This window comes from Pagrus pagrus (genome assembly GCF_965226575.1).
Source record: "Pagrus pagrus genome assembly, chromosome: 2".
NCBI lineage: Eukaryota > Metazoa > Chordata > Actinopteri > Spariformes > Sparidae > Pagrus > Pagrus pagrus.
In genome coordinates this window covers 19,294,777-19,533,850 of record NC_140186.1, presented here as the reverse complement: position 1 = coordinate 19,533,850, position 239,074 = coordinate 19,294,777, and the positions used below count along the sequence as shown (strand labels likewise).

Sequence of the window (239,074 nt, the reverse complement as noted above, 5' to 3'; positions counted from 1 at the left end):
AATGACGCTTTGACGTGTCCTGTCCCAACAGACAGAATGATGAGTAGACGATGAGCAACAGGTGTTTCTATTTAGCGACAAATGAATCCATGACTACCGTGCAAATCACTGGCAGGTGTGAATTGTTCGACAGGCGCCAAACAGGTCGTTTCCACGTTGAACCACTAGATGGCCTCGCTGCCCCTCATTCGGAGTCCTCACACGTCCCTGTCATGGTAAATGGATGAGACCGTGCCAAGATTGATGGGTCATAAATAGGCGTTTGAAGAAGCCCGAGACATTTATGCGCTCATATATTGATTGGTTTGGGAAGTCGGGCCAGTGGAGTGCTCAATTCTGAGTTTGGCGTGGATCAAAGCGTGGGATTCGTAGGGTGGCAGTGTGTGTGCGTGTGTGTGTGTGTGTGTGTGTGTGTCCGTCAATGTGCGTCCCATCATCCCTCCACAGGATCATTACATCCTGCAGAGTTTGACATCTGTTGTAAATAAAGCTAGAAAGCTGGCATGAGGCCTGAGTGCTCGGAGCAATGTTAGCAGATCCTGCATCTCAAACATGTTGTGCACAACCTGTGTTCTTATGTGAGAATCAATCAATCAATCAATCAATCAATCAATCAATCAATCAAGCTTTATTTGTACAGGGCCAATTCAAGACCTGGCCTTTACAGTCAGCGGCTCCAGGCTGTTGGACCCTCTGCCTGCAGGTCACATCATTAGCCTCTTTTGAAAACCTTCTTTTAAAGGCAATTATGAATTCTTAAATTAGTTTTTGTGTTTTATCATTTTGCTCGTACTCAACTTTATTTAATCCCTGGATGTTTTGTAATAATCTTGTTGTGTTTTTAGCTTCTTTTTAAACAGTTGCTTTAACTGTTTTTTTTAATTTTCCGTTCTGTGAAGCACTTTGTAACCTTGTTTGGAAAAGTGCTATGTAAATAAAGCTTATTAATATTGCTATTATTATAAGCGATGTTTTTATAATAAAAAAAAGTGTCAGTTTTGCCTATTGTATACTGATGGTCTGCAGTTATTGAAGTTGATGAATACCTGATCTCTGAGTCAGGGTCAAAAAACACAGTCAGTGGTCAAGATCAGGGTTAGGGCAAGGTCGGGGTTAGGGTTAGGGTGTTAGGCACCTAGTGTTAGGGTCAGGGGTTAGGGTAAGGCTCCAGGAAATGAATGCAAGTATATGTTAATTCCCCTGAAGTGACATAAGTAAGATTGTATGCGTTGTTTGTGTGTGAGGAAGTGTTTAACCACGACATTTTGAATTCATGGTTAAAGACAGACTTTTAAACGTTCAGTTTGTTTTTTCCCATCAAAATTCCATCGCATGTTTATCGTCTTCATGCATTTATTCTGTCAGGCCTTAGCAATCTTTGCTCATATTCAAAGCCACTTATTATCCGGCAGTGTTAGTTTTCCTTCACACGTCAACTGAGTCTGCAAATTGAAAACACTGAGTTGTGAAGGATGCTCTTACATCTGCAGCCTTTGTTTTCCTCTAACAATTAGTTACCAAAGGGAAGAAAGTGTGTCACTCACACTTTCAGACTGCATGTTTATCAACCAGAGCCCAGAATAACCACGTACTTGTTATCAGTGCTAAAACCCATTTCACACATGACTGTGCCGAATAGGATGACCTGGCATTTTATTTATTCTCCCATTCCTTCTGCCACATTTGCATAGCCTGATGAGGCTGTGGCATTCTGGTGGCCCGAACTGGAGTGAAATATTAATCGCTTCACTTAAAAGTGCCTTTTTAGTTCTTTCATCTGCTTTCTTGTTCCCTCTTCTTCCACATGGAGCCTACTTTGCATCAACTTTATGAATTTTCGCTGTTGTCAATATGTTTAATTCATTTTTGGTTTTCCTTCACTTAATGTGATAGAGGCTGCATTTCACTCTTTCTTTTCTAGGTTTCCACATGATTGCAGTAAAATGAGCAGTGTGTATCGACATCTGGTCAGGAAGTCTCAGCCGTTCTTAATTCTGTATATAAATGCCCCATCCCCATTAAATGTATGTCTAGCCTCATCAGTGTAAATCATTAAATGTCCTCCCCCAGGTTTCTAAACATCTACATCCTTGACTGATTCCTTTAACATCTTTTTCACAAAAATGTAAATACATACTGTTGGACTTCTACCCAATCCTCCAAGAGTTTTCAAAATACATTTGGTTCAAAACTTTTTCATGCTCTCAATCTTTTTTTTTCTGGGGATTTATCTTCTATCCTTTTGGAGCTGGTTTTAGTTCAACATCGCCCCACTACAGATTTGTGAGAGCCTTTCCATTACCCGTCAGCCACACATCTATAATGAACCATAGATCTTATCATGTCCTGCTGTCTTCACACTGTCCTCTCAGGCCCTCCGGTCTGACTTTTTCAAACTATTTCACACAAATAATAGCATTCTTGCCCATAGATGTGACCATCTCATCTTGTCCCCTCTCGATATTCTCTCACCGAACAACACTCGCAAAAACAGAAAGTGTTTTGACTCCACCGAGAGAAATAATAAAGATATAATAGCACCATTTAGGTCACTAAACCACCTGAACAATTGCTTTCAAGATTTTCTCCAAGATACATTAAATAGAATATCCCTGCTCTGTTTCCCAATGGCCTTATTATCAGCAAAGAGGAGAGCTAAGCCTCTTGTTACAATAACTGAAATTGTCTGTACGAGTTTCCTCCGGCCCTGACAAAACTTTGATACTTCTAACTTTTAATCTTCTCTAGCATCGATAGAAATCTGTATCACTAGAAATTGAATCTTTGCAGATAAACATTTGTTTTTTTTTAATCTAGCATTTGAGTTTTGTTTGACTTCTTCATTGGCAACAGACTAAGGAATAATGACACAAAGAGTGTCCAGCATGTGTCCAAATGAGGAATTAATTGTGATAAAGTAATGTCACAGACCATACTCGCACTGAAAATCACGCTCAAGGTGAGAAGCTCAAATGCTGTCATCAAGTATAATGTCATAGTGATGTGTTACAGGTTGTATAAACAAATCTGACAAAATGTTGTAATTTCACCGCTTTCCCATACATCAGCAACTGAAAAGACAATTGCAAGTTTGATTGCTGATATTTAGGAATAAATATCCATCTTACCACTGTGTTGGTTGTTAACATCATCTGCCGCCTCACAGTATCTAATGAGTTATCAAATATGTTGTATTTCCTTGTTACATACTAGTATGTCCCTTTGCATTTTCATTGTCTTTTCTTTGGAGTCATCCAGTAGAAATTAGCAGCACAAAGGAAACAAAGATTTTCTTACTAATCTGTATCTTTCTATTCAGCAAATGCATCCGAGATAAGTCAAAGCATTGAGTGGTGTGGAATGAATTCACAAAAAAAGAAGAAAAATAATTCTCTCTTACACCAATGGCATTAGTAAAATACAAATCCCAGGTCTGTAACAATTTGTCAGATGTAATGTAGGTGCTAACTACAAGCAAAACTCATTACATCATGACAATGTGTTGAAAACTTGTATGTTGAAGTAAACATGTATGTAACGCGCCGATCCTACCCTCTCACTGAAGTTACATAGTGCAGAAACAAGTGATAGAGACAGAGACACCATTCACACTATTACAAGACACTGTTCTATCATAATGGTTTTGAAGCTGATATTTTAAGGTAAACAGTTGTATAATGTTGCTTTAAGTAGCTTCTCTGTGCTCTAGGTTTTTGAGCTATCAGCCACCATGAACCACCGGTGTCATGGAGGTGAATGATTCTGTTTGTGCTGCTCAGAGAGCAGGAAAAAGACTCCATAAAAACTCAGTAGCAATGTACCATTCCAAAATAAAATCTTTCCACTTATATAAATGATGTGTGGAACACACTGTTAGCAGTTTTCAGTTTAGAACGATTCATTCAGAAGAAAATAGTTGTTAACACTGGCTGCAGGCGTGTCATTAGGGCATCAGGCTCTTCAAAGCCCACCTGTTGAGAAATGCTGGTCACGTCCCACTGGGAAAACACCCAGGGGCAGAGTGAAAACACACTGGTGGGATGATGTTGTGCTTTTTTTTTCCTTTGAGTATGGACTACTTTGCTCTGCCTGTGTGTTTTTGCATGGACTCACCATTATGAAGGCAGTTTTGTCAATTTTGACCAGCTGCAACAGTGTCGGCTGGATATGTTTTTCGTTTTTGAGTCTGTGTATGTGTGCATCATAATGGCAAAATGCATTTGCATGCGACACCTTTTGTATCAGGAATACACACAGAAGTGATTCTGAGTATTTTGCCGGTCTGTTTATACGTCTGTCTGTCTGTCTGTCTGTGGACAGATTTTTGGCAGCATGATAGCGTTACATCCCCTGCAAATACAGCCACAAAAAATGAAAGGTGTATTGTTGAGATTAAAATGAAGGCTGAATTAGAAAATGGGCATGGTATGAGCAAGAGGGCCAGAATTTGGGAGGTGGGTCCCCCTTTATGGCCCTGGCCCAAGTTCATTTCTACTTGTGGATCACTGTAACACACATCCAATCCAACACCATTCATGTCCGCTCTCTGTGGCTTCACAACCGTGCAAGATCCAGTGAGGAAACTTTATAGGTGTGTAGTTGAGATCAAAATAAAGGCAGAGTTCAAATATGTGAATATGTTGACAAGTGTGGCAGGTGGAGCGATCCTGTGTCAAAATGATCTCTAGTTACTTTAATTTCCACTTTTTGTAAATAAGTAGTTTGCCAATAATCAGCCCATCCCATTATTCCATGGACTACTGTGATGATCTACCTGTAGTCTTCTATACAAAAGGGCTATAATTAAAGGAACTGGTTAACTAACTGATGTTAGTAGAATGACCCCTGCAGCTCTACATCTCACAGCTCACCGTGGCTGCTCTTTTGTGTTCCTCTGCTCTTATCTGCTGTCAAAAATGCCTGGAAATGATCAATGATGATGTTTGTTTGATTGTTTTCTAGATGGCTTCATGAACAATCAAGGTTAGTGCTTACCTCTGTGACAAATACATTGCTTTTCCTTTGACTGCTTTACACTGAAAGCCATTTGGAAAGCCAATGGAAGGAAATGCTGGGTTGCATTAGCAGTATGTGATTAAAAACTTTTTCTAGTAACTTAATGTTTTTCTGTCACTGGTATATTCTGTCTTCCTGTAACGAGTGTCAGTGTAACAATGAGGTTGTCTATGCTAAAAAATACCTTTCGATTTGGTGTTAAAAGTCCAGTGTGTAGGATTTATTGGCATCCAGTGGTGGACTCAGGAGGTTTGAGGGGCAGGGGCGAAAAATAATAAAATAAAAAGTGTACCAGCTGTATATGGTGGTGCACGAACATGCAGGAAGGGCACCGGAACGGGGCACTTTAACCTGTCTTATCTACCATATGGGGCATCCAAGATGGCGTGTTTTTTTTTCACATGGGGCACCCCCATAATCCTACACACTGGACCTGTAAGTGTTATCACATTGTCACCCTCTGCAGTGATGAGAAGATAGCAGCTAAAATTGCACAGTTGCTAGTAAATGTTGGATAAGCACTAGAAGCAATGGCAATAGAAAAGGCATAGTCCAGACCTGATTGGTCTGTGATAACTCTGTTTGACCATGAAGGTAGATGATGACATGCTGTTGTCACGTGATATGGACAGTACAGTATACATGTACAGTATGGATGGATGGAGATGGGAAATATCTCAAGGTGGAAGACTTGCAAGCAGACAACTCAGTGCCATGAGCCGGGGATACAGACTACATTGACATTATAATGCTATATCAGCTGAGGGCTTAATTATCTTTGAATGATTGGCATCTGTGCTTATTTGGTATTCAGACAAATGAGAGAGAGGGAGCGAGAGAAAGAAAGAGAGAGATATTCCTATTCATATGTAAATACTTGTGCTAATATGTCCTCCTGGTTCTACCCACCTGTGGTGAAATTACTATGCATGCTTTTCAGAGACATCATCTAATTAATTTGTAAGTCTGCAAACAACAGAAGTTAGGAAACGTACCCCACTGTTTTCAAAACATTGCCTCTACCTGGCCTGTTTCTACAGCCATCATCTTTGAGGAGCACACAGTGGAGGAAAAAAAGGCCTGACACCACTCTGAGAGTCTTCAGTGCCATCACTGATCCCTGAGCTGGGATCTAGTGGGAGCCACGTGAAAACCTGCCATTCCTTCAAATAAGCAATTACAAAAATGTCCAAGCAAGTGAAGTAGCCCTTGCAGCTGTTCTGATTAAAGTGGATAAATCAGATTAACAATGTCAGCTGTTGTAATTAGTGCAGCTGAGCTGCAGTTGGATGCTAGTGTTAACAAAGAGCTATGCAATGGAGGAAGTGTGTGTTTTTAAGTGCTCCTTCAATTAAAAGGTTTTTTTTGGAAACATCTCTTTATTGCCTTTTTCCATTGTAATGCATTTAGCAGCCCACCGAGTCTTGATATGAAATCTTCTTTCATTGCTTGAATAGCAATCAGGCACCTGTCTGCTCAGCACAGCACCATAACCTGAAGTCCTCAATAATACTAATTAACAGTTTTACCTCTCGTCTTGTGTACTGCTATTGCCTGTAACTTTTAGATTTAAATCAATTGCTCTTGTATATTTTCAATTTTATTCTTATTTAGTCCTTGTGGTGCTGTAACATCTGAATTTCCCCTCTGGGCAATCAACAAGGGATTATCTTATTTTATTTTTATCTTGTAAAGTCGTTATGGCTTATTTGCAAGCAAACCATTTCGGTCTGCACATAGAGAAACTGGAGTCAACCGGGGGTGGAAACTTTGGCCGCCTGACAAATGTGCAATGAGCTCCAAGCCCCCTAGATGTTCATTCTTCTTCACAAATCAATGATTTGCTTTGTCATGTTGCGCTGAACGGGTGTCACACAGTTTTTATTTGTGGCTCTATAAGCGCAGTGCAACAGCCAGACATATGTTCTCACAGTAAAACTTAAAAAATGGATGGAAATTGATTGAACACTGTTTAAATTTAACTGTTTTATGTTACAGTTAGAAGTCTGTGATAAACCTAGATGTGTTTTATGCCGACAGACTGTCATAATTGGTTGGCAAAAGTACCCCTAGTGGGAAATCACTGCCTTAGACAGTATATAAGATTCATACATGTATACATGTGGAAATAAATGGTTCCAGTCTATGTTTCTTATTGAATAGGAACTTATACTTGTCCTATATTTGGACAAGGATATGAGAGACAAGAACCTGCAAACATTATTGGTTAAGATGCCCTTTTGCTGGTTTCGCTGGTTTGCTGGTTCCCACTGAGTCAGTGACTCAGAAGTCAGAAGAACAACAAACAAGGCTCAAGGCTTAAGTATGGTTGATGTGCTCAAAGGTCAGTCAGGTCAGAGAGAATATTCACTGTTATGCAGTTATCGTCAGTGGACTGTAGTTTTTATACAGACAAAACTTTATAATGTAGGAGACACTCGTTACTGCAAACAGTGCAGAATTGGTCCCAGATGCAAAGAAGCAGATCGGTGATATCGATTGCTTCTTTCTCAGGACTGTATTGTCTCTTTCCATTTTGCTTTAGCTTTATGAAAACTACTTTGTTTGAGAGAATGCTTAGACATTTACTGTACCTCTCTTTGTTTTGATTGTTTTTGGTCTTAAATAGCACTGATGTAATACTTCAAAATAAGATTATAGGTCATAAAAAAAGAGAATGGTGACCGCATCCTTATTTTATCCTACATCTTCTTCCACATTAATGATTTCTGCAAAGCAGCTCCTTACAATAACAGTTATATCACTCATAATTTCACATTAAGAGACACTGCTGAGCTACTATCAGGGCCTTCTGTACAAGGCTGTCAAAACTCACACACGTCACATAGCGTCTGTCCCCTCTTATGCCATTGGCTAATTAATGAGAGCGCGCTCTGTAATTGGTCGAAGCAAGCGCCAATCACATGCTTCCCTTCCTCCACCTGTCACATTTACATCCAATGCTGTGTTGTCTGGTCGCGGCAGCATGTTCACTACAGTATCCGCCCCCCAAATGTGTGGGGGGCGGATACTGTGAGAAAGTACTGAAAGTAGCTTTTTGTCGTTTTTTATTTATTTGACATTTTTCATGAAGTTTTCCGTCGGCAGCAGCTCAGTGCGGGAGACCAAACGTGTATTATACCGGTCTTGTTTGTACAAGAATAAGTGGTCCTCAACATTTTGGTTTATCTGACAGGTATTAGCATTTTTTTTCTTAATGGAGGCTGTAGCCACTGTCGACTTTAATGCCACAGCAGACGATGAACTGAGTTTCAAATGCGGGTCAATATTAAAGGTGAGTCATTTATAATCTATTCTGTAACCATGCCATATGAATTGTTTTTATTGTGTGTTTTTGCTTGTTTTACTTTGCTTAAACTTGTTGTGGTGGGATACGTTTTCTATTTGAGTATGAATGTGGCAGTTACTGCCACTCTTACTAGCACTGGATGTATGTTGTTATACAAGATGTAGCTCCTGTAGATACAGTAAGCTTAGCTGATTCATTTGCTACAAGTGAACAGTGTCATATGTAATCAGGCCTAACCTGCAAGTCCATTTATTTTTTTATTTTTTTATTTTTTTTAACAATTTTATTGAACAATTTCAGTGTACAAAAATACAAGGTATACAATAACACACAGCACATAGGTGACAAACACTAAATAAAACAAAAGGAGTACAAAAATATATATATATATATATATAGATATATATATATATATAGATATAGATATATAAAATAATAATAATAAATAAATACATAAAATAAAAAAGAATAATACATAAATAATAATTAAATAAATAAATAATTAAATTAATAAATTATAAATAAATAGTTCAAGCAGGGGTTTCAGGAAAAAACTTTTCATAATGACTCAGTAAGGTATTCCTTTTTTTGTTATTTAACAAAATCAGGGATTTGAGCAAAGAGCTCAGTTCCAGGAGAAAAGGAGCAAATTTAGGTAACGATTTTGCAAACTTTTGTTTGTGAATGAAAAATTTTGCATATAGAATGACAAAGTTCATCAAGTGTTCAAGAGCACCTGCAAGTCCATTTAAACTTCTGTCTAAACTCTGTGATGATGCAGAGCTATCACTTTTTGTCTGCAGGACTTTTTTGTTAGAAAGTTTCCTGCTCATCCCGCTTTAATTGTATGAGTAAAATACCAGGTTCTAGGTATGTGATTTTAAATAACCACCAGTTAGAGTTTGTGTTGTGAGGGTGATGGATCTGGCCTATAAGTTGCAATAAGGCTGTGGCCTGTGCCTGCTATGCCACCATTAAAGCTTTTTGAAGCATCAGACATTTAATTACATTTAAAGTTGTCAGACACTTTCCACTTTGGGGCTACTACCATAATTGTGACACTTAAGGGGGAGGAGAGATTCAACAGAAACAAGAACACCTCACGGAAAAGAAAGATTTGAAAGGTAGAAATTTCAGTGCAACTATAGCAATCAGTCAGTCGTTCGGTAGTCTTTTTTTTTTTTTGCTCGTTGCCGATATTTTAACCCACAAAGCAACGTTACAGGACTAGTAGAAATATGGGATTGGAGCTTCCAAACATCAGACATAAATGTCCAATGACTTGGAATAGACTTGGGCAGATTTTTGTGAAGAAAAAGATTTTATTTGGGACATCTTGCATGGGCATCCCTGGGCTAATGAGTCAAAATTCTTATGTTATACGAACAATTCGTCATTCATTGTCTAGATCAGGTTACTCTGTGATATGCAGGAGATAATGGAGCAAAATGTTTCTCATGTGTAGAGAAAAATGGTCTGTTGATAAATGGTATAAACCAAAAATCTGTACTTTTGCCTCATAAAGAAGAGCAACAGTGTATAACCTTATGTGCAGACATATGTTCAGGCACATTTCCATTAGCCCTAGAGAGTGGCAGGTTTAATGCCACGATGGACAAGGACAGACTGTGTTTGTTTTTTTGGGAGAGCAAGGCCAGACTGAAAATGAGGTTCAGTTTTTGTATGGCTGTGTTTTTCTCAGGAACGTTCCTCAAATGTCCTCCCTTCAATGCTGGATAATTATGAAAGACCTGAGTTGTGCTTCAGGTCTTTTGTTACAGATTTTGTTTGCTTCAGGGAGAAGGCAGAATATGTTGTCCAAGACTGAGCTGCAAATAATCTGAGATTTTGTTACAGCTGCTAATTTACTTTGCTGACTTGTAAAGACATGAGGTTTTGGCGCTTTATATCCATAAATCAATTTAAATTTAGTACATTTAATGAGATGAACTCAACAAAAGTATAATCTGTTACATTCATTCTGTGTTGGAGTTGATGTTATGGATCAAATCACCATATGTCGCTTCTTGTAAGATACTTGTAAGATTTTATTTATCTATTTATTTAGGTTTGAGAATTTAAGACCATGCTCTCCTTGATAACACCCACACAGCTGTGGTAGGTAGTGAGATCTAATTGTGTTGGAAAAAATCAAGCTTAAATTCTTGCAAGGAAAAAAAGCTCATTGGCTGAGGGAGGGATAAGGACAACTGTAGGAAGTAAGACAAATTGCTTACAGAAGTTTATTTTAATCTGTGCAGGTGCTACTTGAAGAGTTCTTACAGTCATTCGGGTCATGAAAGGGTTCTGAAATTGATCTGAAGTTGTTGATTGAAAAGTGTCTCCATCATCTTTATTTCTGCAAAGGTGTAAAAACACTCCATGAAACTCTTTCTTACAAACACTTTGTTGTTATCTTTCCCTGACATCAGAAGCTTTCGTATTCTCACCAGCAGATATTCTTATTACACGAGAGGAGTGTGTTGCACTCCGTCATGTTCTGGCCTTTCTTTGAGGGGTGCGGCTGAGCTTTCTGTATAGTTTCAGAGGGATGTTATTCTTGTGTTTCTTTATTGTCCCTTGATCGTGATCAATGCTTGTGTGATCGAGCCAGAGACACAAAGAGGAAATTCAGACCTGGTGAGAAAATACATGCATAAAGTGGGTTGCAGGCTACACAGCTACACTTTCAACCACTCTGCTCCTTCTTCACCACAGGTGAGAGCGAAAAAAGGTGAGAAAGGCAAGGGCATTCAAGTGCCAGTTCTTTTCACTTTGAAAGTTCAGCTCTTGAAAGTTCAGTGACTTTCCACTCGATGGCTTGCTAATGCACAAGTTGATCAGTTAATGTCAAAGCAGGTCAGTCGCTCTCTCCTTATATGATATTTTCATTCCTACGCCCTTGTTCATTAGCAGCCAGAACACACACTTCACTTTCACTTTCGTCTTTCTGTTGGAAGCTTGTTGTCAGATTTGTATTTGTCGTGTGTTTTGGTAAAGTTGACAGGAGAACTGTCTACACGCCTGGATAAAGGGACGAATCATCAAAGAGAGAGTGTGTGAAGTGCGAAGTGTTTTCAACTTTAGGTTAGGATTGTTGGTTGTCATGTGACAATGTTTTGTAAGATTGCATGTAAGTGCTATACACTGTAAATGTGTGCCATATTTGCATGTTAAATACATGTCAAGTTATGATTTGAGGGATCTCTGGAGGAACATTCAAAATTGCCGACCATTTGTGGTGAATCACGAGCCTGTAACACAGATTGCAAAGTACTCCGGAAGATATATCGTTTTCTGAAGAGCTGCAGGCTCTATCTCTTCACTAGCTGGATTTATAGCTAGGAGAGCATTTATTTGTTTGACAATGTGGAAACAGATGGGGTTTTTGTCATATCAAATACCTATTCTTACACATTGGGAACACTCAAACTTGGGGCAAGGACAGAGTTTCCGCTCTGTTCACTCACTTGTGGCTGCCCTCCATTTCTGTAATCTCAGTGCTGCAGACCTCTGTGCATGATATTGCATGTCTAGAGAAATAACAGCCTTTGTGGTTGGCCCCAACAGTTTTTAATGACCAAGGTTAATGTGAAGAGGCAGAGCTGGAAGTAGATTTTTGTTTTTATAGTCTAGCGAAAAGTTAGTGTGACTAGTGTCAGTGTTTGACTTTGACATCAAAGTCCAGATGTCATGCCTCATCTTACACCAAACAGTTGATCTTGGTTTTCCTTAATTAAATGCCCTGAAAACATTTTTTTTTCTCTAACTCAGCTTCTTATTATCTGTGATTGTGTCCCACATTACAAAACATTACTGTCTACAATCACTTTAGAGTTTGTTCGCTTGTGTTGCCATCACTGTCGTTCAAATCTGATCAAACCACACCAACACACTGTTAAAGCTGAGTAAACTCATAACTGTTTTTCAAAAGAGGCAGTTTTTATCAGCCCTAGCAGCTGTACATTTGAAGTTTGGTCTGTCATTTTGAAACATTATTTGAAACACCTGTCTTGTCATTTAAGCATTACGATGTCTTGTTATAACTACTTGTTGTGGTGTCTTGGTAGGTGGGATATGTAGACAATTGGGGCACTTTCTGTTTAGATGTTCGTTACGTAGAACTAGATTTTTATCATAACTTTAATATTACATTCATATTGATAAAGCACTCTGAAGGAGAATGAATCCTAATATTGAAGACATCTTATCACTTCTTATGAGCAAAAATTCATTTTTATCAACTGGAGTAAGTAAAACCAAAGTGCGTGGCTTTGTTTTGGTTTTTGTGCAAAACAAAACATTACATTCTGAGTAAACTGCAAAATGACAACATGTATTTAATAAATCTGAGGCTGTTTTTCTGTCAGATGGACAAAGAGGAGGCAGAATCAAAGTGATCACAGCATGCCCGCTGGCTCAAAGTTGTCTTTTTTTGTGCTGAAAACTGAGGACACAGAACATTGGACTCAGATAAAAACCCAGTACAGCCAGGATTTTTCTGACTCATGCTTTGAAGTAGACGTGGGTTGAAACATTTTGCAGGTCAACTTCTGAAACTACTAAGTGATTTGACCCAATCAACTGACTGGACCTGTTTGAAGTACACCAACCTGTTTGTCAAACCAAACCAGTGATCGACCAAAGTTTAACAAACTGGCAAAACACTGTCATTTTGTTTGTTCCACCATGTAAGTATTAAGTTTACCAACAAAAACACTTCTTTTCATCAGGAGCTCTGCTTAGAAAAAAGACTAATCAGCCTGTCACATGAGGAAATGCTCCAGTGTTATAGAAACAGTGTTTTGGGTTGAAAGGTAACTGGAACCATATTCTCCTGTCACTTCCCTTACTGTTGCTCTCTGTATTTAAGATAATTATTCTTTCAATTTCAATAACACTTGTTTTCTCCCACTGTCCTAACAAACAAACAAAGCCTTGAATGAGAGGCCCCCCGAGAGGGGGGAGAAGCTGTGGGAGAGACGGAAGGAGGGGGGAGACAGCAGGTTGCCTTTACACTTTAATAGAGTGCTCTACCATCAAATATGAAATTACAGGCCTTGTCTCACCGAAGCGAGCAGTCAGCAGCGGCTGTATTCAGTTCTGTGGATCCATAAATGGTTTTCAGTGTGAAGGATAGGTCTGCTCTGTGTTAAATCTAGTCCGCTAAGAAGTTATGTTTTCACTCATTTCCATGTGTTTCTTTTGCTTGTTGGTTGGTTTGTCAGCAGTATGACACAAAACTACAGATCTCCATGAAACTTGGATAGAGGATGTGTCTCGGCCAAGAATAGACCCCATTAACTTTTGGTGCGGATCCAGGAATTTGTTTCTCACTTTCTTTAGCAATGTGAGACAGAATGATTTGACATTTGTGTTAATTGCTCAGGGGATAACGGGTGGATCTTGATGGAAAAAGCTCAAGCATAAATAGGTGGCTGGTATGTATGAGTGAGAACAAAAGGGAACTGCTGGGCCTCGGCAGATGTATATGCTATACTGAGTGCCACTCTAGTTTCCTCTGTTCTGGTATAATCATTTTGAGTAGACACAATCGGTTGTGAAGGCACCGCTGAGCGGGGTGAGTGTCTAATTTGTGAGTTGAGGAAATCAGAGAAGGGCATTGTTATTGATGCATACGCACACAGACTGACTATTTAAGTTGCACTTCAACTACTTTTTATCCTCCCAGCTTGATTGCTGAGAAATAACTTAACAGGATAGCACAAAATGATATTCAGTGGTTCAGTTTTTCAACATGATTTTCAAAGGCAACACCCCATATTTTTGTTATTTTATTTTTATATATAAAACATTGTTTTGTTTTATTATACTACTTTGTTAGAGTACGCTTATTTTGTTGACAAAGTTCATGGTCTTATATTACTAAATCAAAAGGGGCTGGACTACTGTAACTCGATATCAAACGTATCAGCAACTGAATATTTGCACCTGAGCAGGTGTGGCGACACCAACAGATAACAGATAGTGTTAGGCGAGTAGTGCAAACAAAACAATCTGCCCTTTTTGCTGCAGACTAACCTTAGATAAGATGCTCTGCACTGCTTTAAAGATAATGAGCATGGATAGTTTCAATTCAGACATCATCCAGACAGCCATACAGAGAGCTCTTTAAATCTGCAGGACACAAATGAAGAACACTTAATGAACTCTTGATGAACACTTAATGCACTCCCTTTGTGTGCTTGGCAATTACATTCCTTCTCTTCTGATACTGACTCTGATACCAAAAGATACCAAAACTCAGGGCTAATGCTGATACCAAGTAACAGTCCAAACTCAGTTTTTCCTTCTACATCGTAAATGTTCTTTTCTAGATGTTTCATACAGTTGCGTTGTTAACATCTTATTAACAGGAACATTATCTAACATAGATTGATAATCGTAATACTTTGAGTAGTGAGTTCATTATCCTCTCTTAGTGTGATTTGGCCAGTCGGGCACAATTAACACAAGGTTGAGATCATATTAGTGTTTCTCCTTCAAAACTCAAACACAAACCATGATGCAACCTGAAATCATGAATAACAACATCCAGTCCAATGCAAAATTAGTCTTGAATTTGACCAAATAATTAGTAATGAATACATTTAAAACCAAAACCTTAGAGAGATCCTACTGTGGTTATGAAGTCGCCAGACCCTCACGTTTAACTGTTAAACCGTTTTAACATCAGGAATTAGCACGTATATTAATTTTTTTGTGGTGTATCATATTTGAGGTCATGAATGCGCAGTAGAACGCAGCATGGAGGACAGAGACAATTTAACGATGGTTGCCTCTTTCAAACTCAGTGCCGACCGACTGAACTATATTTGAGCGGTGCATACATAGAGTGGAGGCAGCTGGAAAACTATTATTGCACCAGATGTTATCCTCAATGCGTGGCATATCATTGCACTGGAAAGGTGGCAACAATGTGTCATGTTTCCATCAGTAGAAACCTGTGACTACTGCGGAGTCATTTGACCTGTACCGTTTTCCACCTGAAGAAAAAAGCAGAATTTTTCTTTCCATGTGAAAAGGATGTTATAGTTAAACTGGATAATATGGTGCAAAGTGAGGCACACGGCACAAAGGGGCTGAGGGACAGGGATGTGGTCCTCGGCTGCTGGACCCTCTGTTCCAGTCGTTCAACAATCACCTGTCTCATCAAGAACTCTGTTTGACTGCATATGAGAAAATACAATGATATTTAACTTAGGGGGAAGAGGAGTGCTACAGCATGTCTGTGTGTGTAGGGATGTGCTGATCAGGTAGGACGGGTCATGAAATATTCAGATCAATATCGGTTGGGATGCATGTTAATGATATTATCTGCACAGTTGCACACAAGGAACAGCGGCTGACTCGCCGTCAAGATCGGTTAGTGTTTCATGTTAGTTAATGTTCTGAATATAATTAACAGGATGACATCATTTGTCTGATATATAATTATATATGTGTTATAATGTGACAACACTATGGTAAAGGTTTGGGCAGGTTGAATAATAATATAATGTTTTTACCAGGAGCAGCTGCACAACATATTAATATATTTATATATATTCATTATTTGCCTCACCTATTTTAAAATTGCTTTTCCTAAGCCATGGATTTCAGAAACAAGAACTGAGTCATTTTTAATGAGCACTCATTCCAAGCGGAGCCCTGAACTGACATAGTGTGCTAATGAGCTGCAGCCAAACTGCTGTGTCTTTTACTTACTGTGGACTTACAATGTTCAGGGAATACAGTGTGTGACCGTGAACCAAACCACCAACATTACCAACCAAATTGTAAGAAAACAGTAGGGAAGATGCCACCTTGCTGTATCCCACTACTGACTGAAAGGGCAATTAATTTAATTTTTCCAGACCTGGAGACCAACGATGCTAAACACTGTCCAGAATAAAACAACTTCAATCAACTTCAAACTTCAATTTATGTCTCAGTAATTGATGTCTACAATCCCGTCCTTAACCTTTTCTATATTCAGTAGTTTTAAGCCACGCTATAGGGTTTTAGAAAATCCCATTCTGTGTTCCTGTCCCTGGGCCTCATTCACCAATATCTTCTTAAGAATCTTCTTAGATTCTTTCTTAAGTTGTTCTTAAGAGGTTCCTTAAGAAAACCCTACGTCAGATTCATCAACGCGTTCGTAAGCCTCAGAATTGTTCGCAGCCGCGCAACCGCCCATTAGTGCCCATAAAAGAAACTGCAGGGCCGTGTAGACACTGATGCCGTAGTACAGAGCAAACAGCAACAAAATGCCAAAGGCAAAAAATAAATCAGTTGGAGCGCAGCAGGTGAAGTTTTTTTTTTGTTTGTTTTTTTAAAGTGAATTAGACTGTTAGACTGACATTGTAATATTAATGCAATTTTCTTCACAAGCAGGCAATTAATTGCGCTTGAACATGAACAGTGCGCCTGCAGTCTGGTCCCATCATTGCGTCAGGACGCACATCCTCACGGTGTTGTGGCTGAGGGGGAAGTGGCACACCACGCTTCATAGCGATGTTGTGCAGAACACAGCAGGCCATGATTATCCTACAGACCTGTAATGGTGAGGGAGAGTCATAAGTTAAGATGCAAGGTGTTTGAATAAACGTGACCTTAGTCTAAGCAGATTTTATAATAAAATAAAATATAACATTTTATAATAAAAAGACACTTTTATGGGAAATTATAATTATATTATAAAAGATACGTACCAATGAGCCATGCATCACCAGCTGCTCCTCGTTCAAGGTGTGTTCCCACGGAGCTGTTTTGGAAAATATAGGAGTCGTGCTCCTCCTGGGAACCGGGAGACCACGATCAGTAGGTGGTTATTTGAGTCGCAGATAAGTTGTACTGTACGTTTATCGAGTGGTTACTAATTGATGGCATGGTTTCCAATTTACTTGATTAATGTTAAATCATTGACACATTTAATTTATTTTCAAATTTAATATTCTCTGTAAATTACCAAAAATATGAAATGAATAAATAAATAAATATGACAGAATTATCACTGTAATATTGTATTTTATTGAACTGCACAAGAGAAGAAAACACAACCATGCCAACATGTCGGCACTGAAATGTGCGTAAGAGTACTCCTGAGTGTTCGTAGGATTTGTTCTTACCTAAGAATAAATCCTGGATAAGAAAAAAATCATGAATGCCACAATCTTCGTAAAATCTTCGTAAGTGGGACTTAAGAACAAATTTGTTCGTAAGAACGGTTCATGAATGAAGCCCCCTGTTCTCAATCCTCACCACTCCCCTCATCTTCCCTCCCTCCTTGTTCAGGTGAAAGAGAGACTAAGGTGGGGGAGTGCATGAATAATTATGTGTGACCTACATTTAGGGTGGAACGTCTTTTTGTCTACTCCATTAGGACCCCCTGACAGGCATTGTGTTTTATACATATAAAGAAAGCAATACAAACGGTGTTGGTACAGTAACTTAAGTTATCTGGTATGCCGCATTTTTTACCAATTATGGATACGGTAGCATTATAGCTCACTCTGTGGCATCGGACTACAACTGTGGACATGAGAAAACCTCCATTCTTAGACCAGTCATCCATTTTCTGATGCCTATCCGGGGCAGGGTTGCGGTGGCAGCAGGCTGAGCAAGTTCGTCTGGACATCCCTCTCTCCAGCAACATCTTCTAGTTCCTCCTGTTGTTATCCTGAGGGTTTACAAGGAGGCCCCCAGGAGGCATCTTGCTCCAACCTCCTCAACCGGTTTCTCTTGACGCGAGGAACAGCAGCTCAGCTCGGGGTCTTTGGGGCAGAAACTCACATTCTTGTACTGAAAACGCGTCTTTATGTTAGACGGACTTACTTCTCCCTGCTTAAAACAACTTTGTGTAGTGATTGCCGTATCATTATAGTCTTTAGCAAAATATTGCAGTATTATTTTAACATTCTCAATACCCAATGCTTCATCCAGAATCTTTTCTCATTTCTTCTCCAGCAGAAATGTTATCAAAAGATCATGCGCGCACATAAACACAGATAAACTCATAGCGATCTCTGAGCCATGGAGTCCCAAAGCCCTGCAGCATGAAGTCATATCCAGCTCAACCACTGTGGCTCAGTGGTGTCAGTCAGGTTTTCATAAAAAACCTTCCAGCTTGATCAGACTTTTTGTGGGGTGTCATCTCTTCAAAGACCACATTCAGCTCATTAGAGCTTCCACATGAGAAACTGACTGAGTGAGTCAGCATTTCTGGCAAGCCATAAGTGTGTGTGTGTGTGTGTGTGTGTGTGTGTGTGTGTGTGTGTGTGTGTGTGTAAATTGGTTGTTATTGTATGTATTATGAGAAGTTGGAGAAATGCACACAGTGCAGAATTAATTTATCCACATCATTACAGTTGCCAAGGGATATGACCCAGTTTGCGATATTTATTAATCATTTCTTGGAGCCAGTCTTTGGAAACAAGGGCTTCATTCTTGCAGCTTAAGTGTCATAAATATTTTTCAGTCTGTGAGTAGTTGGATGGCAATCATTTTTCAGAAATCGTCAGACCCTGGTATTCACATGCTGTAAAGACAGACGGAAGCAGAGGTGAGCCGCAACAAACACACTAATGCAGCAGCTGATGTCTCAAGAAACAGATGAGCTTATTAAAAATAGCAGGCACATATCACACTCACGTAAACACACACCTGCTACTCACTGAGGCAATAGTAGATAAAGACTATAAATTCAAGGCAGTAATTACCACACAGGAAGCAACAATTACTATAATTTAGAGAGTTGTATAGAGAGGCAAATGCAACACCTTTCAACTTTTACTTTATGATTTCACTCTTCCTACTCACATGAATCAACATATTCTTTCTATAGTTCTACATTCTTCCATGTCAGAGCATCTTTTTTTAAAAATATTTGCCGTGTGCACAAATTGGGGCAGACGTATGCAGATGTTTTATTCACAGGAAGGGAGATACCATAAGCTTGGTACAAGCCTTGGTACGAGTAAATACGTGGGCAAGTTAACATGTGATTAGGAAAAAGAATTGGGGGGATTTGTGTTACAGTATTGTTGTTGAGTAGACAAATACGTAATCCTTATTAACACTCACCTGAAATAGCACTCTTTCTTCCTTAATGATGTGTGTACAGTAATCTTCTTTGCCTGGACAGTTACAGTTGTATTTAGTTCAATTTGTTTTCCTCCTTTCCATTGTAGAACAAAATGTTTGTTTACTCAACCGCACGCAGGCTACAGCCAGGCTTCTTCAGTGTTTCCAGTTGTCAATACAGCTTGTGGGCCTTATTTATGTGGTTGTGTTTTGGGCGTAACTTAAATTAAATCAATCCGAGTGTCACCCATTCCCTTTAAGGGCCCGGTGCACCAGAACCTGCTGCATTGCCATTAAACAGTTACACTTGTCTTTGCTGAGGGACAGTAATGTGATCCTTAGCTGCCATTACCTGCAGCGATCCTGAAGCAGCAGGAACTATGAGTGCGTTTCTCCATTAATTGCGCATGAGGAGCAGCAGATAAACTTACGTGATTATTTAAAACTCCTGACTCGCCGACAGGATCGGTTAGTATTTCATGTTAATTAATGTTCTGCGTTCTTCTACACATCGAAAGGTTTGGCATGAAGCTGCCGTCCTCCTTATACTGTAGATCCTGAAGTTCCCTGTTCCCTCTGGAGAGTTTTCTCTGTCCTGTCAAGTTTATAACTACAGCTTCTAGTTTTGCTGTTTAGATGTGCCACAATATTTGCTACAGTGACATTGGTGCATTCATGGAAATGTATAACATGACTGAAAGAGGGTTATGAAAGACAATGTGTCATTGATTTTAGACCAGCTTGTTGTTGGTCTATGGCGCAGTCTGTTTCTGCCGCCTCAAGATAGCAGTTCACCATCACCTCATTTTAAGACCAGCATGCACAGGGGCGCACAGGTGGCACACGAATGGCATACACAAGTACATTTGCTGTTTACACAACGTGGGCACTGGGCGTGAAAGTGACAACTGCATCCGTCTGAAACTAGCAAAGACTGTGTGCCGCTTTGGGCCAGGAGACAGAGCCTTATATGTCTTGCAGGAGGATGTGCACTTTGTTTGTGTTTGTTTTGCTTCCAGTAAAAACCATTAAGTCAGATAAAGAAAGTGGATATTGCAAATTGCCTATAAAAATCATACATAATGCCTCACATCTTTGCTACTGTTGGATTGTCATGCAGTGAGACCTGTGGGCGTTGATATTAATAGATTTGCAACACAGCTGGAAGCACACCACTCATCCTGTGTAAGAGACTCCCTACCAAGTTTAAACGACTCATTTGGATCAGCGTTTAGAAAATTTGCATTGACATACAACATTGACTGATTTAATTTATGCAAATATGGCTTCTCTAATACATATTCTGCCATTTCTTCCTTATATTTTGTAGAAGGCATTTTGTACTAGTAACCATCCAGTCCTGAATACGTCTTTTAACTCCTTTAGCTCCAAAATATTAGGTTCTATTTACAGTATGTGATATTTCTCGGTGGACCTTAAAGCAATGAGGCTCTGCCTACATTTCTTAATTGATTTGAAGCATGAAAACATCCCTTTCCTTCCCAAGCTTAATAGAAAATCTTCTATGAGTTGGTTTGAGGGTGATTATAGTTGCACTGTCACTCAGATAAACACTTTTCTGGATGGGAGTTGGAGATGAAGCCGTTCAGGTTGTCTGACTTTCTGATGGCTACTTTCTGAGCCCAGACTCACTTTGCTTTCATGTCTGAAAGACACACTCACTTGAAAAACAACTCAGTCCCAGCAATGATTTAAAGTCCAGCAGGGGACCCTGAGTGAAATAACTGTCTATGGATTGTCAGAATAAAAGTTCCTTTTTGACCAGGCTGTCTGTTTTTCAATGTCTCTGCAATTGTATAGCTGAATGACAGCTTCATATGTGGAGGAAACTAAACCAGCTATAAGCGCTGGCATCTTTCAGTGTATTTATCTGCTTTTCTTTCAATTCTGCAGATTTTGAGTGAAAATCCTGACAAGAACTGGTTCAAAGCAGAGCAGAACGGGAGAGAAGGCATGATTCCCAAGAACTATGTCCGAGTTAAACCACGAGGGTAAGTCATGATTCAAGGTGATAATTAACATTCACAATAGTGTTGCATCTTCTGACCATTGTTTTCATTATTGATTCTTTTTCTGATTGATTTGTCTATGGACGACTTTTTTGGCATTGTAAATACATTTTGGCATTGAAAACAACACTTGAGCTGAAAAGGGAAATATTGGCATTGAAAAGCTGTACCTAAGACATAAATCTTTAATGTGCAGCCCAAAAGTTAATTGTGTTTTTGTAAAATTAGCTAGTATTAAAATACAATGTCCATGTTCTGGGGCCTCATTTATAAAGCTCTGTGGAAAAACCACACAAAATGTTTGTGTATGTACAGATGAGGAGATGTACATACGTTCTGATTTGTAAAACTTGGAGTACGCCTGCCAGTGCAGAATTTCCTTTCCTTCCTTTCCTTATAAATCTCAAATAAACTTAGAAATGTGGGCACAGGGGATCAGCCCCTTATCCTGCCCTCTCCACACCCAGCTTCAACCATAGATGGTCAATGCATAGTGCCTTATGAATGGTCATGCATGGCCACCACTGAGAGGACGACGAGGAAAACCAATGTTTCTGGCACAGAAAACAAGGTGTTTGTGGACGAGGTGGAGATTATAAAGTCCTCTCACAGTGTGAGCACAGTTAAAGTCTGTGCATCTATCATGCAGCGTTACGCATGACTGGCACCGCAGTTTATATATTTTTACTAGCGATCAGACTGACCACTGTGCTTTCAGTCAGGCTGTGCACAGTGTGCAACTGACAGCACAGAGTGACTGAACTCATACTTGGTGATATACAGTATTCATTTTTTTAAGGTTATCTGATGTAATCTTGGATTTCTGCAAAGGGTAATTGCAGTGATAATTTCAATTTCAACAGTTAGTTACCAATCAGTCCAGCCCTCACTACTGCACTCCGGTGGTGGGAAATGTGATGGTGAGACCAGATCATTTGAGTTGGCCTTTATCTTTTACAACTGAAATGTGTTATAATTACCATTTGATATTAAGTGAAATCAAGTGTGAGATGCATCATTTTGTGTAGAATAATCCTCTTGCCTCCAGAATGTAAGTACGCATGGGTCATAAATCCCTATTTGTGCTAAAAAGTGGCGTACACATATTAATGGCCTTTTTGTGGGTATGCAAGCTTTATAAATGAGGCCCCAGATATGAAGAAAAACGTCACTCGGTGTGGCTCATTTCCTTTTTACACTTTTCATCAGGCTTCGGCTGCACAGACTATACTTGTTAGTAGGATCTCTTCATTGTTGGTTCTGGTCTTTTAAAGGTGTTTGTTACCAGCAAGAAAAATATCACCAGACTTGTCTTTTGAGACAGTAATCCGATTAATCCAGAGAGCATGCATGCAGGACTGAACCAAGAAATGGAAAATTTAATTTGTGTTTTATTATTGAAGGCTAATTAGACCCTTTTTGGAGTTTTCATAATACTTTTTGACTCATGCATATCCTGGACTATCACAAAGCACAGCCTTCTTGTATAAGACACAAGAATATTGAATGATTGCATGGCAAAAAGGAGAGGTATGAGTTACTCCAGACAAAACCCTTAAATTGAGAGGAAGCGGCTTAATTTAAGGTTGTTGTATTTAAAATCTGTATTATAGCAGTTTACATAAACATTGTCAATGTCTTAAATTAATCAAGTTAGATTGATGCAGACACACAGGCTCCCCAATCCAGAGTCAGGTTTCGTCTCAAACACACTGGCAGCATAGGGCAGGGATTAAAATGTTTCTTGGTCATTTCAGATGAGTAAAAAGTTGTGGAATTTGACAAATAATTCAACTTTTACACCATTCAATGATTCAAACACATCTTAACAAAATATTTACTCAAGTGCGAGGAGGAGAGTGCAGGAGTCCTATCCTTGACTGACCTGAAATTTCTTCACCGTGGCACCGCAGTACACTACAGCAGTTGAATATAAAGTCTCACCCATATTGATTTTTCTTTGACTCAAAGTGCCTGTTTTCATGGTGAGAATGTGACAATGCTTGTTGACATCAAATCAAAACAAACCACCCACCTTAGATACACTAAATTATGGTTACCAGGCACTCCGACTGGGTGTCCCAGTCCTGCAACACACGAAAATATCATATACAATATATATTCAACATTCACTACCAGGTTGTCCCGGTTTTCACTATACAATTCAAATAATCATTATTATATTTAACTTGTTTTTATAAACAATGCACCATGCATCTGAATTCAACACTAATTTATCTGTATGTGTGTCAGTCAATAAATGTATCATAGGCAAGTGTCATAGGCTAAGCCTTATCTATCACGCCATATATAGTCGGTCTTTTCTACAGAGTTCTGGGAGGCTTATTCAGACAGAACATGAAAAAAGGCACTGCTGCGCTCCGAAATCTATTCTTGCCTGCGCTGAACACCACGGTGAGCACAGTGCAAACCGCATTCTGTCTAAAAGGCCCTTACTCCTTTCTTCATGAGCCCGGCAACATGGTGTGCATGGTGACAAAAGGTGCGCTCGGTAGGTGTGCTTAGCCTTATCCTTATAATAGGATTTAACACAGCTGATTGGCCAGTGGTGTGAAGTTGTGTAACAACGGGAAAGTCTCTACTTTGTTAGTGCAGGAGTAGCATTGTCTCCTGCACTAACACAAAGCATTGTCAGTAGCATTTGTGTTCCCTTTATCTCAGAGCACCCAGGTACACAGGGTTGCTAGCATGGCTATAGACTCTTGTCTAGTCTTGTTGAAGCTACAGACACTGCTGATGACTGACCCACATCTGTCATCTTCAACTTTATTCAGCTCTAGGATGGTGAAGGTGCTGACAATTGTCAAGCGATATTCACTCAGCTGTCTCCCATCAGGATGTCTGTCTTTAATGTGGCACTAGATATTCCCCACACTGCCTCTGTTCATCCTTGACAGAAAACCTCTCACACTCATCAGTTTCTTGGAAATGTGGCAATAAGGCCACAAAGCTCATGGCGGGCCATGGAGCGAGGCAATTATGATAAAACCTTGATTCCATAAGTGTCATGATATTTTAAACATGACACTTATGTTGCCATCAGAGGCCCATGCTGGCAAAACTGCTGGCAATCATGGACAATGTCTCTCAGCCCCTCCACAAAACTCTGGACAAGCTTAAGAGCAGCTTCAGCAACAGATTCATTCAACCCCGCTGCCTAAAGCAACGGCACAGGAAATCATTCCTACTGGTGCCATCAGACTTTATAACGCACACTCCAAAACACACAAATAATGCAATTTAAATTATTATTACTGTAAATACTGCACCTTATCCTGTCGCACCTTATGTTCCTCTTTTTTGTAATAGCTGCTTTAGCATTTTATTATACATATTATTTTACTGTTTTTTATATTGTATATGGTATTTTATTGTCTATTATCTATCTATCTATCTATCTATCTATCTATCTATCTATCTAGTTTTACTGTACTAGCTATTTTAAAATCTTAATTACTCTGCTGTTCTCCTGTGCTTTTGAGAGGCTGGTTTCTCTACTGCAGTACTATTTCCATGGTTGCATTCAGGGCAACTTCAAAGTATGTGTATTTCTGGTATATTCAATTTCTATTTGATCTCTTTCAAATTAATTTTATTAGTTTTATCTGATTTTTACAGTGGCATTTTATCTTAATTGTTTAGTTTTTATTGCTTGAGGGTCTAAGGACAGAGGATGTCGTTCACTGTTTGGATTGTAAAGCCCACTGAGGCATGTGATTGTGAATTTGGGCTATATAAATAAAACCAATTTGATTTGATTGCTTATGGTTTTGAATGTCATTCCTCTTGGTCAATGCAAAGCAGTTTGAATTTCCTCTTCAGATGTTTTGGAGGACATATTCTGGACAGGCTGGCAGTCTGTTGCAAGGACAACACACGTACCGCATGCTGTATCTCAATTCAGGGGCTGCTCACTTCAAAGTCCACATTTCAAGGCTACCTTTGATATTAAGGTCGAGGAAAATTCAGTCTTTCCATCCCCAGATTTGGTGGACACAGTCAGAGCCCACCAGTGATGTTTGTAAGAATTTTTGAAGCAATTTCTAGTTTGGATGCAGTCCTTACCTCCATCATATTGAGACCAGTGAAATCCCCTCAGCTCGCCAGAAACAGCGTACATAGCCCAAGCAATAGAGACAAAAGTGAGAAACTCACCACTCAGACAACCCTGCTTCCCAAAAAGTCGTGACGCTGTAACTAAAAAATATAAAACATACTTAAACAGAAGGTGAGAATGTGCTTATTCCTTTTGACATACTCAATTAAAAACGGTCAAACGAGTTGGGACAGGGGCAACAAAAGACTGGGACGGATGTGGAATGCTCCAAAAACACCTGTTTGGAACATTCCACAGGTAAACAGGCTCAGTGGTAACAGGTGACAGTATCATTATTGAGCACGACAGGCTCAAGTTGTTCACAAGCCAGAATGGGGCGAGGTTCACCACATTGTGAAACATATGATCGTATAAAGGATTTTACCATGAAAGGCTCTTACACAGCATCCCAACTTTTTGGGAATCAGGGCTGTAGTGTATATGAGTGTTGTTCCATGAGAGTTCACATTAAACCATTAACTTACATTAAAATGTCTTACTCACATGTGTCAGGATGTCATAGCACTTAACTACCACTTTGTCAGCTACCTGAGGGCAACTTCCGGTTACATTTGGACATTTTTTAGTTGAAGCTATTACTTTTTTGGGGCAATTTACATGTATTTAACACTGTGTTATTGTCCATATGTGAGCGGATTCTAAGGTGACATGTAAAATTAGACCTTCCCCATCTCTCTTGGTTGCCTATTCAAACCAGTCAGGTCCAAGGAATTTGATTTTGAAGGTCTTGAGTGCCTCGTCTCAGTGCCTCGGAGCAACAGTGGTTAACATTAGTTTAGAAATGGAGTCCACCAACATAAACTAACGACCTGCTTCCAGCACAACACAGAAGCTCCACAGCGCCACTTTAATGAGTTTACAAGGACTGTTTAAACGCATCTTTGTGCTGATCTCTAGAGAATCACATTAAAGCAGGAGCAGCAAGTTCAGCCTGACCTGGTTCTCCGTTAAAACATCTTCGCAATCTGTCTTTTAAAGAATTCAGCCCCTAAATTGGAATGCAGCCACAGAACAACAACACGCAGCTCCAGTCACTGTTGCCAAGTACACGTAGCTACAGGAAGGCCAACATCAATAAATAAGAAGTGCAAGAAATACAGAAAACAGGAAATTGACAGATAATGATGTGTTTGTTTGTTTTTTCAAGACAATCCTCTCTTACTTTCCTCAGAGTTAAGGTGTTAAGAGCTGTAAATGTAAAGGCTCAGCCTAACCTGGCCCAAAACCTTACATTCCACCAGAATTGTATTAAATCCTCTTGAGTCATTTATAAGATATTCTGCTGACAGACAGACAGTCTGCATCGTGAACACAACTTTTGGGAATAACACACCTCACCTTGCTTTTCTGAGCATCCTTTGCCACAGAACCACCACCTTATTTATTATTTTTGTAATTTATTATTAATCATCTCAACTAAATTTAATGAGCTCTATTGTTTTCCTGTGTTATAATTATAAACTGGTCTTGTGCTTTCATGAATAATCTCCTGTCACCTTTAATCTGCAGTGTTATGAAAGGATAGCTTTGCAAGATACTAATTGAAGTTGAACTACAGCAAAGGTACCCTAGAGAAAACTAGTTTGTTTAAGCTCTTTAGAGCAAGTTATTTAACTTCAAACAAACAGTGTACGTGTGATACAAAATTATTACAAAATATAATATAATAAAGTCACCTTCCAACAAGTAATGCTATTCAATTGAGTTTATTGCAGAAAAGTGCCCACTTCTCCACAGGTCATACATAAGCAAAAAAGATAATAAAAAAGAAAACAAAGCAAAACACAATGTCCACTATTCATGAGAAGTGCAAGGAATTTGAGCTTTGGCCTTGTTTATTATTTCAATCTGTCTGATGCCTCTGCCTTCCAGAAATTAGAAGTCAGCCAGGTGACTTCTAAGATAGCATACAGCAACTTCTTTGAACAAATGTTAATAAGTAACTAAAATCAATACTCATAAATAACTGACATCCAATATATTCCAGTACCGAATGCATTACCTGGACATGACTTCACAGGGATCAGGATGAAAGAAAAGGGGGCTGGGGCTGGTCAAACTGGTTCAGTTACACTTTTGAAGCAATGGGAAACTCTGCTATTATGTTATGTTATGCTGCTATATGCTGCCCCCTATATTTTTTGGAGCTAGCTTTGATTCTGGCCATGTTTTATGAATTACACCTTTTAACTGCTTGAATCACTATGAAAATATGAATGTAGTTGAACTACCAAAAAGCAACTGCAAATCTAGTTAAACTACCAGTTTAATTGCATATAGTTCACTCCCCAAAGCCAGTGGTCAGAGTGTTTGGACATAAGGACTGAATTTATTTTCATGCTAACACAAACAACATCATCATGTCCTTGTGAAAGTCAAGATATTCTGTTACTTCTGCAGTTTGTTGATGGTTGACTTTTGTGTTTATGATCCTGTCCAGGTGTAATTTTTTGTTGTGCTGCTGACTTTTACAGGTGGTTTCACGGGAAAATGCGTCGAGTCCAAGCTGAAGAATTTCTGAGCAAACAGAAAGACGGAGCTTTCATCATCCGAGACAGCGAGAGCACTCTGGGGGATTTCAACCTCTCTGTCAAGTAGGTTGTCATTTCAATTGCCTCAAGTGCCTTTTCTGTTAGCTGTAGTACAGTCTTTGCTGCAAAAAAAAAAAAACATAGTTACAAAAACACAATGAGGAAAATGAAGAATACACTTGCAGCTTATCTTCAAAATGCACACCATTACAAAATAATATCGGAGCCACAGAGTGGAAAGAGAGAGAACGCTGTCCTTATGTGTGTGAGGCTCTGAACTCAGGCTTTGAGAGACAGATAGACATCTTTCATAGCAGTGGTTAATCTGTGTTGGTCCTGCAGCTTTGGTTCTGTCCTGCAGAAAAACGAAGACATGGAGCATCTCTGTCTCTGCAATATAAATAGGACTGTCCCACTTTAAACCTGCAATAGTTTTTTGTTTTACTGTATCATTATGACTTACGTGTTAAATGCACAGTGTAATGGCTTTTGTATCATGACAACATCTGCGTTTTGATTGGTTCCCATCGCTTTCACTAATTTGTCCGCCACTGGGCTTGAAATTTCCCAGGAAAATTAAGACTGACTTGCGATCCAGTCAGGCTGGCACCATTTCTTTGGGGGAATGACATACAGCAAATCTCCATTATGAATAAACTCATGTGTTGTTGGTAATTGCTGATCCGAGGAAAATGAAAACAGGTGCTGTTTGCGACAACGGTGCCAAAAATACTTCCACTTGGAAACGCAAGGGTTGGAAGTTGTCAGTTTCCACTTAAACTAAGCCATCTGGTCAGCATGCTACTGCTTAATCACTCAATCATATTTTAGTTAAAAGATCTGTGGAGTGTGAGTTCATATGCAAGTGTGTGTGGGGGTTCATAGACCAATCAAGGAGCCCTGCCTCACTGCCCACTCCTAATAGAAATGTTAGATCTAGTTAGTAGACACTTTACTTGTTTCCCTATTTGTCAACAAACCTAGTCTAGTTTTACAACCATGTCTGGACCGTGTCAGGTGTGATTTTTCATTCCCATGCAACAGAAACCCTTAATTTTTATCTATGCAGCTGGCAGCTCAGCCATGTCTCACGGGCATTAGCACAACCTTACCTGAAGTGTTTACCTAAGCTTCAAGTTTATTTTTTTGACATTACACTTGGAAATAGAGTTTGATTTCCAATAGGCACTGAATAAATATATTTATCTACATCTTGCAACCCAGGCGGAGCAGAGTGTGCTGCTGTTTGTGATCTCTGCCAAGGCCCAACAGTCCCCTTTAATTCAATCAAGCCTAATGCGATATCAAATGAAACATATTTAAATCAGCTAGATCTGGATTTTTTGATCCGCATCAAATTGTACTCACTCACCGAAATACAGCTCATCAAGATCCTCACATTATTCCTTGAGACATTAACGAAAAATCTGGAAAAATGTCCTATCTCGCAATGTTAAAGAATGTGAGGAAAAATTCCTGGATCATTCCTTTAACCAGATTCACACTAAAAGACAATGAAGTGTTTGATAAGAAGCTGCGTAGTTTACAACCCAACCCTACCCTTCCTGGCCTGGCTGTTATTCACCAGGTGAAATTTAGCTCACAGAGCCTAAATGTGTGGAAGGGACGTTAATGCAAGGAAGGTTTTATTACCAATGCAGAGGTAATACACTGAGACTAAGACACAGATAAAAACACAGATTCAGTAAGGATAAGATCACCCTCTGACCACATATTTCTATCTCCTGCACAGACTGTCATCCATAGACAGAGTGCTGTTATCGCTGCCTTGTCACTCAACTGCCTTGTTCAAGGTGACTTCTTCGGGGAAACAATTTTACTGTCCGTCAACTGTCAGTCTGACAGCTTGATCATTGATCTTTAAAAGTTTGGTCAGAGCAAGCTGTCACTTTCTGCTGGGTGTGTGCGATGACAGAATGTGAAAAGTGTATTTTGTTTGATCCCGGACCTCAGATTCTCACTGTCACCAGTGTTGTAACACGATGAAAAACACACGCACAACTGCCAGGACTTCATTCTCACCTTCTCTTTAAAGTAAAGGTTAAATAAAGGTTTGTAATATTAAAATCTTTAAGTGACACAACACTATTTTATGTTGAAAGTAATAACAAGAACCTTCTTCATCACACTTTTGGTTATACAAAATGGGTCAGTTGAAGGATATTGTAGTTGATAAGTAATAGTGGTGAAAAATGTCTGTGGCTCCTGATTTAGCACTCATTTTCCCGCTTGCGTGATGATTGTATTGCAATGGTTCAAACTTAACTTTGTTTTCCTGCTTCGAATCATGTGACACACCCAAAAGGTTCATTTTAAAAATCACACTTCAGTAAAATCTGATGTGATTCTTTGAATTTTTTCAGGAAAGATTTTATCCTTATGTTACTAAAGTTGCCCTTTGGAGCTTTCCTTGTTTACTTACTATCTTATTCTGTTTTTACCAACAACAACAATTTTTCAAATGTCATTGCTCTCTCTCATTTTCATCCTCGCCAGGTACGACAATGAAGTTCAGCACTTTAAGGTCTTGCGCGACGGAGCAGGAAAGTATTTCCTCTGGGTGGTAAAGTTCAACTCATTAAACCAACTGGTGGATTATCATCGCAGCTCCTCAGTATCTCGCAGCCAGACAATCTATCTCCGCGACATGGAGGAGATGCAGCAGGTCAGACATGACAAATGCACACAAATACAGGGCGCAAAATGCACACTCATGAGCCTGCACACACAAAGAGGACAGAGGCTGAAACCGAAAGACAGTAAGGCAAGGCAAGGCAAGTTTATTTGTATAGCACAATTCAGACACAAGGCAACTCAAAGTGCTTTACAGGCGCATAAAAATTACATTAAAAGCATTTTAAAACAGGTTAAGAAATAGGAAAGTAGGCTACAATGGAATTAAAACATTAGAAACATTTAAAGGAGCAAAAAGCGAAATCATTTCACCGCTAGGTTTGCTGTTGAGCACTGCCTGTAGACCAAAACAAAGTGTGCCATTAGATTTGCATTGCATTGCACCGGGAGCTAATGCTAACGTTCCTACTCTTCTCCGTGAGTGAGACCGATGTTTCAGCCTGGTGTGACAGCCCGTGAGCCCCCCAGGTTTTCCGCCAGGCTAAATTTTACAATGCTAATTGAAATGTTAGCTGCCTGTCGGGCTACTCACCAAACACAACCGTAACGCCTGACCCATTGCTGAGGACTGAGCTGGTAACAACTCCAGCTCCGGACATTAACCCATGCTACATACTCGTGCAATATAGCGGCAAGTGTGTAAAGTTACTGTAACACAGACAATAAAACAGACATTTGACTTTATGGTGTTACTTGCCTGTCAAGAAGAAGAAGAGCCAGCTCCGAGTCCGACTGTTGCCCCTTTAGCTCTCGTAGCTCCCTCCACCTCGGAAACGCCAGGCCAATGTTAATTCTGGTTTTATCCCTTTCTTTATCGGACAATTTCTTTGCCAATGACCTTTTTTTTTTTTTAGTCTGCTCCTGCTCGTCTTCATTGGAAGGTTTTGTTCCGCTGCCTGCCATTGCAGTTCGAAAATGCTGCCGCTGTCACTACTCACTGGCTGTCGCGTTTTACAGGGAGGGAGGAGGCGGAGTTTCACATGAACGCACATGAACGCACATGAACGCGCGGCCGGACCGGCTTGTAAACATGACGCTGGAGATCAACACAGAGAGCGGGTGTGTGACGTCATCCTATACTCCAGATGAAATTACACCTCTCGTTCTCCATGTATCGATTTTTTAATTCCTTCAGTCTTAAATAATGCATTTCCGCTTATTGCTCCTTTAAAAATACATTAAAACAAAACATTAAAACAAGTTAAGAAATAGGAAAGTAGGCTAAAATAACCTACGCTAGATTAGAGACAAGAAAGGAAATTAAAGTCACAGTGCAGTTCAAAGCCTTAAAATTGCTTCAGTGAAAGGCAGTGGCAAACAGAAAGGTCTTCAGCCTCGATTTAAAAGAGGTGAGAGTCGGAGCAGACCTGCAGTTTTCTGGGAGTTTGTTCCAGATGTGTGGCGCATAATAACTGAACGCTGCTTCTCCATGTCTAGTTTTGACTCTAGGGACTGAAAGCAGACCTGACAAAGCAGACAGAAAATAACACATGCACACAGTTGTCAAATTCTTTCCACTCTTCAACGCTGCGCTGGAACTTTTGATCATATTAGAAGATGTTCATCAGCAGATGGAGTTTTCCAAGTTGTCATGGAAATGTAGATCTTCAAATTTTCATTTGTAGGAGATAGAGATAACTTTGTAACTCCATCTGCTGAGGAAGACTGGGAGAAACAATGGAAACAGCAGCGTAGAGCAGCGAGAGATGCGGTTGTTTTGTCAGGCTTAAAGATAAACTTTTAATTTCATACAGTTTTCTAGGGTTATACAGAATGTATTAAATTTTTTTGCTACATTCAAAGCTTCTATGCATATGCATTGCTTCGCCTCTGTTCTGACTTATCTTCAAGCTTTCCACTAGTCCCAACTTTTAAGAATTACATTGTAATATTCATACTGACAAGAAATTATACTGCCTCTTTGTGACTTTAAAAAATCATGGATATTCAATTTGAACTATGTGATTTCAGTCGCCAGACGCCCCCTAATATTACTGTGTATCTTCTTTCAAAAGCAGAAAATGCAAGTCAAGGCGCTGTTTGACTTTGAGGCTAAGGAGAACGGTGAGCTGAGTTTCAAGCGTGGAGACATCATTCAGGTCCTGGATAAAATTGATGCCAACTGGTGGACAGGGATGTGCAACGGGCACACCGGCATCTTCCCCCAGAATTATGTGACACCGGTCAACGATGAAAAGTAACCGGACCTGATGAAGTGAAAAGCAAAGGAAGGATGTCTTGAATGACAGAGTTGTGCTACACCAACGCAGAGCAAGCAGAGTACAGGAGAGCACAGCAGGCTATTATTACTCAAGTCTGCACGATCGAACGTGAAGTAAATAGGGTTAGGTGAGGGTCTTTTGTGTGGATGAATCATACTACTGATTGAATTTGGTGGCAGTCAATAATTGTATTGAAAAACCTTCCACTGAACACATCTGCCAAAAACAGATAATGACAAGATGTCAGTTGAGGAGACCAATAAGTAATGTGTTTACATGAACCCTGCTTTGGGATGCTGGATAAGTGTTTTTGTATTGTTACTATCTAATGTACTGCATCGGTCTTAGCAATGGGTTTTTTTAAACTACATTTCTATATTCATATTTTCAATGATAACTACTTTGTTTTTCATATTTTCAAACAAATTAAATGTCAAATAATATCATTTGACAAGCACAACATTTGTATTGTCAAAATCAGCTGATGTACCATTTGTACTGGGTGCATTTGCTCCTCCATGTTTACGTCTCATCTCATTATTGCCTCAGAGAACAAACTTGTTTAAAGGGCAAACCAGTGCCCTTGAATTTTGAGTTCATGAATGCTTCTTGAGATATGAAATGCTGCAATATTCAAGGAGAATTAGACTGGATTTAATTAAAAACTAATCATGGATTTTTCTCACTGAAGTCGGGACCTTTTAATTATGTCTTATATGCAGAAAGCACTCACCTAAAAATGTTCTTTTTGTGTGTGTATGTGTGTGTAGATGATGATTCACTGATGAAGAAACACACAGAAATACTTGAGAAATACGTGAATGCGAATTAAAAACATTTTGTGTGAGTGTGTGCATTGTGGGATGTAATCAAATGGGCTTTTTTTCAATACACATTTTTCAAATTCAGAAAGTGAGGTAAATAATAAATAATTTTATCGTCCCACTTAAAGCAACATTATGTAACTTTTTAACCTTAAAATAACAGCTTAAAAATCATTTTGATGGTACAGTGTCTTGTAATAGGATGAATGGCGTCTGTCACAGCTATCACCTGTTTCTGCACTATGTAACTTCAGTGAGAGGGTAGGATCACAGCGTTAGCAAATTATGAGAAGGAAAAAAAATCTTTTGTCGTGCGATTAATGCACACACATGGATGAAACCTCCAGTCAGTCTTCTGCACAGATATCTTTAATTATTTCACAGCAGTGCACAACTTAATATGTAATTGGTTGGTGGTGTTATGGGATCACATATTGGATGACGTAGAGCTGGTATGGATGTGTATGGATTGTAAAATGAAATGTGTGTGATGTGGTTAAAAGTAGAAACAGTAAAACGTCTTCGAGAGGTCTGTGGCTTTGTGATTTATTTGCAAAAAAACCCCTGAACATCTGGATCTTTCACTGGTGGACTGGGGGGATGTTCCCATGTTCAAAAAATGCAACAAAAGTGTCCTCTTGGATGCTCCAATGCTAGAGAAAACATGATAAAGTGCCCAGGTTGCACTTCCAGTGTATAAAATGCGGTGAAGAAGAGTGAGAAAACGCATCTGCGATTGTGTTCCCTGTCTCAGCTACCAGACTTGAATTGAATAAACTCCATTAAAGTGTCTTCACCACACACGCCATGCACATCAAAAGATAGAGTGCTGAGGACCACTGTGAAAAGAAACACACGAACACACACTCCAAATGGTGAAGATGACCAGGCATAATAAATACAGACTGCAGATCCTTTTTGAGCAGTTAGTGCCACCACATGGCCACACAGGAAGAAGAGCTGTGAGATGCAGATTAAATGAGTCATCATCAATTAGGTTAATTGTAATAAAGTGGTGGTCCGCCAAGTCAGACTAGTTACTCTAACTACACTTCACGTGATAGAGCCTCAAGGGGATAGCACAAAGATTCAATAAAGCTTCCACTTTAAAGAAGAACAAGTGAAATCACAACTGAACAGAAACTGAATATGTGTTGATCCTTGACGTGTCCTTGATGTGTTGACGCTTTTTCTCAGCAGCAGTACTAGAAGTTTCATCAGGGGTAATATCAGTAGGTCAGATCGCTGACTGAGATGCTGACTCAGCCTTGAGCACATCAGCTCCCCCAGGAAGGAAGCCTCGCAGCAGAGGCCCACAACCTCATCTAACCACTGAGGCCAAGCACTGGGAGAGTCCTTGAGCGTTTATCCTTGGGTCATTTAGTTCATCGTTCACAGAGACAGTAAACAACTAAAACTATTTTGAGGTACTTGTAGTTAACTCAAGTGTTTCTTATTTGCTGCTACTTTATAGTGGCACTCCATAACATTTTGAGGCAAATGTTGTACTTTTTACTGCACTAAATATATTTGATAACTTCAGTTACTAGTTATTTGCAGACTGCATGCTGCATCAGAGCCAAAGTAGTGGATTTTGAAAGAACTGATTCTGATAATCAGAAAAATGCCGAATGTCAGATCCAACAATTGACCAGGCTGATACTCGGTCAACCCAGAGCATACAGAATAAACATAGGCCTACATATATATATGCATGCTTACATTTAACATCAGATACTTAAAGACTTTTACTCAAGTACTATTTGCAGGAGTGACTTTCACATTCACTAAGATAATATACTTACTTTTGGGTGCTTTTTACAACACTGGCAACAGACCCACAGTGAATCCTAGATGCCTCACCAGACCACCTATGCATACCAACTACAAGGACAAAACTGTTCGGGTATGCTTGAGACAAACTACTGTTGCGTGTGCATGGCTGTTTCTTGCTATATTCAGACAATGTGGCGGCAAAGGGCCCCCGAAGCCACCAGGGGGCCCCCATGCTGAAATAAAATTGACAGATGTGATAGGCACTGGTGAAATTAATAAAACAAAATTCATTTGAGTGAATGATTTACACACTATGTTCCATGCAACACCATTGCCTTTCTGCCCAAAATTCTTAATTAATCCTACATTAAAGTTTACTAATTTCATTATTTTTTATTGGAAACAACAATAATGACAGTCAAAGTGATCATCTTGATGGGATCACCGACTCGCTAGGTGAAATCACCAGCCGACGCTGTCGTGGTTGGTAAACATTCAGTCTTACATTAGAAATGAGTTTTATATATGTATGAGCAATACTGAGTAAGGCTGTGAGAGTCCGAGATGAGCCAAAGGGACCAGATACTTGAGCGTGAGCTGGGTGCACACAGGCACATCAGGGGGTTGTCAGGATCTGACAAAGATCTCCAACAGTGATCCATTTTAGAGAAAGAGAGAGAAAAAACAGTGGCTGCATTTCAAATTTCTGCATCTAAAAACTTGTTGAGTGTATCGCAGTTGAATGGATATCCACAACCACGTCCCTACAGAGAACAAATCAATGAACCATTGTGGTGCCTCATTGTGTAGGCTTATCTACAAAAAAAGCCGAAAACCATTATTTTAATTATTGATTACTTTTCCATCTTGCATTTTTTACCAGAGGCTCAACATTATTGAAAGTTTGGAGTTGGGCTGAGCTCACCGTATCTCTCTGACGTTGTAGAGCAGGGATCTCAAACTGTGTGCCGATGGGGGGTTCAGGTTTCTGCTGTAACTGTGCTGAAATTTGCTGAAATAGAAACGCACTAAGGAAAAAGTGCTCTTTAGAGTCAAATGGTTGAAGGCACAACACAATCTCACTGCGAAGAACCCTTTGGAGCCAGTGTTCATACCTGCAGTAATACAAAATTACAAGAAGACACAGGTGACACACAGTTTCAACTCAAAGGCATTCATGGAGTGACAGAAGCAGCTCCGTGTGAACAAGGACAAACAGAGAGGTTGAAAGAGAGGTTCAGATCCTTCATACTTTCTCACCTCAGTTCATCTGGCTAGTGGCTGCACAAAGTGGGTGTGATTGTCAGTTTTGGAAAGTTACAAAAACTGTTTGACAAAGCTCCTAATTCCCCCTCATTAGACGCACAATCTGGCAATCAGACAAGCACATCTTGTTAGCAAACATAATCCCACTGTGGTGTTTGAGATTACACCACCATGTGCTGTCTCCTCACTGTCACAGAAAGCATCTACCAAAACAAGAATAGTTATCTTATGCTTCTCACCAAAGAGCTAGATTGTATCCATGTGAAATAAAGGGTAAAATGTGGGAACTCTCCACACACCAGCCTAAATGCTGACCGTTTCACTGTGGTTTCAAGAGGTTGAAGTAGATGAAGTCTGGAAACTCTGAATTACTCTGAATCACCTCGAGAGGTGACCCCATCCTCTCCAAAGATTCCCTTTAAAGGCCAAGCAGACAGGTGCTGGCCGGAGCAGTTTAAGAATGCACCTCTGTGCTTCAGGAGCTGTCAGAGTTGGCCTTGTAATAGCTGTGTTAGTGTTGAAATCATGATGTGCTCATGCTCTTTGGAGCTTTCTGCTGACCCTGATATCCCCATGCTCAGAATGCGGAGGAGAGCAGAGTCATGTTAGTGGGCAATACCAAACAAACGTAAAGAGAGTGGATGGACAGAGATGCTGCTCTGCTAAAATATGAGAGACAGTAGGGGATTCTGCAGCTGACATGTAGCGTGTAGTAGAAACAGCATGTGGCAGATGAGTGTGTGAAGAGAGGTACAGCTTCAAATGGACTCAGTGGGGACAAATGCGATCATACGCAGACTGCTCTGCACCGGGACAAAGCTGATGATGACGTCTGGAAGTACTGGCGTTAATCCAAACACCTCCACATCTTGTTGTTCTCGCCCCCTTACAGAGAGTCCTGGTGGACGCATTAGAGCAGGCTTCGGCAGAAAGACATCTGTGAAGAAGCGGAAGCATCATCTGTAAGACAAGTAGCTGGCTGAGGCGCAAGGACTGTAGAAAGCCAGTAGCATTACAATACATGTCATACTAAACTGCAACGTCAAGATTCCTGCTGTTTCTCTGCAGTCACACCTGCGAGCTCAGAGGGGAGCAGACTAAACTGAGACAGATAGCGTCTGGTTTCACTGGCAAGGCCAAGCTCATCTGACTCCTGGGAAGAGGGAACACGCTTTTAGCTGCCTCTGGGATGAATTGGTGCAGCGTCAGGAAACAAGGCTTGACAAAAACATGTCATCACAAGTAGCAGGAGACCAGCTCAGTTATTGTCTAAATGATGTTCAGTGTTTATTCATTGCAGCTGGTGGGTGTCTTCACACAATGTTGTTTTAGGGGAGAACGGGGTAAGATGAGCCACTCTTTACACCTGATTATTTTACTGCAAAATAAAAGTGCTTTTGTTTTAAATAATAGTTACTATATATACTTCTGGTGGTTGTGTTTTCATGGACATTATTTCGAAGACATCTATGACTGTGTTGCAGAGATTTCTACTGATGTTACCGTGCTAACCAGCTAGTCCTGGGCCTGATACCCTCCAGACCTCCTGTGATAGCGATGTAAAAACCAAGACTCCCCCAGTGGTCCAACTAGCTGCACGGCTAACTGAGCGGACAAGTTAGCAGCAGTTAGCAGTTACCTTGGTGATCTGCTGCCCCTTTCTGTTGGAGTATGAATTCAACAGGTGGCCACCTCTTACATATAGCACCTTTAAATAAAAGTTACTATCTGAAAAAAGTCTTACATGTCACATGTGTCTAGATAGAGTACAGTAAAGATTAACATTTAAACATTTTATGTATGCATCCCTCCTGCCCCCTTAGGATCGCACCGAAAAGCCTGTGTATCTTTGGTCACATACACTATACGCTGCCTTGATTGACCTTTTTATTGTTTAAATTATATTCTGAAGAAAATAAAATACAAACCTACAGGTTTTTAGCTTTGGAAATCAAGCAAAACATAAGAGTGAATTGATGCAGCAGCAGCAGAGGTAGGGATCTCCATCATGCTTGATTTTGTGTGTGGGACACCAAAATATTGGGGGGGGAACATGTAACAAAACAGCAATCCCCAACAAGGAAATGTGACATTAGCATAAAAAGGTATAGCATTGTTCATATCTTCACATCTCAACAGTGGAGAAGCTGAAGTTCAGGGAAGACGTCAGTGGGTCACGAACAACCGCTCAGCAACTCCCATCTGTCCGACAGCACGTGAAGGCAGCAGCAGTCACGCGTTGTTTGCCTCACAGAGCGCAAACATGGCGGATGATGGAGAGTCGCTGGAGTCCTGGCTCAGTAAGTTCACCCTAAAAGTCTTCGTTCACGTCGTTTATTCATATCAGAGGTGTGCACGTGTGTGCTGCATGATTGCAGGTGTCAGACACGTTATTTGGACTCTCGTGACATGGCTGCATCTGAAAAGTATCGTGCTATTTCGTCTGTGTTGTCAGAAAGTGGCTAACACAGACAGCTGCTGTCGCTAGCCAAAAGCAGCTCTCATGTTTGGTTCAGTCGTGTCCTGGGTTCATCATCGACATGTGTAAATGCTTACCAAACATGTCAGTACTCTATTCTACCGGTGACCCACTGTAATGTTTTGCATTTGCTCCCTGTGGTTAAAGACATTCCTAAACACCTCCAGGCGTTAACTTAATCCAAGTTCAAACAGGTCTTTCAGCAGCAAAAACAAACTGTGTCCTGTCTGGGAGCTTTTAAAGAGAGAGGTCATCACGTAAGATGAAAAGAAACCGCCTGATAGAAACTGTCTGTAGTAAGCTGGGCTCAGAGGGGATAGAGTCTGATACTCGAGGGTTGACTTAAATCGTGTCCAAGTGCATGTATAACAAATGTCCAGCCTTCATTAGCTTTCCAGGGACAGGATAGCCTATTTTTTTTTTACGTGTATCTTTTGGCAAGATTTCTTTCTCTTTTTCAGACAAAGCCACTAATCCCTCCAACAGGCAGGAAGACTGGGAATATATAATGGGCTTCTGTGACCAGGTCAATAAGGAGCTAGAGGGGTATGGTGGTCACATTGTTTCAATCTCACCCATAACGTTGAATCACATGCGTCTAATATAATATGTGTCCTCATTGTGGTAAACACACAGAGCTTATTATAAAGCCTGTTGTAACCAGTGGTGGAAGAAGTACTCAGATGTTTTACATAAGTAAAAGTAGCAGTAACTCACTGCAAAAATGTTTTTAATGTTTATTAAAAGTAAAACACTCATGAAGCAGCAAGATGACCTCTCAGTGTCAGTGTGACATATTGGATCATTGTTACAGATGCATGACTTTGTTATGTTATGTTATAGTAAAGCAGGGCATACTTCTCCCTCTTTTTCTTGGAATGCTGCTCTTGCGGGCTGCCCTCTCCATCATAAATTAATCTCTTTAGCTTATATGCTAGTGTACAGTCCAGTACATCAAGAAGAACTTAAAAATGCCTTCCCAACCAGCTGAAAAATACTCCCAAAAGAAAGCAACAACATCATTTTCATTTAATTTCTATATGTTTTGCTGGTAAAAGATCACTCTTCAAAGTGACTAGAAACTAGGCATGGGACGATATGAGACTTTTAGGCCACGATTATCCTGGCTAAAGTAATTGCGATTCACAATGTTATTCTGATAATCATTACGATACACTTAAAACTCTTAAAATGGTTACCTTACATTTACCTTACATCTTACAGATAGGACACACACCTTTTGTTAGTGACCATCCTCTTAGTGAAAAATTTAAATGAGGTAATTCCAGTATAATATATCAAACAGTCCCCCTGCATTAATAAAGGATAAATAAATGATGGGCATCTCCCTGTCATGTTGTAGGAATTCAAAATGAATCATGAAATCAAAGGATGGAACGTTATCAAGCTTTCTCAAGTCACTGTAATGAGGAAATTCACGATTATCCCGATAATGGAAGTGGAGTGTTTATATCTCAATTCTTGATTAGGCATGTGACGATATGAACATTTAATGTCCCAATTACCAAGTTCAACATAATTGAAATTCACAATATTATCCCATCATCAAAATATTCTTAAAACTTTAAAATAAAAACTGAAATTTGAGTAAATGTACATACGTTCCACCACTGATTATAACCCAGACTCTGGATTGCTTTTGTTTGTTAGTTTGTACTGGATTGTTTCTTTCTGTCATATTTTTCAGCCCACAAATATCCGTTAGATTGCTGGCGCACAAGATTCAGTCCCCTCAGGAGTGGGAGGCAATACAAGCTTTAACGGTCTGTTGTGTAATCTTTTCAATTTCGTTTTTTGACATCCTTCAGCATAAGTGGTACAATTAGAAGAGATTTATCTTGGCTTGTTTTCATATTTGCAGGTTCTTGAGGCTTGTATGAAGAACTGTGGGCGAAGGTTTCACAACGAAGTTGGAAAATTTAGGTTTTTAAATGAATTAATTAAGGTAGTTTCACCCAAAGTAAGTACCATAAAACTTTAAACCCCCAATAATGACACTATGCTTACTTGAATTGATATGTGTTGTTATATTAAGCTGTGCATCTGTTGTCTTTTAGTATCTGGGAGACAAAGTGTCGGAGAGAGTCAAAGCAAAAGTAATCGAAATGCTGTTCAGTTGGACTGTGTCTCTACCAGACGAAGCAAAGATCTGTGAAGCGTATCAGATGCTGAAGTCCCAGGGTGAGACACCAACCACTGAAGACCGTTATAATATGCTTATAAGATAAATAAGTCACTTAAACAATATGAATGCATAATGATAACTTCAAAAATATTCAGTCATTACTGTGTTTTGCCTTGGACTCCTTTTAAAGTGATTTTATCAACTTGAAGGCTGTAAGCTTGTCTGTTCCAGACTAGAATAGCTGTCTGTTGTCATTTTTATTTAGGTATTGTCTTAGTTGACCCAGAAGTCCCTCTTGATGCCACATTAATACCATCACCATCTCCACGACCAAAGAATCCTGTGTTTGATGACGAGCAGAAGAGCAAGGTGAGAACAATTATTTTGGGATGTTGTTTGTGTGAACACTGCACATAACTCTTTCTCTTGTTTTATCTCTGTTACAGATTTCCAATTAATTGTTTCAGTGGCACGGCATAGATTGTAATCATCATTTAAGATAGCACATTTGTTGTACCCTACCTTGTAGTACAAACTATGTGTGTTCAGTACAATATGTATGTGAGTTTCAGTGCAGGGGCCATTTATTACTTCTGTACTCAAAATATCCGAATGCCTGTGTATTTAACCGACGAACTCAGACCCTCCGACTGTTAAAGGAATCGTTTGACATTTTTGGAACCAGCCTGATTCACTTTCTTGCTAAAAGCTGGTTTAGAAAATAGATACCACTCTCATATCTGTCCATTAAACATGAAGCTACAGGCAGGAGATGGCCAGAGTGGCTCCACGATGTCATGGGCTCCGGCCAAGAAATCATTCGGCACATAAATCCCCTTAAAACAACAACTATGTTGTTTTTACTTCAGTTTTTGGAGGGATCAAGCAAAACCAGATATAACATGGTAATTAATAAGCTTTAGAGTTGCTAGTCGGTGGCTTTTATTTTTGGACAGAGCTAGACTAGCTGTTGCTCCCTGTTTCCAGTCTTTATGCTAAGCTTAGCTAACCATCAGTTAGCTCGAATTTTGCATTTAACAGAAAGATTTCTGAGTGGTATAAATGCTTTCTTCTCACATTTGGTAGGAAAACAAGAAAGTGTATTTCCAAAAATGTTGAACTGTTCCTTTACTTTTTCTATATAGATGCAGCCCACTTTTTATTAGAAATGAAATCCTTAAAACAGTCTGTCTGTCATATCCATATACTTTCATGTTTCTGTCATTCTTGAGAGTGACTTTTGACTGGAGTATTTTCTCGGTACATGAGAGGTTTTAAAGGATCAAAAGAGGAAGCAGATACTTCTCTCTCTCTCTCTCTCTCTCTCTTTCTTCCCCTCCTCTGCTCTTGCATCAGTGACTAAAAGCATTGCATCGTTGCATCCAACAGAATGCCACGCTCCAGTACCTTACTGACAACAGCGCACCAAAACAAGTCATGACTGCATGTTTACTTTGTGTTGATCTATGGAGGAAGTTTGTTTTTCCAGGGTCTGGGAGCTGGCATGGCTTTGCTGCCTGTGTCTTGGCAGTCTGTGGGAAATGAGATCGAGTGTTTACTCACTGATGGTTCTCACATCTCTCCCCAGCGATTAGCTGAGCTGCTGAAGAGCAAAAAGCCTGAAGATCTGCAAGAGGCCAATCGACTGATCAAGAACATGGTCAAGGAGGTGTGAATCAAATGCTTTCATCTCAAATCAAATCAAATCAATTGAATTTATATAGCCCAAAATCACAATCACATTGCCTCAGTGGGCTTTACAATCTGTACAGTGAACGACATCCTCTGTCCTTAGACCCTCGATTCAAGTGAGGAAAAACTTGCCATATTGAGAAAAAAAAACTTAACGGGGGGTTAAGAAAAGATGGAAAAAACCTCAGGAAGATCCCTCTCCCAGGACAGACAGACATGCAATAGATGTCGCATGTACAGAGCAGAACAACAAAATCACAGTTTACAAATTGCATCGACAGAATATCTGATACAAATTATATAATATATATGTCATGTCAAAGCTTATGTTTATACTTTCTTTTGTTTTTCAGGACGAGGTACGAACACAGAAGGTGACAAAGCAGAAAAGCACCCTGGAGGCAGTCAACAACAGCGTCAAACTCCTTAATGAGATGCTCGCTCACTTCAGCCCTGAAGACTCTACAGACGGAGACAAGGAGCTCATTAAGGTTCGTTCTCCATCAGATGAGGCTCAGGTGACCTTTTGAAACAACTTTACATATTTCTTTGGCATTTATTGACCTTTCTGGAAACACAGTTACAGTAGTGCACACCTAGCCTATATGGTCCCAGATCATTGGGAAGTAATTTGATACTGTTGGATTTCACCTTGTGGGAAGATATAAAAACACCCTCACTCTGAGACAAACCAGTCCTTCATTAGGTTACAAGTGTTTTGCAAGTATGTTTTAGAAGAACTTTATCTGATTTCCTAATCAAGTAAAGAATTGCACTCTGAGCAGCACAAAGTACATTTTTAAAACATGAAGGCAAGGACTCTCTGATGTGAAGTTATGAATATTCAGTGTGTTTTTTAAATTTTTTAAATTCTTTTTCCAGGAGCTGTATGGTGATTGTGACAAGCTCAGGCAAACGGTGTTTCAGCTTGCCACTGAGACCGAGGATAATGACAGCAGCTTGGGTAAGAAATCTTGGAATTTGGCCCTATTGATGCTGATGACTCACTCCCACTGTCCTCATTTTAATATGAAATGGATTAGTCATGATTTAGGGATGTCATGTGCATACTTAAGGCCAACATCCTGTCAGACCAGAGTACTCACTAACACACAGTTCCTAAATTCAGCAAACACTGTGGGGAAAAATGTGGCTTTTGGTTGTTGTTGTTGTCTGAAAGATTTTATAGATCTCTCGAGTGTAACCTTTTTAAAATGCTCCTATCAGGAGACATCCTGCAGGCCAGTGATGACCTCTCCCATGTCATAAATTCTTATAAGAAGATTGTGGAAGGACAGACCATCAATGGGGAGACTGAAGAAGCACAACAAACACAATCATCAGTCAGACAAGGTACATCTAACGGATCTGAGCAGAGAACCGTCTGTCATCATTATGTGTTTACAGAACGCTATTAACTATGCTGTTTGCAGTTTCAGAAATATTTTCAATAACAGCTTCCATTTTCTGTGCATCACAGCACATTAATATACAATGGGCACCCATATAAATGTGATAAAAGCTAATAGGCGAAGAGACTTTGCATTGACCATGTTTGGAAATATAATGCAATGTGCAAAGACACATCAGCCTTAAGTTACATGTAATGTACATGTCCAGTGAATATACAGGATTTGGAAGTCATTCTTCTGACTTTGGTGTGTTCATCGGCGTCATGTTGGCATGTGGGAGCAACATGGACACCAAAAAGAAGTTGTTACGCATTTTATCGCTCAGCGTTTAAAGTGCTCGTTGACAGCTGTTTCTAGTATTTGAGTGAAAAGGAAGAGCAAAGGAATTGATACAATAAATTACTTAGGTAAAAGTTTCAAGCCATCAACTCAGTGTTTACTTTTGTCTGGCGTGTTTCAGCATCATATGATGGCAACTTGGGAACCAACATTTTCTCAGATGTTCAGAGTTGTTGTTCCGACTTGATGGGGCATTCACATGAATGTCCCAGTCAGAAAAACATTTTTACCAATAATTGGTAGCACATGAAGCCGTGCATCCGTCATCAGTAGGAACAGAAACTAGTGTGTGATGCGAGGACACTGAAAAGATGTTTTTTCAGACTAGCCAGCAAGCTTTATGTGAAAGGACGAACATGTTTTTGCTGTATTTTTTAGATAATGACCTAAAGGTTATTTTTAATCCTCATGTTTTGGATTTGACACGTACATGCACAGTAGTTTCTTTGACCTACTTCGCACTGCACATTTGCATGTGATTCAACTCATTTATTAACTCATTCAGCCGGCTGCAACCCAAATCTAGACCACATGTTGAAATCAAGTCCATCCATGTAGGTGCTCTTGAGACTTAACAACATGACTGAAAGCCAACAGTTTATGTGCAAAGTGTGTCAAGATTGTTGTTATGCCACAGATAATGAAGGAAGGAACGATAAAATAATACTTGTTGTTGTCATGTAGAATTTATGGATGTCATGACTACAAACAATGTATACAAACGATCCCCCCTGCCCTCACAACATTTGACTATCAGCAGTTTGTTTTCATCTCTATTGGCATTAAGCAAATAGGCTATTTGAAGTTAGATTTGTTTGTTCCAATTCTGCAAAAAGAGAAGTTTCTTGTCAGAAACTGTGCAAATTGCCATAGTTCTGCATGGTAGCTGTTCACAGTGAGGTCTGTCATTATCTTGAGCAAATGGGACATTGTTCCTGGTAATGAACGGAGCTCTTGAGCTTGTTAAATGTTACTTTTTGTCTTCCTCTCACTGTATTGGGATGTAGCAGAGGTCTCAGCAGAAAAGATCTCAACAACAACATCCCACAGGGGATACATTGGAAAACTATCTGTATGTTATATGTTTTTGTGATTGTTTTTGTTAATGTATTTGGATGACCTTTTGAACTTAGTTTGACAGATGGTTGGACACTGTCAGTGTGACGTACATTTTTGTTTTCTTACCGTCTGTTTTTCTGACAGGCACAAACCAGTCAGAGATTCTGATTGACCTGGTTGGTCTGGACAACCAGAGCGTGTCTCAATCACAGCAGCAACCCCTGACATCCTCTCTGTCTATTCCTGCTGACCTGCTGTGTGGCTCTGCTGCTACTGATTCTCAGTCCCCCAGCCTTGGCGCACCCTCTGCATCACTCTCTCTGCTGGACGAACAGCTGTTATCTTTAGGTGACATGGAATATAAATGTGTGTTTTGCAGAGTTTCCTTTAATAGCTGTAAAGTAATAGCTGATTTTTACTGGCAGAAAGCATTTTGAAATCCAACATATTTAAATCTCTGTGGTTAATGTGCCTAGTGGAAATAATTCCCCTGCATTCACACGCAACATGAAGCAATCTTTTCATGTGGCATGATTGCACACAAAGTCAATGCAAAGAGTATTTGCTTGAGTTGAAATATTCACCTTGAGCAAAAATGTTGTGCATGTTGTAGGACTCAGGCAGAGCAGAGGGGTAGATTATTTATATGTACTCGCTTATCTCAACCTGTCTGCAGTTTCACGCCAGGGTGTAATGTATTGTAGTAAGTCCTTGCTGACCACTGACTAGAGGGGATATGTACTTCACTTCATGAGCAGACAGAAAGAAAAGGGAAAAAGAAGAGACTGTGGTAACTATCCAGAGTCTCTGGTGAGTGCAGGGTTAAGTCGGAGGTTGAACTGAACACAAACACGGACTCTCGGACCAATCCAGCGGTGGAATAGAACTCAACAGATCTTCTACTCTTTCAACTTGAGTTGATTTTTGACTCATTCCCAGTTAGTCAAATACTGATGTTTTGGGTTGGTGATGCACAACATTCAGCGGTCTATGTGAATTGTTTGTAAGCTCAAACACATTTGAATATTTGACCATAAATACTCTTTTTTCAAGGCATTGATATCTTCAAGGACACATGGACAGGCACCAACTTTTTGTGAAGGAAACTGAAGTTTTGACACATTTGTGTTCATTTGCAGGCCTCAACGAACCTGTTCCCGTTCCTCCAAATAAATCAACAAGTGTAAACCTGAGCACTCATTCGTCATCTTCACAGGTACTTAGATTAATTTAAGTAGTTTATACTATGTCAAGTATTGTCATATTGGTAATAGTGTGTTTTTTATTACTATCCATTTTCAGATTTGCAGTCAAGATTTGGACCTTTTTGACACCACTTCGTCTTCGGTTCCTGCGTTCTCCTCATCTTCGTTGTTTCCTGATGCCCTTTCTTTGACGGTACCTCCTGTTAGCTCCACCGTATCTCCATCTACAACCGCCTCCGCCTTGAGCTTCCCTGGACCTGTGTTCTCCATGCCTCTGGTTTCTTCAAACTCCGTCTCAAAAACATCATCCACATTCCAAGAGCCACTCAGTTCAGTGCTGAGTACCACTTTTCCAGCTGCTCTTCCTCCGTCATTCAGCGTTGCTCTACGTGCTCCCTCAGCAACTCAATCACAGCAGGTCTCAACTTCACCTGAAGCGTCCCACTCGCTGTCAACTTCTCTCACTCACAATCTGCAGGACCTCGCCTTGCTGGATCTGGGCAGTCCTAAAAAGTGAGTAGTACTTTTGCCACAAGTTAAATTGGGGAGGGAAAATGGATCTGCACCAATCCGACACACATATCATCTTGAATGCTTTATTGTATTTTAAAGCAATTTTAGAAAATGATGCCTTTAAAAAAATCCCCCTGATTGGCATGAGTGGGTGTCTAAATACCCAGTAAAAAGGCACCTCTGCCCTCTGAGATGCGTAATAGCGATTTCTCTTTTCTGTGACATGACATTTTAAGTGCACCCCAAACACTAATTTCCAAATTGCAGATTGATTCCCAGAACGCCATTAAACCTTTTTTTTTTTTTTTAGAATATTGTTTAGGTTAGATTTAAAGGCATAAGAGCCCTTTTGTATTGTCTCTTTTAAATCAAAATGCGAGGATTGTGACTGATATCTTTTGAAGTGGTCATGATGCAGTAAGTGTCTAGCTGCTACTCGTTAAGATGTCGGGTTGAGATTTGTTTTTGTTTTTATGTGAATTGAAGTGCTAAACCATTTCACCAATGATTTTGAAAGCTGACCCCGCAGAGTTTGTTTTGAAACTTCAGATCGTGTTTTTTTGCATCATGCTTCTGTTATCTAATTGTTATCAATGTTTATGTCGGTCATTAAAAGTTTAAGAATTATGGGGCCTGTAATGTCTACTTTAATTATCCACACAGTACACCCCGTGGGATGGACTTTGGCAGCCTGCAGATCAAGAGTGAGGATCTGCTCGCTCCCGCTGCTCTGTCTTCCAGTCTTGGCGTCACCTCCACCATGTCCACCTCACTGCTCCTGGGAGGCTCCACTCCCCCACCTGCCCAGAGTCTGGCAGATGACAGCCCTCTGTTACGCTCTCTGTCCCCCATCCTCCCTCTGAGCCAGGCCAGTCCAGGCAGGGGACAAGAGGTGTCCCTGGCCAATGTCTTTGTCCCTTTGGATGCAATCAAGCCAAGTGAGTTCCATGAAATTGGCTGTTTGTTTTTCTTTCTTCTTATAGTACTACAGTTTATTTAGTTGCTTTTCATAATTTGTGTAGGAGTGGGTTGACAGAAAAGTATTTGAGACATACAAGGATATTAAGTCAGCAATTTTGTAGACCTGCAAGTAAGAAATGAATGACCTAAGTTGATTTGGGGTCCATTATTTTTCACTTAAGGATTTGCAAGTGGTCTATATATGCAGTTAGCATTTAATCAGGGCAGACACACTGTAGAGGACATTTAACCTAATTTACCCCCAAATCTAATACAACATATTATATTTTGTGCACAGATTACACAGTGTAGTGTTTATTATAGTTATGCTACATGACAAATGGGCTTTGTATCCTCAAAAGTTGAACATAGCTTGAATCATATTGTATATTAGATCATATTATATTATTGTCAACCAACATGAGTCTAGGAATTGGTCGCCATTTCAACAATGGCAGTCTAAAAGGAAATAAAGGCCTAATCTCACAACCTTTTTAGAATTCGCTGTAGAGCCGATTATCACAGTGAGAGATTAAAAAACACCAGGATGAACAGGTCATGTCTCTATAAGTGCAGGTAATTTAGAGAACTAATCTATGTATTTTTCTATATTTCTAGAAAATAACACCTTTCTCCTTATTTGAGACTGGTTGGTCGTTGGAAAACTGAACTTTAGACATCACTGCCACTTGGTGGTGACAACAGCAAACTGCATGATATTTTCCTAAATCACATTGTTATTGTTTACTCAAATGTAATTTCAGTACAGAAAGAGGTGGTGTATTTGTGAGTCACTGCGCTGTTGCTGTTTTACCCCATTTAAGGTCAAGTGTGTCCTGTGACGGCATATGACAAAAACGGCGTCCGCGTTCTGCTGCATTTCGCCACCGACTGTCCAGCAGGCAGACCTGACGTACTTGTGATGGTGGCGTCCATGCTTAACACAGCTCCACTGCCCGTCAGTAACATTGTTCTGCAGGCTGCTGTGCCCAAGGTAAAACTTGCTGTGCCTCCGTGATATCACTATTACTGCACTGGAAGCTGCATGGTGTGCATTTTAATTTCAAAGAATTCACTTTGGCAGACGATCAACTCATTAAATCAAACATTTGCTTGGAAATGACGTTTAAATGGGTTGCTGCTTCAGTTTAATGCTCACGGATGTCTGTTCTGCTAATTCTTCAGATGATGAAAGTGAGACTGCAACCACCCTCAGGCACAGAGCTGGCTCCTTTTAACCCAATCCTTCCCCCTGCTGCCATCACTCAGGTCATGCTGCTTGCCAATCCTCTCAAGGTAGAGCTCAGCCTGGAGCTTTTCTTGGTGTTTATACATTTATTAATGCAATAAGTCACATTTTAATTAATAGAGCCCTTTCTTGCTGCAGCAGTATTTTTACTTATATTCAAGGTCATGTCAATCTCCCCTTCTTTTTACAGTCTTACATGCCAACTATTATGCCTTAAGGATGTGTGTGTGAATGTGTAATTATTTTGCAGGAAAAGGTCCGGATGAGATACAAGCTGACATTCACACTGGGAGAGCAGTCACACACTGAAGTCGGGGAGGTGAACGAGTTTCCGCCTGCTGACAGGTGGGGAGCTCTATAGCCCTGCCAGACGAGACAAGGCGTCTTAAACAACTGAGTTTGTCAGTGCAGCTCAGAGGTCAAGAGGAAAGGACAGTAGTGGAATGCTTTTAGGAAATTTTGAAGTATGTAAGGTTAACTTTAATGGACCTTGAAGGAGTTTTTCTGCTTGAAATGGACCTCTGAAGTAGCCAAAGTCCTGTAGCATACATCCAACTTACTTTACTGCAGTGCCAGAGGTAGTCAGTGTGGTGCACTAACAAATGGTGTAAAGTGAACATGGACGGTTATGTGGGGAATTAATTGAAGATGTTAAATATTGCTAAGTTATTTTTATATTTTTACTATTATTATACCCGTTTTCTCTCATTTTAATGTTCATATTTACATCAGTCCCTCAGGACTGAGTCAGAACTGATCAGAGAGTACTTGCACTTTTGGCTGCCAGACAGTCTTAACATACAGCAAACACACATGTTGAAGGAGATTGTGAAGCCAGGGTCATATACACATGTGGCCACAACCTGCATTTCACATGATTTGGTGTCGACTGTGTATGATAACTATATTTTACGTTAAAGAATTTAAACTGGAGCAGACAAGAGCCCCTCTGTTGCCACAGATTGGCTCATTCAGATTCGGTTACTGCCAGTTGACCTCTTCCAGTACGCCTCACGATTACTACTGCTGAATGGTTCAGACTCAAACTTCAACTCAGACTCCTGTTATGCTTTTTAGTCTTTCAGTATTTATTATTATGAATGTATTATTTATTTTGGTTTGGGGAGGAACGTCTGTTTAATTACTGTATTGTGTTGCAATCGACAGCTGTATTCCTTCTGCTTACTCTTCTTATGATGGACACTATCAGTATTGCAGTGAGACAGGCACAAATCAGTAGGGGTCTGTCTAGGAGGCTTTAATGTTACAAAATATTCAGACAGATATTTCATAATATGTTACATTCTGTAGCAGCAGGGTGGATTCTGATTACTTACATGTCACATTACATGGTTAGGCGGTGCACTCGGGATAGCATTTTAATATATAAATGTAATTCCTGCAAGATATAACAGCAGCCTTATGCCAGAGACATGATACACTATTCCTTGGCAGGCACAACATAATCTATTAAGGATAAGGATCAACTGGAAGACAGGAGACAAAGTTAATTAAATGCCATGTATAACTTTGCCCTTGCCCCTGCAGTTAGACAATGTTGTGGAAACCAAGCTAAAGGGATAGGTTATCCCCGCTGGGTGTAAATGTGTAGGTTGTGTGGGCTTTTCCTGTATCAAACCAGGAAAAGATTTCTTTGAGTAAATCTTGACAAAATATATCAATAGTAAAAAACTTGGTTGTTAATTTAAAGCATTAGGTTTACCATGTGTTCATCAAAAACTAACTTCTTTGTTTTTTTTGTCTTTTTGGGGTTATTAGTGCTATATAGGAGATTCTCCACATATTTCTTATGAAATTATTTATTTGTCTTAGATTGTTCAATGAACTTGTCATTGTATATTTTTTTGAAAAGCTATTTCTGTGCATGGGAAAATAAAGAATGACATTGATCTATTTGTATTACAATTTTCACATATTTTTGCCTCATTTTTCAGGGTCTTAACACCAGTATCAATGCAGTAGCACATTAACCACAACTTTATTGGGCTGTATTTCCATTTCAATGCAAGTCAGTCCTGCATTTAATAAAGAAAAGTGTCAAAAGTAACAATACTGATGTAGCAGGCAAGGTAATTTGAACTACTTTATTAGGCTACTGTCTGACAGGTAATTAGCTCATCATAGGTTGTATGTGAAATCTACAAATTAAATACTAATCTCACATAATTGTAGTAAAAGTTCAACCTTCCTCTTGAAATGTGGAGCAGAAGTGTAAAACAGATTAGAACAAAATGGAAAAGTACAAGCATATCAAAATACCTACGCACGCCATACACCTCTGGTATCATCTTGCAAACGCCTTATTATTAAAATATTTTTCTGTGTAAGCGGATATTTTAATATAGACTCTGGAAGGGTGCATGTCCCATCTTTGGTACAGTGCATCAGGGCGCTCCGTTGATCTGGCGCAGCTGTGTGCACTGCAGCCGACGCAAAGTGGCGCGTCGGACAGCGCAGCCGCAGCAGAACAGGCGCGGACACACAGCAGCAGCAGCCATGGCAGACGAAAAACCCAAGGTGAGGAGCGGATTTTCTAAAGGGCTTTTCTCTGTAGCGTTTACCCCATCCGTGTGCAATCATTGTACACAAGACACCACGAAAAGCCGCCCGTGAGACCAATTCATCAACGGTGGCATTATGACAGAAAGCTGACTGCACAAACCGGAGCTACCGCGTTAGCTAGCAGGCTAACCGAGTGGGTGTAGTTAGCATAATAAGCTAACGAGGCTAGCCCGAAAGCCGGGTGGAATGAAAGAAATAATCAATTACAAACAAACCCAACGCCTCACAAATGGCGCTATCAGTGTTGGCTGTGCAAATGCGACATGTAGTGATATACAGTAGTTATTTCATGCTCAGCTAGCGTTAACAAGAACCGAAGAAAAGTGAGTAACGTTAGCTAACGTCGGGGACAGCGGTGTACAACATAACGGGTCAAAATGAATAGTTGATTAATCGTCAGTTGTTAACTGATGTTATTTGGGTTAACTGTTTATTCATGTTCACTAAGCCCGCATCCCAGTGTCTAAAGATAAGAGGGACTGTTGATATGTGCAGGATGTGTTTTCCACTCTGACTAGGCCGTTGGACATTATTGTAAGCTGTAGGCCATTATCGTCAATTGACTTGGTTAATGCTAGTGCTAATGCTAACACTGAAGTTGTAATGTTGCCCTGCTCTCTGTGCTCAGTGGCACACCAGTCCTGTATCATATATACCATATAAAGGTGGTAAAAACCTAATTCATACTCATGATATGATTGGCTTAGTTGTACTTCTGTCTCGAAGCACACACTGTAGATCAATCTTAAAGCTGTTTATGATCCAAGGGTTACTGAAGTTGGGGGTAAATGCATAACACATTCTGCAGATCACATTTTACCAAACTTCTTGTGTGTCTTTGCATCACTTCTGGGTTCAACTTCACTTTCCTAAAACTTTTCTACTTTTGCCTCTCTCGTTCAGGAGGGAGTGAAGACAGAGAACAATGAGCACATCAACCTGAAGGTGGCAGGACAGGATGGCTCAGTGGTGCAGTTCAAGATCAAAAGGCACACTCCTCTCAGCAAACTGATGAAAGCGTATTGTGAACGGCAGGTGAGAGTGCTACACAAGTGCTGCTACTGCTCAAAAAGAGTCATCTTTACTTTCATTGCCATGCTGGTAGCATGAGTAGGTTGTTGTCAATGTGGAAGTGAATAGACTGTAATTGCCTAGATTATTCTGGGTGTTGTCGTATTACTCATTTGCATTTCAATAGACACACCTATGTCAGTTTGACCCATAAAGATTTTTCTTTCTTCTGTGTTTTAAACAATATGTCTGTCCACCCACACAGGGGCTGACAATGAGACAAATACGATTTCGATTTGACGGTCAGCCCATCAATGAAACAGACACACCCTCGCAGGTAAGGTCTACACATGAAAGTGAAAAGTTCTTCTTCTTTTAAATTGAAGAAATGTTATTGGCTGATGGTTGTCTTAGTTTTTGTCTAAATCTCACTTGGATTTAATTGATGCCATTAAACAGCTGTGAAACAGTTGTAGAAATACAGTTACTCCATGTAAACAGAGCCTATCTGTGTGCTGTTAAGTTACTCTTGAACGTACATTTGACTGTCCTGAGTGCTTACGTGCCGTCAGTCATCCTTGTTAAGTATATGTGATGTGTTACAGCTGGTGTTGTATAAAGATAAAGCACAGATTTTACGAACGGCACTGTCAGCAGATCAGAGTCCATGGAACAGTTGTGCTGCCTCTTTATCTCCATAAAACAGGGTGCATAAAAGAAAGGGTTTACATTTTGTCTACGAAGCTTCCCCCCCTTTTTGCTTCCATTACATCTGTATCATTAAGTCGGTCTGTTTTCTGATCTCAATATCATCATGCTTCATAAGAAATGTAATGCCAAAGTTCCAGCTAACTTCAAGTAAGACAAAAAAAACCTAAATCTGTTTCCAGATAACTGCTGAACTAATCTTTGGTGACGTTGACTGGCTTCACTTGCAGTCAGCACTTCCTAAATGGTTTCACAGTAAAGACCTACCACTGCCTTCACATAAAAATACAGTCATTGTTAAAGCACATGCAGGAAGTGTTAAGTTAGTCACAAGGAATGGAGGGAAAATATAAAGCGGAACAAAACGTCATTGTCACAGTGGCTGCCATCCAGTTTGAGTTACAGCTGTCAAATGGTGATAAGGCAATATTATGAACAGGCTTTGTTGTGGATGTGAAAATTCAGGCAATGCATGCCTCCATACTGAATGAGCACTGGGATTAATGCTCATGTATTCTGTCTTTCACACAACTACTCTACTATAACAGACTCAACTAAATTTTGAACTTTTTCTTACAGCTAGAAATGGAGGATGAAGATACGATTGATGTGTTCCAACAGCAAACCGGAGGCTCTTCTCTCTAAAGACTGTTTCCTAAAGACCTCCCTACCTCCCCCTCTCATCCCTGAACATGCCCAGTCTTCAAATGCTCATGACCAGTGTTGATACCATCTAGTGGAATACTCTTACAAAATGCTCAAAGGCAGCGGCAGCAGCAGCAGCAGCACAGTTGGTGTACCTAGATTACAACGCCGTCATATGTATGTTATCATGTATGAACTGTGCAGTGTAGACGACCTGTAAGCTGCAGCTAATGTGCTGAAGAAATTAAAAGTTTCTCATGATCTTTTCTTTTTTTTTCTGGAAGTTTTGGAAGAAAACACCTTGGTCCTTTTGTTTTTATACTTATGTTATTGAGGTTCTGATTCAGATGGAATTTTGTTATTGTTGTTAAGTAAGCCTGCATTTTAAATTCACATCTGTTGATATGAAAATGTATTATTGGAATAAATTGAGTCTTTTTTTAAACACATGTCCCTGTTGTTTGTTTAATGGGTTTTTAAGGGGATTAAACCAGCAGATACCATCAGAAGCAGGAGGTCAACTGTTAATAAAGACAATGTATTGGTTTCTTAGCCCACCACAGAAAACCAGACATGCAAAACAAATGAAAAGGTTAATTTTCATCCATCTAAGAGGATTTTCATTTAGTTTAAAGAGCACTAACTGCAATTATGCAAGAATATTTTTTTCTCTTACCCTTTGATACGTTTCAGTCATCCTTTACATCTTCAGTTCCTGCTCAGAATCACTGAGACGTGTTTTTAAAAAAAAAGGACAAATCTTGCTAACATCTTTGAGCAAGTCAAGAAAAAACATGTCTACCCGAACAAGGGTAGCACCATGATAGTTTTCTTTAGTCAACATCTGGTCAGTTGTGTGGAAGTAACCGTCTGCAGAAAAGGCCTAACATACTCACATCTGAATATTTCCCCCATCATAGTGCATCAGGATAGTATTCACAGCGCTTCACTTTTTACACATTTTGTTGTGTTTCAGCCTTATTCCAAAATGGATTAAATTTATTATTTTCCTCAAAATTCTACAAACAATACCCCGTAATGAAAAAGTTTGTTTGAAATACTTGCAAATTTATTAAAAATAAAAAACGAAAAAAAACCACATGTACATAAGTATTCACAGCCTTTGCCATGACACTCAAAATTGAGCTCAGGTGCATCCTGTTTCCACTGATCATCCTTGAGATGTTTCTCCAACTTGATTGGAGTCCACCTGTGGTAAATTTGGTTGATTGGACATTCTTTGGAAAGGCACACACCTGTCTATAAATGGTCCCACAGTTGACAGTGCATGTCAGAGCACAAACCAAGCCATGAAGTCCAAGGAATTGTTTGTAGACCTCCGAGACTTTTGTAGACTATTGAAGCACAGATCTGGGGAAAGGTACAGAAAGAAATCTGCAGCATTGAAGGTCCCAATGAGCACAGTGGCCTCCATCATCCGTAAATGGAAGAAGTTTGGGACCACCAGGACTCTTCATAGAACTGGCTGCCCAGCCAAACTGAGCGATCGGGAGAAGGGCCTTAGTCAGGGAGGTGACCAAGAACCCGATGGTCACTCTGACAGAGCTCCAGCATCTCTCTGTGGAGAGAGGAGAACCTTCCAAGGACAACCATCTCGGCAGCACTCCACCAATCAGGCCTGTATGGTAGAGTGGCCAGACAGAAGCCACTCCTCAGTAAAAGGCACATGACAGCCCACCTGGAGTTTGCCAAAAGGCACCTGAAGGACTGTCAGACCACAAGAAACAAAATTCTGTGGTCTGATGAAACAAAGATTGAACTCTTTGGCCTGAATGCCAAGTGTCAAGTCTGGAGGAAACCAGGCACCGCTCATCACCTGGCCAGTACCGTCCCTACAGTGAAGCATGGTGGTGGCAGCATCATGTTGTGGGGATGTTTTTCAGTGGCAGGAACTGAGAGACTAGTCAGGATTGAGGGAAAGGTGAATGCAGCAATGCACAGAGACATCCTTGATGAAAACCTCCAGAGCGCTCTGGACCGCAGACTGGGCCAAAGGTTCATCTTCCAACAGGACAATGACCCTTAGCACACAGCCAAGATAACAAAGGACTGGCTACAGGACAACTCTGTGAATGTCTTTGTGTGGCCCAGCTGGAGCCCAGACAGGAACCCAATTGAACATCTCAGGAGACATAACATGTGGAAAAGGGAAGTGCTGTGAATACTTTCCGGATGCACTGTATTTGGAGGTTTTATGGGCTGTTGCACTGCTGTCTCCTGACTGCTATTGTTTACCTAAACTCTAAGGGCTCAAGACAAATGACAGTGAACCTTTTGATGAAACAGTTTTGTGAAATCCTCTCCTGAAAGGCTGCTGTTTACAAGTTGTTATTTTATCTGGAATGAAGAAATGGCTTGTCTCAAATAAGGCAGCATTGTGTAAATTGATCTACTAATAGCATAATGTCTTCACTTAAAGGGTAACTCCACCAACTTCACATATCAAAGTGTGTTATAGGTATTGGAGAGTATTACTGCATACTACTACTATTACTGCTGTTAAGAAAAAGTGGTAAAAATCCATCTCCAGAGGAAGCTGTATGTAATCTGATAAATTGCCTCCAGTGATATCACTCGGTGGTTAAGTTGCATTGTGGGTAATGTAGGTGACAAGGTTTGAAAACCAGTGTTGGACTCATTATGAACAAATTGATGAAGCAGAACCAGATGTAGCGACCTTTTATTCAACGCATTCTTCTTCCTTTTCAAAACCCTTTTTCTTTTTCACACTACTATCCTCTCTTAATAATGTGTTCTTCAATAAGATTAAAAGAAAACAGTAGCTGTTTGAATACAGAACAAAACTGATGGATAGTTTATGGGTCAACCTCATTGCGCTTGTCATGTAAGCACGTCCTCCAATCACAGGCTTGATTAATGTACCAGGAACCAATCATAGACGGAGCTGTTAGCTTGTGGGCGGTGCTTAGACTGTGGAAACGCCCTCTCCACCCGCACCTCTATCAAACCCGTTGATGTATTAAGAGAAGCACCCAGAAACATGCGGAGAGAGACCGGAAATACAACGTTTGTGCTTTCAAATTACACTCTAAATGAATCACCTCTGATGAACTACGGGGTCATAAACACAACCCGTTACCCCATAATCATCAACTGCTCAAATAAACAATTTATACATGATTTGATTTAACTTCGATATGACACTAAAAAGCAAGTAAACACATTTTATTTTGAAATATTGGCCGGAAGCGCGGTATCTTCTCCTGGTCGGCTTGACTGTGATCCACTCAGACTGGACTGGAGGCAGGTTGATTATTGGGAGCCACCGGCTAGGATAGACAATGATGAGGCGGTGAAGTGCTGCTAATGAAAGTGTAATTCGCGTGTATCCTATCAGATTTATAAATACTCTACGACTTCTTGCGCAAAAATGACGACGACCACGACATTTCAAGGGATGGAGCCCGGCTCTAAAAGCAGTTCCAGGTAAAGGCGTCGTTCTGTAACCCGTTAGCCACCATGAAGCCAACAAGTCCAGCATCCTCTGACGTTAACCTCAACGCTTCATAGGTTCACGTTAAATATAAGACATTTTTCCCCTGACCCCTGTCTGTAAGTGTTATTAACCCGCTTTGAAATGGTTACAGCTGAGCGAGGGAGGACGCTGAGAGGATGCGGCTCGGTACCACACCTTCCCGTTTTGTCTGCTGGGATGGACCATTCCCATTTTCAGCAGCGCTAGCTAGCAGCATAGCACACATGTACCCTCCCTTTTGTAGCTGGAGAAGCTGCTCTGCTAGCGAGTGCGGACCAGGCGGCTCGGCTCCAGACGTTAGAGTTAAATGTAGGCCTTGTTTGGCGTGCGCATACATTTCCTCATTACTTTTTCCTGTTTATTGCCTGACAACGAAATATTTATGAGATCTGTGTCTCAGGCTGGGTGGGGCCCCCGTGGATTTCACATCAGTTGTCGAGATGATCAGTGAGATACAAAAAGACATCCTCTACCTCTAGTCTGCCCAGCATATGGCCTCAGTGAGGCGAGGGCCATGATACAGCTGGCTACACCTGACAATAACCCGAGCTACATGTGTGTTTTTCATCATAGTGATGCAGTGAAAGGAGTCCACACCCGCTGCTATTGAAGTGATATTAAACACTGGGATGGTGCATGTTTAAAATGAATCAATATTTGAATGAACGATTGAGTTTTCAGTAATTCATGTGGTCATTATGGCAGTTTCCATCATAACGCGACAATAACAATGTAATAATAGCATAACAGTACAAAATGCATTATAGCAATGCATTTACCACAATGGGAAAGCAATAACCAAACAGCAGGATCTGCAGTGTTTCCATGAAAGTAAACTGTGTGACAAAAATGCATCAAAAAGAAGTGCTGTAGCACTGCAGAGATGCCCTGGCCTACTAATCTTTTTCTCCAGATGTAAGATTTGTTTGGTGCAGACCCCAACAAATGTCACATCATCATGGTTTTAATAGTTTTTTCCATGAAAATCAAAATGAATGTGATGCATGAATCATCATGTCCATTAATCATGAATCATATTGCAATCATAACATGTCAAAAATGATCACAGTATGATTTTTTTTATCAGATCATGCAACCATATGATCTTACCTTTCAGTTTTAGAGAAAAAGACTAAATTAATATGGACATAAAGCAGTGTAAAGACTACAGTAAGTATCCCAAAGGATATACACTGACATGCTAGTTCATCAAACGCACCTAATTTAAGTTAGTGCCATGAAATAAATCCTACCTTCATTAAGGTCATTTTAGAGGCTGTAGTTTGTGGTGATGTTCAACTGACATGTGTTCCTAATATTTAGTCTACCTTTGATATGACTTCTGTTGACAAATTATCAGAATTACTTGTAATAATGACATATTATCATTGTCACAGGTAACACCAATGATAACTTCAACTCACCCACACAGCTGGAATAACAGTAACCTACAAATAATGTCCACAGAGGGACAGTATAGGGATCGCTGTAATCCCTCAGTGATTTAAGGTTCAGTTTGAAACATTAATGACATGTCTGATGTGACCTTTTCATCTCGCCTGAGGCTAGCTGGTCTTTCCCCCAACTTGAGTCTGGCAGCCCTTACAGTGCAAAGATCATCTACAACCACCGGGCTGAGTTAACATTGATTTTTTTCCCGTTATATGGGAATGTGAATGGACAGCACATTCCCATTGATTATATCTGTGCATCCCTAGTCTGACTTAAAACAGTTAGGTACGTTGTTATAGCCATGGCTGGAAGCATCATGTTTTTGGGTCGTCTGCATGTACCTATGAACGGACCTCCTTTTGAACGTCACATTTCAGGAATGATGGAGGGAGTTTCCTCAGATTTGGCAGAAACATCCATTTTGACTCATAGATGAACTGATTAGATTTTGGTGGTCAGCATTCAGCGGTCAAGGTTAAAAAACATGTTTATGGCCATAACTCAATTATTCATGCACTTATTATGACAAAATTTCACACAAATGTCTAATAGGATAAAATGATGAAGTGATGGCATTTTAGATCCAAAATGTCTAAGGTCAACTCCACTGTGACAGTAAAATGTTTTCCAAAAACACTTTTTTGGCCATTATTCAACGCCCTCCTCAGGAACAGAAGGGGAGATTGTGACCATATTTAACATTTGGTCAGATACCGAATTGGTGACACTAATCTTGGGCACCCATTGTAGAGCTCATCTGTGCTGCTGGATTTAACCTGTGTGAAGAAGCATCCACTTTTTACAATTTGTATGATCTGTCAGTATCAGCTCAATCGCCCAAGCATGTCAACATATACAAGGAATGTGACTGTTTTTTGTTTCTCTCAATGAACTGACACACTAATATACAAAGCAGTTGTCGACCAGAAGCTCAATGGTTTTGAGCTTTGATTTTGAGCTTCGGGTGATTGTTGTTGCACAGCTCTCTGTAAAAATAGTCTCTAAATATGTCAATATAATGATGATTTTAATTTCACCAAAGACTTCACTTATTACTCAATATTAAATTCCTTCAAAGTCTTCACTACGTATGTTATATTATATGAGTATGGACAGACATCTTGACGGTGCACAGAAGCATACAACCGTCAGGCGTTGATTCTAGTTTTTAAATACCTCTAGAATCGAGAGAAGATGCTTCACAATAACCAGCCAGTACAATCCAGCTTTCAGTAACAGTGTTCAATATCTCTGTCTTTCCAGGGTTTTGCGCCCTCCTGGTGGCGGCTCCAACATTTCACTCGGTGCAGATGAGGAGAAGCCTCCTGTCCGGAAAAACAAGATGGCCTCCAGTGTTTTCGCTGAGCCAGAGGACCCCTATGCTAATCGAAGGAACAACCCACCAGGTACAATCTAACCCATCCCCAAATATTTGTTGTTTTAGTATAAAAGCTTATTACTTAATTTCTCATATCCATGGGAGACACACGGTTTTCACTGCAGGTTTCACTCTTCCTGCTGGACCAAACAAATCCTCTGCCTCCCCAGGCTGCTCAAAACCACAGACAGCTTTGAATTCATAAGATTATCATCGTTTGTCTCCAGTGGTGCTACTTGACATAACAGAATAGGTTTAGGTGCCCAAATGACGAATTGATTTCTCTCTCAGGCTGTCATTAGATATTCGATGGCTGGCGTTTCTCCACTAATCAGGGTATTCTCAAGCCTGCAGAGATCTGAAATATTCATGTAGAGTTGAGCTCCCCCAAGTCCTTGTCAGATCACAGTGTTTCTTATAATATTTAAAGAGTAGCTTATATTTCTAAAAGGAATAATTATACAGTATGTTTTATGACCCAGTGCTGGGTCACATCTCTAAATGTAATATGATACACAGCAAAATGTTATTAAAAGAGGAAATTAAACTTAATGGGAAGTAAACGTGATGCTAGGTATGCATTTTTGATCTGGTTGTTGTTCCCAATTTTCTAGAACCATTTTTCACAGCCCTGCAGCACACAGAAAGACAAACAAATGCACCCATTTCAGCTAAAATATCTGTTACAAGAGATGTGTCTCGCTCTTACTCAGAGCCATTGCTGTATTTGAAAGCTCTACCTTGCATATGAGGTAGAGGTGTAGAAATTTCTACATTATAAGATCCATCGCGATGCAGACACGGAAGAATCTGCATCGATGCAGAGACAGAGCATAATCGAGAGTCTGCAGCTCATGTTAATTTTTGATTGTCCGCCCTCAGCAGGACATTTAAAGTTACATTGCGACGTTGCTCCCTTACTTTGAATTGTGGGCCGACATAAAACTAACGTTATCTTAAAGCTGCTATGTGAAAACAATATTATTGTAGATTACAATAAACATGTAAGGCACTGCAGATGGATAAATGTTATTTTTGTAATGTTTATGTATTGAAAAGCATTCGAATCATTGACAGCTGAATTGTAATCAAATCTTGAGGCCAGTGAAGATTCAAAACTCTAATATGAGGTATTCTGTCTGTTGTGGCAACTGAAAACCAGTCGCTTGTCTCGTGCAGATGAGAGTTGGTCAAACACCAAGTTCGACACAATATTTCTTTTCTAGAAGTTCTTTTATTGCTTGCAAGCAAGAGTCACACATCGGCAGCGCATAGATGTTGACTGAAGAGAGGCGGTCTTTCTTCAGCCTTTATAGTAGAAAACCCATACACACACAATTGTAGCAGTCACATGGTTACATCTGGACTCACTTAGAATAACACTCCCATTATCTCCACTTTCTCCACAGGTGAACATAAATTTGACATGCACGTACATCCCATAGTTTATGTTTAATATATCAACCATTCTCAGAACACATATTCCCAGGAGGGGTTACACAGAAAGGTAACAAAAATACTCTTCAGGATGAACTCCTTGGACTCCTTGGACAAGAGTCTGTTGTCTCATCTATGTTAGGTTCTTCAACCCTCTCTATCACATAGGCTCTACGACCATAAAACTGTCACAGGACAGAAACCATGGGAGGCCCAAAGACACAATGTTGTCACTCTTAACACATCTCCTATACTTGTTAAGTTTCATATGCAAGAATAACGTATCAAAATAACAGTGCCCCTCACATGTCATATGCAATAGGTAGTGAAAGCCATAATCCAAACAGCTGTCATTTTTGTGTGCATTGTGTTGGCTAACTCAGGTCTAGTCACAGACTTTGTTTGTCTGTCAGTGGTGTCACAATACAGGCCAGCTGCAACTCTGACTGCTGATGGCCCTCAGAGGACTCCAGCCTATGATATGAATGAACAGCAGTTAAAAGTGTTTACTATGTCGTTCGGGTAAATTTCCACAGCCTTGGTAACAATGTGAAAACTTCTGTTTTTCTGAGGATCACATCAAATGAGGGGTGGACTGTAACATTTAATTCCCAGTAGCTTTGCTGTTACTGGCGAGTCCGAAGTTGGATGACGTTGTGAGGGCATCGGCCGGGGGACTTCCAGGTGAAATAAAGGTTAAATGATAATAATGATAAAAAAGATCTATGTAACCAAGGCAGACATTTATCAACCTCTAAGTCTGTATCGAATAATGAAGTAGCCCGTTATGGAAGTAAAAAAAATCCTTCAGGAAGGTAAGAAAGTTATTGTAAGACAAAAGTTTTCCAGTCTCATTTATTGTTTTATCTGAGTCCAAGCAAAGAGCAGCATCCTTTTAAAACAGGAAGCTGTAATTTTCTGATTAGATTAATTCCCTAACTTAAAACAATGATGTAGATGTTGTCTTGAGATAGTGCAGTGCCTAACAGCCTGAATAAGTAGTCTAAAACGAAATGAAAATTGTTTGTCTTTCTAAAAATATCTTCTCAGTCACAAACACAGTCACACCTGTGGAGCATATCTAAGGAAACCTTCCATGGTAACAGACTGAATGCACATTAAAGCTTTCAACTCACTGTCTACCTCTGAAACTTCCTTCTTCCTCATTTTTACTTCTCACAATAACTGATATTAATGGGCCTTTAGTCATAACAGTATTATGGACCATGATATAATTGATTCAGAATTATTTTATATATTTGATATTGAACAGGCAGAATTTAAAACTGAACACCATGTTCAGGTAGTAAAGGTTGTAACCTTGTTACAGTTCCCCTTTCAACATCATGTCAGTATGCTGCAGTATATAAAAGTAGCTGGCCATCTGTTTTGTTGCAAACGCGCAGGGAGGCTTCTGGACATGATATCACCTGGACTGTCTAAAATAAGAGCTTTATGAGGTCTGTTGGCAACAAACCTGTTTTACTGCGTCAACTGTAAACTTCTCAAACAACTCATGCAGCACAATCTGCCTGTCTGCTGCCCATTTCTATGCCCACTATGTTCAAAACACTCACATTGCTACACAAATGAGGCTTGAAGCTACTGTTTACCAACTACAGATGAAGGTCAGTGAAATAAAATGCGCAGTATTTTAACTCAACTAAGTATAATGTAGTTGTGTTTTATTGAAATAGAATAGAGAATAATATAGAAAATCCAACCATTTCTGAGCAGCCTTACTTATTCTGAGAATAACAATGGCTTGCATTCCTGGGATACATACAGTTTGTAGTGAGAATAAGCCTGTACCCAAGAGGATTGAAGGCGTAAGCAAAGTAACAAAGCCTATAATTCAACACTGCAGCACATGACTGCATATTTTGGTTAGAAATCAACATCAGTGTGAACAGAGTTAATGTGAGAGTGACATTTAGAATAGAAGTGAAAATGTCAAAATCTGAAATTTCCCCAAAGCAAAATGGGAAGCATGTAGGAAGTGTATGAGAGGCTTGCTTGCAAAGAAAAGTCCGGCCTATTGTGGGTGATTATGTCAGTGGACTGCAAATTTCAGGGGTCTTCCCCTTCATTTCCTCTCATTTACTTCCACTTCCAATATTATGGCAGAGAACATACTCCATTTATGGAAACATCTTCATTTCTGGGAAATTCCAGTGGTGAGATAAATTGGACAGTGGCAGACCACAGCAGTCTTGGATAAGTAAGCACTGTTTGATATTTGGAGGACATGTGAGTGCTTCTGATGTTTACTCTGAGTTTGAAGATGGGAGCCAATTATATAACTGGATTTCATGTGTTTATCTGATAGCCACATATGTCACCATGCTGATGGAGGTCAGGCTTTCCCTCAGAGCAGGTTTCAGTCTGTAACCCTCACACTGTTGTTTTAATCATGTATATTTGAGATGTGGTTTGATCTGCCCCTAACCATACCTATTGTTAGACATGCTAGCATTATCAGTTGTTCCACTACCATGGTCCAGACTGAAACAGAAAATGCAATGCTGTTAAATTTTGACATACTGTGTGTCACCATGACATTTTCCTTTTTGTAGGAATATGAAAAAAAACATCTGATTTTGTTTTGCACCTTCTGTGTGAAAGTGTATTTATCCAAGCCATTATTGTTTTTCCAGGTGGGAAGCCCACAGGAGTGCTGTGTGGTGAGCCGTCAGCCCCCCTGAGGAGAGGAGCGAATCCCACTACCAACCACACTGCAGACGCCCCAACCACAGTAAGATCATGCCTCCGATCATGAGTTATGGCGGGAAAAAAATGAAGTGAAACCTGAGAGCAGACAGACATATAGGGAACCAACTTAAGTCCAAATGTGTTGAATTTTTTTTTTTTTTTTATCTTCGTCTTCCCTTAATGTTTCAAAAGTTAGTTTGTGTATCAGTTTCAAAGAAATCAGGTATTAGCAAATGCAGTGTGCATTTCTTCAGCAAGTCTCATGACGCAGTACAGAAGTTCCTGTTTTGTAATCTGTGAGGGCTAATGAAATGCTAACTACTTCTTTTATGCTTGTATTTTTTAGGATGGAGAAAATTCTGTACGCGATATTGGTAAGCACCTGTTTTTTCTGGTCAGATCACCCAGTTTTATAGTACTTGGTACTTAGCGTATTGTTTCTCCCTGATATCTGTAGTCTTTTTAACATAATGGGTACAACACCTGGGGTCCGTTTCACAAAGCAGGTTTAGTGAAAACTCTGAGTCTGTTAACCCTGAAATGAGGGAAACTCTGAGTTTTCCGTTTCACAAAGGGAGGTAACTCAAACCAGAGAAAGAGGGGTAACTCTAGCCTGTTTCACAGAGAGAGGTAACTTAAGCTTTCGGTCAGTTACCATGGTAACTTGCTCTATGAACCTAACCTGGTCGGGACCAGGTTTTTCTCAACAAACCTCGAGTTTCTCTCTGTCTCCGCCCTCTTTCAGCCACACACGGTATTTGATTTCCTCATTCATTCAGTCATCAGGCGAGTTTTAGCGTAATATAGTTCTGCCGTCTGTTTTTTGAGAAAATCATTGCAAAAATCAGTCAGTAGGCCAACATTAGAAGTTATATTAGGTGGCGACTATTTTCACTACCATGGCGTGTCCTTTTGATAATGATCCCGTGGATGAAGGTGCAGCATTACTGCGCAGAGAATTAAATATTCGTCGGGAGATGATTATCAGACCGCGCATAGATGTTCTTGCATTTCCAGACAATTATCTTTTTGAGCGGTACCGTTTCACGTCACAGTCCATCATTTACATACACAACCTAATCCGTCCTTACATTTCCAACATTACCAACCGAAGTCATGCTCTCACATCCCAGCAGATATTGTGTGTTGCGCTGCGTTTTTTTTTTTTGTTTTTTTTTAATAGGGAGTTTTTTTATACAACGTCGGAGATGCAGAGCACTTGAGCAAGGCAACTGTATGCAGAGCGGTCAGAAAAGTGTGCCTCGCCCTGAAACGCCCAGTGGGGTGAAAAACGTAGCCCTCCTCTTCCCCGTTGCCATGGTGACTCGTCGAATCGAGGCTCCATTGACGCTGTCTTTTTATACTTGTGGCGCACGCGCTTAACTCCAGGTGAAACTACTCCGAGTTGATCAAACTAACTCAAATCAGCTGTTCTGGAACCGAAAACTCAGAGTTTCCTATCTCAGAGTAGATCAACTCAGAGTTCAAGGTTAGACTCAGAGTTTGTTGAACCTGCTTTGTGAAACGGACCCCTGCACTCAAAAGAAAGGAGGATGGACAATAAACGGACTAGATAGGAAGGACCATCCACCCAACAGACAGTAAACCAGTGATCAACTGGTCAGTATTATAACGAACAGATTTGTGATACATCATCATAAATATCACACATACAGTATAACATCATACATATGCAAAAATACATTAGATACACTATTTGTACCTGTACACAAACGCACAACCACTTAGACATACACAAATACTGTAGGTATACACATATGCACCGACACTGTCTTCACTTTCAAAATATGTTTGAACGTTTTGATCACAATACCTTCTATTATTCCTATACAATGTTGAAGGTTTCATCATTTTGAACGGTGTTCGTTAATGCTAAAAACCAAAATGGTTTAATCCAAAATATAACAAAATCAAGATTATTGTGCCTGTGGGCAGTCTGTTAATTAAGGAAATACACCATCAAATACAACAGTCCCTTTTCTAAGAAAGTAAGTTTGTAATCTCAGTAATTTTAAATCGGTGGTTCCTTGATCTCAGATAGAGGAAGCCAGAAGCTGCTTCTCATTTCCAGCCAGTGACAGTCCACCTTTGTTTTCTCAAGTGACGACTGTTGCTGACGACAGATATTATTTCCTGTAACTAATCTCAAATATGCATGTGATGGCTACATACATGCTATTGTGCAGAAAGACAGAGGTTAAAGCTGCATGCACCAGCAAAAAGACATGGAAATGAACAAACAGCATTTTTCTTGTATTGTAGCGTAGCTAGTATGAAAAATGTTACACACTTGTCTGTATTTTTAAATAGTGTGGTTTAATTTTCACATTACAAGAGAAAAGTCTTGTTGGATGCAGACCAATCGGATGTATTTGGCAAATTAAGGCTATCTCTGCTAATGGTTAATATAGTATCAACTGCTTTTTTGGCAGAATTCATACCAGTGAGACTAAAATAAATGGTAGAAACAGCTATCTCAGCCAGAAGGCTATGGTTATATAAAACCCCTCGGAGATGAGAGGAGTTAGAGAATCGATCACTCTGTTAGGAGATTTGCTGTCTTTTAAAGACTAATTTGATTTATACTTTGGCTGAGTCAGCATCAGTTATCCTGCCCATCATTATAAAGGTAATTAAAATAAACTTCAGAGACCCTATCAGTGCCAAAGATTGTTTGGTAGTATTTCTCAGGTCAAATATTTAGCCTAATATACATTATATAAGCGTTTATAAGTTGTATAAATAAGCAAGACTGTGTTACTAGAATAGACCAAGAGGTGTGCACATCTACTGCAGTTGGAACGACTTTCAAAACGATCTATTCATAGTTATTGTTTCAGCTATCGTTCTATGTGTGTATGGCCCTCAAGTCTGTGATCATTTAAAAGAACAAAGCAAGAAAAAAACAAAAGATTTTTGTCAGTAGTAGATGACAAGATCGAGGCTGGCTCAAAGTCGAAAGATGTTGACAGCACCACATAATAATTGATTGTAATAATAATTGTAGATTTGCAGTATGTGTTTAGAGTTCCCTCAGGGCGAGGTGTGTAATTCAGCAATTAAGGTGAACCTCGCAAGCGTCCGAGGAGTGAGCTCATGGGAAAATTATAGTGACTTTTGTTGTAATTGTTTCCAAATGTAACTTCTCTCTGCCTGTGTTCAGAAAACAGTGTTGCTGAGCCTGAAGCAGCTCCAGGGCATCAGGATGAGGCCCCTCCAGCTGACGAGTCCGCTGCAGGGCTTCCGTCCGGCCGCAGAAATCCACCTGGGGGCAAGTCCAGCCTCATCCTGGGTTGAATCCCAGCCAATTGACCCCTTCCTTACATCCACTCATCTGTGAACTTTTTTTTTTAACTTTTTTTTTTAAACAAGGACCCCCAACCCATTTGTCTGTACCGCAGGAACCCAATCTGATGTCCAACAGACACCAGTCTCCTCCACATCCCCAAGTGCATTGTTTTGATACCTCTTTTTTGAAAACTGTTTTTGTACTGTTTTTATTGTTTGTTTGTTTTGACAGAAGCACTTTATGTATTTCTAATTACATGGTTCAAAGTCTGCCTTTGCCCCTGTAATGCATTTGACCTGCCAGGAAGGGTACAAGGATCACATTTCTCATATCAACCGATGCCCCTAATTTTATTGCGACAGCACAAGCTGTAGGTGATCTTACAAGCAGTTTCTTGAACATGCGCAAAGAAAAAAAGCAGTTTTTTTGCACTGTGTTCAGTTTTGACCCATCTTGCATGCACGTGTGCTCTGAATGTGAGAAGAAACATAACTGTGAATTTTTTTTTTTTTTTAACCTGTTTGTTAGTTGTTTTATTTTTGTGGATAATTGTTGTATTGTTGTTGCATGAAGTTGGAATCTTTCTACCGATTATTATTATTCACATAGGAGCCAAATAGGAACCACATAAACTACTGTCATCGTGATCTGAAAGATGCAAACATTTGTCTTAGGTCCCATGTCAGGAAACAGAATTGGAATAAGCCTTTTTTATATTGTAGTCACAAACCTTAGATTATTGTAACCCCAGTGCCGGTTTTGAGTGCCCCGTGTTTTTATAGGTAAAAACTGACTCTAAAATAAAAGTGTGCCTGTTTGTGTGTTCGGCTACAACATCAAACAAGGTTGGGTTTTTTCCCACGTGCATCCTACCAGTATCATCAAGGTCTAGTTTTTCCATTGCGAGTCAGTGGAATGTTGTTGGTCCTGACACTTCAGTGTTTCTGGTAAGCCCATCCTAGATTTGACAAGTGACCTTATGACAGCTCAGCCTTTTTTTCTCTGTTTTACCCCCTTACGCATTTGTTAATGATCCTGCTCACTGGAAATATATAAACAGTCTTTTTTTGTACATTTCATGTCACATTATTTAAACCAAAATTCAAACTCCCTCCTGCTTCTGTCTTGTTGAGTCACGTGTGTGTGTGACTGCTGTGTCAGCCAGCTGTCATTCAAGAAGATCTACATTTCAGATATATGAAATGTAACTCCTGTGGTGTCTATTTTTAACGTGTGTTATGATGCAAGACATGTTGTTTGCATCCTATACCAATCCCTGTTGCTGGATGTAAGTCACTACAGAAATCTGAATTCAAGAAATGGCACAAGTGGAAATGAACATTAAAAATCAATTTTGACCATGGGTTGTATTTGCTATGTGTGTTATCTGATGCAGAATGATTACACTGAAGAGATTTTCCTCTGCAGGAAAGATCAGAGCGAAAGAGAAAACAAATCTAATACACACACATAATCACTTTGGAATATATCTACTTTTACTTTTGATTTGACCGAGACTGCTGAAACTTCATACGAGCCTCACTTTTTGAATACAATGCACAAAATGAGGACTGACTACTGACTGCATTTACAGGAAAACGTGTGATCCAAAAGCAAGTATCACCCCGCCTCTGTTTCAGCTTGACTATGGAGGACATTATTTACACCCTTGCTGCGCTCAAGGTCGTGCACCCACTTAAAATGGGGTGCGCTAACACGTTTCTCCTAGTAGCTAAAATTGAGACTTTTAAAAAAGGGCGTAAATAATGTCTTCTCAAATCAACTTGGGATCTCTGTGCTTCCTGAGACTTCCATTAAACCGGCCAAGCTGTCGGGGAGCTCTCTGATGTTTTATTTCCCCGCTTTTAGAAACAAGTCCCCATCTACATCAGTTGTTTAGGAGAATGCCACCACACTGTTTTGCTGTGAAGCTCCAGAAATGTTTTGTCGACTGTAAAACATTATCTGACTTTCCATCAGCATGAGGGTGAGTGGATAATGACTGACTTTTCAGTTTTGGGTGAACTTATCCTTTAAGACAGATTTTTGAAAAAAATGTGTGCCTATCCTTTAAGTGTGAAAAAATAAATAAATAATGCAATAATAGCAAAATAATGATTACAGCATTATGCACAGCAGAGAGAGGCAATAACGAGAGCAGAGTTCAAACATAACTTTTTCCATCTGTCCTGCATCTGATTCTTGGGTCAGTGCCAGACTTGCTCGGTACGAATAGAGCCAGCCCAGTGTCGAGTCATTCCGAAAGTGAAAGTAAGTCACCAGACACCACGGCTGAATGGCCAGACCTCAGCACAACGACTAATCCTCCGCCGAGACACCGTGTGCCGTACAGAGGAGCGTGTAGGTAAGAGTTTACATTGTTATTGTTGTATGTACGGTGAGGTGTGTCACATTGTTAGTGAGGCGTGGATGTCGATAACATATGGAGCGTGTATACACAATAATGTGGTGCGATAGGCTAGGTAGCCGACGTTAAACAGCCCCAGGTAAGTTAACCCACACATGTTCATGATTTAATGAGTGCACATTTCGAGCATTGTGTGTTTTTTATGATATATTTCTGATAATAGAAGTTGTCTGTGTTGTTAACAAACGGGGAAGTGACTCGACTGTCGGTCACAGTGCCGCGTTCAACTGCTCTACAGCTTTACCTGACGCTGCCTATGATACACTTGTATTTCCCCCCACGTCTCACTTAATAGCCCTTAAGGAAATACTTTTAGAGTATAGATAACATAGACGTTGAACATGTGTTCACACACTGCACAACCTCCACGAAAGAGGAATTAACACGACCAAGTGGAGGAAAATGCGTCATAATGTAGTGTAGTAGGTAGATGAGAGCCTGGCAATGAAAACATTCAGGAGAGGAGGCACGCTTTAATAGCAGGGAGTTGTTTGTATTGTGATTTCCCCCAAATGAGCATGCAAGTGAAAGTGAGTTAAGTGGACCGCTGGAGGCAGTTTGGAAAGCGTCTGCGCCCTGAGATAACAACCACAGACGATAAGTGTGCTGAATTACAGTGGCAAGCTTGTTCTCTGTCGCAAGAAGGCTCCTGTGCAGCACTGCACGTCATTTGTGGTCTATATAAAGTTTCTATTCAGTGAATCTGTTTTCAGGGGGGAACAATTAAGATGGCATATGTTAAGCTCCTGATTTATGGAGGGTCAGCCCAGCCCTTATGCAAAATACGTTGGTTCGCTTCAGAGCCTAACCGATATATCGTTTGGCCAATATTATCGGCAGATATTGGCTTATCACTAGGGGTGTAACGATTCATCTACTACATCGATGAACTGATTTATAATCCAACGCTCCAACTACATATCGATCGATTGTATTGATACTAGGAAATTGCACATTGGATTTAAGTACGGCAAACTTTATGGATGTGTGTTTTTTTTAGCACTTTTAACAATAAAGACACGTTAAACGTTACTTACTTGATTCAGTCTGCCTGTCTGTGACGTCATCGGCACGTGCCAGCAGCAGTGCGAATCTCAGAACGACAACACAGTGCAGTATGGCGGATGGCAGAGGAGACGGCGAGCAAGAAATTTTCAAGCCACCATTTTGGTCCAGTGTGTGGAAACACTTTGGCTTTTGCAAAGATGGAGATGTTCTAAATAAGTCGCTCGCTGTTTGTAGAATATGTAAAAGCCAAGTAAAAAACCACGGCAACACGACTAATCTCTCCAGCCACCTACTGAGGCGCCATGGGATTTCACACAACAGCAACCTTCCAGGCACCTCTTGCAGCGTTACCGCTGCAGCAGCAGCACAAGGTCAACTCAGCTCGGGCGAAAAACATCACAGTAACAATTGCCAAGTTTAGTAACACCATACGGTGTGGTTGAAAATCCGAGGTTCTGTGAAATGATTCAAACATTGGAGCCATGGTACCAGATACCGAACCGACCACACTTCTCAGAAAAGGTTATTCCTGCATTGTACGAAAGTACTAAGAATGATGTGAAGCTGTCGCTTTCTCAAGCTGATCGAGTGGCGATGACGACGGATGGCTGGACGTCATGCTCAAATCAAGGGTATGTGACAATTACCTCTCATCACATTGATCCGGAGTGAAATATGAAGACATTTGTTCTGCAAACCAGAGTTTTAAACGAAGCCTATACTGGTAAAAATATTGGTACATTACTGGGTGAAGCCTGCACAGAGTGGAAAATCTCAGACAAGAATCCTGCCATCATCACAGATAATGCCAGGAACATGATTGTGGCCGGTGCAGAGCCCAGTTCAGTCCGCACATGACCTGCTTCGTAGATTCGCTCAACCTAGCCTCACAGAAGGGTTTGGGGGTAGACCGTGCTTCTAGGTTGTTGGGGAAAGTGCGAAAAAGTGTTAAAATTGATATTTTCACCGCATATTTTCACCGCGGCCTATTGCATGTCACGTCCTACACGAAAAACAAAACCTGATGGATTTACCACATCATAAACTGACCCAAGACATAATGACCAGACGGAACAGTTCATTCGACATGCTTGAACGTTTTTTGGAACAGTAGCCAGCTATAATGGCAACTCTGATGTCCAAGGATCTGCGAAAGGGGGCCACAGATGTAGACATGCTAAGTGAGAGTGATATTGCCAACATGGAGGACATTGTTCAGTTGATGGGTCCTGTCAAAATGGCAACCACTGTGATGTGTGAAGAAGACCAGTCAACTCTCTCTTTAATTGCTCCTCGTCACGCAAAACTGCTGAAACACCTACAGCCATGCGAAGACGACTCAATTCTGGTCGCAGAGATTAAGACGGTGATGGCCAATGACCTCTCCACACGCTACAGAGGCACCCAAGATGCTCTCAACATAGGTAATTAATTAACTCTTAATTAAAATCAACCTTGGTTATTAGGCTGTATTAATTTGTAAAATGCCAAACCTTTGAGTTTTCAAGTTTGAAGTTGATTTGAGTTTTTTCATATGGAAAAGTAAACAAGATATCTGCAATAAAATTCTTAGTTCATGGTGGCTTTACCTCATTGCTGTGCCATATTTCTGTTAAAAAAACATACTAAAGTTTAATCTATTGATTATTTTGTATATGAGCAGGTGGTCATCACTTGCAATGTCAGGTCAACTTAATGCAATACTCCTGTTCTTTAAACAGCATCAGCGTTGGACCTGCAATTTAAAGAGCTGCCCTACCTGGAAAAAGAGGACAGAGAACAGGGCTACGCAAAACTGGTTCTTGAGACACAACAGGTAACTCTTCTCTCCTCTCCTCTTTCCTCTGCTCTGTTCTCTTCTCCCCTTTCATTTGTCCTCTCTCAACTCTCATTTGTTCTTTATCCTCTCTCCTCTGAATTTCTGTGTGCAGTCTTACAGAGCAGAAATTTTAACAGTTCACACATTCTTACTTCCATAGATACCAGCAATGGGAAATCAGAAGCAAGATGAGGGAGGCTCACGCACAAAGCTGTCAGGATCCCAGGAAGAGACCACAGGTGTGTTTCATGTAATACCAACAGAAGATTGTTGTTGTTTTGTATTAATTAGAAATGAAAAAACATGACTATATTTTGAAATACATTTCTTATCATATTGCAGCTTCAAATGAGTCGCCTCCTTGTAAGAAGAAAGCCTTAGATGCACTGTTTGGCGATTCCTTCACCCAAAGAGAAAGAAAATCCACAAGTGAGACAGCCAGAGCAGAGGTGACAAGGTACCGGGCAAAAGACGCGCTGCCTTTGACTGAAAATGCCATGAAGTGGTGGAGCTCACAGGAGAAAAAGCTACCACTACTTTCAACCCTTGCTAAACGGTACCTCTGTATCCCAGGGACCAGTGTGCCAGCAGAGCAAGTTTTTAGTACTGCTGATGATGTAGTGAACGCACAGAGAAGTGTTCTGTGGCCAGATCATGTGGATCAGTTGATATTCTTGAAAAAAATCTGTAGAGTCATTGAAGAGTAGTTTTGTTAGGAGCAGGTTCAACCACTGCTCATTTAACCTGAATAGAAGTTGGGTGCACTTTATTATTGTACTCTTTTATGTTGAAAACAACAGCAGAAGTAGCAGGTAAACCTACTGTTAATTCAGCCTGAAGAAATGTTGGTTGCACTTTGTTTTTGGTATTACTATTGTACTCTTTATCTTGAAAACAACAGTACTGTACTCTTTTTATATTGAAAATGAGAGCAGAAAAGGTCCTGGTTGCACTTGATTCAAATAAAAGGTTAATACATTTGCCATTAATTGTTGTTTACTTGTTTATATCCATAAACACTGGTTGGATTTTTGGCTAAAAAGTTACTGAATCGATTTCAAGTCACTGAATCGTATCTGATCGTATCATTCTAAATGAACCAAGATCGTCCTTGAATCGTATCGGCAACCACGAATCGTGATACGAATCGAATCATTGTTAAAATGTATCGTTACACCCCTACTTATCGGTCCGTGCATGAAGTATAATGAATCTGCATTGTTTGCGTTCTATAATGAAAAATCCCATTTTTGGGGGGTACTACCTATTTCACTGTCGTAAGACATGTAATGCAATTCAGCGCCACAAAGTGTCTGCTTGTTCCTTTATCCAACTTGTACAATGAAAATTGAAAAAAGAAGCTGAGTGTCGGAAACAGCCTTCAAAGTAAAAGTTGGGCGTTTTGAAGCGTGTTGGCCGCAGCTGTCAGTTTTTATGAGAGCGAAATGAAATAAATACAACCTAACAACAAATAGCCTAAATAATTTAGATAATTCATAACATTGATATTTCCGCCACTTTCCCACAACTGAGAGAGACAATCTCCGGGATTTTCAAAGTAAACACACCGTGTTTGAGACGGAGACTGAGCCACTGCTGCTGCAGTCGTCATGAAGTAAGTCAAACTTTTTTGTTGTTCACCTTATCCACCAAACGTCTCCAACCAAACACTGTTTAAATTTGTTGACCTGCCAGGAACGTAGTTAGCTGTTAACTTCAGAACATAGCCAATGCTAACAATGCTGTTTTGTTTGCAGGTAAAGTTGCTAGCTGTTGTAACGTTATGCTAACGTTACTCGTTTGTTATTATCAGCTGTTTTGCACGTCATTTTATTATTTGTCCATCTAAGTCTGTGTGAAATGCCTACAATTATGCTAGAAGTGAGTTAACTGGGCCCTGCTCAGTCATATAAGTAAGGCTTAGGAGTGTTTTGATATTAATTTTGATGTATTAAACTGTAGTGTGGTCTGTGTTCACAAATGTATGTGACCAGCAGTGTTTGTGCATTCAGACAGACTGCAAAGTAAAGAGATATTCTAAATAATATAATTAATGTCATGTATCCCTATAATTAGTGAGTAAAAACTAAAGCTACAATAAATACACTGTTTATCAGTGGATGTTCAGTTGACACCATCAAAGTAAAGAGGAAAGATGAACCTCGGCCATATATTTTCTTTATGCAGTCTTTATGTAAGACATCTGTTTTTAAACCTAACAAAATATTACCTTTTATTGCAGAGTTTCCAGAGGACCAGAGTAGAGAGCTTATGAGACCCTTGGAGAGGCAGATGTCGGAAAACTGCCACCATAATCCCTGTACCCAAAACCTCAGCCATCACAAGCCTGAATGGCTGTGTCCAAATTCAGGGGCTGCAGCCTTCAATGACCTAGCCTTTGCGGTCCATGAGGGCCGGGTCCTTCGGACAGGTCTTTGAAAGCCTCGTCCACCGTTGTTAAATGGGACGGTCTAGCCTCCGGAGAATTTCCTGGTTGCCTCACCAGATGTTCCCGCCCCTTACCCTTACGCCACGATTGTGAATGAAGAGATGCATTAAAGTCTGTTTTGGTTCAAATCTATCAAACGTGTACGTTTATTTGTGTGTGTACAAAAATGAACGACAAAATGTGTCAAATCTAAATTGAATCATCAACATTACAAAATAAACATTAACCCATTGGTGAATAACAACTATATTTACCATAGCATTACCAGCGTCATGTATTTTAACTGAAAGTTAACATCTGGAGGTTTTATAGTCCCTTGAAGTTTAACATATCTGGCGTTGGATGTTCAAATGAGTAAAAACCGAGTATAAACCCATTACTTAAATTTGTCATGTCATGTCTGCACCACTTGATGTCGCCATTTTCTCTTGCTTCCTCTTCTGTTTCGGGACTTAGCAGCGGCACGCAAAGGATCTTGGGATATAGCAGGCCGCGAAGGATAGTAGCGGTGCGTCCTCCGAAAAGAGGGAAGGCCAGGCTGCATTTGTGGGCTGCGTTTGAAGGAGCCTCTGAATTTTGACAGCCTTCGCGCAGCGTTGTGACGTAATTGGCCTTCAAATGCGCACTTCGTGGGCTGCAGCCCCTGAATTTGGACACAGCCGTCGATTACCCTCATGTCCGTGATTATGAAAATGCTTCGAGAGACTGGTACTGCCATACATTAAGGCATGCATCCGTCCTGACCTCGACCAACACCAATTTGCATACAGGACCAATATATCCACTACACAGAAAACTGACTGACAAACTACAAACACTGGGTCTGGGAGACCTTCTCTGCAGGTGGATTAAGGACTTCCTCACCAACAGAACCCAGTGCATCAGGATCAGCCACCACATCTCCTCCTCACATCACTCAGCATGCACTGACCTCCCCCAGGTCTGCATCCTTAGTCCAGCAGGACACCTCGCACCCCAGACACTCCCTGTTCATCATCCTCCCCTCAGGAAATAACTGCTGTGTTTTTATCTGTTTTTAGTCATTTATTACTGAGTAATCTATCTATCTATCTATCTAGCTATGTGGAAGGAGTGTCGCGCACCTCGGGAGGAGTGAAGCAGTTTCAACACTAAAGCCCTAAACAATCTTGCCCCTTCATACCTGACAGATCTCCTCCATCACCACATTCCCCCTAGCCGACTACGCTCTGCAGATGCAAACACCCTCACCCCCATCACTAGGACCAAATACCGCACCCTAGGAGACAGAGCCTTCGCCATTGCCGCCCCTACCCTCTGGAACTCCCTCCCCCTGGCCATCCGTAACTCTGATTCACTGCCGTCTTTCAAAAGTCATCTCAAACCCCATCTCTTCAACATCACTTACAAGACCTGACAAAATCAGCTTCCATCCTCTTTATTTCTTATTTTTCCCGTCTACTCTTTTATTTTCTGTATTGCTGTTTATCTACCTTTGTTTGAGTCCCTGTATGTGTATGTATGTATGTATGTATTGTCTGTTTATATCCTTTTGTTTTGTGTTTTTGTAAAGCGTCTTTGGGTACCTAGAAAAGCGCTATATAAAACCTATGTATTATTATTATTATTATTATTATTAACACTGATTCAGTTTTGTATTTAAACACTGTCTTTTAATTAGAAGAGAAGGTTAATCTTTGTACAGTACCCACATGAAACATGTAGTAGCTCATACTGGTCCCAGAAAATGAAGTCATTATAAATCACTGTGGTATTTGTTGTTTGTATTCATCAATGAAGGTATACACATGGTCTAATTATGTCAGTAAAAAATGCAACAATTCATGAAATAAAGTTATTTTTACTGGTGTATTTGTACACTCTCTTGCCATAGTTATAAGCCTACTAAAATGCAAAATGTCTTAAAGAAGTGGAGGGAGTTATAAAATACCCACTAAAGGAAATGGTGTGTTGTAGGATGTGTAGATTGAGAAAATGTCAGAACAGTGCAGTTAACAAACACATCAGAGTCAGGTTCTGAGTTCCAACTTAACATTTAATTGATAAACACAACCAAGTGAGCAAAGAGTGGTCTAGATCACGTCTTTTAGACGTCATTTAAGGACATGCAAGACGTCTAAAAGACGTCCTCTGGAGAGCCAGAATTAAAGTTTTTTATACGTCTTTTCTGGACGTTGTATAGACGTTTATATATCGTTTATCGACTAATTCTGGCTGTCAGTGGACGTCCGGATCATAGCCAGTATGAACGTCTATTCTCAACTAATTCTGGATGTCAGTGGATGTATAGATTATGGCCTGACTATTGACATGGCCAGGCCATGATCTGGACATCCATTGACAGCCAGAATTAGTCAATAAATGACATTGAGAAAAGACGTCCAGTCAGGCCATAATCTAGACACCCACTGACATCCAGAATTAGTTGAGAATAGACGTTCATACTGGCTATGATCTGGACATCCACTGACAGAATTAGTCGATAAACGATATATAAACGTCTATACAATGTCCAGAAAAGACGTATAAAAAACTTTATTCTGGCTCCCCAGAGGACGTCTTTTAGACGTCTTGGATGTCCATAAATGATGTCTAAAAGACGTGATCTAGACCACTCTTTGCTCACTGGGAATGTGTCACAACAATATAACTTAACACATTGATAAAAACAACAACAACAACATTTTTAGAACGTGCCTCTAATTACTTGCATGGCCTCGGACAGGCCAGCCACAGCCACCGTACTCTCCTGAGATATTGGTGCCCTGCACTTAGGGCAGACATCATCCCTGGCCATGAGCAGTGTCAGGCAGCAGGACCTTCCATTTCAGCTGTAATGACAATAACAACAAAGATGTCAAGTTTATTTCAAATTGATGAAAGAAACCATACACTAGAGAGTGTAGTGTTGGGGTGTAGGCTGCGACAGTGTTTTGTCTGTAACTTTTGTGGTAGGGAGTCACTTTCGGTATTTATTCCACGTCTATCACTGTTGGTCTCGTGGTGCAGCACTTACATTGTTAATGTCTGGTTACTTGATCATGATTAAAGGGCTGCGTACACTTACTGACATATTCTTCTTTTCTGACTTAAAACACTGAAATGTCCTCAGCAGGGTGAGGGTTTGCTTCCTTGTACAGTGAGAATGACAAGAGGCGGTCTTTACTTTGGTTCCATAGTTCCTTCCCTTTCAAAAAGTGGCTGAGGTTATCAACTAGATTTTCAATTTAAGGGATTTTTGTCAAGAATGTTTGAAGTGTTGTGACTAAGAACTGTATCGTGTTACTGGCTTGTATCAAACCGACAAGCTGTCATACACCTGTCTCTCCACTCTAAAAAACAATGTGTTAAGCGCCAAAAAAAGGATTAGATAGATAATGGATTTGTGAACTGTAAAATGCCACTGCTGCTGGGACCAAAGTATCATCTTTGCACTCCTTGATCTCGCAGATAATCAGCTTCAACAACTGTCGTGGCACAAAAACAGTGAGATCCTTCACACAATGGTGTTATCCACACAGGAAGTGAACAGACAGGCCAGGCCACTAGAGTCATTTTAAGAGACAGGAATTTTGATAGAGTACATCCTGTGTGACCACTGAGTTTAAAACAATATTGCTGGAGATAAAACCATAACCGTCAGGCGGTGTGACCTGTCCTGCATTGCGGTGTGTATCCATAATTCCAGAGTTGGATTGACTTATAGTCCTAGTTGGCGGTTTAGCAAGATTTGGTGTGTAATGTTCAGTGTGTTGCAATCAGAAGATAAATTCATGGATTACCCTAAATCCGTGCGTGGTAGTTTGGGGAGTACAGATGTTTCACCATTGTGTCCAACAGTTTCAGACAGGCATCCGCCACCACACAGCTGCAGTGACCTAATTATTGTATTGGGAATGCATGTTTACTGTGCTCAAATTCTTTCACTATTTCAATAACTGTCCACACTGTGGGTGTGCTTCTTATTTGTCCAGTTTAGTAATGTAAGAATTTCCATCTGTGTCCTCAAACACAAGTCGCTTATTCATTCAAGTCGCTTAGGGAAGACGGGGACTGTCCTTGCCCTTTTGTGTTGGCGTAATAGTGACCATTTCCAAATGGCAAATTAAAGCTTGTTGAACCATGTGGCTGAAATGATAATAGTCAATTAAAGGCATAACAAGATGCTGCTGTGACTGTGCTGTGCTATGTCATGAACCAAATCAAGTTTCAGGCAGGAGATGAGACGTGGGTAGCCAAAAAACAAAAAAAATACACACAACCAAACCAAGATTTCATAACTATTCTTAAAAGGGAAGAATAAGCCAACGAGTAGGAATAACAGAGCGCAGGGGTCATCACCAACAAGCCAAGCTCTTTGAAGCGTAAAGGAAATTAGCTCATATTCGGCACATCCTTAACTCTTCAAGTATGATGAAAAAAAAAACTCCCAAGTTGACTTTCTCTTTCAGTATGACTCCTTATCTGTTTGATTAAAACACTTTAAACGTTAGTGGACAGCTGGTCAAACAGGTTTCTGAAGTAGTTCCGGCCCTGTGTTTCACCACCACTTACAATATAACACTTTAGACTCATCAGAAACCATTTTATATGTCAAATAATGTCAAATAGATTAGACTCAATTCCTGGCCTGAGTCTGCAGTCACCAACTTTCTTAAGATAATATTTAACCAATGATTAAACATTGTAGGCAAGACGCCGATAAGATCTCTATTACTATTGCCACATTTCTCAAGAAATCAAATACAATAAGTTTCAATAACTTTATGCAATTCAGTGCAAAGGTGATCAGTGACATGATACAATCTCTCATGGTTTCTGGCTCAGTCACTCTTAATAAATCTAAATACAATGCAAATGTCTTTTCAGAAAACATCCGTCATGCAAAGATGGCTGTTTATATTCAAGTGATGAATATGTGGAATAGTTGTGGATTATAGCTGGGAGACCAGAAGCATTTCGAATACAAGTTGAAAACAAGTTGCAAAAGTGTTCAGATGTCTCCACTTAGGATCTACTTTAGTTCCTGTTTTGTATTTTGTGTGTGTGTGTGTGTGTGTGTGTGTGTGTGTGTGTGTGTGTGTGTGTGTGCGCGTGCATGCGTGCAATTGTAAAAGCGTCTTTAAGGGACAAGCATTGCAAATTAGCTTGGCTATGAAAACTATGATCAACAAAACCTAATGCTTGGGGCCGTACTTCCTTTTGATTTTCTGTTCAGCTGCATTCCCTGGAGAAGAGATGTGTCTGGGGAAAACAAAACAAACTTGTCCAGCTTTGGCCAATTTAGGAGAACTGAACTGGGGAACGAAGGACCGTGGAAACTTACAAGAAAAAAATTATGTTTCTACAAAATGGCAGATTCTCAAAAACAACAAATTACAATCGTGGGAACTGTGTGGTTGCAAAAAGAAAGAAAGAAAGAAAGACAGGGACTGACACTGCGCCAAATGCCAGGACACAGACCATTAAACAAAAGACAAAACAAAGCTGTATTAGTGTATAACCAAGCAGTTGATGGTTTTATCACTCTCACCGTGCAGCTTCACAGCCATAGTCCTTCTTTTTTCTCTGCTTTGTGTCTGCCAAATGAGGATAACTGCCCCTCCCAAAAGCACATGTGCATGCAAGGTATCTATCAATGCTGTTTTCACCTGGTAGGCAAAATCAAGTGAAGTTGCAAATCAGAGCAAAAGTGAAAGCAGAGACCTAGAGATCAGATTATGAGATTCTTTTCAATTGCTGGAGGGTAAAAGGAAACAAAAGGACATCACGAGGGTTCAGTGGTCACCAGAGCAAAGCAAATGAACAAATGAACTCTCAGTTGTATTAATGAAGACTAATGAATGACAAGAACAGACTACTGTTAGTGCATGCTTAAAAAGAACACAACTCTGTCCTTGGTGACACACCTGGAACCATCTTACTGAAATTATTTATATCAGGTATATATATAATATCAGGTTGAATATTGGGTTGCTAGATCTAATGTGCACCTACTCTAGAAGCTTTTTGTGTTTTGATAGAAGCAATTTCCCCTTGGTTTAGATTAGAGCAGGCATTTTGAGACGGGTTAATGAGCTTTTGCAAAGCCTTTGGTCTTTGTTGATTCACTATTTGTGTCACTGGATGTGTTCCAATGCAAGTGAGTGCTTTCGAACATACTAGCCAGGAAGCCATTTTTAGCCCTGGTGGTCTCGTCTCAGTTGACTTGTGATCAGTTTAGTCCCCCTCATGTCACAATCTTGTATGATGTTAGTGGAGGCTGTGTTTGTTTCAGGTGGAAACTTTGCAATGCAAAGCACATTATTTCTGCACCTAGATGTGACAGTTTTCTTATGTTCTTTCCTCTCCTCTGCTAGTTTAATACTTTGCTGACTTGTCACAACAGGAAGTATTATCACTGGCAAGCTAGCGGTTAATTTTTCTGCTAAGATTGTCTATATTTGGTGAAGTCTGCTGCTTGCCTGCTCAGACCAGGTAAACAGAGCGTGACTCACAGTGTGCCTGCCTTCTACTGTTGTCACTTTCTTTGCTGGGAGCAAACAAACCTCCCCAAAGTCACATAAACTCTTTTCACCCACATTATGCTTCTTTGTTTCACTTCATTATACTTACCAGTATAATGGTATAACAACTGTCGAGACAATTGTGATTCTTACCAGCATCTGTCATCCACAGCAGATGAAGACGTCCCCTGCTGACTGGTGACTCCACGTACAGTCATCTGAGGTCAGCATTATTGGTTCCATCTGCTCATTTTTTTTGCATGATGCGCATAGTAAAACCCCGCTTACGCACATCAGATCCACCGCGAACTGAGTTGAGCTTGTGCAACTAGAACTATGTTGCGAAACATAATAAATGACCAGTGCAGTTTTAGTTTCTATTAAGAGAGAGAGTGTGTCTTCTAAAAGTGAATTTTATTGGCCATTAATTTCATCAGCCCCTAATTCACTGACCTGTAATGCATAATCGTAATCCCTCCATATATACAAGTGAGACCCAGGTGATGCTGAGCACCTCTGGCCAAAAAAAAAACCAATAGTACCATTGTGCACCTGACTTTGACTTTCCTTTGCACCCCCGATCTACAGAAATAACCCTCCATTGGTGTATGTGTTTGTTACATTTTAACTTATGTCATTATTAAAAATTGTCATTTCAGGTAAATGAACATGGCCTCCATTGGTATCTTCCTTTTCACTGTCATCTACATCACTGCAGGAAATGCAAATACTGGTAAGTTCTGCCTCATCTGAGAGTATGAAGTTTGAAATTCTGCCTGCTGCTGATGTAACGACCCATCCCTTTTCAAAAAACATTTTCTTCTACAGGCTTTATAAATTTGCAATGCAAGACTGAAAACGTGGGACAGTATGGTCAGCTGTCACTGCTGGAGTGTGCCGTCAAAACTTCTCAAGAGGGAACAGATGCAGTAATCCGGACAGTCAGCTGGAAGAAAGAGGGAGTTGACGATCCCTTACTGGTTTTTCACCGAGGGGAAACTAAAAAAGAGCCACGCTACTCGTTTGCTGAACCATCCTGGAACAACAGGAACATGAATGTATCCCTGCACATCACCAACACTGCTGTGGAGGATCAGGGAGTTTATACATGTATAGTGATGACAGACAGAGGTACTACAACCAGCGAGACCAGCCTTAAAGTCACAGGTGAGAGCCTTCAGCCATGTTTGACCACTGAAACATTCTGACAACTATGTGGCACAGAGAGATGGCCATCTTTAGTCTTCAAAGCTAATCCCTACAATTCACCTCAAAGCTGAACCATGATTAGTCTTTCCTGTTTCTGTTAACATATTATATGTTCTAGTTACACACAGAAAGATTTGATTGTTGCTTTGATGGAATGAAGATTGTTTAGAGATCAGGGGACTTTCCTCCACTAGCAGATTGGTATTTTCTATGAAACAGATTCAGCTGTCTCTCTCTGTTGGACGCTTTCTGTTTCATTGTGACAAATAACCAAAATCAAAAGTACCTTCTGTAGTCAGTTTCCTCATTATTTGCATTTCCTTCCACACATTGTACTCCAAAGAACGAGTCAAATATTGTAGTCAGTAATAATTTTGCAATACTTTATTGGTGTCATTTAATTGACGTTGTGGTGCAATGTTCAGCTTTATGATGATGTTTGCTTTCTCTTTGCAGCCAAATACAGCAAACCAACTATAATCTCCGAACCTGAAAGGATAACTCAAAGTACAGGTGGTACCCTGGTCTGTAACTCTGTTGGTGGCTACCCGAAAGGTCAGATTCGCTGGTTTGGTGAGCTCAACGAGGATTGGACGAAGAGCGCTGAAATGGAGGTGAAGCAGACAAAAAGTGGTCTGTTTGACCTCTCGAGCAAGCTGACTCTGCTGCCAGGATCCACTTACTCCAAGTATAAATGTGCAGTGTTCAACACCAGTGGAGGCAAAGAAGATGAGGCCACGTTTGAAGTACCAGACAGACCAGACGCATCAGGCCGTTCAGGTATATGTTCTTTAATGCCTTTTGGCTCAATCCTGCATCACACAATGAAATGTCATACAGCCATTTCCACCACAGTTACACATGAGTTCATCCTTCCCCCTGAAATCTGAAGCAACACAGATGTCACTACGGTTAAATAAGCACACAGACTACCACTTCCTGGTGGTATGGAGAGGAATTTCCTCTCACACAGGTGCAGAACATAGGAGTTAGCTGGCCGACGGCTGTAGTTTTCGCGGTGTGTTTTAGCTTTTTGGCAGAGACACAGGCAACAGTCAGCCTTCATCGGCACTAGTTCTTTGAAGTCAGTTTGGTGTATCTGCACCATAAAGTCTTCAGGAGCCTGTTGGTCTTGAAAGAAAAAAAAACTTGACAGGTTAGACTGACCGTGTAAACATTGAACCACAAACAAAGCAGGAGCTCCATATAAATACATTCCAGAAAAGATGGAAGTTTTGGTCCCCTGCATCACTACATTGTGTGTTTGTTTTATCTGAAGCCAGCCATTTCCTGTGCTGTAGTTGTTTTGATACACAAGTTGATGAATAGCCAGGCTGCAACATGTCTTGATGTGACTTCAAAACTTCAAAACAATGCTCTGCACAAAGAAAGAAAACTATGCATGACGGTCAACGTCTGAGCTGCGTAGTGGAAAATACAGATTCACTATTAAGTTCCCATTAGGCACTCTAGCTGAGCTGTTATCTGCATTCTCACAGCTGCCACGTACAGTAAAAGGTCATTTATTATTAGCTGATCTTTATCAGTCGTTGCCTGCCTGCCACCTTGTTTACTTTACTTTTCTTTTACTCCTGCTGATGTCCAAATGCAGACCCCAGCAGGAGCAAAAGAGAAAGTGAATGTAGGCAGTTAACAGTATTACAGGGGAATTTCCACAAAGTGCTTACATACCTGATTTTAACAAACACTTCTTTCCTCTTTTTGTTCATGACTTGAAGGATTAGAACATTAAAGCTTTGTTATTCATTTATTCAGGTGGGGATCCAGGAAAGCCGTCTGCTCCAGTCTCCACAATAGTTGCTCCTGTGGTGGTCATCGGATCGCTGATTGTAGGATTGCTGGTGGTGATGGTGATCATTCACAGAAGGCGATCTCAACGTGAGTATCCACACAGGGCCTCGTTTGGCTTTTGGTCTAAATGTATTTCTGTGTGAGTATGAACATAACAGGTGTAAAAAGGTACAAGACAAAATGTCTAAGCACTTGAACTGTAGCACTGAACTCTTTGTTTTTTATTTGGCTGGAATGCACTCTTTAAATGAAAATGTAGCTTTTAATGACATCTAACTCTGTACGTATGGAGTTAAATGAACTTAATGTAAGTCGCTTTGAACAAAAACATCTTCCAATGTAGTGTATGTAATGAAACATTATGAAAAAGTCAGACCAGAAGCCGGCACTTATATGAACACCCAAAGAGAAGGCACGTGACTATTGTTTTAGGACAGACTCTAAAAACTGTAAAGCTAACCCTTTTACTGTAATAAACAACAGTGAGTAGCATTACTGACAGAGTATGCAATTACAGCAGTACTTCTACTACTATGATATTTGGTCTATCAACAATAAAGTGTTACAAGGAAATAAGCAGACAATAGATGAAGATTAGCTGCAGGTAGAAAAACCTGAATAACACTTGCAAGACCAGTTATTCATGATGGGAAAGTACGCTCTCGTTTATTGTTAGGTAGGATTAGTGAAGCCTCAATTAGCTTCACACAGTAGAGCGGAACATTTCCCTTCAGCGGTGTGAAAAATGTCCCACACAAATTTGTGAAGTAAGCAGACTTAGATGTTTGCAGTGAGTGTCATAACAAGACTTTTTAATTCATTCGTCATTTTCTTTACAGAGGCCCGGAGGCACTCTACAACACCCCTTATGGGTACGTCCGTCTTTGGACATCCAATACTGCTGCTTTTGTTCTTTTCTAACTGGGACGATGGGTTAACATTTAGTAACAGTGGCCTTAAATTTCGGCATCGACAGTACTAAACAAAACCTGAACTGAAAAGAGGAAACACTGGCATTGAATCACGTATTGACACCTGAAAACGTTCCCCTGGAAAATGAAGAAGACGTATAATGTTTTGCATTTTAATGTGTTTTAATGACGGATTCTAATGTCAAAACACTGTCATCAAAAAAAGGTAGACATATGAAAAAAATCAGATGACCGTGACTTGAAAAACACCAAAATACAAATATATCAAAATGTAACTGAGTTTTAATGTCTGAGATTTATTTTTCAGTGGAACTTCCCTCTACAAATGTTTCATTGCCAATATGTACTTATTTCAGTTCAGGTTTAATTTTCAATTGTCAACATTTAAAGTCACTGTTTCTGCTCCATATACTTTTTGAGGTGAAAATAAGGGTTTTATCTAATGATTTTTGCCAGCTAGTTTTTTGCTGACTGAAACACAAAAAGAAAACACTGCTACAGAGCTGATATATAGTTGAATGTATCTGCCAGTGGCCTCCTAGACGGCATTTTTTCAGCCAGCATGACACCAAACTAACCCACCACAGACGGTCTGATTGCATTCCAAGCCTGTTCGAGCATGCACTCCTCCCGCTGTGTTTTGAACTTTGGAGTACATGTTGATCACTGACCAAAAACTTCTGCAATATCCCTGCACTACCTTGGTGTCACTTTATTAACATAAAATAATAAACTGCTCCCTGGGGTTTCCTCTGACTTTAAAGATGTCCTTGGAAGTACAGTCATGTACTACACAGGACATAGGTTGTATATTTTCCATGACTTGTGGAAAACTGAGCTTGGTTTTTAATCATCAGTCTTTGAATCATAATATAATCTGATTCATTTGTCAGAAACTTATCACAGGGGATCTTCCTATGCTTGCAGGTCATTAACTTGCTTAGTTTGGTGATAGTTTTACACCCACAGACTGTAACACACAATAAAATCTTGAATTTGTTCCAGGTGACCGTCGGGAAGTCCCTACATCTGAGTTAGACGCCGAGCAAGGTAAGCCTGAAATGCAGCATTGTTACTCACTGTGTCTAATAAAACTTGTTTTACTACTGTTTCTAAGATGAAGTGCATGAGGATTAACTCAGGCTTTGGTATTGAACCTTTTGCAGGAGGTCATCAGGAGATGGAAAACGAATACCGAGACACCGTGGCCTGAGGTGATTTTAATGTTCCCAGTAAATAGTTGAGAAGATTAGTTTCACCGCAACATATTTATGTGTATTGGCAGTCTACAAGATAATATCCGGTAACTAAAAACTCTCTCACTGTCTCTCTGCAGGAGGCACAGCATGTCACAGGAATATGCAAACTTACCGGAAACCTGATATCACAACTTCCTTGTTTGCTAAGTGTCGGTCTGTCGCAGCACTTTTCCTACTGCAAAGAACTGTGTGTATAACTAGGAATAACTTGTATTACTGTGATTTACCGGAGGAAATGTAAGCGCTTCATTCACCAAAAGGGTCACTTAATCAACACTCTTAGATCTAGTCTGAATCTAAAACAAAATCTCAACTGATTTTAAATAAGTGACAGACACTTAAAGGCCGGACCTGTGATCTTAAAACTCTGATCAACTATATTGTGATCAATTTGTAACGTCCACAACAAACCAACTTGATAGTGATTTTAGGGTGGCAGTGAATCTCTAAGATGTCCATGGAAAATGTTGTTTCATGTTGTTTTTGTTCAGCCCACGCAGTAACTGTAGCCTTTGGCAGCTTGGCTGGAATAATCGTCCTTCTCACTTCCTTTTCTCATATAATGTCAGCATTACAAGGAAGAGCTTGTATCATATTCTTGGGATAGGGGCAGGGACTTAAGAAATGGCAGGGAAATGCTACAGCTAGTTGCTTAGATTTGACAAATATTTGCATTTTTCACTTCACACATGACTTGGAAGTTTGTTTGATGCTTTCAAAAGACAGCATTATGTTGTCAGCAAATCCCATGAAAAGACTAAAAGCAGCCAGACACTTGTCTATCTCAATACTTTTTGACTTTCCTACCCTGTCTGCGGCTGCTGCCTTTCTGCCTCTTTATATTGTTTTTATTATGGAGGTAGTTATATGTGCACAGCATTTGAGTCTGGGACAAATTTGCTTGCAGGGCCAATACAGCAAAGTGTATCAGTCGCATTGATGGTATGGTATGGTATGATATGGTATCCTATCATACTTGAGACAGGATAGGAAAGTCAGAGATCTGGGCCCATTCATCTTGCTGAAGATGTAAATTGTTTAGAAAACAAGAGTTTAGAAGTACCTGTGGTTTTATTTTGTTTTATTTTTTAAAGCTTCACAGCACCACCCTCACTTTAAGCAAACATTACTCAAGGAGGAGTACTCATTTGTTGCCCTTGTTATTACCAGTGGCACCAGGTGGGATTGACTCAAACATATGAAGGAAGTAGCAGACAGTTCAGACCAGTAATACTCAATATATGGTCTGCGAGCCAGATGTACAGTTGAGTGGCCTGCTGACCATTTTCAGATTCATAATGAAAATAATTTTATGGATTCATTCATTCAAAGAGTCTGCTGGAGGAAATTCTGCTGTACCCTGGGCACAGACACTCCTGGCTACCAGACATGAGGGCGCTGTAAACCAGATAGCCAGGACTGAACAGAGGGACTTAAATGTTTTGTATAATAATATAAAGTAGCTTCTAAGTAATAAAGAGAAAGCTGATCTTTGTGTGATGGCTGTGCAAAAGTTACAGAGGAAAGGGGGATTATTTTAATCCCATAAATGTGAATTTTATACCAGAGGATTTTCAATATGCTATTCATTCCGTCCCTGATAGGAGCAGTTTATGTTTATGAATCATTGCAAAATTATTTTTTGAATTATTTTTTTTTTATGCAGTAAAATAGCATATCTAGAGCCTAGTGTCAGTGTCATTTTAAGGTAATTTGAAATAAAGAATTTCAAAGAAAGATGAGTTATGGACCTTTTAATGTTTATTTTATCTGCTAAATCTGCTAAATATATTATTGTTCGTTTATGAACTGGCCTCATTGCCTCCTGTCGTTGAGTTTTGCTGCGTTAGACCATCATCTAGCCATTACATTGATAACAAGAGTAAATGCGTCAGAATCCGGCTGTCTTAACTCAGCTGGTGAAACCGAATGATCGATTACATTGCGTGTTTTATTTGCAGCATTTTCTGGAACAAATCAAAGATTGGCAGTGCCAGTTTCCTGAGGGAAACCCTGGATGAAGGTCTTTGGCAAAGACAAATAAGCTGCATCAGGCTTTGGACGCACAGCTGACACTGTTATTAGATGAATTTATGTTGGTTTTTGTCTTTTAATGGGATTTGTAGAAAACTTTTAAAAAGTAGGGTATCACCAGCCTTTGCTTCAAGGGTCTTTGCTGAGAAGCTTTTCATGGTTTTAGTACATCAATAATGAAGTCAACTGGTCTAACTTTAAGTTCAGTGTTTCCCTTCACTGTCCTGAGAACATTCTACCCCCGCTTTTTCCATATCCTTTTTCTGACCACCGAGAAAGTTTGCTCGATAGATTCTGGTTGCACTTCCGTGTTCCACATGATGTCCACTTGTCACTTACTTGCTATTGCAAAATACTAAAACACATGTTTGTCTTCCTCTAACTGTCTTTGTTGTTTATATAACTTCTGGCAGCAGTATGCACCTTCATTGCCAAATTTAAACTCTTACCTTCATCAGCTCAGATGGGTTTTTGGTTTCATTCTTCTTATCTGATACCAGTCCTCAGAAAATGGCTGCCACCATTTTCAGTCTTTTGGGATCCAGATTTCTGACTTTTTTTTCCTTTTTGTTAATAGAGCCAGGCATGACAAAATATCCTGTTCTGTACTTAAAAACAAAGCAAAACAAAGAGTTAGGTGTGCTCAACACAAACATCTTATCATCCTCAAAAGTATATGATTAATCTTGGCTCCGTAAAGCAAAGTTATCCGGGTTAATCATTGACTTTTCACATGGAGATAAACAGCAGGATATAAGTTTGGAGTGTAGAGTTGATTTCAGAAATGTAAAAACCATGCGAAAGGTGCTCCTATGAATGCGATTTTATATAGATATATATACTGTTTTTATAAATCTGTGAAAACTTTAATTCTGTGTGTGAGTTTATGTTTTTGATGCAGTTTATACATCCGCTCTGAATGAAATGTGCCACTGAATCACAGACAGTACGAACATTTTGATTACTCTGTGCTGTGTTTTTATGATTAACATGTACTGTATACACTGGGATCTGTGACGTTTGTAATTTAATAAAAATACATTCTCAGCTGTAAAAGATCTGTTTGAATGATTTGTTCATCGTTGTTTTTGCTGCACACTCGTGTAGATTATATTACACCAGTCAGGCGGCTTGTTTTGGGTAATGTTAGTACACGTCTGGACATGACAACGTCATTCCCTCCTGTTTCAGGGGAAAACAGACATGACAGAATGATTTCCAATGTAAACGTTCAACTTGTGTTAAGATTTATTTGCTGGCCTTAGATGTGACAACTGATATTCCTGTCTATAACACATTACCACCTGTAGACGCTTGATTTTGAGATTGTGTGTAAATGCTCTTCTTGTTCCTGATCAGCTGACTTGATAACAGAGCAATGTGCCACTCAGGAGATTATAGTGTTTCTTATTCTGCTGTTAGAATGATTCAAATCATGCTACTTCTTTTTCTGCAATTTCTTTTCCTTGAAAATTGTTTTCTCCGTGCATCAACAGGTGCCGTGTTACATTAATGCTGAATAAGTCTCTGACTCTGGATTAGGGGTCTTATCACTGTAATTGTCATTCATTTTCATGCTGACCTTGTCAGTTCATGTATATCAGTAGATAAAATATATCACTTCCAATATCAGATAATGTTGACCCAGATTTAAGATGAGTGTTGGAGAGTGCAGAGCTTGAAAACCTTGAATGGATAGCAATCCTGCCATCTATTGGACAAATAGCATTACAGCATGTTGTCAGGCCACAACAGCACAGGTTAACTACATGGAAACTAATGTGCTGTTGTTTTTTATTTTATTTTAAAATGTTTAAATTTTATTATTATTATAATGGCCACCTAGGGCAGTAGTGTCCCTGCTTCAAAGATAAACATGGGCATATGATAATATGTCCCAGAGGAGCTCAGAGCCATGAAACGTTCAAACATTTACACCTATTGATCAAGATAGATTGTGATAGTTTAATATTAATAAGTAGGACCTTTTTCATTCCAGAGATAGTCCCATGGAACAGCAAACATTTGCAGTCTAATTTAATCATTCCCACAAGACTTTTCTGAAACCAGCCAGAATCAACAGGTGTCAAGTTTAAAAATCTGTTGTAATAATTTCTGGAGCGAGAAGCAATATTTGTGAAAGAAGACACTCCAGGTTCAGTTTTTATTGTTGCGTCTTCATATAAAGGGCTAGGGTTTGATAAGCCCCTGTTCTCTGCATTTAGATGAAACATTAATTCTGTTTTGATGTTTATACATAGACCAGACCTGGAGAAGCTCTCTTGTACACTGAGAGAAGGACAGTCCACTTTCTGAGTAAGAGTTCCTCATTATGAATCTAATTACAGACTACAGATTTACAGGAGTGGATGTATATAGAAAGAAAGTTCACTTGTGCTTGTCTATGTCCACAGAATCAAGGAGCTGAGTTTCACCTTTAATTTTTCAATCAATGGTTTCATATAGGTTTTAAAGGAGCGTTGCATGGATGTACAGATTATGTCCACTGTAGACTGTATGTCTATGACAGGTTCAATATCTGTTGTTCAGCCAAGACCACTTCTGACTGTCTAATGGCTCCAAAGTATCTTTTCAAGATCACAATTTGAAAGTCCATGGATGATGAAATGTTTAAGTTCTGTTTTTATTGCAGGATTATTTTAATATAATGAAACATACTGCAATTGTATTTTTCTGTAAGGTTTCCTCTTGTTTTTGTCCAGCACCCGTGTGTTGAATCTGTGGTTTGTTTGTTTGTTGTTTTTTGTTATGTGGCCTGGGATAATGTAAACACAAAAATGTCCCATGACTTGTTTTTGCTTTACATTTGTTTTGTATCTTTGGTCCACAGCCAAGATAACTCCCCAAAAAGCTTATTCAAAATGAGTGGAGTAGCACTGAATTTAATGCATTTGTATTGGAGTTTATTTGAAAACAACACAAAACAGATTCAACTGAACACAAACAGTCAAATGAGATTAACAGTTTACATGCAAGGGTCTTGACATGTTGCACGTATATACCCATTATATTTGAATTGGTTAGACTGACATGCATCAGCCATAGAGATTGATTTTACTTTTGTTATATCTAAAGACCTCCACCAGGTCGACCTACATATGAAATGAGCTATGACCAGCAGACAATGTACAATCTGTTATGAGAAACAAATGTGGGGTTAATGAGCATGCAGAACACCACGACTCTGAAACTATAACTCACCTAAATGGTTTACCGGCAGCTACAGTGTTGGCTGGTAATGTTTTCACCTCGAGCTGTAACGGCATCTTGAGTACTTTGAGTAGCAGGTGTTTATATGTCTGTCTGTCTGTGGACAGATTTTGTCAGCGAGATAGCATCACAACCATACAAAGGACAGACTGAAAAAATGAATGCCAAGTTCAAATATGGCAGTCATCCAGGCAGATGGACCTGAAGTAGGGGGGTGCCCTCCCCTCACTTAACACTCCTGGCCCACATTTGTGGTCCAGAAGAAGAAGACAATTATTGTAGCAGAAACTACAGCAGAAGCAGTTTTGAGCAATTGACCAGGTGTCTGTCTGTCTGTGGACACATTTTGAATACGCAAAAGCATCATAACCGTGCAAGATGCAACCACAAAAATTTGCAGGTGTGTAGTTGAGATGAATATGAAGGGCAGGTTCGAAGATGGCTGTTGTCCTACCCACAAGTATTCAGTACTGTAGTCGTACTCATGGATCGGTCGGTTAGCACATTGACCAGTGTCGTGGCTGGTGTGATCCAGTCATAAGATGGTCTCTGGTTTTTAATTATGCCTTTGTCTTTTCTGCAAGATCAGGTGACAGTGAAAGGCTGGAACAGTGTGAGGACCATTGGTGGAGAAGAATGGATCTGAAATGACAACAAAGGTTAATGCATTGATTAAGTATGATTTATCAGATGCAGATGATGTCTATACTGTATATCACATTAAACAAGAATAACAAAAACAAAAATACAAGAAATGTACACTCCACTAGAATAAATATACATATATACAGGGCAATAAATAATGCCAAAGTTTAAAACTTTGTGTCTGACACTCAGAGCGAGGAGTTGAACAGTTTGATAGCCACAGGCAGGAATGATTTCCTGTGGCGCTCTGTGGTGCATCTTGGTGGGATTAATCCAGTGTTGAATGTTCTCCTGTGGCTGACCACCACGTCATGGAGTGGATGGGAGCCATTGTCCAAGATGACATGTAACTCGGACAGCGTCCTCCTCTCTGACACCACCGTCAGAGAGTCCAGCTCCACTCCCACAACGTCACTGGCCTTGCAGACTAGTCTGTTCAATCTTTTTGCGTCCGCTACCCTCAGCCTGCTGCCCCAGCACACAACAGCATCCGGCAGATGTTGAATGATGTCAGTCGTCTCAGAAAATAGAGATGACTCTGTCCCTTCCTGTAGAGGGCGTTAGTGTTCTTAACCCAGTCCAGTTTATTATTAATGTGGACTCCCAGATACTTATAAATTTTTTTACGATACTTTTATTGTTGCCAGAAGAAACAAGAATCATGGTATAGACTATGAATCAGATATATATTTCAGAACATGTCAGAAAAGAGCTCCATAATTGTTTGAAAGCCTACCACTTTATTATTGATCATGTAATGAACTGAGAGTGACTGTTCAGGATAGGATCAGTGCCAGAGCTACGCCCCTAGCCTGGCAGGAATAGGCAGTAAAGTCTTGTAGGTAAATGAGCATGAAACTAAGCAGAAACCAGGAGTCGATATTGTGCCTTTAATTTTTCCCTCCACCGTGATTATTTGAGGAATACAGTAAGTTTTCATCAGTTAGCCTAAATTATGGTTATGTTTTACAGTGGGATGTGTCCGTAGATGTTATATAGATTCACATTAACTGAACAGCAGATTCACGGTGTGTCATGGAGGATATTAAGTTACAGGGTGTGTGGCAGCTCCTTTTGTACTTGAAAGGAGGTAAAAGTGTTGTTTTTAAGAAAGAAGAATGTTTGCTTTAATGTGAACACACCAGTCCTGTATTAATTCTAGTGTCTTCCTTCAGCCTGCTGTCAACCCAGTGAGCATAATTTCAAACGAAAATAAAGTGGTCAGTTTTTCAGGAACAACGCAGGGCTTGGCTTTAATGCTCGCTTGCTTGGACACTATAGAAGTTAACTCTGGTATCAACGAAGCCATAGATGACATAACATTACTAATGTTAGATATTTTTGGAAGAGTTTGTAAAATAAATCAGTCATGATAAATCCCACCTATTGAAAAGGCTCAATAGGTGTCACACAAAAGGTAGAAAACCTTCAAATATCTACCTAAGAAATTAAAACAATAAAAGGAATACAACTGCCAGTTAAAAATTCAAAGTTCGTGTTTTACTTATCCATGTTTGTTACACCTTTAATGCGAGATCTGCACATGATATATTGAAAACATCCGATAGTGTAAAAGTCATTTAGTAGTTAAACTGCAGGCTACTTGAAACAGTTTCCATTTTCAGCATGAAACAATACTGGCCCCAAGTGACTAAAGTGAGCGGAGAAGCAAGCTCTCTAAAGCCAAAAGCAAACCAGCTTGACATTAGCAGCATACCATTAACATGAGCGAAACGACAGAAATGGAGCAATCTGCACCGCTATTAAAATGCTTAAATGTAATGAATGTACTGGTATGTGAAAGACCGTAAACAGTAGTGTACTCAAACAATTTATTTTACATTACAGATGCATTAGATCAAGAGAATGCATGTCTTTAATACTCTTCTCCGTCGTCATCCTCCTCCTCTCCCAGACTGTCAGCTCCAACCTCATCATAATCCTTCTCCAGAGCTGCCATGTCCTCTCTGGCCTCGGAGAATGTCTAGTGATTATTTGTCCATTTGTCTGTTTTGAGAAAATTGTTATCGGTGCAGGGGGAGGGGAGGTGTTTGCCTTAGATTGACCCTTAATTTCAATAGTCCCTCATACACTGACCTCTAATGCATAATAATAAAATTATTCATAATCCCACCATATATACAAGTGAGCCCCCGTTGGTGCCTCTGCACCTCTGGCCACAAAAATACCAATAGTGCCCATGGTGCACTTGACTTTGATTTCCTTTGCACCCTGTAGTTTAATTCACAGTAATAAATCTTCATTGAGTGTATGCGTTTGTTACATTTCAATCAATCTCTTCATTGGGAATTGTTGATTTTAACTGTCATTTCAGGTAAATGAACATGGCCTCCATTGGTATCTTTATTTTCACTGTCATCTACATCACTGCAGGAAATGCAAATACTGGTAAGTTCTGCCTCATCTGAGAGTATGAAGTTTGAAATTCTGCCTGCTGCTGATGCAACGTCCCATCCCTTTTCAAAAAACACATTTTCTTCTACAGGTTTTGCAAAAGTGCAATGCAAGACGGAAAACGTGGGACAGTATGGTCAGCTGTCACTGCTGGAGTGTGCCGTCAAAACTTCTCAAGAGGGAACAGACGTAGTAATTCAGTCAGTCAGTTGGAAGAAAGAGGGAGTTGACGATCCCTTACTGGTTTTTCACCGAGGGGAAACTACAAAACAGCCACGCTACTCATTTGCTGAAACATCCTGGAACAACAGGAACATGAATGTATCCCTGCACATCGCCGACACTGCTGTGGAGGATCAGGGAGTTTATACATGTACGGTGCTGACAGACAGAGGTGTTACAACCAGTGAGACCAGCCTTAAAGTCACAGGTGAGAGCCTTCAGCCATGTTTGACCGCTGAAACATTTTGACAACTATGTGGCACAGAGAGATGGCCATCTTTAGTCTTCAAAGCTAATCCCTACAATTCACCTCAAAGCTAAACCACGATTAAGGTCTTTCCTGTTTCTGTTAACATAATAGATCTTCTAGTTACACACAGAAAGATTTGATTGTTGCTTTGATGGAATGAAGATTGTTTAGAGATCAGGGGACTTTCCTCCACTAGCAGATTGGTATTTTCTATGAAACAGATTCAGCTGTCTCTCTCTGTTGGACGCTTTCTGTTTCATTGTGACAAATAACCAAAATCAAAAGTACCTTCTGTAGTCAGTTTCTTCATTATTTGCATTTCCTTCCACATATTGTACTCCAAAGAACGAGTCAAATATTGTAGTCAGTAATAATTTTGCAATACTTTATTGGTGTCATTTAATTGACGTCATGGTGCAATGTTCAGCTTTATGATCATGTTTGCTTTTTCTTTGCAGCCAAATACAGCAAACCAAATATAATCTCCGAACCTGAAAGGATAACTCAAAGTACAGGTGGTACCCTGGTCTGTAACTCTGTTGGCGGCTACCCGAAAGGTCAGATTCGCTGGTTTGGTGAGCTCAACGAGGATTGGACGAAGAGCGCTGAAATGGAGGTGAAGCAGACAAAATGTGGTCTGTTTGACCTCTCAAGCAGGCTGACTCTGCTGCAAGGATCCACTTACTCCAAGTATAAATGTGCAGTGTTCAACACCAGTGGAGGCAAAGAGGATGAGGCCATGTTTGAAGTACCAGACAGACCAGACATACCAGACATAATAGTCTGTTATGGTATGTTCTTTAATGCCTTTTGGCTCAATCCTGCATCACACAATGAAATGTCATACAGCCATTCCACCACAGTTACACATGAGCTCATCCTTCCCCCTGAAATCTGAAGCAACACGGATGTCACTACGGTTAAATAAACACACCTTCATTTAAGATTGCTTAAGTAAGAGGAACTTGAACCACATGCCAACTGTAGCGCTTTTTCTGTTGTTGTTGTTGTTGGCTTTGGAGGTTAAAGAGGTATGAATTTTCCAATGAGTGAAAACTAAGGTAGAAACGGAAACAAGTAGAGAAATGGAAAAAGAAACGGAAAGCCCTCAGAGCCTGTAGCTTAATATCCATTATTTCTACCATTTAGCATGATGGCTCCTTATTTTTTGCTTCCACCTCTTTGTCAGTGCTTTTTGCAACTTTTAATCAGATATATTCTCAATTAAAAGTGCTCTTTTGGTTATGTTAATACACAGTCCTGAGACTTCATGTTTCCCTTTTTAAATGATGAACACAGACTAGTGCCTCCTGGTGGTATGGAGAGGGATTTCCTCTCACACGGGCGCAGAACATAGGATTTAGCTGGCTGACGGCTGTAGTCTTTGCAGTGTGTTTTAGCTTTTTGACAGAGACACAGGCAACATGAGGTGATTCAACAGTCAGCCTTCATCGGCACTAGTTCTTTGAAGTCAGTGTGGTGTATCTGAACCAAAAAGTCTTCAGGAGCCTGTTGGTCTTCAAAAGAATAAAAACTTGACAGGTTAGACTGACCTTGTAAACACTGAACCACAAAAAAAGCAGGAGCTCCATATAAATACATTCCAGAGAAGATGGAAGTTTTGGTCCCCTGCATCACTACATTGTGTGTTTGTTTTATCTGAAGCCAGCCATTTCCTGTCTGTAGTTGTTTTGATACACAAGTTGATGAATAGCCAGGCTGCATCATGTCTCTAAAGCTGATGTGACTTCAAAACTTGCAGAAAACTATGCACATTGGTCGACGTCGGAGCTGCATAGTGGAAATACAGCTTTTGATTCACTATTTATTCTCATTGAAGGAGAAAATCATCAACAGGTTCCCATTAGACACTCTAGCTGAGCTGTTCATGGTCATTCATTATCAGCTGATGTTTATCTGTCGTTGCCTGCCTGCCACCTTGTTTACTTTCTCTACAATGCCAACGTTTTCACTCAGGGCTGATGTTCAAATGCAGACCCCAGCAGGAGTATAAAGAGAAAGTGAATGTAGGCAGCTAACAGTATTACAGTGCTTACATACCTCATTGTCACACTTCTTTCCTCTTTTTGTTCATGGCCTGAAGGATTATAACATTAACATTAACATTAACATTAACATTAGAAATCTTTGTTATTCATTTATTCAGGTGGGGAACCAGAAAAGCCGTCTGATCAAGGGACCGAAATAGTCGTTCCTTCGGTGGTCATTGGATTGCTGATCATATTAAAGGTGGTGATGGTGGTCCTTTACGGAAGGTGATCTCGACATGAGTATCCACACAGGGCCTCATTTGGCCTTTGGTCTAAATGTATTTCTTTGTGAGTATGAACATAACAGGTGTAAAAAGGTACAAGACAAAATGTCTAAGCACTTGAACTGTAGCACTGAACTCTTTGGTCTTTATTTGGCTGGAATGCTCTGTTTTAGTGAAAATGTAGCTTTTAATGACATCTAGCTCTGTACGTATGGAGTTAAATGAACTTAATGTAAGTTGCTTTGAACAAAAACATCTTCCAATGTAGTGTATGTGTCATGATTCTGGTTTTGCATCTGTGGTTTCCTGTTTTATTTTTAACTTTAACCATCATGCATCATGTTTTGCTTCCCTTGCTTTCCCTCCTGTTTTCTTGCTGTCCTCACCAGTCTGCTTTCCATCGTTACAGTATCAAAGGGTAAGCAAATCGAGCGCACCTTCTCTAAGGTCTAAGGTAGAGGCAGTAGAGGGGCTAAAAGCTACACGATCGGCAGTGATAGTATGATTGAATTTTATTTTAATCTGGGAATGAGCTACAAAGACATTCTGAAAAGCCTGGCTGGCATTGCAGTTTGCAAGTCGGGTGAGACGTTAGCAGATAGGCTACCCGTTGTAACAAAGTATCAAGCATAGGCCTAATTAAATAACTGCCTAAATGCGGGATAACAAGATATTGACTAGAACAGAATAAGAAAAGACACTCACCTTAAGGACATCACGTAGGCTATTGCAGTTTCTAGAGAAGGTGCGCTCGATTTGCTTACCCAGCTGTCCAGGAATGATATTAATATTATTAATTAGTATTTCGTGTGCACATTATACTTATTTCGTGGCCACGAACTAGTATTTTGTGGCCATGATTAGTATTTCGTGCGCACGTCATAGCTATATTGTGGCCACAATTAAAAATTTTTTTGACCATGTCATGTCTGGGGCTCCGTATCTAATGTATAGAGAGAAGGCTGAACTTTGTGTGTTGGCTGTGCAAAAGTTACAGAGGAAGGGGGGAATATATATATACATATTAATGCAGTTAAATAGCCTATCTAGAGCCTGGTGTCAGTGTCATTTTAAGGTAATTTGAAATACCTGTAATTTGAAAAAATAGCCATGTTTGTTAATAGAGCCAGACATGACAAAATGTCCTGTTCTGTACCTAAAAACAAAGAGTTAGGTGTGCTCAACGCAAACATGTCATCATCCTCAAAAGTATATGATTAATCTTGGCTCCGTAAAGCAAAGTTATCAGGGTTAATCATTGACTTTTGACATGGAGAAAAACAACAGGATATAAGTTTGGAGAGTAGAGTTGATTTCAGAAATGTAAAAACCATGTGAAAGGTGCTCCTATGAATGCGATTTTATATACATATATATACTGTTTTTATAAATCTGTGAAAACTTTAATTCTGTGTGTGAGTTTATGTTTTTGATGCAGTTTATACATCCGCTCTGAATGAAATGTGCCACCGAATCACAGACAGTATGAACATTTTGATTACTCTGTGCTGTGTTTTTATGATTAACATGTACTGTATACACTGGGACCTGTGACGTTTGTAATTTAATAAAAAATACATCCTCATCTGTAAAAGATCTGTTTGAATGATTTGTTCATCGTTGTTTTTGCTGCACACTCATGTAGATTATATTACACAAGTCGGGTGGCTTGTTTTGGGTAATGTTAGTACACGTCTGGACACGACAACAACGTCATTCCCTCCTGTTTCAGGGGAAAACAGACATGACAGAATGATTTCAAATGTAAATATTCAACTTGTGTTAGGATTTATTTGCTGGCCTTAGATGTGACAACTGGTACTCCTGTCTATAACACATTACCACCTGTAGACGCTTAATTTTGAGATTGTGTGTAAATGCTCTTCTTGTTCCTGATCAGCTGACTTGATAACAGAGCAATGTGCCACTCAGGAGATTATATTGTTTCTTATTCTGCTGTTAGAATGATTCAATTCATGCTACTTCTTTTTCTGCAATTTCTTTTCCTTGAAAATTGTTTTCTCCGTGCATCAACAGGTGCCGTGTTACATAAATGCTGAATAATGAAGTCTCTGACTCTGGATTAGGGGTCTTATCACTGTAATTGCCATTCATTTTCATGCTGACATTGTCAGTTCATGTATATCAGTAGATAAAATATATCACTTCCAATATCAGATAATGCTGACCCAGATTTAAGATGAGTGTTTCAGTGTGCAGAGCTTGAAAACCTTGAATGGATAGCAATCCTGCCATCTATTGGACAAATAGCATTACAGCATGTTGTCAGGCCACAACAGCACAGGTTAACTACATGGAAACTAATGTGCTGTTGGGTTTTTTTATTTGTGTTTAATTAATATTAATGAGTCAGACATTTTTCATTCCTGAGATAGTCCCATGGAACTCTTCTTCCTCATTTGCTGATTGATTTCCCCCCGTCAGATCATTAATAACCCATGTGCATGTGCATAAATCGAGATGACGCAAAATGTCACTATCCAACATGAGATGTTGTGTGCACAACATGATATCTGTGGTCACAAGGAAACACGAAGTTTGACAAATTAGTCATAAAGTTGGAAATTCACAAAGATTTACAGAATATTTTGCTCCGCAACAGTACTAAGTATGGCCTCGAAACTGAACATAGAGCTGAATCAGAAACTCTTGAGTGTCTCAACAAAATTCAGCAACTTTCAAAAGGATAGGACAGGTATATACACTCATTACACTTTATCAGGTACACGAGCTAAAGCCAATGCACCTGTTATAAATTCTTGACTGCATTAGTTTTGTACCAAATAAACTGGCAACTGAGTGTATATACCTTAATACAGAGTGACTGAATGAGAGTTTAAGTGTGCAGGATTAACCATTTAAAAACAACACCAGCAATTAGCAACAAACTTTTGCAGTCTAGTTTAATCATTCCCACAAGACTTTTCTTAAACCAGCCAGAATCAACAGGTGTCAAGTTTAAAAATCTGTTAGAAGCAATATTTGTGAAAGAAGACACTCCAGGTTCAGTTTTTATTGTTGGGGCCTTCATATAAAGTTAAAATGAAGGCCCAGTTTGATAAGCCACAATTATTCAGTACTCCTGTAGTCGTACTCATGGATCGGTCGGTTAGCACATTGATCAGTGTCGTGGCTGGTGTGATCCAGTCTTATGAAGGTCTCTGGTTTTCAATTATGCCTTTGTCTTTTCTGCAAGATTAGGTGACTGTGAAAGGCAGGACCAGTGTGAGGACCATCAGTGGAGAAGAATGGATCTGAAATGACAGCAAAGGTTAATGCATTGATTATCCTTAATCAATGCATTAACCTTTGCTGTCTTTATTTATCAGATGCAGATGATGTCTATACTGTATATCACATTTTCACAACACATTTTGACTTGTCACACCAATAAAAACACAGGTGTTACTAATAAGATTAATGACGGTTCTGTTTTATATAAGTCAGCATGAACAATACCAGGACCATGAAACTGGAGCAGCTAAATGGAATTCAGCCACTGTTCATTTTATTGATTTATTTTTACACCTGTGCTTTTCCCACTGTGACATGTCAAAATGGCTTCAATGAGGGACTGTTAGTGAGTCCCAAATGATTGTGGAGACCTCTATACATTTAGCAAAGGATCCTCATTGACATAATGCAATCCCCAGTCCCTTATTCTAACCAATTTCTTTCTCAGATCTGAATTGTTTGACATTTTATGATACTTTTACCATCGCCACAAGAATAAGAAACAAAAATCATGGCATAGACTACATATCAGATATACATTTCACAAATATACCTGGATAATAAATGACACATTAAGCAATGTAAAAACAGATGTAGCCTACACATGCAGTCAGAAAAGAGCTCCATAATTGTTTAAAAGCCTACCACTTTATTTTTGATCATGTAATAAACTGAGAGTGACTGTTCAGGATAGGGTCAGTGCCAGAGCTACGCCCCTTAGTCTGGCAGGAATAGGCAGTACAGTGTTGTAGAACGAAAGTGAAAGTAAGCAGGAACCAGGAGTGAGTGATTTGAATTCCAGCTCATTTAAGAGAGCCAGCTCTACCAAGGTAGGGGTAAAATGAGCCATGTAGGCCTGAGTAGTACTATCTGATATAAAAATGAGACAAAATCAAACAATTCTGATACATCTGATATTAAACTTTATTAATGCCATGAATTGAACAAAAGCAAAAACTCTCTTACTTTAATTCAACGTTAACTAAACATTTTTCAGTAACTGTGATCTTTGCATTCGCTACAGAAAGACTACATATACATGTGCTTTTGGTATATGCATAACATGTTTGTGTGTGACTTAACTTGAACATTAGTCAGCAATTTGGCATTTATCAAAACAACATGGTAACACTTGTAACGGTGATTGAACATCAACATTAACTTGTAACAATGACAGGCAGAAAATGTGTGTTTTTCATGTACGTGCATGCATAGGCAGTGGCGTGCACAGATAGACACTAGGTGGTGCTAGAGCACTTGCTCTTTGCCCTCCGGACCGAGCAAGTGCCGTTATCAAAGTTATTATTATTTTTTTTAATAGTGTACACTTTACTGTATGTGGCCCATGTTGACGTGATCATCGACAGGTCCGGTCTATTATGTAAGGGATAATGTATAGTTCGGAGGTTGTTATGGAGAAATAAACCCTGACAATAAATAAAGTGGATTGGATTGGACATCTCCTCCCCTGCCCCTCCTGCCACCACCCAGGTAACACATAAATGAATCGAGTGTATGGTTTGCCCCCTAAGCCTCAGTTGCCAAGCTATTTGTTGTGAAGTAGCCTCTGTTTGTCTCATACAGCGCCAAACGGCTGAGCCTAAATTAAATTAGAAAAAGAAAAAAAAAAAAAAATGTAATTAGCCGACTGCCCACCTGCTTAACAAGCTAGACGCTAGCCATAATCAATCAATGGATGTAACGTGACGACCACCACACAACCAATGTCGGTAGAATTTGGCATTTGGTACAGCATGTGATGCTATCATACTATATATTATAGCTGAATATTTAGTATTGTGTATGTAATGTTGAATACTATTACTGCTACAGCAAGACCTTTATTTTGAAATGCACCTGGACAGGAACTGTATAGAGCAAGAGAAGGAAGTACCTTGACTGTATGTGTGTAATTTGCTGAATGTCAAACAGAAAAGTAGCCGCCTGCCTTGTTGTAATGTCACCAAGCGGTCTTATTCATACTGTTGGTCTCTTTTCATTTACTTTGCAGCATGCCTAGAAAGGAAAGATTGAGGAAAGAGAAAGAAAGGGAGCTACAGCAGGCAGCCCAGGGAAGCAGCGCTCTGCTCTCCTGGATAAAGCAGCCAACAAGCAGCAAGGAGGCTGAGGAGGCAGATGATGAAGAAGTTCAGAGTCAAGACCAGACTCATGTTAAGTGTTTAGTGTCTTGAAAAGCTTAGATTGTAAAACTGTTCCTCTAATTTTATGAAATATCTTAAAAGCTGTCCACAAAGTGGTTTGGCGGTACTAAATCAGGCATGAAGCACCTGACATCACATTCTGCTGTTGCTAGTTCGGGATAATATGTTATTATTATTAACATATCTAAATAAATATGCAATTACATAAAACATGTGCCTGTAATGTTTTTACATTACAGGGACATGCCCTTATTTTTCACTGAGCACCTGCCCCCCAAAATGTCTGTGCATGCCACTGTGCATAGGTGTCAGTCCATATGTATTTAAGTGTAGGTGTAGTGTCTGTATGCATTGAACAATTTCTGACCACTTTCGGTATGGCTCAGATTTACGGTTACTGATGACTCAACTTGCCCCCACCACAGTGGCTAATTTTTCCCCACAACCTCCATTTTGTCAAAACTGTTTCACACAGTAGCTCAGATCAACAATTATGCTAAGTGTATGACATTGTTTTGTAGCCTACACTGACATAAATTAACATGTAATAATGTTCACAACATATCTGTTTTGATTAAGATACAAGACTCATAACTTTAAAGGATAAGTATCGTTTTTTACAACCTGGACCTTATTTCTGGCAAAACATATGGTCATTTACTCACCCAGATAACTTTGGTGTCATTCGGCGTCGTTCGGACGAAATTAGATCCAGTGTAGCGGCGATATATCCATATAATGGGAGAGACGGGGCAGCGACACACAGCCTCTATATAACGCATTATCTGCCACGAAACTAGTTAATTTCATCAATATTTTGTTATGAAATGCTAGCGCTATTCCCCTCTGAGTCCGGGCTCGTCCGTTATCAACATCCGGGGTCAAACTAGCAGTAGCAGCTACAGGTAAACAAACCGCGCTGTCGCGGGTGTGCGCGCAGCTCAGAGACGACATCTTCCAGGTCAGAGGTAGTAGATCAGCCTACAGACCCCGGATGTTGACAATAGACGAGCCCGGACTCAGAGGCTAATAGCGCTAGCATTTCATAACAAAATATTGATGAAATGAACTAGTTTCGTGGCAGATAATGCGTTATATAGAGGCTGTGTGTCGCTGCCCCGTCTCTCCCATTATATGGATATATCGCCGCTACACTGGATCTAATTTCGTCCGAACGACGCCGAATGACACCAAAGTTATCTGGGTGAGTAAATGACCATATGTTTTGCCAGAAATAAGGTCCAGGTTGTAAAAAACGGTACTTATCCTTTAAAGACATGGTGAATTTAATTTGAAAGACAAAAAAATCTTCTTTTTTTTTGCTCTAGTTTGCTTGCCACTCTCTCCATGTGCTTGAATCCAACATTGCTTCACTAAGGTGAACTACACTTCCTTAATTGGTGGTCACATGATGACTTTTTTTTTTTTACGGTTACCTAGATACAGGGTGTGGCTCGTCTTGGGTTGTAGGTCTAGACACTGCAGCAGCAGCAACAGTTGCAGTAGACAAACTGGCACTTTCATAAGTAGCAGGTTCACTTGATTGTCTTTATTATTCCATCTGCACTGCATGGATGTGCAGTTCTAGTTCTAGTTATTTGTAGAGCATGCTCGATAGGAGATATTAACCTTGCATACTCTACACTCAGTTTCACTGCGTTTCCTGCCGTCACTCATTTTCTCACCTTTCCAGCGTGTTGTTTCTGTTGCGGTTGTTCTCGCTCTCTCTCTCTCTCTCTCTCTCTGTGTGTGTGTGTGTGTGTGTGCTGTGTCCGTAACCCCCGCCCCTCCCCCTCCTGCTCAGTGCGGACACACAGACACCACCACACATCATGTAGCCTAATAGAGAAAAACAAAACTCCACAAAAAAAAACAAAGCGGCTTCTCTGAGCCGTTTCGTTCGCGACCGACACATCACTACCAGCAGTCGATGTCTTTCCCTGAGTTTTTCCCTCCACCGTGATTATTTGAGGAATACGGTAAGTTTTCATTAGTTAGCCTAAATTATCGTTATTTTTGACAGTGGGATGTGTCCGTAGATGTTGTATACATTCACATTAACTGATTAACAGATTTATGGATGTGTCATAGAGGATGTTAAGTTACAGGGTGTGTGGCAGCTAATGTTTGATCTTTTTGGAAGACTTTGTAAAATAAATCAATCCTGATGAATCCCACACTGAATGTCTTTAGTGATTATTTTGTCCATTTTTCTGTGTTGAGAAAATTGTTATTGGTGCAGGGGGAGGGGACGTGTCTTGCCTTTGATCAATTTCAATAGTCCCTCATACACTGACCTCTAATGCATAATAATATGTTTATTCATAATCCCACCATATATACAAGTGAGCCCCCGGTGGTTCCTCTGCACCTCTGGCCACAAAAATACCAATAGTGCCCATGGTGCACTTGACTTTGATTTCCTTTGCACCCTGTAGTTTTATTCACAGAAATAAATCCTCAGTGAGTGTATGTGTTTGTTACATTTCAACCAGTCTCTTCTTTAAGAATTGTTGATTTTAACTGTCATTTCAGGTAAATGAACATGGCCTCCATTGTCATCTTTATTTTCACTGTCATCTACATCACTGCAGGAAATGCAAATACTGGTAAGTTCTGCCTCATCTGAGAGTATGAAGTATGAAGTTCTGCCTTCTACTGATGTAACGTCCCATCCCTTTTCAAAAAACACATCTTCTACAGGCTTTGTAAATGTGCAATGCAAGACTGAAAATGCGGGACAGTATGGTCAGCTGTCACTGCTGGAGTGTGCCATCGAAACAGCTCAAGAGGCAACAGACGTAGTAATCCGGATGGTCAGTTGGAAGAAAGAGGGAGTTGACGATCCCTTACTGGTTTTTCACCGAGGGGAAACTACAAAACAGCCACGCTACTCATTTGCTGAACCATCCTGGAACAACAGGAACATGAATGTATCCCTGCACATCGCCGACACTGCTGTGGAGGATCAGGGAGTTTATACATGTACGGTCCTGACAGACAGAGGTGCTCCTGATAAACCCGGCGAGACCAGCCTTAAAGTCACAGGTGAGTGATCAAAATCAAAATACCTTCTGTATTCAGTTTCGTCATTATTTGCATTTCCTTCCACATGTTGTACTCCAAAGAACGAGTCAAATAATGTAGTCAGTAATAATTTTGCAATACTTTATTGGTGTCATTTAGTTGACGTCATGGTGCAATGTTCAGCTTTATGATCATGTTTGCTTTCTCTTTGCAGCCAAATACAGCAAACCAACTATAATCTCTGAACCTGAAAGGATAACTCAAAGTACAGGTGGTACCCTGGTCTGTAACTCTGTTGGTGGCTACCCGAAAGGTCAGATTCGCTGGTTTGGTGAGCTCAACGAGGATTGGACGAAGAGCGCTGAAATGGAGGTGAAACAGACAAAAAGTGGTCTGTTTGACCTCTCGAGCAGGCTGACTCTGCTGCAAGGATCCACTTACTCCAAGTATAAATGTGCAGTGTTCAACACCAGTGGAGGCAAAGAGGATGAGGCCACGTTTGAAGTACCAGACAGACCAGACGCATCCGACATAATAGTCTGTTTAGGTATGTTCTTTAATGCCTTTTGGCTCAATCCTGCATCAAACAATGAAATGTCATACAGCAATTTCCACCACAGTTACACATGAGCTCATCCTTCCCCCTGAAATCTGAAGCAACACAGATGTCACTACAGTTACATTAACACACCTTCATTTAAGATTGCTTAAGTAAGAGGAACTTGAACCACATGCGAACTGTAGTGCTTTTTCTGTTGTTGTTGTTGGCTTTGGAGGTCAAAGAGGTAGGAATTTTTCAATGAGTGAAAAGTAAGGTAGAAACGGAAAAAGAAAGGGAAACCCTCAGAGCCTGTAGCTTAATATCCATTATTTCTACCATTTAGCATGATGGCTCCTTATTTTTTGCTTCCTCCTCTTTGCCAGTGCTATTTGCAACTTTTAATCAGTTATATTCTCAATTAAAAGTGCTCTTTTGGTTATGTTAATACACAGTCCTGAGACTTCATGTTTCCCTTTTTGAATGATGAACACAGACGAGCGCTTCCTGGTGGTATGGAGAGGAATTTCCTCTCACACAGGCGCAGCACATAGGAGCTAGCTGGCTGACGGCTGTAGTCTTAGCGGTGTGTTTTAGCTTTTTGACAGAGACACAGGCAACAGTCAGCCTTCATTGGTACTAGTTCTTTGAAGTTGATCTGGTCAATCTGAGCCATAAAGTCTTCAGGAGCCTGTTGGTCTTCAAAAGAATAAAAACTTGACAGGTTAGACTGACCTTGAACGCTGAACCACAAAAAAAGCAGGAGCTCCATATAAATACATTCCAGAAAAGATGGAAGTTTTGGTCCCCTGCATCACTACATTGTGTGTTTGTTTTATCTGAAGCCAGCCATTTCCTGTCTGTAGTTGTTTTGATACACAAGTCAGTGAATAGTCAGGCTGCATCACGTCTCGATGTGACTTCAAAACTTCAAAACAATGCTCTGCACAAAGAAAGAAAACTATGCATGATGGTCAACGTCTGAGCTGGGTGGTGGAAATACAGCTTTTGATTCACTATTAAATGACAATATTGAATCATCAACAGGTTCCCATTAGGCACTCTAGCTGAGCTGTTAATGGTCATTCATTCTCAGCTGATGTTTATCTGTCGTTGCCTGCCTGCCACCTTGTTTACTTTCTCTACAAAGGCAGGCGTTTTCACTCAGGGCTGATGTCCAAATGCAGACCCCAGCAGGAGTAAAAGAGACAGTGAATGTAGGCAGCTAACAGTATTACAGGGGAATTTCCACAAAGTGCTTACATACCTCATTTTATCAAACACTTCTTTCCTCTTTTTGTTCATGACTTGAAGGATTAGAACATTAAAGCTTTGTTATTCATTTATTCAGGTGGGGATCCAGGAAAGCCGTCTGCTCCAGTCTCCACAATAGTCGTTCCTTCGGTGGTCATCGGATCGCTGATCGTATTGCTGGTGGTGATGGTGTTCACGGCCTGAGTATCCACACAGGGCCTCGTTTGGCTTTTGGTCTAAATGTATTTCTTTGTGAGTATGAACATAACAGGTGTAAAAAGGTACAAGACAAAATGTCTAAGCACTTGAACTGTAGCACTGAAATCTTTGTTCTTTATTTGGCTGGAATGCACTCTTTTAATGAAAATGTAGCTTTTAATGACATCTAGCTCTGTATGTATGGAGTTAAATGAACTTAAAGGGGACATATTATGCAAAACTGACTTTTTCCTTGCTTTAGTATGTATAGTTGCGTATCCGGAGTGCCTCCCCACCCCCTAAGCATGAGTTTTGACAACTAAGTCAATATTTTGTACCTGGCAGAGTCAGGAATTGAGTCTCTAAGCGAGCCGTTTGGATTTTGACCGGATTGTGACGTCACAATCCGGTCTTTTGCATACTCTTTGCGTATCTCCTCCCACATTACGGCAGCTACCTGAACCAGGATCCGCCATTTTTTTCCCCTCGCTAACTTGTACGCGACAGCCTGACCGCTACCATGTACAACCCGAAAGCCGAGCACTGCTGCTCTGTCGTCGGATGCACGGATCCTCCTGTTGATCGCTACATCCCCTCCCTACCAAAGAGGATATCAGAGCGAAGTGGCTACTTTTTATTTATCAGGGTCCCAGTGAGCAGAAGCGTTATGGTCTGTGTCAGTCACTTCACGCTGGACTGTTTCAGCAACCAGGGTCAGTATAAGGCTGGACTGGCAACGAGATTGTCCCTTAAAAGATGGATCCATACCCGCTGTCAGTGATGGAACTGTAAGTATTTAAAAAACAGTGTAGTTTGTGTTACTTTGGCCGTTTAGCACATGAGCTAACGCTAACCGTGGGTGTAAATATGAGGCTGAGCCAACATTACATGTGAAGTTATCAACGTTGGGCTTACTGGCCGTAGGATTCACGATAATGTTAATGATACGAAACGTTTATTTGTCATATCAGCACTCTTTTAAAACATGACGGTGAATTGAGACAATGAATTAGGATATTGAAATTTTATCGCTTCTAACCGGCCGGTGAACCACTGCTCGGCCGTGAACATGGGGAGGAGACGGGGTGAAATGTCTCAGTTGTTCGCGGACAGTGAGCTGCTGCTCGGCGGTGAACAAACAGAGGAGACGGTGTGACATCGTCTCAGTTGTGTGTGTCAGTTGTTCGCGGACGTTTCGCGGTGAACACGCAGAGGAAACGGTATGAACTGGTCTCTGTTATTCTCTGCCAGTGAGCTACGTTAATTCATTAGCATGTTGTGCTAAAGGACAGTGTGTAAGCAAACTTCTTGAAGAGTGTCTTGTCTGAATGCACTGCTGACTGTGTGACAGGCAGCACGAGGAGCTGCTGTAGTTTGGCAGATGTCATGGCTCTGGGAGACTGTCCTATGACGGTTTTCTGTGTGTTGGTATACATGTAATATGTGTGTAGCGTCAGCCGTAGCGTTAGCTGTAGCCTACAGCTAACGGTACAGCTAATGCTACAGCCTGTAGCGCTAGCTGCTGGCATGAGACCTGAGCGTATCAAAACGTTATCTGCAGTAAAGCAATGACTACTTTGTTTTGGAGCTGGAGACAGCGGCTACCTGCTACATGTCTGCTGTGCTACTATCAGTTATATGCAGGCACGGACACTGAAAAGCTGCGCCGCGCTGTGTGTTGCTCGTTGTTGTTGTAGTTTTTTTTGTTTTTTTTCTCAACTTTATTGAAAGTTGCTGTGTGTAGCGCTCGTTGCCATGGTTCCGCGATGCCGTCCTCACGTCTTCCGGTCGGCAGGAAGAAGTGGGCGGCACACGCAGTAGCTCATTAACATAATGAAAAAAAGTCACTGAATCCGGCCGCTGAGAGCAGGGCTGTGAAACTGGTGTGGAAACAACCCTGCTGTGCTCAATCCTTCGGTTTTTTCGACCAAAGCATGTTACTATCAGTCCATTTAGACATCAAGGACCCATGTCAACAAGCAGAAATGAGCATAATATGTCTCCTTTAATGTAAGTTTTGAACAAAAACATCTTCCAATGTAGAGTATGTGTCATGATTCTGGTTTTGCATCTGTGGTTTCCTGTATTATTTTAAAGTTTAACCACCATGCGTCATGTTTTGCTTCCCTTGCTCTCCCTCCTGTTTTCTTGCTGTCCTCATCAGTCTGCTTTCCATCGTTACAGTATCATTAACTCAGACTTTGGTATTGAACCTTTTGCAGGAGATCATCAGGAGATAGATAAAGTATACTAAGACACCCTGGACACCATGGAGTAATCATTTGTTGCCCTAGTAATTACCAGTGGCACCAGGTGGGATTGACTCAAACATATAAAGGAAGTAGCAGACAGTTCAGACCAGTAATACTCAATTTATGGCCTGCAAGCCAGAAGGGGTGTCGAGTGGCCTGCTGACCATTTTCAGATTCATAATGAAAATAATTTTATGGATTCATTCATTCAAAGAGTCTGCTGGAGGAAATTCTGCTGTACCCTGGGCACAGACACTCCTGGTTACCAGACATGAGGGTGCTGTAAACCAGATTGCCAGGACTGAACAGAGGGACTTAAAGCTGTGGTCTACGATCTGAGAAAGATTTGAAAAAAGCATCCCCCGCACACACCCACCCCTCCCCTCTGTGCTCCTTAATCCCCCCCCTGAGCTCATATTGCTCTCCCCTCGGAGCCTCCTACGACACACCCCCTCCCGCAACACGCAAAAAGAGCAACAGCCGGCCGGCAGAAACCAAATACGGAGCCAGCTTTAATTGCGGAGTAACGATGTTAGATTCACAGGTAAAGTTATTACAATGCACGCTGAAACTAACGGAAATCTTGTAAGTCATTACAATGTCCACAGCTTAGCTCCACAGCCAAGCTAGCGTAACGTCATTAGCATGTTACAGCTATGTTACGTTACAGCAACGTAATAAGTTATTGTTTATCAACAGCTAAGTTAGCCACTTCTAAAAGTTATTAGGGCCAAGAGACTAACAGATGCTGCCGTCAGCTTTAATCATAACAATCGCTTCTACATTGTGGCTGAAAAATAAACCTGTGTGAGCCTCGGACCAGCTGTGTCCCAGCTGTTGTCTGAGCAGCACCAGACCGTGACACAAACGTGCCCGTAGACCGTAATCTCTTGTTTATGACAGATAAGACACACACATACACACATCGTAACGCCTATATGATAATCCATCATATTCATTTAGCAAAGGCTTCGTTGAAAACAAATGGACAAGACGGGGAGGAGGGTTAGCAAAACAGTTGAGTAGTGACCGGGCGAGAGGTTGTTATGGAGAAATACATCCGGACAGGATGAATGAAACCCCAGTGCGAAGCAGAGGGTTTCATTTACTTTTCACTTGCTGCTTCATTTAGCTGCCACGAGCAAATAAATAGGCTGATTTGGTGTAAACATGATAGCAATGTTAGCTTGTTGTTACCTTTCAATGCTAACATAGAGGTTAACGTCTCCGTTAGTGTTGACAATACTGCAGAGACAGAAATTGTCTCGAAACTGTCTAATAACAGAAAAAAACTAACGGCAGCTTTCACAGTCATAAGCCAGCATCAGCATGAATGTTATCTGTGTCACAACATCCACAATAAAGACGAAAGATTACCTGTTCAACAGAAACGCCGCTGTATCAGCATCGGGTCCATATCTTCACGGACCTTTCGCCACCGTTCAAATGATGACCCGATGTTTATTTTCCGGTTTGAGCCCTCTTTATTTCACATGTCCGCTTTGTGTCTTTTCAGTGACAGACTTTCTTTCTTTGACTCTTTGTCGGTGGGGCAAGCAGAGGCAGCTGAACTGCTCAGGGCAAAACAAACCTCTTGTCTGCTTGTAGTTTCAAATGCGGAAGTGGGTCAGGACCAGACGTTAGCAGGAGCAGGAGAGTGAGCGAGGGGATTGGATGGGAAAATTTATCCAATAGGAGCCATCCAATTTCTGGTCAATTTCTGGTCAATTTCTTTGCAGTTTTCAGGCACTAGAGAGAATGGATTTATTTGGTTCCTTTTACTCTTCACATTGTGTAGGTCGTACTATTGGGCCATAACCACCATCTAAATGATGTTAATAATAATGACAAACCTTTCAAATCGTAGACCATAGCTTTAAAGCAACACTAGGTAGTTTGGACTCATTACTACCCCCGGCTGGTTGGCTATGTTCCCTGGGTCTATGTTCCCTGATCGGGGGAACCCTAACCCTAACCCTAACAGCGGGGAACATAGGACCCTTTTTTTTAGAAAAAGGGTCTAAACCATGCCACCATTCACTTTCTTTTTCTTTTGGGATCCAGATTTCTGATCTGAGACCTGTTTGTTAATAGAGCCAGGCATGACAAAATATCCTGTTCTGTACTTAAAAACAAAGCAAAACAAAGAGTTAGGTGTGCTCAACACAAACATCTTATCATCCTCAAAAGTATATGATTAATCTTGGCTCCGTAAAGCAAAGTGATCACGGTTAATCATTGACTTTTCACATGGAGAAAAACAACAGGATATAAGTTTGGAGTGTAGAGTTGATTTCAGAAATGTAACAAACATGTGATAGACGCTCTTATGAATGCGGTTTTATATATAGACCATTTTTATAAATCTGTGAAAACTTTAATTCTGTGTGTGAGTTTATGTTTTTGATGCAGTTTATACATCCGCTCTGAATGAAATGTGCCACTGAATCACAGACAGTATGAACATTTTGATTACTCTACAACATTTACATGCTTCCTCTAGCTCAGTTAATGGAAAACAACAAAATATGTTACCATAGTTACGTAGATGACACACAAATGTACATAACCATATCACCAGGGGACTATATAGTCCCCTGGTGATATGGTTATGTGTACATTTTAATCCCATACAAACACTGAGTAGATTTGTTGAACAAATCAATGATTGGATGTGTCAGAGTTTTCTTCAGTTAAACAAAGATAAGACTGAAATAATTGTTTTTGGAGCCAAGGAAGAAGGACTAACAGTCTCTGCTCAGCTTCAATCTGTAATGTTGAAAACTATAAACCAAGCCAGAAACCTCGGTGAAATCATGGACTCAAACCTGAATTTCAACAGCCACACTAAGATAATTACAAAGTCAGCCTACTATCACCTTAAGAACATATCCAGGATGAAAGGACTTTTGTCTCAGCAGGATTTGGGAAAACTTATCCATGCATTTATCTTCAGCAGACTCGACTACTGTAACAGTGTCTTTACAGGACTCTCTAAAAAATCCATCAGGCAGCTGCAGCTGATTCAGAACGCTGCTGCTCGAGTCTTAACAAGAACCAAAAAGTAGATCACATCACTCCAGTTCTTAGATCTTTACACTGGCATACTGTCAGTCAAATGATATATTTCAAAATCCTGTTGTTGGTTTATAAAGCACTGAATGGTTTTGGGCCAAAATACATTTCTGATCTGCTGCCACATTACGAACCATCCAGACCTCTGAGGTCGTCAGGTACAGGTCTGCTTTCAGTCCCTAGAGTCAAAACTGAACATGGAGAAGCAGCGTTCAGTTATTATGCACCACATATCTGAAACAAACTCCCTGAAAACTGCAGATCTGCTCCGACTCTCACCTGTTTTAAATCAAGGCTGAAGACCTTTCTGCTTGCCACTGCTTTTCACTGAAGCAATTTTAAGGCTTTGAACTGCACTGTGACTTTTATTTTCTATTCTTGTCTCTTTTAAACCTATTCTATTTTTGCCTACTTTCCTATTTCTTAACTTGTTTCAATGATTTGTTTCTTGATGTCTTCCTACTTGTTTTTAATGTATTTTTTATGCCCCTGTAGAGCACTTTGAGTTGCCTTGTGTCTAAATTGTGCTATACAAATAAACTTGCCTTGCCTTACTCTGTGTTGTGTTTTTATGATTAACATGCACTGTATACACTGGGATCTGACGTTTGTAATTTAATAAAAACACATTCTCAGCTGTAAAAGATCTGTTTGAATGATTTGTTCATCGTTGTTTTTGCTGCACACTCGTGTAGATTATATTACACCAGTCAGGTGGCTTGTTTTGGGTAATGTTAGTACACGTCTGGACACGACAACAACGTCATTCCCTCCTGTTTCAGGGGAAAACAGACATGACAGAGTGATTTCCAATGTAAATGTTCATCTTGTGTTAGGATTTATTTGCTGGCCTTAGATGTGACAACTGATACTCCTGTCTATAACACATTACCACCTCTAGACGCTTAATTTTGAGATTGTGTGTAAATGATCTTCTTGTTCCTGATCAGCTGACTTGATAACAGAGCAATGTGCCACTCAGGAGCTTATAGTGTTTCTTATTGCTGTTAGAATGAGATAGATAGATAGATAGATAGTTAGAATTCAATTCATGCTACTTCTTTTTCTGCAATTTCTTTTCCTTGAAAATTGTTTTCTCCGTGCATCAACAGGTGTCGTGCAACATTAATGCTGAATAATGAAGTCTCTGACTCTGGATTAGGGGTCTTATCACTTCAATTGTCATTAATTTTCAGGCTGATTTCAGTTCATGTATATCAGTAAATAAAATATATCACTTCCAATATCAGATAATGTTGACCCAGATTTAAGATGAGTGTTGGAGAGTGCAGAGCTTGAAAACCTTGAATGGATAGCAATCCTGCCATCTTTTGGACAAATAGCATTACAGCATGTGGTCAGGCCATAACAGCACAGGTTAACTACATGGAAACTAATGTGCTGCTGGGTTTTTTTTTTTTTTTTTTAAATGTTTACATTTTATTATTATTATAATGGCCACCTAGGGCAGTAGTGTCCCTGCTTCAAAGATAAACATGGGCATATGATTATATGTCCCAGAGGAGCTCAGAGCCATGAAACGTTCAAACATTTACACCTATTGATCAAGATAGATTGTGATAGCTTAATATTAATAAGTAGGACCTTTTTCATTCCAGAGATAGTCCCATGGAACAGCCAAGACCACTTCTGATTGTCTAATGGGTCCAAAGTTAGGTATCTTTTCAAGATCACAATTTGAAAGTCCATGGATGATGACATGTTTAATTTCTGTTTTTATTGCAGGATTATTGTAATGTAATGAAACATACTGCAATTGTATTTTTCTGTAAGGTTTCCTGTTGTTTTTGTCCAGCACCTGTGTGTTGAATCTGTGGTTTGTTTGTTTGTTGTTTTTTTCTTATGTGGCCTGGGATAATGTAAACACTCTTGTGTTTACATTATCCTTGTAATAATGTAAATCCTTGGCTTGTTTTTGCTTTACATTTGTTTTGTATCTTTGGTCCACAGCCAAGATAACTCCCCAAAGAGCTTATTTAAAATGAGTGTTTAGTTTATTTGAAAACAACACAAAACAGATACAACTGTACACAAACAGTCAAATGAGATCAACAGTTAACATGCAAGGGTCTTGACACGTATTTACCCATTATAATTGAGTTGTTTAGAGGGACATGCATCAGCCACAGAGATTGATTTTACTTTTGTTATATCTGAAGACCTCCACCAGGTCCTTATCAGATGCAGATGATGTCCACACTGTATATCACATTTTCACAGCACTCATTTTGACTTGTCATACTAGTAAAAGAGGCGAGTTGCCTGAATCTGACCTGACTTTGACCCCAAGACCAAGAGAGAGATTTATTGATACTGTAGCGGAACCACAGTGTCCAAAAGATTGAAATAAGTAATAGGGTAGTTGTAGGCCTTTGGTTTATTGTGTCACAGTTTATGTTTGTTAAAGTTAACATCAGTGTTTAAGTGCAGTTAAAGTATATTACTGTTAATACTCCATACCTTAGCTTTCCCATATCATTCATAGGCTACATATATATATATGTTTATATATATATATATATATATATATATATATATATATATATATATATATATCAATGCACTTTACTGCTTTCTGCACTCTGGTTAGACTGAATTGCATTGCAATGACGATAAAGTTGAATCAATCTCATCGTATTTTCATTATTAGTCTATATTAGTCTTATGTAAAGCACACACCAAGCATCCGTTTTTTTTAATTAAAATGTAACATGCAGTGGTCACATATACTTCTCTTCTCTCTTCAGATGCACTTTTAAAATATTTCACCACCACCCCCAGTGACACAGCATCAGGTGCTCCTGTCCTCTACCTCAGCACAGCAGAGTGACAATATTCTTGTTTGTGCAATACCTTATTCATATTGTATTTTTAATTCATTTTATGTCACTTGTTTTCGTGTTCACTGTTTTTATTTTGCATGTAAATAGAATATTCTTTAATATGTTGCAATGTGCAATGCCTTATTTATATTGTATTTTTAATTTATCACTTGTTTCTTTCTTCAGTTTTCATTTGGTGTGATATTTTTGACTTAGAAGAAATACAATCTTGAATACATACATGCAGTTTCTGTGTGAGTGTATGAAAATTGATTGTGAAATTGACTGCGATGCAAGGGGGCGCCAGCTAAAATCTTGTCGAGGGCACCCAATTGGTCAGGACACCGGCACTGTTAAGCAATATACAGATGTAGCCTACACACATGCAGCCAGAAAAGAGCTCCATAATTGTTTAAAAGCCCACCACTTTATTTTTGATTATAAACTGAGAGTGACTGTTCAGGATAGGGTCAGTGCCAGACCTACCCAGATAGCAGTGGACTCCGGGGCGGATCCGCCCTCATGTCGGAACATCCGCTCTGCTGTCAGTCGCTTCGGTCATGCGAAGAGGATCTGCCTCTCCTACAGGTAGCGCACCATCAAAGAGCGGACTCAGTGTTGGAGATACATGAATGTTAAACTAAGCAGGAACCAGGAGTCGATGTCCTTCTCTAAGTTTTTCCCTCCACCGTGATTATTTGAGGAATACGGTAAGTTTTCATTAGTTAGCCTAAATTATGGTTATTTTGTTTACAATGGGATGTGTCCGTAGATATGCTACTGTAGATTCACATTAACTGAATAACAGATTCGCGGGTGTGTCATAGAGGATAATACGTTACAGGGTGTGTGGCAGCTCCTTTTGTACTTGAAAGTTTGTATAAAGAGGTCAAAGTATTGTTTTTAATAAAGTAGAATGTTTGCTTTAATGTGAACACACCAGTCCGTGTATTAATTCTAGTGTCTTACTTCAGCCTGCTGTCAACCCAGTGAGCATAATTTAAAACGAAAATAAAGTGGTCAGTTTTTCAGGAACAACGCAGGGCTTGGCTCTGATGCGTGCTGGCTTGGAGTGGGTATGCGCTTTGCTCAGGCATGATAAATATCTCATGTAGCTGTCTGATCGGGCAACTGAAAAATAAATGTGATGTCTGATGTAATGTTATGTGACAATAAACTGCGTACTGTATCACAGAAGCTTTTCAAGTTTAGCTGCGTGCGCCAATCTGCCTTACCACCCAGGGGCGGTCCTGGCTAGATTTACGCCCTGGGCGACAGGACCATGTCTGTGGCTGCTGTGGAAGTATCTGACTCCTCATTTTGGCCAGTGGGTGCTCCAGCTCCAAAATATTTCAGAAGTGCCTCTGAATTTACAATTAAGATACAATATGTAAGTTAGATCACACTTACATCACACATGCATCAGTTACCCAATTAAAATGACCATAATGCACATTTGATTAACATTTGTTAACATCCTATTAACTAAGCATAACACACTACAAATTATTCAAAAAGCTATATCACATGTAGCTTACACAATGCCATGTCAATGTATATTAGAAGTTATTTAAGTTAGCATATAGCGTATAGCATTAAAAATTCCACAGTCAGGACTCTGTGTGAATTTGCACTTGTTGTGTTGCAAACACAAAGTAGCCCAGGTTGCCTATGGGTGAAATTAGTTGCATGACATGATGCCTCAATTCCTATAGTTGCTAGTTCATAGCCTATAGGCTACTGTCACTCACGTCACTCATAGAAATCTGCATACCTTTATCTTTTGCCCGTTTCTCCTCTTCTTCTTTTCTTCTCTTTCTGAACTGGGCACCTGATGGCTTCTTTGGTCTTTTACTTTGATCCATGATGAAGACAAAGACTCGACATCATTACCGATGTCACGTGATGTAAACAAATTCACGTAGATGCCCGTTGGAGGCAGTTTGTGTTGTGTGGCCTGGGATCATCAGTCTATCCCCCGCTCCCCTCCCCCTTGCCTATTCTGACACACACACAACCTGTGTGACTCTCAGCAGCGAGCTGACGTGACAATGAGGCCGCCCAGCTCCACTCCACTGACCTGACATGGAAATGAGCAGTAGTCTAGAAAACTGGCGAGTTTTTTTTTGTTTGTTTTTTTAGATTGCGCCCTGGGCGGTCGCCCACATTCCCTGTTACCACCAAGCGTTGAACAGATCTGATGAAGACAAATCTGGCATTCTGGACACTATAGAAGTTAACTCTGGTATCAACGAAGCCATATATGACATAACATTACTAATGTTAGATATTTTTGGAAGAGTTTGTAAAATAAATCAGTAATGATAAATCCCACACTGAATTTCTTTAGTGAGTATTTGTCTTTTTTTTTTGTGTTGAGAAAATTCTTATCGGTGCACGCCTACATTTAAGGGGAGGTGTTTGCCTTTGATTGGCCATCAATTTCAATAGTCCCTCATACACTGACCTCTAATGCATAATAATACATTTATTTATAATCCCACCATATATACAAGTGAGCCCCTGTTGGTGCCTCTGCACCTCTGGCCACAAAAATACCAATAGTGCCCCTGGTGCACTTCATAGAAATAAATCCTCAGTGAGTGTATATGTTTGGTACATTTCAACCAGTCTCTTCATTAAGAATTGTTCATTTTAACTGTCATTTCAGGTAAATGAACATGGCCTCCATTGTCATCTTTATTTTCACTGTCATCTACATCACTGCAGGAAATGCAAATACTGGTAAGTTCTGCCTCATCTGAGCGTCTGAAGTGTGAAATTCTGCCTGCTACTGATGTAACGTCCCATCCCTTTTCAAAAAACACATTTTCTTCTACAGGTTTTGTAAATGTGCAATGCAAGACTGAAAACGTGGGACAGTATGGTCAACTGTCACTGCTGGAGTGTGCCGTCAAAACTTCTCAAGAGGGAACAGACGTAGTAATCCGGGCAGTCAGTTGGAAGAAAGAGGGAGTTGACGAGCCCTTACTGGTTTTTCACCGAGGGGAACTAACTACAAAACAGCCACGCTACTCTTTTGCTGAACCATCCTGGAACAACAGGAACATGAATGTATCCCTGCACATCACCAACACTGCTGTGGAGGATCAGGGAGTTTATACATGTACAGTGGTGACAGACAGAGGTGTTACAACCAGTGAGACCAGCCTTAAAGTCACAGGTGAGAGCCTTCAGCCATGTTTGACCACTGAAACATTTTGACAACTATGTGGCACAGAGAGATGGCCATCTTTAGTCTTCAAAGCTATTCCCTACAATTCACCTCAAAGCTAAACCACGATTAAGGTCTTTCCTGTTTCTGTTAACATAATAGATCTTCTAGTTACACACAGAAAGATTTAATTGTTGCTTTGATGGAATGAAGATTGTTTAGAGATCAGGGGACTTTCCTCCACTAGCAGATTGGTATTTTCTATGAAACAGATTCAACTAAATGATGTCATGGTGCAATGTTCAGCTTTATGATCATGTTTGCTTTCTCTTTGTAGTCAAATACAGCAAACCAACTATAGTCTCCGAACCTGAAAGGATAACTCAAAGTACAGGTGGTACCCTGGTCTGTAACTCTGTTGGTGGCTATCCGAAAGGTCAGATTCGCTGGTTTAGTGAGCTCAACAAGGAATGGACGAGCACTGAAATGGAGGTGAAGCAGACAAAAAGTGGTCTGTTTGACCTCTCGAGCAGGCTGACTCTGCTGCAAGGATCCACTTACTCCAAGTATAAATGTGCAGTGTTCAACACCAGTGGAGGCAAAGAAGATGAGGCCACGTTTGAAGTACAAGACGGACAAGACACATCAAACCATCCAGGTATATGTTCTTTAATGCCTTTTGGCTCAATCCTGCATCACATAATGAAATGTCATACAGCCATTTCTACCACAGTTACACATGAGCTCATCCTTCCCCCTGAAATCTGAAGCAACACGGATGTCACTACAGTTACATAAACACAATGTAGGTGAAGCCTAAGTCTGATGCTCTTAACAATCTCCCTCCTGTCCACTTCCAAAGAATCCACAGTGACTCGTAGGTAAACTTGAAATGTTTACTTCAAAAAATGCAGGAAAAATACAAATAATAAATTGTCACAAAATTAAATACAAATCGCGTCCTATACACGCAGTGAGAGAAAGTACTGGAGAGAGAGAGAGCGAGAGAGAAGTAAAAAAACTACATGGCTCCACTCCCCGCTTGTCCTGACTGACCACAAATTCACATTACCTGCAAAACACTTGCGAGAGAGTAATCCATTAAAGGTGCAGTCTGCACAAAACAAAAATACATCCGTCCACTATAAAGTACCACAAATAAACTATAAAGGATCATTTTAGCTGCCCACAAATATTGAAATTACCCGAACATGTGCTTATTGCCTTGCTATAAACAAACCATATGTATACAACTGTAAATAATGTAAATAAATAATCTAAATATCTATCTATGTAAATAATTATCTTTATTCCTTCTAATGAACTTAAATTATTCAATCAACAAGAAAACTGCATCTTGGCTCCTACACACACCTTCATTTAAGATTGCTTAAGTAAGAGGAACTTAAACCACATGCCAACTGTAGCGCTTTTTCTGTTGTTGCTGTTGGCTTTGGAGGTTAAAGAGGTATGAACTTCCAATGAGTGAAAACTAAGGTAGAAAAAGAAAACAAGTAGAGAAATGGGAAAAGAAAGAGAAAGCCCTCAGAGCCTGTAGCTTAATATCCATTATTTCTACCATTTAGTGCAATGGCTCCATATTTTTTGCTTCCACCTCTTTGTCAGTGCTATTTGCAACTTTTAATCAGATATATTTTCAATTAAAAGTGCTCTTTTGGTTATGTTAATACACAGTCCTGAGACTTCATCTTTCCCTTTTTGAATGATGAACACAGACGAGCCCTTCCTGGTGGTATGGAGAGGAATTTCCTTTCACACGGGTGCAGAACATAGGAGCTAGCTGGCCGACGGCTGTAGTCTTAGCGGTGTGTTTAAGTGCAGCTTTTTGGCAGAGACACAGGCAACATGAGGTGATTCAACAGTCAGCCTTCATCGGCACTAGTTCTTTAAAGTCAGTTTGGTGTATCTGCAACATAAAGTCTTCAGGAGCCTGTTGGTCTTCAAAAAAAAAAAAAAAACTTGACAGGTTAGACTGACCTTGTAAACATTGAACCACAAAAAAAGCAGGAGCTCCATATAAATACATTCCAGAGAAGATGGAAGTTTTGGTCCCCTGCATCACTACATCGTGTGTTTGTTTTATCTGAAGCCAGCCATTTCCTGCGCTGTAGTTGTTTTGATACACAAGTTGATGAATAGCCAGGCTGCATCATGTCTCTAAAGCTGATGTGACTTCAAAACTTCAAAACAATGCTCCACACAAAGACAGAATATATGCATGACAGTCAACGCCTGAGCTGGGTGGTGGAAAATACAGATTTTGATTCACTATTAAATCACAATATTAAATTGTCAACAGGTTCCCGTTAGGCACTCTAGCTGAGCTGTTCATGGTCATTTATTATCAGCTGATCTTTATCTGTCGTTGCCTGCCTGCCACCTTGTTTACTTTCTCAACAATGCCGGCGTTTTCACTCAGGGCTGATGTTCAAATGCGGATCCCAGCAGGAGTAAAAGCGAAAGTGAATGTAGGTGTCACACAGTAGTGTAGTAGTGTAGTAGTACTCCACTGTTAAGAAAGAGGCAGAGCAAGTTTAAATAATTTATTAAAATTCCTACTGTTTTGTGTGAACTTTATTGTGAGATATATTAGACCATGCTTCCTTGTGGTCTGGATGACTTACTTCTTAACGTGACGTCATGAGTTGGCCTGTTCTGTAATCTTTGATCTTTTTTTTCTAGCCAGTTCCCACAGTACATTTCTTTGATGCTCTAACCTACTTTTGTATTTACATTTATACTGTTATACTATTTCTATTGTTTACATACACGCATTGATTGATAAATGAACTTTACCTGTTATGATGTTTTTTTAAAAAAAAAATTCATTCAGTGGCGTACATTTGTTAGTCCAAGTGTGTTTGATGACATTTTGAGGGACGTCTGTCTGCGGTGTGGCCTGATTGGGCCATGCGAATCCATCTACTTAAGACAGCCTCCCCCATTGTCTTGTAAGATAACTTGATGAAGGTCTAAGTACGGAAACGTTGTTGTCAATAAACTTAATCGCAAGTGAAGTGGACAGTATGCGGGAGTCTTTTTCCTTATTTTGTCGGCCTTCGGTCTTCTCCTACGTACCTGTCGACCCTAAGGTGTGCAAAAGCTGCACTCTGTAAATACCTCATTTTCCACAAACACTTCTTTCCTCTTTTTGTTCATAATTTGAAGGAAAGCAGTCTGCTCGAGTCTCCACAATAGTTGCTCCTGTGGTGGTCATCGGATCGCTGATTGTAGGATTGCTGGTGGTGTTCCTTTACAAAAGGCGATCTCGACGTGAGTATCCACACAGGGCCTCATTTGGCTTTTGGTCTAAATGTATTTCTTTGTATGAGTATGAACATAACAGGTGTAAAAAGGTACAAGACAAAATGTCTAAGCACTTGAACTGTAGCACTGAACTTTTTGTTCTTTATTTGGCTGGAATGCACTCTTTTAGTGAAAATGTAGCTTTTAATGACATCTAGCTCTGTACCTATGGAGTTAAATGAACTTAATGTAAGTCGCTTTGAACAAAAACATCTTCCAATGTAGTGTATGTGTCATGATTCTGGTTTTGCGTCTGTGGTTTCCTGTTTTATTTTAAAGTTTAACCCCCATGCGTCATGTCTTGCCTCCCTTGCTTTCCCTCCTGTTTTCTCGCTGTCCTCACCAGTCTGCTTTCCATCGTTAGTGTCTTCAGCTTCTCCAGCCCATCAGCCCCTTCCCTGTTTCTAGTGTTTTTCTGTTTATTTCCCTCACCTGTGTTGCTCCACCTCTCTCCACCTGCACCTCATCCCCTCATTAGTTGTGTGTGTATATAGTCTGTGTCCTTCCTCCTGTCTTTGTCAGTTCGTCCTGTGTTTCCCTATGGTTCGCCCATGTCGTCCACTTGTGTGCCACCTTAACCCATTCCCATGTCTTGCAGTGTTGTCCTATCTTACCCCATGGTATGTTCTTGGTTTTGTGCTCCTTGTGTTTTAACTGAGTTAGACTTTGTTCTTCAAAGTTGTTACTTTGTTTTAGCTTAAACTAACTCACCACTGACGGTCTGATCACATTCCAAGCCTGTCCGAGCACGTACTCCTCCTGCCGTGCTTTGAACTTTGTTCATAAATTCAGTTGGAGTACATGTTGATCACTGACCAAAAACTTCTGCAATATCCCTGCACTACCTTGGTGTCACATTATTAACATAAAATAATAAACTGCTCCCTGGGCTTTCCTCTGACTGTAACCCACAATAAAATCTTGAATTTGTTCCAGGTGACCATCAGGAAGTCCATACATTTGAGTCAGAGGCTGAGAGAGGTAAGCCTGAAATACAGCATTGTTACTCACTGTGTCCAACTAATAAAACTTGTTTTACTGCTGTTGCTAAAATGAAGTGCATGAGGATTAACTCAGACTTTGGTATTGAACCTTTTGCACCTTTTTCATGATTCTGGTTTTGCATCTGTGGTTTCCTGTTTTATTTTAAAGTTTAACCACCATGCATCATGTTTTGCTTCCCTTGCTCTCCCTCCTGTTTTCTTGCTGTCCTCATCAGTCAGCTTTCCATCGTTACAGTATGGTTTACAGACTTTGACACCCACCAAGACACCCTGGACACCATGGAGTACTCATTTGTTGCCCTTGTAATTACCAGTGGCACCAGGTGGGATTGACTCAAACATATGAAGGAAGTAGCAGACAGTTCAGACCAGTAATACTCAATATCTGGTCTGCGAGCCAGATGTACAGTTGGGTGGCCTGCTGACCATTTTCAGATTCATAATGAAAATAATTTTATGGATTCATTCATTCAAAGAGTCTGCTGGAGGAAATTCTGCTGTACCCTGGGCACAGACACTCCTGGTTACCAGACATGAGGGCGCTGTAAACCAGATAGCCGGGACTGAACAGAGGGACTTAAATGTTTTGTATAATGATATAAAGTAGCTTCTAAGTAAAAGAGAGAAAGCAGATCTTTGTGTGATGTCTGTGCAAAAGTTACAGAGGAAAGGGGGATTTATTTTAAATTTAGCTGTCTCAACTTAGCTGGTGACACCAAATGATCGATTACATTGCGTGTTTTATTTGCAATAAATTAATGCAATTAATCAGAGCAGCATATCTGGAACAAATCAAAGATTGGCAGTGCCAGTTTCCTGGGGGAAACCCTGGATGAAGGTCTTTGGCAAAGACAAATAAGCTGCATCAGGCTTTGGACGCACAGCTGACACTGTTATTAGATGAATTTATGTTGGTTTTTGTCTTTAACTTTTAAAAAGAAGGGTGTCACCAGCCATTTCCTTTAAGGGTCTTTGCTGAGAAGCTTTTCATGGTTTTAGTACATCAATAATGAAGTCAACTGGTCTAAAGTCCAGTGTTTCCCATCACTGTCCTGAGAACATTCCACCCCCGCTTTTTTCCATATCCTTTTTCTGACCACCGAGAAAGTTTGCTCGATAGATTCTGGTTGCACCTCCGTGTGTCACATGATGTCCACTTGTCACTTACTTGCTATTGCAAAATACTAAAACACATGTTTGTCTTCCTCTAACTGTCTTTGTTGTTTATGTAACTTCTGGCAGCAGTATGCACCTTCATTGCCAAATTTAAACTCTTATCTTCATCAACTCAGATAGGTTAAAGGTTTCATTCTTCTTCTTATCTGAGACCAGTCCTCAGAAAATGGCTGCCACCATTTTCAGTCTTTTGGGATCCAGATTTCTGATCTGAGACCTGTTTGTTAATAGAGCCAGACATGAACAGACATGACAGAATGATTTCCAATGTAAATGTTCAACTTGTGTTAAGATTTATTTGCTGGCCTTAGACGTGACAAATGGTACTCCTGTCTATAACACATTACCACCTGTAGATGCTTAATTTTGAGATTGTGTGTAAATGCTCTTCTTGTTCCTGATCAGCTGACTTGATAACAGAACAATGTGCCACTCAAGAGCTTATAGTGTTTCTTATTGCTGTTAGAATGATTCAATTCATGCTACTTCTGCACTTTTTCTGCAGTTTCTTTTCCTTGAAAATTGTTGTCATTATCAGGCTGACCTTGTCAGTTCATGTATATCAGTAGATAAAATATATCACTTCCAATATCAGATAATGTTGACCCAGATTTAAGATGAGTGTTGGAGAGTGCAGAGCTTGAAAACCTTGAATGGATAGCAATCCTGCCATCTATTGGACAAATAGCATTACAGCATGTTGTCAGGCCATAACAGCACAGGTTAACTACATGGAAACTAATGTGCTGTTGGTTTTTTTTTTATTTTAAAATGTTAAAATGTTATTATAATGGCCACCTAGGGCAGTAGTGTCCCAGCTTCAAAGATAAACATGGGCATATGATTATATGTCTCAGAGGAGCTCAGAGCCATGAAACATTCAAACATTTACACCTATTGATCAAGATAGATTGTGATAGTTTAATATTAATAAGTAGGACCTTTTTCATTCCAGAGATAGTCCCATGGAACAGCAAACATTTGCAGTCTAATTTAATCATTCCCACAAGACTTTTCTGAAACCAGCCAGAATCAACAGGTGTCAAGTTTAAAAATCTGTTGTAATAATTTCTGGAGCGAGAAGCAATATTTCTGAAAGAAGACACTTCAGGTTCAGTTTTTATTGTTGGGGTCTTCATATAAAGGGCTAGGGTTTGATAAGCCCCTGTTCTCTGCATTTAGATGAAACATTAATTCTGTTTTGATGTTTATACATAGACCAGACCTGGAGAACACTGAGAGAAGGACAGTCCACTTTCTGAGTAAGAGTTCCTCATCATGAATCTAATTACAGACTACAGATTTACAGGAGTGGATGTATATAGAAAGAAAGTTTACTTGTACTTGTTTATGTCCACGGAATCAAGGAGCTGAGTTTCACCTTTAATTTTTCAATCAATGGTTTCATATTGGTTTTAAAGGAGCGTTGCATGGATGTACAGATTATGTCCACTGTAGACTGTATGTCCATGACAGGTTCAATATCTGTTGTTCAGCCAAGACCACTTCTGATTGTCTAATGGGTCCAAAGTTAGGTATCTTTTCAAGATCACAATTTGAAAGTCCATGGATGATGAAATATTTAAGTTCTGTTTTTATTGCAGGATTATTGTAATGTAATGAAACATACTGCAGTTGTATTTTTCTGAAAGGTTTCTTGTTGTTTTTGTCCAGCACCTGTGTGTTGAATCTGTGGTTTGTTTGTTTGTTGTTTTTTTCTTATGTGGCCTGGGATAATGTAAACACTCTCATAAAAATGTTCCCTGGCTTGTTTTTGCTTTACATTTGTTTTGTATCTTTGGTCCACAGTTGAAATAACTCCCAAAATAGCTTATTTAAAATGAGTGTTTCGTTTATTTGAAAACAACACAAAACAGATACAACTGTACACAAACAGTCAAATGAGATTAACAGTTAACATGCAAGAGTCTTGACACGTATTTACCCATTATAATTTAGTTGTTTAGAGGGACATGCATCAGCCACAGAGATTGATTTTACTTTTGTTATATCTGAAGACCTCCACCAGGTCTTTATCAGATGCAGATGATGTCTACACTGTATGTCACATTTTCACAGCACTCATTTTGATTTGTCATAATAAACTGTGAGTGACTGTTCAGGATAGGATCAGTGCCAGAGCTACGCCCCTGTCGGGAATACATGGGAATAGGCGGAAAGTGTTGTCGGGAAACGAAAGTGAAACTAAGGAGGAACCAGGAGTCGATGTCTTTCCCTTAATTTTCCCCTCCAACCGTGATTATTTGAGGAATACGGTAAGTTTTCATCAGTTAGCCTAAAACATCGTTATGTTTTACAATGGGATGTGTCCGTAGATGTTATATAGATTCACAATAACTGAACAACAGATTCGCGGATGTGTCATGGAGGATATTAAGTTACAGGGTGTGTGGCAGCTCCTTTTGTACTTGAAAGGTTGTAAAGAGGTCAAAGTATTGTTTTTAATAAAGTAGAATGTTTGCTTTAATGTGAACACACCAGTCCGTGTATTAATTCTAGTGTGTTACTTCAGCCTGCTGTCAACCCAGTGAGGATAATTTAAAACGAAAATACAGTGGTCAGTTTTTCAGGAACAACGCAGGGCTTGGCTTTAATGCTCGCTTGCTTGGAAGTGAGTAAGCGCTTTGCTCAGACACGGTGGCGTTTAATATCTCCAACGTGCCTGAACACCAAGTGTTGACTTGAACTGATGAAGACAAATACGGCATTCTGGACATAATACAAGTCAACGCTGGGGTCGGTAAGTTGGAAAAACCGTCAAGTCATAATAACATTTTTGAAAGTATACAGTCAGTAACCCCGCCCCCTGTACTCGCTCAAACTCGCCAAACTCGCTCCTCACGTGCACTGTCCGACAACTGCCGAATACCGCCGACGGAGTCCGAGTCCTCACGAGCCGCGGTGGGAAGAAGACTGCCCGCGCACCGTTTTCATCACAACATCTAACAACAAGTAGCTACCTCATGTCTCATTCGCATGTAAGTAAACACCTAATATTATCAAATTGAACCTATACGACATAGCCACTGCTAGCACTGGTAGCTGTCAAGCTAGCTTTGTCAGCATTCAGACATTGTTTTGAAAGTGTGTTTTGCTGTTGTAACTTCATACGTCGAGTGGAAGATTTTCAAGCTCAAATGACTGCACATAAGCAGGTCAGCATCTAAGGTACAACAGTACTGGTACTTTTTTTCTGATAAACACCACCTACAACTATATGTTTTTGTACAGTATATTGACCAAGTGCCTCAATCAGAATAATTTGCCCAGTAGTTTTCCACATTTTGAATCTGTGTTTTGGTGCATAACGATAAACACAGTAAGTAGAGAAATGTGAGTAATGATAAAGGGGTGGTACTTCAAGTCAAAAGCATTAATAGATTAAATGAAAAAAATCATATAAATGTCATAAACTGGGACATCTATACAGTTTTGTCCAGGAATGTCTAAAGTATTCACCACTGAAAGTGTAAATGTTCACAGTATGCTGAGGACAGTCAAGCTCTGTTTCATAAAAAATATTTAATCATGTTGCTCATCTGTTGCTTTACAGGACTACATTTGGAGCAATTACATCGAGTGCTGAACTCTGCCTGACACCTATTCATTTGTTGTTCTGTATTTACTCCTTGTTTTGCATTATCTTCAACTTGTTTGAATAAAGTCTTGAAAATGATAGTTGCCTTTTCTTTACACTTCCAACATAAACAGCCAACCCATTACAGTTCTTAAACTTTACATGATGCAATGATAATAACAACTAAATTAGGTAAGACTCTTGTTTATTTAATTTTTGGAACACATGTAAATAAATAACACTACAAAAATAGTATACCTTTTTATCATTTAGACAATATACAGTGCAATTAGCATAAACAACTATATAGAGAAAGGACATCCAGAGGTTTCTCGACTGATTATAAACACAGATCAGTGTTGGCCAACATGTCAGGCTGGTGATGTCGCAATCCTCTGTTTTGGCAGTGATTGTCCTGTGGAAAGAATAGTATAATTACTTACCTGACCGTAAATACAGCTTCTCAAAGACCTTGAAATTACTTTCAATTTATTACAACGTTGCTTATTTATTTATTTAGTTAAATATTCCTGAAAAAAAACAACAGAAATAGCCTCTGTTACATCAGAATTGTGCCATTTGTAGTCATTTCATATTTACCAATTCTACACTTATGGGGGGTTAGAAAAATTCACCTTCAGAGTAATTTACATAGTTTCACGTTCTCATTATTTTTTATTACAAACTCTACTTGCTTTTTGTTGTACACCTTGGAGTACCTGGCCTAAGAAAGGAGTTCCATCATCTGAAAAAATATCATAATTACAGAAAACTGGATAAGGATGGAGAACTAAATGTGTTTACAGGACATAGTTACATATGAATGTGTTTCTGGGGCATACAAATGTTATTGATTCTCTCAAAGACAACACAGGACCGTTGCTATGTAAAAAAAAAAAAGCAAAAATAAAAGTCTGGTTAGGTGGGTGATGGGAGGCTTATGTAATGGGTGACAAGCGATTATTTATAGGGATTGTTCTGTGTTTCCCACATTTTACTGTAGTCAGCTGAAACTTCTAGATTAAAAGATGTTTTACTAATATGCAATAGTCTCAAGCAGTAGACTAACATGTTAATAAGACTGTTAGGACCAGTACTTGAAGCATTTTCCTGGTGCAGCTAATGAAATGATGTCATTCCTTTTCGTATTGTATCCCTGCCAAGGAGCACATTCATGTGCATAAAGCAAATCAATTTGATATGAAAGGATGACAAATTTATAAATGAAATGTATCCATCAAAGATACATATTACATGAATAACAGTGGTCTGATCCATGTTGCTATCAGCATCGAGTTACACTCACCTGTCGGAGAGAAACTCTGACACTTGGCTGATGATGGTAATGATGAGCTCATACATACGACAGCAACATAAGGAGCTAACGTTAGCTACATTGACTTCATAATGCAGAGTAGTAATACATTTCCCCCAACCAAAACAAACCAGCTAATTACCTGTCCAACAGAGACACAGCTACCATGGCATCTGTTTTCAGGCCTTCGACTCCATCAGTTGTCGCCATCATTGACCAGCCACTCCAATGCTGACTCTGGTTTCACCTCTTGAGCTATCCGACCTCTTTTTGTTTGTAGCCTTCTCGAGTTTGGTCTTTTCTAGCTCTGTTTGGCAGTGCACCCTGCTGCAGTTACAGCTGCTACATTTAGGGCATTTAGCAGACGCTTTTGTCCAAAGCGACTTACAGTAATTCATACTGTAATGAAAAGTGTGGCTGTACTTTCTCTGTCATTCTTGTCTGTAAATAACTGCAGCAGTGCGGTGTTTAGACTCTGGTCACGTGCATTGAGTGATGGGCGGAGTCAGCGCAGGGTGGGCAGGCAAAGACAGATTGATGGACAGGTGGTCTGTCCAAACAATATCTTCAGGCCGCTAAAATTGATTGGATGAAGTTTTTACAGCCTTGTCGCTTCCAGAGACGATGGATTGTTTTCCTTTTTTTCCAAATAATTTTATATTTTGATTGCTGTCTGGATGTTAAGAGATTGTATACAAACACAATAAAAAATGTTTCTAAACAGAATTACCAACCCCAGCTTTAAGTCTGGTGTCAACAAAGCCATAAATGACATAACATTACTAATGTTAAATATTTTTGGAAATGCCATTCCCATGAGGTCTGGTGTGGTTGAATCCCTTTCAGAAGCCTTGTGATCCAAATTTGAACTGCAGTGTCTTTTTCAGACTTTGTAAAATACATCAATCGTGATAAATCCCACACTGAATGTCTTTAGTGATTATTTGTCCATTTTTCTGTGTTGAATAAATTGTTATTGGTGCACGCCTACATATAAGGGGAGATGTTCGCCCTTGATTGGCCATCAATTTCAATAGTCCCTCATACACTGACCTCTAATGCATAATAATAAGATTATTTATAATCCCACCATATATACAAGTGAGCCCCCGGTGGTGCATCTGCACCTCTGGCCACAAAAATACCAATAGTGCCCATGGTGCACTTGACTTTGATTTCCTTTGCACCCTGTAGTTTTATTCACAGTAATACATCTTCAGTGAGTGTATGTGTTTGGTACATTTCAACCAATCTCTTCATTAAGAATTGTTGATTTTAACTGTCATTTCAGGTAAATGAACATGGCCTCCATTGGTATCTTTATTTTCACTGTCATCTACATCACTGCAGGAAATGCAAATACTGGTAAGTTCTGCCTCATCTGAGAGTATGAAGTTTGAAGTTTTGCCTGCTACTGATGTAACGTCCCATCCCTTTTCAAAAAACACATTTTCTTCTACAGGCTTTGTAAATGTGCAATGCAAGACTGAAAACGTGGGACAGTATGGTCAGCTGTCACTGCTGGAGTGTGCTGTCAAAACTTCTCAAGAGGGAACAGACGTAGTAATCCGGGCAGTCAGTTGGAAGAAAGAGGGAGTTGACGATCCCTTACTGGTTTTTCACCGAGGGGGAACTAAAAAACAGCCAGGCTACTCGTTTGCTGAACCATCCTGGAACACCAAGAACATGAATGTATCCCTGCACATCGCCGACACTGCTGTGGAGGATCAGGGAGTTTATACATGTACGGTGCTGACAGACAGAGGTGCTACAACCAGCGAGACCAGCCTTAAAGTCACAGGTGAGAGCCTTCAGCCATGTTTGACCGCTGAAACATTTTGACAACTGTGTGGCACAGAGAGATGGCCATCTTTAGTCTTCAAAGCTATTCCCTACAATTCACCTCAAAGCTAAACCACGATTAAAGTCTTTCCTGTTTCTGTTAACATATTATATGTTTTAGTTACACACAGAAAAATGTTCTTGCTGAAAGATTTAATTGTGGCTTTGATGGAATAAATATTGTTTAGAGATCAGGGGACTTTCCTCCACTAGCAGATTGGTATTTTCTATGAAACAGATTCAGCTGTCTCTCTCTGTTGGACGCTTTGTTTCATTGTGACAAATAATCAAAATCAAAAATACCTTCTGTATTCAGTTTCTTCATTATTTGCATTTCCTTCCACATATTGTACTCCAAAGAACGAGTCAAATATTGTAGTCAGTAATAATTTTGCAATACTTTATTGGTGTCATTTAATTGACGTTGTGGTGCAATGTTCAGCTTTATGATGATGTTTGCTTTCTCTTTGCAGCCAAATACAGCAAACCAACTATAATCTCCGAACCTGAAAGGATAACTCAAAGTACAGGTGGTACCCTGGTCTGTATCTCCGTTGGTGGCTACCCGAAAGGTCAGATTCGCTGGTTTGGTGAGCTCAACGAGGATTGGACGAAGAGCGCTGAAATGGAGGTGAAGCAGACAAAAAGTGGTCTGTTTGACCTCTCGAGCAGGCTGACTCTGCTGCAAGGATCCACTTACTCCAAGTATAAATGTGCAGTGTTCAACACCAGTGGAGGCAAAGAGGATGAGGCCACGTTTGAAGTACCAGACAGACCAGACGCATCAGGCCGTTCAGGTATATGTTCTTTAATGCCTTTTGGCTCAATCCTGCATCAAACAATGAAATGTCATACAGCCATTTCCACCACAGTTACATATGAGCTCATCCTTCCCCCTGAAATCTGAAGCAACACAGATGTCACTACAGTTACATTAACACACCTTCATTTGAGATTGCTTAAGTAAGAGGAACTTGAACCACATGACAACTGTAGCGCTTTTTCTGTTGTTGCTGTTGTTGGCTTTGGAGGTTAAAAAGGTAGGAATTTTCCAATGAGTGAAAAGTAAGGTAGAAATAAAAAATAGGTAGAGAAACGGAAAAAGAAAGGGAAAGCCCCTCAGAGCCTGTAGCTTAATATCCATTACTTCTACCATTTAGTGCAATGACTCCTTATTTTTTGCTTCCACCTCTTTGTCAGTGCTATTTGCAACTTTTAATCAAATATATTCTCCATTAAAAGTGCTCTTTTGGTTATGTTAATACATAGTCCTGAGACTTAATGTTTCCCTTTTTGAATGATGAACACAGACGAGCACTTCCTGGTGGTATGGAGAGGAATTTCCTCTCACACGGGTGCAGAACATAGGAGCTAGCTGGCCGACGGCTGTAGTCTTAGCGGTGTGTTTAAGTGCAGCTTTTTGGCAGTGACACAGGCAACATGAGGTGATTCAACAGTCAGCCTTCATCGGCACTAGTTCTTTGAAGTCAGTTTGGTGTATCTGCAACATAAAGTCTTCAGGAGCCTGTTGGTCTTCAAAAAAAAAAAAAAAACTTGACAGGTTAGACTGACCTTGTAAACATTGAACCACAAAAAAAGCAGGAGCTCCATATAAATACATCCCAGAAAAGATGGAAGTTTTGGTCCCCTGCATCACTACATTGTGTGTTTGTTTTATCTGAAGCCAGCCATTTCCTCCGCTGTAGGTTTTTTGATACACAAGTTGATGAATAGTCAGGCTGCATCATGTCTCTAAAGCTGATGTGACTTCAAAACTTCAAAACAATGCTCCACACAAAGAAAGAAAACTATGCATGACGGTCAACGTCTGAGCTGGGTGGTGGAAATACAGCTTTTGATTCACTATTAAATCACAATATTAAATCGTCAACAGGTTCCCATTAGGCACTCTAGCTGAGCTGTTCATGGTCATTTATTATCAGCTGATCTTTATCTGTCGTTGCCTGCCTGCCACCTTGTTTACTTTCTCTACAAGGCTGCCGTTTTCACTCAGGGCTGATGTTCAAATGCAGACCCCAGCAGGAGTAAAAGAGACAGTGAATGTAGGTGTCACACAGTAGTGTAGTAGTGTAGTAGTACTCCACTGTTAAGAAAGAGGCACCGAGCAAGTTTAACAGTATTACAGGGAGAATTTCCACAAAGTGCTTACATACCTCATTTTAACAAACACTTCTTTCCTCTTTTTGTTCATGACTTGAAGGATTAGAACATTAAAGCTTTGTTATTCATTTATTCAGGTGAGGATCCAGGAAAGCCGTCTGCTCGACTCACCAATATAGTTGCTCCTGTGGTGGTCATCGGATCGCTGGTTGTAGGATTGCTGGTGGTGATGGTGTTCCTTTACGGAAGGCGACCTCGACGTGAGTATCCACACAGGGCTTTTGGTCTAAATGTATTTCTTCGTGAGTATGAACATAACAGGTGTAAAAAGGTACAAGACAAAGTGTCTAAGCACTTGAACTGTAGCACTGAACTCTTTGTTCTTTATTTGGCTGGAATGCTCTCTTTTAATGAAAATGTAGCTTTTAATGACATCTAGCTCTGTACGTATGGAGTTAAATGAACTTAATGTAAGTCGCTTTGAACAAAAACATCTTCCAATGTAGTGTATGTGTCATGATTCTGGTTTTGCGTCTGTGGTTTCCTGTTTTATTTCGAAGTTTAATCCCCATGCGTCATGTCTTGCCTCCCTTGCTTTCCCTCCTGTTTTCTCGCTGTCCTCACCAGTCTCCTTTCCATCGTTAGTGTCTTCAGCTTCTCCAGCCCATCAGCCCCTTCCCTGTTTCTAGTGTTTTTCTGTTTATTTCCCTCACCTGTGTTGCTCCACCTCTCTCCACCTGCACCTCATCCCCTCGTTAGTTGTGTGTGTATATAGTCTGTGTCCTTCCTCCTGTCTTTGTCAGTTCGTCCTGTGTTCCCCTATGGTTCATCCACGTTGGCTCCTTGTGTTCCACCTTAACCCATTCCCATGTCTTCCAGTGTCGTCCTATCTTACCCCATGGTATGTTCTTGGTTTTGTGCTCCTTGTGTTTTTACTGAGTTAGACTTTGTTCTTCAAAGTTGTTACTTTGTTTTAGCTTAAAGTAACTGACCACTGACGGTCTGATCACATTCCAAGCCTGTCCGAGCACGTACTCCTCCTGCTGTGCTTTGAACTTTGTTCATAAATTCAGTTGGAGTGCATGTTGATCACTGACCAAAAACTTCTGCAATATCCCTGCACTACCTTGGTGTCACATTATTAACATAAAATAATAAACTGCTCCCTGGGCTTTCCTCTGACTGTAACCCACAATAAAATCTTGAATTTGTTCCAGGTGACCATCAGGAAGTCCATACATTTGAGTCAGAGGCTGAGAAAGGTAAGCCTGAAATACAGCATTGTTACTCACTGTGTCCAACTAATAAAACTTGTTTTACTACTGTTGCTAAGATGACGTGTATGAGGATTAACTCAGACTTTGGTATTGAACCTTTTGCAGGAGGTCATAAGGAGATGGATAAAGAATACCAAGACACCGTGGCCTAAGGTGATTTTAATGTTCCCAGTAAATAGTTGAGAAGATTAGTTTCACCTCAACATATTTATGTGTATTGGCAGTCTACAAGATAATATCCGGTGACTAAATACTTTCTCACTGTCTCTCAACAGGAGGCACAGCATGTCACAGGAATATGCAAACTTAGTGGAAACCTGATATCACAACTTCCTTGTTTGCTTGTGGCACAGCATGCCACATGAACGCACAAACTTACTCTGCAAACAACTAGAACCAGAAATTGACATGACAAATACATTCCAAGGAAAAGATTCAAGCTGTATGAACCTTCATTTGGTGGACATAGATGTGAAAACTGCAATCCCATCTTCAACACATTACCATCTCTAGACACTTGATATTGAGATTCTGTGCATCACACTTTTCTCTCTTAGTTAGTGGCTTTTTTAAGAAGTGATGTATTGGCTGGTTTCTGTTTTTTCTTTGTCCTGATGAGGTCATTTGATAACACAGAATCACCACACAAGATCTGATGAACATTGTGTAGTATCAAGTTTTGGTAACATGAGCTTTGAAACTGAAACTTTGAAACTCTTCTTAACGGGTTTTGTGGAACTTCTGTGTTGTGCTTGAAGCTGGTGGTTAGTCATTTCTAAACTAATGTTAGCTGCTGTTGCTTTCTACTGTTGTATTTTATAGTTTTTTTATATTGTGTATATGGTGTCTGTCTGTCTGTCTGTCTGAGAATGTGCATGAAGTGACATCCCAGACTGTCGCAGAAAATCTGAGTCCTTCACACAAGAAATCCACAGTCCAGCAGCATTAATCAACAAATCTACATCTACAGGTTTGTATAGGTAACCATGAGAGACGGGGAAGACATCATACTTCACGCCACGTTATTTTGATATCATTGAATAAAATATATCACTTACGATATCAGATCATGTTGACCCAGATTTAAGATGAATATTTCTGAACTTGCAAACCTCAAATACTGTAGATATCAGTCCTGCCATGTATTGAACAGTTAGATTTACAGCATGTTGTCAGGTTGCAGCAGCACAGGTGAACTGCATGAAAAAGAGTTTGCAGGAGGTTGTTTATCTTTATTTTCAGTCAAGACCAAACGTCCTGACTGTCTGGATGCTCAGAACAGTTTTTTGTAATAGTTTTTTTTTTATTGTAATATATACTGTAAGATGTTCCAGTTTTTTGCCCCCAACTTTTGTTTGTGTTTGTGTTTTGCTTTGAGTTGTTGTGTGTCATGGAATAATGTAAATACTCATTTTGCTCCAGCAAGCTCATGTTTGTTTGTGTCTGTTGTCCACAGTCAAATTAACCGCCAAAACACTCAATAACATTTATTATCTAGTTCTTTAAATGTAATTGAATTTCATTTAAAACAACACAAATTAGATCCAGTTAGACTGGGTTAACACTTTATCAAGGGTCTTCATGTGTTGCATATATTTTACCGTCATTTTTTAATTGGTCAGTTCAACAGCCATAAAGATTAATTTAATTTTGTTGCATGTAGCAACCTCCACAGAGGTTGAGCTCACCTCATCATTACATGTTAAACCAGCTATGACCAGGAAACCCAGTGTGAAATACAGGTGAAAAAGTTCCATTAAAGGTGCACTACGTAGTTTTGGGGAATACATTTTAATCAGAAGAGAAAGATCTTTATTGACTGATGTTTTTTGCCTAAACAAACTCTTCGTTTTCATGACTGAATAAACACACTGACCTTAAAGGACAACAACATTTCATACTGTTTTACTTTGTTGATATTTGGCGGACCCTGCCACTTTTCTAGCCTCAAACAGTGTTCTGTGGACCTTATTTTCCTCTGAGAGCAGTTTGTTTAATCAGTTATGTAAAAAATTAATATTTCTGAATTTGAATTTATTCTCTGAAACCACATAGTGCCCCTTCAAGTGTTCCAACTTACAGATACAAATTGACGTTTATGCGATAGCTATATGAAGCTATATACAGTTCAGTTTTTTAATAAAAAAACAAAACAAAACATGGGCTCATACTTTAATACGTTTAAATGATATGTTTCATTCATTCTCATATATTTAAGGTTATAGTAAACCATTCTGGAGAAACATAGTTGAGTGTAGTTAGTAGTAGTAGTAGTAGTTGAGTCCCATTCCCAGGTCTTCAAACTCAAAGTTTAAATGTTTGATGACCTGGGAATGAGAAGGGGAATCTTTCTACAGATTTGCAGTTCATGCATCAATCATATAAAAATAGCCATCACTCCACTATGTCTTTACATTACAAATTGTTGTTGCTGCTATATTCATACTCAAAATCTCTTATATTTACTTGAAAAGCCATAATATGCCATCTTTCTTTTGCATTTATTGTGTAAACACCTGATAGTTATGTAAATATTTAAATGATGTCATAAGTATAATGACATGTAGAACACAATTAATTCATAGTTATAACTTGTAACATGTCATCATTTATTCTCACACCTTTGTGATATGTGTTGTTTAGCCATTTACCTTTTTTCCATCTGGACATTTTCATGAACTTGGTTTCCAACATCATGACACTGTAGCCCAGCTGAAGCCATATGTCTATGAGTCATAAGGAAATAACGGAAATACATGTGATTCTCTCAAAGGTTTCATAACATCACCACACATCAAAAAGTACAGGAAGCAGTGTTTGCAGTATGCCATCTGTGTGGGTATGTGTGAGAGACAAAGACAGCGTGAAGTCAGTGCTGCAAGATGATGCCGCTCTGTTGGTCTGTACTGTTGCTCTTTCTTTCCGCCAATGCAGGTATGATTGTTTACTTTGAAACTGCAAAACAGATTCAGTTGCTGCTTCCAGAAACTCTGTTATCCAGTCAGTGTTTAAATAATGCAGATGGCTGTGTGTCTTGTGTTTTTAGACCCTCTGATCAGACAGTTTGTCTCTTTTATGACAGAGGACACTGCAGTGTACAGACAGGTGGAAGAGAGTGTCACCTTAAAGTGTTCGTCTGAAGGATGTCCCAGCAGCGTTGAAGAGTCCATCGGGATGTATCTGTATCGACAAGAATGTAAGGACGTGGAAGAGGTGCTTTACTATCACAGACGAAATGACAAAATCAGCCCGCGAAACAGATTCATCAGCAGGATTGAAAAAACTGGATCTCTGATGAACCACACCATCACCATCAGCAGCCTGACCATGGAGGACGCTGGATTCTACCGCTGTGTCTACGTGAACGAAAACGATGGTCGAGTCAAATGCAAAGGCTACACACTTATTGTGAGAGGTGTGTTGGAGCGCAGTCCAGTGCATTCAAACAGTCCCTTTTTAAATGACGCATTAAGTTCTACTTTAATGCTTCATTTTAATACTTCTAGTGCATTTCATTGGTGATCACTTCATAGGCAAATGTACCTTTTTACTCATGATGGTTGTACTTACCAGTTACTTGCAGATTAAGACTATACACACAGAACATATGGTGCCTTTATTTAAAAAATATGAAAGTCAACAGTTTGTAAAATGGGTCCAACCTCAACCAGTCATTAAATATACAATATCAAAATGCTGCTTACATGTAAATGCTATCCAGTCATTGTTTAATTAATACAGATGGCTGTGTGTCTTGTGTTTTTAGACCCTCTAATCAGACAGTTTGTCCCTTTTATGACAGAGGACACTGCAGTGTACAGACAGGTGGGAGAGAGTGTCACCTTTAAGTGTTCGTCTGAAGGATGTCCCAGCAGCGTTGAAGAGTCTATTGGGATGTATCTGTATCAACAAGAATATAAGGGAGTGGAAGAGGTGCTTTACTATGACGGACGAAATGACAATATCAGCCCGCAAAACAGATTCATCAGCAGGATTGAAAAAACTGGATCTCTGATGAACCACGCCATCACCATCAGCAGCCTGACCATGGAGGACGCTGGATTCTACCACTGTGTCTACGTGAACAAAGACGATGATAGAGTCAAATGCAAAGGCTACACACTTATTGTAAGAGGTGTGTTGGAGCGCAGTCCAGTGCATTCAGTCTCCTTTTTAAATGACACATTAAGTTCTACTTTATTGCTTCATTTTAATACTTCCAGTGCATTTCATTGGTGATCACTTCATAGGCAAATTTTACTTACCATTTACTTGCAGATTAAGATTTTACACACAAAACATATGTTGCCTTTACTAAAACAATATGATAGTCAAATGTTTATATAATGGGTCATTAAATTTACAATATCAAAATGCTGCTTACATGTTAATGCGTCAATGATAAATATGTTCCGGATACTTGTGATATTCAACATTTGTGTTTTGTAGTGTAGAAAATATTTGTATAAAACCAACCTTTTTTTTTTCTTTTATCTTTTGTTTTTTTTTTTACCCCTTTTCATCCGAGCATATACAAAGTAAATATGTAGAAAAACATTTCAGTGATAACTCAACTATATATATATGACTGTGTGTGTGTGTGTGTGTGTGTGTGTGTGTGTGTGTGCAAATGTGTACAAATCTATATGTTAAAATAAAAAAATGTAAAGCTGTGCTACAATGCCTTAACTATTTGGACTGATACAAGAATATTTAAATGAAGATGGCATTTTGTTTTTGGTGTAACCCATGTTTGCGTGTTTGTCATTTCACACAGGAATGCCTTGTGTCCCTCCCAACCAAAGTCCATCTCTGGAGTTAGTCATCATCGCCGCATGTGTCATCAGTACACTGGTAACCGTGATCTTCATCCTGCTGATCCTGAGGGTGAGTTCAGACTTCTCACTACTTTGTGCATGAGCTAAAATGTTTAAAGCAGCTCTGCAAGCTTCAGCAGTGGTTACCTCGTGTACAGTTTCTGCAGATATTATTTGCTCGACATGTGCACATTTATCAGTTTATCACTACATCACACCAAGACCACCAAACTGCTATAAACACGAGGTTTACGCTCTGAGATCTTAAGATCACAGGAACTTTACGTAGAAGATCACTGAATGCTGGGGGATGTGGGTGCAGCTTCACCGAGCTTACTGTGTATCTGTTGCAGTCTTGCGGCAAAGCATGTGATACTGTAGATCTGCCGATCACTAGGGGATACCATGACATGTTTGCCTTGTCGAGAAGTGAATAATGCACGTGTATGAGGGTGCAGTACCATCAGAGGTGATAATGAAGAACCAACATGGTAGAAAGAGTGACAAAGACCACATAGGGACAAGATTAGGGTGGATGGATGGGTCAAACTCTTTAAATTGACTACACCCAACTCCTCTTACCTGCATTAAAGAATCACTGCCATTTCTCCCAGAGAAAAACTAGTGTTGTTGTCGTTAAGTTGGTTCCTTTCAACTGATTATAGTTTGTGAAATCTGCTGTTAACATTTGTCCAAAAATCTGTCTTTAACTTCATTGAAGCTAGTCTTAAAAAAGGATAACATAAAAAATATAAATGTCTGATATTTGTGCAAACTTGTGGTGATATTTCAGTGATATTTCACTACCAACAGACAAAACAATGGGCTAGCAGCAGAAGAACAACACGGAGGGTCTCCAACGATAATGTGTATGAAGTTATGACCAGGAACGCCCTCCACCCTCTAGCAGCTCAAGAGCAGTCACCGCCAAGCCCGTATGTTTTTACTTAGCCTTGTTGAACAAATATTATTGGTTCGGTGGGAGTTGGTTTACTTCTTTTCACTGTTGCTTGATCAGACTTTGAAGTGATTTAAAAAACATACATGAGACAAAATTTAAAGCTAAACACATTGTTGGGAAACTGTCTCCCAAATCAAACTGTTCTCATTGTTGTTTGTATTAATTATCATATTTGAACTTTGTTTTGTTTTTATGGCTGTATTTGACTGTTTCATTGCAAGCAATAAAATACATGCGTTAATAAAGTTCTTCATTGTCTCATACACTATTAAAGATGGGTTGTTTTATACACTTAAAATACTGATCGAAACATTACCACAACATTGAGAGAAAACACTTTCCAGCACATTCTTGGAAATTCCTCTATTTGCCTTGGCTATTGACTATTTAAAAGACAAACCTTTTTTCCCGCTTAATTAATTTAAGCGGGGAATAAACAGTTTTGCAGGGAGTGCAGTCAAACTGTCCCAGAGAAAACAAACAAACATAACTAAGCACTAAAACTAAAAGTTAGGTATGATTAAAAAGACTGCTCAGGTGTCTTTTTAATCATACCTAACTTTTAAGCTTAAATCATCACGTTAAAGCGATGAGTTTTCTGACTTTTCTTTAAATTTGGCATGAAACACTGTTGGTGAGTTTCATTAGCTTCTGTAGCTACGCAGCAAATGTAACTTTTGACAAATCTTAAATCTGGGACAGATATTTTTGAATTGTTGTGGGGGCCAGCTTTTAGAGGGGAAATGTGACCACAAACCAAAAACTTAACAAGAGAGGTGGGGGAGTATGTGTGGGTGGTCTGCAGGTCCAAGTGTCGAGTAGTCGCATGATACATTAGTTTAATTTAATCCATCTAGTCATTTAAAGTTAATGCAGTGCAATGAATAACATGTTTGGTTACACTTTATTGGAAGAGTTGTTATCACAGCTTGACATCAACCAAGACAACACTGTCCCACAACACTGTATATGATGCGTCATTTGTGCTTCATGTTGATATTTGTAAAGTGCTTTCAAATCGGTGTCAGAAGCTTTGCTGTGCATCTGTGGTCTCAGAGCGTGCATCGATGTTTTTTTCCCAATATTTCAATAAAAGTAACAAATGAACTGATGTGTCAGTTTTGATTTTTCGCCCTCACGTTTACACCATATCAACCCCAGAATTGTTTTTCAGTCAATCGTTGCTACTTGTGTTTTTAATGTATTTTATTTTACTTTTGACTTGGGCACGTTTCTCAGTAGAAGGCAGGAAGTTTAACTTAACCACAGGCTTTACAGGAACACCACAGCAATGATGGTAATACTGATAGGGTTTGGCAGTTTAACGGTTTGAGTAGAGTTTCAGCATTTAATGTGAAATCATTTAATAGAACTAACCGTTGATCACGAGGAGAGCACATGCACTGAATATACACTACTCAAAATTAGTTAGGGATATTGGGATATGGGTGCGTATATGCATGTGCATGGATGTGTAAATGAACCATTCTGTGGTATTCACACCTTCACAGTTTACTATTGTGTGTGGGTCTTTGGAGGAATACATACCACAAGACAGAGTTGAATGATGACTAATTCATCTGAGCTTAATCTGATCCAAGCAACATATGATCACCCAAGTTTGGTTGTGTACCATTCTTTTTAATGGGGTAAGTGGCAAAGAAAGTTTTGTTGCTGCACCTCATCACTTTTCAGCTATGTTATTTATTTGTTGTAAGGCTGTCGACAGTTTCACTGAAAACTTCACAACAACTTTGAAATCCTAATAATATGTATATTTGCAATGTTTTTTCAAGGGGAACCTAAGTTAGAGCAGAAAAAGCACAATATCACTTAACACTCCTGAAGGAAGAAATCGGATGCTTCAGTCTCAGGTCCCTGCTAAAACATCAGTATTATAATTAGTCCACCTTTGTTTTTACTACTATAACAAGTGAAAAGTGTCTCAACGTTAGTCCTAATTGTGTGGTAAAGGTGTTCTCCTTATCTTCTGTGGAGTAAAAGCAATCTAAGTGACTCAGCCTCACTTTTTTGTTTTTTTACCACAAGAGGGCAGCATCGGACAGTCGTTTATATGCTTCAACGTGCCAGATGTGGACACCAGATAGCAGCTTCCAGAAGAATCATTGAACTGGTTTGGATTGAAACGTGTGTGACCTCTACACACAGTCACTCAGTTCTGTTTACAGAAATAAGTCCAGGTGTGAAGAAATAAGATTAACTGTCATGACATCATGTCATGCATGAAGGTTTGTGACCAAATGTCTTCTTCCTGATGATGAGCGCATCACATCGACTTTATTTCAACGCAGCACTTATTGATTATTGTGCCTGAATAATATTTTTTTAACGATAAGTATTTTTCCCTGAGTGAGGAGCCCGGCAGCGAATAGATGCTGTGCCATCTCCAATCCGTGCGTAAAGGCGCGTCAGTGGATCCCCTCCTCCCCCTCCCCCTCCTCCTCGTTCGCTCTCATCATTTCTCTTAACATGGTCGTGCGGTCCCGACAATCTCAGTGTACCACTAAAGTGCACATCAGCTGATCACACGGCACTTTTGCATCTGCGCCGCCCGCAGTCACACGGCGTCATCACGCACCGGGAGCGCGCTGCACAAGAACAAGTGCAGCCAAACTGAGAGCAACAACAAAGTCGACTCCGTGATTTTGGACGGGCATCACCGGGTTTCCTCTGAGGACCCACAGCGCTGCTTTTCACTGACGACTGACAGAAGTGGACCAGCAGGAAACGCAGCATGAAGAAGACTCCCAATCCAGGTACAGATGGGTTTTTTTTTTTTTTTAAGTATGCCAGATTACGTTTAAAATGGCGCTAAAATACTACATCATTTAACATATTCAGTCAGATCAAACTCTGCAGAAAAATACTTAAAATGAGTATGTTGGCTTTAAGTACTAATACATGCATGTCAGAGTAATCCTGCACAAGCTGTAGTGGCTGTGTAGTTTAGATGAATGTCTGCTTAACAAATGTCTCGCTGTATAAACTTTATTTCTGTTCATCTTTAGTCTTCCCATCTCTTTCCAACTTGCCAAACTCTGTCACTTCTCAGTCAGCCCCTCTGCTCTTTTGGGCAAGTTTGCTTTGCGGCTGAGTGTACAGCACCCAGGGGAGCACCTCGGGGTCCCCTGGCTATTAAATCCTGATGTGCACGATCATCTGTCCTTCTCAGCCTGACCTTCTGTATGGATGCACTGGCCCCTTCAGGCTGCGCTCTCCTCATGAACTCACAGTGCTGCGTGTGTGTGTGTGTCTGGCTTTAACAGATATTTTAGACATTTGCCAGTAATGTTAGTGTGCACGCTTTTGTGTTGTGCATTCCTGACACCTCATAGTGTGTGCTTGTGCGCACATGTGTGTATGTTTGTTAGCTAACACTTCTCTGACTTTGCCCCGGTCCCATCTGTGCGTTCCCCCATCGCCCAACATTTGGGAACACAGGATGGGCTCAGGGGAGAAAAATACAAGCGCTCCAGATGAAACAGACACAGAAATGTGGCACAAGCTGATGCTGCTGCACTTGTGTTGAAAACAAGACACATATTTAACACTGTGTTTGAAGGAAGTCATGCCAAACAAAACAAAGCTCGTATCCACATTGGATATTATCGAGTCAGTCGTGAAAAGTCAAGTCAAATCTTAACAAGCAAATTGGAAGTAAGTTGCAAGTTTGGGAGTCTTTGAATGATAACCAATAAAATGGTCAAAGTTGAGTTAACAGTAGGGTTAGTAGGATAACGGTATTGTTATAAAGATGCATTATTCCCTGAGAAATTAGTGAAAATGTAAAAAAACAAAAACATTACTGGATCCGTCCCTTTATCAAATATTTAAAAAGTCAAAAGTTAATGGGGTCTATTCTGAGCCGAGACCCAACATCCATCCAGGTTTTGTGAAAATCCGTTCAGCAGTTTTTGTGTAATCCTGCTGACAAACCAACCAACAAACAAACTGGGATTCTGATTTTCGATTTTTTAAAACAAGGAATTTCAGATCTTGATTTTGGACATTTCAGATTTTCTTTTAAGGACTGTAAATGACAAAATACACAAACATTTCTATGTTCATTAACTATTAAATAGGTCTTACTTTCTCAAAACTGCACCAAGTTACAGCACTTTCTGTCGCTCTCACTTAAATCTACAAATAAAGTGCTCTGTGACTGGACAGAGCTTTTTTTGTACAAATAACATCAAACCGGTCGTGGCTGGTCATGTCTAAAACCAGCCGATTCCAGTCCGTGGCCGGTCAATCGATGCATCTCTGTAGTCCAAAATTGATTTTCTGAATCCGACTGTGTACTGTCAGACAACCCAGACTATCCAGTATTAACCATGTGCGTAGCAACTATCACAAACACGGCAGCAGTCTACATGGAGCCTAAAGGAATCAGTTCTTGACCTTTCAGGGAACAGAAATGTGGAAAAGGTCAAACTTAGAGGGGAGGGACTGGCCATTTTAAGGAGCCTTATCACTAACTTGTCTGTCTCTGGAGATCCTCACCGCTGCACCTGCACTGACACAGCACTGCAACAGCCTTCAAGCTATTTGCTGTCGTGTTTAGCCAGAGGTGGATCGGTGGCATACGAGGTGGTCAGTCTGCTGAGGAGGCTGGCACTGAGCATCAACGGTCAAGGTTTTCAGGTGTTTCAGGTTAAAGTGGTTTCCTATAAAACCAAGAAAGTCCAGATGTAATGTACCGTGCAGGAGGATTGAAAGAAAAAGTCTGTTATCGCTGAGGATTTTAACTCTGAGGTCTTAACGCTCTTTGATCATTAGGTTGACTGGTAGCCAGATCTCTCTCCAGGCAAAGACAAACCATGACCGGGCGGCCACACTCTCTTCTCTTCAGCTCAAAGCTCGTAGAGGCTCCAGCGGTTTCTCCACGCGGCATCATCTTGACCTTAAGGTGTCAAATTATCTGTGAGGCCGGAGCATTTCATGGCTGAACTGAGAGGGAACCCAATTAACGGAACGCAACAATGCTTTTGATCGGGGGCCGTTTTAGTCTCGGTTCTCCTACGTTAACTTATTCCAAGCAAAAGTTAGTTTGACCGGGCTGTCTCAGAGTGTGATAATGCTGAAGAAAGTGGATGTTTGAAGTTGTGCGAACATGCAGTCGAGGGCAGCTTTTATCTGCTAAAATGGTCAAAGCAGAACAAGGACCTCGGTGTGAAAAACTCTTCCCATAAACTATCTACATGTAGAGTTCAAAGCTCTGTTTTCAGATGTTTTCGGTTGTTTTTAAGAAGAGCGCATTAGATCTCTGCTGTCTCCAGTCACTTATGCTTAATTGCACTCTGGGAGCTTTGTGTTGTCCCTTAGATCACTAACAAAAATATGTTTGCTCCCATTTAGGGAGGTCCGGTGAGACCCGGAGCTTGTTGGGCTCAATGAACTGGATGTACCCATGTTGCTCTGTAGTTTCATGTAATGTGACCCTGAATGAACAGGGAGACCCAGTGGAGTTAATGCACCATTTTTTTTCCCTCCTCCCTCATCTTTTTCTTTCTGTCTTCCTACGCTTGAGAGATCCCAGTCAGCTGTGCTATGTATTCTCATGGTTGGGTCATTTTTTTGAGAACAGGCTTGTCCTCAGACTGAATAGGCTCCTTTGTGGTGAACATTTGCTGGGGGGCTGGTTGTGTGGATTTGTTGGACTTTTCATCTTTGATAGAAGGTTTGATGAAAACTCACGGAGGCGTTCTTGATGTTGACTTGTGTGGATGGAGCAGACAGATGTGGTGTCAGGGAGGATCACTTTGGCTGCACACATACTGCTGTATGAGTCGTTTTTCAATCAACATATATCGTTTATTTATTATTAGATTAGATTGTCATGTTAGATCAGTAGACTTCATGCAACAAACACTGACTATCACAATGCTGGATGTCTTGGGGATACATTCTCATCTCTTCCTGTTTTACAAGCAAATGACTAATTATTACAGTGACTCAACATCTCAGTGCTGCGCAGCACACTGGAGGGGGTGATGGCCAGGATTTAGCCTGCTGGATTAGATGTAGTGGGTGACATATGCAGACTTTGGCCCACACACTACAATATTCGACTTAGCTCAATTTTGTTATGGCACAGTAGACTTGGGATATGTTTCTAATGAGATTAGGTCACTTTCATAACTCAGGTCCTATCTGCATCCACACACATATTTTAATTAGGACTTAAAGATGCTCAGCATAATAATTTAGTGAGTTTCAGTGAAGTTGTATCATGATGATAAGATCATATCATTAGCAGCGTTTTACAGAAAACTATTATGCAAATGAACCATTCTTGGCAAATTGTAACAGAAACCTAAAGTTCCCATATTATGCTCAATTTCAGGTTCATACTTTTATTTTGGGTGTGTACCAAAAGATGTTTAAATACTTTATTATTAAAAAAAAACAAACACGTTATTTTATTTTTATTTTTTTTTGTACTGTCCATTGCTGCAGCTCCTCTATTCATCACCCAAAAAGCCCACGCTGCTCTGATTGGTCAGCTCACACAGGCCTGAGCAGGCATTCACCATGTTTCTGCAACAACCCCGCTGGTCATAGTAATGAACCTACAGAGAATTATCATCTGACTCTGTAGCTTTCTGAGCTTTATAGTGAGGTTCAGCTCATTGTTTAATCGACCCGCAACCTTACTGTTTTGGTTTACCGTCACTGCTCTCATAGTGTTGCTTTCGGCTGCAGCAGGCAGATGTTTGCAGGTTAAAAGGTCTATAAGCCCGCTGTACGCTACCCACTCAGCACCAAACAGCAGGCAGACGCAGTTAGCGTCTAGCCACTGTTCATAGTGGAGCATTCCCTCAGGAGTTGGCAGAGACCAATAACAGAGCTAAAAGAGAGGGAATATTAGACTAGCATCCGTTAGGTGGCCAGAAACAGACTCAAAATAATGATGATGAATTACTTGATAACAATCAAGAATAAAAAATGTTTTTTTAATAGTCTCAACTAAAGACAGCAGTGAAACATTTTTACCAGAAGTCACCAGAGCCCGAGGTGACTGAGAATGACAGAAACATCCCACATTTGACAAGCTGTGACAAGAAAATGTTCGGCATGTCTGCCTGATAAATTACTTAAACCAATAACTGATTATTTAAAATGGCCTTTTAATGTTAATCTACGGACACTGCTCACTGCATATCACTGTAAAACTTACAATACAAGACTGAAGTCAAACTGGTCACAGATCAGCGCAGTCGCTCAGTCCTCTGGTGAAGTGTCAAATCGAGCCCAGATGACTTTTGGGGACCAGCTACAGTACGGTTTAACTGGTTTATTCAAAATGCCATGACTCTTTAAACTGCAGCATTCATCATGTCATCCATCCTCCCACTAAACCACACCAGTGGGTCCCATAGAGACGCAGCAGATGAGGGGAGTCAATACAGCTCTTTATTCCACTTCAACAATGGCCCTTCAGTGACAGCTGAGCCAGATTCCCTTCAGTCTGAGTCATGTATTGGCCTGGCCTGCCACCACGTTCACTACTACTCCCTGTGATAATAAAGCTGTCTTTATTACTCTGCTATTCATCGGTGAGCGTCTGCTTAATTCACTACCTAAGAGTCAAACTGCCAAGCTCCCCGGTTCATATAATCCTTATCACATTAAAACCCGTGCTTGAAAGCCTCCATGAGTATTAGACTACCTTTATCAGTCTTCCTCCATAAGTGCCAAGTACAAAAGCTCACCGTCTCGCCCCGAGGGCTGCTTCTGATACCGGTGATTCAACAAAAGTTTCTCTCATCGAAAAGGACTGAACTTTTCCCCCCACTCAGATAAACTTTCTTTCGGCTATTATCCTAATCCTTTCCCTCCCACTACAGGAAGTGACACATGGATTTTGCCCTGTCTCTCATGGCATTATCTCTCACTTTTTTCTCTCTTCACAGCTGTAATTCCTATCTGATTAAACCTGGGGCTCTGAAATGCTGACCCATGCTTCAACAATGCACGCGTACACGAAGGAGACCTCTCTCCCTGCTGAATGGTCCCTTATATACTCACATTCATGTGAGTGAGAGTATGACATCATCTACCACTATGTCAGAGTTTGGCTATAAATAGAGATGGGGGATGATGACGTTTATGCTTAACAAAGCCCCCCCTGTGAATAACATAAGGATGAAAAGGGGCCATGTCACTGCTGCTCATCATGATGAGCAGCCAGTCAGGCGTGACTGATTCTGCCGCATGTTCATTAAAGAAACACCTGATGTTACGAGCAGATGCCATTAAAGGACGGGCTGATCACAATGAGAGCATCACTGTTACTTTGCATTTGTATTTTTTTTTTTATTATTATTGATCAAGTGTAAGAAATAACAAATATTTATTTGTTTATATGTTTTCTGTCGAATGTGAGAGATATGTTGTTTGTGTATGCGTGTATAAAGTTTAAAAGGGTTTAGAACAAAAGAAATATAAGTGACATTCTTATTTTATGACAGTAGCACCTCTTACTATACAGTAGCTGGCCAATATATTGATATCATATCGTTAATGTGATATGAGACAAATACAGATTTTGTTATAGTGTTGTCTTTTCGTGGTTTTAAAAGCTGGAAAGAAAGGGATATCTGACGTTATTGCTTTAGAGGAGATTTCAAAATATCAAGATATATTCTGTGTATCCCGTTATTTGATTCCTAGAAATTAGTTTAGTGCCTTTTTTCCAACAATCCATCAGATAAGATAGGATAAGAGCTTTTCCAATTATATATTTATATTAGAGTTTTGCCCAAAATGTCCCAGACACCTTTCTTGCATAAATCTTTCATAGAGAGAAAGCAGAAATGACACATGAATGTCAACTTGTGAGGATAGTTGATGGTAAATGGACTGTATTTATATATAACTCTTTGAGTCTTAGCGACCGCTCAAAGCACTTTACAACACAAGTCAGAGTTCACACACACATTCATACACCGGTGGCAGAGGCTACTGTGCAAGGCGCCACCTGCTCATCATGAGCGATAACCATTCATACGCACTCACACGCCAGGAGCCGGGAGCAATTTGGGGTTTTGTATGTTGTCCAAGCATACTAGGACAAGCAGACTGCAGCGGCCGGGGGAATCGAACCTCTGATTGGTGGACGACTGCTCTGCTTCCTGAGCAAGAATGGACAAGAGTGCTGTGTTAAATTCACCATGCGCAAATTGCAAGGGCTAACAAAACAAAACAACACATCGGCAAACACTGAACAGGCCCAATCACAGTTTCCTAAAGCCCAAATGTCACATTTGTCTAACTAAAAATCCAAAAAATGTTTTAAAAAGGGAAAGCAACAACTTTTCACATTTAAGAAGCGTCAATATGCAAGCATTTTGCATTTTGCCAGTCCAGCCCTACCAACATTTTTTTCCTTTTTTTTAATCTCAGTGATCTAATTGGGAAATCAGAAACCTCAGATACTAATGAATTAAACATGATGGCTCAGCGTAACACTGCATAGATACATAATCACATTCAGTCATCCTGCATTTGACCAGAGACCAGAGATCTCTGTAGAGCTCATGTATCAGGAGCTCGCTCTGTGTGTGTCTGCATGTGTCTGTGTATATGTATGTGTGTATAGAGTATGTGTAGACTGTCTGGGTCCGACTTGTGGATTTAGACATCAGGAGCTTGGCATGCTGATTACAGAGGTCTGAAGCCACAGGGAACCACAGGAACTCTCTTCTCGTCCTCCCTTCTTCCAGCGTCATCCCTCCATCAGTTCGGGCTAATTTGCCGAGATGGAGGTGAAAGCAGCGGGCCTCGAGCTGATGTGGCTCGGTTCTTCGCCTTACGATAATCAGCCAAATCACATAGCATTGCTCCTCTCATCCATGCTCTATCTAAGCTTACCTTCCCTCAATTACCTAATGTACAAGTTAAGCAGTGTTGGTTGTAATAGTACAAAGCACAATGAGGTATATTACACACTGTAGCGAACACTAAGCGCCGCTGACAGGCTGTTATTGTTCCAGCTTAACTCATTTCATATGGATTTGTGAAGCCAACATTTCAGGGTGTTTGTATTTTTGCTTCAGTGCCACTCAAAACCACAAAAAGGAGTTCTTTAAAAAAAAAAATCCTGCAGGATGGATGAAAGGTGCTGAGACTTCCACAGTGGCTTCTACTCAATCTGCAATATCCACATACTTATCAATCGCTACAACAGACCGCGTCTTTACTGCGTGGGATCTGGAACTTTGAGGATATCCCGTTTTATGTAGCCTGCTGCCAGCTCCCTCTCACATCTAATGATTACCTTATGGTGAGGAGGAAATAGCCAGCAGTGATACCACAGCCTTTGCTTGGACAGACAGACTGCACTACTTGCACTTTTACAGCCTCTGACAGTCCAAATGACCTGAAAGCGGGATTTAAATTGTCGGAGAACTGGAAGAGAGGAGCCTACATGAGTTATGTGAATGTTAAAGGGAGAAGGCTTTCTGTGACCTGGACCGTGTGTGTGTGTGTGTGTGTGTGTGTGTGTGTGTGTGTGTGTGTGTGTGTGTGTGTGTTCATGAGTAACGGGGTCACGTATTGGTTATCGTCAGGATTTCTTCTGGTTCTTGCAGTGGATTGGTCGAGCGCATCACAGCGCTGACTGGAAGTCGTGCCAGTTGCTGACTCAACATCAGTGATGACTTCGGCCATGAGTTCTGCACTTTGTTTTGACTACCAGTTTTATGAGCTGTGAAACATCTTCAGTGGTTGAGAATGGGTGATAGGTTGTTAGTATTTATTGAGGCCAGTGTTTCTGTGTTGTTTTTTTCAGTTTTCTGTGGATTATTCATAGCGCTGGAGGACATTTACGTCCTGCCTCATTTCAGATTTTGTTGTATTTTTACCCAGGCTAAAGGGATGGTGACGTCAGTCGGTTGGTCCACCACTAAAATGTCTTATTGCCAGATTGCCAAGATTTTGCACCTATATTATGTGTCTCTGCACCTCAATGAAAAAAATAGTCACACCAGTGCAACCAGTGCTGGGAGCCCTGGCAGTCTGTGTCACCTAAGGACAAAGCCCACTGACTTTGGTGTTCCCCTGACTTTTTGTCTAGCAAGCAAATGTTAGCATGCTAAAATGCTAAACTAAGACAGCAAACAGGGCCAACATTAAACCTACTAAACAGCAGCATGTTAGCATTGTCATCGCTAGCATTAAAATTAGGGATGGGATGATTTGATTGATACCAATGCAATTATTAGTTCTGCTTATCAGCCCTGTTCTTTATCGATTCCCGTCTTTTTTTCCGAGCTGGCTGTAGCCTGAGAGCTAGCTGTAGCAACAGTCTTTGTGTAATCATCCTGGCATTCCTGGAATTTAAGGCCATGTTGCTCAGAAACTGAAATCACAACTTGCTGCCCATTTCTTCCTCTCTGCCATGACTCCTTCTTGTGGCAAGTTTCCAGCTGCATTGACGCATGAGTTTCACATTGTTGTTTCGCAATGCGCAACTGTCAGTAGAACATGCATTGATTAAAGGAATTGATAAGTTTGGAGGCATACAATTCTGATCGATCAGACAATTTGGAACTGGTTTTCAACGATTACGGTTCTCGATTCCCATCCCGGGTTAACATTTAGCTTAAAGCACAGCTGTGCTTAAGTCAGTCTCACTGCCAGGATGGCTCTTCTTGTTGTTTCCTATTCATTGCTCATTCTGATTTTGGTAACTTATCTGCAACATGTCTGACAATACTGTCATGGTATGTAGGATAAAGGGAATCCTAATTATACACACTTTAGCACAACCCTAATATAAAATGGCTGTAGCTTTCTGAGTTGTAGTGGGTAAATATATATTGGTACTTAATGATTTTTCTTAATTTTATCAACAATTTGTAAAACTTTCCAGTCGTTATGGAAAACCGTAGATGCACAATGAGTCGACAGCAAAACAGGATTTCCAGACAAAGATTCATAAGTTGCATATAAATTGTGTGTTTACAATTCTCAGACCATCACTCATACCTTTTATTGATTCCAGGCTCACTTTGTTCACTTCGCCCAGCAGGTCAGCAGTCCTGAATCTGCATGGAAAAACCACAGAAGAGAATGGAAAGCAGACTGAGTGATATGGCTTTCATTTTCACCTGACATGCATTGTTTTAAACATAGTTTTTGGACATTTTATGTAACCGTTATTCAACCAGGAAGTCCCTTGAGATTGAGGCCTTATTATTCAAGGGAGATTTGGCCAAGACAGCAGCAAATCATTCAAGGTTTAAATTGAGATCAAACACAACCGACAGGGAATACAATATCAAACATGCTGTACAATGAAGAGACATTCATTTCTCACATTTGATGCAATGTAGTAAAGAAAACAAGTCACAAGTTTACACTACAGCAGCAGACAGCTCTCTCGTCCATTTCTCTTCCTTGCACTCCCAGATTCAGTGGGAATCATTTATGTGGCCATGTGGCTGCCATCAGGCCAGGCTGGGAAGTCTGATTGGAAAATAGAGATATGATCAGATCCTCTGACTCCCAGATTGCCATAATGATGTCTACTCACTCTCTTTCACTGTCTGAATATTAACTTCTGGGCTTATTCTGGAAGGTACCTTGTTTTTAAGAGGATTGCTTGTCATAAAAAACATGACCTCATAGCTGTCATCGTTGAAATACGGTGTTATTCAGAAGATAGGTTTCCCATTATTTGGAACATCCCTACTTCAGTAGAATAGCACTCATGTGAAGTCTTTTTGGCTCAAGCGATAGGAGCTCTCTGTGTATACAAAACCTACATTTCCTCATGGTTCGCATGAGAGCACGGTTTTAAATTTGGCTTGTGTAGATGAGTGATGTGAAGGGTTGTGTCGTCCCTGTACATGCCCCAGGTTGGATGTGTAGGCTGGAGGAGCGGCAGACACAAATGAGGAGGACAGCTCCTCTTTCTCTCTCTCTGTCTCACTCTCTCTGCATGTGTGTGGGGATGATGGAGACGAGGCAGGGGGAAGACGAGTGCCGCGTAGCGCTCTGGTGAGGTCATCAGACTGTGGCTAGCAGCACCACATCACACTGTTTTCTCTTTTTCGTCCTCCACCATCTCCTGTTTGCACACGGGATTCTTGAGCTTCTGCTGTTGTGTTTGGACAAAAGCAGTTTTATTGGGGACTTGAGGGAATAGAGTGTGAAGTGTGTGTGTAGTAAAGGGCGCCTGTAAGTGTGTCACATATGGTTATGTGTTTCCATCCCAGTGTGAATTACAATGGTTTTCTGTGTTTTGATAGCTGCATGTCTGTATACTCTAACCCAGATTTGAATTTGTTTTTTTATGGATTGATGGTGTAGCAACAGAGCCTTTGCGTTCAGACCCCACAGCTGTACAGTAGGCTACGATGTAGCATCTCCTCAAAATGTAAAATTAGAGGATAGGGACTTTAATTGGTCAGCTCGGGCTGCTTTTATTTTCACCTATATGCTCAGTTAGTATTAAAAGGGGAAGAAAACACCAAACACAGTGAAAAAAATTTAAAAAAAGACTGATGCACATGAAACAAATTACTTAAAGATCCAGTGTGTAGGATTTACGGATACTTAGTGGTGAGGTTGCAGATTGCAACCAACTAACCACCCCTCGTTTCACCCTCCCCTACAGTGGGGAAAATGTGAAAGGCTCCTTTCTGGGCTACTATCGAAACATGGTGGTGCCACATGAGAACAAACAGCGAGCTTCCAAAATCCAAAGTCCAAATATCAAAATCCAAAAAGCAAGTAACAAAAGACAGGCAAGGGATAGTCCATGGAAAAAAATGAGGAGAAGTACAAAACTGAGGACAAACAAGAAACCCACCAGGAACAAATCAGGAACACAGGGAACTCATGAGGACCAGGGAACAGACAAACTAACAAAGAGTAAAAAATATATATATAAGCACTGCAAGCAACATAGAAATAAGTACAGTACTTAAAAAGTATGTTAACCAACAGAGCTGCTTTACTAGTAATTACTGACATCTTACATAACCGAGTTATTGTGGCGGAGAGTTAAGAGGATATTTATTGCCCAGCAATAAACGATGACATGATCAATTAAGTGTTGCCACGTCTTACAGAACTTCTCAATGAAACCTTGCAAGTGAATTTATGTTTTTTTAGTTTAAGTAGCGTGAAACATTTCATCAACATAGTGTAAGTGTGAGGTTTTAATTTGCTCTCCATTTAGATTTAAATGTTTATTGAGCCGGCATGCACAGTGAAACTAGAGCAGCTAATTAGAATACAGTCATCATTCATTTTATTATTCACACCAAAGGCACTTTGGTGTGAATAATACCACACCGGTGGCCATTAATACCGGTGCACATTAATAATTCCACCTTAGTTTTTGTGTATGAGTATTAGTGTGTAAGTGTTTTTCACCCATGAAGACACAAGCAGCTTCAGCTCCTCTTCCTCATCTCCTTCCTCACCTTCTTTCCTTTCTTCTTCCCCTCCATTTACCTCTTTCACCACTTCCCCTGCTCGCTCCTCCTCCTCCTTCTCTCCTTTTATCTTTTATCTTCTCCCCACTGTTCTTTCCCCTTCATTGTGCATCGCTGCCCTGCAGGCATCCCTTTAGTGTTGGCTGGCATGCTGGTGAGTTTTTTGCTCGACTGTTATATAACTAAATTTAGCATGTTTGAGTCACGCGTCCAGCCATAGGTCGTGCTCTGAAGTGACGGCTTACATTAATGTGCACCCCAAGGCTCACCATCCACCCTTAGTCAATGTGTGATACACAGCTTTTTTATTTGGGTTGTGTTTGAGTTTGTCTTGCATGAGTGAACAGGCGCACGTGCCCGTCTGTGCCTCATGACCATCTGCCTCGTCGGGTGCAAATATAGGCTGCATGTTTGGTGTATGTGTACGTGAGTCAAAGAAACAGAGAGGCTATGTGTGTCTTAGTGTGTGTGCGTGTGTTTACAGGGTGTACGGTCATGCGAGAGGAATCTGCTTGGATAACCCTGTGAGTTTGTGTGTGTCTTGTTTTAAGTGGATGTTCGAGTGTTCATGCGTGTGTGTAAGTTTGAGCGTGTATGTGTGTTTGTGTGTGGTGGGAGGGTCAGGCTGTATCTCGCCAGCAGGTTGAGATGATGGAGAGCAGAGGTGGTGAAAGGTATGAGTGAGGGAGGCCCTCTTAGTCTGTTCTCTGCATCGGTGTTTGTCTGAATTATGTCCTTTACAAGCTCGGACCGCTTCATCTACTGTAAAACAACAGTGAACACCAGGAACACACAAGGAAAGTCTTTGTGAAGTAGACTGTAAAAAAGATAGTGTACAGTATATGTGTATTTTAGGATTAAATAGATATAGTAATATAAACATAACTTTTAGAAACTGATAAAAACAGAGCTAATAACGTGTGTTAGTCTGGTCCCTGTCAATTCATTTTATGACTCCCAAGGGGCATTATACAGACAAAAATGTCGACTGCAATTGGATGGAGCTACAACCAATCAGAGCAACAAAATGTGTGACATAGCATCAAATGACGCATGCAAGTTGAGGTTGTTTTGGTCTGATTGCAAGCAGAAAACAAAATGCAACCTGGTCACAAACAGTCTTGTGCAACAGCTGAATAGTTAGAACAATACAGATGATAAACCCAACCCAACCAGTCCCAACCCTTCGAGAGAGATGGCTGCCCACCATTGAGTTCGGTTCGGCTCGAGGTTTCTGCCTGTTGGAAGGCAGTTTTTTCTCACCACTGTCGCCAAGTTCTTGCTCTTGGGGGAAATGTTGGGTCTCTTTAAGTAAATGAATTAAAGTGTCATGAGATAACTTTTGTTGCGAATTGGCGCAATACAAATGAAGATTGATTGACTGAGATTGTAACAGGCAATACAGTAAAAGAATCATGACTCATATTTGATCAGAACTGCCAAGTTTGACAGTTTGATCTGAGTTTCTTGAGCCTGGGCGGACCTGCAGACTGGATAATATTGGATAGACCTACAACTAATCAGAGCAGCGAAACATGTGATGTGTGACTTTTCAAATCAGCATCGCGACCCTGTCTGTCATCACATCAATCCTGCCTCATTTTAGATTGATGGTTGTGACTGGCCCCATGCAACCAGAGCAGATGGAAATACGTCTGATGGGAGGGGGACCAGACTCATCTGCCAGAGCAAATTTATTTGGTTCTCAGGAAACTTTTGTTATAATTCCAAAATATTTAAATAAATAAAACTGAAAGGTCAATGTCACTTTAGATAATGCTTCAGAGCACTGGAGCGAATAATCTACCCGAAGAAGGTTATGGGATATTTTATTAACAAATGAATTAATTAATAATAGTGAAGGAAATAAGAAAATGTTAAAATAAAATAAAATAAAATACAACATCCAAATGCACATATGTGTGTGTGTGTGCTAAGCTGGGATGGCTATATGGACCGTGTGTGTGTGTGTGTGTGTGGGAGCAGGGCTTCATTTCAGCCCGGGTCACTGCTCTTGTTCTCAGGCCAGAGGAGCTCACTGCAAGGCTGACCTGGGGTGCAGTTTTGTGTGTGTGTGTGTGTGTGTGTGTGTGTGTGTGTGTGTGTGTGTGTGTGTGTGTGTGTGTGTGTGTGACCATGCGTGTGACCATGCGTGTGTGGCGGTGCTGGGGCAGCGCTGCCATTTGGATCCAACCAAAAACACAGAGAGAGAAAGGAAACTTCTTGACCAACAACTTTGAATATATAGCAAACAGTAGCAGTGCTACATGTGTGAATGAACACATTGGGATTCATGTGTTTACGTGTGTGTGGGAACATGTGTTTGCGTGTTTTGCATAGTCAACAAATGCATAAGCACATGTCGTGTGTTTCATGTGTTTTCCTGACCCTGACCCTGTGATTAACTGCAGCTTTTCAAGTCTGGAAAATGATCACGAGACAAAAGAGAGCCAGCGGCAAAAAGAGACCTCTATTTTTATAACCACCCTTTTGTTGCAGCACCGATCTCCTGCTTTCCATATGGATTCAGCACCAAAAGGCTCTTTCAGAACTTCTCTGGTTTTGCTCCCATTACTGGTTTAATTGATTCACCAGATTTTAGTCTCTGTGCACATGGTTGTACTTTAGCCACATTTTTGCACAAATATAAAAGGAGGCATCTGATTTCATTTTTCGAAAATGCGAAACATCGTGAGTAGCTGTTATCTCTCTTAGCCTTTTGAAATGCACTAATCTTGGGTGGATTGCCACAACTCAAACCTTAGATTTTATAAACATATATGAATATAATCAGGCACCAACTACATCTTGACCTGCACCCTAAAATAGCCAAATTCCACCTCAAATGAAAAGAGATGGATAAAACACTGGCTTATATAAACAATGTTTCATGCTAAATCTGCTCCCATTGCAGTTACACTTGAATATCCCTAATCTGTCTCCTCTGCTCTGCTTCTCTTCACTTCTCTGTTACGGATGTCAGAAAAGGCCCCAGGACTGCAGGGGAGTGGGAGCTCTATAAACTATATGTGTGTGGGTTTGTTCTTACTGTGTGTGTCTATGAAGAAGCCTGTATCACTGAGGATGCTCCACCCATCTACCAGAAGCCCTGAAGTACTGTACATGCATGTGGCTGTGACAAACACTTCGTTTTGGGTCATATCTATGCTTCCTGCTAACGCTAGTGTTGTTGCTAAGCGTAAATCTGGAAGACGTGAGTTGAGGAGGGATGTTCCCTCTGAGAAAAAGGAAGAGGAAGTGATCTTTTGAGCTTTGGCTTCTCGTTCTCTCCTCGATACAAAAACAAAGACGGGCGTGTGTGTGAGACAGTGTGTAGTATTTTCTCGGGAGTGTCTAAGTGGGCCCTCGACCTTGTCGGGCAGCAAGCTGAGGGTCAGCAGCCAGAGTCTAAACATGACGTGTGTGTAACACTGAGCTTTTTGCTGCAGACATAAATTCTCTCTGAATAATGATGCATTCAGACCGTGAGCAACGTGATGAACAAGATGCCCAGTCATTTCCTCTATAGAGCTGAGGATGAGAGACACTCAGCTGATGTGCGGGAGGTCAACGAGATCTTGTAACGCTGATTATTAGCTGGTCATTGAAAAGCACTTTATACAAGAGGGCCCTGAACTGAAGTTTCTTCAGACGAGGATTGTTGAGAATACTCTTCAGTCCACTTACAGCCTGTATTATGTTTGTTCTGTAATAATTGTCCGAGGTTATTTTCAGATTAGGACCTGTGGTCAAAGGGCTTAGGATCCATTTCAAAGACACAATACAGCTTTAGTGTCGAGGAGCGTGTTTGTGCGTGAGGGAGAAGAGAAAGGGAGACTAGCACTGGTATCGAGGGAATAATAGAAAACACTGGAGAAAGAGAACAAAAGGGGAGAAAAATGAATCCGCGTGAAAAAGCCTGCATCTTACGTGTGAGAGAAGGAGAGAGAAAGCAGAGATAGGAGAGAAAGAGTCCATATGACTAGCACATGGCCGCGGACGTCGGCTCCGCTCACTTGTTATCCTGACAGACTGAAGACATTAAAAGTTGGAGGAAGTAAGACGGAGGGAGACGGAGGGAGGAAAGGGAGGGAGGAGGGAGGAGAGAGGGAGGGTTGAGAGAGGAGGACAGGGTGACTGAGTCAGGAGAAAGGGGAAGTCTTCATGAAGAAAAAAGGGGAAGGGAAGGAGGGAGAGGAGAGAAAAAGGAGAGGTTACATGTGGCTATTTGAGGTAGCCGTTCAGTTATGGAGCGAGACAGAATAGCCGGTAAGTTTTGGCTTTTTACAAACTTACTTTTGAAACTTGGGAGGGATTTTCTTTTTGTCTTTTCTTTGTTTGACTGGGAGCAGCTTCTTAGCAGTGGCAGCTAGAAGCCAGCCTGGCTGTGTTTGGTTTACTTGGTCAGATGGAAGAGACCTCTGTCTGTCTGTGTGTTTGTCTGAACTGACTTTTCAGACATTCCTCCTCTCATTTTCATTGATTGGACAGCCACAGCTAAGCTCACTGTGAAGCGCGCACACTATTACTGAATAGCTACCATATGCAGAGCAACAGAGAGTCAGCCTCGTGTGATGGGCTGTCAAAGACGACTCCCCAGATTCAGGAAACGTAATCTTCCAGAGCAAAGTGGCCGCTGTGCTGTAATTGGCAGTCTCGGGTCGGGGGCTGACTTACAGCTGACCCACATACACAACCAGGATCCGACAATAGATGGACGGAGTTAAACCTTCATGCCATCATCACATGATTGGACTTTAAGCTGAGGAGTCAGATTAATTCTGACTGACACAGATGGTTTATTTTAAGTTAGCGGGGAGCGGAGGCAGAGCTCATATGTCAGCTAATATGATTTGGTTTTCGACGGACAGCAGACACTTTTGAGGAATGTTTAGCGTGCATACTGTGCTGTTATACTCAGTAGCTTTTGGCATGGCTATGTCTCAAAAGAAACTTCCTTAAATCACTTATTCTTTATTGATTTTAAAGTGTGGTTTGTTCAGGGCTGATGGAGACTCAGTGGAACCTCTGTTCAGGCCCATATGTGTCCAGTCTGCAGGAGAGGATAAGACTAATCTAGCATCTTACAGTGATTAAGGCTGGACATCAAGCTGAGCAACACTCTGCAAATTAGCCTATAATTCGCCCGTTAATAAGGCGGCTGAGTTCAGCGAGCTGCATGATGCATACAGACGCACTGTGCAGCTATTTTTATTACCACTTGGTGGCAGTGTTGCAGTGTCATTTTGTCCTCCTCAGTGCTGCCACCATTTCCCCTTAGTTCTGTGAAATGTTCCATGTGGATGGATGATTCATAATTTGCAGACAGAGGATTTTTTTTTTTCTTTCATTGGAAGTGGAGGAGTTTAGTAAAGACCGGAGGAATGTGTTGAATGGAGGTGAGGTGGTGGAGCATTATTTTTCCACCAAGAAAACACTTGCAAATGAGGAAGTCCTGCATGGGCCGAGCTACTTCCTGGTTTTCAACCTGCGCTGTGTCATTCTGTTTGGACCTGTTCCCTTGACTACAACCATCACCCCCTACCACCCACCCCTGATCCCTTCGGACTGTGTTTTGATAATGATAGTAGCTGAGGTTGGGATGCATAGATCCTCCATCTTGACTCGGAGTGACTCCTACTTTCCTTTTCCCGAGTCTGTTCGGGATTACAATAATGTCTTCAATATGACATGTCATCTGCCACGACGGTCCCGTATGGTCACCACATTGACTTGTTTTCGCGGCTAACTGGTGACACACTGCCGTCAAAACACAACAAAGGGGAAGCAAAACAAAAGGATGGAGTCTGGAAATGAGAGAAGAAAGTTGTGTCATGTTGCTTGATGTTCTGCCAGTTAAACAGGAAGAAAATCAGTGTTCTGTCCGCTGAGATGACATTAATTGTAGCATTCATGTGGCCTGTTGAGCATCAAACTGACAGCAATAAAAGCAGCAATTCAGTAGTTGGATTTGGGGATCACAACTGGGACGGTCAAAACCCTTTTTAATAGTTTTTGAAAGGGCCTACTGGTGCACTTCCTTAGGGAAGCAAGTCGATTAAAAACCTGCCTGCATTTGTTAAAGGTGCAATATGTATGATTATTTGTTGAAAACTTTCCAAAAATAAATTATCAACAGAATATGAAAAACAGTTCTGATGTTATGACGTCTGAAGACATTTACTGAAGTTAGCATGCTGACCTGCTGACCAGCTGACCCGTCCGATCTAAAGCTCTGTGCTAGTGGCATAAACACCAGAACTCCCCCGGTTCTCCGAACTCCCAGTCCAAACTGCAGGCTTCACGGCTAACTGAGCTACCTAGCGAATGGCATCTACAGTTAGCAACAGTTAGCTGTTACTCTAGCAATATGCTGTCCCCTATTTGATTTGAATTTGACAGGTTCTTTTAACATGAAGTGGTCCAGGCCAGGATGCATTCTGAGTTTTTGCATATGTTCTTATGTAATTCATAATGAATCACCCTTTCTATTAAAGGCCAACATTTGGCTCATTTTGTTTCCTCTCGGTCTCCCTGTCTAGTTCACATGTAAGTGAACAAGCTGTGCGCATAAAGGGCAGCACATGATGTCAACTATTACTTTTAAATTTAATAGTATGTGAGCTTTAATGGTACGCAATCTCACAGTCTTTAGCGTCCGTCCCTTTTCTCACACGTGAATCTACAGTTTTAGAAGTGCTGATGTATCCGCCCAAATCCCTGCATGCCCTCACCCCAAAACACACGTGCACAAAACCAAACTTCCACAAACACACATGATCCTGAAGTCAAAGGAACTCAAGGAAATCACCCGGCTCACCATGTTCCATAAAAGAAGTGTACAGGATATCCTCTATGAGTGAACGCCCCGCAGCTCTCCTCCTCCCACCTCCCGTCCCAGCATCACCTCATATTGTTTCTCAGATGATTATTTAGTAATGATAAGTGAGGGAGCCGTGAAAACGGCCAGAACAGGGAGTTCAGGAAACTGACTGGGAAGCCCCACCTTCAGTCAATCCCGAGGGAGGATTTCTGACAGGTGACATTATTCAACGTGATGGAAACACAGGTCAGGACAGAGGTGATACAGCAGAGACAGATGAGCTCCTCAGTCAAGAGACTGTTTACAAGCAGCTGTGCTTGTGGTCAGCAAGGTGCAAACAGGAAATCAGCTAGTGTCAAAATCTTAATATAGAAGGGCGCTAAGTGTAGGAACAGCGTTACCGTTCAGGCCACAAGATACATTTCTGTCCATGCTATAATACTATTACCTTGTAAACTCTTATTGCTATAGAACTTATTGCAAAAGATGCACTTTTTAAATAATAATAGTAATAAAATTTAATGAAAAATTCTAAATATTAAAGGTTTCATTAGTTTTTCATTAGTATATAATCACCTGGAATTAAGAATCACTGTGAATTACCTTAAAATTAACCTTCTACAGAAGCCCAGAACAGACAAACCAAAGACTGGCTCTAGAAGAGGGCCTTCTGCATGTTTTTTTGTATATTGTGCATTATCATTGGATCACACTATAGGTAAACATAGAGATGTGTGAAGAGTCTCACCTTTAGCTGAATCATCTATCACAGTCAGAGAAACAAACAGGAAACCACATGCCTACTGATGAACTTTGGTGCCATATCTGGGTGTTCTGCTTTGACTAAGGTATCACGGACATCATAGATCCCTGTTATAAAATGACATTTGAGCTCAGTTGCCTGCACAGCGAGTAACATCCAAGTCTTAAAACCACTGCGGCCGTTCTGCTGCCAGCATAAATTGTCCACACAGCTTTTAGGCCAATTTAAAATGCCTACCATGAAAGAGTCAAGGATAATAGTTTTTCCAAAGAACTGTCATATTAATGAAAACATGCATATAGTATGTGAGCAGTGGCATAGTTTGAATCGTGTTAATGCAAGGCTTTATGTGCTACAGATCCCTGCGAACTCTTACACCTCCCTCTCTTTCACTGTTCTTTCTGATCTGAAATTGTTGTTTGTATGTTTTCTCTTTCTTCTTTCTTGGGATTTCTGCAGCAGTTTCACTTCCCTGTTTAATCACACTATTTTTCTGCCGTGGCAGCATATTATTTAGCTACGTTAAGCAAGTTTCTTCCACTAACAGTCGGATTTCCTGGATATGTAGGTCAAACTGATCATCTTTAAGGTGTTGTGGTTGTGCTGAATTCCTGCTTGTCTTAAACTGACCGAGCAACAAAGCCTAAACTTCATAGGAATATACAAAATGAAGGGGTTTACTTGGTGCAGTATTTAATGGTGTAACATTTGACAAACTATTGCCTTGGTACCATGGGCAACATATCATTTTCTGCATGTTAGGAATATGTATAACTAATAAAGCGGCACTGACAGAGAAAAAATAACTTATGAATCATCAATTATACTATGGATTTATAGATACAAGTGCATTTAAGGACTTAATAAGCTACAAAGTGAACAACAAATCCCATAAGGATGAATTCAGCATGAATCATGAAATCTGACAGCCTCACTGATGAAAACATGAAATCACTTAAACAGCATTGTGTGTATTTGTAAGAAGCAGATTACCCACTTTCACACCCATAATCGTTGTCGCTAACAAGGTACAAAACAAGCACAGCTCCCTCAGCACCGCAGAGATACGGAGCTGAATGGCTTCTGTTAGGCCGATTTATCCTACAGTGTGCCAAGGCCCCTGTGCTTACAGTGCTATTTCAGGGGCACCGACACACTGAAACACACCCGTGTCCACAGTCAAGTTAACCACACGAGCGCATGCATATACACACACATTCATATAATGTTAGTCACAGTGTAAAACACACACACACACACACACACACGCACACACACACACACACATGCCTCTCCAGATGTTGTTTTGGAGCCTTCCCTCATTCTGTCGCTCAGCTTTGCCCAGAGTGTGCGTCCATGTTTAGATAAATACACACTGGCTCAGGGAGGTGTGTATTTCACACACCGTGTGTTTCGGTCTAATTGAGTACTATAGAGGCTTGCGGCATATGGCTTACAGTGCAGCCCACTTGGGCCTGCGCGGCCACTAAGGGGCCACACACTTTGTTATGTACAGTGTGTGTGCAGGAAGTGAAAGTACACAAATTGCACATTACACATACAGATGCATTATTGCATGCTTGTTGAGGCGCATTGTATCTATAAACATGCATGCAAACCAACAACCGCATTAACTATAAAGGCCTGCACACAGCTGTCAGTATGTGTGACGCATATGCAAGATGGAAGCTTAATTACACAACATGTGACAACAAGCGTCTCAAGGGAACAAATATCCTACTAACTACAGCTTCTTGATTGATGGCTTTAGGATACAGTAAATGTAAATACTGCATACCTGCATACAACCTTCCTGATTTTCCTGGGGAGACTCCCAGTTTTTTCCCGGGTCACAATTCTCTTGTATTTCTTCCATTAAAAAAAAAAATGTTCTCACCCATTGTCTTCCCCCTTTTTGCTATCACAACTTGTTTCTTATACAGCATGTAGTCCAGTGTAGCCTATTGGGTCTCCTCGTCCTCCTCAGTGAGTGACATAGAAACAGAAAACATTTTCAAATTTCAGACAACCTGAAAAGAAGCATCCCTGTTTTTTAAGGAAAGGGGTTTGCTTTTTGTAAAATCTACTGCATCTATTTTTCTATCACGAGGGTCACGCCGATGTCAAACACCATTGGCGGCTGATAAACAAGGCGGCGTACACAGACTCTCTAAAGAGCAGGGGCATATTAGTTTCAGAGGGGTGTATTATTCTGCATTTTCTGCAGAATTTAAAGTAAAACATTAAAATTATTTAGCATAAAAAATGCTTTTGCAGTGATATCATTAGTTTGTTCTTATCATCTATTAAAAGTCGCCAGAACACAGGAAACAAAGTCCCTGAAACTCACATTGGTTTTCAAAATCCTCCCTATTGTTGAGGTCTCAAGGTTGTCAAGTATAAAACACTGTGTACACAATACTGCGTGTATACGGTCGTACTCTGTTCTTTGTCCTTAGACACCTTCTCAAGAATTGTATGAAACCACCAGACTGCACCATAAACTCACAGTGTTGTTCTGTGTTACCATCGACCTTTCAGGTGTTAGGGTGAGGGGCCACTGGGTGGGCTTGGCATCCTATTAGTGCCCCTCAGAATAGAGCTTTTCATTCAAATGGGATTTTTCTTGAATTCTTACGAGCTATAAAAGCTCCAGGCTCGGGCGCTGTAGCTTTTTGCCTTCACTTCATGTGATCTGTGATATCTAATGTGTGACGGTATCTCTTCTGGAAATGGCCAACTTCCTGTGACCCTTGCTTAAGTTTTATGTGTTGAAATGGTGAAACTGACCCAGAATCAGGGTCAGTTCATCACAAATCTCATTTGTAGTCACGTCTGGCTCCGAACAGGAAGCTGTGAAAAGCCGCTCACTCACGGCCAATCAGCGCTCACAGCGATAGCATCACCGTTTGCTTGTTTCTGTTGGAGATTCACAGATAAGACAGACTGTTGCACATCCCGCAGGGACACACTGGATGTGGTGGAGTAAATGCGAGGCCAACTTTGATATTTCATCAGTTCAGATTATTCTATCAACATCTTTTCAACAGTGTTTCTCTTCTTCCCGAAAAAGAACAGTTTCTCAATTGGCCACAGCAGCTTCAAGGACGAGAAGTGTAACCAAACCCTGCACATCAAAAGCTGACTTGTCGTCGGTGTCCCTCCCAGAAGAGATGCAGCAGAGCTCGGTTACCTGGTCAGATGTGTCCACCAGGCTCGAATTCTCATGTTCCTCCTGCTAATGCTGTGTCACAGAGGGCGGGTTGGTGCACGAATCACCCTCTGATTCCCCTGAGGCGCCGTCCCTAATGTCAACTTTCCCCAGGAAGGCTTTCGTTTTTTTCTATCACAGGAAAGCAGCTACTACAGAAGTAACTGCACTTTAATTAACATGCCAGCCAGTTTGTAGAGGGTGTTTACTCAAATCTGAAGCCTCAAACTCTCACTTAAACTCCCCCTCTGTAGCTGTGACAGAGTGAAACGCAGCCTGCCCTTCTGTGGGCCACTTGAAGAGCCGCAGTTGTAAAAGAGAATCTCGTCTGATTGCAGGTTAACTCGGTTAAAGCGACTGTGTGACATGTCGTCCACTTTCACTGTCAGCGCTGCTCAGAGGCTCAGGGAGGAAATCAGACCTGAGAGCCACTTTGGTGGAAAAAAGGGTCTCGGGGAATGACAGGGTCTGTTGTCTGCGTGAATGCTTGCGCGTGCATGTATGAGTGTGTGGGGGGAAGGGGAAACACACACACACACACTCACACACTCACACAGGACATGAGGGAGAAGGGGGTGTGTGTTTCTAGGAGGGGAGGAGAAGAGAGGAGGCTTGCCTCGTCGCTCTGTCTGACATCTGAACGCAGCGATATAGAGAAGTTAGCGGGAAGTCAGGGAAAATAAGTTGCTGCTTTAAGAAAGTTGTGGACAGGGAACTGGTTAAAAGTTGGAGAGAAGAAGAAGTTGGCTGAAAACATGTCAGATTCTGGAGTCAATCCACACTTGGAGGGAATTATTTCTGATTTTGAAGGTCTGTAATTTTGTTTTTCTGCTTTTCTTTCACTCATAATGTTCTTGATGACAGCTTATGATTAGCAGCAACATCTGTCAGAAGTTAAGTATTGACCCTTATCTGTGCCTGTGTAGTACCTTACACAGCATGTTTTCTGACTGTACTGTGCATGTGTGTGTCTGCTTCTAACTTGGTAAAACCAGGGTGGTGGACACACGCTAGCCAGGTCCCTGTAGCCTCTAGCCTGCTATTGATTATACCCAAGTTACGTCAATAATAGAAACAAACACAGCACTGACACCACACTGTTCCAGCACCGGAAAGCCTTCAGCTGAAAGTACTAACAGGGAGACAGTGGAAACCTCAGCACTAAGAGCCAACATCTGTCTTACCCCTCATACAACATTCACAACTGTGTCTCTCCTTTGTTTGCTAAGCCAGTGTGGAGCTGGCATTAATTCCCTTTGTCCTCCTCTTCCTCTGCCGTTCTGTGTTTCTTCCTTCCACACTTCTTTCCTGTTCCTCCTCCGGTCAGACCGGGCCGCTCCAGCTGGTCTTTGGCCTGGTGCTCGCTGTGAGATGCTGAGAGCAGAAGCCAAAGTATAAACCCTCAACAGTATCCTGGATACTGGATGTACTTCAGGTAGTTAGTTCAGGTACCACGACTAGTTCAGGTCTCACAACTTCTGTTCACAAAGCTGGTTTTCATTTATTACCTCCACCGTGGAGGTTTTGTCTGTTTGTTGGTTTGTCAACAGGATGACAAAAACTACTAAATGGGTTTCCATGTAACTTGGATGGAGGATGGGTCTTGGCCCAGAATTGAACCCAATAAAGGGGAATTTTTTTCACTTTCTTTAGCATTGCAAAGGTTTTGACACTTTCGTTAATAATACATGGATCTTGATGAAAAAATAATTCGTATGTAGGTGGCTGGTGCCTATAAATGTGAGTACAATATGATGTGGATAAAGGGGACTGTTGGGCCTTGGCAGAGGTATGTGCTCTGCTGAGTGCCATTCTAGGCCATTCATTTATTTATATTTTATCAACAGATGACATGGCATGGGCTTCATTTTTTAACTAAAGATTGTAATATTAGATCATACACAGTGCTCATAGTGTTGCAAGTTAGAGTTAGAGTAAGGTCAATATGAGGTTCCTCCCTATGTTTACTCTTGTAATGTATTGTCGATTTAATCTACGCCACCCGTAGATTGTACCGGTCCGTATGAGCCATTATATAGTGTTTCCATCCACAGAAAAAGCTGAACGGAGAGGTGCACAGCATCAGTCGACTGAGTAAATCCCCGTTTTATCCCCGATCATTATGTTTTCCAGTACATTGCACTGTGTTGTATCTCACACTGAGGAGGAAACAGGCACAGAGGGGGAAAGCCAATGTAACTGGTGAACACACTTAAGATGTAATAATGCCTCTTGGATGGACTCTTGTGTGGGACTATTATGGAGAGTGAATGATAGAAACCACCAAAACAACTACTCACTAAAACAATATATAACAACAACAAGAACGCATGAGTCACTAGAGAATAAGCCGAGAATGAGCTTATATTTGTATACAGAGAGCGACTTTGTGCTCCGGCTCATGTTTGCCAACCTAAACTGAGCTTTGAGTCCAATCCAAGGTATTTTGCACTGATTATCTGCGTAAAGGTGCCATGTTGTTGTTCCAGTGTGGCATGTGGACGCAGAGAGGAAATGAGCATTGAAATGGGGAGAAAGCCCGTGTGTGGTACAGTTTCTAAAGCTGGCAGGGAGGCCGGTGTGTTATTAAGTTGGTTCCAGCGGGTCGTGCGTAAATGCAACACTTTCTTAACAGTTCTCAGTGGTCCTGTTCGTTCTAAGAAGTATATGAAACCACAGGTGGCAGAAAAAGCATGCAAGGTATTGTAAGTACAACTGTGTTAACTACAAGCTCTAAGTGAACTGGATTTCTATATGTAATGTGTGTGATTTTGATACGTGAAAGCCTTTTCACTGAATCTTTCTCTCTAGCTTTTCATCGTCTTCCTGACATGATTCCCAGCTCATACACATGTAATCAGGATGTGATGTGACGGGTGTTGTGGAAATGTTGATAGACATGAAACAAATATGAACGTTTCAGTGGTTTTGCCAACATTTTAGTCAGTCAGGGTTGGTCCCTGCTCCTTTTTCATCATCACACACATCAGTGCACAAGGACACACACTGGCAGATTCAGAGCCTTGAAAAATGTTTTTTGCTGAAACGTGTCAGTGTGTGTGATTCATACAGTAAACATCACTTTTAATTTCTGCTTTGAGGTCACCGTGCTCTAATTAATCACATGTTTAATCAGACCACTTCCCTCCCCCACGCTGGCTTTTTATCAGAACTTTATTGAGGCGCTCGGCGTTAACAGGTGTTAAGTGGAATGCAGCCGATGTCTTCATAGCGTCACTGGTGTAAATCAATCGGTTCATGAAGTAGATGGTTAACCAGCGCTTGATCAAAGGAGCGGAACGAGCCTTTACCTGTCAAAGGTTGAGGCCTAAAGACCCTGAAGCTTAGCACCAGGCCAGCTATTCAACAGCTGCCTGAATGACTCTGCATGTGTGTGTGAGTGCATTTTTGTGTGTCTGCACTTTAAAATCTGCAATCAGGGGTGAAATTGCTTCTTGGTTCCAATTAGGAATTAGATTCTCTTTTTAAACATCTGCCACTTCAACATTACTGAAACAAATGTAATGTTTTGACCCAAAACCTGCACCGACTTACCTTTCCTGTCACACGTATTCCCTCTTCACCAAACACTCCCAGAATTCCTTTGTGCTGGACACGGGGTGTCGGCCAGACCTGGAGGGAACCACACAGTAAATCTGACACAGTGAGCTGCAGTGCTGCTGGTCAGCATTAGTAAAGCCAACACCGTCAGTGGGCAGCAAGAGGAAGTGTGTATTTGACAGTGTAGCATTAAGGTTTGGTCTGACCAAGCAAAATACCATAGTGTGAAACTCAATCGTCTGTTGTTTGGCCTTGTCTTGTCAAATAAGATGTTTTTCCTGGTTGGACCACATCGACTTGTATTCCGCGGCTACTGACATCAGATAAACTCCACTGTGCATAAAATGGTTTTGTATAACCAGTGTTTGACAGAGAGTAAGTGTCTTGATCACTTGACTTATTGCCTGAGGCTAGAATTACAAGACGGACTAGGAATTCAAGGCTCCGTACGGTACAGTACAGATAATTTATTAAAATACTTGTATCGTGGGGTTTTTTGTTGCTGTGCTGCATAACTGCATTTCTATGTGCCTGAGTTCTCCTTCAAGCAGTTACAAATTTATGAGGTTGTCGAATCAGTCAAACGATTTGATAAACAGTTGTAAAGTGGAGCTCCCAGATTATGGTGTGTTATTTAGAAAGGCCTTTATGTCTTACTTTATCTTAAGCTAGCCGGTGTAACATGATTCTGCTGATAAACCTTCATGTTTTCAAATCTGCTCATGTTTGCTGTGTTAATTTGAGGTTCATGCCGGTTAACGCAAAGTCATCACTTTGTACATCTGTTTCGCATTAGAAGCCCTCCGGCTGCGGTGCGTCACTTTCCTGGAAGGCTTTTATTGTGACACATTGTAGGAAGTGTAGAGATTCATTATCCGCAACTTGACATCAATTATCAGAATTTATGAATTAATAAACAGGGTTTCTGTTATATATACAGTACAGGAGCAGAGAGTATGACATTATTAAAGATTCAATTTAACATTGATTTTCTGGAAATAATTCAGGAATTTCAATATTGTAATGCTATCATGGTACAGTATATTTTTATGCTGTCCTGGTCTTAATTTTACTGAGCTTATCTGAACGTCCCAGATATTTGATATGAAAAACATATACTAAAATATTCTCACACTATTGAGACATACAGTGATACAGAGCAGAGGTGGAAGAAGTATTCAGATACTTTAATTAAGTGAAAAAATAAAAATAAACTGGAAGTTCTGTATTCCTATTTAAGTGTTATAAGCTACATTTACTTAAAGTTACATAAAGTAGCTAAAATTTAATTTACCTAAAATGATGATTAGGATCATCAGTATGTATACACATCACCCAACTCATCTGTAACATGATTGGATGTTAGCATTCCCACTCTGTCTACACTGTCAGTCCCAGCTGATATCAGCGATCGTAAACACAGTACGCTGATCTTGACCTGTTTTAACCTCCATCCTCTCACACTGTCTCCTCCTCGCCTCCCTATCTTCTCAGTCTCCTTCTCCTCCTCTCTGTTTCTTTTCCTCCCTCTCACTCTCAACTATCTCCTATTAGTGCATCTGTTCCGAGACGATACTAAATACTTGTGTTCACTGGTTCGGGATGTCCTTGAGAGAAAAGTGATGACATTGATGATGAAGCAGCAGCTTGTCCTAACACCTGGGCCGTATTAGGACAAGTGACCATGAACCAAAAGTGAGGATGCAGCTGCCTCCATCTTTGTTTTTGTTGCGCCAGTAATCCTGTACTATACTGTCTGTGCTTCATTATCTTCCCACATGAGACACTGTGAGATACTGGACACTGGGGCGGTGATAGGTAACAAACGAGACTCCTGGCTGCTGTTAATGAGGTAGACTGGACCTCTCATTTTCCAGCTCATAGTCTGGGAATGCTGTTTCACTGGGAACGATACTCCTTCATCCATCTGTCAGTCCCACACTCGTGCACAAAAACTCTTCCTAATACTCTGTGTTCCTATACCGGACTTATGATATTCATGCAGTGAACACCCTGGATGGAAGTAAAAGATCTTTCCCCCTTTGCTTCAGCTGACCAAGAAATACCCAGGAGTCCGTGGAAAGAAGCGTGATCCTTAAAAACATAGGAGTTGAGTGATCATCTGAGTGAGCGATGCCCTGAATGCCTTTTTCCACTCTATACTCCCAGAAAACATAAAAGCACAGAGAGATTCAAATTCACTTCTGCTCTTAAATCATGTACCCTTGACTGCACTCTCTCTAAATACAAACAAATGGCTGGAGAGGAAAGCACTCATGTCCTCTGCTGTAGTACCGCGCCTGAGGACATAATCACAAAGCAGCCAAGAACAGAAACACTAATCTAAGATCACAAAACAACGTCTCGGTTCAGCTCTCTTATTTAAACGAAACATGTGAATATACGTCTTGATATTGCTGCCATGTTCAGCTTTAGTTCTCACATTTACAGCTCTCCCAAAATGTAACCAAAGTCGACAGCAAGTGTCAGGAGACGTAAGCGTGTGCACGGTTTCCTAAAGTGTCGGAGCTCTCAGAGGAGGTTAAAAACGAGCGCTACACAATACTGTCTTAAAGCGTGCATCGCAGCCTCTCGGCTCCTTGTGAAATCTGCAGACCGATTTTGGCAGAGCGTCTGACTCTCTGGCCAGAGTTTAAAGTAGCCACAGCCTTGGATGACTTCTTAGGAATCATAAAACACAAGACAGAGGAAAGCAGGGGTAGGAAGGATACAGTCCACTGGTAATATGGGTTTGGACACCACTTACAAATTGCAAGTTTATTGTGTATACTTTTTTATGTGTAGATCTATCAAATGATAGATTTTAAAGCTGTTTTATGGTGCCTTACTGGATAATGAACTCCAAAAATGAGCGACTGGAGTGTGAGAAAGTGACTGCCAAAGTGGGTATGAATGACTGTTTATTGTGTTACACTAAAACCATCTTGTACTTATTAGGGGACATTTGATACTTTCCCATTGATGAAAATAGAGTACAGTTGCTCCCATAAAAAAGAACTCAAGTGAAAATTACTACTCAAGTAAAAGTGAAAAAGTACCTGATTAATACATTACTCAAAGTACAAGTTGCTTTCCATTTTAATATTTTTACATTTCTAATTAAAGGTGCTATATGTAAGAGTTGTTCACGTGTCAAATTCATACTCCAAACAAATAGGGGGCAGTATATTACCGGAGTAATTGCTAACTGCTGCTAACAGTAGCTACCATTCACTAGTTAGCTCAGCTAGCCGTGCAGCTAATGTTCCTATTGCCCTACTCTGCCTGGACTGGGAGCAAAGAGGGAGTGTTAGTGTTGTTTACTATTAGACTAACAGAGCTAGCTCGTTAGCATGCTAACTTCAGTAGAATATCTCTGCAACAAAACACACAGATGTTATTTCTACATATTCTGTTAATAATTTAGAAAAATGATTGTTTTAAACTAAAGTTCCTACATACTGCACCTTTAATTGCAAATATCAAAGTGATGTTAATGTTGAAGTTTGCATTACATGAGGTCAACTGCTTTCAAAAACAACACAGACCACGAGCAAGATAAGATAATTTTTCTGTCAGCACAAACACAGCTACAAATGGTGAAATTCCAGTGCGGCCTCCTCTGCCAAAGAAGTCCATCTGTAGCCACACCAAATTGATTGAAACTGTTGTGAATCTCAGCTGTGCACTCCCATCAATGCAACAACACGATTAGCTGATATCCTTCCCGGTTTGGCTGTGATACAGCGTGCACATATGTCATACAACCGGACTATTCAAAATGCTTGGTTTGTCTCCTCTCTTGTAACGTCTCTGCTAATAAACATGTAACATGAACATGACATGTTGTCGCTGGAAGCTTCCTTATATTCTGGGTTTTCTCCGTCTTCACACCATGGTCAAAAGACAGGTGGTGTTTCTTTTTCTTCAAGGCATCTGCCTCAAGGCATCCTCAAGGCATCTGCTCCCTACACTCGAGATGTAAAAGGTGGATTACCATCTATTTACTAAGTGTAGAAGTACAGTTTATAAAAAGGAACATGAAAAAAATGTGCATTGCTTGTAACCCACCGCTGTACTCCCCAAACATAATGTGCATACAGTGGCTAAAGCTAGCCTTACAGCCTGAGTGACTTATAAAACCAGTCTTCTATAGTACAAGACTGCCACAGATGAAAGGTAATTTAAGGTCTAGATAATAGGTTTACAGGGACTGGTGGGGGATTTAGGAGATTTGTAACACAAATCACCATAAACTCCAAGACGTGAGCGCAGGTCCATTTATTCCAGTGGTGCACAAGAACATCCTTGGTGTGTCCGACTAACACACACAAAAAAAGACAATATTTTGGCTCCGGCCTGAATTGTTGTCCGGGGTAAATTGTATCAAATGTCCACCATGTTGGAATGAATCAGCTCAGAGCAGTAAATTAGATTAGCGGTGCTGGCCGATGTGTGTGGGGAGACAGCTTTGATGTGATTGTGTTGAGCTCCGCATCCCCTGACGGAGTTTCAGCTTTACACGGAGTGCAGTGGGGCTGGGGCACGGTCCCCTCCCTGTGGGTGTAGTCGCTTAAAAATAAACACGTATACATTCCCGTAACACACACTTGCTCATTTTTACAAGCGCTTTGAACAAAACTATAGTTACATAAAGACACGTGCGCACGCGGACACACCACAAGCCACAAACATATCAAATAATCTGCACTGCCTTTCAGATTGCAGGAAACAGGAGATGTTCTTTGGGGTGTATGCGTGAGCGGACTGGTCTAACTAGTGTGTCATTATGATACCAGCTCCTGGCCTTTGGCTTGGCACGGCAAATCCACGATGGGAGTCAAATTCAAGCTGACTTTGAGCCAGTGCACTTTTCCCAGGGGGTGATTCCATCCCTCAGTATCTTCCTCTTGGACCGTGCAGCTATTTTATCACGTCACAAACTAACCGAAGGGAAGGATGTGCCTCTATCTCTGCGCTCATGTTGCTCACAAACAGGGAGACTCGGGACTTTTTTTTTTTTGCCTGAACGCTTGGCAGTGAACAACTCTTGGCTGATTGCGTGCATTATAACATGTCGTGAAACGCTTCAAATGGCTCCGTGTAAAACCCTGGAATTTTATTTTGTAGTGAACCACACACGTAGCATCCAGCAACACACGAATCAACTTAAAGAAAGAAAAACTTGACGCTGGCGATGAGAGATGTAATGAAATTAGATAGGTTTGGCTTAATTGCTTGTTCATGCTGTTTCCTTTGTGTTGACACCAAAAATTGGCTCTACAGCTGCTCCACCCTCAAACCTCAGGCATATTACTACTTGGATCCTGTTCACAATGTGTGTTTTTTCAAAACAATCCAGTTTGTTTACTGCGCAGTTAATTGGTGTGACCTTTTTGATTAATATTTATTGTATTGTTCCCTACTTTCTATAAACAGCAGTCTTGGGCAGTAAATGGTTTATAAGGGAAAGATGAGCTTGTTGTGGTTTAATGTGCTTTTAATATATTGGGTTCTGCTTTATTCACTGGTGGAAAGTAACTTCATATATTTGCTAAAGGGCAATACTTTAGTCCAATTTAGAGGTACTTGTACTAGATAGCTTGAGTGTTTCCATATTATGCTACTTTGTATTTTTTACCCTGCTATGTTTATTTGACAGCTGTTGTTACTAGTTGCTTTTCACTTTTAAGATTTTACACAAAACACATTTTCAGTAGTTTATAAAATGTAATGCATTTTTATGGATTATTGGCTCCAAACATGACAAAACAGCAGCGTCAGTTGCGGTCCCTTGTATTGTCTCACAAGTCCAACTGTCCAATTGTTAGCGGTTCCACCCAAGACCTGCTGACAACCTAATATTTTTATTCATAATAATAAATCAGTCGCAGAGAGTATTTTTCCTGCAGAATCTGTAGTATACTTTCAAGCCTTTAAATGGATTTATTTTTTGACAGCAAAAACTGATTATTTTCATTATTTGATTTAGTAATTTTTTTTTTATTAAAGCTGCAGTGGGCAATTCTTAAGAAAGATATAGTTAATTCACAGGTTGTCAAATACTGATGTTGGTGTACAATTGGTTGTTGGTCATGCCGAACACCAATAACCAATCATTGAAGGTCATTCCAGGTCGTTGAGTACACCAACTTAGTACCTACCTTTGACTACCTGTGAAGAGCCTCAGCAATCAACTATGCCCCTACTGAATCACCCACTACAAACTTTAATCAATTCGTGCTTTGGAAATAAAATGTCAGAAATTTGTCAAAGAAAATGTCTATCTCCTTTTCCAAATGCCCAAGATCCAAAAGCCACCGCTCAATTTTCAATAACATAAAACACATGAGATGCTGGAACCAGAGTATCATTGTTATTTTCTGTTTTAAAAATGACTCACATGATAGAAATAAATTAATAAAATAGTTACGTATTACTTTTCTTCCGACTGACCATACAGTGAATCAACAAATTTTTTCAGCATTCAGATGACCCTCTGACTGATATGTTTCTGTGTTTGTCTCTTACATGCAGCTCTGAAGAGGTCCTTTGAGGTGGAGGATGTTGACACTTCATCTCACTCTTCCCCCGGCTCCCGTCGGACGACCAATTCCCCTCACCGTAACGCCATGTCTCCCACCAGCATCTACTACCGTGACCTGGGCACCGCTTCCCCAGCCACCAACAACAACAACCTCAACTATACCCAACCCCGCTCCATCATGGGTGGAGGAGGCTCCAAGACCCCCGAGCCTGTGTCGCGCCGTTCGGAGCTCTCCATCGATATCTCGTCTTCCAGCAAGCAGATGGATAATGCTACCAGCCCTTCTTCCACACGCTTTGCCACCAACAGCGCCCTGAAACGCCCTGAAGTCCTGGGCCACTCCAAGACCCCCGAGATGGCCCATAAGAGGGAGGTCACTTTTGCCAAGACACCGAATGATTCCCCGGTGATTCGTCGCAATGAGGGCAACAATAACAACAACGGTTTCAGCCGTATCCCTGAGCAGAACCACGCTCGCAAGTTCGAGCCTCCCAGCCCCGGAGACATCCGTAAACCAGAAATCAGCATCACCAGAGCTCCCCCAGAAAACAACGGCCACCACCAAGCTGTGCACCACCCACAACACCCCAACCCGCACCACAACACCATCGTCACCACCTTCCGCTGCTCCTCGCCTAATCATGGAAGAAAATCCCCCAACCCTGACAGTAAGTCTGTTTAATCATAATACACCACTCGACCTCATAATCATCCCAGTCATGACCTCAAACTGCTACATCCTCTCCTCTCTATTATTGAAAACAAATCTGAAATGTTGTCTCTGAAAGGTGCCCTGTGAAGCTTTCTTATAAACAAAGAAAAGAAAAGAAAAAGAAAAGTTGTGTGAAGAAAAAAACCTCCAGAAGAACCCTTTAAAGTTGAAATCAGCGAGCTTTCTTTTGGTGACATGTTCACTTGTCAGTCATCTTCGTCTGGTCATGAGCACCAGGGGAGTGTTGATGTTTACACCACTGGACAAGGACCTTCAGACCGAGATGGGCTTGGGCTAGCTGGTTAGCATGTTAACTTCAGTAGATAACTCTGCAACACAACACATAAACGTCAAAACTGTTATTTTCTCACATTCAGTTCACAGCTTAAGTTTTGAATGTCGACAGGAAGTCTTACATGTTGCACCTTAACTAGTCAGAGGATAAATTAGATGATGCATTTTGTCTTTATGGTTGTGTTTGGCATCCATTTTTTTTAGTGGTTTAACTCCAATAAACTATACAAGAAAAAGAAGTAACTTCTTACTGTGCACGGATAGTTAGCTCTTGTTTGTGCCATGTATTCCTATAGTGTAGCTCGGGTGTGGGTGCTATTTAGAAGTGCTTTCTTGTATTGGTTGTTGATGATAACGGATTAGCTTATGCTTAGCTGACACACGCTCAATTTGTTAATGTGCTTTGACTCCTTTCTGTGAGTTCATCCATCACATCCGTTGTATCTCATTATGAGGTTGGTGGCTTGTTGACTGTATTAGTTTAGCAGTGCTTTGGTGCTGCAATTAAGTTCACCAGCCTGTGTGATTGCTTGAGCGCAGACACACCGGTTTAGTGTGACCGTTTCATCTGTGGAAAAAGAGATTGAAGTGAGTGTAATAGGCTATCTTAAACTCAAATAGAATCAAATGACATTTTCTTATGTGAGGAGGTCAGGACAACTTTTCACTTGTGGCTGTAAGTTAGTTTGCATTCAAACCAAAAAAAACCGCCACATTTTCCAGATTACATTTCATCAGGACTCAGTTTAATTTGGTCTTTTTTCTTCTGACTTCATATCTCCATGCTCCTTCTTCTCTCCTAACAGACTAACACAAGTATCAGATTTCTCACTAGGAAGAAAGTCAGTAACAGGAGCAGCTCGTTTGATTAGCCCGATGTCTGCTTGTCTGTTGTCGGTAATATAAGTAACCATGTCCTTGGAGGCCTGTCGGTCGGTAGAAACAGCAGACTGAACGTCTGTATTTGTGGTAATCCACGTCTGTTCATAATACAGCACTGGAGCCGGCGTGGTTTTTGTTATGTGAGGGAAGCCTAACCGTGGCAGCAGCAGAACAGTAGTATGGTAGTTAAATAGTAATCAGTACCACAGATGAAGTAAAACTGTATGCAACAGAGAAGGATAGATTTTATGTGATTTTTTATTTTGAATACGTAGTATGACATATTAAATGTACAATGTGTGTGTTAATTTTTCACATTGAGGGTTGGTGTGGTAAAGCTAAGCATGTGGGACAAACCTGTACTCAAGATGTCACAACTACCTGACTACATTTATGTAAATGTGAGTGGAAGTAGAAGTATAATCTCATTTTTTCAAAGCATTAAAAGTAATACAGATAATAGCTAATGTATAAAGTTGCAGAATAGACAGCAACAATGAGCTGAAACTTGATATAAAGCATCTCTAAAGCAGAGAGGAGCTAAGAGAAGCACATTGTCAGATTGTTTTCACATTAGTTATTTAGGTCGCTGTAGGTGTAGCTGCAGCTGACCTTTGTGTTGTAAACAGTATGTGTGCCTCTAGTCACGTGCACAAATTAAATGGCTGCTAGCTTGCATCATCTCAGTACTACGGTGAAAGGGCGAAACCGTGTTGGACTGGATCGGATAAATCAGCGTCCCCATCTCACTACTAACCACCCTGCCAAATACTTCACAATTACCTCTTGATGAAATGTAATGATGGCTGTGCTTTTTCTGTTGATTTAGGCTATTTTATTGTATATACTCCAGATTTCATATTTGCTGTCAGCTAAAATACTTGCCTTTATTTAGCAAAAGTTCTGTAGTCAGAGTTCCCACAGTTTATTCACTGTCCCTTTGTCTCCGTGTGTCTGTGCTGCGGTGTGTCGTGCCGTATCCAAAATGTTTCTACTTCATACAGCTATAAATTTCTAGTCTGTGTCAGTGCTGAAGGTTTTACATGGTTCTCTCTGAGGTTATGAGGGTGGTAGCCACTTATTTGTCCACAGAGAGAGGCCCTAATAGGGGTCTAAATGAAGGGTGACCTGCCTGGAGGGCTCAGGGGCTCTGAGTGGGCCCACCCTGCCTCTGTTCTAACACATTATCAACAGAGCTGAACAAAACAAGCCTGACAGCACAGCCACAGATTTGTCCAAAGGTAGGTTATTTTAATAGATTTTATTCCGTGACGTAAATAAATGAAATATTAAAAGATTATTTCAATGTTTTTCCAAATGGCTGTCAGCTGTGTTTTTGGAGTCTATTAGATAAGCTGCTTTCCTGCCCATTCAGTTTTTCCTGGAGGAAATGACATCACACACAAAAGCGCGTAGAGTATCCTGCGCTTCCTTCCGTGTTCTGTCAGCATGATTGTTTCCCTTCGCTGCGTGACCTCACTGCAGTGCACTTCCTCTCTCCAGGGTCATGTGATCAGAGTCAGTCGGCTTCCTTCGTACTTTGATCTGATCATCACAGAGTGGGAGATACACTGGGGTGTTTATGCAAAAGGTCAGATGGAAGAGGCTGTGGACACACATACACAGATGAAAGAGTTGTTGGAGGATCACTGGAAATAACCATCAGTTTAATCAATAATGAAACTAATTGTTAGTTGCAGCTGTAGAGTATCCACTTTAGTCTAATAGATGGTTTGTCTGATCCGTCATTGGAAACTTTACATTTTAGGCCAAACACGAGCTCTCTAAATATCTAAAATTGTCAATTCAATTGCAGAGAAATATGTAATATTTCCATTTTCCATTTGGTATAATGTGAAGCCATAAAATAGATTGTAATATCTCACTCAGTTTAACAGTGATATAGCTTTAAGTGCTAGGAGAAGCAGCGGCTGAATCTTTATGTTATAACTTCAAATAGACGTGATAAGTGACGTTAGATTGAAGGCAAATGACACAGAAAGGGCCTGACCATCAGGTTCACTTCGGGCTAAAGACACCAGACTCTTTCTGATTGGTATCTGGTCTGCTCCTCCGTGTTCAGCCAGACAGGGAGCCTTATCTTGACAGGCAGGCCTGCTGTTCATCAATCCATCAAACACTGCAGAGGGAGCGCTATCTAACATCTCGAGACAGAAGAGCGAAGACCGCCTGGGGTCAGAAATAACACATTTCTTATCGCTCTTTCAGAGCAGCTTTCATATTTGAGAAACTTTGCTTCACCTGCAGATCCTTTATTAGTCGGGTTTGTTTTGTTCTTCACATGAACTTTGTCACTGAAGGACTGTTAATTCATGGTTTACTCATTGGTTGAGTTGTGTGCAGGATAACACACAAACTAATAAACAGATTTCCATGAATATTGGATGGAGGATGGGTCTCGGCCAAGAATAGAAGCTGTTAACTTTTGGTGAGAGCCAGATAAATGGAAGGATTGAGGAATTTTTCACACTTTTTTTTTACATTGCGAGATGCGAAGAGGTAATTTTCAACATTTTTATAAATTTTTCAGGGAATGATGGAAAAATTAGGTGCATTTAGGTGGCTGCTATCTATGAGTGAGTACAACAAGGGACTGTTGGGCCTTGACAGACGAATGTGTACTCAGTGCAATTCTAGTTGGTTAATGTATCCGATTATTTTCTCAATTAATCACTGTAATGAATGTACTGTGAGGTTATCATTGGGGCCACGTCCGATAATCTCAATTAGCGACTCCCTTTGTGTTTTCTTGTGCTACGAGGAGGACAAAGATGCTGAGACGGCAGAGACTGATTTGTCTTTCCATCTTACAGCACTGAAGAGACTAGACAGGAAATCAAGGCTACAGTATGAATACTGCTGTTTGCTGCTATGGGGAAGACATGTGTGTCTAAAGGGTGTTACTGCAGGAATCACTTCATGTGGTACCATTGTGTTCTGTCTTCCTGTTGTGATGTTAAGGAACAAAAGAGATCTCCTAATTCAAACCAGCAGATTCTGCATGCTTAACTGGAATTTGTTCTTATGTTGCCTAAATAAACAGATTATCTTGTAGTTCATTTGTTTCCCTAATTGAGCTGTAGTCATTATGGAAGTAAGAGCAAGTGAAGCCATTTGTCTTTTATTTGGATTGACCTTCTGAAAGAGGAGAGGAGGGGCCAGCGAAGGGCGGTGGGTGATTTGTCTCTGCCTGTCCATAGGTCAGGAGAGGGCTCACACAAACACACTTTCTCCATCTCAAATGTTTTTCTCTTACTTTTGTTGTCTGTCATCGACACACCTACACAAGCATGCACACACATCCAGGGACCCTCAGGCGAAGGCATATCCGAGGTCAATCCTCTCCCAGCGTAATTACTCTGGACTGATCCCAGACCATTACTCAGTGTGACCTGTCGGCTAATTACTCAGAAAAAAAAGGGAGAGAGGTAAAAGAAAAGGGGAGAGAGATTTTGCCTGTGTGATTGTGATAGTGAACTGTTGCTGAACGAGAATCACGTCATTGCTAAGTTGCACATGTGGCTGCAAAACTCGATCCCATTTGGGACGTCTTAATACGTTTGAAGTTCTGTCTTCATTTGTTCATTTGATTAAAGCATTAATGGTAAAACAACTGAGGATCAGTGGATATGTGCTGGCGAGGTTGGAAGCCAGAGGGCTCATACAACGTCTCCTCAACAATTCAATCAAATGTCATCAATCATTAATATCAGAGGACAGCAACAACAAAAAAACATTAGCACATATGTTTCAAGGGATATTACATTTTCAGAGCATTGAGCTGAAACTGGCAGATCTCTCTTATCACCTTTGGTGGAACAATACTCTGATGATAAAGCCTTGTTACTAACTAAAAACTAGTTATTGAAGCTGTTGTTTTACACATGTGAACAGTTAGTTGATTGATTAATTGATCATTTTTATGGATACAGAAGACAACAAATCCAAGGGATGATATGTAAAAGCGAGGATACTACTTGTGTCCAACATGATACCTGATGTCAAAAAGTAGGAAGGACATTAACTCGTAACATTTATAGATGAATTTAAAGCAAACAACAAAGATCCAAACAGGCATGAAACTTAAATCCCTGTACAAGTATGTTTCTTTTCGTCACAATTATTACATAATAAAAGCATTTCATTTAACAAAACAGGATAAAAAATCACAATTTAACATTATGACCTGCCTGTCACTATCTAGCCAGTCATCTTACCCCAAAGATTAGCCTGTAATAGTCAACCATATCGCTCCGCCTTGCTTTTTGTCTTCAATTTGAAAGTGCAATATGTAAGAAATCTAGTTTAAAACATTTAAAAATGTACTAAAAGTACAGTAAGTAACACATTGTACCTAAAGAGGTGATGGTGCAATAGTAAAAACAGCAACAATCCCTTGTGTGTCGAGCTCCCAGCCCGGGTGGAGTCAGCTTATACGACCGCTAGCTACACGGTTAACCTAAAATATTACTGTTTCAGCTTCACTTGTACATTTGTAATTTAAAAAATCTGAGTATTTGATCGGTGGAGAGCTGATGCTAACCCTGAACAGAAAACCCTACCTAAAAGTTACCCTGAAATTGTGTAACGCCTAACCCTCCAACACATCCCCTCATTTATGTCCTGCTGCCCCATAAAGAGTTGTAGATGAGATCAAATTGATAAAATTGTAATCCATGAGATCATTCACAACTAGAATTCATGGCTCGTCATAGCAAAAGAACTTAAGTTAAGATAGTAGGACTTTTTTTTAATGTCTCTAATGTCTTGATGATCATAATGTGATGTTCTTACATTGAGGCACACATTGTCCCTGACTGTCTTTGACTTTCGCTGCCAAATAGAGTTCAGTGTTGCTCACTTGAAGTCTGAGAGCCTCCAGACTGTCTAAAAGACGTCTGTCTCTTCAGTTGAAAAATGTCCCACAGTGATAACAGTGACAAGTGTCACTTCTAATTATCTTGAGTATGACTTTTACTGTTAGTGTGCTTCCTGAACAAGCCACCAGGAGGCAGTGTGGGACAGGTGAAATCTGCTCAGACGCTGAACTTGGCTTGCAGGTGAAATAAAGCTGTATTTTCTACTTTTAAAAGGCAGTTTCATTTCAAAGGAAACTCTGACCATGCTTTATAAATTCATATAACTCCGGGGTCAGACGCTGAGATCACGCTGGTGTATTTGTTGCAGAAATCTATCCAACACACAGATGTCAGCCTTTTTCCGCTCATATGTTATTAAAGATTTTAACACTCCAATACATCACCGGGATGGACACTCGTTCAAAACAATGTCTTGCAGCTCTTTGAAGTGTGTGGACACTAAAAGAATTAGACATGAAAGGGTTTCCTTTCTACTTTTATGAACATGTTACGCTGGAGGAGGAGGAGGAGGAGGAGGAGGAGGAGGGAGGAGCTGAGAAAATGGGAAAGGATCAGCCCTTCTGCCCCAGATAAATAGACTCAAACACACACACAAACACACAACCACAGCCCCCCTCTTCCTCAGATAAGGCTTTCGGAAGTTGAAGTTTACATTGAGCATCTGGGGGAAGTCGAGGGTTAAAGAAGTTTCCCACCACTGCAGAAGGACCTTTGTCCTCTGTGCTCATCGTGCCAAATCCCACAACTACAGTAAACTCAGCCCTCTTCATTCACTTTCTCCTGCAGGCTGTGAAGGCAACACATTCATTTCGATTTTTACAAAAGCACATACTGTACATACATGTTCAATTACACACACCACACTTTCTCTCATGGCACTGGAAACAGGACAACAGCCTTACTTTGGATATACACACACACAAACACGCACACACACACCCACATACCCACACACCACCTTTATCATCCTTTTTCATCACCGTAAGATAAAAGACAAATAGTAGGATATGGGCCATCAGAGCTTGATGAAGCGAACGGAGATAACGTTTAGTCTCAGTCGACGTTATCTTCATTTACCCGGTCGTCTCCGGGTGAATCCTCCCTCCTGTTTATCCAGATATGAGACTCGGCCGCGGCTCCTTTGTCCAAGAAACTGATGGGAAAATCATGTCCCTTATCTTGGCCGTGGAAATGAAGAAATGAAACCAGAGTAATGTGGGGCCTTGAAATGGAAAAAACTCACCATGCCAGCATGAGCGTGAGTAAGTGTTTTGTTCAGCGTCCTTAATCAAATATGGCTGACTTGGAAAATTGAAGGATTAAATACTTAATTTAGACTTAATTTAACAATCCTGCAGCACAAATTGTTCACTCAGGTAAAAACCAAATTAAACATATACTGTGTGTTTATGCATTGCTATCTTTGAATTGAATTTTGTGTGCGATGACGCTGGAGTTTTGGCATATTCACACTGTCAAATACATGAATTTGGTCAGTCTGTCTCTCTCGATGGATCATCTGCAAACTGTTTATATTTACACTCAGTGGATTTAATGGAGAAGGTTCATATGAGGTCAGTTTTTTCTCCCCATTCTCAGCTAATGATGTTGGGCCCACTTGTTGGCCAATGGAGGACATACTGGAAAAAACATAATTGTTTTGTGAGTGTGTGAGTGTGTGGGTGTGTGTGGACAGACAGATGGCCATTTGCACTACTGTCCTGCCACCTGCTGAAATGAGCCGATGAGTGGGCAGAGGGATTCTTGTGCGAGGGTGTGTGTGTCCGTCTGAAGTGAGCATGTGTGAGAAATGAAAAATAAGAGGGTGCAGTGTTGTCTCTTATGTTACACCAGCGCAGTCTTGTATGTGTGTGTACTGCATTACAATATGTCGCAGCTTTAGAACATTTAACATCAGGTTAAAGCTGGTTTGTTGACTCACCGTGATATAGTCTCAGTTCTGTCCTCATTTAAATTGGTATAAGTGTGTTCTCCCAATATCTGTGGTCATATGCATCATTGCAGCAGATCAGAAATGTGTTACAGGATTATTACTCCATGCTCCATGCTAATATCCAACAAAGATGAATTTCATAACATGTGCAGATTCTAGCAATAAATACTTTAGCTGTGTGTCAGTTTCGGGGCTACATCTTTCAGACGCTGCATTTGAAGACAGAATGTGCCACAGCAGCGTGACAAGGCTGTTCCATTTCGAAGGCTGCTTCAAATGCGGCCCTCCTTTTCCCATGAAGGATCCATCTGTTGCATCCCTGTCAGCCCACCATATCTCAAGAGTCACCGTGGGCTGGTGAAGGTTGGATTAGTTTTTCCAAAAGACAACGGTGGTGGACACCCAGAGCGAAACAGCAGAGGAACACACTTTTGGATTGAAGTATGGGGTTTCAGGTCAGTCAAACAGCTAACAATTTAATTATTAAAAAAGCCAAGGGACCCCAATACTGTCAAGGTTGCAAGGCGATAGGAGCGGCGCTTCGTTACGCAAGAGTAAGCTTGTGGGGAGCTGGTGTCATATATATGAAAATCCCCATACACCAGATCGACTCATTTAACAACGCTTAGTTCGGCCTTCACGGTCCAGGAAAGGCCAGGCCTTAAATTGAGACGCGGCTTTTATTTTGCTTACACCTTTGTTAGCTTAAAAGAGTACGCCACTATTCTAGCACTGCGCTCCTGTAACATTGTTAATTATAATAATAATAATATTAAATAGCTCTATTTTCCAGCAGTAATCACTGTGAAAGTATTTGGTCAGTAATCCATGTCTCTTCTCCCCATACATTTTCTGGTAACCCTGCCCACTTTATCCAATCAGGACAGAGAACCTGAGGTCCTTACAGAGGTCCTGTCTGCTTGTGAATGCACAGAGAGCAGGATCCTCCTGATTGCTGCTACGTCTGGCGATGACGACTGCGTATTCATGTGGTAATGTAGAGAGGAGGGAGGGGATTGCTAACTGCTAGCCTTAAGCAGAGGAGTGGGCTACAGAGCTCACGTCTTTCTAACACCACACCCCAGTCTTCAGCCCCAGCGGGAGCCAATGCTCCCTCTGGAGCCACAAAAGGCTTGAAACAACTTTTGTCAAACATGTACCCCCCCAAGTTCTGTAGACAGACACGGATGTGTGAAATCGGTGGGGTTCCCCATTAGGTAACGATTTTCTGTCATATGGTAAAGACAATAGAGATATTCAGATTTGATCTTGCAAAGCTGAAAAAAAGCACCAGCAAGGTTCCCCTGACTTTGTAGATTATTTAAGTATATAGGCTAAAAATCCACCGTCCATTTTGAAGTGACATTAAAATCACTGTTTCACTCTAGCAGGACGTGTTACCGAGTAACTGCAAAAACATCATGCTCCACTGGGCTGTGATATAGTGATGCTGAAGAGTAGTTTCAGTACCATTTACTCTGTTTCCAGGCTGTCAGCTCTGTAGATGTGAAACTTAATTGTGCAAACCCTCTATTTCAGTTGGGAAGCTCTCAGCACACAGGCGGCACAGTGTAACGCTAAACTGAAAACGAAAAACACTACTTGGTATTTTCTGTTTAACATAGCACTGGGTAACAGATCAAAGCAGAGAGGAAGTAACACATACCTTTTTTTGAGACTAATCTTCTTTTGCCTCTTATACACCGCTCTCACCTCGCGGATTAATGTTTTAGATTAGCCAAGTGAGGCTTGTGTCGGTGTGCTGCTTGGCTGACTGATTGGTTCCTCAGCTGGGAATGTACATGCAGCTTTTATTGAATTTTTAAGGATACTCATGTCTTGACTTTGCAATAATTGGCACGGGATTCAAAAGCACTCAATAACAGAGCTGATCTGAGACAGGATCTTATGCCATAACTGAGGTTTGCAGAGATAATTTGGGGATTTGACTGCAGCTTTGTGGTTTACGGGCAATTAGATTCTTCGCAGAACTCCATCATCTGTTGAGAAAAGCCTTGGCAATGGAGCCTGGAGGAGCTTTGGGTGAACTTTCACCTCCAGCCTTGACGGCGTGAAGTGCTTTGTGATGCTAAACAGCAGGCGGCAGACATCGACATCACTCAGTAGAAGATGAGGCAGATACAGGAAGCATACTTAGAACTGAAGATCTGGGGGAAAGGACAAGTTGCTTCTTGAGTTATTCTGTTTTGCACACTGGCAAAGCAAAGTGTAATATTTGAGAGTAATATTGAGGACTGAGGTATCTCCAGTGTGTTCTCAGGCCCTGGCAGTTCAAAAAGATGTTTGCTCATGATCTCTGAAAGCAGAGATTCTCTCTGTGTCGCTATCTAATTCCCTGTCTCTCCACATGTAAGGTTTCTATTATAGATAATTAGCATCATAACTGGGCTAGATGTTTTCTGTAAGACATGCAGCGACCGCACAGAGAGTTTAATCACAGAGCTCCTTCCGTCTTCCCTTCGTTTTCAGAGTTGAGTCATCCCTGTCCCTCGCCCCCACATATGCAGCGAGGGGCCAGGGATTCCCCAGAAGGCCGATCCCTTGGAGTCGCTGTGTTTATTGTTCATTGGGGAAGGCTTTGACGCCAGAACATCAGAGATAGAGAGTACATGTTGGCTGTGTGTGCATCGGGAAGCGTAGTTAGTTAGTTTAACTAAAGAATTCAGCAGCAGCTGCCACATAGGCAAAACTTCAGAGGCTGTCTTGCTTTATCACTTTTTTTTCTTCTTGTGAAAATCTACTGGAAGAGGGAGTGGGAAAAGACAGAAAAGGGCTGCCAGGAGAGATGACTTCAGTTTGCAGTGAGATATACAACCACGGCATGGAAACCCAGTGTGAGTATCTGTTTGGTTGTCTTTTGTGTCTGTGGGAGAGCTCGACTGATTTAGATTCTGCAGAGTCAAGAGGGACAACTGGTTTCCATTAAGGCCAATCAGGCTGAGGCATGATGTATCCTCTCTTAGCTGCACAGAAACATCCCAAAGCGCTGGTTGAACATTTTCTCTGCATTGTTTCTTTTCGCTTTATTGCAAACCTCATCGTTTTATTGCAACAAATCCGCTTACTGGATGCTTTTCTGCACTTCCTTTTAAAATCCTTGTTTTGTTCTCTTGAGTTAAAGGAGTAATACGATGGAACTGGATAGCACTCGGCTTGTGGTGCTCAAAGCGTTAAAAAAATACACTTTAAAAAACTCAACAGCGATGTCTCTTTCCACAAATCATGACCCAGTTATCCAAGATAATCTGCAGACCTTGTTGTGAGCAGTTTCATGAAGGAGCTGTTTTCTTTCGACCCAACTACGCTCACCAACTGTATCATCATTAACATTGATGGTGTACTCCTCTGCTGAGATATATTGCTCACAAGCCTCTCTTTCATGAGTATATGCAGGCATCTGCAAGGTGGTCTGTGGACCGTCTCGAGTTACCAGGTCATGATTTCTGGAGAGAGACGTTGCTATTAGGTTTGCAAAATGAATTGTTTTGGTGCTTTGAGCACTACAAACCGAGGGCCATCTAGTTCCATTATATTCAAGCCATAGGGGCATCAAGAGGGGACTTTCACAGTGTTTTTTCGGGCAATTGTGGGACACCAGTGTGTTCAAGAGAAGGCTGAACATTTTTGATTTTGTGGGAAACCGTTAAAGAAACAATGCTTTTTCGGGAATTGAAAGCGGTAACGGCTACTTTTTCTCTTTCTCATCCATCTTAGTCCTTGTTGCAGTATTAAAGTCCAGCTGGGAAAGCTTTGCTGGCTTAAAACAGACCAAAAGACACTGTGAAGCAAACACTTCCCCATAAACAAACGCTCTGACCACAAAATCAGACCAGTTTATCTTCTTTGAGGTCCTCATTAGAATAACAGCAGAGTTTTCACTGTGTAAGAACGGTGAAGCGCTGATGAAAAAGCAAACACAAGCCTGAGTTATTGTAACCTTGAGGTAAAATGTCTGAGCTGAGGTCTGAGGAAGAAAACTAGAGTCTAGAGTCGGGTATTTTACTGTCAACATGTGAAGTAGCTCAAGATATACACACAGATGAATCCATCTGTACTGTGAATGTATGTTCAGTGACTTCAGCCAGAGGGGGGATGTTGAATCTTGGAGGCCTCTTCGGGGTGTTGAGATAAACCGTCCTCACTCGTCACACACATGCTGTCTCCATTTGCACCACAGGGGAGCAGAGCAACCACAGCAAAATAAAACATAACAGGAAGTCTCCAACAGACACAGCTATCTTCCCAGTAGATATCCACGCCAGGCCAGATGTTCTTCCTCTTTCCTCTTGTCCCCCTTGCTCCTTACTCTTCCAACGACTGCCTCCTCCTCCTCCTCCTCCTCCGACCCCCTCCCCCCATCCTTCTTCTTCCTTTCTGCCCTTCCTTTAGCTCTCGGGGAGGCTGTGTCACTGAGTCACTCGGCCCCGCTGAGTCATGGAGGTGACTCGGTAAATCAGCTCCATATGTGCTCTGCCCTGATTTGGTGGCCTTCAGCAATCAGCCCTGACCTGCGAGGCCAATCAGAGCTCCCACGGCATGCCAGTCATCACCGCATGTTAGTCTTCGGTTACCTCTCCAGCCCGCGTGATTTGATGCTACCAAGTGTTTGCGTTGATGTGGCCAGTGTTTGAAAAGAAAGAAAATAATTAAACACAGCCAAGATGCCTTAATTTGAGCTTCTCAGATCAGCAGCAAGCACATGACCTCACTGCAAAAAGATCTGACTACACCGACTTTCGTAATTAAAACACGGAGGGACTTTTCAGTGGGATATCTCACTGGTACAGCAGGTTTTTAAGGCTGTTTTCTGCTAAATATTAGTGCCTGTTCTGTTGCGACTAGGTATAATGTTCAGCAGGCACATATTGCGTGTCCCCTGCCGTGCCCAGTAAATCACTGACTCTCATTTAATTTATTTGCCATAATTTTTTGCTCTAAGCTGATTTTCAGGCTCTCAGTACCACTAATAAAATACCAATCCTAACATACAACAGACCTCTCTTTTGATCTCTGGTTCCCACAAGAGGAAATGGCAACTTCAGACACTGGTGGGTCATGGGTTTCGCTGGCAACATTGTTTATTGTTTAGTGAGAGATATATGGAAAATGTTTTCTTTTGCTGAAAAGAGATATACAGCGGGAATGTGTCCGAATTTTTGCCCAAAGGGAAGCATAAACATTTGCTTTTTGTCCTGTTTCCACACTGGAGATTTAAACTCATGATCTAAAGAAGTCTACGGCTAGTCTTCAGTGAATCTATCAATATCCATATCAGTGATGATGACCCGAACCTGTAAAAAATATTTGAATTATGAAGCTTAGAAGTTGTGAACGCCTTTTACTGTTCGCACAGTCCACAAGAGAAATGATTAAAAAACGTGTCTCACAGAGCTGGTTATTTTACATGTCAATTGTGTAAAATCAATCTAAATGCAAAGTTATTCCGCGCACATTAGACCCGTAAGATTTGTAAATGAAAAACTGATAACAATAATGACTCTGCCAATAGTGTGCAGCACAGATTACCTGATGAACACACAGATAGATGCGTTCATACTTCCGCACAGCCACAGTGAAACCACAGTCGGCTGTGAGCTCCATCTCTGACAGGAAGGAAGCGTTTTCTGCTGAATGTTATGAAAACCTCTCTCAGGCCTTCAGTCTGCGCGCTGATGGAAAGAAAAGTTTAGCCCCGTCAACAAAGGAACAGATTAATCACTCTCTCTTTCCAGTCGGTCTGAATCAAATCGCTTTTATAACCAGAATATTTCTTTAATCATAAAAACTATTCTTAGAAAACTTTTCGCGTTGGCGACTACATGAGTGTTTTGCAATCAGAGTTGGCTGTGATAGAAGTAGATCTCTCTGTTGTGGGTGAGCTGGGAAACAGGAAGCGCACCAGAGCAGGACATATTTCCAGAGAACATTTGGGTTTTGGAACCATTCTCATCTGTTCTGCGGCCAATATTAACTTCAGTGCAGCTTGATCCACTCAAGTTGCTGGTGCTTGAGCTTATTTCATATATCTGTGAGTTGAGTGGTGGCAGGTCTCCTGGGCAAAATAACAAAAGAGAAAGCACAACGCAAGGCTATTATATGTTTGGGTTTTAGTCAGGAACTCTTCTCTCTAAAGGAATTGTTTGACATTTTGGGAAAAATGTTGTTTCAAATTCGAATTTTTAGAAGTAATTCAAAGGATTTGCCCTTTTTAACACAAAACCATGTAATACCACCGCAACTAAGACCCTTCTATACCCCGGCTGTGTTTTTTGTTTTGTTTTTACATTGAACGAAACAACGATGGCATAATGCTGCCTCAGTGTGTGATTTTGGATAGCATGCCGCCATTCCACAATCAATAGAAGTAGCGCAACAGTGTTGGCTAGCGTGACTTGTCCAATACGCTTCAGGCAGCACTTTCAAAACAATGGTAACTTGACAATAAAGATCTTTCACCTTCCTTGTTATGGTTGATCTCGTCCTCTGCTCAGAGGACAAGGAGGTCCTGGACCTCTTGCTATCTCCCAAATTTCCCAACGTTTTAGGTAGCTGTTCTTTTTCTTTGAGCTTGCTGCTACCTGCTGCAAGCTGCTTTTTAGATCTCCAGGTTGTGAGTCGCACACATAACACAACAAAACGTCACTCACCTGTACCGTCCTGCCGCCTCACCAGCTCATATTACACCTTTGTACCTTTTATACAAAATAGCAAGGAAGAATAAAGGCACAATATTCCCGCCTTGGACAGGCTGTGTAAAGGAGTTAATACCACTCTCATGTTTGTATGTAGCTACAGCATGGAGACAGTTAGCTTAGTTTAACAAGTTGATGAAGGTTCTTAGTCATCCAGGTCTTAGTTTAACAAGCAGCTAGCTTGAACCTCTCCAGATATTAAATCCAAACTCATACTAATCCCCCTTGAAAACCAACATTCTCATTAATTTGTGAGCTTTAGGTGCTTGTATAGAGTTTATTAAAAGGGCTCTATGTAACAATTTAAATCAATTTACACGTATTCATCTCTTTTAAATTGGCCACATGCGAGCGGATTGTAACATGACCCTCCCCGTCTCTCTCATTTGCCGATACAAGCCTGTGGACCAGTTGTTGAAGTTGTTTAATGCTGCTGGACTGTGGATTTCTTTGTGAAGGACTCCAGTCGGATGTCTTGCGACAGTCCAGAGGATGAGACTTTATGCACGTTCTTCAGCGCCTCGCCTCAAAGAGCGCCCCTCTTCGCTCCGCAAACAGAGAGCAACAGTAGCTAACGTTAGCGTAGAGATACAGACACAGAAGTTCCACAGAGCCCCTTCAAACTTTGGATAGGACCAGGCTAGCTGTTTCCCCCTGCTCCCAGTCTTTGTGCTAAGCTAAGCTAATCACCTTCTAGCTCAAGCTTCATATTTAGCACATAGATAAGAGTAAGGTATCAATCTTCTTAACTAACTCTCAGCAAGAAAGCATATTTTCAAAAACATGAAACTACACCTTTAAATAAGTTTTTTCGTGTCTTAACATAGAAATGTTTTTATTTTTAGTCATTCCTTTAGTCATGAGTCAGCCACAGCTTTGATTTTCTCTATGTGTGTGTTTGTTTGAGAGAAATATAGAGAGCCCTGGAGGATTGAAAGAGGGAGATGACCAAATGCTTTCAGCAAACACACACACACACACACACGCACACACACACACACACACACACACACACACACATAATCCAATACCCTCCCAAGTGAAACAAAGCAGTGGGAGGGAGAGAGCAGATGGACACACACAAGGACAGGAAAATAAGAAGGATATTGCCTCTTGTCTTGTGTGAACACACAGGCACACACACTTTCACCCCCTCACACACACACACTGACATAATAATGAAAATAAATGTTCCTGTATTTTGCCATAAACCCATTAACACTCTCACACACACTGCCACACACACACACACAAACACACACACACAGCTTCTCCTCCAGCGGGTTTACTTTAATCACACGTGGTTTGAGATAGCCTGCTACATCCACAATGTTCTCCATTCAGTTTCTCTGAATGAGGGGTGTGGCTGCTCCGAATGCCTTCCCAGCCACTCGGGGATGGCGGTCATGTGACCGAGCAGTGGGCGTGGCCAGGAGCAGCAGCAGGAGCAGTCCAGCCTCACCAGCTGGAGCTGTGATTGAGAGAGGAAGAGAGAGTGGGAGAGGAAGAGAGAGGAGAGAAGGAGAGGAAAGGGTTGGGTGAGTTGTTGATTTTTATGTTTGTGCCGTGCTTTGCTGTTGTGAGCTGTGAGTGATTTTGTAGAGAGGGGGAAAAGGGGGAAAAAAGGGGGCGGAGATGGATTGGTGCTCTGAGGCGATTGGTGTCAAAGTTAGTTTGCCAGGTGTCTCGTGTGAGCTGTGTGAAAGATGAAGTTTTGAGGTGGAGAGTGTTTTTTTGGCAGGAGATCTGTGGAAAACCTTTAATTTAGCGTGCAGGCCTTGTGCTTTCTCATGTCTGCTATGTTTTCTCTCTACGCTTTCCCATTGTTCAGCCATTGGAGAAAGTTTGGGGGGTGAGCGCTACCACTCCCCCCTCACTCCACCTCCTCGCTCCTTTTCTTCCCCCCTCTCCCCTCTCATTGTGTCTTCAGCTCTGGAGCATGCATGGATAATCAATCTGCAATAATGGGGCAGAGTGTTGACCAATCAGGTTGGCCCCTATCACTCTTTTAAAGTCTCCAGGGCTCTCTCCAGTCATGTTTTCTCCTTTAGCCTCAGCTCTCGTCACATCAGACAGAAGAGTTTCCTGCCTGACTTTGATCCAGTGCAGTGGATTAGCCAGGCACTGATGCAGCCAAGCTGTTTTGACGTGATTTAATTTTGACAATCCCCTGTGTCTGCCCTCCAGAGAGTTTGTTGCCAAGTTCAGGAAGAGTTGAAAAGTCGAACAGGCCATGTTTTCAGTTTGAGTTTCGCTCTTCCACGGGGAATTAGAAGAGCTCCTCTCCTCAGCTGCTTCTGGTGGGAAGAAAATCAGGTTGTGTTTAGTCACTTAGTCATAATTTTGTGCCCTGGAGGCCAGCAAAACTTTTGAAATATCGCCTGTTTCCATGTTTTTAGTGCATCACATGGTGTACTTCTAACCCGGTGGCTGAATAGTTGCTTTGTTGGATGCTGCACCCAGAGATCCCAGTCAAGTCTTCACTAAAGTAACATAAAAAAAGGACACAACTGGATCTTTCTGCTCCATTTGCAGTCTAGTCATGTCGAGGTATTATCAGAGATGTTGCTGCTATCCTTGCTTTTCACCTACCAGCCACACGTACCCACATATTTGACAAGAAAAGCAACACAGTTGACCTTGCACAGACTACTACGTGAATAAAATGCACTCGGTTGCTTCCCTCGAGGTCACTGCGACAGCGTCACAACACAAACAAAGCCTTATTGAATTAAGAAATTAATTTGGATTTATTTTCCCACAGCAGTCAGCCTGCAGTGTCAGTGTGCTGGAGCTTAGCAAATTCCCACTGCTGGTTCATATCTGATTTACATAAAGCATTATTACAGTATGCCTCACACAAGGCGCCAGTTAAAGCCACTCAGCCATTGTTTGCTTGTTGCTAATCACATTAGCTGGCTGATAATAAGTAATTCAATCGACCACAGATAAACACTTCATTAGGATTGTTTGGCACCAGCGGCATAAAATAAATTCACACTGAAGGATTTTGTCTTGCTGTGACTGAATCACTGATATCATTATGGGTCCTGTACTGTCAGATATAACATTTTTAAGACACATTTTGTGCTGCAGGTGTAAACGTTTCAAACCTGATTCCTCTAAGGCAGATCCAGCCCTGTATGAAATTAGAATAGAAAATAAAACAAACTTTATTTTTATTGTCTTTTCTGTGTAAAGGGCAGAAATGTGTCTTTCTTTGAATGTGAACATATCACATTTATGATATGAAACACAATATAAGCTATATTGAAAGAGACCAGTTCTGCTTTTTTGTTTATTTCCTTTCTTTCAGTGTTATATAGATCTCAAAAATTACAAAGGTCAAAGTCCGCTCCAACAGAAGCTCCTCTCTCCCACAGAAAACACTGCTCCTGAAACGCCTCGTCAGTAGTCTCACATTTAATTCTGTGCCTCTGTGACATCACTGCGTCACCATATCACACATATTTAAAAATAGTGGCTAGCTTGGCACTTAAGAGTTGATTTAGCACAGCTGCTCTGTTGTTGTCAGTGGTGCTGGGCATGTTCAGGCATGTGCGAGCTGACCAATCAGAGGAGACTGGGTGTCCGGAGGGGGGCCTTAAAGAGACAGGAGCTAAAACAAAGCGTTTCAGACAGAGGGGGAATACAGCGCTGCTGCACTGGACAGAATGAAAAACTGATGTGTTTTTTGAGCACTTAAGCATCTGAACCTTTTCTAGTACTAACCGGAAATAAAACTTTGAACCTGAAAATGAGCATATGTCTCCTTTAAAAAGCAGCACCATGTACCTGATGTTTCGGACTGAATCAGTAAAGTAAATAGATATAAAGTGCTGAGGTAGCAGGTTCCCTTCAGAAAGTTGATTGACCTCTTGTTCCCACCATGTTGGCCTCCTGAGTGCACTTTTGGCCCCTGTTTTTGACCAAAGAATTCACCCTGAAGGCAGCCAAGAAGAGAGGCGTGCACATGTTTTACAGTAAACAACCAGACTGTTTGTCTGAAAATATTCTTTCCCACATTACAGTACAGTATGTCTGTCTTCTAGATAATTGTCTCCATGTGTGCATAATCTCATAAGATCTCCTTTTCTTGCTCTATCAGCAAGTGAAGACTGACGTTCTTATGCAATGTAACATGATTTGGTTTCCCTCATCAGCACGAAGTAAAACTGACTTGTAGTCTTTACACCATGATAGTTAGTCAAAGGGAAACAAACACGCCTTGGACTGTATCACTCTCGTAGTATAGGAGGATGTTTTCTGTTCTACATGTATGCCACAGAGGGGAGGAAGTTAAACATGCCATTTCCTGTTAAAGATGACAGGTTGTGGGCCTGCCAGCACCGGAGGGGTAGTGGGCCGTGTATTATACCTAATAGCATTTTGGGTCATCCATCAGAGTTTTTTTTTATTCTGGGAGGAGAATTTTAATTTACAGAATTTTCTTGTTGAGACTGCAGATTGTTTTTCCCTGTTAAAGGGGTTTTTCTGGGATTTTTTTGTCATCCTTATCCAGGGTCTAAAGCTAGAGGATGTCATATGCTGTACAGCCTTTAAAGCCACTTGTGATTTGTGGTATTTGGCTTTAAAAATAAAATTCCCTTTACTTGATTACAGACTAATTATTCTTTGTTTTTTTCTACAATGTGTTTAGAAACATAGGTATCTCCCACTTTGAATAAACTCTTGATACAACTCTTTGGTCTAGTATGCAAAATAAAAATAATCAATAATTCCCCTTAGAGGCATTTAAACTAAAGTGACAAGCCTGTTTTGAAAGTGGAAGTTTTGAAAGTTTAAGTAAAGATATTGAAATATCCACTTAAGTACAGTAACAGAGTATTTGGTCTTTATTACTTCCCACCTGCGTTTTGAAGCAAAGCTGATGAAGAGACCTAATGAGCGGTTGGTTTTCTGGACAACTTACTGGTGTAACTCTGAAAAAAAGAGAAGAGCAGTACAATATTTCCACTCATTAACCGCTACGCTCTATCCAGTGCTGAAATATTCGAATCAGTCAGCTCTTTCCCCACTTCATACTTGGTGGCTGTGATTCACGTCAGCATGCTGTTTGTCCTTTACCCTGGACCAGTTCCCCTACAGCAGCTGCTGATGTCTCTGCGGCTGGACCCTCCTTCCATGTTTCTCAGAAATGTTTGGGTTGTGGTGAGTTAGCCTACACTTTACTGTGAGCTGCCCAGAACAGCAGGCTCTTACAGTTGTACTCAGCACCACAATGACCGCCCTGCTGTTTTGGGCTTTTGCTTTCTCATTTTCTCAGTCTCTGCTTACAGCTATTGATCCAAACCATGCTTACTCATGTTGTGTTTTTTTAGCCCGTCACTGTTATTGTAGGATTTATCTCACATCTCATCTCTCCCTGGTCGTGCCCTTTACCTTAATGACCCTCCATCCACAGCTCTTTCTCTCACTCTCTCAATCTTTTCAAGGTGTTTTGGGACAGGTCATTATCTGCCCTAGCAGAAGTTCCCGTGTAGAGAGCTGTATTTCAACACTAGGCAACACCATCTGCTTAGCTCCCTCTAAGGCCAGGGGTCACGTTCTCAGTGGGCCGACACAAGTGACAAGGCGGAAAGATGAAGTGGTTCAGTAGCATTCTTCAGACCTTTTCTGAAGTGCCGATCTGTGTTGTGCCATAGCCGTCATCGACCTCCCTGAACATCAATGTCTTCTAGACAGCAGAGAGCTGTTAAGGTGGAGAAGTGTGTCAGGATTTTTAACGGTTTGGTGTCAAAGTGCGGATGAGGGATTGAGTGAGAGGGACATCCTCTTGGATGTAGATGACAGCCCTGTGGGAGCACCCTCAAGCCTCCTAGCTCCCTTCTGTTGACCTCACTACCGACTGTAAACACACCATCATGTTATCTCCCTCAAACACAAAGCAGCTTAGAATTAAAGGAGTCCTATAATGAGTTTTTTCCCTCTTCCTTCAGTGTTTTATATATGTTCTTGTGCATGTAAACTTAAAAGTTAGAAAAGTTCAAAGTCTGCACCCTCAGAAACTCCTCTCTCCCACAGAAAACACTGCTCCTGAAATGCCTCGTCAGTCTCACCTTCAATTCCGTGACTTTGTGACATCACACTCCGTCACCATGTCACACATTGTCAAAAAATAGTGACTAGTTTGGCACATAAAAATTATTTAGCACAGCTGCTCTCTTATTGTTAATGTTGCTGGGTCAGGTGTGTGTGAGCTGACCAATCAGAGCAGACTGGGTATTCGGGAGGGGGGGCTTAAAGAGACAGGAGCTAAAACGGAGCAGTTCAGACAGAGGGGGAATACAGAGCTGCGTCACTGGACAGTATAAGATAACTGATGGGTTTTTTGAACATTAAAGCATGTAAACTTTTTCTAATAATAACCCAAAATAAAATTATGAATCCGAAAATGAGCATCATATGTCCCCTTTAAGACAGCAGCCTGTGCTCCTTTAAAAAAAACATGCACACTTGACATTGAAGTCACCGCACCAGGAAAAAACTGACAAATGCTTTCTGATTTAAGAAATGCTTTTTGAAAAACATCCCAGAGTTGTGGTTTCCCCAAAATGAGACCATGAACACTATTAGTACATCTGGGAAAAGGTCTTTCAAGGGAAAATGAAATTTTTAGCGAGCACAGTAAATCGTGACTCATTGCACTGCCAGTAAGTAGCAAATCCTTCTGGTAGGTTTAAACTTGTGGATGCTATTCCTGTGTTTGGCTTATGCTGTCATTATTTTGACTGTACTCGCTGACGTAAATACTTTCATACTTCATTTGCCAGTGCACCTGTGATTTGGACACCGATGATTCAAAGTCTTGTCTTTCTTTGAAGACAAGCATACCAGGTCTGTTTATACTGTAGCTGAAAAATGCTGCTAATTAGCCTCCAACCCCATATGGTGCACCAGTGTAGCAGGATTGCTTCCAAGTCACTTTCTATGACGTGTCTGTTACATTACATTTGCCTACTCTGTCCACAAGTTTATGTTCAGTATTGGGGCTTTTTTGCAAATGTCGTTCTAGTCTGTAAGGCAGACGATAATGTTAGAAAATAGAAAAAAGAACATCCTATCAAATGACGTATTCACATGACAGAGGAGTTTATTTACCAGCTCTTTCAGGCTGGTATCTTATTTTTAAAGGAGCACTATGGAAGAATTGACCACCTTTCAAATTAATTCTCAAAACAAACAGGGGGCAGCATTTCAAGATAATGACCGCCAACTGTAGCTGCCGTTAGCTCAGTTAGCCGTGCAGCTAGCAGTTTGGACTTGAAGCTCGGGACCAGGGGGCTGTTAATGTTTACACTGCTAGCACAGGAGCTTTGGACTGGGATGGGCTGGGGCTAGCTGGTTAGCATGCTAACTTCTGTATGTCAACACTGCTATTTATTTACATCCTGTTGATAGTTGTAGTTAATTATTGAAGGTTTTCAGCTAAAATTCTTACATATTGCCCCTTTTAAAAAATGTAAAATATAACTTTTATACCACCAAAAGCTTTTGTGTCTGCAGAGTACAGCAGGTCACACCTACACTGAAATGCATTGTAGTTTAAAGCCATCTACAGTATATGCTCTGCTCTGCATAACAGATTGTATCACAGTCGGGGGGTAAGCCACCATTGTCTCACACTGTGCTCCACTTAATGTATTAGTGCCATTACTCATTATCAGGAAAATAAGCAATTAGCACTGGGAATGGTAGTGATGTGTTTAAATTGAAATTGAGTGGCGACATGATAATGTGCTTTTGTTCCAAGATGACACAGTATATTTCTCATCTGAGAGTCTCATTCTTTACCTGATCGTACTCGTAAAACTACCCCATAAAATCTTTAGATGATGTTAAACTGTGCATATGTTAATCCTGTATTCATATGAAACACTTACGACCGTCAGTCAACTCTTGTGCTGCCTTCTACTTTCTGGACCATCCATCCATCTCATCCAGACGGCAGCGGGCATAAAACTTAATGGTCTCTTCCTCTTTAGGGGGGAGCCATCGAAGGGCCAGTGGAAATGCCATCTCCGGTTTTAAAAAAGAGAGAAGAAAAATAGACACAAGTAACGGAGAAACACACTCAGGAAAGGGATGTGTGCAACTGAACTGCACCGCAGCTGAGATTCAGGGGTTTCACCTCATGGGAACCATGTTTTTTAGAAAAAATAACAGCGCTTTCAAGCAGAAGACAGTGTTTAAGAGCTAGTAGAAGAACAGACATGATACCTTCTTTTCCCAGAGCACAAACCCCTAAGGAGGGACTGAACAGCTTTCGAACATGTGTTCAGACAGGCTGAAGGCAGGGGGAAAAACAAGTACATTGTTCACCTACAAGGATCACTACAAAAGAGACCTTGTTAACGTGAAAAATAAAGATATACAAAGTGTTTTATGTTTGCTGTTCAAAGTAATAATCAAGATTTCACAGTCAAACAGAACATGTCAAATCAAAAGGAGTCTTGATCGTTTGTACAGACCCACTTTATGATGAAGGCCTGGACATAAAGTGAACTTCATGAAGTTGCACAATAGTTAATTTTTGCTAGGGTCACATTTTTCTGCAACTGTATCCTGCATGAGGGCAGCAGGAGTCTCCAGACAATGAGTACAGCATGCACAATAAAACTGAAAGAGAAACTTGTGAGATTAACTGTTTGAATCCAGAACTGAAAAGAAATTATGGTCAACTATAAAGTCCTCCCACATGGATCAGTTCCTTGTGTAGAGCATCAGTCATCAACCACACCATTTAAACAGTTTGGCTCATCTGCACTAATTGCATGTTTTGCATGCCATGAATCATTTTATGGATTTCCATTAGTCTCTGTTTCCTTGTCTCCTTCACCTCCTGCTTTCTTTCCCCTTCTGCAGGACATTTAGCATACTGATACCGTCAGGGCTGGAGTTGAACAATAACACACAAAACCTACTTCCTCATATAATTTAAAGCAGGGTGTTTCTGGATGGAAGGACACTGAGTTTCTTTGGTTTTTGGGAGGCTTCTTGCGAGACAATGCAGTCTTTGTTTCTGGCACATTCAAGTTTCACTCAGTGAATATTAAATCTCGGGTTGGATGTGATGTGCCTGATGGGATTTTAATGAAGGGCTTGAGAGGGGAGTGTTGAGTTATGTGTGAGTCTAGAGTGGGAAGGGGATCCTCTGTTACAGCAAAACAGAAACATGTATCTGATGGAGGGTGATCGCTTTGTGTTAGTTTTCCAGGAGGGTTGGATTACAGGTCGGTCTTAGGAAGGAACAAAGTGGGTTTGATGCTTCAGGATAGTGGTTATCTATATCTGTCAGCTAAATGTTTACATGCTAGGTAGTTTTTGAAATATTATCGTGATGTATTGCTTTCCTGTGAAGGTTGAGGTCAGACAAGAAGGCTGCCTGTGTTTTCTGGTCTCCACCGAGCTATGCTGGCATTCAGGACTAACAAAAATAAATTCTGCTGCACTTTGCTGTAATGTTTTCCAAGAAATCTGTTGAATACTCTCTTACTTCTAGACTGTACCATTTATCACTTTTGTCCTGTCTAAACAATTTAAAAGCTTACCCACACACAATAATGGGACTGATACACAGTAATGGTATGTTTGAGCATACTGTACCCCTGGGAAACTAAAATAAGGAATGAGGAATTATTGTATTAAAATTGTAGCAACAGAGGCAGAAACAGCTTGACTTTCAGTCGCAAAGCACTGGATCCTACAATTCCCATAATGCAGCTTGGAAATATTTTTAGGTAAATCCTCCATACCTGGTAAATATCCACATCTTTCAAACTCCATCCCCCAAGTTTGTGAAACAGGCTTTATTAAAAAAAAAAAAAAAAAAAAAAAGGATTACCCTGATGATGTCAGGGTTAATTCCTCAGATCTGGCAAAGATTCCCTCAGAGCCACAGAAAACACCATACAACTGGCAGTAGTACTCCTTGTGACGAGTAAATGACATTCATGCCTAAATTTGGTGGAGTGCCCCTCTGCCTACAAACTGTTCTAGTGCAGATGTAAATGCTGTGGTTTTGTCTGCTGTGAGGCCCTCAGTAAGAAACAGGAAATCAAACCACCAGCATAACGCAGATAAAACACACGACAGAAACTCCTTTTTTGGGGGTATTACATGAGTGAAATGCAGGCACTTTGAAATACAGGACCTTTTCACCACAAGCGTCAACACAAATGTTCTCAATCGCTGCAAACCATGAGCAAACAGCATCTGAAATGGGAGGATACATATGTAAATGCCAATGGGGAATCTTGAAATTCAACCATAAGTGCCCTTATTTGACGATAAAGGACCAGAGTTGTCTCTTTGATGGGATCTATCCAGTCATGCAAAGCAGAAGCCTGAACTCATCTCCGTTCATTAAACAAAGCTCTTGGATCAGCTAATCCTAAAGTGCTGCTTTTGCACGCCACGAGGCAAAAAAAAAATCCTCAGCCTAATGTATTTATTGGAAGCGATCTTCGCACATTACATCTGTTTGCAGTTTAATAAAGCTGTTATCGCTTGGAGACTTTGTGTCGATGAAGCAAGATTAGAGCAGGCCAAATATTTTAATTTGTTTTCTCACTGAGGGGTCAGCTCAGGATCGCTGATGCACCTGCTTGGTCTGATCCCCATATTTTTCATTTGAATGAACTGTGCACCCCGCTGCCTCGCTGTGGCTTTTTTTTGGCTTCGGTTAAGTAAAACACGGCTCTTCCAAGAAATGTTATCCCAGCGAGGTCTCGCATATCTGATACATTGTTCTATTTTGATGCATCCGTTGGGTCTGTCTCATTTGAGATTCAACGGCTGAGGCCACTGAGTCGTGATCTGAGTCATACTGTCTCTGCTCATTTGTAACGAGGTTACTCATCAAGAAAAGGTTATTAATGCTTTCTATGTGGAGCATCAGACGCAGATCTGACTCATGAAGAGACACTTCAGAGGCTGCTGTGGATGCAAATGGCAGCGCTGTCACTCCATCGCATAAAATATAATCTTAAACAGAAGTGAAAGGCAGTTGCTAATGGCCAGCTCACCCTCCGCCCCGAGAATGAAAGTGGTATCATTGGGAAGCAGTGCTGATGACACTGAAAACACACAGAGAAGTGAATATCAAAGCAGCAGGCTGGTTGTCAGGCTGGGTAACATTTCAGCTCTCCTGCCACCCCCGGTATGTTTTTCTTCGTGTTCGTGTGTGTCTCGCATTTGCTCATTCTTGTTACTACGCCTGTGTGTTTTCCTTCTGCTCGAGTCTGACTGTTTGACTATTCTTAGAGAGCAGCCAGTCCGCAGATGGCCTAGAGCTGGCATGGTCATGGTGCCCAGGAGGCACTGTGGCTGCAGACCTTGAGTATGTCGTTAGAGCTAATCTGCATCCTGTCACTCAGGAGGCTGCTGATGAAAGTGTAATGGAGTTCAGTGCAGGTTTAGCCAAATGACGCTTTGTGACACCGTGCAAACATTTGCAAACACGTCTCACAGGCAGAAGATGAATCAATCGAAATGCCTCAGGATTATTGTATCACTTGCAAGACGCTGCGTTTCTGTGCTGGGTTTCTTGAGGACAGGGATCCAGCAGTAAATCACCTCCAGCCTATCGTGATGAGGTATTAACAGAAGGTTCACATTACCGCTTGGATACAACTGCTCTGCTTTTTTACGGATAAAATGAATGTCCTAGGGTAAAGGGAAATTGCCTCTTACTGTGCGAAAACAAAACCTTGTATACTGTTCATTTACTGACTGATGATGGGCACAGGGGGATGGATTTTTCTGATTTTCCCAAGAATTTAGCAATGGATTTGTTGAGTTAAAGCCAGGCCACATGCTGAATCACAGCACAGTTAATCAGCTAACCATTAGACTGTCTGAGACTTGGAGTTTGGAAAGATTGACGGATACTGTGGAGCCGTTCGAAGGTGTAGTACCATTCCTTGTGGTCCAAAATTGTAGCTCTTTGAGTTACATCAACACAACAATGACTTTGTTTTTTTATGGTGTTTAAAGGAGACATATTATGCTAATTTTCAGGTTAAAAATTGTATTTCAGGTTACAACTAGAATAGGTTTCCATGCTTAAGTGCTCAAAAAGCACATCAGCTTTCTCATTCTGTCCAGTGCAGCAGCACTGTGTTCCCCCTCTGACTGAAATGCTTTATTTTAGCTCCTGTCTCTTTAAGCCCCCCCTCCTGACACCCACTCTGCTCTGATTGGTCAGCTCACACAAGCCTGACCCAGCACTGCTAACAACAATCGAGCAGCTGTGCTAAACCAATTCTTACGTACCAAACTAGCTGCTTGAAATAAATTATGCAAATGTGTGATGTAGTGCGATGTCACAGAATCAAAGGTGGGGCTACTGACGAGGCGTTTCAGGAACAGTGTTTTCTGTGGGAGAGAGGAGCTTCTGTGGGTGCAGAACTTTTTAACTTTTCAAGATCCTTTTCATTACAATAACCTGTATAAAACAGAAGACAAGGGGGAAAAAATGAAAAAGCGTAATGTTTCCTTTAAGGTATGTAGGAGGATTAGATTGTGTTTAAGGTTGTGATCACAGGGTTCATGCTGATTCGTTCACATGGTTTAATTAAGAGGTGGATACCCTGAATGTGTACATGTGTATTTGACTTTTCTGTGAGACAGGTCTCAGTTGTGGCCTTAATTTAAGAGCCCACATTGGTTATTAGAAACACTTTCCCCAAGACTAAGTCAAAGAAAGCAAAAGAACGGCTGTTTTTTCTTGTGCTTGTACTTCACAGTTGTAGTAAAAACTGGAAAACTGATACTCATAGCAAGATCACGTCTTTTACAACCTCTTACTGCCTCCTGTGCCTCCATCTGACATTTTCTGTCTTCTCTAAGGGCGCAGGAAGACAAAACTCTGAGCAGGGAGGTTAGATATCAGAAAAAGTTTCACCGTTGTTTGTGCTTCATCACCAACAGGAACAATGTTGCAAACTCGTGTTACAGGCAGGTCGAAAACCACAAAAGCTTCTATGTTCTCCAGCAAAAAGATTGCAGATTCTGATGCTTTGAACTGTCACTTTTTCCCGTTATCTAAGAAAAATAGATACTATACTTCCAGATACTATACCAGTCTTCAGGACAGCTGTCTCCATTTGGCTTCAGGTATATGTGTCTGTGGTTTGGAGTGTCTGTGACTGCAAACCTCACACAGACGATACCACAGGTTTCTGTCATAGCACAGGAAATGTTGCCTCCTCCTACATTGAGCCGAGTGTGAGTCCCTGCTGCTGCAAGCACATACTAGCGTGTTGGCAGAGTTGGGCTGTGTTTTAGTACACTCGTTGCAGCGGTGCCTTGGCACACAGCCTTCGTCTTTTTGCAACTGATCCTCCTCAAAGTGAGGTAAGCCACGATTTGTAGTTGGCAGCGCTTTCTCCCAACAATGTCTGTCCATTTTGTCTTCCTAATTCCTTTCTGAGCTGTGCTCATTCACTTTGGTTACAACTTCCATCTCATTTTTTTCCTGACATGAGGTTGTTGCTAGTAAACATGTCTTCAACAGTAAGGAGCAGATGTGCGGCTGCTCACATATGATTTATTGGTTAGTTTTACAGTTGAGTGTGTGCACTGGGGTAAGGACCACTGGGAAAACAAGGATTCTTTATCAAATGTTGAGTGGAAAGTTGATCTTCTTATGTGTTCATGCACATCTGCACATGTTTGGTTTACGGCAGATAGTGTAACTGACAGATTATCACCTTTTAGTGTTGCCTTGTGTGAAGGCGGTTGCTCATAAATGTAAATTTCAAGACTGGTGTATCCTGTTTCACACAGGAAATGAGCCGCTCAGATCAGTATCTTCTCTGGTCTTCACACTGAACATGCAGTTAATATGATTTTACCCATATCTTGAGTCATGCAGTCTCTTACTACAAATTTTTATTACCAATTTGTACGCTTTATGCGCGGATATTGACCCTGAAATCACAACATAGAGCACTAGGAAATCAATTAACATCTCCTTTTATTTCCTTGTCTTTTCTCTCTCAGGGTCAGAGGTCAATCTGAGCCACAGCAACATGTCTGAGTCCGCCAAACCCCAGCACCCCACCCCACAGGGTAAGGGGGAGAAGACCAATGCCAGCGACTTCGGCTATGTGGGCATTGATGCCATCCTGGAGCAGATGAGGAGGAAGGCCATGAAACAGGGCTTCGAGCTCAACATCATGGTTGTAGGTGAGTCTGACACAGATGTCACGCATTTAATTCAACGTATTGCAACCAAGAGTTTAAAAAGAAAGGAAAAACAACAGCTCTTTAAAGGTACATTTTCTTACCCTACTATTTTTGAGAAAAAAATATCACCAGAGTAACTGCTAACTGCTGCTAACTGTAGCTTCCATTAGCTATTTAGCTCAGTTAGCAGTGCAGCTAGCGGTCCAGACGGTGAGTTCAGAGCAACAGGGGAATGTTGGTGTTTACATAGCTAGCAAGAGAGCTTTGGGCTGGGACTGGACAGGGCTAGCTGGTTAGCATGCCATCTTAAGTAGCTATCTCTGAAACACAATAGATAGATGTTATAACTTCCCATTTTGTTGAGGATTTTAACATATCAACTAAAATTCTTGCGTATTACACCTTTTTATTGTTTTCAGTCCCCTTGACTTTTCCTGCTTGTGCAGTCTTATTTCATGTTATTAACCGTAACCTTTTCCCCCACACGTCACATTCATGTGCAGCTAATTTGCAAATGACCTTCACCGGCAAACGTTTAGCGGCAGTGCAAGAATCAGTATCACAACAGCACAGTGAGAACTAAGTGGGGACCTCAAGATGGAGGTACAAACTTCACCATAACAACCTTCTTCCTCTTACTTAACAAAGTGCTTTTACACGCCTGAACTTTATTACAACTTAATTAAACCTAAGTCGTCATGAGCAGGTAATGTGGGGGTGAAGAGGCTGTAAAAGGTTGTAAATATGTGTTGCTAATGCTAAATAATTGCATCTAGAAAGATATTTTATCGTATTTTTTATTGGAAGATGACCGTAAAGGTTGCTATGATGTAGGCCTGACCTTGAGCTTGACATTGAGCTTAATTACACCTTCATGTTAGATCTGGGAAGAAACTCCTGAAATCTAAACTGACACAGATGTATCCGAGAGGACTTCAGGCTCTGATTGCTTCCAAATGTTTACAAGAGTTACTGGCCCAGTACTCAATTCAGCCAAACAGATCAGATGTTAACAATTTAAAACATTTTCAATTTAGGCAACAGCAACACAACATGCCGAACAAAGCAAGCAGCAAGTTGAATTCTTCCGGACAGTGCGACAATGAGCCTCAAGCCAAAATAAGTAACTTACAGTGCAAACGCAGTGTACATTTATTCTCATTGTCACAGAAAACAGAACGTGATACACAGCCTGCTTGCTTTGCACATTCTCTGACCTGGAAAACACCTTTTTTTTCCCCTTTTTCTTTATTCCATTTATCATGAAACTACTCCTCGGCTGTCCTTTGAGCAAAGCAAAGAAATAAGAAATTGTATTTGTTTGTGGTTCTACTTCAGTTGTTCTGTTAAGAGTCAGCCAGCGTGGTGCCGTCCTCAACAAGCTCTTTATCTTTGCGTGCCCACGATGTAACAAACAAACATGGACGCGCACGAGCTTGAGTGGATAAAAGGAGGCTGTCAGCCTGAGAAAGTGGCACAATGATGGCAATTACTCTGACAGGCTGAAGCTCTCACTTCCTCAGAGAGCCACCATCAAGTCTGTGTACGCTCACATGAGAACAGTTATCCTTGAATGCACCTGGGTACATGCATGCAGGCTGGCAGGCACATATAAAACAACAGAGAAAGGAATGTCAGAGTGTGTTTTATCACACGCTGAGATGCAGTTTGCTCAACAAGAATATGTTGAGAAGCTTGGTGTTTATGTTTTGTCCATATTGGGACGATGGTGGTTGTCAGCACAACCCCAACGAGAGACGATCACGGCATGACAAACGTGGGGGCATGTTGATTCATAGACGTCAGAAAGGAAATAAAAGCGTAAGACGGTTTGACTCAGTAAATGTTGATTTGTACCTGAGTGAAGCAACTCTATCTAACTGCACATTTCCACATAACACTGACATGTATCCACTTGTAGTGCTCCGACAATTGGAGGATAAATAAAAGTTGTGTCGTGAGGTGACAACACGCCGTCTTGTGAAATAATACTCTCACACTGGAGAAGAATATATTAAAAGCGTACGACAGGAAAGAACAATGATGCGTTTAAACCTGCACAAAGTGATTTTTGATTACCTGAGGGAGCTTTGATTCAAAGTACCATAGCAGCGTATCAAGTTCCTCTAAGTAATGTGTTGGCAGATCGTTGCCTAACACCTCATTCGAGTTACTCACTGTGAGGCCAGTATTGACCTGTCTTTTTGCGATTGGTCCATAAAATTCTCAGAAAAATGTCTCAATCCTTTTTGTTAATTACGTGCTTGACTCTCGTATGTCACTCACACTCACTGGGTTTCATGAGATCATTGAGGTATGTGAGATGCAGATTCAAAGCTGCTTATTAAAGTTAGTTAATAGAAGAACACCAGGATAACGTAGGATGAAGATAAGAAATGTTAAAACTCCTTAGTTGATGCTTAAAAAGTTTCCATTGTCACTTGAGTGGTTCGTGAGGACGTGAAAGGTTACAGCAGCTGTTGCCTTGCCCCCGTCTGTTGTGGTTTCATCCATGAGATGCATTTGCGTAATCCCTGCCCTCAGCCAGCTGACCTTTTGATTTCCACCACGCAGAGAGGGCAGCAAGGGTATCTCAGCATGTGTGTAAAAGAGAAATGGAGTGCGGGTGAATGCATGTGGCCGAGAAGACTGAATGTACGCAGTGTGTGAGTGTGTGACAGAGACAGAAAGTGGTGGAAAAGGCCGCTCGTGGTGTCGCAGAGGGCCTGGCAGCTTGGCATCGCTCCACACGCCATAGCGGGTGCCCACAGGGGCTGTGAACCAACAGAGGGAGAAAAATATGCAGGGGAGCTAAACTGGCATATGTGTGTGTGTGTGTGTGTGTGTGTGTGTGTGTGTGTGTGTGTGTGTGTGTGTGTGTGTGTGTGTGTGTGTGTGTGTGTGTGTGTGCATATGTGTGCATATGTGTGCATATGTGTGTATATCTTTGATGCAAGAGGTATTAAGTCACTAAAAGTGACATTTCTGAAAGTTTCTTAACGTTTCAAAACAATCACTAAAATCAATCTTATTGTTGTCTACTTCAGGAGACCCTATCCATCTTTAGTTCTCATTTAGATCGAGGCCGAATGTGGCTTTTTAACAACCTAATTCCCTTTGGTCATTTTGTTAGTGGGCTAATTAGCCCATTCAATGGTGATGTCTGTTGCTAAGCCCAAAAATACTCTTATTTCATTCAAATGTTTTAACCCAGGCTGTTGAAGCAGAGGGAATTTAGGGAAGTCAAACTGAAAAGCTTCTACTAAGATTAAAGGTGCAATATGTCAGAAACATTTATCAACAGAATGTGAAAAAACAACTTCCACAATGTTAAGACGTATGTGTATTGTGTTGCAGAGATATCTACCAAAGTTAGCATGCTAACCAGCTAGCCCCTGGTGCACTCTGGTACAAAGATCCTGTGCTAGAGATGTAACACCGACATTTTCCTACTACTTAACTGCAGCTAATTAGCCACAGCTAGCGTTTTTTTTTTCCCCAAAACTGGCCGTGATAGTTGAAAAAAATAGTTGAATAGGCCTATGCGATGCGATACGATACATTTATGACAAGAAAAGTCATAAATGTGTAAACTCCCTGTTTTCTGGATTTTTCTCTGTCACCCTGTAGACTTCTGTCCCTGAGTGGAAAATATTTAAAATCTATTTTGAAAGCACATTTTTCTGTAAGTTTTCAGGTGACACAATATGTAAATATGGAATGGATGTGTCACAGAAGTACTGATGCCTGACATGACTTGTAGTGCATGCCTCAGCACCATGTTGACTTCATGTTTGTTTTACATTACATCAAAAAGACAGTAGACTGTATATACTGCAGACCAGAGATGAGGGAATTCATCCCCTGGTGGTTTGAGTGTAATGATGGATCTTAAAATAGTTAAAACGATAGACGTAGACACTAGACGTACGTGTGTGTGTGTGGTTGTGTGTGGTCTATACATCTGGCCTCTTGGCCTCAACAGCTTGCCTGTCTGACCCTGCAGCTGTCCCACGAACATATGCACATACACACACACATGCTCACTTTACAGCCCATAGCTACATTGTGAATGATGTCATGGGCGTAAAAAAGAAACTTTTGTGATTCAGTTGAATGAGGCTCTTGTCTTCAGCGAGTTTGCCCTCGTGACTGTCTAAAACCACGAGTGAATGTGTTCCCGATTTCTCTAACTGTGTGTGTGTGTTTTCGTGTTCAGGGCAAAGCGGCCTGGGGAAGTCCACTCTGATGAACACCCTGTTCAAATCCAAGGTGAGCCGTAAGTCGGTGCTGCCCAACTCGGAGGAGAGGATCCCCAAGACCATAGAGATCAAGTCCGTCAGTCACGGTTGGCCAATGTTTTTTATTACCATTTTTCAGCGTGTGTTTTCTGCTTCTCTATCATACGACTGATTTGTTGCTCTCTCTGTTTGTGTTCAAAATAAATACTAATTGAATATCTTTCCTCTGTCTAGATATTGAGGAGAAAGGAGTGAGGATGAAGCTGACAGTAATCGACACTCCAGGCTTTGGGGATCATATCAACAATGAAAACTGGTGAGTCGAGGTTACTTTATCTGAAGGCCTCTGTAGGTGTTAGTCACTGTAAATTATAGGCTTTGACCTCGGACTCTGTTTCCTTTGTCAGCTGGCAGCCCATCATGAAGTTCATCAATGACCAGTATGAAGCCTACCTGCAGGAGGAAATCAACATCAACAGAAAGAAGAGGATCCCGGACTCCAGGGTGCACTGCTGCATATACTTCATACCTCCCACCGGCCACTGGTAAGATCACACACAGTATTATGTGCCACACTTTTTTGTTCCTCCTTCCAACAGTTTTTCCCACAGCTACAGAGACGAATCGGGCCTTCAGGGAATCTCCCCTGACCCATTGTCTTTCCACAGCTCTTTACCCACGTCCTCCTCCAGCTTTTCTTCTTCATCTCTCACTCTTTAATGACCACATGTGGAATTCATTCTCTCCTCAGAGACACTGGAGTATCACTTAAAGGGTCAGATTTCACAAAGAAATTGGACTCTACAGTTGTCATAGTTGAAAGAGGTTGAGAGATAGGGAAACAATTGCCAGGACATAGAGAGGGTCTTATCTTGAGTGGGAGAAATCCTTGTAGTTTTGGCAATATTGTACATAGGCCTGCGTATATATAAAATAGCTAACTCTCCATATTAGGGTACACATATTAACCATAAAGTAGTTGCTTACTAGCATGCTTATTAGTACTGCTTTATTTTCCTCTTGTAGCCTTTTGAACAGAATCACGTGGGGGCACAGCTGTGGTAGGATAACAGCACCATCAGCCATCTGCCTCTGAAATGCAGAAATAATAGAATAATAGATAAAAGTAGCAATGAAGTTAACGGCCTTAATGTCCTCAGGTTACTGATTAATCACTGGGCTCTGCATCAGAGTTCTGGATTTGATTATTAATTAAATGTCTTCATTATTAATCTGGATTCAAGTGGTTCACAGATTTCACATGTCAATGGTCAGAGACTGTTTGTTTGACATTGTTCTCTGTGTAAGTCACGCCAACAGACCGGCGTTGCATGGACTGTAACAATAACGATGCTGTCATTTGGCACAGGATATGTCACAGTAAATTAATAGAAGAGAAGGCCTTGCGGTTATGACCGAAGTGTCTTTTCAAACAACCAGGTGGCGACTGTTTGCTTCATTTAAATAGCGTAATAGAAACCACATTTCCCCCGCTGTTTGGTTAATAATCTGGTTCTCAAAGTCATCATTTGTTTCTATTAAAAAGTGATGAGTGGAGTGTCCTCATGTGCACCGAGGGTCAAGAAGGAGGTACAGGGACACCTGTGGACACACAGCTCAAGACTCGGTGCCCACATCTCGATGGGAGTATTGTACACGTCCAGATAAAAGCACAGAAAGCACCAACTGTAAACACTCATTCACTCACCATCTGACCGCATATCTCTGTGACGGCTCCATCCACTGCTGCTTCATATTTCTGCGCACCAGTAACTCAACAGTTGTCCACTTAGAGGCTCTCTCTATGAGAGGGGGATGAAGTCTGTGTGTGTGCGTCCTGCTATTTGACAGACCCCCTCATCATCTGCTCTTGTCGCCACAGCTGCTGCTTGAGAGAATGCGTGTGTTTGCGTGCATCCCTGTTCGTTTAAGCAGTGCGGGTCATGGACTCAAGTGGGCAGCGGGCATGCTAACACTTGTATAACTACACGTATGTGGATGCTCTGAATGTGTATCCTCTGAATGTGTGTCCTCTTGCTTACAGCTGCTCAGTCCAGCCAGTTCAACAACACCCAGACTGTCTCTCGCTTTCATCTGTGAATCTGTGTTGCCTATTTATCTTAAAATTATTTAAAAACCCTACGGAACTTATTGCAAGTGGCCGATGGTCTGAAATCTACAACAGTGTCACTAAAACATGAAGTTATAAAAACGCTCGGGATGCTCCAGTAGCTCACCTACGAACATGTTCATGAATACATGAAAATACACACTTCATTCTGAAAGCGAAGAAGCAAACATCTGCCAGGAAGTGTTGTCTTCCTCAGAGCCAACCAGAGAGTTGTAGGCAGGAGAACAAAGGGGACATCTGTTGGGGCTGACTGTTGAGACCTGGCATAGAGATGACTGTGTGTTAAAACACATTTTCAAGTATGTGTGTGTGCATATGTTCAGATCTCAACCGTAAATAAACAACATAATAACACTTTAATTTGTGTTGTGAAAATAAAGGGGTTTGATTCCGGTCTTTGTTACTCTCTTTTTGCTTGTTTTCGCTTTTTTTCATTTCAAGCTGTTGAAGTTTTAAATCAGGGCCTGCTAACAATTACACAGACACAGTGCCAAAAGCCTCTGGACGCCTCTGCCGTGTGACCACAGGCCAAGAATGACAGGCAGGAAAATGATGACAGAACCTCCCTAGTAGCTCTTACAGGCCTCTATCACCGGAGATGGGCTGTTTTTTTCCTCCTCCGTTTGTCTTTTCGTCTGGAGCGTTTGAAACGGCAGTTTGTATTTATCGAGGCTCTAATGTAATTTGCACGTCAGCGATTTGCTTTTAAGTTGCTTCTGTGGTTTCAGATAGATGAACGGCGCTCAGCGAAGCAGAACACAGTCTTGGCATCAGCAGCCATTTCTGATAATGGTAGAGTCCGCCACGCTGCTTTCCCTCCAGGCGGCCTTGCTGTTACCCCGTTTAACATGCCTTCATGAGAGAGAGAGCAGGCTGCACTTTGACTCTATTACAGAAAATAAGGAAGGAGCGGAGAGCTATCTGCACTGTGGTCGGCTCATTTCTCCACCTCTCATTTGACCGCAGCACTTATCTTGCTAAAATTATGTAAACACGACTGCTTTTTTCCACCCTCATGAGGAGGATTTGTGAATGCAAGCTGGCATTTACGTGTGCATGCGTGCATGCATGCATATTTACTGTCTGTGCAGCATATGTTCATGTGTACACATGAAACTGTGCATGTTTGCTCAGTCTTGCGTGTGACACAGCTCACATGCCATTTCGTATGTTCTTGTATCTGTACATAGACAGTTTATGGATGCAATTCTATAATTCATATTCAGTCAATATTAACGCAGATAGATCATCAGCTCTGCATGCATGTGACACGTGCAAGTTGTCCCCGCAGTATGAAAAATGCATGAAAATATAGTGCTTTCCGTGTCTGCTTGAATGCATCGCTTACTGTGTCATCTCTCTTTACCTTTGTGCAGCTCTGTTTCTCCTCTCTCGCTCTATGTAACACACGCTCCCCTGTGTTTCATCATATGTTCATGGTGACATGCTTGTCAGTCATTGTGGGGAGACAGCCAGGCCTCTCCCCCAGCTGCCCCTGGGTCTTTGAACCAGGCTGGCCAGGCTTGGCTGGGGCTAATTGGAGGGCAGAGCAGACAGCATGAGGGGAGCTTGTCTGGAGGAGCAACTGGAGGCAACGTTGAGACAGGGAAAAAAAAAAAAAAAAAAACATCGAGGGCAGAGGGAAATGGGAAACTTACGGGAGCAGAACAGAAGTGTGGAACAGTGGCGAGTGATTTAAGGACAGCGTCACAAATCACTGATGTAATACAAAATGTTGAAAATGTATGATTTTTCTCCAAATTTGCTCAGAGTTAAGTGAAAGCAGAATATTTCAGACATGTTGGGCTGCATGAGACTGTTTTATGCATCAACACTAACTAAGTTCTGTGAAATCACACCTCGAGACTGAACGAGAAATAGGTTTCAGCGAGAAAAGGAAATAAACAGCAGCAAGAAACCAACATGTCAACATGAAACCAGGATGAACTGAATGTAATGGAACAGGCAATGATTGCCCTCTAGTGGTTACTTTTTTTCATTACATGATTCACATGCTTAAGCTTTCCATGGTGGATCCCCTGGTGCACAGAGAGGATAACCCCAAGCCTGACTCCCTCTAGCATTTCACAGTTCTGTCACTAAGAAATAAGGTGGGATAAAGTTAACATCCTGCTGGTTTTGTTTGCAGCTCAAGACCCGAGTGCATCCAAACACACACACACAGTTATATCCAAACATTTTACTGTAGCTGTCATCTCTTTCCTCCCCCAGTCTGCGGCCTCTGGATGTGGAGTTCATGAGGCGTCTCAGCAAGGTGGTCAACATCGTCCCCGTCATCGCCAAGGCCGACACGCTCACCCTCGAGGAGAGGGACTACTTTAAACAGACGGTGAGAGCTAGAGTGTATTTGTGGATGTGCGTGGGTGTGTGGATGGCAGCGATGTCATGAAAATATTTTGTGTGAGCTGCCTCTGCTTGTGGCATTAATATAATTGGCCACATTTCCCTCCCATCACACCTGCAAAAGCCTGTAACAGGTCTTTAAAGAAAACTCAAAATAAATGTATGAGTGCATCAGTAGGTCAAACAGTCGGCGGATTCCTCCCACAAACGCACGTGCACGCATATCCACAACCACAGGTCGGTAACATTAACATATGAAGAGCTGCCAAACACCACAAACAAAAGCCATCTGGGCAAACCCACGTTGTACCCATCCTGGGATCTCTACAACTGTAACACTTCGAAAGTCATGCTCAGTCCAGACGGAAACATTTAAGAGCTCTTTATTTGAAGCATTTATTTACTGAGTGGCCTTCCACGACGCTCTGCCCAGTTGCCAGCCAAGCAGGCGGGCCCTTCATTACCAGTGAGTCACTGGGTGATCGTACAAGTTCAGAGAGATCTCCAAAAACCCTCTCTCAAACATGACCAGAATTAAAGGAGCTAGAAAGTAGCATTTTAGTAAACAACAAATATTCATCAGTTTACAGTTACAGAGGGCGAGGGTCCTCTTCCACAGAGTCTGCCATGTTGCACCATATTGCTAGTAGCCCAGAACAGACAAACGTAGCACAGGCTTAGTGCATTTTCCACTGTAGGGAAGGGTGAGGAGTGGTATTTCATTTGGTTGCAATTTGCAACTTCACGGCTAGATGCCACTAAATCCCACACACTGGTCCTTTTAACTGTAACATTTAGCTGGTGCAGTAAACAAAAATACAGTTTTACATGACAGCAAATGTACAGAATTTTTTATTTTTTTTTTGCTTTTACATTTTACTCACTGCCACCCAACATAAAATGAGCCTCCTCACACTGATAATGCCTGACTGTGATGTCACAGCCATCACCTCCACCTTTCCCTGCCCCAACAGATTCCCGCTCCACCTGGCTCGAGTCTTAAACGGTCCTTCCGTGCGTCCCGTCCTCGGTGTGTTTCTGTTGGATAATTCTCAGTCCACAGGAGGCAGACGGCCACCTGCCTTCCTCCATCATTTCCTTTATCTCTCCATCCCTCCTTCCAAGACTTCCCAAACAGCTTTATTCATTCGAGAGAAGCACAATGGGTGTGTTGGCTACCGTTTCCCCCCTGATTCTTGTAACATGGTCCAATAAGAACAAAGTAGGGATTGGACCAGTCCCTGGCAGAGACTGGAAGCTGCGGGACTTGTAGCTGGATTGTTTTGGTTGGCTGCACATGCTCTGCATGACCCTGAAGATTATGGACGAAAAGCACCTTGTGCCAAAGGTTTTTTTCCCCCCCCGTTTTCCCTGCAGCAACTTCTCATGCAAACAGAATAAGAGGGGGTTTTCTATTAAATGCTTGCCCTCAGCGTGTCCAGCTGTGAACCAGAGGTCCTCGAACCAGCAGTTGATGTGGCTTTTCTGCAGAATTTCACTTGGTTTGCGTCCTATAATGTAAGCCTGAGAGCGCTTCCAAGGATAAACAATGAAATGTTTGATCGAGGACCAAGTGGAAATTGTCAGAGTAGTAATTGTGGGAGTGAACACTCACTCATTAAAAGGACATTTCTTCCAGAAGCTTGTCTGTCTACTTTTCTGCGCCGTGTTTGAGTTTCAGTCATTATAAAGACATGCAGAGTTTAGGGGTGGCCATTTTATAACTCATACCTCTGTCTGGATGTATTTTATTTTCCTAAGAGTGGTTAACCTCCATGTTAACTCCTCTGTGTCGAGGATATTAGGAACCATGAAGTGTCAACACCAGACCATATAACAAAACCAAGTGTTTATTTAAGTCACTGGTGGGTCAGAGCAGCTTTATTCAAGTCAACTTAAATACCTGGATGTAAACAGGATTCAGTCCAAGCATCAAGTGTGCTAGCGTGTTAAGCTGACGGATGGGCTACGATGTTGGCTGCGGAGCCAAGCGGCCTGGAGGGTGAGATGATGGATGAAGTGTCTGGACCTGATTGATTGTTTTTGTTTGCCAACCGGACTTCCCTTTTCTTCAGTGTCTGTTTCAGCTCTCATTATGGAAACCTTTGACCAAGTGTAATGATGTTAACGATTCAGCAATTGTGAGGAAAAACCTCCCTGAAATGTGATTACCAGGACTTAAAAGACCTCTCTAGGGTGGCCAATTATCCATTATTGAAGTAAATAAGTTGGCCAATTTTTTTTTTTGAATAACTGTGTGTGCTGTTACTATGTACATTTGGCTAATTTGATTGTTTTGGCTTCGTGCAGATTAGAGAAGAGCTGCGAGCCAACGGAATCGATGTTTACCCTCAGAAGGAGTTTGACGAGGATGCAGAGGACAGGATGATCAATGACAAAATCAGGGTACGTTCACAGCAACAACAGAGGCTATCATCCTGTGGCTTCAGCACTTGACATAACAATCGCAAATGTTTTCAGCTTTAAATTCGAGCCTTTGTTAGGTGTACTTTTTTCTAATCTCTTCTGTTTTTATTTGGGGCATCATCAAAGCCACGCTTGTCAATTTCAGCATCTTGTTCTAGCGAGTGGAAACAATCAAAGCATGACCTGGAAAAAAAAAATCACCGGTTACACTCCAGTGACTTTGTGCGTGTGTTTGCATGTGTGCACTCAACAGGAGATGATCCCTTTTGCTGTTGTGGGCAGTGACCAGGAGTACCAGGTGAACGGCAAGAGGATCCTGGGAAGGAAAACAAAATGGGGCACCATCGAGGGTAATGCACGAGTCCTAAGATACACAGATACACACAAGTGCATACAATAGCACAGCTGGTTACATGTCAAGCCAAGCAGACAATATAAAATGAATGACCAGGATGAATAATGCATGTTTCCTGATGGTTTAAACACGATTCAGCCATGTTCACATATAGCTGCCGCAGCCAGCATCAGTTTTTCTTTTTTTTATTCATATACAGGGATATACTGTAATGTCCATCTACACAGAGAGGCTTGGTCGCACACTAAACTGTTTAATTTACAGTATCGCAGTCGATGGCATTCACACAATGCACCAGAAATAACAAGGTGAAACAGCTTTGCAAAGCTCAAGACGACAGATTGTAATAATTTGGTGGGTTTTTTTCTGTAACATGTGGAAAGTTACAAAGCTGCAGCTTTAAAATCCAGCCAGCTGGTTTGACCGTCTGTTGTTTGACTACCAGGCGTTTGTTTACACACGTCTCTCTGAGTCTGTAACTAGGGAGATATATGAGACAGGATGAAGAGATTTACAAGGACTTTCTGTGTCCGCTGGGATAACAGTCAGAAACATAAAACACACACACACACACACACACACACACACACACTGCCTCACACACACTTTCATAGTAACTTTGATACAGTTTACGTTCGTTGGCCTTTGCTGCCTGCTCACACTGCCAAGGAGGTTCTTTGCAAGTGAATGTCCTCACCTCACCTGTGAGTGTGTTTATATGTGTGTGTATATGTGTTAGAGAGAGAAGGAAAAAAGAGTCATACAGGACATCTGTCTGGACGGGGATTGAAAGTATCGTTGGAGGACGAAATGACAGCTGAGGGAGGCCGGGGCCAGGCCGGACTATCACTGTTAAACAGTCTCCTTTCCAGGATGCACTTCAACACACTCCTCTGCAGTGCATACTGAGCTCTAGTTTAATGGCTGTGCTACAAATGCATTGTAAAATATAAATCATTGAATAAAAGCAAAACATTTTAATGTGTTAATGGGACAGACTGTAGAATCCAGGAAATTGCCTGCCTGTTTCATCTGTGATTCAGCGCGGTTGGTTTATTAGGAACACGACCTTGACAGACATTTGAAACACATGTGCAACTCAACATACGGTATATCCATGCAGCTCCAAGTAGGTCAGGGATTGTTCAACTCTTAAAATGATTCTTGGAAAGTAACTGAAAACATGTACTGAAGTGCTGTACTTTAAAACAATTTCGAGGTACTTGAGTATTTCTATCTGTACTCCACCCATTTCAGAAGGACTTGTAGTTTAATGTACAGTAAGCAAATCTGTAAAAAGATGTATACCGACACTATGGGTTGGTGGCTAAAGATGGTGGCTAAACACACAGTCTAAGCTAAAACAAGGTGCTTGTTCTCCCTGAAAAGATGACATTTCCCATGAGCCCTTCTTTTAGTGTTAAGAATTTAAAGGTGACTACTGCTACTCTCTCTCTCAGCAAGCATTATGAAGTCAACTCCACAGGACGGCGGCAGGGTTAGGGAGGTGAAGTACACGGACTGTGGGACAAATGCCGTCTTGTCTGGCTGAAAGAACAATGGCCCCATTCTCGTAAAGCCAAGCGGTGGTAGAGAGGGAACAAGGAAAAGGAGGAGAGAGGAAGCTGTTGGGCTGTCGGCACTGAAATCAGGATTTCGGCCTCAGGAGAGAAGAAGCCAGAAGTAAAGCCTCCTTATATCACAAGAGGAGAAGAAACGCTTTATTTTTCAGGGGCTGAGGGGACAATTAGAGACGGCGGGGGGAGGCATGCATTTAAATCTATATACTGTACTGTATATGGGGACTTCTCCATGAGAAGAGAGTTCAGCTTATTACCAGTTAGTAACATGGTCCCTCGACGCCACTAATCAGCGCTCTCACAACCAGCGGTTATTCCAGTCTCCTCCTTTCAAAGAGAATTTAATTTCCTGCCTCTGGATTTCAAAGCTTTACATAAATAGCACCCTCCTTCTTTTTTTTTCATTTAAATTCTTGACATAATCTATAATTCAAACACGTGTTAGCCCGACTGGAGGCACCAGCAGCTTGTCACTGGGAGTTTGTTAAAACGTCTCACTTAAAGTTCTCCAATATAGAGGAGAGCCGAGATGTATTAAATTACTCCAAAGTGGAGGAGTGTGTTATCTTGGCTTAAGAAAATTGCTGGAGATGTCGTGTTAGAGGATGCCCTTCAGTTGACTTGCGAGCAACACTGCCCTTCTGTGGCGCTTTGAGGAACGGCAGGCGAGCCTGAATAGAAGAGGGTTCATATTTAGTTATCTCGTTACATCCCTCTCATGTGATGGGCATCTTTTCCCTGTGCGTGTCATTTATCTTGAAAGCTTAAAAATCGGGATTATTGGTGTGAGTTTATCAAGTTATGTAATTCAACTAACATTTCCTCCTTTCTCTCTCTGCAGTGGAGAACATTGCACACTGTGAGTTTGCTTACCTGCGAGACCTCCTCATCAGGTGAGCTTCAGTCATACTCCAGAGTATATTTAATAGATTTTATGATGTATGAACTGGTATTACTGCTGGATTAGGAATCACTTCACGTTTTGTAAAGGTGAAACGGCACTGAGGCTTTAAGAAGCTTCACTTCCCGACTGAAATCAATCCTCATTAAATTCTTTTAGGTGGGTCGGGTGCTTCCCTAGATGCTAGATGGTTTTATTGGAGGCTTTATTACAAAGAGTTTCCATTGAATTTTAGCTTGTTCGTTGCTTGTTAGTACAGGAGTCTTAATCTGCGCCCGATTTATGGGATAAAACAATGGCTCTCAAAGGTTTTTTCAAACTTTATTCCTTCATAGAGCCACCCCCACTCCAACTTTGAGCATACATATGCAGCCTTTTTAGCTCCAAAATAACCAAGGATATTTGAAACTATCAAAACAAATAATGTTGATTTTATAATTTAATTTCTATCAATATTACATGAAATAATATATGTAATATGTATATATCTTAAATTATATCTTAAGAGCTTGCTCAGCACCAATGGCGCAGAGTATAATCCTTTTTCTTGCAGATGAGGCGTAGCAGTGTCGGACAGCTAGCTCACCCTAATCAAAAAAAAAACAGGGCCATAGTGGACTAATTAGCCAAGTGTAAAAATGTACTGTCAAATAATACAAAAATAATTATTATTATTAAAAACTAAAAGAAATACTGCCCATGCCATGCCATGCACATTGGGCACCACTGGGCTGAAACACAAAACAACACATGAACACGTGTTTCTATAGGCAGTACTTACTGTTGTAGTAATATCGTCTTCCTTCTTTCAGGACACACATGCAGAACATCAAAGACATCACAGGCAGCATCCACTACGAGACGTATCGTGTCCGCCGCTTAAATGAGTCCAACATCCATTTCAACTCAAACCCTGTTGACCATCCTGCTGCTCAGCCAAAGGCCAACGGTCAGCTCGAGGTGCAGCCCGTCGCCCTGCAGCCCAACGGAGTGGCTCCTCAGCACGAAGCCCTGTCCCACGAGATGTAGAGAGTCCTGATACCGGGACACAGCCAGGCACAAAACATACATACATACAACGCATGTATTCTGTTTACAAGAGTCCACCAACACACACTCATGCTGTGAAGCCAATTTTTGTTAGCTAGAGGGACTTTTTCGCTGCCAAAAACCTTCCTAACCACAGCTTTTAATTTATCAGGAAGTAACAAGACACAGGATGCAGAGTAGGTCCAAACATTTTCCTTCCACGGGCTATTTTCGTTCGGCAACTCCGCATGCAGATCCTCGTACCGTACAGAACATCCCTTGTTTTTGTTCCCATCTGCCTGACTGCCCAGTGCAATCTACATTCAGGATTGTTTACAATAAACCAGTTCACAGGGCATACATGAAAGTAAATCTATACAGTACATCCCTCATGTATACTGGCTGCTGGGGTTATTTTTAGAGCACTGGCTGACTGTCAGGACTGCAGCGGCGTTGTAAAAGATTTTGATCTGAATTAATCAGCGTGATGGGAAACAAAGCCTTTTGTGTGCAGAATACCTGTTCCAGATGAGGAGAAATGACATAATTCAAAATGAAGTACAGCATATCAGATGATACTAGATTAGCTCTAAACTAAGAATAACTGTTAGTGCCACTGGCCTGGTCTGCTTTGTGTTGTGGTGTATAGAAACTAGGGTTCAGTAGGAGTATCTAGATTAGGTTTATAGTATTATGGAGGAAGTCAAGATATTGTCGACACCTCCGCACTGCAAAATAATAAAAAGAAATAGAAAGCGGCAGCAGTGTGGAGCAGCTTGCGGATAAATGAGTCCTCTTGTCATTTTTCCGTCGTGTTATGATGTTTTTAAGAAGCCCTTTTTTTGCCAAACCAGCCTGTCTCTTTCTCATATAATGCCATTGTTGTGTAATACAGTCGTGCATTTTACATCGCTCATTTATTATTGTGTTTTTAATGCTGTTGTTCATGTTCTAATATTATTGTATAAGATGGGAGGAATCTGTGCATCATGTTGTCCCATGCAGCCGTTTTGTCATTTTCTTTTCTGACTGTAAAACCAAATAAAAGTCTTTTTTTTCTGTTCTAAAGAGAAGCACATACCGTATATAGAGTTGATTTATGAATAGGTATTTATGTGTATGTTAAGTGTAATCAGTTTAACTCTTTCATTCCAGCTGTTGGCTTCCAGGGGTTTGTTGCAGGTCTTAAACAGTGATGATCTTGTAGCTTTAGACAGTGCTTGTTTTTTGTTGCCTGCATTCATACAGTATGTTGTTCCCTGTTGGTAAGGCTGCACTGTAACTATAGTGCCAAATGACTTTACCTGCTGGTGAAGTACAAAAGTGGTCTATATTTGTATAGTGATTATAAATTAATACAGCTGATCCTGCCAATAGATAATGGTGAGAACGGAGGCATTCATATCGCATTTTATCACAGGGGGACGTTACCGACTGAGAGGAAGAATTTATGCAATAACATGAAATACTACCCACCAAATAACATAATGCATGTCTGCATTCATACAAACTCAAGGGATATTTTATAGCATCTACATCAAAATTTAAAAGTCCTAACAATAATAGCCAAATTATTACTTTCTGCCTCTTTAATTCACATCAGAACTATTTTCCATGCAGACAGAAGAGATGAGAACAGAACTATTGTCTTTTGTCTCGAGAAAGTTTTTGGGTTACACTTTGTTTACTGTTGTATAGTTCTTGTGTAATTTGTTATGGTATTATAGATTAAGGTTTTATCTTTGATATGCTATCTCAAAGAATAAAGATTGATATTTTTATTGTTTAAAGTTGATTGTCTTGATTCGTCAGAAATGTTGAAAGTGAATTCAGTCCCGACAAAGAGCCGAGGCTTAATTAATTTAGAACACTTCTGACGTTGTTAATGAAAACACGTCAGCGACTAATTAGTTCAGAACATTTTGAGTGTGTCGTGTTTTCAGATATAATCTTTTAGATGTCACCTCAGACCCTCGCACCGCTGATGATTGATGGACCCAAATCTTTTTCGTCAACATTTAATCATTTGAAACAAATGTGCTTACTTCAAATGTTGATGGAGGTATTGTGTGTCTAATTAAGGAGTAAGCCACGAAACACGTAAGTTTAGAACATCTTAAATGGGTTTGACTTCTTAAGCTCTTTGACATTTAAGTAATACTTTTTAATAATAGGTGGCAGAGGATATAGTTCTTTAACAGTTCTTTTACACATTGTTGAGGCATTCAATAATGTTCAGTAACACGTTGTAATAGCCATCATTTATAAATGGTTAATTTACAGTAAATTAAACTTTTGTTAATAGTTATTTCACTGTTAACAAACAATGACATGCCATTTGTTGTGTCAAATGTTTATTGTAAAGTTGCAACTGATGTTTGTAAACCTTCACAACTGCTTAATGAATTGTTTATAAAGCATTTAATTGTTAACTATGAAAAACCTATTAACTTAAGTTTAATTGACTATAAATGTACCATGTATTAATGATTGTTATAAAGTGTTACCATGTTCTTACTGATTGAGAAATAGGTTGATTAAAATATCCCATTAAATTGCTATAGTGAGGCTATAGAGGCTATAGTGAATGTGTTGCAATTGGCCAACTGTGTTAAGAACAACTTATTGGAGAACATGTAATGACACCTGCACCTTAACTACAGGAAGAAATTAGCTCATTTTTCTTCAAATGGTTTGCGTCATATATCTTTGCACCACTTTCACAATACAAGCCCAGAGCTCGGAGGAAATGTCAATTTGCAGCTTTGCGGCAGCATCACTCCCTGCTCACACAGCACTGGTCTAATAGGGCTTCTCATTTGCACCTCCTGTCACCCTCCTTCTCAACTACCCTGCTGATCGTAATGTGTTGACAGTGTTGTTTGTCGAAGGTCATTGTCACCCTTTCACACGTCGGAGCTCCTGCTGTGGCTTTTCCTGCCATCTCTATGTGTTGGATTCATCGGTTTAAAACTCCTCTGTGCTGAGGACGCCGCCGCCGGGGAGACAAATGACAAATGTGAAGGCGAGAGACAATGAAAGTTGGCGAAAAATCAGTATCTATTGAACACTCACCTAACATTGACACCTCCATCTAAACAGTTTCCCAGACAGCCATCGTGAAGCATGAAGGTGAGTGATAATGACAACTGTGACACTGCTATGACAGCGTCTGGTCCACTGGCTGGCACAGGTACTAGACCAATTTGGTGGTGCATATGAACTGACATGTACTTTCTCACTGGTACAACATATTTTCAACTCATTCAATGAAATAGTGCAATAAGTCTGACAGTAAGAGTTGCTACAAAGATTTAAACCTCTCTGTAAGCCTTTTTCGTAAGCTGTATCGTTACTGGGACCAAGAATTCCCCATTTTCTGCCAAATTCTACACAGCATTTTACAATGTACGACACCAGCACAGATTTGTTCAGAAACCAAATGGATTACCTTATGGCACAGAGAGAGACCGTCAGTGCCAAACAGCTTTCAGAGCTTCTTCTCAAAACGGCAGATTGTGGAAAAACTGAAATAACTGTGGAGGAAAAAAAGCATTTCCAACCTCCTCAGAAAAGACAAACAGAAAACCTTTGATCAAACACACAACGATCATGTTTGACTCATGGGAAATGTGTTTTTAATTTTTACAGCCTCTAACAATATTCTGTGGTGCTTTGGACACTATGAACTCTTCTACACACTCATTTGTTATCTGTATTTCTGTACATTTTGATGCCTCTTCACTCTTATCTCTCTGTCTATTACTAATTATCCCGTGTGGCCTGCCCTCTTCCAGGTCACCATGGTGGACAGGAAGTCGTGTGGCTCGGACACCACTTGGCGATGCCTCGTCCTGCTCAGTCGTCTCCTGGATCCACACACTTTACATATATTATAATTTGTATGAGATATTCTGTCAACGCAACTTGTAAACTGTGATTTGCTGTTCTTTTCTGTACATGCGACATCTATTGCATGTCTGTCCGTCCTGGGAGAGGGATCCCTCCTCTGTGGCTCTTCCTGAGGTTTCTTCCATCGTCTTTTTTTTTCCCCTGTTAAAAGGTTGTTTTTTTCCATCAACATGGCAAGTTTTTCCTCACTTGAATCGAGGGTCAGAGGATGTTGTTCACTGTACAGACTGTAAAGCCCATTGAGGCAATGTGATTGTGATTGATTTTGGTTTATAAATGTGAAAGATAACCTGGCAACGCTAACTGAATTAGTTTGTATTTTATTCAGCCAGTTCAGCACATGGCCTGCATTGGGTTTATTAAAAACTAGGTAAAAGATCAACTATACGCTCACACAACATCATGTATTCCTGTCAACAACTCTCTCTTTTAGCTAGATATATCTAATAAGTGACAGCTGAGGGTATACATCACAGACGGTGAAGTGTTATCAGTTATTCAATGAGGAATCGACATGGAAAGCTGAGTTCTCCAATGGAAAACCTCCCACAAAAGCAAAGTAGACTACAGACATGGAAAGTATTAAAAGTAATTGTGCATGATCTACTGTAAGATTATACAATAAATATTTAAATTCTCATCATTCCCCTAGTTTCTGACAACTTTTATTTTGAAAGGTTTCTCTTAAAGGTGCAGCATCCTTTGTTTGTGTCGAGTTGAGTCGGCAGTTTTTGGTGTCCTGTGCTTTTTCTTTCCCTTTAAAATCCCTGATGAAAAACCTGAGAGCTGACATGTTGGTTCAGTCAAGCGCAAACTCTTCCAGTAAGTCACATTTGTTCACATTTGTTTCTATGAACTAGCAGCAGTACCTACTCTACTTATTTCAGTTCTCCCAGGTGCAGTCTTTTTAAAGTACATTTTTATTAGTATCTATATAAATAAGTCAGTTTGCTTTTAGAAACAGAAACGTAATGAAATGAAAGAGGATGAGCAACTGCTCTGGGGTTTTATTATTTTTATTTTTAGTGTGTGTAAGAAGTGGAAAACTGAGTTGACACGTTGACACTGTCAAATTGTTGATAGCTAAGTTGTCAACCATGGGATGTCTCAAGTATCATTTACAGATAATGAACACATTTTTTGTTAATGTGAAATACTGTAGTAGGTTTTGATAATTTGAGGTGAGTCTGGCTTAAAAATATATTACTAATTGACATTTTAAACTATTGTGTCTTTACTTTTTTAAAATAGCAATAGGCTAAACTGTTTGAATGTTCAGCTATCTCTTTGTAGCTACTGGTCAGCTACCCTAGAAGCTAGCTAGCTTTTTCATTTATTTTCTAGCTAGCTGCTTGTTAGTTTTCTTATTTATCTTCTAGCCAGCTAGGCTACCAAAATGCTACCTAACTTTCCTATTTAGCTTCTAGCCAGCTACCTAAAGGCTTGCTAGCTTCCTTAATTAGCTATTTGACTTAGCTCCCCTTCCTAACTAGTAGCTAGCTGCCTATAGGTTACCTAGCTTCCTTATTTAGCTACGAGCTAGCTGCCTACAAGGTACCAACCAATTTAATATAGGCTACTGCATGAACCCATATCTTTCTCCAGATTCATGAGAGCATCACATTTGCATAATTAATTGCAGATTTTTTTTAAATGTATTTAATACTGGATGGTTCAACTGTCCATATGAAATACACAACCAAGAACTCTGTCTAGGCTGCTGCTATTTGTCCACAGCAGCCTCCATGTGGTCAAATTTATTATGTCTTTATATTCAGGAAAAAGTATTATCAAGAGAGAACCATGGCTTTGTTGAGCCCTTTGGACACCCCAGAGCGGTCTTTGAAACCTGGTGTCAGCAGTTCAGTCAGTCTGTCGTCCATCAGTCCCTTCATTCAGCTCACCTGAGAACTGCAACTCAGCATCCGTCGGACTGTAGTTCAGAATGACTTCTAATCATTTCAGCAACAACATCGGTCTGGTCAGCAGTTCAGTAAAAGAGGAAACTGACTCATCAACAGCAGCACTCATCAAAGCCTTCATTTCTAACATATACTGTATGTAAACAGAAGACCAAGAACAGAGTAAATGTCCCCCGGGAAGCTCTAAACATAGTTTGCAGTATTAGCAGATGCTGAATGTACAGCAGGAGGACACTGTGAACCAGTCGGAGGTCTGAATCAATTAGCTACTCAACAACACCCGGCTACATGGCATAATTTTAAGTTATATCAGCTCAAGCGAGGTAGATCTGACGAGCCTTTAAATTTGACAGCATGATGAAATGTGTTTCATCACTTTCTCTCAGATGGTGAGCGGTCTGTCTGCAGGTGGCTGGCTGGGCTTTGGACTCTGTGATGATGTGTCTGCTGCACTGACAGCACTGGTAGGGCGGTCGGAGATTGGCAAGGTATGACTGTGTGTGTGTTTTTTATAACAATGGGCCTTGCTGATAATTCACAGAGGGTTATAGCTCTTTGAATGGGATGAGAGAAAATTTGAATGGCTGCACTGTAACTCTACTGATTAATTCTCTGGAAGGAAAGGGTGGCTCGTCTCTTCCCTCCACCACAGTGCTGCTTTAGAAATATAGAAACCCATGCCAAATCTAACAGCAGGTACATTATGTGTCTCAGCTGGATCATACTGTCTAATATATCACTGCACTTCACCCTCCACCATATTGCTCCATGGCTGCACATAACAAGATTCTTCTGGCAGGAAAACAGTGATTCATGTTGCATTGCATTCATGTAAGAATAATGCCAGAACACCATTTTCCCTTTTCCACCATTGTAGTCTTACAGCGTCTCATTCCGTAATGGCTGATACAGTGCTATCCCTTTGTGCATAAATTTATACCAAATTGCAAAAGTAAAAATCAGAGCCAGATTTTTAAGAAAAGGAATGAGAGAGAGAAGACAAAGAATCCCACAGTGTTGAAAAACACAGCTTTCCTTGTTCCTACACTGGCTCCGTCGTTACCAGGCAGAGTTCGTCTACCCAGACAGCCAATTTGCTACCAGGCCAGCCAGACAGACAACAAGCCAACCAGATAGACTTCCAGTCAGCCAGTTCACCATCTGGCTGGAAAGCCTATCATAGAGTGAGCCAACGCCTGTCTGTGCTGGTGTGGCACCAGTGGCTAGTTGTCTTGCTCCTCTCAGTCCCAAACACACACACACACACACACGCACACACACATTTTTCGTCAGCCTCAGTCTCCTTTAGAGCTACTTAGACACACACAGAACAGGAGAGAACTCTGTTATATCTGCCTGTTCCTCAGTCCTCAGCCGCGAACAACCCAAAACAAAAGATCGCTACCCGTTGCCCAGCTCACACACCCCCCGCCTCGCTGCACAGCACCTCCAAAGTAATCGACGCAAGGTAATTTGTTGGCAATTAATCGCCGTTCGTTAATGGCTTTGCATTTATTATAACTGTGCATGCTGACGATTGTGTTTTGTGTCACCCTGTTCTCTCTGGGATGATCAGCGTCTTTTAAAATCGTCAACTTATGTAAGCGATCACAAATACGTGCACACACAGACGACGAGAATTCTCTTATCCTCTGCCCGATTTACCCTTGAGCCCTGCCAACTCTAAACACTCTCCTGGACACAGGCATGGCGCCCCTGTTTTGTTGTTGATGTATGCTAATGTGCCACATCCATCTGTTCGTTTGCTTAATTTGGATTTTGCTTGTTTCTAGCCATGTTCCCGCCCCTCCTACCCCACCGCCCCCTCCCCTCGCCCCCATCCACACCTCCTGCATCTCCTGTTCCTCCTCCTCCTACCTCCTCTCCATCTCCTTCCCGCCGCTGCGACATCAGGGCGCTCGTCTGCCTGGATCTCAGCCAGCTCTCGCACGGTCAAGACGAGGGGGAGGAGGGTCCGCCGCCCCCTTCCTGTCCGTATGCAAATTGGCCTTGTTTTGATTAAAAGACAGCTGCATATTTCATTAAAGTCACCAGTGGAGGTGGGAAAGGAGAAGGCATACCTCTCCAGGGAGGCGGAGGTTGTTTAGTTGGAGTGAATGTTGTGCGAGCTGCTGTTTAGTGCTGCTGAGGGGAACAAATAGCGAAGACAAAAGGGCTGCCCAGGGACTGCTTTGGGGTTTAATGGGGCTGACTGACTGGCACATCAGTTAAAGCTCACACTGATGCAGAGTGCGAGCGAATGTGCCTTGCATGATAACAGGAGCAATTGACAATGAAATATAGACCACCATCAGCCTTCAAGGTGCTTTGGCATGCCAAGGCAGTTGTATTGCGACCCACCACTGCCAGGCTGCGGGGAAAACACAGCAACCCCTATTTCTGTGTAATAAAATGAGAAATGGTTCCTCTCGTGGCCATCTTTTACTCGATGGCAGATAGGCTGTTCCCTTGTGGGCAGGGTGAAAGGAAACACATTGCTTCCACGATACGTTTTCACCGCTTTTCAGTGAAATAAGTAGTTTGTCTTAAAGTTTTCACCAAGGTTGTGCTTTGGTTCGTCAGTGTTTGAAGACTGGCTGAGCAATGCTAGTAGGGGATCTGACGATTTTAGATTGTGATCGATCTTGAAGGCGTCCACAATCTACTTTCAGGCGAATCACTGAGGTTGCAGTATTTAAGGTCCTCTTACTTCTGTTTTCAAACTCCTTATAACCTCATTGACTAACAGATCTGCCATCCGTGAACAAAACAATTGGGACGAGTGATGATGACTGATTAGACAGATTTCTTCAATCAATTCGACGTATTGTGAATAATGCAGTGTAACCAGAGGCATGGCGGATGAGGAGCTGGCTTAAACAACTCAATGCAATGGTGTGCTTTAAATGGTGCAAACTGAGAAATGCACTATTTAGATTGTGGATGGTGATTGCATTTAAATTGATCTTGATATTCCTCCCACCCCTAAATGGTACAATTTTATCATTTACGCTTCTATTTGTTTGTTTTTAGTATGATTTTTTGAATGGTAAAAGTATATATTTTTCCCACCATGTCTTCTGTCTTTGTTTAATGGCTGAGGGCAACAGTCGCCCTGGCAGAGGTGGATGAGGGTGATGTATAGGTGGGTGGGCACACTATGAGGTCAGAGGGCGGGAATAGGAAGGATGGGGGAGGATCTCCTGGCATCGAGCCAACTCCAGTGCAATTCAAAGACATGGGGAGGGATGGATGGAGCGATGGTTGCTCTGCATAATCAATCAGAAACAATAGAGGAAGAGAGCAAGTGGTTCTGCCTTTCTTGACAGGGCTGATTGTATTTATGCAGGGATGGAAGCGAGGGGGGAAAACCATTAAAAAGGATTGGGTAGTAAGATGTGGGCAGGTGCAGGGAGTGCTGTAATGGGTGGCCCCCGCTGCAAAGCCAAGGACATATACCCAGGAGGAACTGATTGAATGCCATGCCAATAAAAGGAGGCAGTTTCATGCACCATTGACCGAGTTGGCATCCTCACAGTCACACTGCGATGAAACCCCCTTCGAGGTCATGATAATGTGAATCACATTTTGTTCCTCGGTGGGTTGTGCTGCTCTGAGGAAGAATTAAACGGCACCCTCAAACCTGCTTCTTTTGCCCCTCTGTTTCTGTTACAAGTTGTGGCATACATGTGATGTATTGTATGTCAATACAAGGAGGAAAATCAGATTGAGTGTTTGTTTGGACAGAAATGAAAAGATCAAATTCTGAGTCACAATAGGTGGGGAAAATAATCTGATCTGAGCCTGCAGAGCACATAGAGCCACAGAGATTGTCCTTTCATTTTCTCTGTAGGTAGAGCAACGTGTCCCGGAGCGGCCTAATAGAATGCTTGTCTTGTATCTTCTCAGCCATGAACTTTTTATCTGTCACAATTACATTCAGTCGGGAAGCCTGTGTGCCCTGCAGCCAAATACAGTATATTAGCTAAAGTAAAGCAGTCAAATGCTTATGTTGAACTCGACAAGGGCGTTCATTCATATTCCGCTAAAGTAGTTTCGCTCCCTGCAAAAAGTGCAGAGTTAGCTGTATATCGTGTGTTGCTGGAACACAATAACAGTAGGTCAGACAACAATACAGCTTTTCTCTGCTGCTTTTGCACAAACATCAAATGAAAATCCTGATTTTACAAACACTGTGTGCAAAAATATGTCGTTTTAGAACCATTTTATGCCACTGATTTAATGATAATATAAAAGCATAACGATGCTAGTACACCCTTACAAAGAGCAATTGACTTTTAATTCTTAAGATTCAGATATTTTAGTTGGACTGTGAATGCTTAGTGCAACTTATGTTTTAAATCCAGGCTACAAGTGCAATAGAGTGGTGTAGCAATGACTCCTAAAACCTGAAAATCAGTTTTTATGTTGCACTTATGGTTCTGTCGTCTCAAAGTCAGTGCCTGAAATAAGGTCTGTGGTTACCACAGGCTTAAAATATTTACACGTTTTGTTTGTAAAAATACATCATTAAATGTCCCACAATTCAGTTAAAAAGCACTTATGCGTCTTAAAAACGGTGGTTGTTAACAAGTGACTAAATGAGACTCCAGACGTTTTCAGACACATTAAACGTCATCATGGCAAAAACAGAAACCCATCTACTCATTTGTCTGTCTTTACAGGCGGACTTTAGTTACAAACTATTCTTACTTTAACTTTACAACTTGTAGATTGATTAATTTATTGAAAATGTGTCTAGTAATTGTGTAGTTAGACGCTCAGAAATGATGACGTTAAAGTCAAGCGACCGCAATGTAGTCTGTTTATAGCCTAGCCTTAATTTACACTTCAAAAATTATAAAAGTGGTGTTCATCTGTGAAGATTATCTTGCTGAACACAATGTGTTAGTATCATAACCTTGTGTTTGCCACAGAGCTTATTTTCGGCGATAATCCAAAAGCCAATTCAAAAATCCCTTAGGCTTTTTGCAAGAACCAGCGGGATTCTAACTTCCGGGTTGAACTACAAAAATAGATCAGTCCACAGCTGGATTTTTTATAGTTTTTCACGAACACGAGATGAAAATGAGTTTTATGTCAGCTGTAGGAGACAGTTTGACTTTGTTGTTGGGTTACTGTATGTAATTCTTAATGAAAAACTCACACGTTATACATTTTTAGTCAAATTATTTAAAAAAAAGGGGGTGGTAGGTTCATAGATATTGTGCATATGAAGCCTGTGTTTGCATCTGTGCTGCTGATGCTGCACCACTGCCTCCTGCTGTTTGTCCACAGCAGTAACATTTCAAGCCTGCGCCAGCATGTGCAGAAAAGCTAATTTCCCACTGTCAGCCCCTGACATTAATGCATATACTGATCCACGAGCCCCTTGGAGCCCTCTCCACTCCATCCACCCCTCGTCCTCCGTCCTCTGCTCACTCATGTTATCAGTTCACTGTTTTCTCAAGGAAAATATAAGTTAAGCTCACCTTATTTACATTTATATGATCAGATTTTCTTCCTTATGGAACGTATGCAAATTTGCCCTTTTCTCGAGTCTTAGCCACCGAGTGTGTAGATTTGTTGCGAGGGATAGAGAGAAAAAAAATAATAACATTGCCCTCCAGGAGGAAAGAGACCCAAGTTAAGATTTCTGGACCTCATGAATTTTGTAATGATCAATTTTATTTACCGTACCCCCTCCAAGACTTATCAGTACATTCTAAGCTAGGGATATATAACATGAGATTGATTTACACCCAGAATGTCTATCTTTCTTTCGTTTTCCCTTTTTTTTCCTTCAGTGTATATGCCCTTGCTAGCTGCCCATGCAATGCTCAGAATATCATTTCCATTTTCTTCATCTGATGGCCTGTAAATTCAACTATCTGTTTGTGTGTTTGTGAGATGCATGGAGGCTTTTTTTTTCGCAGGGTGCGCTCAGGCACTGGTCACGTCTTCAATCCTCTGTGTGTCGGAGCAGAGGGGGAATGAAAGGCAAATCTGAGGGCTGGCCGGATGAATGCAGTCAGCTTGAGTTTATTTGAAGGGGAAAAAAAGCCCTGTCTTGTTTGTATGTGTGTGTGTGTGTGTACGTGAGAGACAGAAAATGTGTATGTAGGTGAGTGCTTTACCCGAGTGACACTCCTGAACCCATTGTGAATCGAATGGCCGGGCATTGCACTGCTTTGGTGTGTGTGTGTGTGTGTGTGTGTCTGGTGGACGCCAGAGAGGGAATTGCACTCGAGCAAATTGCTTTCTGCCAGCATATTGCCAGCGCCAGTCTTTATTCGTTGGGATGGGGAGGCACGTCTCAGACGATTACAGCACCCAATTCAGGCTCACATTGCCGGCCTGCCCCGCTCAACCCACAGCCTTGCTTTACAATACACTCCTCTATACCATGCTATACCCCTGCTTGATGAAATGCTGATGTGGAATATTTAAGTGACACTCCAAGCGAAACCTAATAATATAATCAGGTAATAAGAAATTAATTTTCCCCCTGGCTGCACTTTGACTGGGGTGTTGATACTGGGCAGGGGAAGAGAAATCACGAGGCAAATGTTGAGGGAATGTTGTAGGTAGGTAGCCTCTCTCTCTCGCTCTCTCTCTCTCTCTGTCTCTCTCTCTGTCTCTCTCTCTGTCTCTCTCCCTTTCTCGCTCTGTGCATCAACATTTCTCATGACACACTCCGCTGATTCGATAGCCACCCTTCCCCACGCACCCATTCACACGCCCCATGCTCCTGTGCACATACAAATTTGCAGGGAGCCACACAATAACAAGGATGCCTCCCTCTCGACACCAGCGAACTGTAAATGACCAACGCGAGAAGGCCACTCGTGACAGACACACACATGCTGTCGCTGTCAGGAAGAAACTTGATGTCCCCCCCACGGGCTTACATTGTGAGTGGCAGTGCTGGAATGGGCCTGCAGCACAGACAGACGATGGGTCGTGTTAGAAGGAAAGACGCGTCTTGCAATGCTTGTGACCCAATAAATGTAATCTGGGATTGGTTTCTACCTTTTCTATCTCTTTTTATCTCCCTGCGTGCATCTTTCCTCTTTCTCTCAATCTCCACGCCTGTCCTTATGTAGTTAATTAGGAGTCAGGAGTCCATTGGTGTCAGTGCTCTGGTGTTTTATTGCCCCCCCACACCCCCACCCCCCACCGGCCCCCAACGGGCAGACATCAATAACCCTCCCCCACAACGCACACATACTACGTGCCAGAGTTTCCACGGCCCTGCCTGCTCCCGCCTGGCATAGCCATCCATCTCTCTGTGCATCCCCATCCTCCTCCTCAACACACCACCCACCCGACCGCTGCTCTCTCCTCCTCTTCCATCACCCCCCTCCTCCTCCACCTCCTCTCCATCCCCTGCCATCGCCTTTCTACCTGAGAGCATTTGTCATCCCGTCGCTCTGTGAGCCGCGGCCAACGCGATGAAAAAAGAAAGACGGGGAGGGAGAAAAAAAAAAGAGAGAAAAACTCAGCGGCAATATGCAAAAATGCAAAAAGGTAGATGCGGGTTGCCCTGGCAACGGCTCCGAGGTTATTTCCAAGCGCTGATGGAAATCAATGTCATGTGCCAGGCAGGCAGGCACCTCCGTCCTCAGGAAAATTAGAAAAAGAGGGGGGAGAAGGAGGAGGAGGAGGAGGAGGAGGGAGGACTGGAAGGACAAAGAGAAATGCAGAAGAACAGAAATCAGGTTTTTCTTCCTCTCTGAACCTTAAGAGCTCCTGACTTTTCTTCAAAGGAGCTCGAGGCATGCCGCCGCCGAGGGTCATTTTCACTTTCTTTTGTGTTTTTGTTTCTCGCCTTTTGCATTCACCATAAATTCAGCCCCTCCTCTGCACACTTAAGACCGCCACCGGCCTTTTTTCGTTTGTTTATGTACAAAGAGGAAAAACAAACTCTCTGGCTGTAAGGGCGCCAAATCAAAAAGATAAATAAGGGTGCTGGAAGAGGAGGAAGAGGAGGAGGAGGAGAGGGAGCAGTGATGCAGAGGGAGGGTTTGTGTGTGTGTTTGAATTGGCCCAACAACTGACTAATCTGCTCTGTGATACCAGCCAGCAGCTTCACACAACAACAACAACAGCAGCAGCGATGTCACATGGAAAAGGCATTCCTACATACTAACATGCAGCACTGTGCCTGTATAAACTATGACAGGCAGGTCTAAACCAGGAATTACCTGGTTACTGACCTCTGCATTGCAGCCCAACACCTGTGATCTTTAATTTAACAAAAAAAAAAACAATGATTATTCAGTGTGATTAACAGGTTAATCTGAGTCTTTATGCAAATGATTCTTCACTTTGACAAAGTTTTCCTCTCCTGAAAGAAGCTGAAGTGTACTCAAGGGGAGATGGTATACTGCTGCATTCATGAAACTTTTTGAATATCACCTCTGATTTTTCAATCAAGTCTTGACATTTAGATTTTGGAAATGTTTTTCCCCCTCAAGCAGCTTGAGTGAATCACTGCCGCACTAGAAGTGTTGCTCAAATCTGCTGACCATATTTGCAGAACTCCCCGAGGCAAATATGCAGCACTGACAGGTGGGACATTGTGAACAGTAAAGTAAGGATGACATGCTTTTAGATTGTGGTGCAGTATGTAATGTTAAAAACCCTGAATTAATATAATTTAGTAAGTAACATTTACCAGCGTCGGCTAGTAATGTTTCACCTTGTGAGTCCGTGTGTGTGTGTGTGTGTGTGTCTTTCATGGTCCTGGACGACTTTTATAGCGGGAACTAACATAGATGCGACTTTGAGTGTTATGTCAGGGGTACATATGTCTGTCTGTCTGTCTGTCTGTGGACAGATTATGTCAGCACGATAGCATCACCACCGTGCATGATACAGCCACAAAACTTACCAAAGTTGACATCAAAATGAAGGCAGAGCTTGACGATGGGTGTGATCCAACCCATCTGTACTGAGTACTCATGTTATAATGTTGTAATGACTATGTACTTCTCACGGGTCAGAATGTCAACACGTTGACAAGCATCACAGCTGGTGTGATTCCACTGCAAGATGGTCTGTAGTTATAATTTAGTGCGCAGATGTAGGTCTGGAGTCCATCCTACTGTAGGTGCTCTGATAGGTTGACAGCTGTAAATACAGGTGTGAATATGCCTGAAACTCACCGAGGACGCACTGATTTGGTTGCTAAAGTCACATTTAGAGGAAGTGAAATACTGTGTATCAACATATGTATTGTAGGTCATAGTCAATGTGCATATGGCCTGATGAACTAAATGTTATTGTATCTATTTCATTTGTGTCTTCTAAATAAAGTAGGAAAGGTTCCTGATATCCACAAACACTTGTGTGGTTTATGAGAAGCTGCAGTTTCATAAAATAGAATAAAAGAAGATGTGAGCAGGGATCCAATTTTATGTAAGTCTGAATTTAGATGAAGCTGTGGACTGTAGTAGCCCACAACATGTGCACATGGGATCATGACACAATCTGGATATTCTGGGTACTAGAACTGTGTACTGTAAGTGTTGAGATCCTGTTCTTGACGGCAGTTTCACCGTGGAAGCTGCTCATGGTGTAGTGTGATTAAAAAGGTCAAAATAAAAGTCATTAGTAAAGATAATAAAACTCACAGCTGGTTACAGGCAAAGGAGCACGGTTCATAGGTTACATAACATAAGGTTACAGTATATCAGAGTTTACAAAAGTCAAAATATAAGATATATTAGTAAAGATAATAAGTTCTCATATAAAATTGTAAGCACATTATTCAGTCATTTGCCCTAGTAATGAGTAGACTAGTGTAGCTTTGTGGTGTAAACAGGCCAGTATTGCTCATCATAACTGTGCATTTGGACAGTATTTTGTCATGTTTTGTATTGCACAGCTGTAGCCGGTGTGTTATTTTCTTGCATGTTAGTGGCATCAATGCTGCAAAGATTTCTGAAAACTTCTGGAGCAACAGCAGGGCGTTTTTTATCACTTTGCTTACATTGAGAAATATATTGAATTAATTTCCTTGGGTTGGAATCAATAACCCATAAACTATCATTTATAGCACAAACTGGCAATAACCACCACAGGCCACCTCTGACAAGTCCTGTATCACTGAGGCAGGCTGCTGTGGAATAGATGGGCCATGCATGCCAAGCCAATAGGTTCTCCTCTTCATTTGCATACCTAACATGGCGTTCACACTCCAGTTGACACATTTGCAACCCGCCACTTATCCCATTACTGGCTGTCCCCCGTCGCGGCATTGTTTGCTGTGTCGGCACTCTTTCTTGCTGGCCGGCCAGCTCGTTTCCCACTGTGTTGTGTGTTGAGGCACTTACAGGTTGTTTGGATGCAGCTGGACTTGACACAACTGTGCTCACAGGCAATATGTGCAGAGACTGGCAGACTTACAAACATCCAGTCTGTGCACAGACAGATTTAAAATCCTCTGCTGTACAAAAATGTGAAGTAAAATGTACTGTTTGTCAAGTTAATTGAAGGTGAGAGGTGGTACACGTCTACATTCATGAAACTCCATCAAAATGGCTTTTGATTTTTCATTCACAAATTGACAGTTGGATTTTGGAAATGTTTTTTTCCTTCTCAAGCATCTTCAGTGAATCATAGTTTCACTAGAAGTGTGGCTGAAATCTGCTGACCATGTTGCAAACCAGCCCAGTCGCCAGGATATTATGTTAGCTGTTATTGTTTCTGCAAACCACAGTAACGTCCAAGGTTGACATGCGTATCAGACGTGGCATATCACATTCACATTATGTGCATTATTACA

The 239,074-nt window shown here is 40.9% G+C and overlaps 10 protein-coding genes across 24 annotated transcripts; all 10 read left to right on the top strand.

Moving 5' to 3' along the window:
* Positions 1–8,043: 8,043 nt before the first annotated feature.
* On the top strand, positions 8,044–34,343 carry grb2a (growth factor receptor-bound protein 2a). Of its 2 annotated transcripts, none has more exons than XM_084368433.1 (5): positions 8,044–8,311; positions 21,326–21,423; positions 28,054–28,173; positions 30,628–30,796; positions 32,784–34,343. In XM_084368433.1, the coding sequence occupies exons 1-5, from the start codon at positions 8,234–8,236 to the stop codon at positions 32,964–32,966; spliced, it is 648 nt and encodes a 215-aa protein (XP_084224559.1). In that variant the 5' UTR covers positions 8,044–8,233; the 3' UTR covers positions 32,967–34,343. The 2 variants fall into 2 exon arrangements, with proteins under 2 accessions (XP_084224559.1, XP_084224558.1); XM_084368432.1 differs by having other exon boundaries at positions 32,781–34,343.
* A 4,709-nt stretch (positions 34,344–39,052) lies between these two features.
* gga3a (golgi associated, gamma adaptin ear containing, ARF binding protein 3a) lies at positions 39,053–51,833 on the top strand. The gene is made up of 17 exons (XM_084339834.1): positions 39,053–39,153; positions 39,794–39,878; positions 41,041–41,116; positions 41,215–41,313; positions 41,411–41,534; positions 41,744–41,847; positions 43,067–43,147; positions 43,524–43,661; positions 44,053–44,134; positions 44,398–44,523; positions 46,125–46,346; positions 47,120–47,196; positions 47,283–47,698; positions 48,362–48,636; positions 49,483–49,652; positions 49,844–49,954; positions 50,158–51,833. Exons 1-17 carry the CDS (start codon positions 39,117–39,119, stop codon positions 50,266–50,268), a joined length of 2,334 nt encoding a protein of 777 aa, XP_084195960.1. The 5' UTR covers positions 39,053–39,116; the 3' UTR covers positions 50,269–51,833.
* Positions 51,834–52,335: 502 nt separating this feature from the next.
* On the top strand, positions 52,336–55,303 carry sumo2a (small ubiquitin like modifier 2a). The gene is made up of 4 exons (XM_084345817.1): positions 52,336–52,445; positions 53,394–53,525; positions 53,767–53,838; positions 54,789–55,303. Exons 1-4 carry the CDS (start codon positions 52,425–52,427, stop codon positions 54,852–54,854), a joined length of 291 nt encoding a protein of 96 aa, XP_084201943.1. The 5' UTR covers positions 52,336–52,424; the 3' UTR covers positions 54,855–55,303.
* Positions 55,304–58,111: 2,808 nt separating this feature from the next.
* jpt1a (Jupiter microtubule associated homolog 1a) lies at positions 58,112–70,023 on the top strand. Its single transcript, XM_084341634.1, has 5 exons — positions 58,112–58,322; positions 61,087–61,229; positions 65,296–65,393; positions 65,697–65,724; positions 68,535–70,023. Exons 1-5 carry the CDS (start codon positions 58,267–58,269, stop codon positions 68,666–68,668), a joined length of 459 nt encoding a protein of 152 aa, XP_084197760.1. The 5' UTR covers positions 58,112–58,266; the 3' UTR covers positions 68,669–70,023.
* Positions 70,024–70,940: 917 nt separating this feature from the next.
* On the top strand, positions 70,941–91,166 carry LOC311251951 (programmed cell death 1 ligand 1). 3 transcript variants are annotated; one of them, XM_084344661.1, is made up of 9 exons: positions 70,941–71,025; positions 83,043–83,093; positions 83,530–83,603; positions 83,699–84,037; positions 84,536–84,859; positions 85,856–85,978; positions 87,829–87,873; positions 87,990–88,037; positions 88,160–91,166. In XM_084344661.1, exons 3-8 carry the CDS (start codon positions 83,534–83,536, stop codon positions 88,034–88,036), a joined length of 948 nt encoding a protein of 315 aa, XP_084200787.1. In that variant the 5' UTR covers positions 70,941–71,025; positions 83,043–83,093; positions 83,530–83,533; the 3' UTR covers position 88,037; positions 88,160–91,166. The 3 variants fall into 3 exon arrangements, with proteins under 3 accessions (XP_084200787.1, XP_084200788.1, XP_084200789.1); XM_084344663.1 differs by lacking the exon at positions 70,941–71,025 and adding an exon at positions 71,134–71,167; XM_084344662.1 differs by lacking the exon at positions 83,043–83,093 and having other exon boundaries at positions 70,948–71,025.
* Positions 91,167–107,116: 15,950 nt separating this feature from the next.
* On the top strand, positions 107,117–109,594 carry LOC311275312 (poliovirus receptor-like; the record flags this gene model as incomplete). The annotated part of the gene is made up of 4 exons (XM_084383761.1): positions 107,117–107,180; positions 107,275–107,619; positions 107,813–108,145; positions 109,488–109,594. 4 exons carry the CDS (start codon positions 107,117–107,119, stop codon positions 109,592–109,594), a joined length of 849 nt encoding a protein of 282 aa, XP_084239887.1.
* Positions 109,595–118,336: 8,742 nt separating this feature from the next.
* Positions 118,337–128,222, top strand: LOC311272966 (CD276 antigen-like). 4 transcript variants are annotated; one of them, XM_084379763.1, is made up of 7 exons: positions 118,337–118,468; positions 120,430–120,503; positions 120,601–120,942; positions 121,271–121,591; positions 124,123–124,227; positions 125,197–125,241; positions 125,484–128,222. In XM_084379763.1, exons 2-7 carry the CDS (start codon positions 120,434–120,436, stop codon positions 125,516–125,518), a joined length of 918 nt encoding a protein of 305 aa, XP_084235889.1. In that variant the 5' UTR covers positions 118,337–118,468; positions 120,430–120,433; the 3' UTR covers positions 125,519–128,222. The 4 variants fall into 4 exon arrangements, 2 of the variants coding, with proteins under 2 accessions (XP_084235889.1, XP_084235888.1); XM_084379762.1 differs by having other exon boundaries at positions 125,480–128,222; XR_014624626.1 differs by lacking the exons at positions 118,337–118,468; positions 120,430–120,503; positions 120,601–120,942; positions 121,271–121,591; positions 124,123–124,227 and adding an exon at positions 124,793–124,880 and having other exon boundaries at positions 125,484–125,527.
* A 286-nt stretch (positions 128,223–128,508) lies between these two features.
* Positions 128,509–138,902, top strand: LOC311271183 (CD276 antigen-like). Of its 4 annotated transcripts, none has more exons than XM_084376723.1 (8): positions 128,509–128,716; positions 132,645–132,718; positions 132,816–133,154; positions 133,669–133,992; positions 135,454–135,618; positions 136,534–136,578; positions 136,699–136,746; positions 136,869–138,902. In XM_084376723.1, exons 2-7 carry the CDS (start codon positions 132,649–132,651, stop codon positions 136,743–136,745), a joined length of 990 nt encoding a protein of 329 aa, XP_084232849.1. In that variant the 5' UTR covers positions 128,509–128,716; positions 132,645–132,648; the 3' UTR covers position 136,746; positions 136,869–138,902. The 4 variants fall into 4 exon arrangements, 3 of the variants coding, with proteins under 3 accessions (XP_084232849.1, XP_084232851.1, XP_084232850.1); XR_014624367.1 differs by lacking the exon at positions 136,869–138,902 and adding an exon at positions 136,120–136,217 and having other exon boundaries at positions 128,510–128,716; positions 135,454–135,576; positions 136,699–136,741; XM_084376725.1 differs by having other exon boundaries at positions 128,512–128,716; positions 135,454–135,576; positions 136,869–138,901.
* LOC311271196 (uncharacterized protein) lies at positions 137,552–142,889 on the top strand. Its single transcript, XM_084376758.1, has 6 exons — positions 137,552–137,563; positions 139,367–139,432; positions 139,676–140,008; positions 140,396–140,728; positions 141,371–141,480; positions 142,224–142,889. Exons 3-6 carry the CDS (start codon positions 139,768–139,770, stop codon positions 142,359–142,361), a joined length of 822 nt encoding a protein of 273 aa, XP_084232884.1. The 5' UTR covers positions 137,552–137,563; positions 139,367–139,432; positions 139,676–139,767; the 3' UTR covers positions 142,362–142,889.
* Positions 142,890–145,044: 2,155 nt separating this feature from the next.
* Positions 145,045–224,238, top strand: septin9b (septin 9b). Of its 6 annotated transcripts, none has more exons than XM_084345535.1 (11): positions 145,045–145,148; positions 177,741–178,418; positions 207,235–207,420; positions 211,640–211,768; positions 211,896–211,977; positions 212,069–212,206; positions 216,025–216,142; positions 218,467–218,562; positions 218,837–218,933; positions 221,360–221,411; positions 222,232–224,238. In XM_084345535.1, exons 1-11 carry the CDS (start codon positions 145,127–145,129, stop codon positions 222,446–222,448), a joined length of 1,815 nt encoding a protein of 604 aa, XP_084201661.1. In that variant the 5' UTR covers positions 145,045–145,126; the 3' UTR covers positions 222,449–224,238. The 6 variants fall into 6 exon arrangements, with proteins under 6 accessions (XP_084201661.1, XP_084201660.1, XP_084201659.1 ...); XM_084345534.1 differs by lacking the exon at positions 145,045–145,148 and adding an exon at positions 161,047–161,114; XM_084345533.1 differs by lacking the exon at positions 145,045–145,148 and adding an exon at positions 168,301–168,452.
* The last annotated feature ends 14,836 nt before the right edge of the window (positions 224,239–239,074 follow it).

Coding starts and splice junctions, on each gene's coding strand:
- grb2a (XM_084368432.1), top strand. CDS start 8,234: ATGGAGGCTGTAGCCACTGTCGACTTTAATGCCACAGCAGACGATGAA. Junction 8,312..21,325: donor AATGCGGGTCAATATTAAAG/GTGAGTCATTTA, acceptor TCAATTCTGCAG/ATTTTGAGTGAAAATCCTGA. Junction 21,424..28,053: donor GTCCGAGTTAAACCACGAGG/GTAAGTCATGAT, acceptor TGACTTTTACAG/GTGGTTTCACGGGAAAATGC.
- gga3a (XM_084339834.1), top strand. CDS start 39,117: ATGGCGGATGATGGAGAGTCGCTGGAGTCCTGGCTCA. Junction 44,135..44,397: donor GGATAATGACAGCAGCTTGG/GTAAGAAATCTT, acceptor TGCTCCTATCAG/GAGACATCCTGCAGGCCAGT. Junction 46,347..47,119: donor AGGTGACATGGAATATAAAT/GTGTGTTTTGCA, acceptor GTTCATTTGCAG/GCCTCAACGAACCTGTTCCC.
- sumo2a (XM_084345817.1), top strand. CDS start 52,425: ATGGCAGACGAAAAACCCAAG. Junction 53,526..53,766: donor AAGCGTATTGTGAACGGCAG/GTGAGAGTGCTA, acceptor CCACCCACACAG/GGGCTGACAATGAGACAAAT. Junction 53,839..54,788: donor AAACAGACACACCCTCGCAG/GTAAGGTCTACA, acceptor TTTTTCTTACAG/CTAGAAATGGAGGATGAAGA.
- jpt1a (XM_084341634.1), top strand. CDS start 58,267: ATGACGACGACCACGACATTTCAAGGGATGGAGCCCGGCTCTAAAAGC. Junction 58,323..61,086: donor GGCTCTAAAAGCAGTTCCAG/GTAAAGGCGTCG, acceptor CTGTCTTTCCAG/GGTTTTGCGCCCTCCTGGTG. Junction 61,230..65,295: donor TCGAAGGAACAACCCACCAG/GTACAATCTAAC, acceptor TTGTTTTTCCAG/GTGGGAAGCCCACAGGAGTG.
- LOC311251951 (XM_084344661.1), top strand. CDS start 83,534: ATGAACATGGCCTCCATTGGTATCTTCCTTTTCACTGTCATCTACATC. Junction 85,979..87,828: donor TCACAGAAGGCGATCTCAAC/GTGAGTATCCAC, acceptor AATTTGTTCCAG/GTGACCGTCGGGAAGTCCCT. Junction 87,874..87,989: donor TGAGTTAGACGCCGAGCAAG/GTAAGCCTGAAA, acceptor AACCTTTTGCAG/GAGGTCATCAGGAGATGGAA.
- LOC311272966 (XM_084379762.1), top strand. CDS start 120,434: ATGAACATGGCCTCCATTGTCATCTTTATTTTCACTGTCATCTACATC. Junction 120,943..121,270: donor GACCAGCCTTAAAGTCACAG/GTGAGAGCCTTC, acceptor TTCTCTTTGTAG/TCAAATACAGCAAACCAACT. Junction 121,592..124,122: donor AGACACATCAAACCATCCAG/GTATATGTTCTT, acceptor CATAATTTGAAG/GAAAGCAGTCTGCTCGAGTC.
- LOC311271183 (XM_084376723.1), top strand. CDS start 132,649: ATGAACATGGCCTCCATTGGTATCTTTATTTTCACTGTCATCTACATC. Junction 132,719..132,815: donor TGCAGGAAATGCAAATACTG/GTAAGTTCTGCC, acceptor TTTCTTCTACAG/GCTTTGTAAATGTGCAATGC. Junction 133,155..133,668: donor GACCAGCCTTAAAGTCACAG/GTGAGAGCCTTC, acceptor TTCTCTTTGCAG/CCAAATACAGCAAACCAACT.
- LOC311271196 (XM_084376758.1), top strand. CDS start 139,768: ATGTATCTGTATCGACAAGAATGTAAGGACGTGGAAGAGGTGCTTTAC. Junction 140,729..141,370: donor CTACACACTTATTGTAAGAG/GTGTGTTGGAGC, acceptor CATTTCACACAG/GAATGCCTTGTGTCCCTCCC. Junction 141,481..142,223: donor TCATCCTGCTGATCCTGAGG/GTGAGTTCAGAC, acceptor CACTACCAACAG/ACAAAACAATGGGCTAGCAG.
- septin9b (XM_084345533.1), top strand. CDS start 168,398: ATGTCAGATTCTGGAGTCAATCCACACTTGGAGGGAATTATTTCTGAT. Junction 168,453..177,740: donor AATTATTTCTGATTTTGAAG/GTCTGTAATTTT, acceptor TCTTACATGCAG/CTCTGAAGAGGTCCTTTGAG. Junction 178,419..207,234: donor AAAATCCCCCAACCCTGACA/GTAAGTCTGTTT, acceptor TTTCTCTCTCAG/GGTCAGAGGTCAATCTGAGC.